Below are 288,358 nucleotides of genomic sequence, written 5' to 3'. Positions count from 1 at the left end.
GATTCTGCATGAGTTGTCAACAGCGTCAGCCATTGAACCTACACGTGGTATGACGTAACACATGCATCAGTTGATCATCAGCTGTCCTGTAGATTATATTACATGACAGTGATGGGAAAATTACTGTAAGGGAAAATTGTTGAGTAAAAAGAAAGTTTTTGCAAGCTAAAGGAAAATTCCTCCAGAGATTTATGGCACATTTGGAGAGTGGGACGCGTAGAAGAATCGTACTGCAATGGGAAAACTAGGAAAGGGCAAATGATGAGTTGGAAAGGAAATGTTGCCAATGAAAGTAAAATGTATCTAAAGATTGTATTACACATGTAGACAGAAATGAGATGCGTAGAAGCATCATCTTTGCAGAATGATGAAAACTAAGAGGAAGTGAGCAATGTTGAGTCAAAAGCAAAATGTTGCAAGCAAGCAAAATCAAAATTTAGATTATATTACACTTGTGGCCAGTGAGTGATAGGATAGGTAGAATCATCATGCTGCGAAGTAATGAAAAACTAAGAGGAAGTGGAACACATTTGTGTCAGAAAGCAATAATGTTTTCTTGACAAAATATTGTGTAAAAACTTTGCATTATTATTTCACTTAGAGGTTACATTACACTATTGTAGAAAGCAGCATGTATTTTTCAACAGATGAAATTTCCTTCAAAAGGGAACAGTCAAACCCTGGTCTTATCATTATCTGCAGTAAATTCAACTTTTTGTTTAATTTGCTTACATGGTGCTACGTACTGTGATGAATGCGAAAGTGAGAAACTTTGGGTTAAAAACAAATTATTGTTTAGTTGACAAAATATTTATTGCTTACTTCCTACTCTTTCCTAGGGTAGTAGACCAACTCTTTAATCTATGCTCCAAGGCATAACTCTTAATTTAATTGTTTTACATTTTGGATAAGGATTAATATTAATAATAATTTTACATCCACCCGTTTTCTCTACAATAATTACTTGAAACACAACACATTTAAACCCCTAACGAACCTGGATCATTAAAATTTGTTGAAAAACAACACCCATATCAATTGATAAGCAAGGGACCACCAACCTCTATAAGTCCTAAAAAAGAACATCCGCGTCCAATCGACCAAACATCATATATCAATGGGGGTGATTGGTGGATGCACATTAATTAGTACTATCTCTAGCTTCATTATGTCCTCAATGATAAGCTTCTCAGAGGTGGAGGGGTGAAGACTTATCAGGGGTTGACCTTGTGATAAGAATATCGGGGTCGGGCCGGGAAGTCACTGATACTGCTTGTTGTTGAAGTTGAGGCTATCACTCCCTGGCTTTGGTGGGCTTTGAATTCTATTGGTTTTGGTGGTGTTTGAATTCTCCTGACTTTTGTGGGGTTCTTATACTGCTGTAATTTTGATGGTGTTCAAACAAATTATTGCTTTGGTGGGGTTTTAATTTTTCATAATTGGTGACGTCGAACATCTGGTATTGACGATGTTTGCTTTCTCCTAGCTTTGGCGGGGTTTGAACTTTTTAGCTATAGTGTTGTCAGAGATCTTCTGATTTTGGTGGTGTTTGCCTAACTCTTTGGTTGTGTTGTGATTGAATTCTCTTCTTGTGGTATTTGACTTATTCTGTCATATTTGTAATGTTATATATTCTCTCAGCTTTTGTGTTGTTTGAATTCTCCTTGGTTGGATTTGAACGACCTTAGGTTTGGTGGTGTTTGAACTATCTTGGCTTTGGCGTTATTTGTGTTCTCTTGGATATGGTGGTGTTTGAACTATCTTGGCTTTGGCGTTATTTGTGTTCTCTTGGATATGGTGGTGTTTGAAATCTCTTTGTTTTAATGGCGTTTCAATTATTTTGGATTAGTAGTGTTTGAATTTGTTAGGTTTATTACCAAACCAACATATGCGTACATGAAACTCGTTTTACAAAAAGTTAATTAAAAAATTTCCAAGAGTATGCAATATGCATTTGTGCCAGCTCATTCACTGAATTGAAACAAATGCAAATGCAAGTGCCGTAGGCTTAATTAAACACAACTTATCGTAAACGAGAATTTACATTCATATGTTTGCTTAACGATTCACGATTATAAAACATTAACATTTCTACTATCAGGCCTCGTAATCTATATAAATAAAATTAGAGTTTTGTCTGTACATTGCTCAGAATTATATACTTTTAGGTTATTTTTACGTTTTATACATTAAAGAAGCAGAAACGAGTCTTATCTCAATTTCTGTCTGTCTGTCTGTCCCTTTGTCTGTAACACTCAAGATGGCATTTTACGCAATCTTCTCCGTGAAAACCAGAGTACATATCAAGATCCAAGTCATTTTAATGTATTCACTGGATTGGCGAGAGTGTCTTTAGTGATTTAAATATAGCCTCACTACTTTGTAAATAAAATTACGGACGTTCAAAAATGCAGTTTTGTGCGATTTTTTGTCAAATTTTCGTTCAATTTTTATCACATAATCGTCTATGAAATAACGAACAGCTGTTCGGATCAAGATTATTTTTTCTAGCTGTCAATGACATGTTTACAAAATGTTGTTTACAAATACCGCAACTATTTCGAATCACGTTTTGAAAGCAAATCCCAACCAAGTGAGATTAAAAACGTTTTTTCCTACAGTCACCCGACAAAGTTGGCTTCCCTGTACTGTTTATAGTACAGAAAGCTGCTAATTGCTGCATATTTATACTTTGCCGTACGGTTTATACTTTGCCGCACGGTTTATACTTTGCCGCACATCAGGATTCCAACCAAACAACACAAAACAGCGTGGTTTTGTTATGCACGTAATCCGTGTACGCTTGGAAATAGGTTGGCAACACTTAAAGATAATAATACTATGAACAGCTGATTGACTATTATAACTACGATTTAACCTGTCATTTCGTGTTTATAGTTTTGGTATTTCTGAACTTTCTGGACTTTTCTTTTAAACGTTTTTAAAACATTCCTACGGTCTTAATAAACAAGAAAATACCTTTAAAGCATTTTTTTTAGGCGCGGAAACCACTTCAAATTACAAAAACATACGGAACTATATTCTCAAAAGACGGAGCACATTTCTTGCCGAGGAAAAATAGCGGAGTGATACGGACCACGGGTACTACTTTCTCCAGGGCACCATTTGTGTAATTGTGTTGCTAGCTGAACCTAAAAACGTGTTGTATAGTGTTTGAAAGACTAATTATTTATGTTTTATAGTGACTGTAGGAAAAATATAATGTGTAACACGAGTGAAAAAGGCCTTTGCTGCACTCGAGATCATTCCGCACTCGCCTGCGGCTCGTGCGTAAACATTGCTCTCGTGTGCACTTTACTAGTTACACAAATAACTATTCTTACATAACGGATTTAATTAATCGCAAGTGCAATAATATAGTCTAATAGTGTAACCGTAAATGAAATTAAATAACTAGACATCGTCCAAATCGGAACCAGAAATTCCTTGAGTATAAAATGTTTCTTGAGTTTTGACAACCAGAAAGAAGAAGACCTTGAATCAGTGTTGTATAGGGCTGTGACACTGAAATGATCGTCGCCAATAGCTTACAAAAAAGGTTTCCACTCATTGACGGCGCTTCAATGGCGGTTGTGTAAAGTGTAAAGTAAAAAATCACAACTGCAGTGGATGATTGTAACAGAGGTTTAACAGAGGAAGTGCTAAACTCGCTTTTCCAATGTGTCACTTTCTGTTTCTACTCACCGTGTGATGCAATCGCTGGACCATACAGCCAATAGGCCCATAGCTCATATCTTGGGTACGTAAGCCTACATATTTATTCATAACAACCTTTTTGACGACGATCCTTGATACCGGTACTTTTCCATAAAATACATGGCCTACCTACTTAAAAAATAAAATTACAAATGACCAAAACCCCAACATTGTGTGATTTTCGTCACATTTTCTTCTAATGTTAGTAGATATACTAATCATTGTTTAGAGAATGCGTAATCTATTAAATAACAAAAAGTTGTTTGGGTAAGGTTGCTTTTTTTTCAAACTGACACCGATAAGTTTACGCTATAACTTTTTACGAGAAAATCCAAAAGCAAGAGATCAATAACCTCGGGACTAGATATTAATTTATTTAATTGGTCCGATTTACTATAGTTCTTAGGTAGGTTCTTTCGTAGGTACTGGTTCTTTTCCTTAGAACCGGTAGTGTACAAATTTGATATCGTTGGTGTTGCACCTTATTTATTAGAGCCGTCCGTATTCAATTTAAGTGATGTCTTAACTCTGTATAAGTTTTGACTTTTCTGTCTGGATTCCAAATCTTAGCTTACCCGGTATGCTAAGAAAATGATAACCTATTTGAGTAAAACATTTGTTGGGCAAACCATCATGAATTGTTTACGCCTTTATATTGTTTATGTATCAATAGCTCGTGGCCTTTGTTGGATTGTTGTATTGTGTTGTTTTGTTGTATGTTGGTAACGCATTAATGTCCTTATTTCTCAGTGTTTCACGGAATGGACAAGAGCACCTTTGATACTGAAAATGTCAACCGGAATAAAGTGTTAAATGGTGAGGTTGAGGTAGTACTTTAAATACGTTTAAGTTAACCGATGTGGAAAGTAACTTTCAAAATTATAGGCCTACTTTAGGGCTACGCTTCATGGATCTATAAAACATTTTTTAGTTTAATCATTGGACATATGGACCAACACGAGCCGGGTGACATTTAATTGCGAAGCATTTATTTTGGCTTAAACTGTCAGATACTGTATTTGCAAATGTTTATATATAATAGTTTTGCCAGCATATCTGCAAATATGCAAACTAATTGCTGTTCTTAATCTTAATATAAGAAGGTTTCAACTGACTACTATAAGATCCCCGTGCGTAGAACGGGCACACAGCTAGTTGCAAAATATAATTTTTACCAAGGGGCTTCCTTCAATTTTTCTAGTTAATTAAAGTTAATTAAGTTAATTAGATTATGATAAATGATCAAATGGAATAACATCCCATCATGGTTAAAGTTCAACGAGGAAAAAGCCTTTATAATAATTAAATCTAACTAACTTCATTGATAATGTTGTTAATTTTAACGTGCAGTTTATATTGATGCAATATTTTCCTAATACTTTATTAAGAATATTTCCAAGTGCAAGTTATTTAGGCCCAGGAAACATAGGTAATTTCATTTAACAAAAATTGTTTGGCGTCCAAAGCTGCAAATGTTTAAAAACTTGACACTCGTTTGCAATACAAACATGAGTTTGTTTAGTCACTCTTGACAGATAAGATGACCCAAGTTGCACAACTTGACTTGTAAACATGATAAAGACTCTTTCAAATACAGTTTGCGTCTATAACTAAATACTTATCAACAGACACGTGTGCAAAGTATCCAGAATTATAACTGTTATAAATAGAAATTACATGTAATACTTAGCTGTGTTTTTAGTGTATAGAATCCTTTAACTAAATAAATTTCAAGCTGTAGGCTACGCGGGGATAGAGCATGGAGCACCAGCACAGAAGTAAAAAAAACCCTTTCTTTTTCATTTTGAAATTGTCAGTTTTTCAGTCTTTGTAATTGAGATCAAACATAAATTTCGACCTAATAATACAGGTGTTTAAGTCAAAGGTAAAAAATTGCATCATTTTCTTCCGCTCCTGAATTTCTTTTTCCTTGTGGTGACTTTTGGATACTGTTCTTGTCGGTTTAGTTCTAAATCCTCTTCTTGAGAAAAATTATCTTTATGTCTCCAGTACTTTTCCCTAGAAACGCAAGTTCATTAACCTGCTCAGCTGTGTAGTTGACTGCTGATAACAAATAAGGTCACTTATCACGTCCTGCTGATATCAGCTGACTTTTGCTGAGGCGTCGTCTGCTAGGTAAATGGAGCAGAGCAATCGCAGCAGGAGATACGCGATAGGAAATCGTCTGGTAACAAAGAAAGTAGAGAATACAGCAAAGCGAAATAAAGTTGTGAGTACGCTTAAAATATTGGTGTTCATAGTCAAAGGTAGCCTATACTAAGAAATTGTTGATACAAAGCTTTTAAACAGTTGTATGTGCTACGTTAAACTTTTCTAGTTCTATGAAAAGGCTATTTAAATTGATAGAGTTAACAGATTTCATGTTTCATAAAATATTTACTTGTTTACTATCTTATTTTGCCGGAAATGACCCAAGGATACTACACAATAATGATTTACTAAGACTTTCCTTTCAAGTTTTTTGTAATATATATATATAATTTATCTATCTGTGTGGCAATAAAATTTACGGGGTTTTTCAGAAGAGGGCTGCCACTATTCAAACTGTAGAAAGGTTAGGTGATTTTTAGTTTTGTGATAATTTCTGTTCAGTAAATAAAAAAAAACGTGAGTAAATCCTATAAACTAGCCTAACATAACCTAAACTGTGGTTAGTCCACAGTATAAAAAGTGGCGACCCTCTTCTGAAAAAGACCCAATATACCCATAGTAGAAAATGAGTCATCAACCCAGGTTTTTCCAATACCTATAAATAAATACAGCCATTTCAATCTACACCTCAGAGACAAAGACACAATCAGATGAAGTATCCACTCAGAGACTTCTAATTAGCCTTATCTGCAAACTAACGACCCCGACAGCCGTAATCCTTGAAAAAAATCTCAGCCAGTGACAAAAAGCAAAGGACCAAAAGAAGGATCAGCGCCGGAGATGGAGATAAGTGGAGGACGTTCATCAATAATTTGGAAGAAGCGAGGAGAAAAGACAAGGGCTAGTAACGGCCTAGCTGTCGGCCTAATGGGCGACTTGACGAGGGTCGTCCTTTATTTCTGGGCTACAAATTAACTCGTGTCAGACCCAAAACCCAGCTGAGCTACGGGCTCCGTCCCAGATTTTGAGTCGAAATTTACGATTGCCAAAACACCAAAATATCAGCAATCTTTTGTTATTGTAAAGCCCTCCATCGATTGTCCTGGATTGATTAAGACGTCTGCATTATTAGCTACTGTGCGATTTCTCTAAAGATTTGGATCTTTTTTAAGCTGTCCAGTTCTAGCTTCTCTGTAAAAATCTACGATTTCCAAAACATCAAACAACAGTAAAATCCAAAAATCGTTTGTCATTGTTCTCTTCAACGACTGTCTCGGTTTGATTAAGACATTTTGTATTCCTAGCTCTTCTTTTCTTAGAGATTGGTCAAGATTTTGATGCATCTTTTTTTCAGTAGTGGTTCAGTATCAGCTTTTCAGTCAACATTGTGATTTCCAAAACATTAGGGTTGTTTTGTATTGTAAACAACCTCTGATCCCCAATTGCCTTGTTTTGATTAAGTAATTAGTCTGTATTCTTAGCTCTTCGGATAGTGATCGAGATTTGAACTTATCTTCGTAGAATTGTTCCGTCCTAGATTTTGAGTCAAAATTTACGATTTCTAAAACTTCAGGCATACTTAATGATTGTGAACAACCTGTGATCTTTGGTAGCGTTGTTGTGTTTCATTGTTCAGGTTTGTTTCTTCACTTTGTTATTCAGTTTTCGAGATGTGAATGGTTTTTTATTAAGTGTTGGATAATAGTTGTAGTTTTTATTTAGTTGATGCCAGAAAACCAAGCATTTTTCACAAACTCTCTCAAAGTCAGGGCAGGGATTGCTCAAGATTCTGCTCTATCGTCTTTATTCTGGGAGCTACTTTGTCAGGGACTTCTCTTATAGAGATTTGATTATACATGAAATTGATGATTTTATTTGTTCAAACCGTTGGCATCCACGTTTTTCCCAAATGAACGTCCCAAACACTAGTCTTGTAATATATAGTATTACTCAGATTTGTTTTAGAGAGCATCATTTGTCAAGAGACCAGTGATGATTGCCGAATGGCATCTTTTGTATTGACAAATCTTATAGTAAATATCATATAGATTATAGATGAAATCTCATCCATGCAACGCACTTAAATAAAAAGTAAAGTCATGCATTTCTTTGCTATCGTAAACATCCCCTGATCCCTTTGAGCGATGTTTTGGTAAAATCATTAGTCTTCTTTCCAGCCTCTCTTAAGTCCAGAGATTTTTATCACTCATTTTCGTCTAGTCCTTTCAAGGACAAGTCCTTTCAGGACTTTCCTCGACCAGAGAACAACATAAGTACTATTTTCGTTATCTGCGGACTTTACCTAAGAAGTTTAAAATGCAGCCGAAGCTAAGAATAATCTCTCATGTACGCTGAAGGGTTGATGGTTGATATCTATGTATGATGGTTTCAATAAAATCCTAGGGCCATATCCTAAAAGTGTTGATTGTTTTGTTTGATACTTTCAATAGTTTCCATGGCCCAAGAACGATTCGATCGACTAGAAGGTCTTTACAGTTCGGCGTATCCAATATTGGTTACTGAGAACCGGTATAAAAGTGATCGGATATGGTTGAAAAGGCAGACTGTTACGGACCATTTGGCAGCGACCGGTCAACTATGGTCACAGATGCTCTTAGCAATGTCTATGCTGTAGTTATTAAAAGAACTGTAACTATTCTGTGGTAGTTGGATTGTTACAGTTTTTCAGGCTTTCGGATTAATCCAGAGTGCTCTTTGATGGCATGCAGATAGAACCAGCAGTCTAAAGCCGATCATTAGGATTTTAATTCGATCCTAGCTAATTATATCTAGCCCGAGTCTTCACACAAATCTTGTTGGGTCTTGAAGTTATATCTAGGCTAGGATTAAACAAAACGATTATAAACAATGAGTAAACATAACAGCTGATTACTGTTGGAAAGATTGTCTGAACCTAATCTGTTCTGTTCCTTTTTGCATTGCAAAACGAGAACACCGTTGTTGATGGAACTGTTAATTAGTGTTCTATGATATTAGGAAAGATTTTGGAATGCATTACTTTTAAATACTTTTCATTGAAATGGCGACCATACAAAGTAGGTATTTTAAGCCAAGTAAGAATGGAGATGAGTGTAGGATGAGTGGCGTGATCTTGTAGTCTTGTTAGTGACTAAGGCCTTAAGGCCTAGGGTCCCATCAATTTTAATACCCAGAGGTGGGATAGTTCAAGAGTGAATAACGTCCTGTTGATGTAATTAGGATTCGTGCCATATTCCTTAGACACAACTATATTTAAGCTATTTAATATTAATATTAATATTTAAGCTTATTCATAAGGCTATACAAGTCTACTCTATCTATCATATTGTCATTCTTATTTATATCTTATTTATATTCTTATTTTTATTTTATATTCTTATATTTATATTTTCAGTGAAAGTGTTATATGACTGCCACCATAGAAGACGGACTTTTTTCCCCTTGCTGTATTTATTTATATAGGCTATTGTAATACTCTGTTAAAGTTATTTTTATATGATTAATGCTACAGAGTAATTGGCATATGTGCTGTTTTGTAGCATTGGAAAGTAAAATAAATAAATAAATCTCCATTCTACACCCATCCTTTATTGCCCATTTGCCACTTACTAATTATGAGCAGTAAATAAAAATTCTTTTCCAACAGATACAAAATCAATACCATGAGCTGAAAGCAATCTTGGGCCATTTTTGAACACAAACATCTTCTGAATGCCAACTACATAAAGGTATTACATAGATATTAATCTTTTTGTGTAGAAACTAAATAACTGTTGAGTAAAAACATGTTTTCGCCCGATTTGAAATCCATACTACGAGCTGATTACACAAATTGTCTACTTTACGAGATTATTACACAACATGTCTGCTTTACAAATGCCTGTGACACGGAGTAGCGTGAAATTAAAAACTGAAGTTTGTCAAACGTTTGAGGGTACGTCAATCAGGAGATGAACTCTGAGGGTTTGGAAGGACAAAAAACGCTCGAAGCGGCAACGCCGGGAGCAGGTGGTGTCTACAGGTGGCTTATGCAAAACACGAAACACCCTCTAGCGGCGTCTTTTAAATACAGTTTCCGGTTGGGGTCACGCGAAAACTAACACCTGACACCCCTGACCTCATTGGAGGCACCTGTGGATAAGGGTTGATGGGTCATCCCTAATGAAATGCTTTGTGGTAAAGAAATACAAAATATACAAAATTGTGTATACCTAATATTAAGCTAAAACCTATCTGTTTTTTAGGTGAATAACATAATATTGGACTGAAAATGTAATTGGACACAGAATATCTACGAAAATGTTACAAATGCTCTGGCGTCAAGAACTTTCTTTTACCGATTCCATGAAAATTATGTTGTAAATTCTCTGGTATCAGCTAAAACGTAAATAGTATATCCATTAGTGAATCTATCTATATATTAATAGGCAAGCATGTTTCTTTAAAACCTTTTTTCTCAGCTCGTGTGCATCGTAGGGAAAATCTACGCATACCGTTGGAAAGCTATTTTCCTGTAGGTGTGCAGAATCCCTTTATAAATTTAAATAGGCTCAAAGATAAGCACAAAAAATGAGTTTAAAAATTTGAAAAAATTAACATGGATCTTATGCGTTGCTATGCTGGTTACGAAATAACAACGAAATATAAACAGAAAATCAAAACAAATGGAGGAAACTCCAATCACATGTTTTATTTACAGTGTGGGGTGAAAATAGATAAGTGAGTACATTACATATTTTTGGTCGAGTTTCGACCACTGGACGACCTCTCGTTTAAATTAATTCACATATTCTAAACTTCACTTGGAAAAACACTGGATAATGGAATAGGTATCTATTGATAACACTATAAAATTTTCCAGCGTGAAGAAACAAAATTTTATTTGTGTACCTACTACTTACTATTGAATTCAAAGTTTAAATATATCCACATTCAAAAAATCTAAACTAAATAACATAAGCTTAACACAAATATGAAGCTGAAATCTTCAAATAACGTTGTAGTTAGCGTAAACAAAAACAAATCTGCCACGTTTTGGACCATCGACCGAATCGGTCGCTGTTTTTGACCGATTCCTAACAAATTACGTAGCAAAATTATCTAGCATCAATTAAATTAAAAATACAATTATGCGCTCACTACTGGACACAAATCTCTTCACGTTTTGTAGCTTGTGATCAAAATAACACCGAACCCTGAAATACCTACACGTAACGTTTAAAAATGTACCAGAAAAAAATTAAATCATAATTAACATTCAGACTCAAATGATTAATTTAATTAAGACTCATTGGTGGGTTCAAATACATCATAATTTTTAATTATAATGGGAAACCCCCCAAACTGGTTGCTGAAAAAAACTCCTAACGTTATAAAATTCTCTAACGTAAACAAATCATGATTGTACACTAATAAAATTAAATTCATCCAAATTTCGAAAACTAAATAGCATAGGGAACAGACGAACGATGAAATATCAAACATAACTCTGTTGTTTATGACCGTGAGTGAATCACTTTAGCAACTTTAGGCCTCGAGTTCAAGTTCGAAACAGTTATAAATATGCGAGTTGTGGGTGCGTCTACCGCGGAAGTTCCCAAGGACAGGAGAACTTTGCCAATAAACACTTGAAAGTGATAAACAGCTGTTTGACTGCTCAGGGCCGCATGGAAATCATGATCTTGAGATTAAATTCCAGCATTTGTCAAGCATTGAAATCGTGGGTAGGGGGAGGGGGGGGGCGTTAAACCAAAATTGGTCTATATTGGATATCTTCTCATATGTCAACTGATATAAGTCATTTTGTATGTCAATTTTTAATTCCAACGATGTTAACATTGTGAAGATACGCAAATATCATGGGTATCATTTGCTATATCAACTGATGTAAGTTTCTTAACTTTAGTAAACATAGTGGAGATTAGCAAATATCGTGAAAAACCTTTGATATGCTAACTTAAATTGTAACTTAAGTCGTCATTCGTACAAATCGTACAAAGAATTTGTTTAAATAGAAAAATATCTTGCAGAAAAGTTAATATTCCACTCATGCGCAGTAAATAACTGTCAAATACATTACCTAAAGTCGGTTAGGATAATTCGTTTACGGCCGGTTTTATTCGGTAATACCCTGTAGATGATAGTAACAGATAGCCTGCCCGTTGTAGAGACGTAGATTAAGATGAATGAGTCATATATCGTAGTCGGCGTTCATGCTGTTACGACCATAAAATTTGAACATTCCTTCCTTCAAACATGTATAGAAATATACCTGCATCAAGTCGTAAAAACGTGATTTAGTATTAGTTGTTTAAGATGATTTATTTTAAATCGAATACATTGGATGACACTGGGTTGGTGGTATTTATCAGGATAATATTTTATCTACATTTTGTTCAGAGCTAAAATCGTTAGAAAAATGTGTTGTTTTGCCCTTACGATTTAGTTTGTAGTAAATGTATATCTAGTCAGTAGTCGGTGGATTTTTGATTGTTCAAAACTGGACCCAGGTCCCCTCGATCATTGGTCTTTGACAAATGGTCCTGGTCAAGAAATAGAGGTCAAGAAACAGTGTTCAAAAAACAGTGGTCAAGAAACAGTGTTCAAAAACAGTGGTCAAGAAACAGTAGCCAAGAAACAGTGGTCAAGAAACAGTGGTCAAGAAACAGTGGTAAAGAAACAGTGGACAAGAAACATTGGTCAAGAAACAGAGACCAAGAAACAGTGGCCAAGAAACAGTGGTCAAGAAACAGTAGTCAAGAAATACTGGTTAACAAACAATGGTCAAGAAACAGCTGGTCAAAAAAACAGCTGGTCAAGAAACAGCTGGTATTAGTCAGCAACTACACAGATCATCTACTTACACCCAACCATAGCTTAAAATACGCAACCAAAGTGTTCTTTGGCAGTATTTAATTGAATGTAAGTAGGACTTCTTTTAATATGGTAAATCGGGATACACTTTTAATTGAGATTATGTGATTTAAAATAATTGCTTCCGCGACATAGACAAACATTCACACACAATAAAGGTCTGGTGAGGAAGCACTGGGCAGACACTGAAATGATGCGGGAAGACACATCTTGAACTTGTATGCCAAGCCAAAGCAAGGCCATGGTCCATGGTCAGCAGCGCATCCGGATCCGGGTGTGCTTTCAGCTCAAGTCATGGTCAAGAACTTGTCAAGATTTTTTCAGTAAAATACGTATACTGTTAGATCTAGTTATCACAGTGTAGTGTTCGTTGATCATAGTCATGGTGAAATGCAATTGTTTGAGATGTATAGACAATGGTGATACGCTTGCCCGCAAATAGCCAGGAAGAAGAAGTTGACTCTAAAATAAAGCTTGAAGACACATAGTTCGATTTGTTTGCCATATTTCCATACAGATATCAGCTTCTCAGGGCATGGGAGTTCCGTTAACTAATGAGGTATAGGTTTTTATATACTTTTTTAGTTTCTTTAGCCATTGATCTGGTTAGTGGCAATATCACAGGGGTAGTTTATCAGTCATTACTGGTACTTACGATAACTAATATTCATAAATTGCAATTATACCATTCACGAACTTTGGGATAAAGATGCAGACACTGAAATAGATCTGGAAAGACGCAGATTTCCATTTGAAAGCCACAGCAAGGCCATCTTCTTGTGCATCCGGGAATTCTGTTTTCAGCTCAAGTCAAATAGCTTCCTTCTATTTCAGACCAACAGTTACTTCAGGAAGTACTTCAGGCTAAGCCTAGAGGTTGTGGCATTATTATCACTATGATAAAATCCTTTGGTGAACAGAATTTGAACCTGGGACCTGATGAACCGAAGTCCCACATTCTACCGCTAGACCAAATCGCTCCCCAAACCAGATCAACAGTTCTTACTGAATACTTACGGCTATTTCCCTGGCCGTTGCCAATTCTCAATGTTCGTCCATTGGTCATTACATAAGATACTAGATGTCCAAAAATCGCACCTAAGGTATCAAGAAGCTGGCAATGAAAAAAGCGGGAATACACACTAGGTGTGGACTGGTATACCATAGCAAGATTGAGAACCACAGTCAGCATTTAGCAAATCCGGATGTGTTTTTCAACACAAATATTTTTTCCAAGTTCAAAATTTAACAAAATTCTTCTACCTAAAGGCCATTTCCTGATTTCTGGTCATTTCACACTGTCCGTAATTACATCAATTACTTCGATCATCCCAAATAGCAATGTGAGTGAGCTGGTATAGTGCAGAACAAAGGACTTCTTCCCCCAAAGTACCTGATTAAAATCCCTTCAATGGTATGGATTTTATCCGGGTGAAAAAAAAAACAGTAGTAAAAAACTGATGTAATGTGAAAAACAATCCCAAGCTAGTACCAAGTAAAATAAACATCCATAATGTTCAAGTCCACTTGGAGAAAGCGGTGGTCACATCCTCAATCCCCACATACCACGTCTCATACCATTTACATAGAATGGACCCGTTACGTTGATCCTAACTTATACATCACAGATTACCAGCTCAAGGGCTTTGCTTTGTTCTTTGACCTAAGAAGTCGCCGCGGCCCATACCACACTATTTATGGGCTGTTTTCCAAACCATTTCCCCTGATAATTTATGAATCAATAACAAACCTGTAATAGATTTCGTTCAAATATTCCTCATAATGTATTCCACAGATTCGGTAATGTGAAGTGTTCGGATTGCCAATGTTTTTTGACGTGTTTATATGAATTATTCTATGACAAATTCTTTGTATTTTTTTATATTTGAATTACTTTTTAGAATATTGTTAAATCAATGACAAACCTGTTACAGGGTTTCGTTCAAATGTGATACAGAAGAGTAATATCTCTTGGATGTTATTTGTATTAATATTTATATTTGTTTGTTTGAATTTCTAATGTTTAGAATGGGTGTGCTTGGTTTCAAGTACACTCTTGATTTTGATTTAAAATAAATCTGTTATAGATTTCATTCAAAATGTGGTGGAATAATGAATAATGAGACTACTTTTGATTCGATATGAAACTTTTGGTAACGAAGATTTTTTGTCGTGTGTTTAGTCAATGAATGCTTGTGTTAAATAAGTAAGCAATTTTTAACTTCACAATTAAACTTAATCATGATTAGGTACACTAAATCATAGTTCCATAGATTCCATAATTCCATAGAATATTCATTAAGCTGAATCTTGGTTGTTTTTCAATTAATTTGAATAATTTGATAACATTGTAATTAATTATTATTAGTGTTTGGAATAATCCAGTTTAGCTGTTCTCAAACTAATATATCTTCTTGAAGAGCAGAAATATTTGTAACGTGTTGGTGTCGAAGACTCTTACTTTAAACACAAATTTGTTCCCGATTAAAATTGACGAAAGAAGAAAATGAAACAATCGTGATGTATTTCCTAATTGTCTGAGTTTCGCCTCTAAACGTTAGAAATTTCGTAACATGTAAATATTGACGTCCCATTTGGTGTTAGTTAAGAGGAGAGAGAAAGAAGAAGAGCTCCGCGTTGGTCCAGGCACCATATGTGATGGGGGAGCTGACAGATATATAGATCAAAACAAAAACCACTCCAGTCCACTTCACTAGTGTGAAGCATATCTGCAAAGCGGCGTCCTCTCACTGTTGGCTTGTGGGTAATTTATCACCATTGTTGTAATGAAAAAAAACTCTGGCTTTTAAAATTTATTCCCCTTTAGGACTCCTGTTGTAGCCTCGGGGATAAATTTTGGAAGCTGGGTAACTGAGTGGATAGGATATAGTGCTTAGTAGAAAAAAGTTTGCGGGTTCAATCCTGACCAGTTTAGCTTTTTATGGTTTTGAACTGGATTTAAATGTCTGTGATCAGTAAGGCTGTTAATAAATGGTGCTAGACAAGAAAACAGCTGATCTTTGTAATCAAGCTACGTAGATCGTCTTAATTTTATTCGAATTTATCGCGCGTTTGTTTTCCACTTGCAAAACGTTCAAACTGCATCACTGTTTTGCGAAATAATTGAATCATTAGGTATATGTATAGTGTTTTTCTGGACCAACTTACCGATACGTTTACATATAAATGACCATAAAGCAAATTTCGTGGGAAATAACCTAAAAAGGAAGACACGTTTTGATATCTGTATCCAAGGTACCATAGACGAGATCGAGTAGGACAGCTTCGTTCTTGTTTTTCAGACGAAAGTGGGTAATTTACACATTGTTCGTATTTATATGACCTGTACAACACTGCAACAACTTCACAAACTACATACTAACTACAAATTGTGCATCAATAAACTTTTAATAGAGTAAAGCCATTTCAGTCTATCCTAACTACAAGACACATCAATCTTTGCTACCTAACGAGTGACGCCATGCCGGGCCGCTATTGGCCACCTTGATTGGGGGGGGGGGGAGCCCCGAGGATCAAATTTGGATTGGAGTCGGCGGCGCAGCAACCCTTCCAGTAATCGCGCGCGTTATTTACAATGTATTATCGCCGGGCCAACCGGTTCTCAAGGCCTCCAAAACGCTGCTTTGTTGTTTTGCCTCCCTCTCCTTGTATATTGGAGTCACGAAATCGAGGCAGCCAAGGGGAGGCAACGCTGTCTGCTTTGTTGTGGTTTAAGATATATACCCTCGATAATCCGGCATAGGACTAGAGCATTGTCGGATTTGTGAAAACGTCTAATCGTTCCTCCTCTCTTGCTCCCAATCTTCGTACATCCTTCAGTAATTGGTCTCTCCACCACTGTTTTTGTCTCCTAAAGGTCTTCCACCATTGGGTTTACCTTTAAAAGTACATTTTGTCAAGCTGAAGTTATCCCTTCGTAATGACGACAAGTCACCTCTGACGTTTACTTTTTATTATTGCATTTATGTCTGGCTCATGATAAATCTCTCCAGTTCTTTAATTTTTCTTATCCTCCACACTTCTGCTTCATAAATAGGTCTAAATATATTTCTTAGTTCCTTGTTCTCAAAAGTTATGAGATTTCTTTCTGGTGATATTTTTTCCTCTCGACGTTGAAGTTTCTAATTTAAGTAGGCCTATTCCCTGTGGTTTTCTCAGCTTTAAAGTCAATAAGATAATTTGTTTCATTTGTGGGTATCGCAGCCTCAAAGCTACTAGGTGAAGTATTATTTCTCATGTGGATTTCTCAACAAGTATTTCATTTGTGGTTTTCTCCACTGTTTCTCTACATACGTCACAGAGTTGGCAAGAGCACCAGCGATCGTCGTCAAAGGCCTTGGCGGATGAGGATGTTATCCAATAACTGACAATAATCTGAATACATTAAACAGGATTGCAAATGTGTAATTTAAGGGAAGCCCATCAAGATGTGAAAACAACGTCAGAAGCCGCGGAGCCGGTCTCCCATGTCGAAGGACGTGGAATCCTCCAGAGTATAAATATTGTTGGTGCTAAACAGTTTTGTATGCATTGGCATGTTTTTAAATCTTCCTTCTGCGTTGTTGGTCCTTTGAAAGAGATCACTTTAATAATCCACTTACTCCAGGACCTTAACCCTAACCATAATTTTTTTAAGGAAACAAATTGGACATTTTCATTCGTTATTGTTAAAACTGCACATAGTTTCGGTAGGTAAGGAAACACCTCCCGTTTTAATGTGAGCCTATGTCCTAACCTACTATCGCATGATCCTTTAATCCTACATTTAGCAACCTTATTCCTTCGTAACCTAACCTTTTCACATCAATAACACTACACAATATTCAATACAGTTCGATACGATACGAAAATGGTGAATTAAATAATAAACTAAATCTAAAAATTATGTTTCAACCATCAAAGGGTATCTCTTTATGTCCCAACCAACTACTTCTGAAGGCCCAGTTTTCAAAAGTGCGTCATATTTATAGTGTAATTCTTGATAAACTCATAAAATACCTAGGTACAACATTACATCTAGGTTTGGTGTTATACCAAACTGCACCTAAATTGGTTACCCTTAGGTTAGGTTAGGTTATCTTCCGGTTATTTTATCCTAACCTAACCTAACCCAATTTAGGTGTGGTCAGTATAATACCAAAGTACCAAAATCTATTTTTCTACTAGATAAAACTATCGACTTTTTGACTTCCAAGTCACAGTATATTTGTTGATTCCAGGGCGTTTTAAATTCCCTCTTTGTCAGCGCTCCCAGTCCCGGTCCCGGTTCCGTGGTTTCGTATGCGGGCCTGCATCGTCAGCTCCCCTCGTCCGGAGTGTTTTGGTCTGTTTTTTACCGAGTATGATGGAGAGAGGGGAGAAGGACACACTGACCTTGACAACCGGTCTGAAGTCGCTACTAACACTACTACACTACTACAACAATACACTTACACAACAATGAGGTATACTGACACTACTTACTCAACAATGTGTTACTCCATCAAGGTATGTGAAGATTGCCTAAAACAGCTTGTTGGTAGGCCAACTTGTATGTATTTTATACACTAAACAGTAATTGCAATACAAAAACTGTGACAGAAAAACTAAACAATACTTATTTGTCTGAAGTCTCCAAGTTACATTCCTACAATTAAAAAATTACATGTTACACATGAAAATAAGTATGGATATCAATAAATATGTCTTTAGATTGGAGCTTTTTACCCACACAACTACTTGTAGTTGCTAAACAGCAAAGACAACATCTAGAATCTCAGTTCTGTAATAGAGGCATTGTTTATGCTATAAATAGTAAATTGTTGTTTCCCATTTAATCAACGTGTTGCAATGATTAAATTAAACACTACAACAATACAATTGAGCCATCAAAAATTGCACAACTTCAATGTCAAGGCTATGTATTTGATGATGGACGGACATTCAAATCATAGTTTTTAATTGCGATTGTCTTGTGAGCATTCATTTCGTATGCAGGTAGAGTTAAAGTTCAATAGTAAATGAATGTACTCGCCGCCGCAAACCTGCAAACTAAGCGAATTTCCATTTGGATTGTTTGATTTCATAGTTCGTATATTTTTGTGTGGGTTGTCTTGTGAGTACTCATTTCGTATGTAAGTAGTGGAAAAAAGTAAATACCCCCGCTGCAACAAACTTACAAATTAGTGAATTATGATTTAAATGATTTTACTTCATTATACACTACATGTCTATTATTATCTTGTGCGCATTGATTTCAAATGTAGAAAGGTGGAAAATAGTAAATAGTCCCAGCGCTGCAAACCTGTTAACTAATTTAATTTCCCTTTGTATGTTTTTATTGTAGGATTCTCTATGTCTACTTTTATTCTGTAGAAAAACTCACTCATTCTCGGTTTTGCCTCACATGAAACTTGAACTTGCACCGGAAAATGCCACTTTCGGCACTATTAATGATACTGTTCTTCTTATCCCTTAACATAGAAACGTTATCCAGTTTCTAGGTGCATGCCTAACCCTTCTTTAGCTGTCGGTTGTTAAAACGTTTAAGTCTTCCAACTAACACGGTGGCAATTACACTACAGACGCTATAACTACACTACAAACACTGAAGGTCTAGGAACTGGTTACTTTACACAACTTTTGTTGGTCTGTTTATCGTGGTTATAGAACCGCTCCTAATTCTGAAACTGAATGAACAAAGAGTACTGTGATACTGTAGTGTGTAACAGTTTGAAAAACAGGAGATCGTCTGGTTGTGTAAGTTGTTGTTGTTGTTGTTCAGTTAACAACAAATATTGGACTACTGTATAAGATATTTAGATAAATGAATGGATAACACCATGCTATAGATTCTTTGGGGGTGCAAAATGTGCATTTCGTCATTTAATATGTACAAAGTTTCAGTTTAGGTTAATTTTACTCAAATAAAAAGAGTCTGCCGGCAACTCACCTCTGGCTTGGGCTTGGCGCAAAGGAACATTTTTGGGCTCAGTGGCCTTCTGGCATCTTCTGCATCAGGTTTAGGTTAGGTTAGGTTAGGGTAAGTTAGGTTAGGTTAGGTTAGGTTAGGTTAGGTTAGGTTAGGATAGGATAGGATAGGATATTATAGGTTAGGTTAGAATAGGTTAGGATGACACGTAAACAAGGACATTCCTTCTGCCGGCAATTCACCCCTACCTGGCTTGAGCTTGGTGCAACTAAGGAACATTTTTTGGGACCCTTTGAGGGGTTAGCGCAATTAAGGATCTCTTTGGCGCAATTAACGCACACATCTATTTAGGTCCGTGATCTTTTGTCATCGTCTGCATCAGCACCCCTACTGCAGAAATTACAATCTTATCTAGTTATCAGCTGTTACAAGCAATGATATGAACAACTCACAAGTAACACTACTGCATGTTCGTAACCATATCATTGTTATCGCCAATGCCTGCTGTATCGCCAGCGTCTCGCCAGCCTTCGTCTCGTCGTTAAGATTACAAAGGCAACTGTCTACAAGTTGTAAACATTTTTTATTAGCTCAAGTCATTATGAGTTGACTTTTACACCACCTTATCAACATGTTCGTTATGGGGAGTTCAAATCAGTTTTATCGCTCACATAATACGTTGTTTGATAATTTTTACCGATGGTTTATGGACAGGGTTATGGGATTTGATAATTTTTATATCTAGTTTCTAAGCGGTTTATCGATTGCTTGACCTTGAAAATTAGTCATCATTTTTATTGATAGGATAATAAAAAAACAATATGGTAAGTGATCATTTTTTCATCCAATAGTTAGATTTTTTTTATTTTTAGCAATTTTAGTCTCGCAGTTTTGTTGATGAATTATTATGCCGGTTAATGAAATTTGATCGCAAGAGTACGAAACAAACTTTCAGATACTAAAATTGAATCTTCACCCGTTGAGTAAATTTGCAAGACCAAATGTAAACATAACTGTATATTATTGAGCACCTGTTATAAAAAACAATTTGCAAACATATATATCACAGTCACATTAGCATAGCTTCATCTCAAGGCTGAGGCAAGACAAAAGTGGCAACGCCGCATTTCAGGCCAACCGTAACAGCTGTTGCACTCATAATGGAGCTTCTGCGCAATGTTTGTGTTTGTACACGTTTGTTATTACTGTAGCCATGGCAATAGGCCTGTGCGACGTTGCCATACCAGCGCTGAGGCGTTGATTAAAGGAGGTTATATTAATTTACCAAAGTTAACGTGAAGATATGTTTTTGATATTTTGTTTGATACTTTATTTTACAGAATTATACACTTCACTCTTGGGAATATAAAACATTATTAAGAAACAAAACTAAACCTCCCAAAACATTTCTAAATAATAATCAATTTCGTAATATCATTTCCCCAATATAATTCGCCTCCAGTTAATTAGGACCACATTGACTACAGCCCTGCACAAGAAGCTGACAAGTGTTTTTGGAGGGAAACAGATGCAGACTGCGTGGGAACACATCGTCTTGCCTCTAGCAGGTGGCGGTAACGTCCCCTCCGTCTATTTATACTTACACACATGCACCGGTTTTTGCGGGTCTTTTGAGGGGGAGAATCTTTGTGGGACACCTGACAGACTATCGCCGTTAGGGGAAAATTACGTCATGGTTGAAGCACTGGGTAGGAAATCTAGGCGAAGAGTTGGTATGTGTGTGTGTTTCTTCGGGAGTACGCAAATGTTTAATGTGTTTTATGGTATCGGACTTTGGTGAGAGATGGACTACTGTAGTTCAATGGTTCAATTCCGAGTAAATTACATAAGTTGAGAGGTTTTAGTTGCATTCTTTTGGTTTGTGATTGTTCCATAAAACTAGGGTCACTGTAATAGGAAGTTTGAACACAATTTTTTTGAATAAACGCTGCAAAAGCATCAAAGATAGATAGAGCTACGAACAAGTTCCTACATGGACACTGAACATTTACTTTTAGTACATTTTATGTCACCGAGGCACTCCTAGGATTACATACATTTGTGATTCATCAATAAATAATGTCACTGTCTACAGCCACAGTCTACAGCCACAGTCTACAGCCACAGTCTACACTAACAACAGAAAAGCTTGGTTTCTGTCCAACAATTAATTAAGAACGCCAATATCACGAAAAATTAGCTGAAATTGTTCAAAAGTAAGATCATCAACCTGGCTCAAATATATGCCTATTCGTGATCTCAAAATTCCCCCAGGTTAATGCTCACGAAAAGAAAGCATTATAGGGTCAGGCATTTTTATTTTTATAGTACAATTGCTGAGTTGAGTTTATTGTGTATTTTTATTACTTGTACCATATCAGATCGTAAAGTTTTTATGAGTCCATTCGACCTTTTTTGCATTCCTTATTTTATTTTAGACTAACAGTACTAATTTAACTTATCACACTGTTAAGCGTATTTTAGTGTTCTTTTTATTGACTTTCATCATAAAGGCTATATTGTAAATAAAGTTGTACTAATTTACCTTATTAACCTTATTAATGAGTACTTATCATTTTTTTATCGGTTTAAAAAGAAAATAATTGCGATGTAACCGAGTTTTACTACTTTTATATGACCCTGGGTGTTTACAGATTGTAGTAATTAGTAATAGACTATCTGTAATGACTTATAAGTAACGATAAAATTTATATATCATGAGGATTATAATTAAGAAGTACAGAAATTTATAAAATCCTTTAGCTATAGTAATCTCATTAGATGATTTCGTGTTAACATTTTTCTATAAGCTTAGTAGTTGCGTTATGTATTTACCAAATAAGTAACTACCTTGTGTTAAGTGAAGTAGACTGTGTAATTTTATTACAGTACTGTAGCGGTAAATGTAGTAGATCCTTATGCTGAACCTCGTTTTAATTCCCTCAAATTCTTTAACATTGTGTGCTAAAACTTGAATGTCTTAACTATTTGCTGGGAACCTTTATTTAAGAGGACAGACAATATATATTTAACTTTCTCCAAACCTGGTAATACTATAGTCTGTATGATGGAACCTGTCTCCTGAACCTTTGTCTACCTGATACCATTGGCCAGTACCCCAGGAGACAGGTTCCATCATACCTTCGTCAAACTCTTTAAACTACGAAAAGATACAGTAAACCCTTGATGTCATGAAGGCAGAAGTCAGAGTTATTAAACAAATTTACTTCTAGGTAGGTAGACGGAGGTTCAGGTGACAGGTTCCATCATACAGGGTATAGTAACCTTCACAAACTCTTTTAACATCTCAAGGTACAGTAAACCCTTGATGTTATGAAGCAGAAGTCAGAGTTATCAGACAAAGGTGGCTGTGTGGGCTGAGCTAGTTAAGTAGACGGAGGTTCAGGAGACAGGGTCCATCACACGGGGTATAGTAACCTTCACAAACTATTTTAACATACCGAGGTACAGTAAACCCTTGATGTTATGAAGGCAGAAGTCAGAGTTATCAAACAAAGATAGTTGTGTGGGCTGAGCTAGTTAAGTTGTTGTTCAGGAGACAGGTTCCATCACACAGGGTATAGTAACCTTCAAAAACTCTTTTAACATCCCGAGGTACAGTAAACCCTTGATGTTATGAAGGCAGAAGTCAGAGTTATCAAACAAAGATAGTTGTGTGGGCTGAGCTAGTTTAGTAGACGGAGGTTCAGGAGACAGGTTCCATCACACGGGGTATAGCAACCTTCACAAACTCTTTTAACATACCGAGGTACAGTAAACCCTTGATGTTATGAAGGCAGAAGTCAGAGTTATCAGACAAAGATAGTTGTGTGGGCTGAGCTAGTTAAGTAGACGTTCAGGAGACAGATTCCATCATACGGGGTATAGTAACCTTCACAAATTCTCACAAGGTATAGTAAACCCTTGATGTTATGAAGGCAGAAGTCAGAGTTATCAGACAAAGATAGTTGTGTGGGCTGAGCTAGTTAAGTAGACCTTCAGGAGACAGGTTCCATCATACGGGGTATAGTAACCTTCACAAATTCTCACGAGGTACAGTAAACCCTTGATGTTATGAAGGCAGAAGTCAGAGTCAAACAAAGATAGTTGTGTGGGCTGAGCTAGTTAAGTAAACGAAGTTTCAGGAGACAGGTTCCATCATACGGGGTATAGTAACCTTCACAAATTCTCACAAGGTACAGTAAACCCTTGATGTTATGAAGGCAGAAGTCAGAGTTATCAGACAAAGGATGCTGTGTGGGCAGAGGTAAGCTAAAGCTCATGGCAGGTAAACATGAGAGCCTGGCCCAGAGCCAGGATGTGCAGACCCAGCCATATGTCCTTGAGTCTCCTGCATACCACCATTGAATACCACTTCGTCGTACCCCTTGTAATACGGATTGCTATTTTCATTTCATTCAGATTCGTTGCACAAATCACGGAATATATCTTACAACGAATGTTTACAAGGTCCACGTTGAAGACAATTGTGTGATCTTGATGAAACCACCGAGAGCTTTGAAATCATGGTAGTTCAACTACAGTACAGAGAAGAGTAGGGTACACAGGAGACATTCAGTGGTATGCTTGTGGTGTCTAGAACTAGTCGCTGGTGTCTAGGGCAAAGTTTAAAACCACCTCTTTTGCCCTCTTGTACTACACTGCTCGCCATGGAAGAAGAAGACCCTGTACCCTGTGCAGTAGGAAATTCCACAATGTGATCACTACTCAGGCTCTTCCTTGCTCGTCAAAGTATATTTCCAGCAAATCATACAGCTTACGATTCTACTGTGCATGGGTTCTACGTACCTTTTGTCTGCGGCTACACTAAAAATTTCACTTGGCGTAACTCAAGGCTCTTTTTTATTCGAGAAGAATCGTGCAAACTCTTTGAAGCCGGTGAAATATATAGAAACGCTTTATGTGGGATCAGGTCTAACAAAATTATCGGAAGTATTTCAACTGTTGAAACCTTGAGTTTCTTCCAGACCCAAAGGTTAAACAAAATTAAATTTTTACCTAGCGTTTGTTGATTTTGCAAAAAGGTCAAACAATAATTCTATTTGTACTTATACACGAAGGAATTTATCCATATGTATGGACAACCTAACAAGGTGGCAAACACTGGAAACATTCAACAATGTCAAGTTTCAAGCCAGAATATAAATGTCATAGATAAAGCTTCACTTTAGTAACCCCCTACTGTATTCCTGAGGAAAAAACTTTACCGGAAACCTATCATTTGAAAACAGACAGCTCAAATTAGTGAGGAATTATGATTCGGTAAGGAGAGGGGGGAGAGGGGTGGGGGACAAAGATGATAATGAACACACTTGTGTGTCGATTCATAACGACCTGTACCGTCCCAGCCATAACTACATGGATGGGACTGTACCGACGACATTCACACTTAGAAGGTGATTGATAGCAGATGTATAATCATCTTCAACTGAAATGTATTCAAACATTTTGAAACTTGATTGATTGGATCGGGTACATTAAATGACGGAAGACGGATTTACATTATTGTGAGGATATCTTCCATTATTGATAGAGGTAGACATACGATTCCCCAGTTCAAATCCCGCCAAAGTGATTTGGCGGGATTTGAACTTTTGGTGACAATGGATTATGCCGCAAACTCTAGGTATATCATGAATCAATGTGAAAAACAATCCTGGGCTCGTGCATATCTTCTAAGGACAAAAAAACTCAGGGGGAGAAGGAAGTTTTAACATTTGTACGCTCTATGTTGTAGGTATATTCAACTAATTGCCTATTTGTAATAAGATATTGGCTACAAAAGGCTAAAATAAACATAGGATTTCTACCCATATGTTGAAAATTAACGCTGCAAGTTTGCAAGGAACCAATTTTTTTAATATCAACGAATCTCGAAGAAATCAAACGGATCCGCTTCACTTATCAATTTTCTCGTACTAGGAAATCGCAAGTACTTATCTTGGTGACACTTAGCGCGAACTGCGCATAACATAGTTCTGTAGTCGTGTGACTTTGTGAAAAGTTGATAAGATTGTCACTTCCGGTTTGATAAGGAGCAATCAAGTTTGGTTGTAAACGATGCGCAAACGGCGCGAATTGCGCGGTTTTTTTTTTGTCGCTTTGTTCTAGTTGTGGGCAAACACAGCTTTGGTTGAAGGGAGTGTTTCGAAAAGGACTTTACAGCTTAAATCAATGACATCAATGTTCTCCAGAAAAATATTTTACTTAATCTAATTAGGTCCAATATGGCTTCGAGGTTGCTGTACTGATCATTGGAGTTACCGCTGGATCGACTGGATGTCTTTGGTCTACTTCAAACCCTTAGATCTATGACCTCTAAATTTTCTTGCCCTTTTGGGGCTTTGTCAAAAAACTATTTTATGCATTTACAAGGATTCTTCATAGAATGATAGGACTTCCACCATATTCCTAGACATTACTTGAAAATATCAATGCTAGGATAATGGACAGCCTGAAAATTATTGTGGCTCGTATCGTCTACAGTATTTGTACTAGTTGTTGTTATCTTTCAAAATTTTGTCTAGGTTTGAATACTACCAACATTACTTAAAAAGCTAGGATTTCCGCCACGTTCCTTGGGGAAATCATCGCTAGGACAATGATGGACAAGATCAGGTCTGGTCAAGGTGGTGTTTCAAATGTACCTTCCCCTCTTTTACACTATGCTGTCTTGTTTCAGTATTTTGTTTTTCTCGTATCAAAAAGAACTATATAGTTCTCTGTGTGTATTTAATTTCGTTATTTCCTGGCAATAGAAGCTGTGTTGCACCAATGATGTTATAAGGTACTTTCGCACCTGATGAAGTGACCAGATTCCAGATCCTGAAACGTCGCGTGGACTCAATATCACGAATCATGAAAAAAAATTTCACAATAATCCCACAAATACCAGTATTCACCTCTAATTTCTTTAACCCCCCCCCCCCCCTACTTGGTCACACCGACTTGACCCTGGCCATGCACACTTTCTCCGTCAAGAGGTGTAAAATTAATACACTTTCTCCCGACCGGACACCGGAAGTGGATAGCGCCTCTGGATGTTCCGGTTCCTGTATTCTCTGTCGGAAGTGGACCGCTAACGAGCAGCTGATTGGTCCATTCTGTGGAAAACACGAGTTGCATAACAACATTGATCACGTGGTCACTCGGGGAGTGTGTCGTCATGGCAACATGACTTAACGGTGATATGGTTAGTTAAGTCGGACGATTATATAAAATTATGAGTCGGTCAGTAAAACCATGGGATATTGGTGTTAGGAAGAAGACCGTGTCAAATGGGGAAAATACATACTAGGACGAGTTGCAGCAACTCTTTTCAGGACAATCTTCAATTCATTGAGTTGAATTGTATTTTGCTCCGAAGGCGTTATCAGCACATCCGTAACGTTCAATCATCGTACATGTTTGGCTAGTTCAACGATGCGATGAGCTCTCAAACATTAGGATTTCCTACTAGTTAGATTCTCTAATGCAATGGAAGCCGTCCTGTTGGTAGACACAGAAAACAATACATTATTTCAATTCAAAATTGTAAAGAGTCAAGAATTAAATTATGCCAACCCAGCAAAAAATATTACGGGCGAGTTACCAGGAGTATGTAGCAAGTATGTAGCAGTATGTAGGAGTATGTAGGAGTATGTAGGAGGATGTAGCAAACATTTTTATCTTTACATCCACGACTAGTATAAGTCAATTCGTTTATTTACAAGCTTGAATACATGTAAAATAATGGGTCGCTCATTTTGTGATCGATGGCACTACAGAAAAAAATCCTGATCGGCCATAAAAATTAGATCGGCAGTACAAGGAGTTAACAGGCATCTTTGACCGATAAAGGTTACCTTCTTCAATATCTACTACAGCATAGAATAGAAGGTTTCTAACTAATAGCAGCATAGAAATATTTACCACAACAGAAACAGATAAAAATGGAATGCTAGTAGAGCTACACAAGGTTTCTCTTCGTCCTCACATTTGCAGATGAAGCCCACAGAATATTTAACCGTCTTACCTTTAAAACCACTGAATGTTTATTACCTCTTCACTTGCACTACTGCAACATAATTGTAATGAACGTGCATCAAGAATGACAGAATTCAAGCGACTGCAGACACTCAGTAATCGTGCGACACAATAACAAACGTTTTCACAAGAGAATTATAGTTATAACAAAAGGAGGGACCTGTTTCCTCATTTCCCTGTATTGTCCCTGCATCACGCTGTAATTTGGTTTTCACACGAAGTAGCAAAAAGCCTAGACGGGCCTGAGACCTGGCGCCTTTGTCACTCAAAGTGAAACAACTAAAGTTTGCTCCAAACTTTATTGGCGGAAGACGCTTTTGAGACTAAAAGTGTCATTAAACTTTAAAACTATATCATAAATGTCTTGCTATTCAAATTTAGGACCAACGTTAGTTTCACTAGATCGCCAAATTCATAGGAGAATTTTGTACCAATGCCTCTGGCAAAGTATCTACTAGTTCTTTTGGTAGATGATGGTCAAACCCTTAGCTGACCTAATTAAGGACAGACTTTTTCGTTATAGGACTGCCAAAAAACTTACTGTTGAAATGTTTTAATTATTTACCAATCCTGTTTAGGATAAGGTTATGGTTATGGTAAGGTTGAGGTGGCTTAGGTTAGACTTGAACCAATGCATAACTTCAAATTTGTATTGTTACATGCAACTTCTATAGTGGTTTTCATAACGGAAAATGTCCTTTTGTTGTACAACGATAGACCTACATTTCATATGATTTATTTCTAAAACGGAAACATAAATTATTTATCATACAAATTGAATGGCTACCCTGACCAATAATATTAATATTCTAATAATAAAAAATCTAAAAAAAAAACTGATAATAACCTATCATAATACCTATGATAATAAACTGAAATCTAATAATATTAGAGATTTCCCTACAAATGATTCAGTTCATAACCATTTTACCAGACAAAACACTTTTCTCCGTCCAAACCAATGTAATTTTATGACCACAATTAATAACTTTAGTGAATTTGGCAAAAGGTTGTATAATATGTTACCTGCTCACATTAAATGTCTTGAAATACGACAATTTAAATTTACTATTAGAAAGATTTTGTGTGATTTATGTGTGTATAAGGTCAAAGAATTTGTAGAACATATTAAGTAGGTTAATGCATATACTGTGATGTAATTGTATGACGTTGCTATACATGTATTTTAGTGTTGATGGCAATAAATGGATTTGATTTGATTTGATTTTGATTTGACCGATCTTGTTCTTGTATGACTGACTAAGATCAGCTGTTTCTGTAGCCAGGATCATTATTTAAAGTCCAATCATCAGGAATAGCTGGGTCCAGTTTCGAACCTTACGCCACTGACATTTTTCAGGATCAAGAGTCGGTCAAGCTTGTGATGATAACTTGTGATAGCCTGTAATAGGATGATGTTGGGCGAATGATTATCTACTAGATCAGCTGTTTCTTCTTCAGCCATGAGCATTTATCCAAAGCACAATGATCTGGGACGGCTGGGTCAAATATCGAACCTTTAAAAGCCTTTCATCGTCATCAGGATCAAGCGTCAATCTCTTGCGATGAAGCTACGAAGATGCTGGGCGAATTACAAAGTAATGGCGTGTTGTTCCTGGCTTGACCTTGGACTGACATTGGCTGAGGCTCCAGCTGAGAGCCATTTGTCTATTTATACCTCTCTTGGCTCACGTTGCGGTACAGACGACCTCCAAATCCTGCGCATGATCCTGCATGATTCTCCAACACAGTTTCCAACGTGATTAATTTGAAAATCCAGCCAAAATCATTCTATATTCAAATCGCACAGACAGGTGAAACAGTTTATTCTTTGGACTGAATTCACCATTCCACATTATAGTATCCTGCCCGGATTGTCTGTTCCTTGTGAATTAAGTTTTTGATCTTAGTATATGGGAATCCATCAAAAATACGATTCAATGGGGATAATTGGAAACAAGTGTACTTCGCGGCTGCATGGTTAAAGAACTTAAAGCCGGCCTTTTAGATAAAATAGATAAAGAAGAAAAACACTTAAATCATGTCTACCGATAGGTGAACAAATTGAATTTAATAATTCTCTTGGCCTCATATTATGTGCTTCTCTCTGCAAGAATCGCACATTTTCAAGGTAATTAATTGTGTGGTGCGTTATTAAAAAAATCCAGCACAAAAACATAATTCACGCTACAGTTTTACCACACAAACATGTAAAAATTTTTTCTTGATGTTCTTAAGACATCCAAAATACACGAATGCATTATCATGGGTGGATTGCCTTATCTAGTTTTGTGCATTCAGTTTTTGATCTTGTCGATTCCAGCAGAAAACGATGATTTGAACTGATGTTTTTGTAGGAATCTAGAACCAAATTATTTGAACTGTTCCTCTTTTGCATTATCATCATCATTATTAATGCGATGGGGAGGGGACGCCACCCTAGGTGCGTATTTGAACCATAATAACAGTTGAAAAAATTAATAAGTAAATGGTTAATGCCGACTTTCGAAATTTCACTATATTCAACATGTAATCACATGGTTGAGAAATCTGTTACCCAAGGTACATTCACTCTCTTTCAAAGGGCAAAAACGTCAAAAAAGCAATTTGGAAGCCAGACACACCAAGTCGGCTAAACATCTGCATTCGGATCGCATTTAACATTTTGCAGCGATTTAGCACGCCCGACGTTGGTCATAAATCAAGCTAACCTACTTGTTCAGCTTGTAAATCAATATCGACCAACGGCCAACATGGCGGAGACTGACCGCACAACGGCAACTGTGGTGGACCACAGAGGATCCTTGTAAAAAGGTTGTAAACATAAAGTTGTGAACTCTTTACAACAGAGTGAGGTTATGAGCTCAACCAACATGGCCGAACCTGGACTCAGTGTCTCCAGTTATAGAACTAAGAACTTTGAAGAGATCATCAAAGATCATCATAATCATAGACATTTTTACACTTCCATTTCCACATGAGGAAGATCCGGTATAGTGAATGGTGATGAGGATAATAACAGAAAATGTTGAATGAGGACATTAATGAGTCGTCTAATAGCTGTGTGTGTAGGTTATCTATGATACAATCAATTCTCTATCAAATTGAAGGAAGGTGGACTCAGCACTCGGGGCACTGAGAGTATAATATGGGATGCTATTAAGTGAATGTTTAGGAGTCCTTGGAGCCTAGATGTTATAGCTCATAAAACAATTTAAGTAGGAAGACAATGTTTAATCCCACAGTTCACTAGATATTTAAATTACGATCACTTTGGTATTTGGCAAAATATATTGTGATGGCAAATAACTCTTCAGCGGTTGATGAAATTAGCAAAATTGTCATTGCTCTTAGGGTGGGCATAACCAAGATGGTCGTTAGTCTCTTGTCAGTATAAACATACTGTATAATATATATATACTGTACCTGAGTAGTCTTATCTCCTTTAAATATATTTAACTTCGTGGACATTATAATAAAAAAATCTTAAAAAAAATACATTTATTACGTTATATATTGTCAAATTAAAAATAGAAAGTGAGAAAGAGAATAGTGAAGACTTGGTTGGCTTTGAGAAGTAATGTTCATTCCATTAACGTTGATTTTGCCTACAATTGGTTTCTTCAAACCCAAACTGTTGACGTTTGAGTTTTTACCGTTTCCCTTAGAAAATGTGAAACAGAAAAACGACGTTAACATACAAAAAGCAAAAATAAAGTAGAGTCACTGTAAAATAAAAAATTTTTAAACCAAAACGAAATTGAATAATTGCCAAGAGGACCCTTGTGATCTGAGCCACTAGCGCCACAGCGGCGCGGCGGAGACGACGAGAAGCTGATTATCATTATCATAATGCTCTGTATTAAAAGTAAATTAGCAGCCGTCCTTGAGGTGGCCAGCCGCGCGTGAGTGTGCGTGTGTGCGAGCCTTGGGCCTTGACTTGACAGATTGCAGAGATTGCATCTCTTCGCGAGCGAGCTCGAAACCGAAAGCAAGTGCAAGTCATCTTGTTGAAAGTAAAAGAGAAGTTTGCCAGTGACTGATGCGATCTCATCAAGATCGAGAGTGGAGAAAGATTCGACTCTCTACTGTGAACTGTTTTTACTTATTTGTAAATAAAAGAAACCAAGAAAAGAGTCGAGAATCGGTTGTTTGTTTTGGATACCATCGTACCGCCATCGTACTATGAAGCATGCTGATTCTGACTTACGCAGGGAGGAAAAGCAATAGTTCAGGAGTTAAATTGAAAATTTGTATTTCTTATGAAGTTATAAGGGACGTCCCGTTGTGATTTTTTACAGTTTCATATATTGTATAGGTATTCATCGACTGAGGTGGTTTATTTTTTACATTATTATTAAGACATTTCCGCCAAGAAGAGTTGATCAGTTTTGTCATACATACAGATCAGTGATCATGATGATAGCATTTCAGCTTTGTTCTATTATAAATCAATAATTACCATGACCAATGTACTAAGTATGGACCATCAAAACCTCCTCGATCTTACTAGAACTTCCTCGCATACCTAGCGATTTCTTTCTGTTTATGGCCAGCTTCTCAAAGAGCCCCTACATAAAGAAGGAAGAGCATCATAGCCTTGGTGTATGGCAACGTCGCACCAGCCGGCCTATTGCCATGGCAATAACAATTATAACAAAAAGTGTAAACATTGCACTTGAAGCTCCATTATGAATTATATAGAGCAACAGCTGTTTCGGTAGGCCGGATATGCGGCGTTGCCACTTTTCTCTTACCGCGGTCTTTAGAGTAGGCCATGAGAGCATCTCTCCTAAGAGCATGGGAAAATTCTGTTTAATGACCTCTGACCTCTTGTTTCAATCTATGACCCCACCCGATACAAACGGGAATTAGTAAACGGACTCCAAAGACGTGTGAGGCCACTATTCATCAGCTGTCTCTTGGAATCATTTGACTCACAGAAGACAGAAGATACATAGAGGAGAATCAATCGTGCCAACCGAACAAGATGAGCAAGACTCCCAGTTGACACCGCCTCAATTGGTGGCGCCGCTCTCAATTGCTTTGTTTACATTGTTTCCGTGGTCGTCCAATTGCAGATGACGAGCCATTCGTCAATCACGTGACCACGTTATACACGTATCGATGTATATTAACTATTGTTAGTCTCAGTATCTATACCTACCCTTTGTATCTTCCGTAAATTTCTGGAATGCCAAGATTATGTGAATGTCTTCGGAGTGCGGAAGCTTACTATTCGTAAAGTTATTGTTTTGGGAGTGTTTTGCCATCCTCAAGATTTTAGGTTTAGGGCTTCGGTGCAAGAGGTGGGTTCGATCCATGGTAATTCACAAAAATTTGAAAGAACTTTACCGTTTCCCCAACGTGGGTCGATCACAAAACTCTGCTGTTGAAACTGACTACAGAAATGATCAAGAAACATCTTTTCAACGTAACCGCCAACAACGTGGATTAGTTAATGAGTGTGGATTGTGGATTGTGGATGCGCCAACGAGCGGCCGGAAGTCATAATGGTAATGTAGTAGAATCGCTCCGCTCGGCAGATTGTGGCACAGTTAATTGGCCAGACATACCCTGTTATTGGGCCAGATGTATCAAAACAAACCACGCAGTTATCCAACTAGTGTGAGTAATAGAATCTGCTCCAGGAATCGGGAATTGCCTAGGTATATGGTTACTTAATTTAGTCTAGAATAGGCTGTCTTTTTGCCGATGTCTTCTTTCTTTTCACTGGCGTCTGTCTTGAAGATTTCTTCTTCGTCACCCTGTTGGTCTTTTTGAGTCTTCATGATCCTAGGGGCAGCATTTATAACGAATCGATTATTAGAATATTATTGAAACTGGTGATACATTTTCTACTACTGAATCCACTAACTAATGAAATAGAAATTTGACACTGAACGAAAATACGAGAGTTATTACTGATAGTCAAATGGTAAAGAACTATTTAGCCTATTCGTGGTACTGTAGTATAATTGATTGCCTGAATCCAAGTCCAACCCTTTTTATCCTGGCGAAAGCACAATTCTAAATAGTTTTTTCTCGTCACCACTTGAAAACCCCAATAAAATCATCAAATCAATTTATAAAACTGAATAAACCAATAAAGGATTTTTCTCAAAGCCAGCTAATTTTTTTCTCCCAGAATGACCATATATTTGACTACATCCTACTACAAAAACGTTCAAAAGTTTTGTTCAATCGCATTTATTTTTTTAAGAGACAAACGACAGATTATTCTGGAGTCTCTACTCGTTATAACCACTAAGTTTGATTCTAATCTTAATATTTAAAGAAACCGCTAAAGCCATTTAAAATCCTTGAAATAAATTCCAATATGCTGAAAACAGAAAACATTGTCAATTTGTTGAACAGACAATTAAAATCAATAATAATTTTATAGGACAGTTTTTTTAAAAGGATAAGCTATGCAACCGGACATGTTTCTAGACTACTGCCTCGGAATTAGCATTTTACATTATACTATAATCTAACTACACTGTGTTCTACAAACTATATCATAGAACCTACACAGCTATTGGATCTGTGTTTAGATAACAACAAACAACACTACTCATTAAAATCTATCCTCATTCAACATTTTCTGTTATTATCCTCATCATAATTCACTATGCCGGATCTTCCTCATGACATGGAAATGTATTATTAGTATAATAAAGCGAGGCATTGAGAAACATATAGTTTAATGTTTAAAATAATAATGGTATTCAATGATAAATTCTGGGGTAGACTTCCGTGTTCCGCATCTGTTGTCAAAAACAACCGAATGAAAATATCGATCAATATATCGATTATTTAATCCAATATATCGAATATTTTTTATTCGGTTGTTTTTAGCCAACAGATACGGAAGTACCCAAATTCGGATTTAGTCCTCATGGATTTAAAATTAAGTATCCACTGGAATAATTTTTAGGTTAGGTATATCCTTTAAAACATTAAACTTCCATTGGAAAATGTTAAATTGTTTTCAAAAATGTTTTTTAAATTAAAAAGATACCTGTACGTGTTAAAACTGTTAATAGACACAATTTCATCATAGTAAATTTTGGTCAGAGATCTATATAATAGCAAAATCGAAATAATTTGTGAAACAGCTGAGGTATCTATCTATCTATATATTAATAGGCAAGCATGTTTCTTTAAAACCTTTTTTCTCAGCTTGTGTGCATCGTGGGGTAAATCTACGCATACCGTTAGAAAGCTATTTTCCTGTAGGTGTGCAGAATCCCTTTATAAATTTAAATAGGCTCAAAGATAAGCACAAAAAATGAGTTTACAAATTTGAAAAAATTAACATGGATCTTATGCGTTGCCATGCTGGTGACGAAATAACAACGAAATATAAACAGAAAATCAAAACAAAATGGAAGAAACTCCAATCACATGTTTTATTTACAGTGTGGGGTGAAAATAGAGAAGTGAGTACATTACATATTTTTGGTCGAGTTTCGACCACTGGACGACCTCTCGTACTTATTTAATACGCAAGCAGGTTTTTTGTGACAATTACTCCTCCGAAACTACTGAACCGATTGACATGTTTTTGGTGTCATTGGAAAGAGCGTATCGTGAAGTTGTGCAGGAAACCTTCTTTTTAAGGAAATAATTAGAGAGTGAGGCCCTGGGGCCCTTTAAAGTTTCGTATTTCTCCATAAGGATAACAAGGGAGATATTTTTTATTTACAGAAACATATGTTTGTTACTTGAAAATAGTCAAAGTCTACTACATAATAATTGCTGTGTATTATGACTGTTAATGTATACTACATTTCCATCAAGGATTGTGTGCCTTAAACTTTACTCATATTGGATCTCACTACTTTATTTTCATGCTGGGAATAGTAAAATTTAGTTGAGAATAAGTTACCATGATTTAGAAAACTTTACTATAATAATTGATGTATTTAAAATCACAAATCTTTGACATTATTAATTCATTAGAAACGAAACAGCTGATCAAAAAATCAAACAAATCATCTACTTCATGTGATTAATGTTTTTACACAAACATAGTTTTTTTTTTACCAATAACTTGATTCTTTTTTACCTGTGGGTGATGTATTTTGAGTTTGCAGTTATGAAAGCACCAAGCCAAGTAACTTTTATCTAATTTTCTTTATAAACTAACAGTATTTATGAATTACTACATGAACTTGACAAGTTAGGTAATTAATTGTCAGTATGCCAAGGGGAAGAAGAGTGGGTCCTCGAAAACAGACGAAGGCGGAGACACCCATCTAGAAAATCCAACTGAGTTTTTAAATATAGAGGTCAGTGGATTGCCAAGACACAGATTATACTAATAAAAGGGGACAGTGGTTTTATTGATATTAATACATCAAAAAGGGCCTAATTAATGGCACAAGGATTCATGTGATCAGAACGGTTAACAACAATGTAAAGTAGAATGTAATGTCCTAACTGAAACAAGTGAGTAGGGACATATTTTGATTTCGAGGATAAAAATTTGCCCGTCTGAAACAAAATTACCTGTTAAAATGGAAAGAATGCTAATTTCTGTAGTTTTTTTTTTTATTTGCAGCACAAGCACTTTAATTAAAGAGCAGCACTGTTCTTAGCCAGACCAGTTTCAGTCATGAGCAAATATATATATATATATATATATATATATATATATATATATATATATTTGTTGTTTTAAGTAAGGCTACATATTTGAATAGGATACGCATATTCATTACGGAAAATTCTGACCAGGGTAATATTCCTGCAGGTAACTTTAAGACTAAAATCGTAGTAGCCTATTCATGGAAGTGCTTTTGTGATAAAAATATTGTTTTTTAGTGTTTATTTTTAAAAGTGTTTTCTTAAAGCAGCATTTTATGACCCTCAAAATATGCTACATAGGCCAATTGGTTTGATATGATAAAATGTTTTGTTAAATTTGAGTTAAAAAATCTTTAAAAAAATAACTACACTATAACATACTTAACCTTAAACACTAAACTTATTAATTTAATAAATATAATACGCATACAGCTAGAAAATGGCTGGACTACTTCCCTTCTAAGGCTTTATTATTACTAAATTTAATTTTTGACGTCGAGTCAATATATAACACGATGAATTCGTTTTATAAATTAATATGTTTTTTGCGGGGCATTGACCCGCACAGGTTCACTAGTTTTTCAGATATCGCATTGTTTCAATGGAATGAAACGATGGTTGTAGCGATGAAATATTTTTACATTACATTGTTAGCTTTAAAAGATAAGTTCATTCAAAAACTTTATCTAACAATGATAAACACGTAGATTTGAAATCCTACTGTACATGAATTGCAAATTTTTACCATTTTATTCCTATCAGAAGTATACCTGTGCTATCTTATCAAAGAATGTTCTGCGTGGTTTCATTCATTGTAGTTATTTAAAGAAGTAATCGGGAAGCGGTGTTGTGATAATGAAATGTCTGATGATTTTAATTTATTGTTTTAAAACGTAAAATGAGATGACAATTTTCAACGATACGATCATTTTATTCAATTTAACTTTTACAAAACGAGTATCATTGTACCCGTAACAATTTATTTTTTATTTTAGCTATATCATGGTTTACATCAGTTTACTGATCTGTTCACAATTTTTTGGTGTATACGCATGCAGTACTATAAGCAGTGTAATATTTATTTTAACACAAACCATCCGACAAAATGCATAGCTGTGCAGCCAAACTATTTCCGTTTAAAATATCTTTTGTAATTAATTTTATTTTGAAAATATGTTTAAATTCTACGCTTGGCAGCTCAGTATAGTGTGCAGTTACTGTACCTCAAACCCATAAATATTGGTACAGTTGATTTACAGGTATGGCAACTTCAAAATCCTATAGATCCGATGACGTTTAGTGCCACAGCACCGAAAAAGCTTATTCTAAAATACCACAGTACCGTATACCGTTTTCAAAAAATCATTTTCCCGACCAATTCATGTGCTCTTTAGATCCAATTTACAGAGTCTAATACACCAACAGACATTATCACGCGCTGTACCACAGAAAACGTACTAATATACGTTTTCTGTGACTGTACATAATTGTCCTGTAGTTCTCATGACGTTTTTTTTGTGCCACAGCACCAAACATTATATAAACTCCAAAGGAATATGTTTTGGATAATTGACATTGGCCAAAGACGACTCTCCGAGTATACTCCTGATTTTCTTCGAGCAAAGCTCGGTCCCCAGGTACTTGTAACTTAAAAACTCAATTGTTCCGATGACGTTTTGGTGCCGCAGCACCGTAAAAGCCTTTTCTCGAATATCACAGTACCGAGTATACCGTTAAAAAACCATCCCGGTCTAATTTAAAGTCCAATAAACCAACAGCTTTGCCTTCTCAAGTAGAAGGCGGCGACGAGAGAAAAGTGGCAACGCCGCAAACCCGGCCCAACAGGCGTTACACTACACATAATGGAGCGTCTGTGCAATGTTTATGTTTACACGTTTGTTATTACTATGACAATAGCCGGTGCGACGTTGTCACACTTCCGCGGTTTCTTCAGGTCTTGTATAGGAGGCTATGGCAATAGACAATGGATCACACCACTGTACTATTACTCCCCCGCCTGACCTTGATAAACCGAATCCTGAGGAATTGCAGGACCTTGGCGTAGCTGTCGCAGCAACCTCGCTCGTACTGGACCATGCGTATTGAGGCGTGGAGACCCACAAACATTCACTCTTACTCTCCGTCTTCGTCACGCTTCGCTTTGTTCTTTTTATTCTCTTTTCGAGTCTGGTCCCGCCTTGACCGTCTTCAATCTGTTCTTCCGTGACTGCCTGGTCACGTGATCGTGCCGTGAGGCAGACTAGAGGGGCGTGTGAGACGTCGTGATCGCAGTATACAGTATTTGAAGTTAGATTTTGGTGATGGATTTGTGGAGGGATTATTTTTTTCTACCACAATGGGTAAAACAATAAGTTTTAGGATGAAGTAGACCAGAGTAATGGGTGTGAAACGGTTTGTACACAGTATCTTTGTTTGAAGTTCACTTTCGACGATGGTAAGTTTTAAGGGACGATTCTGTAAATTTCCATCAAAATGAGTTAAAAAACTGTTTTCGACGAAGTAGACGAGTGTAGGTGGGAAAGTATGTAGCAAACAGCATCTTTGAGAAGTCCAAACTTGAGATAAATAAATACAAGCAAACACAGTATCAATTCTTTGTTTGAAGCTGATTTTTGGTAGTAAGTTGATGTCAAGGGATTATTTTGTATATTTCCACCACTATGAGTTAAAATTAAACTTTTAACGGCATCTTGTGAAGTGTTGTCCATTGTGTTCGCCTACCTTACTTGAACCATTGAGACACGTTTATACTTGAACTAATAATTTTTTGTTCTTGGGTATTTTTAAAAGGTTGTTTCTTCATTGAAATAACACACAGTAGTATATATGGGGTTTCTTTTGTGATTTTCCGTATTATGCAGGGCTTATGTGTAGGCCTAATCAACTCAATGTTTTAGGTTATTTCTCACCAGAAATATCTTTAGATTTCTGATCACGAAACGTAGTGAACTCTTTTTTGTGATAGAAAATATCCAGAATAGTCTTTTAAATAATACAGTATGGATGTTGTACCATTTTGAACGACCTCCTTCGATACTTTACTAAACGATCCATTTGAAACACATACGACCAACAACATAATGTTTTTTATCAATACATTTTCATTGTCCTGAATGAAAAACGAAAGGTCCTACATGTAAACCCCTTAATACTATAGCTACTTATATAACCTATCTGAACAGGTCAAAGTCATTATATTCAATTTTTGAAGAGTGATTAAACGCTTTTTACAACCATACGCACTACACAGCAAGTCAAAAAGTTCTAAAATATCACGGTGGAACTCTATCAATTAACAGGTAAGATTATGACAGTGCGGCTAACGACGAGGATAGAAAGTGACTGGAGCATCCTGTTAAGTAACGTATGATAAAATTCGGAACCTTCCTTCCTAACAGGATCCAGTTATTTGAGCGGAAACGGGAAAAAGGAAGCTGGAATGAGTTATTTGGCCGAGTTTCGCGGAGAATTGATTGGTTTTATGTAACATTGGCTAGCTGTCTTCGGGCAAGATTTTGGAAATTATGAAGGACCAAGAGAGACGGAACATTATGTTTGGTTATATTTCGTCTTCAGCCTAAACTTTGGAAGTTATGAAAACCCAAGAGAGATGGAACTGAATAATTTTGATTGGTACCAACTCAATGGCTACAATATATACTTGTGTTAAATAGGGCTTGACCAAAATTCTTAGTGCCTAATTTATGGTCTGAGATCATGTAGAATTTCCACTAACTAAGGCAATTTTATTCCAATAGATGTGTGGACATGTTAGAAAGTGGTTTGGTGAATTTTTCATTACATGTAAACACTTATGTAAGATTCATACTACGGTTTAAGATGTTTCAAAACCAATAGATAAGATCTCGAAGAAGCCACTATGTGATTTCAGAGAGTCTAGTGGTAGAGCGTGACTTCGGTCCCCAAGGTCCCGGGCTCAAATCCCGCCAATCACCAATGGATTTTATTTATCCTTCGAACCCCTCTCTAGCCTGAAGTAATCTATAATTCAATTCCGGGCTAGGACCCAGAGGATTGAAATAACAAAAAACTATGTTTAGTTGTTTTATTTTCTCAACGAGACCACCACAACTCCAAGCTTGTCCTCGATATCTGAAATATTTAGTCTCCAACGCATGCACTTGAGGAAGTGACATTAAGATTCTGTAATGTTCCTAACGCATCACTTGAGTCCTTGGTAGACAGAATGTGATCAAGTGACAGGATGGGATCGACGACCTGAGGAAGGAGAATGTGATGAAACTACGGAGGAAGTGATCAACAACTGGATTAAGATCTTTAGAATGGTTCGCCTCAAATATGTATGGTTGCCTTGACCGGTAATCGATGACAATGGTTTTGTTATTTTGATCGTCAACAGAAAACATCGAATGTAGAACTGTATGCCAATCGTTAGGAATCCACAAAATCGTCATGAAACTTTCGTGAAAAATATGCTCAGAAAGGCGTTTGTCTCTTTGAGGTTTTGAAGAAGAAAATTAATTGACAATACATTACTGGAGCTTTCATTATGCTCAGAATAGGTTCTTTCCTTTGGGCTTTGAAGAAGAAAATAAGACATTAGTGAAGTTTTCATGAAATATATGCTCAGATTGGGGGGGGGGTATCTTTGGGATTTTGAAGAAGAAAATAATTGGAAAGAAGTTAGTGAAGCTTTCAATAAAAATATGCTCAGATAGATTTCTGTCTCTTTGGGTTTTGAAGAAGAAAATTAATTGGCAAGATTAGTGAAGCTTTCAATAAAAATATGCTCAGATAGATTTCTGTCTCTTTGGGTTTTAAAGAAGAAAATTAATTGGCAAGATTAGTGAAGCTTTCATGAAATATATGCTCAGAAAGGTTTCTGTCTCTTTGGGTTTTGAAGAAGAAAATTAATTGGCAATACATTAGTGAAGCTTTCATGAAATATATGCTCAGATAGATTTCTGTCTCTTTGGGTTTTGAAGAAGAAAATTAATTGGCAATACATTAGTGAAGCTTTCATGAAATATATGCTCAGATAGATTTCTGTCTCTTTGGGTTTTGAAGAAGAAAATTAATTGGCAATACATTAGTGAAGCTTTCATGAAATATATGCTCAGAAAGGTTTCTGTCTCTTTGGGTTTTGAAGAAGAAAATTAATTGGCAAGATTAGTGAAGCTTTCAATAAAAATATGCTCAGATAGATTTCTGTCTCTTTGGGTTTTGAAGAAGAAAATTAATTGGCAAGATTAGTGAAGCTTTCAATAAAAATATGCTCAGATAGATTTCTGTCTCTTTGGGTTTTGAAGAAGAAAATTAATTGGCAAGATTAGTGAAGCTTTCAATAAAAATATGCTCAGATAGATTTCTGTCTCTTTGGGTTTTGAAGAAGAAAATTAATTGGCAAGATTAGTGAAGCTTTCATGAAATATATGCTCAGAAAGGTTTCTGTCTCTTTGGGTTTTGAAGAAGAAAATTAATTGGCAATACATTAGTGAAGCTTTCATGAAATATATGCTCAGATAGATTTCTGTCTCTTTGGGTTTTGAAGAAGAAAATTAATTGGCAATACATTAGTGAAGCTTTCATGAAATATATGCTCAGAATGGGTTCTGTCTCTTAGGGTTTTGAAGAAGAAAATTAATTGGCAATACATTAGTGAAGCTTTCATGAAATATATGCTCAGAATGGGTTCTGTCTCTTAGGGTTTTGAAGAAGAAAATTAATTGGCAATACATTAGTGAAGCTTTCATGAAATATATGCTCAGAATGGGTTCTGTCTCTTAGGGTTTTGAAGAAGAACATTAATTGGCAAGACATTAGTGAAGCTTTCGTGAAATATATGCTCAGAATGGGTCCTGTCTCTATTTGGGTTTTGAAGAAAAAAATTAATTGGCAATACATTAGTGAAGCTTTCGTTAAATATATGCTCAGAATGGGTTATGCCTCTTTGGAGTTTCAAGAAGACAGTTAATAGGCAAGACAATACTTTAGACAGTACAATACACAGCTATAAAGATAATGCAACTCTCTATTCTTATCAGGGACAGACTCCCTTATCAGAAAATAAACTTAATAACGACAACTGACATTCAAGTTCAAGCATAACGGTTGTAGTGTTCATGACATGTAACTATTGAATTGAATTAATCAAGTTTCAGAATTTTTTTAATTTAATATTTTAACTAGCTCTGCCTTGTGATCACTTTCATTGCTATTGACGAAAGTTTGGATAAATCAATGCATTTCTTGGGCACCCGCAGGAAAGACTAAGTTTCGGGACAAAGCTGTATCCATGGAAAAGCTCCCTCTCAGGATATTTTTTGGATAAATCGCTTTTAAATTTAGTTTTGGTTGTCTGAGCCCAACACGTTATTTAAGAATGTTTGTAATGCACCTATTTTTACCTACGACCCTTGGGTTTTAAATTTATCAAAACAACGTACTGTAACTACTACTTGTTGGCATTAGGCCTACTCCTACAGTACTCCTATAGTCTATCATCGTTCTTAGTTAGTGATTGAGGGATAAATTACCACTCTTATAATTGTTTACATAAACTTAATATCACCCAAAATTATAAATTTTAAATGTGAAAGGATTCCCTAAATTAAGTGTTATTCTTTTATCATAACTAATATGGGTCTGTAGTAAAGCTTCATTTTCCCCCATTTGTGGAAAAATGAAATATGAAATTCACAAATCCACGTGTAAAATCTTTTCGTAAAACATTCCTTTAACTTGAGCGTATTTAATCAACGATGTAAATAACTACTGAGTTGTTTATATCGTTTTATTTAATACAACTTCACCTAATTAAACATTGTTCCCCACTGGATTCCCTCGACACAGTATGTAAATTATCACTTAGAACCGGAAGTGCGACAAGGGGAAGTAACAAGTGATTGTGGGGAAACGTTCCCAGGATTCCTAGCCCTCGTACATAGAGTAACCCACAACTGCGGCTATAACCATAGAGTAAGCGACCCTCTTAATCACCTGATCAAGATTTAATATCTGCTATATAATTGGCGACTTTCCAATCGTTATGATCGAATCTACCTGAAACTGGATCTCCGTGGACGCGATACAGTATTTCAATGAATTGTAATTACATAGAAGCGTATCTGGTATCTGGGTAATTCGTTTTGATGTGTTGGTAACCTTGTTTGAGGGATTTCTAGTGTGTTTAATCGGTTGTAGGTTATATGGGTGTAATAAGGTAAAGGCATGACACGACTTTTAATGTTTTAGGCATTAAAATGATAATACATTTTTTTTATTGGACCGGTATTTGGTCGAGAGAGACATTTTTCAATCTATAGTCTGTATGATGGTATCTGTATCCTGGCCTTCTGTCTACCTGGGATTTGACCAATTGTTTAGGTCTCAAATAAAAGAGGGTCGGGAGACAGATTCCATCATAGAAAAATACATATTGTATTCAATTGGTCTTCCCTTAGGGAATTGATTCAGTATAAAATCAGCTCTTTACCTGGATTTGATCCGCCATTGGAATTACTGTATTCGTATGAATTGAACCGTCCTGTTGGTTATATATCGGTGGTGCTGGAAATTTTCGCACCGAAGTAGGTAAACAACTAGGATGAAAATTGGTTTATCAAATAGATTGGTTGACAAAGTTGTGGTGGGAGTTTCATACTGGATTCCATATTTAATGATTTCCCTTTTAAGCCCTTCCTAGTAGGGCTAGTAAGATTTCCCAGTATTCAAAGCATAAACGAAGCTGGACATCAAGGGGTTGGCGACTTGAATGCAGCTTCCAAAGGGGTTCTTGTTTGTGTTACTTATTTAATAAGTCTTAATTTTGAGACGAAGTAAAGTTTATTTTATAACTGAGTTATCTCAGGTTAGCTGAAGAGGCCGTTCGATACACATTTGGTGAATTGATATTTTGGCATTTTAACATAATTGATTTCTGATCAAGATATTTGATAGCTTATCAGCAAACGACGATTCATAACGACGAATATAACTGTTCATAGTACAATGTTATATCTCACCATTAATCAATACTGTTTATTTTAGTCATTTAAGCTGTTAGTTTCATACAGTTGTATTTAGAGTTTATATTTTTGTATGTTTTGGATAATATAATACTTTTACTTCGAGCATGTTCTACAATGAATTCTCTTGTTGATTGCAATATTTACATTTTAACCTAAATACACTTCTACCATAATCAAATCAAAAAAATTACAAAATTGTAATCTGCAATCACAAAGTTTTTGCAAGTCCATATCCAGAGTTGTTTATTCCCGCTGTCCAATTTATCTTTCAACAAAAACTCGGCCTCCCGATTGTCCCATGATAATGGAGCCGGTCCCCATTATTCCATCAATGGGTTTGGAGGGGACGGATTAAAATTTCGCGGCCGCCATTGCGTCATACAGGTGACATTTAGTTGGGCAACGGAGAAACTAACAGCGAAAGCCGCGGGAATACCCGCCAGAAGGCGCCACTTTCCCGCGTAATTGTTATTTAGTCAGCTGATCGATGAAAGTGAGGTTAGGTTGTGTAATGTGACCTTGGACTTAGAGGAGCTAATCTTGAGTATTCTCATACATATTCAATTGTTTAGTCTCAGTCGATTTACAACGAGTAACCGTAAAAATTTCGTTTTATAACGGTTATTGTAACGCTATGGAAATGTGTTGACAAACAGTTATATCAAAGTCTGTATTTATTTAGGATATTTTTGATTACGTCAAAAAGTTAGGTGACTGTATGTCTTTGGCATATAATGATATGTCACAAAAAGTTTCGTTATTCTGTTACAGCTAAAATATTGTTGCGGGCTTAGCAGGTTCTTCATAATAAAACTTGGCGATTTTATAATAACTATTTATTTACACTAACTATTCTATATTTACAGATATTACAATTACCTAACACCTAACTAACCCTATCTAAACCTAGCTAATGCCTATTCTAATTTACAACGTTTCTACTTACAGCTAGCCTCTACAGGATTTATCACTACTTCTGTTACAACACTGTCACTACACTGTCACTAGTGTCACTACACTGTCACTACACTGTCACTGCCACTAGCACTAGCACTGGTCACTAACACCGACGGGCGCTTGCCGCGACGATTCTCGGAAGGCTCAACTCAACTCAACTGCCGTGTGCCGGAAGACGGTCCCTTATATAGATTTACCGTGGAACATTCTGGAGACCCCTGGTAGCCTAGACAAAGGTGTTTACGCCGTAGAAGTGTAGAAGGTTCTAGGGCCCCTATTGAGGTAGTACGTTGACATGGGTCTATTGTCTATCAGTGGTGCGCTAGGAGAAACCCGTGTAAACAAACAACCCTTTTGAGACGGCGTCTGGCTATTGTTGCGCGGGGCTCCTGACTTGTAACAATATGTACATTTCATTCTCGTATAGCTACAATAATACACATTTCAATTTGAAATGTATCATCAGGTTTCCGTACAGGTAAAAACGTTGTGTACATTTTTATTTTGAGTGGTATTATTAACACATGTTATTACTACGCAAATGAGATTGATTGCCTAGTTGCTTCTAATTGAGTAAAAAAGTTTGCAAAAGTGGAGACTTGTGGTAAATACACTGTGCGTGTCGTATTTTCATAATAATAACTTTTTATTGAACGATTACTTAATTTTGTTTTAAAACTATTTATAAACGTGTTTTAAATACTTTCTAATACCTTGACTACCTATTTCCACTCCTTACAGGATTCGGACATGAAAATACCAGAAAAAACATATTTAGTATTTTTAAGCATACATATTTATATTCCTCAAATGAATTTATTTGATTTGCTTGTTCAACATTAAATTATAATGCATACATGATTCTAGTGGTTTTAATTCACTGCTTGTATAGCACGGCTTCTTTTTTACTGCCATAAGTGGTATTTTAAAACAAATTATTAACTAAAAAATTGGTACAGAATACAGAAACGTCAGATGAATAATGCACACGTGTCCCAATTTAAGGTTCTTGGAAAAATAAAACGTGGCCAGATAAAAAGCCAAAATAAATGCATTATCAAAACTAAAATATAAAATATTATCGTAGGGTCACTGATAAAGGGGGTAGTTCAGCGGACTCAGAAAAACAAGTCGTTATACAACATCCCGTTAATTAAAGCACTCAAATCTGCTCTAGTTAAAACAAACGTCATAAGTCAAAATACGATAAAGATATGGAGAAAAAAGTTCAACTGACGGAAAAAGAGTTGAAAGCTTAATATAGTTACCCGAATATGGTTACCATAAAATAAGCTAACCCGAATATGTTCAAAATTTAATTAACGAGTAGAACAGGATTTTGCCTCATTGTCGCATCTCTTTGAAGTATTTATTATCTAGTTTTTATGTAAGCAAATAAGTAGGGTGAATATGGTTTGGCAGCGCCACTAACAGGGTGTGGTAAAAGACGGGAAGTGCCTGCCTTGTAAACAGAGGTTGTAGGTTCGATCCTGGGAAAAGCCAGAGTCTTTAATTGGTGGAAACTGCCTGAGATCGTTTTTCACTATGCTTCAAGAGCTAAGGGCGGAGCCGTTATCATTTACATAAAATCCATTGGTGATTTGGTGGGATTTAAACCCGGGACCCTTAGTGACCGAAGTCCCAAGCTCTACCGCAAGACCAGCTTGCTCCTCATGATTATAACAGTATACCGATTTCAAAAGATCATTGCGAACGTTTTCAATAAAGATTAGTGACAAATTTATTTTACTCATCTTGATGTAAAATGTCCGAAACAATCTTATAACACGTTCCCTACTGACCGTCACACTCCTCTGTAACTGAAGGATGAGTATAGAGATGGTACCTAATGTGTTAAAACATGAACTCGCCATTACAAAAATTTAACCAAGTAATCTTAGTCAATAACAAAACCGCCAAGTCATCTATTCAACACTCGCCGCTAAAATTACACCGGTACTTTTCTACTTTGTCACATCGTAGTGCAGAAATTCTAAACTTTTTCACCTCATCACCTAAATCCTCTTCAGATAAATCACACTTTCCCTGTAGATTTCTGTGTCAAAATTACAATCAATCAAAGTATTTTACTATTTACAGCTGTGCTACCGTTACACCCGTGTCTCCAGGCTGATGTAAATATTCTTGACATGTTTGTAGACCTTGACTGACCTTTGTTATTGATCGTTTGTTATTGATCGTTTGTCATTGATCGTTTGTTGTTGGTCAGGATCTGTCGTATATTTACGATGTTCACTGGAGGCATACACCATGATTCTTGTGTAGTGGGATAGAATTGCATGTAAACACTAACGATATCAGCTGTTTAGCAATAAATATTCATTTTTTACGTAAATAAACTAAGATTTATCAATTTTGTGTTGTATTTATTTAGGCCAATTACAATGACAGGGCGTCCTACAAAATTGTTTAAAGGATATCCAAGGGGTGCTGTATTTTTTCAGTTTTCAAAATTCATCCGCTGATAAAAATAGTCCCCATGATCAAAATGCTGTCGTAGTATTTTTATTCGTTTACTATTCTACGGTATGTATTTTTAAACATTAAATACCGCTATGGACGGAAATTATTGTAACAAATATCAGTGGTTTCTATTTGAGTAAATTCTAGTTGATGCCATTCAATGTACATATGTGCCTCATGAAAAAACGTTATTCATATTAACTTTCAACTGTATTTATTTCTGTTTTGGTGGAGTGATACCTAACAAATAGAAATACTGTAATGGTAACAGCTGTTACTACTTTAACATTGTAGCACCTAACAAATGGAAATACTGTAATGGTAACAGCTGTTACTACTTTAACATTGTAGCACATAACAAATGGAAATACTGTAATGGTAACAGCTGTTACTACTGTAACATAGTAGTAAAACTAGGTGTACACCTTTTGAGAGGAAATGTATAAATAATGTTAAAAAACTTTTGGTGAAGCATTTAGCTGAAAGAATTGTGGATTATGACTAAAGATATAGCTCATTACACGGACCAAAATTTGTTTTTCATCCTCACTAATATCCTTGAGGTTAAACATAGCGAGAAAAAAACATAACTATATTCATTCTGATTACCGGTATTAAAAAAAACTTCATCATAATTATTATAACAATTTGAGATGGGGACGCCACCTAGGTGCATATTTTAACCCAAATATGAGTGTAGGATGAGTGTAGAATGGAGTGTAATGCCTTGTCTAGCTTTGTTACTGACTTCTGACAATAAGATCAGCTGTTTTATAAGTAATTAAAATTCTGATTAAAAGTAATTAAAATTAAAATTCATTGTTTTATAAGTCCGGACCATTTAAAAGCCCAATGATCAAGGACAGCTGGGTCCAGTTTCGAACTATCAAAAAGCTACACTTTTCTCAGGATAGAACCGTCAACATTTTATGATAATACTAGGCAAGCACTAAAACCACCACCCAGCTATAAAATAATATATACTAGTGATCGTCCTGTGGTCGAAACTCGGCCAAAAATAATTAATGTACAGGCTTCTCTATTTTCTCCCCACACTGTAAATAAAACATGTGATTGGAATTTCTTCCATTTGTTTTGATTTTCTGTTTACATTTTGTTGTTATTTCGTCACCATCATGGCAACCCATATGGTCCATGTTAATTTTTTGAAGTTTTCAAATTAACTTTTGTGCTTATTTGTTAGCCTATTTTAACTTTTAAAGGCATTCTGCACATCTACAGGAAAATATCTTTCCAACAGTATGCGTAGATTTTTCCTGCGATGCACACGAGCTGAGAAAAAAGGTTTTAAAGAAACATGCTTGCCTATTAATATATAGATAGATCCCCTAATTAACTCAAAACAAGGTGGTTCAAGAAATCAAGAGTCCTTTTAGCGAATTTCCCATATAGGAAATAAGCTATTACCGTAGGTCTCATGGTAAGACCTAGACCCGGGACCGATTTACTTTTACGTTTTGAGGTCCCCAGAGGCCAAATACACCATCCGTTCAAATTCACATATATGTTTCCGTTAGCGTGATAACTCGAGCAAAAATTATCAGATTTTGATGAAATTTGGTACAAACGTGTAAACCTACGTTTATTTGAACGAGTTCGCGAACCAGGATAATCGGACTATGGAAAGGGGGTTTATGGGGGGTTTTATGGGGTAAAAATAGATTTTTCCCGTTTTTGAACCTAAAAACACAAAATTTCATAATTTATCTCCAAACCATTTTGTAAAGCTTAAAAAAAGATATAATTTTGTGAATTGAAGCGTTGTTGTTTTCCCAACGGTCACGGAGATAATTTTTATAAATAATTTAAAATTCCCATGTTATTCTTATGGAGAATAAATAAACTGTTGTAGTTTGCTTGATTATGGATATATATTTAAATCAAATTTAGCAATTTTGTTTATTTCATACTAACCTATCAATATTTTAATAAAAAAAACACACCTAATATCTTCCCCGTAGCAGCAAACCCCACTAAAATTCATGTTTTTAAATAGGAAATACATCTGAAAAATTTTAGGGAATATTGTATTAGAAATCAAGCCGGGGAAATGGATATTAGCTTAGTCTGCAGGTTTGCTGCGGCGGGGGCATTGAACATTACCACAACATGTTCTATCAAGACCCCAGAATGATGGAGTGGGCTACGTGCCGTTACACCATTCTTGAGATGGTTGTTTACTTCCACAAACACAGTGGTTGTATCAGCTGATAAGCGCAGCCATAGCGCGGGCTCATTCCCGCCAACAGAGCGCGCCTTGTGCCAGCTGACGTCAGCAAACATCCAACCATCGCCCTCTTGAATGGCGATATTATTTGAGGTATATTTTGGATTAATTAAACCAGTTCTTATGGAAATCGTATCATCTTTGAGACTGGGTGACAAGACGAACTGATCCATATATAAATCCCAAAGTAACCATGAACATTTGAGATATCTACAAGTCACACCCCCATAAACCATATACTTAAATCTGCGCAAAACTATCCATTATTTCATAAATTGCCCTTTAAGGTCGTAATTGTTTTCTAAAGGGAACTTTCCATTAACCTAATGTTAAAAATACCTCAGCTGTACTTATTTGTATTATGTTATTCTTTCAATTTATTACCTTATTAAAATCGGGTGGGATTATTTGTTTGTATTACAGTACTGTATTATGATTTGTTTATTTCAGCTTAAAAACTTAATCAATCATTAGTATTATTAATACTTATGAAGTCAAACGGGGTAAAGCCCGTGGGTAACAGCTAGTTACTTTAAAACAAAAACGATAGCTCAACCAAATTTGGCTTTTGTGAAAATAATGATCGGATGCCACCTATAAGGGACGGCCCATGAGGAGTAAGTTGAAAATCTTACAGGTAAGCATGTGTTGTTATGTGATCGTTGATGTTGACATGCACATCAAATTAAGGGTATTGTTGAGCTAAAAACAATTCCGCAAACTGGACCTCAAAAGTTTGATTCTGTCGAAAGTTATTACTGTTAAAAGTTTAAAAATGTTTAATACGACATTGTACTCCAGTTTTATCCCAGTTTTTCATTTAGCTCAATTTCAAACCCATAATTTTGAACATGCATCATGAATTGATTCTTCTTTGCCTTCTTGTTCATGTTAACCCCTTTAATTTCATACTCTCTTATGGTCTTAAGACTGAAACTTCACTTTTCTTTGTTGCAGATTCAGACCAACAAAATCCAAAAGGCATTGATATTCTGTTGGGACGAGAGGTCAACTCTCAACTTCCGACTTTCATCTGTAACTAGGGTTAGACGAGGACAGTTATATAAAAAGAAAGTCTCTCTTGCCGCTGTATGTCATATTTATTCAGTGATTACCAAGTCTGTCTGTCTGTCTGTCTGTCTGGACGCCATCTTGGTTCACGCCGCCGTGTCAAGGTTACTTTTGTAACAGAACCGGTTTTTGGGCAACGATAATTTTAGAAATAATGGAGACATTCTTAAGTAATCTTCCCCCCTCGGATTCTGCTATCTCGCATCTCTGAATTGAAATTGAACGCGTAAATTAGAGCTTATCTAAAGTGTTGTATTGATCGATTCCGTAGTGTTAAGTTTTGGAACCATCTTGTGTGTTTTGGATTTCCAAATGTTTCCATTGGTTCCAAAATTAGTTTTTATTTTGCTTTTACACAACCTAACCCTAATACTACGATCGTAATAATACGAGTGCTAATACTGATCCCGGGCATAGCCTAATTCGATATGTATGTATTCAATACAAAAAATATAATGCATATGAAATTTCAGCTTGATAACTAAGTTATAAGACAAGAAATCATATATTTAGTTGATCAAATAGTTTTAATAACTGTCACAGTCAGTTGCGTAAAAAAACAAATAGTATTATCATAAAGAGGCGGTCAAAATTGATGTAATTTCGTTCAAAAGTGTTTGTTTACTACCACAATATGGAGATATGGTTGCACTAGAAAACGCATCGATGTGTGGGAATTTAAGCTAAAAAATTACATAGATTTTATTTTTTGTTTTTACCACGACTATTATAACAGAAACGGTATGGATAATTAACATAAACAAATGACGTAACTGAGCCGAATCATATACTAACAACATTAAATATAGTTTGGACAGTTCCAATTAAATAGTACCAACATGTTTAGTTTCGGGCCAGTAACATATGTATGTTTATGATCCATACAGATTCAGTTATAAAATTCGTGGTTTTTATCTATACATTTGACTCGAAAAGTAAACGATGGGTATTGTGAAAAAAGAAAAAATCCCAAATAGAATAATGATGAAATATTGGGTACGAAATCAAAATTTTGGCTTTTAATTCGAAGGTAAAACAGAAATAAGTCGAAATAGAAGCAACCTCAAGGGAAAAGAAGGCACAGGAAGGGTCGAATGCCTTCCTACAAGAGACTACCAAACATATTTGTCCAGATGCGAGATTAACAACTGGCGTTACGTGGAGAGAACGATAACCTCACATGCATACGCGCATGTACACGCACATGAGCACGTATATGTTGTGTATACAGTATGTATACTTGTATAATACAAACTAATACTCTATGTGTGCTGTTGTATGTTGAAATAAATATTTGACATTCACAGTCCACAAACGTGGAAAACCAAAGACCACAAAACATTGTGTTATCGTCAACCTTATAAAATTGTTATTTTGGAGGTGATTTACATATACTCTTAGTAATATTTTGACACCAAGCACTCTTTAATCAGATTATTAGTAGCCACATAATCCATTTTGATTAGTAAAAGCACAAATTTGTACATTTTTCTTAATAATTTTCTAAAATTGTCCTATAATCCTCGACAAAATGTCTTAACATAGACCACGCTGCTGTTGTATTGTAAAATAAATATTTTATCAATTTGAGTTTCTGTTTCCTACAATTTGGCGCACAAATATAATATTTGTACTGTATGGTGTACATGTTATCAAAAGTCCTTTTCCTCTTGTATTTTGTTACTGCCACAACATTTGCAAACTACAGTTAGTTATGTAATATACACTGTGGATAAGGATTATAATAATATGCATGGGTAACTCAACAAAATGTACGATCGATTGTCATAATATGACTTTTGAGTAGTTTATACAATCAGAAATCCCACTGACCATAGTATCCATCTTGATGCTGCTCAGGCCATGCGGGAATCGCGTGCGTCGGTGCCTCAGATCTCAAAACTGGGACAAAAAACTAGAACCCCAGATGCGGCAAACCTACACAGAGACAAGCCTATCACATGGTAAACAAGTGGTAACATCGATGGTGCCAAGTGCAAGAACTGTGAATATTCTGTTGTAGGCTTCGACCAGATAGATTTGTAGAAAATAGGAGTTGTAGTTGAAATTTGACATAAATATATACATTTCATCCCTATGATGAGGTGGCCAGATGTTAAATCAAAATGGACGTACATGTACTGAAAACTACAAAAAGCGCTGATTAAAATTACTGATTTATGTTAATTACGGTTACTTTTTAACCAACTCAAACTGATAAATAGGAACACTTTGTACAGCATCTTTCATGTAACGTCAACTCTTTCAAAACCAACGCATAATTTTAGAAAGCGCACACTGTAAGTAATTCGTTCAATTATTTATTGATGAAAACGCAGATCATTTCATTCCATTCTACGCTGATCCTTTACTCATATTTGAGTTAAAACACGTACCTAGGCGGCGTCCCTATCATCTCATAATGATAATAATAATGGAATATTTTCATCTTGTTCATTTAGATAGGATGTTGACTTCACTATCCTAAAGGTATCTCTTGGAACCCACCAATAGAGATACTTTATTGGATATAAATCGCAACCGGAGAAAATATAAAACCCAAAAATCAAAAGTGATACTGTAGCGTAGAAAACATCTAGAAAGAAACTGGGGGACTTATCAAGCGACTTAAGAACCCTTTTAAACTTTACACCTCAAGGATCAGAAGGAATACTGCATGGAAAATCATGGAGTTTAGGTTTAATGAAACATTTTCTTAGCATGTAACATTAATTTTGTCTAAGACTAAGGCTTCAGCAATGAAACTGGTTTTGGATATTTACTCATGATCAGTTATAACTATCTATGTAATTAATTGACGTAATTGAGATCTCATTGATTAATTGAAGTAATCATATGAACATTGAACATTGAATGTGTTTAACAAAATTAAACCTTATTCATAGACTATAACATACACATACTAATAATACACTAAACGCGTTGATAAGTGACGCACGAGTCTACTTCATGGATCACAAATCAAAGTCAACAGCTGAGACCTTTGTGCTGTTATCAACATTCAACATGTGACTGATCAGCTGATCTCAGTGGTGCCACTACACTTCTCACTCAAACAACAAATTTCCCCGAAAATTTCTTCTTGCAATAATTTTTCACCAGACATAAATGTTGTTTTCAGTTGTCTTTACAAGCATTATAGAGCGTTTCGATGGCTGTACAAGTAAAAAGTCTTTAAATTATTTTAGAGTCTTCCAACCAGTTTCTAGAATAAGCAAAACAGAAAAGAGTGAGAACATTAAAATAACGTTGTACAGTATAATGAAGTTATGACCTTTACGATTATTTATAAAAAGACTATGTTTGTGGAGGCTATAACAATGGACAAGGTTGAAGACTTACTTTAGGTAGGATAGTAATGCTTTACCCTGTGGTCAGATATAGTTCACTAACAAGTTAAATCGGAATTTAATTAAAAATGTTTAGTTATTTTAATACTTACTGAATCAATTTATTAGTATTATCATGAGGATGCTTGTTAGGCATATATTAACGTATATGTTTTGTTTAATGATAATAAGTGAGGTTACGTAGCCTACCTATGTAACTTACTACATAGCATCACTGATTCCGGACCTTGTATTAACCATTTATGTGACCATTCACAAACTGAATTCAACCTCCTGATGCTCTTCCAATTTCTAGGAGAGCCCTACAAACTTTTAGCACACAACATACTAAATAGTGACAACAAACATTATCTCACTATTCCATGATGATTGCTTCTCCCTGAATCAATCAGTTATATATCTATGATCAATGGTCACTTCCCCCTCCCCCTTCATGAGGAAGTCACTTTTCACTCAATAATGACGAAGAGTTGTCGTGTGATTCGCGCAGTCACACTTTTCTTGCGCCACTTTCACTGCGCAGGCGCACTGCTCTTCCGGTCACGTGATTCCGGTGATTCTGGCGCGAAATCGTCAACGCAGTCTAGCGGAAAAACACTGAAAAGACCTTTGACATATTTAAAATTTTAAAATGGTACAGGTAAGGTTTGACGGTAATTATGGCAGGAAATCGTTAATATCGCGGACATTTTCCATCACGATTTAATAAACACAAGTTTTCACCACGTTTCAAGAATCTGTAACCTGATCCCGTCCTCAGGTGAGAGTCTCTAAAACATATCAAAATCAGTAAAGATTAGCTGAAACTAGAAAATCACATATAATATCCACACAGAAAACGCATAGTGGTCAGAACAACATGCAAAAAACAAAATAAAACCTGATAAACTATAAAGTATTCCTAATACACCATTTTTTAACCCACCAACACCAAAACAAAGTTCGAACAAGAGAGTATATGCAGTGATTCAGAAAAATATTGAAAAGTCTTTTGGCATAGCAAAAAAGTTTGAAATCGTAAAGCCAGGTGGGTCAGGTGCTTTGACGGTGATTCTGGCGATTTTACTGACTAAGACCAGCTGTTTCATTAGCCGGGATTATTTATTTAAAATCCCAATGATCAGGAACAGCTGGGTCCAGTTTCGAACCATCAAAAAGTACTGACATTACTCAGGACAGGATCAACCCGACAACCTTTTTTATTGTTAGGCGAGCACTATATCCACTCAGCTATCCAGCCAGTACAGTATTTATAAATTTACAACCTCTTAAAAACGTTAACTTATACGTATTACAAATGTCGTAGATTTTCATTCCCCCACATTTTCTTGCCTGAAAATATGCACAAAGAAAATGGTACAGCTGCAACAAGAAGAATCGTAAATGTTCAAAGTCATTGAAGGGATTGATCGAATCTTTACGAAACAAAGAGTCAAAGAGTGAAAATAGAAGTCGTCCTTGAAGGAGAAAAGAACCGAGAATATCTGGTTACTTCATCACCGTCGCCACTGTCACTTTCCAAGGGAAAGTTATGTGGTGGAGCTGTGGAGTAAACAAACCTTGCAGCTCGGAAAATACCCTTTACATAGCAGAACGCCTTTTACACAACAGAAAACCCTTTACATAGCAGAATTCCTTTTACACACCAAAATACTCTTTACATAGCAGAATACCATTTACACACCAAATTACCCATTTACACACCAAAATACCCTTTACGCAGCAGAATACCCTTTACACGCCAAAATACCCTTTCCACACCAAAATACCCTTTTACACGGCGGAACACCATTTACATCCCAACATTCCCTTTACACGCCAATTTACATTACCCTATCACACCAAAATACCATTTACACTCCAGAACACCCTTTTCACACCAGAACTCCAGTTACATACAAAAATAGCCTTTATACACTAGTCGAGAACATGGTGTAAGTGTCATAATGCGCATCCGTATCTCGGCATAGACAAAATGATTGGTGGAATTAAATTCATAGTAAAGTAGACTTATACAGATTGTCCCCGAAGTAAGTTTAGACGTTTGATTTTACATTACTAGGTTCTTATGCACCCTAAGTCTTAAAACCTTTTAATGTAGGGTTTGAAAATGTTTAGTGAAAACAAAATGGTGGCATATTGGAAATATTACCATTTGATTCTCACGAATTACTTTCTTAAGCAATTCCCTGGTCTGTTTACTGCGTTGAAATTTTACACCTAATTTTGGACAGCTGTGTGTTTAAAAAATATTAGTTAAGCCATAAAATCACAACATAACCTCGTAAGTGCAGTTTTACTGAAAACAGTGCAGTGCCTAGGATAACAATGAACAATAGGGTAAAACTTGTGACTTCATGCACAACACACAGATCTCAGTTCTGCAGGGAATGGCAGAGAACGATGTAAGTAAAATATTTCTTTAATCACAGGGAATATTAAGCAACAAACAATTAGCTTAGATTTGCGATAAACAGCTATAGTATAAACAACAATCTCCTACTTTCTAGGAAAATAACGAGATACTTAAAATCCCTTGAGAATAAAACCTTGACAACTAACCCTTAGACTAGCAAAAGAAAACCTTCCTAAAAACTAACAGGAGACTAAATCCCTTGAGGGACTTGCCGTTCAACAACCAATCCTGAAACTAACTGTCAGCAAAACAAAACAATTCTTTAGTTCAAAGAACCCGGAAATGCACACTCATGCTCTGGCCATTGCTTTTCTCAAAGTGTCGAGCAAATCGCTTGCAAATGTTTTGAGTACCAAGTAAAACAATATTTTTAAACAAAGCACTGAATGCCTTTTTTGAACACTTTCTAACGGGATGAGGTTTGTACATGCACGTGTTTTGTATAAACGCATCGAATGATTGAATGATATTTCGAAGAAATGCCCAAGTGCGTCAAGTACGGATGTTAAGATAACAGCAATGGTATAGAGATTACAGCTGTGGTGTTAATGACAGTTACTGATAAGGGAATGATGTAACTAACGAGAATCATTGGGTTTTGCACTGGACCAATGATCATGATCATGCAACGATCACGTGATCATGCGCTGTTCATTCGATGAGAAAGCATGCAATATTGTATGATTTGCATAACCGAACCAACAATGTAATATTGTTATCTAAGTTGACCTTTGAATATTGATACATTGTATTTAAGATGCATTTGTTGTGAAAATGAAGAAGTTTAAAACCTACCTATATATATTTACTCTGTAGTTGGGTATTGATGAAAATTACACGTTGAATCAGCGAATTTATAAGTAGTCTTAAAGAAACACATACTTTAAGTTGTAGCATCTTTTATGCAACAAAAAATGATCAAAGTATCAAAAAATGAAAAATAGGATGGATAGAATTCCATCAGCTCTATGTTTTGCTTATTCTTTTCTGTTTTTGTTCTTCTATTTCCAGCGAATATCCCATATAGGGAATAAGCTATTACCGTAGGTCTAATGGTAAGACCTGGACCCGGGACCGATTCACTTTTTCGTTTTGAGGTCCCTAGAGGCCAAACACCATCTGTTCAAATTTATATATATATTTATATATGTGTCCGTTAGCACGATAACTCGAGCAAAAATTGCCCGATTTTGATTAAATTGAGTATAAACGCGTAAACCTACATTTATTCGAACGAGTTCGCGAACCAGCATAATCGGACTATAGGAACAGTGGTTTATGAGGGGTTTTATGGGCTAAAAATGGGGGTTTCTAATTTTTCACTCTGAAAATAAAAAAATTTTGGAATTTCTTTCCATATCATTTTGTATAGCTAAACACACCTAATAATTTAGTATACTGAAGCAGCGGTTACGGAAAAAATCCCCAAAGATTGTACATTTAAATGATTTGTTATTCTTATCTATCTATATAAATAAAATTAGAGTTTTGTCTGTACATTGCTTAGAATAATGAACTTTTTGGTTATTTTTACATTTCATAGGTCAGAGAAACCGAATCAAACCTTATCTCAATTTCTGTCTGTCTGTCTGTCTGTCTGTCTGTCTGTCTATCTGTCATTCTCTTGGTAACGCTAAAATACGCACTTTATTACAACTACTCCTCAATAACTATAGCACTGTCCCGCCTGAAACTTATTTTCCAAATACTATACATATATGAGATGGTTTTAGACGTATTTCATCGAATATGAGACAGTTAGATATTTAACAGTAAACCCTTGAAAATCAAGTTTTTGTCGATTTTTGACGTGGAATTTCTGGAAGCCCATGTTAACCTTATGAGAAATGAAATTATTGAATCTTAACAGCTGTTTCAATTAAACAAGTTGGTTCTGTTCTGTGATGTTCAATAGCATTAAAGTTACAAGGATTACCAACAGGGTGCAGCACTAGCACTATTATTTCTTTTACATTTATGACAACAGCTAATTTGCAACCTGGAGGCGAGTGAGCGTAGCGAACGAGCTAACCTGAAGGCAAGTGAGCGTAGCGAACGAGCTAACCTGAAGGAAAGTGAGCGCAGCGAACGAGCTCCAACATACAGGTGAGTGAGCGTAGCGAACGAACTTCAACCAGGACGTGATTGAGCCATGCAAACGAGATCAGATAGTAAAAATAAAAGTAAGCCTACCGTTATAGGATCGACCGGCAGACACAGAGGTAATTTAACCTTTTATTGATTGTCATACCGATCCGGAACAACAAAAAACAACATAAAATGAAGCTATGTATAATAGTTTGGCCAGCATATCTTAAAATATGCAAACCAACTGCTGTTCTTTATATAAGAAGGTTTCAACTGAATATTATAAGATCCCCGTGCGTAGAACGGGTACACAGCTAGTGGAGAATAAAATTAATAAACTGTTGTAGCTTGCTAGTCTATCGACATATTTTAATGAAATTTTGAAATGTTGTTTACTTCATACTAAGCTATCAATATGATATTTAAATAGGAAATAAATCTGACAGTTTTAAGGGAAGAACTTAGTGGAATTCCAGCCAGGTAGATGGAAATTCGCTAGTCTGCAGGTTTGCTGTGGCTAACTCGATTTCACGTTCTCGGCTTCGCCTCACACCTACAATACAACCTATAAAACTTGGCCAATTATATTACCTTAAAAACAATTAGTCTACGGATTTAATTACTAGTTAGAGATAAAGTTTATAGATTCTCTCATCACACCAGACACTTACATTTCCTGTTTAGAGTGGTAATTTAACACTTCGGAACAAGATAAGATTTTCATTAGTTTTCCAAGGTCTACAGATAAACACGCACCGTGTATTGCAATACATTTATGGCTCTGTATATTCACTTATCATAGCCTCGATGTTGAACTAATAGCAACGCGTTCTGCCAAGTGTCTGGAGAGATGAAAGGATTCGTAGCGGTTCGAGAATAGGTAGTCGAATTGTTCCAACGTGTTTAAATGTTTGATTAAAGATAATTAATTTTATTTCATGCAATTACTTAGCAGTTTAAATTCCTTTAGTTGACCCTAACTTTCTTGTTAAAATAATCATTTCGTTTCGTTTTTGTATTGAAAGAATAAAACTTTTCGGAATTGAAATTACTTTACTCTAAACCAACCTTATTCAGCATAAATTTAAAGTGTTTGGGGAGTTTAGCTGATTTTGACTAATTTATTCATGTCCATGCCTGCAAATAACCACAACTCAACAGATAAGTTCAGAAGTCGTTTCTCCAACTTAAGCTTAAACAGCACTGTTAATGTTGTTATGGTTCAAGCAATATTACTCAATAAATCAGCTGTTCAACAATAAAAGTAAACCCCGCAATGCAAGAAACAAATGTAGCAATAACTTTTGAAAATTATTTTTGTAGGAAGCAAATTGGCAAGAGTTCTAATATGTCGCTATTTTGTTCCTACAAATGTTTGGAAGCTGGAATCTTCACAAAATATTTTCAAAGCCTACTTTGAAAGTTGGGAAAAGATTCTTAGCTGTCAACATGTACTAGTAATGACAAACAATCCAACTTCTAAACATGTTCTTAGGACACCCTATCTATAAGTCTAACAACACAGTAGTCCTATATTTTCCCCTAGGACGCTATAGGCACGACCCCGGGATTGTTTTGTACATTACTTTTGGGGTTGCGGCACTATCACTTAGATCCAATGGTGATTTGGCGGGATTTGAACCCGGAACCTCAGGTACCGACATACCGCGTTCTAACCACTGGACCAGCTCGCTTCCATATAATCTCCGTTTATAATCTAAGATACAACACTACATGCTCTTCATCTGACTTCTCTAGGCAAGGTACCAGCAGGCAAGTGTCAACTATCCGACTATAGTCATTGTCCACAACACTACAAGCTCTTCATCTGACTTCTCAGGCAAGGTACCAACGGACAAGTGTCAAGTATCCGACTATAGTCATTGCCACGTAACCCTTGGCCTTGACGTGACACATTGTTGTCTCTCATTAATTATTGATCAGCTGATTGGTTTCAGCCACCATTGTTGCGAGTTACAAAAGCTTCCCGCTCTTCCATGCACTTGATTGTTCCGTTACCTGTGTTTTGTTTTTGCTCATGCGCATGCCTTTGTCTTCTACTTCCTAGATATGCCGTTATATAAGGTTGTCTAGAGTGTGTTTGAGTTCAGAGATGTGTTTTATGTGTTTGAATAATGAAAAATAAAGAAGTGGGCTATCTTGATTATCCGTTGAATCTTGATACACAGCCTGCGAGGGAGGGCTGGAACTGCACTCACGGTCAGTCCCTGGTTCTAATCCAACTACGGAACTGCACTCACGGTCACTTTGAGCCTTTCTGGGGGTACCGGAACTGCACTCACGGTCAGTTTTTAATTAGCCTATATCACATTGTGCAACACCATGATTGAATTGATTAAAACTTATTAAATTAGTTGAAATATATTGAAAAGTTTTGATTAAATTAATCTAAACGTCAAAAAATAAACTTACTACTGACATTGTAAAAAATACACATGTGTACAGAAAATTCTAGCATAGTATTTACGATAACATGATAGGCTATATTCTTATTATAACGAAGCTTCTTTTGTAAAGGTTAGGTTAGGTTATACCGGTTTGACCGTGAGTGCAGTTCGTTGTCAGCCGACTGCGAGATCTACCGAAAATACTCACCGAAATTTAGGAAACCTTGCAGCAATGACTTTTTAGGCAAGCTAATTTGAATTTATAGGGGAGCTTAGGTGTTGAAGTTGGCATAGCAAAACAAATTGAGCTGGTTAAAACTTCTTTGGAAAGTTTTACAGTCCGATAGCCATTGGTTCGATTTCAACCGAGATTATATATTTCTGAACCCATATCTCATTTTTCATTTTGCTATCTTAAGGCCTATGGCTTTAAAAGTTTATATTTGCATGAGCGCCTCAACATAATCGATCGCCATTTTCATGCGTTTGCCACTCGCGAGCGACAAATAAATTGAGCAATTTAATTAGTGGCGTCCAAAAGGAAAGAACCGTCTGCGTTGCCCCCCTGTCCCCCTACCACACCACCCCCCCTCACAGCAACAGTGGCGTAACGAACTGGTCTGACTGGGTACCAGACACGCACTTTCATCTTACATTTTCTCTTTAAATGTTACACACAAGTGTAGTATGGCGCCACCACTTGCCCTTTCTTTGCACTGGAGTTTTTATTTCATTTTTTCAGAGGAAAATCTCTTTGGTTTTTTAATTTTTTGTGCTTTTTATAAAAGGATGGTCTCTATGCTTTTGATATTTGATAGCCCAGTCATATGCCATTTTGGTCAGAACCACGTTTGGGATTGAACCACCAGCCTTGAGAATCAGAATCGATCTTTCCATCCAGAAAGGCACTTAAATAAAAATATGCATATAGACACGTAAAATGTAGATAATATAAAAAAAAATACAAACAATTACAGTGAAAAATGATCCAAACATAAAAATAAAACAAAACCCGGTGCGTAGGTTGTTTAGACACACAAATTACTTCAGTGTACAGACAAAATACTTGTTAAGAAAACAAACATTCTGATTTGAAAGTGAGATTTATAACCACTTGTCATCCGATGCAAATCATTTAGCATTTTTTTACACCAAGAGTCCAAGACAAGCAATTTAAATCTCAATACAAATACTATATAGACAGATAAGTAGATAACTGCACCTTCGAACAATACTTAAATTTTGTTTTGTGTATCTTTTGTGGCTTTTTACGTCTTCTTTATGAGGTAACGGTCCACACCCTGGTCTTACTAAGTTACTATATTGTGAACAGTATTGGTTCTGATAAGAAAATCTTCTTCCCTTGTTGTTCGGATGCAAGAAACAAATTCCAACAGTACCAGGAAGACAAATTTTTCAAGTTGGTTGATGAAACGTTGCAGTGAAACGTGCATTTGTCACGTTTGTGAACTGATAGTGACAGGAACTACACATCAGTACGTGCGTTATCAGCAGCCGCGCCGCCTACTGGAGCTGATAGTAATGTCTGCACAGCACTGATAGCAGCAACAGCGAACACAGCAACACAGCAGTGCATCGTGGTAATGGGGAACATACCATGTATGTGACATAACTCACGGTTACAGTTAACTAGGTGTGATTTGGAACAAACTCAGTATTAAGAGACAAGTTGGGGTTTGGCACAAGAATTCTACTGCAATACTTCGAAGTAGAGGTGATTTAGAAGAAACAAACGCCTTTCTCGAACAGCTTGTGTTTTTGGAACAAATATACGATTTCATGCTGCAACAGTTGTGTTTTGGAACAAACATACGATTGCCATGATGTGAAGGTTGTGTTTGGAACAAACCTTTGACATGCTGTGATTGTTAATGTTATGTATTGGAACGAAAATACCTTGCAATGCTGAGAAAGTTGTGTCTTGGAACCATTGGAACAAACATACCATTGCCATGCTGCAACAGTTACGTTTTGGAACAAACATAACATTTCCACTCTGTGAAGGTTGTGTTTGGAACAAACCTTTATTTGTGCATGGTACATTTGAACTAGGGGATTGTGGGATTATACATACATAAAGCCATGAGCTGATTCCCCTTGTTGGTACCAACTTAAAAAAATTACAAATTTACTCGATTTTCTAGTAGATATGCCTTGTCAGTTCAGTGCTACCTCCAGTTGTCGGTGGTCACCAAAATGTCTTGTTTTCATCAGACACAATCTGATAGCAGTTCTGAACAGAAGTCTCTAAAATGGTCTTCAAATCTTCACTCTACTTGTGGCACCGCCGAAATGCAGTAATACTGTACTTAAGTTTGTGTACCAACATGGTATACAAACGGTCCCAAAAGGTGGATTAAAATTAAGATGATAACCAACCACAGATTTTAAACTTTTCAAACTCAATATCTGTAAAAGGTTAATATATTTAAAACTGTGGTACATGTGCAATAACATAAACTCGAACAATATCAAAGTTCCTGGAGACTAAATTCCCTTCTATGAAACAACTGAGAATATATTTTGCATAACTTCGGGCCCAACGATAACTTGTGGGCTCATAAGGTTCTAATGCATAGTCGAATAAGCTATAATTCAGTTCTGGTGCTATTTTACCTACATTAGCTCGCCTACGTAGTGGCGCGATCACAATTTACGTGGGTCGAACAAAGAGTCGCGTTTGGAAAGCTTAAACACGCCATAATCTAAAATCACAATTGGAATGCTGAGTTCGCACTGTTTTGAATGTCTATTCAGCCCATATGTATGCGTAGGAAAACTTATGTTATTTATAAAGCTTGTCAAAAAACAACCTAGTAAATCCCTAATTTGTATTTGCAGCCATACTGTTGATTTGGTCAAACATGTCAGAAAATAGGGGATCGGACTGGTCAAAGTGCAAAACTTTGCTTCAAGAGGCCCTGGGTTCAAATCTCGCCAATCACCAATGGGTTTCATCCAACACTAACTGATAAAGCATCGTCCTATAGAACGAGAAGATGGAAAAATGTCAGAACATAGCAGGTACCAACACCAATTACAATCTTATGTTGATTAGAGCAAAAATACCTTCAAGTTCTATTGTATAGAAGATAACAAGAGTACACAGGCTGAGGGCAAGGATGAATCAATCAAAAAATCAGTTATTGATATTAAAGAAGACAGACAGGTGGGCAGAGCTAGACTGAAGTCGACATTGATATTACATCATATCAAGATTGAATACTATAGTTTGTATGATGGAACCTGTCTCCTGACAGGCCAATGGTTAAGGTGGAGAGCGAGCCGGTCTTGTGACAGAACTTGGTGCTTCGGTCCCGGGTTCAAAACTCACCAATCACCAATCGAATTTATCTAAGTGATAATGCCACGACCCTCTAGACTTAGCCTAAAATAATCTGGAAAACAATTCTGATAGGCTATATATGACGAATTAATAAACCTCTGACTAATGACAGGAACACATCGGCCGAATCAAAACCAACGCAGTTGAATTTTGAAAATGGAAGATTGAGGATGTAAATTACTTATGTCTGTTGAATACACGGATTTTTAACCAAAGTCAAACTGTAAGACGACTTATTGTAAGCCAGCGCAACTTTTATTTCACTTTGATCGATAAACAACAAAATAACAACAAAACAACAAGGGGAACAAAAAAGTAACGGGAGGAAATAAAATTTTAGACAAGGCTCACTCTATCCATCTACTTTTTTCTGGGTCATAATTATTGATGGTATGTCTACATCAGTATACTAAATCCACGGTCCCCTCAGCGACTCCGTGTAATTGTAATTTGGTTTTGCGTAAAAAATACTCTGTATAATCATAGATAAACTATACTCCCTTCCTTATGGATCAGCTGAAGACAATTTTATTGCAAGTTCCGTCCGGTGCCGCTAGACTTGTTTACAATTTGTTTCTTGTTATTCCAGTAATTTAAAACCTCGTTTAACCAAATAAAACGATTTAAGCATAAACAATAATTCGTTCCCTAATCCCTAGCTATATAAACAAACAATAAAGCACAAGAGGTTAACCCTAAAATAATATAAACAAAATTTTGTCGACACTAGCGATCAGTGTCACCAACATGAACTACACGAACAAGCTTCAAAATTTACAATGGGTTGAGAAGTCTACTTGTGTTGGTTAGTATAGATCAAACATAGAAGGGACTATGTTTTATCTCTTGTATATGGTATAATATTCACGATGAATAATTTAAGCAATAAGCTTGTTCAGTGGTGTTTAAGCTTCGTCACGTGTTGGATCTACCTAAAGGTCATCTGGTAGACTGAGACGTGGTTGACCGTGGACGACGACTTCTCTCTCTTCCTCGTCACAAGGATAGCCACTTGGCCACCGGCCAACCTGCGCCTACGTGTCCTCCAGGATCATTGATAGTCCTGGAGTCTCTTCTGGAGGTAGGTGCGGCCGTACAAGAACGAGTCGGAAACTCGAGCTTTTCATCCAAGTTGCTGGATGTGATGGGTCTCGAGAAATTTCAGGGAGTGAGGAAGGTCTTAAGGAGTACATCATTGGTGGCTATAATGCTAGCTTGGTAGGCATAGTCAGAAGGTTGCCGGTTCGAATATAAAAAATGGCTAAAACTAAAAAGGTTTAGGGCGCAAATGTCCTTGATCTTGTTGGATGTATAGGTCTAGGTCTCCAGAAATTTAAGGGAGTGAGGAAGGTTTATGGTTGGGTTTGGCTATACTAATAGCTTGGTAGGCATAGTCAGAAGGTTGCTGGTTCGAATCTAAATAATGTCTAAAACTAAAAGGTTTAAAAAGGGACGCAAATGTATTTGATCATTAGGATTTAATTCATCCTAATTTGATCTTTCTTTCAACACTGGTCGTTGACTAATCTTGGCATTAAAATACGAAAACATGTCGGTTGCTTAGTCAAGCTTGTTTTCTTAAAACCTTTTTTTCTCAGCTCGTGTACATTGCAGGGAAAATATGTGCATACTGATACAAAATATTCTCCTGTAGTTGTGCAGAATCCCTTTAGAAATTAAAATAGGCAAAAAATAAACACAATAAATTCACCTGGTACTTATGGGTTGCCATGCTGGTTACGAAATAACAACGATAATTAAAAAGAAAATATAATCAAATCGAAGAAATTCCAATCACATGTTTTATTTACAGTTTGGAGTGAAAATAGAGAAGTCTGTGTATTACATATTTTTGGCCTAGTTTTCGATCACTGGCCGACCTCTAGTCAAATATAATCTAAAATTTTAGAATCTTTATCTTTGACTGTATTTTTTTGTTATAAGTGTATAAGGTCAATGAGCCTCGAATACTTAAAAGATTTGTCAAGTGGAAAATGAGAAAGCAATACAAATTTATAATATGTACAACCATTAAAAGTCGTCCTCTACGAAAAATGGAAAAATTTGATAAAACTACATTTTTGTTATCAGTTCGCTAAGCTATGGACCTCGAACACTTCTTGGTACTTCACATGGAAAGTGGAAGTAGTAGTATAAAAATACCCAAACTTTAACTACCCAAAACCTAAATGAGAGATTAAATTGTATACAATATATATCACGGTAAATTAAAAGATTTTAATTAAAGCTGTGTCCTACACTAGTATAAATTTTTTTAATCCACCTAATTATTTCTTAATTGTTAAGCAAATAGCGTGCTATTGTTTGAGTTATGTAAAGCTACATGTTATATAACCGTTACTAGTTAAAGATAGGCGCATTCTCTACACAACTCTGTATGTACAGTGTTTAACTCATCTTCACCACGAACGAGTTATGTAAAGTATACTTGGAAAACCCGTTGTTACGAAATAAGGAAATGTTTATGTTTCTCGTCGAAGGTTCAACATTTCCTAAAGAATATTTTAAGAACAGATAGGGTTACTTACTTAAAATAAACACAATTTTAAATTTTTTCGACAAGCTTTTACCTATGTGGGTGGTAATTTGATTTTCTGCATGGTCGAGGCTTTGGGGAACACAGGAAATAAACTCAATTTTAATATATTTTTTAATGAGCCAACAAAAGAAGTTACATCCACCACAGATTCAAACATGAGTAAAACTGGACTTGTGCTGGTTAATTAGTTAGTACAAAGAAAAAGGTTATATTCGTCAATCGACAGTGAGACCAAGAAGCCAAATAAAGATCACAAAAGACGAAAAATTAATACTATGCATGCAAACTATATTTGTATGTAAAGAGGTGCTAAATTAAACTATAGTCCACTAAAATTTGTGGTTTTAGTTTAAATTAAACCTACCTAAATATTCACACCAATCAGTGGACTCTAAGACCCAAGTAGAGATTAAGAAACATTTGTCATAGTTTGAAATTTTCAATAGAATTTCATCAGAATTACTTTCCACTAGTTATAATATCTCCCTCTCGGATTGCAAAATATCCCTAATCGTGGAAAATTCCCTTTGGTACCCCGCTGGGTGTAAAAATATCCCTTTGATTGTATAAAATCCCACAAGTTCACTCCCGATTTTTGAACTGTGTATTGCTTGGCAAATCGAGGCTACTAATTTGTATTGTTTACCATAAAACATTCTGACTTATAACATTCACCTTTTAGTTAGTAATAAATACCCCATGATTATACATATTTGTATCCCACGGGGTGCAAAAATATCCCTCAGTCGGTATAAAATCCCACGAAACGTTGATGATGCAAACTGCTTCTGGTAGCAAACACTAGATAAGTGTTATCTAAATGCTGTTGTAGCTCATTATGAGCCATATATCAGCGAAAACGAGATTTACAGTTGAGAAACTATATTAGAAGAACAGTTCAATGTCATATACACCTTTTCGAATTTTATTTGAGAAACAGCTATGTTTATTTGAGAACATATCAATTGTATTTGAGATTAGTCAAACATATTTTAGAAAACATCAAATGAAGTTGAGAGCAGTCAGTTGTATTTGAGAAGGCATCAAATTAATTTAAGAGCAGTAAATTATAATTAAGAAATGGTTAAATGTATTTGAGAACTTGTGATTTGATAATGAGAAACTCAAAATTCAGCTGATAAATAATAAACTTCTTAAATTAAAAGCCCTAATTCTGAAATGAAATTAACGATTTCTCAATTCCATATAATATTTTTTCAAATACAATTGACGATTCTCAAATACATTTGTCGTTTTATCAAATTCAACTGACTAATCTTATTTACATTAGATATTTTCTCAAATACAAGTAATTATTCTCAAATTTAATTAATAACTTCTCAAATAAATGTGGAAGAGGTGTAGCGTGTGCTCCCGCTATCTCCGCGTTCCGCCATCTCCGAACCCAAATCTGTCCCGCCACCTCCGAATTCTTGAGGGACCCTTATAATCCCGTCACTGCCTGCGTTGTTAGCTGTCATTGCATCCACGGCTGCGAAGCCCCGTGGATGGAAGATTTAATGAAAATTTAACCCGTGGGTTAGGTTAGGTCAGGTCAGGTTAGGTTAGGTTAGGTTAGGTTAGGTTAAGTTAGGTTAGGTTAGGTTTGGACGGAAAGTCTTAACGCAGGAAGTAACCGAGGATTATAGGTGTCACTCTGAAATTCGGAGGTAGCGGTACACGGAGGTGGCGGGACGCGGAGATAGCGGGAGGTAACCGAGGTGTAGTACTGGTCGTATCCCAACATATACATACACAATGGACCACAGGTTTCATCCTGTTCAAGATGCAATAGAATGACATAATCATAGACAAAAATAATTAAATATATACTGTCAGCCGAGCTGCAGTTACCATGGTTACCATAGGTTCTGGAGCACACCGCTGGGAGTGTCGTGTATTTACGTAGCGCGTACGCCATAACAAATGACACTCCCAGCGATGAGCGCCAGAACCTATGGTAACTGCAGCACAGCTGACGGTCTATATTTAATTCTTTTTCTCTATGATTATAAGTACTTCAACACGAACCTATTCTGACTATTTTTCTCACTTATTTGACCTATTCTAGCTTTACGCTGCCAATCTCCTCAACATTTTCGAAATAACCAATCATACGTGCAATTCGATTTTGCGCCACTCTTTTCTATCACTGTATAACCTGTGAATTCGCTTCCCTTTCCATTCGCGCACAGTATCACAAACAGGCATACTATCCGCTTCAAAAGACTTTTACTTTCATCCACGGTTTTACTAGAACGGATTCTGTCTTTCGACGTATGGAAATAATAACAGTTTCTTTAAATGGGGAAAATGGTCTTTGAACGTTTCGCTACAGTGAAAAGTAATAAATTGTAATTGTTTTTTGTTATTTAATTTGTTTTAAAAATCCTACATAGTAAAGTCTGTAATTTTAGACTATAAGAAAATGCAGTATGATTGTTTATATTGTATTAGTACAAAGTCATTCAGTATTACATAAAATATGCCACCACAGCAAACCTGCAGACTTACCGTAGCGAATCGGATTTGTACTCAACTATTTCACATACATAATACAGTACATGTCAGATTTGCTCCTTATTTAAATAACATTAGGTTTTGGACGTTGCTCCAAGGAAATAGCACCATAGTGATAAGTGTGTAATGTAATGAGACGTACTTTAATAGGTTATTCCTTATATGGGGAATTTTCTAAAAATAATTTTAAGACATAGGCCCCTATCCGGTAAATAAAAAGCCAAAATCTGAGCTTAAATAATTATTTTATGATACTCTAGCGTAGCGATACACCAAAAGCGTGGGGATATCTCAAAATCTCAAGTTAATCTAAAGTTAACTTCTTAGGCATTCATTATTGCTTCACTTATTTCATTCTTAGATTTTGTAAAAGTAGTTTTCATTCGCATTTGACCATCCTCCTACAAATGGACTACTGTTGTATACATAGACTTATAAACTTCAATATCCCTTCTTGTACAGCTCATGCTATTTTACCCATATAAATAAACATTATTGTTTCTGCTAACTAACACTGAAGCATTTACCTTGAAAACGTCATTGAGATCCTTTGATGAGTTTTTGATGATAATATGAATCTCACAAGACATACCTAATGATTACCAGGTACTCAATGGGTGGTTTAGAAATTTACTTATCAATATTTATGTAGTCTTAGTCCTATACCATCGTCCAAAAATGAACTAGAGCTGCTTGTCGGAGTGCTTGTTGTTGCTGAACGACTCAGATATCGGAAAAGATCATTTCGTTTATTGTTAGAGTATTAAAACTCAAACTTGTTAATTTTTACGCATACAACAAATATTTACACATCAAATGGTAGTCAATGGTTCAATGGTACTAAGCATTTTTTATAATATTGGCAATCTTTAGATTTTCAAACATTAATGCTTCAAAATCATAGATAGAATTGAATATGTAGTGCTGATAATTTTGATTGCTCGTGTTGTTGTTATCCAATTCGAAATGTTAACCATCCAATTTTTTCTAGGTGCATAAAATGGTAAAGCAAGCAAAACACGTAAACATTTATTTAAATCTTTTGCAGATTCTCTAATGTAAGCTATCCATCTTGTTCTATTTCTTGGACGCCTTTGGTCCAAAGGTTTCCAACAAAGGATCATTTAAAATTCAAAGTCAGAGGTCTATTTCAGTCTGGTGCGATCTTTCTCAAACAGCTGATTTAATCAGTTGTTTCATAACTCCCGAGAGTAGAAGTAAGGAAACCTATATGGGGAATATAACAATAGTAAACAACCATGATTAAGGCAATCCTATTTTAATATAAACTCAACTAATTGTGTCTAAAAATAACTATCATCAGAGTTGTGTCCTCCAATCTCAGGATTGTTATACAGAACAACCAAGAGCTCAGCTTTTAGAGAACAATAATCTTGAACATAACTCCAACTCAAATTTGGCTTAAAATGATTTTTTTACGTGACTTAGACCCAGTTTGCATACAGAATAATCTTTTTTTAATTATCTCCAGCTGGAGAAAAAAACCTTATACAAAACCTCAACTCACTTTGGCTAGAGAAAATCACCTTTTACAAAACCTCAACAACTCTTTGGCTCGAAAAAATAATATTTTACGTCATCTCAACGTAGTGCCTCTAAAGACAATCATATGTGACATCATATGAACCAAGTGTTGTTGTCGCTAATATTGGTACTGAATTTGTTTGTCCCGGAAAAGACTCATTTCGGAAGTATCAACTGAATTAATTTACAGCCAGCGATCTTTTTAACACATCAACATATGAAGTAAGACAAACGACAAGAGGGTCCACAGTTGTTTAATTGGGCTGACTAAGTCTTAAACAGCCCTTCCACCATAATTGGCGCCAATTGGACCACCGCTCCAGACAAATCATATCGCCGACAATTGGGGCTAATTGTCTACTTCGGCCCTCTTGTGGGACTGGGCTACAGTGAGCTTCAACTCCTTAGCCTGTGGAAGCTTAGAGGGTAAACCACCAAGAAAAGTTTCTTTTTTGAGTAAATAGTAAGACGTGATGAAAATTCGATTTTAAAATTCTACACACTGGTACTTTGCGAATCAATATTGTAAATCAAACTTACGACCTTGGATTGAAGCTTGATTTATAATCTTTGAAAAAACTGCATTAAATAAAAATTAACTGATGGAAGAAAATGTATTAATTCAATTTCAAAATGCTCAACCTCTTGCAAACTAATGTCGCTATGTAGGTATGTACATACCAAATGATGGTACATGATGCCAGATTCATGCCTTTTCTGAACTGTTTCACTATCTAAAATAATATGGAACGTTTTATTTATAAACTGCAGCTTATCGTATGGGTGTTTTTCAGTTGAAGAGTTGGAGCATTGACTATATAACACTACTGTAGTGTTATATAGTCAATGGTTGGAGACAATGTTAAATCAAATAAAATAAAATCATTTTATTGGGCCAAAGTAACAATGATACAGTTTTATCCTAAAAATAAGAGACTAACATTTGGTTAACTTAAGCACACTTTACACGCAACCATCATTAAATACATCAACACAGATTTAGATAAAAAAAAGAATAATCTCCTAGAATTTAATTTTCTCCTTAATGTTATTTCAAATGTTAAAGTTATTTGAAAGAGTTCAGTGACGTGTGCCGGCCAACTATGTTAAATGTCTACCGTGTTATGCATGTGTGTTAAATGTCTATGTCTTTAAGAAAATTCAACGACATTCAATAAATGGAATATTTTATCGTTCTGTTTTGATAATGTTAGTAATCGAAACTAGTCAACGGAAGATCGACTGAGGAATTGTGGACGTCAAGGTACTTGGTTATAATCAATAGGTTTACTACGCCCTACAGACCTTTTTTACTCATACTGTATAAACCGAATGGTTTGACTTCGCTCGTAGAAGTTAGACGAGTTCGTTGTTCGCTGTGACACATGATTCATAAACAAGTGTTGAACCAACTGTGTAAAGATAAGTCAGCTGTTAGCATTGTTGCCACAGTCAGCTGTTGAGCTGTTAGTCTCGTGAGTGAACTGATGAACTGACTGGCTCAATTGGCTCAAATTGTACTTTACAATCGCCCTTTGACTACTGGCCTGGCCGTCTTGAGCCCTCAAACTAAACTGGTCCTTTATATAGTCCGTCGTCTGCAATGCAATTGTTGTCAAATGTGTCCATGGTACATTATTTTGTTGTAAATAAACATTGAAAGTTTTTATGTTTTGTTTAGATTTATGTAGTTTGTCTACTACTCTGTTTTTTGGCAGGTAAACTCGGTTGAACAGCGTTGCATCAAACTGTAGGTTATCTGCTATTTTGGCGGGTAAACCCGAATGTACAGCGTTGCATCAACCAGTAGGCTACCAGTAGGTCTGCTACTCTGCTATTTTGGCGGGTAAACTCGGATGAACATTGTTGCATCAACCTGTAGGCTGACTGCTACTCTGCTATTTTGGCGGGTAAACTCGGTTGAACAGCATTGCATCTACCTGTAGGGTGTCTGCTACTCTGCTATTTTGGCGGGTAAACTCGGTTGTTCCGTGCGCGATTTACATCTTACGCGGTTTGACAGTGTCAGAAAAAACTGGCGCGTTTCACAAGAACCGCGTTTCGCCACAGCCTGTGAATGTCGCTGTTGCGAGTTCAGTGGCAATGTTTCGAAAAACATATATTTAACCTGACTAGTTTAACCGGTTCCTTACTCTAATGAAATTCAAAATTGGGTATAATGATAAACTTTATTCTACGGCGTATTCCTGTGATTACTTCGGTTTGAGATTACTTGAGGGAAATGTCAAGACATTGTAAATGTTGATTATATATCTACAGTAACCTCTAAACACATATTTACAGATTGCTGAAGAGCGACATCTTCATAACGTTTTTGGCTTTCATTGTATCCCTATAGTGAATTAGTGGAGTTTCAGTAGATGTGGTGCCTGTTAGTTATACCTATACATCATACCTCAAGACTTTATCGATGTCATCCTAATCTTTTAATTACGACATATACAAACATTTTGTAGCATCTCCTCTGTTCCATTGTGTAATGAAATCAAGTTTCAATCACATTTATCTCAATATTTTCCCACGATACTTCGGGATGACGATGAGATACTGAGCAAAAAAATACCTCCATCACACCTCAAATTGTTGATATTTTCTTATTCCTACGTTATCTACGTGAAATATATTTTATGGCATTGCGTTTTTAACTTTTGTTCTTTATTGTAAATGAGTAGTATAAAGGAATTTAAGTGAAATGTCTTCAAAAAAACTTCCTGCAAAACTTGATAAATATTGAGATGCTGTCGATGTTTCTGATTCCTAAATTACTACATTTATACAATCAGGAATACTGCCACTGAGCAATTGAATTGGGACTCAACTTTAAAGGCATTTCTCTCAACATCTTCCCCAAACTCGAGATGTTTTGATGTTGAGTCGCGAGAGCAGCGAAGACTCACGTGATAAACCCGATGATAAGAGGGAGAAGTGGCAACGCCGCGCCGACAAAAACTGGTCGTTTTGATCTTTTGGTAAAACGGGTTTGGGACCGGACCGCGGACTGGTCCTGCGTCCACAAAAAATAAATAGATTTTCGAACTTTTCCACTTTGTTAGTGGACATGCGGGCTGTCGAGATTAACTAATCGAAAGTGGTCCTGGTTGGGAAGCTGGTGTATTTATTTGGTGTTTGAAGATGCGTGATTTGGGCTTGGTAATGCAAAATGTGCTGATGAAATGCAATCAGTGGAGAATTACAAAGTAGAAATGGAAAGTGGTTTTTGTTTTATTTTATATTTTGAGAAATGAACGTTTTGTTACAGCAAAAATACAAAACTCAAGAAAAATTTTAGAAGTAGGATTTATAAATTTTACTGGGTGATACATATTTATTTAAATGCATTTTAAGGTATCCCAGGTCCAAGAACTTGATCAAATTAAAGTAGTACCTTTATGTTGCGGTTGTCCTTGAGTATTTGTATATTATACTATACGTATTGCGCTAACTTGTGTAGCATTCAGGGTGTCTTCTTATGTAACACTTACTAACACTATAGAGTATACATTTACAAAATGTAAACACGTCATCATACACGTTCATCGCGGTCGAGTCGATCGTGTAAACAGCTTTCGAACACGAGGCGAGAGGTCTTACCATAGAGCAAATAAACTGCAGTTTTATTTATTTATTCTATGGCGTTTATTTATTATATGGTCTTGCTTTCTCCGTTTCTTTTCTTGTGTTATTTCTTGAAGATCTTGTAAATATATAGATAATAGTGTTAGTGCTAGTGTTAAAACATAAGGAGACGCTCTGAAGATGCCACACAAACTGGTGAAATGCGCATAGGATAATACAAATTCTCAAGAAAAAAGTCAACAAAAAGGTAACAACTACTTCAATAAAATGCGTTTGTTTTTTGTAAACTGAACGTAAGATGGACAATCTTTGTTTACATGTATCCTTTGGCCCTTTCTTAAAACAGACTTATCAGAAGAAATAACGATAGTGGAAGTGGATACGCTGGTCCAGACGCGATACCAAAAGTGGTTTGAATAAGTTGGTCAATTCATTTTTGTTATTGTGCAATGGATGACATTTAGAATGATTTTGTGGTGCAGTTTTGTACTTTGGTAATTTTTGTAAACGGAAAAAAATGTTCACTTACCTATCTATAATTTTTTTACGATCACAAACCTCAATTTCAGACTTGGTTCAAGTCTTATAACAAGACAGAGAAAATAAGAACAATTTGTTAAAGCGAGAAGCATATTTTCTCCCAGCTGAACGCTGAACAGGCTGTTTCGCAACAATTCCGCCGGTTCCAGAAACTGTGAAACAGCTGTTTCATGCACCATAATTGTACCATATGACACGGCCGTGAAGCTGTTTCATATTCGTGCAAGAAATGTGCAGCTTTCCTATAACCAACATACTATTATTTATGTGTTCGATATCACAGCTGATTTGATTATATTGATGTAATTGTGAATGTAACCAATACTCAATTGTTTTGAATTTGTGTACAGTATGCATTAATGTGCATTTTAGCCAGTATCCAATTTACTCGCTATTATGCCAAATATCATTTATAACAAACCAAGTAATAGGTATGAGTACTGTATGTGTATATCAACTTCTGTTCCCAAACTTCCGATTATATCAAAGTAAACTAATTGACATTTGGCTCAAAACGAAGCTTGAAGAACAAAACCAAGATGTCATAATCGTACTGTCAACATGCAAGAAACAAACATTGTAAGTTCGACACATTCTTAAATAATTCCTAGCATCCCCATAAGCACTTGGATCAAAAACATAGCTTAAGGAACAACACCAATATCCCATAACAAACATTCTTATTCAAACTATCATACACTTTCTATAAATTCCCTAACACATTCCAATACCCTTGGACCAAAACATAGTTTGAGCAACACCAAGATTCCATACATTTTCCCTCAACCAGGCACATTCCGTTATGAAATTCCCGAAAAAAGTAACTCGCCCAATGTTTTATATGATGACACATATACTGGTAGGTTCCAACGTCAAATACCAGAGCACAATTATCGCAACACAATGAACACGTGTTTCTATAGTTTAACTTCACAAGTGTCTTCGCCGAACTCATTGCCAGGTCCTTGGTGGCATTCGCAATTCTCCCAGAATGCTCTTCGCCTCTTCACCTACTCACACGTAGCAATAATGCTTTCCGCGAATCAATCAGTTCAGAGCAGTGTTTGACTTTCAAGCTCTTCGGCATTGTGAACGAAAAACTTAGTGATGTCACTCTACATGAAGTAACATAGGAACAAAGGCACTACACCAACACTACAAACTTGATCTTCGGGGTTCGAGATCATTCGGGTTTGAGGGAAGATTTCAAACAAAGACACAGAAAAGTAGCAATGTTAATAAACAAAGGAGGGGTAGTATTGACAATCACAATTAGGAAAGTCGTAAACAGCAGATGGAAGATGCAAACAAATCCACTCAAATTGTGTAAGAATATTTTGTAATGAAACAGAAAAGATTCGCATATCAAAGAGTAGGTGAACAAAAGGGGAAATAATTGCATAAAAATACTCAAAAAGGAAAAGAGCATTGCTTAACAACATATGTAACACTATCAGGTTCTCAAGACAACTCTCAGGAGGGATTGTAAACCATTTGTGATTCTTCTAAAATATCGTAAAAGTGTAATTTGTTTATTAGATTTTTGTGTATAGGTTATTGGTTTGTTTAAAGAAAAGTCATGAGGTGGCGGTGGCAGTTCCTAAATGCCATATACATGTATACCCTCTTAAGAGTCTTCCGTAGTGGAAGCCATGTTGGATTTCTTCCCCATAAGAACAATGTTAACTTTGGGTCCAAATATCTCATCAGCAAATTGTCATATAATTATGGATAAGGAGTTAAATTTAAGGAATTGCGGTCCTCTAGAGATTGACGTTTTTTATTTCACAATTTTAAATTTTTATAATGAATAATTGATTATTAATTAGCTTAAAATTAAGCTAATTATTGAAAGGAAATGAAAATGGATTTTCGAAATTCAAAAACGTCAGTCACGAGTCTATTATGTTAAAAATACAAATTATAAATTTCAAAGCTATATCTTTACAAATAACGCCGTTACGTGTCCACAAATGATGTAATGTTTAACATTGTTCTTATGGGGAAGAAATCCAACATGGCTTCCACTAAGGAAGACTCTTAAATCCATTTTCCATAGTGGCTCTCTGCGTCAACTACTTCGTCATTATTGCTTCCGCCGTTTCGCCCTTCGAGACATCCTCGGGGCTGCAAAAGCCTACGAAAGAATACGATTATACACAAAACAAGGATAACACTTCAAAAATTTCTCACACAACAAAATCGTACCATAAAATCTAAGTACCTCTTGGTATCATGTTGCGCCGCTATTACTGATTAATACATACAAAGTGCCTCCGTAGCCTTGCTTTGATTTAGGACCAGTCGTGGCGGCCCGCAGCATCATAAATACCCAAACTCGTCCTTTTAAACCCAAGGGGCAGGAGAGGGGGAGTGTCCATTTTTTCGGTTTAATTGGAGCTGAACCCCAACTCTTCGGTTCCTGGTCCTTTGTCTGTTCCTTGACTCAGCAAACCTGCAGGACCTTGGCGAAGTCACGTCTTGAGGAAACCGCAAGCTTTTGTGTTTTATTTACGTTCAATTTCACCGGTCTTCCATTTAATGTGGTGTTTCTGTTAACCTTGAAGTTGACTTTGTTTACTTCTGTTTGGCATAAATAGCTCGGTAAATTTATTCAATGACTCGTGGATGGATTGTCATGGCGCCGGAGTGACCTTCTAGCCTGTGTATGTTTCTTGATAAGGAAATAATTAATTATTTACAACTTTTATAAAGGGTCCTTCATAATTTAAATAAAATCTTGCCTAACTATTCTTTTGATGTAAAAGTTCTAATTGGTCTGATAATTAATAGTAGTTGAAACTCATACCACTTTCCCTTGTTTATTTACAAATGTTGTTGCCAAGTTCAACTGACGTGTGATCTTTATTCATTTAAACCCTTTATTTCATTTAGCACAAGTTTTGACAGTATCAATATCGTTCTACGTTGCAACGTTTTGCTATATAAAAGTTTGCTGAAGGCAAAGTTTAACAAAATTAAATGGTTTTGAATTGATTTAAGGCATTAAATAATTGGTTATTGATTATTGATCATATACATCGAATGGAAACATACTATTGAGAGTAGTCTTAACTAATCCTTAATTTTCCATACGATGAAGTCGTAAAATCTCTATGCTTATGTATAAAATAATCATAAACGCTTTGAAAAGAAACATTATCCACATTCCCACACATGTATCTATTTGCCGGGAATTGAACCAGTCGCTGTAACACCGAAGTCAGAGAACATACATTAGTTTAGCAACACACACCACACATTTTCACATTCCTCTGTAGCATGTATCAGTTGATACTTTTTTCATATAATTTCGATCTAAACCCCTTGTTAAGGAAAGTCGAGGACATCAAGGGCTTCAACTCAGGTTGTTGCTCCGGTAACTCAACACTGGATGTATCCGTGTTCTCAATCTGCGCGATCGCTTGGAAATCGGAAAAAATACTTCCGTCGCTTTTTGCCGTGTACAATATCGCAAGACTAAATCACCATTTTTAATTGATTCATATAATAATTACTGTCTGATTAATGATTGTTTGAAACTAGGCCTAGCTGCCTTTGACTATCGGGATAAAAAAATCTGTCTAAAGAAAGGGTGGCCGGAATTCAACCACAAGGAATGTCACCCCCAAACGCTGACGTTACTATGACGTAGTAACCTGAGGGCTCTCAAGATTTTTCTCGTGCGGAATTTTACCCCTCTTGCCATGGAGCCTAATGAAAATAGAGAGTAATTGTTAATACATTAAGTCTGCAATAAAGGCAGGATTTTTACCCCCTACCCATATAAATAGACTAAGGTTAGATAACTGTAGATGTAATGCCCGGAATTTTACCCATGGAATTTATTTTACCTCCTTGTCCATGGTTTCAGAAAATTGTAGATATACACCCCGGAATTCTACCCATGGAATTTATTTTACCCCTGCCCATAATTTCAGAAAACTGTAGATATACAGCCCGGAATTCTACCCTGGAATTTATTTTACCTCCTGCTCATGGTTTCAGAAAACTGTAGATGTAGGCCTACGGCCCGGAATTTCATCCCCAGACCTTTTACTGCCGAATAACTAAGTCGAAATTTTATCCTCTAACCAGATATAGAATTTGGTCCCCTTTATCATTCTAATATCACTGAGTATAAAACTAATAAGGTACCAAGTACATTATACAAAGTGATTTAAACTGTTGTATGATACAGAGAGGTAAATATATAATTAATTCAGTATTTTTCCTTTACCGATAATTTTTCAATTAATTTGTTTTCATAATTTGCATTACACATTGAAAGGATGGCTTATTTATTTCAGATTGATTGAGTCAATAGGGGAATATAAAGCCGTACATTACCTTGTAGAATTAGCACTCAAGCTAGTTTTACTTCAGTTCTATACACAATTACTTTTTTTTACCAAACGTTGAACCATCTCAATTCGTTTATAAAGTTCAAAGTTTGGTTACAAACATTATTCTCTTGAAAGTTTTTTCACACCAAAAACATGTTGGTGGTATTCTCGGGCGAGCAGACAGTAGTTTTCATGAGACTTTTTGTATGTTTTATATATGCTTTCATCATGCTGCTTGCAATAAAAGGGTGACATTATGTGAAAACAGCTGTTCCAACCAAACACAATAATTGCTAAAATGACTGACGTCATCAACAGATGGTTCATGAAGAACAATAACAGACATCTTGTTTATCAACGTTTCTGTAGTGTTAAGTGTCTGTTTCTACATATGGTTAGTAGTTATAGAAAGCACGACAGTAAATTTATCGATCAAAAATACTGTTAACAGGATAATAATCTCAATAATCAATAATCGTTAAAGAAGTAAAATAATTTACATATTTTGCGATCCTTCAATATTTAATTAAATCACTGAACAACGCTTTATCCCATGCTTCTATAAACGAGTTGGGGATGGTATTTCTCCTTAACTAAATTTTATTTGGACCGATATCACAGATTTATTTCTTTGATATTCTCGTAATATAACTAGACTCCATAAAATACTCTTATATTGGGTATCTATATATTGTAGGCAAGCATGTTTCTTTCAAACCTTTTTTTTTCTCAGCTCATGTGCATTGCAGGTAAAATCTACGCATTCCGTTAGAAAGGCATTTCGCTGTAGATGTGCAGAATCCCTTTATGAATAAAAGTAGGCAAAAAATAAACACAATTAATTAATATAAAATTTAACATTGGCCTTATGGGTTGCCATGCTGGTGACGAAATAACAACGAAATATAAACACAAAATCGATAAATTGTAGACATTCCAATCACATGTTTTATTTATAGCGTGCGGTGAAAATAGAGAAGTCTTTTGTACATTACATATATTGGACGACCTCTAGTCAAATTAAATGGACTGTACCATTACAGTATATAGAAATCAAACATATTTTCAGGATTATTTCCGACAGTTGTCTTTATAACCAGCGCTATCCTTTTGCTATATCTTACTTTACCATGCAGATTCTTATTGAGTTTAGTAAATAGGGTACAAATATATAAAATGTCGCTCACATTATGCTAACAATAATCTTAAATTAATTTTTTATTTTTTTAGCTCTGATTTTATGAATAGAATGAAGATAAGTCGTGCACAACTTTTAGTTCAGTACGGTAGTGTTTTTTTTATGCGTCGAAATATATAGATCAAAATAATACAGAATGTAAAACTAATTGTATTTATTTTTTACCAAGTACACGAACTAAGCTATATAGCTTTTAAATAGTGCAATTAGACTCCTCGTCCTATTGGAAAAAAACTGATTCCTGCTTTTAGTTTTCATGTTTGTTAATTTTAACGCTTTAAAATAATTTGTTGTTAAAAAGGCAATTCATTACAGTAAACAACAAAACATACTTTACATAAATCAGGCAAAGCTAAACTTAAAGTTATTTTCAGCTGAGACGAAGTTCACTAGTTCAAATCTCACAATTGTCAAACAAACATGACATATAAGCTCTTAAATACAAACCTGTTGGTGGAATCATAATATCACCATATCAAATTATCTTCATGAGTCCTTCGGATGATAAACAAATTACAGAGTAATTAATCATTATACGTGTTTCCTATACGATTTAATAATTATTAAAACAGAAGTTTACACATAATTAACGTATATTTCGATCTGGTGCATTATTTAACAGTACCTAAATTTACCATATCCGCTGACGTTCTGTTGTCGTTTGTTTCTCTTGAACTTAGACCTGGCTATCAGTTTCCCCGGGTCACTGGGCACTGATAACGATGATAAACACTAATTACTTCATGAACTTTTGGTTTATTCCATCCAAAAACGGACGTTACTGCTGAATAAGCACATAGCTTTATGCTACCAGTCGAATGGAACGGACGTTAGCCTATGATCACGTACTCTCAAAAGTAGCAAGTCGTTCTAGATAACTCGTTGTAAAAACTAACACAATTAACAACAACTTTAACAACATTAACTAACAATTAAAAAATACAAAGTAAATTTATAATCTCACAGTATACTAGATATTTAAATTGGATTAAACACTTTAGATGAAACAACTATTTTGAGATGGTAAATAACTATCCAGCGGCTGTTTAAACAATATTAACATTGCTCTTATGGCGGGAAAATCCATGGACTCTCTTGAAAATACATTCAAAACAACAAACAACATAATCTAACGGTATACTAGATATTTTTTATTATGATCACTTTGGTGTTTGAAAAACTATTTTTGGATGATAATTAACTCTTTAGCAGCTTATTGAAATTATCCAAGATGGCCGCTGGCCTCCAAGGAGTCTTAAGTTTGATTAATCTATTTTTTTTTAGTCATCAGAGATAAAATATTCGTTCATATATCCTTCGTGATATTTTATTGCAAGTATTCCTGCTATATAATAATTGTGGATGAAATACGTACAAGTAGTGCCTAATAGATGCTAATAGCTACTTGTACCTATTACTCGCGAACAAAACAATATGCAGTTGTTACCACAGCGTCTGTTTAAAATATAATAAACCAGTAGTTAAGTTTTGAAATGATTTTAAATGCCAAAGAAGTGTCTATTGTTTAGCCGCGTCGTTGCACTCAAAAACTATTATCCTATCACTAAAGGTTAATCCTAAACTTACTGACAACAATGGTTTAACCTTTTTGGAACGATGTTGAGTACAATGCACTTCAAATAATATGCATTTTAATGTTGATGTTCCAAAGTGCAAATTAACAAGATTTCGTTTCTTGGGAAAATTGTTATAACAAAGCTACAAAGTATCTACCCAGCATTTATGCTCAGGATGAAATACTTAAACGAAATGCAGTAATTAGTTTCAGGAACCTTTGTTTATTTAGAGATCATGCATTCGGTGTTGAGTGGTTTAGTGCAAAATAATTCTAAGGTACCTGTTCTGTATACTGAATTTTAACGTATGTTTCTGGCCTTTAGGCACCATCTTTAACTATTTATAGAACAAAAGTATCCAAAAGTCGACACACAACTAAAGATTGGTTTTGTTTTCAAGTATGGAGTTAAACCTTTTGACTGTTGGTACAACTAGATATTCCATCCCATGGTTAACAACATTTTCATTTTTGAGTACTGTAATGTTTAGGGATGTTAAACTTGATTTGTTTACAGCTGGGTGCCTGACTGGGTTTTGGTGCTCTTCTGGTAGTCAAAAGGTTGACGTTTCGTCCCTACGAAAGTTTTGCAGCTTTTTGATGGATCGAAACTGAGCCCTTCTGTCCTTGGTCATCGGGCTTTTAATTATACTGGCTTAAAAACAGCTGGTAGTCAGTTACAAACCTCCACAGGTTGTCTTTCCATTCTACACTTTCAAAAAATCAGCTTGGAATACGCACTAGCATAGCCTTCAATACAAGGCCACGGGGAGGCGAAGTGGCAACGTCGGAAACCCGTCCGATACAGCTTCTGCGCAATGTTTCTGTTTACACGTTTGTTATTGCAATATCAATAGCCCGGCCGGTGCGACGTTGCCACACCGGTCTTGTATTAGAGAATATCTTACCAAAGTGTTTGATGCTGTATTCAAGAGTTGATTTAATTAAAAAGGACCTCCATTCGGGTATCTCGTTATTTTATCAATTATCAATTATTTAAGATGGGGACGCCACTATATGCGTATTTTAACCCAAATATGAGTGAAGGATGAGTGTATGATGAGTGGCGCGATCTTGTAGTCTTGTTAGTGACTAAGGCCGACATGGTCCTTAGACACAGCTGTTAGTAATGAATAGCCCATACAGCTAATGGCAACTAAGGGACCTACAGTTTATAGTGGAATCCGAACCACATTTTTCCTTGTAATTTACGAATTGGTCTAATTCAGGATTTTACTGTGGATAGTCGTAGTACTCACTAGTGTGGACGTTAATCCACACCAGGGAGCATCGTATTCACAGTGCATCCCCATAAATATCCACAATTCGTGACCTCCTAGTAGCTGGATTACAGGACGACGCCATCCGTCCCAGTTCCAGTTATATTAACATATGAGTAGTATGTTGATACAGAATGTTATTTGTGTTCTGCTTGATAAGTATTGCAAACACATCTACAATATACGTGATAATGGACCAGACATAAACATGGCTGTAGCTATTTTGATAATATTAATAAACAATTGCGATCTGTTGTTGTCTATACGTGATGGTATGCTTCTTACAGTATATCTCTTCTGTCTAATGTTAGCATAAACTGTTATATTTACAATTTTATTTGGTGTGCAATTTACAAATGAATAACACTCGTAAAAGCTATGTTTAATCCTGAGGTAAAGTGGAATTAGGAATGCAAATGTTATGCCATCAGTAAAACTATTTTGGGGGAATGGATACCTGGAAGCGCAATCTGGATTCTACATATTTGAACCTTTACTTATCCAGTTCCATCCATATATCTATATCAGAAATAATGTGAAGAATCTTAACTTATCTTTTGCTGATTTTCACGTTTGCATGCTTTAGTCTCGGAAAGGTGGAGCAAGTATATTATTTCATCTGAAGCCATACCCGTCATACCACACAGTGTGTCATTATTGTTTAATTGCTTGGTTTGAAAAATATTGGGTTAAGTCAGGCTAGACTATAAGGGGTACCGTATTTATTTACGGCTATGCATATCACGTCAATGGTTGGTTTTCTGCGGGAATACGTAAAGTAACTTTTCAACACCACTGAATCAAAACGTCTAATGAACTAGAAGAAATTAACCTTCATCATGTTACAGTGCGACTTAGTAGGTTTATTAAGTTGTCAAAAGTAAGGATATTTTACTCAATTTGAGCAAAGCACTGCGCCTATATGCCAAAAATAAACACTAATAGCAGACAATTAGCTTTTAATCGACTTAACTTTCATCGGTTGTTACAAAATTGTTGGATTTTTGTATGGGTTTTAGTTTTTTTTTTCAGTCACACAACTAAAAATCAAAAAATTATTTTGATTTTTTTGTTTTGGATTATTGTGAGTCCACAAAACTTATCCATCGGAATCATGTTGAACTAGAAGCAAACCTATTCTCTCATTTCATAACGTATTTTTATATTGCATAGACTGAGTTGATAATTTTACATGAGTACTATTACAATAGGAATTTTCATGGAGCGTGAAAGACAAAATATTTTTAACCCAAGTTTTAATACATTCTGAAACCCATATAATTCTTAGTATGAGCTTAAGACTTTTTGTAATGAAGAAGTCATTAAAGAATATTTCCTCACTCATTAAAACTCATTGTCATTACTAAAGTATTGCGTTGCGATATCCAGAAGCACTTTATATAGCCTATTGTTATGAAACTCTTTTCACTGTCAGTGTCAAATGTCAACCCACAATGAGAAGCTGAAAGACAACCTGTTACATAAACCAGAGAAATGTCAACATTTTGAATGACATGAGTAGCAAGCAGAATTGAGAAAACCTTTGGAAATCTTTACTCTGAATATACTGGTGTGTGGTGAACACATAGGTACTTCCAAATAAATTTAATGTCGGTTGAAGTCAATTTTACTCCATAACTAAAAATGGTTCCTGTGAAATTTTTAGTTTATTCACTTTAACAGTTATCTGAACGTTTTCAAGTACACTGAACTAAGATGTTTAGTTTTGGTTGCTATCAGTCAGTTACATTCTTTATCTTCTGTAAACACTCATCTTCAAGATATTTTAAGTCCTCAGCTTATTTAGTGATAATATTAGTATCTGTGAAAATTAAGTGTTCAAGATTAGAAACAAAGAGATGTTGATTGTTTCCTCATGTAATATGAAGGTGATTTATACGAAACACTACTCCTCCGTTAATAATGGACGGATTTTTAAAAACGATGTGTCAAAATTAAGTATTTTTTGTGAAGACAGGCCTCGGGCTTAGGCCCCACAGGCCATCCAAATGCCAATGTATTTCTTATGAAGAAGAGATTTTACTTACTTAAACAGACGAATAATTTGTATAAATTGCATACTAAAACAGCTGTTTATAGTAAACACATGATACACACAAGAGGGTTCATTTTCAGTTTCGATAACTGGAGTGGAGTGATTGATTACATTATCTTTTGAGTTGACTCTTTTAAGTCATTGGAATTTATGACTGTTATTCGTTTTGAAATACGATATACCAACTGTAATACTTTGCAATTGCTCGAATTCGAGCAACAGGTGCACCAGTTTAAATAAGTGTTAGTCCTTTGTGAAAAAGAACATAATCAATTGATATATTGTTTGAAAAAAGTAAATAAAAAATTTGATATTTATTTATGTAATTTTTGTCCAATTTATCATGTCTATATTATCTATATTGCTTTATTTTCACCTCTTAATCTTGTTCTGTATCTTGGACATCCAACTTTAAGTATTACAGAGAATGAATAATTATTATTATTATTTTTAATAATTATTCTTAGTAAAAATTCAGTAACAAGAAGACACGAAACTCATTAAAAAAGTAACCTTGTCATTAAAACACAAGACTTAACTTTATAAACCTTAAAGGTTGTTAAAGTATAACCTTGTTTTAATGAAATCTGGCTGTAAGATAAGAAATATGTGTGCAATAATTATATTTTCACGTACTTTAGCACTTGTATTAAATTATAAATACAATACGTTGAAAAATATTGGAATATTTGCACATAATTAAGTTTTTACTATAGAGGAACTTAATCTAATGTTTGAGAAAGGGTGTGAAGAATATACAGTGTTTTTGTAAACGCTATAATAATGATAACTCACTTTAATACATGTAACATATAAACACAATAGTATGGCCAAGGCACCAAATGTGCTTATCCATAGAAAGTAATAAATTATATAAATACAAATAAAAAAAGTTTAAAGAACTACTAACACAAAATATATAATGATAAGCAAATAAATATAGAAACATCTGAATAATACATTGAGAGCGACTAATCAATTGACAATAAATGATCAGTCGAACTAAAATGGTTGAACTTACAAGTGGAATGAAATAGAATACGGATAAGTTTTTCATTGTCAAATTAGTACAGGTATTGAAAATTATAAAAAAACTCAATCGAATCTTATAAAACACATGAGAAATACAAAATTAACTCATGAAAGAAATAATCAAATCTTTATACAAATCTCAAATGAGAAGTGAATTTACCAACTTTTAAAAATATAAAGCTCCCTCCAAAAATTACAAGAGTCTCATAAAATAAATATTCTTGTTCCTAATATATTAAAAATTGTCAATTTCTAAATACATCTATACAATTTCAATTTGTCTCCGTATTCCAGTGAAAAAAATTTACAGTTAGACAACGTTAGTTTATTCAAAGCACACTTTTAAACCCTAAATAAATAATGGAGTATCAAAATAACAACAACTTATAAAAATACACAAATAAATAAAACTGCAGGACTGGGTATTGTCTTACTCCTAAAGATATACATGGTATCGCACTTATATTGCTTGTCTTTACTTTACGTGGAATGGTCAATCCCAATAGATCCTGCCTATACAAGGAACCCAGACTAAAATTATCAAATGTATAAAAAGTCGATCACATCAAAGTGTATCGGACAAAATAGTTGTAGAATAAAATGAATGAGACGTTCCGACGCGGAATTGAGCACATCACATTGGTAAAAGACCGGCGATTATAACTAATCCTTAAAATCACAAATCGCTCTATAAATTAAACAAAATCTTTATTCCTAACGGAAAACATCAACTCTGGAATAAATTAAGCAGTCTGCGTAATACCGTAAGAAGTAGATACGAATACAGGAGAAATCTTAATGGAATCGACCGGTTTATACACGAAGTTCACTGCCGAACTGGAACGCTAGAATGCCAGGGTTGTGGGTACTGATCCTGTTGAAGACTGGGAGTCTGGCGTCAGGTGAGCCTGGGGGTGGAGGGGGGGACTGACAGGGGGACAGACTTCCAGGGGATTCCAAGGAGTGGACTAGAGAAGCGAACGAGAAGGCCGTATTGGATGTGGTAGACGGAGGTGGAGATGCACTACCCAGACTAGACGGAGGCGACGGAGTCTCGGCGCTGGAACCTGGACCAGGGATGAGGCACAGAGGTCTAGGACGATTCTTCATCGCGTTGGCTCGAGCCTCCTCGGCGTTGTGGATGAAGTGGCATCTAGGACCGTAGGGACAGAAGCCTGAAGTGTGGAAGGTGCGGCAGAGTTCCGTCTTGTACTTGGGGTGTCTGACAAGGTTGCGCAATTCGTGTCCTCCGTGTGCGAACTGACACTTGTCGCCGTACTTGCATTCGCCATTCTCCTCGAACGGTCTGCACAACTCTGTCTTGTACCTGTAACACGACACAATTGTTGTAGAAATACTGTTGGAGCTACCTAGTCACAACGATAAATTTGTTTTATTTTAAGGTAATAGTCTGACTCATCCTATCACTAATGTTTTAATTACACTACGTTCAAGAGGGAAGGAAACTCAACCTGTTTTTGAGTGTACCTATGTTCCATTCCCAACCCTACACTTAACCACATAATTAATTTAACCAATTGACATGCCCTAGGTAATTTATGCAACTAAACACATGGTTAGGATTAGGATCCCTTGAAAATGGGAGGAGTTTTTACCTCCCAAAATGTTGCGTAATTAAAAATACTAGTGATAGGAAAATTCTATCTTGCAAACTGTTTTAACAATGTTACTTCCCTACATCGTAAACTATACAGTTACCGTGATTAGTTTATGGTGGAATTTTAAATTGTTAAGTAAAATGTTAAAACTAGAATTGTAGCCAATCAATGGTAAATTAAAGTCTTTTTAAAATACATTGACAAATAAATAGACATTAGTACCGTCGGTGAATGTAGGGGTGTGTTTTTGTTCGCGATTTTGTTTCTTGTTATATCTTGTACTCTAAGACTAGATGAAACAATTATGAACAATATCTTTTCCTCGGGTTTTATAACCAACCAATAAAGCAAAAATCATAAAATGTATTATTGTTCAGGCACAATGTGGCAACGCCGCAGTCTTGGCCGACCAAACAGCTGTAGCACTAATTCATGAACCGTCCATACAATGCAGTTTACACTTTCGTCATTACTGTTATTACCATAACAATCAGCCGGCCGGTGCGACGTTGCCATGTTGTTCGCCGCGGCCTCGTGTTAAAGAAGGTTATGGCAATATACTCATTGATAATAAATGAAATTTTCTTCAAGAAGATATTTACCTGGAGGTGTTAACGTTGACGATGGTCTTTGCGGGATCAGACTGTGAGCGGTCCAGGCGGCGGTGTGAGTTGATGTTTTCCAGTAGCAGGGAGGTGATGAGTGATCCCATGGATGGTCCTACAGGGTGCGACGCTCGCCGGGACAGAGGTTCGTGTCCGTCCAAAGGCAAACCGACGGCTCGTTCCCATCTGAGGCCCTTAGCTCCGGTAGGACTTCCGGCTCCGGATGGCACTGTTTGGCCGCCCATCGCGTTTTGCTGCTGCTGCTGTAACAAAAATGAGACTCATGAGTAAAAGGAAGACATTAAAGTCTTTTATGCCTAATCGTTACATCTAGGACTACAGGCTGTAGCTGAGAATTGGTGCACATTACTTCAGGCTAGACCATGGGGGGAGAGGGTTACGATATAGATAAAATCCATTGGCGATTGGCAGGACTTCAACCCAGAACCTCGGGGTCCGAAGTCCCACGCTCCTACCACCATACCAGCTTGCTCTAACAGATCTACGTGGTTATCATTATCTAGCCCTAAGAGATTATTGTGAACATTATTCATCAAGATTAATAAACAAATTTCCTTGTTTCGAGATGTGGAATGTGATTGATGCGGTGAAAAACATCAAAACATTATAAAAGTACACAAACCCAGACGAAGCTGGGAAAACAACAACTCACAAATCAGCACAGTACGTAGCCAAACATAAATAAAAATATCATAAGAGAGCAACATTGACTCTCTGGAGGTATGGTGGCTTTGGGTGTCTATTGTGTAGTTAATCTTTGAAAACTAATTTTGTTAACTATAGCCAAGCTATGAGAAGAAATTAATCATTTTAATTAATCCAATAACAACTAATTCGGCAGTCACCAAATCTAACTCGAACCATGTATTTTTTGGGTCCCTGAGGAAGTCACACGTTTTTTTGGTCTCACTTGACGTTAGAGTAGGAAAATGTACTAAGTGTAATTTACTAATGTATGTTTGTCCTCTACTTAGCAAGGTATGCATACATAACAGCCAAAGAGTTATGCGAAGCTTACAAAATCTTGACAAAGCCAAATTGTGGCCTTACACTATTTTGGAATTCAGCATAAGCCAACACTAGGTCACATTACTTAATATGTGCAAAAAGATTTTTTTGTTCGCCAATACCACAAAAAACTCTTTTGTAAAAAATTTACATATTTTTAAATTAAAGAATTCTTTACGATTTACGAGCAGTCTCGTCGTCTAACCGATCGTGGTGAGTAGGAGAAATAAACTCGATTTTGTAAATAAAAGGATAAATTAACGTCAAAATGCAGTTTACCAATTTTGAAAAATCATCAGTTTTTTAAAACTGATTATTATCTTTACGGTACAAAACGTATCTGGAAAACATTCTTCAAATTAACGACGAAAAACCAAATTATCGAGTAACTTCAAAGTCCAAAAGAAAAATGCGAAAAGCACAGTATCCAAGGAAACCCTAATTTTAAAGTAGGCCAAGTCGGATAACATCAACAATTGTACGAACGAGGTACTGAAAAATACTAACATCCCTAAACAAATCCTACATAACCTACCTTAAAATCCAGAGATTGACTAAACTTTCTTTTCATTACGATTTTGTTTTAAATAGAACAGGAAAACTTGGAATTTTGCATGAATGAACGATAAATAAGGTTAAATTAATGCGCTAACACAACTCACTTGTACTGTAACTAAGGTTACGAAACCCGAAATTAACTTCCTAAATAGATACAGTTTAAATAGACACGCTTTAAATATTTAACTTATCAACCCCCAAGGCCGAAACCACCTAACCTAACTCAAATGATAAAATTTACTACCGTGTGTTGAGGACTGTAAGCAAACTCGAGATATTTACGTAGGCATAAAATGTGTTCCAACGTGTTTGACTGTGACTGCAAGTGATAAGACTGTTATCATCATAAGCCTGGTCTAGCGTAGACAAGATGGCGGTTATGTCAACAGATAAGGCAAACAGGAAATACATTCTGGCTGGATGTAACTGTTCTTGTATATGTAACAGAAAGAGGCTAATTGTATCACAGAGTAAGAAAAAGTGCAAAGAACCATCGACGTTATACAGTATAGAAAGCTTTTTCCTGCCTTTTTAGGTTATAGCACAGAACAGTATTACACATTACTCCATTAATAACTTAGATAAAATGCATTGGTGTTTGGCAAGACTTTAACCCTGGCCTCGGGGACCGAAGTCCCGCGCTCTACATATAGACCAGAAATTTTCAGTGACTTAATTCAATTATGATTAATTTTAATATTAACCTAGCCACGACTTTAACATATACATGTAATGACTACTTCTAAATATTCAAACTGTGGATTTTATACTTGCCCGAGTGTATACGTCATCGAACAACAATATGAACAAATGCCGAATTTCTACAATATAATTATAAAAATTACAACCTTGAATTGAGGTTATATTTTTGAGGAATGAACATGGCCAGCCAAGCATAGCATTGCATGCCGGGTAATTAACTACTGTAACCATTACGTAACTATAGAACCACCACAGGCTGGCTAATTAAAACAAAAATTATACAAATTACACATTGCTTCTGAAACAAAAACATCTTTTTGTGATTTTGTTGACTCTGACATTTGTAAATTATTACTAGAGTCGTTTTCTTTTGGCTTTTTCGTGTTTTTGAACATAAGCAATTTTAAAATTAATTAACTAAAATCGACATTAAATTTAATTGGACTACAAGTTATAAAAGGTTTAGCCTATATATTTCTTTTTGTCAATTTGTAAGCTTATACGGTTTCCACTAAGATTATGCAGAGCTGAGTTGTTAGTAATTTAAAGCAACCCTCTTTTAAATTACTCCTATTCACCATACATTTTGTAAAACAAAAAGTTCTGTTGAGTTTTAAAGGACTCCCAAAAGCTCATTTCAAGTTAGAGTACTCAAAAAACATTCAAAATCTGCCATGAATTCTAAATCTCACTTTAAAGAGTATTTCTTATCAATATTTATGTCAATTTCCAAACTGAATGTTAATTTTTGAATTTTTTAGACCACAAAATGTTTTACTGTAGTCATAAACCACTTAATCGGAAACGAATACTATCATACATAATGACAACTTCTATATCAAACTAATAAAATACAGACAGTAAAAATACTAAATAGGTTACCAAATGTTTCTTGAATTTCCAAATTCCAGTGATATTCCACATTTTGACGATATTTAACTTCTAAACCCGATGAAAATCTTGACAAAATTGCAGTTTAATGTAGACAAGTTTAGCACACGTCTGCACCGTAGAGAAGGTGGTTATGTATGAACCGGTGGGGTCATGTTTAAAGGAGTGCGGAGGGTAGGGAAAAGGAAAATTCCTCCACGAAAAATCTTTAGGGTTAAGTTATTCTACAAAACATACTAGAAAACCAGTTTTAGTACGCTTTTCATGAAACTAGTGTACCGGTATGACTAATAAGACATTTTGAAATATCTCTTTCAACTGTTTAACGTGAATATGTATAAAAATTATTATTATCGACCTATTTTTATTTTTTTGGAGTCTAGCATGTTGACGAAAGAATACGTGGTACAAAGAAAAATTTAGTACAAAGAAAAACATGTTATAAATACACGAAACTGTTTGGTAGGATTCTTAAAGATTTTTCAGAGGGATGATTTTCAACGGAATTTGAGGCAAGATGTTTCTGGAAATTATAGTAGGGTGGGAATAACTTTCCAAATATGCCCCCCCCCCCATTTCTTTGAAAATACTCTCCCTAGAAAGTCATTTTTCAAAACTGTCAAATCTCTTATGTATTTATTACAACACGTGTTTCTTACTAAAAAGTTATTTTCCCCAACTATTAACATTTTCCATTCCCCCAAATGAAAATGTGAATAGTTACGTAAAATAAGTGTTTAATTAGTCTATATTAATTATCATATCAAAAACAGGATAAAAAACGATGACTCTACTTTGATAACAATAACAAATCTTCTGCGATTTCGAACATAACCTCTTTGGAATAATCAGATATACCCAGCGATGTCTTATGATCGTTGGAACTACTGGTATAAAACATTCTGAACTATATACACCTTCTTCTTTGCATTAATTTTAACCCAGTCACAAACCCTTTACGCAATTACATTTGGGTTTTAACTTTAGGAAATAAAAAACCAAACAGGACATAGACCAGGATGTTATGTAAGGCTTTCGCCAGACACTCATTAGATAACCAATTAGTTGATGAAATCCAAACAAGAAAGATGCATTAGAACTTTGTAAGGGATTTGCATTGACTGTACTGTCCTGAGTTACTTCATAAGAACATCTAGAGAACTAACATCAACAAATTGTTTATAGAAATACATTGAACATTCATTAATTGGAATTTTGTTCCTACTGATTCAGCTTAGGCCTGATTCAGATAATAGATTAAAACTAGTGTTTAATAATATTATTAATCTGGGACATATTTATACTGTTTACACTTTACAAAAAAGAAGTCGTTAAAACTAACAATAAACATAAAATTGATTAACAGAACTATTTCAATAAAACAACTCCCATATTGTTAATAGTATCGTATATTAAAACCAACATGTAAGGTAAATGGTAAGTATTTTCACTATCCTTATCATCTTCACAAGCGATATATATGCTAACAAAAAAAAATGTTAAAGGGAGCGAGCTGGTCTATTGGTAGGGACTTTTGTCCTCGAGGTCCTGGGTTCAAATCCCTCCTTCTCACCAACGGATTTTATATGATAATACAGAAACTCCTAGCGTCCTTTTACAAAGAAATATAACAAATCCTTCAAAGATTGGATTATTTAGGAACGCGGCAGCGTTCCGCCCCGCCAAGTCCCCCAGCGGTACACAGCTGCTGCAGTGTATATATACATGACGTGACAAAGTGGCTTTTTACTCGTCTATAGCTCTGAAGAAACAAAAGCTATTAAAATAATTGTTCATCCACTGGATAGGGGCAATCATTCTTGGTAAAATAAAAAAAAGAATGTAAAAAAAGGTTGTGTTTGAGCCAAGAAAAACTAGTTTGAAAATTCACAAATTTTCCGTGTTCTCCTTCTTCTCCTTAAATGTTGACGGACCTACAGCCCAAACCACTGGCTCAATTTTAATGTTTTTTATGTTGTTTGAAAGCCCTTAGCGTGTAGATGTGCCTTTTGAGGGTCACAAGTCGGTGCGTTGACCCATAAACCCTTGGCAAGCCCTCAAAGTACGATTTTGGCCCATTTAAATAACATGGGATTAAAATCAAAACAAAAGAAGGATCAGCTGCGATTAAATCTCAATTAATTTAAAATAGAGAAATTCATAGGAACAGCTGAAAAATTATTTTAAAACTTTTATAAAGTATTTTTTTCAGGTATACCGAATGATTTGAGCTACTTACTATATAAAATTACTTAGAGCAGTGATATTCCCCGATACTTTCCATTGAAAAATGCAGTGTACCGATGGTACACTGGTACAGCAGCTCGTCATTTTTAACAGTTTAATACTACTTATCAAAACATATGAAACCTAGGAACTTGAAACTTAGTACTAGTACTAAGGTTAGTTTTATGTTTTGATACACTAAAACAAATAAAACAATCGGGAAAATCCGTCTACGTATGTTAAACAAGCAAAAAAGTGAATGTAAAAAGTGATATGTAAATTTAGGATAAAAATGAGTTTTTCAATATTTGTTTTGCCTTATGCTATTTCTAACAAACCTAATCTGTTTGATGACATTTTTACTTCTCTAATAAGGGCTCACTTTACACTAGTCTTTAGATATACGGGTTTAATTATCGGAACACTAATGTAACACCAATGCATTTTATATGTAGTTGTGCCCTGGTCTATATATAAGAGAAAAGAGGATTTTTATTTTAACTGTTAATTTTCTACAAAAATAAATACAATCTAACAAAAAACCACTAAGTGGTAACACTTCCCCCGCCAAGTCAGCAACCCAAAAAAGACAATAAATCACCACTTTTCCGCCAAGTAAAACAATGTAATGTATGTAAGTTTGGCCACTTGGCGGCAGACTTTTGCTTGATCACTTTAAAAAATACCATAAAATTAGTTTCATTGAGCAAGTATCTCTCCCATTAGTACATTGCTAGGTGACAGCTTATTTTACAAAACTTGACCTTATTTGTGCCACATTTCATAAAATCATAATAGTGATGGTTTTATATTTACTGATTACCTCGAAATTATTATACTTAGTTGGACTAATTAATTAGAGAAGTTGATTTGTGAAATTATCCACGAACGTAACTTAAATGAAAAAAAAACCAAGCAAAAGTCTGCCGCCAAGTTGCCAAACTTACATACATGACATTGTTTTTCTTGGCGGAAAAGTGGTGATTTATTGTCTTTTTTGGGTTGCTGACTTGGCGGGGGAAGTGTTACCACTTAGTGGTTTTTTGTTAGATTAACTATTTACTACAATATAGTACAAACATTTTGAATATAGGCCTATGTTAAAGCAACCAACGCAACAATACTTGTGTAAGCTCATGAATTTACACTACTATCAGATTAGCGGATGGAAATTAAACAGTAGAAGCATAGAGTACGATGAACCTATGCAAGGACTGAATTAAATTAACGATGAAGTACAATCATGGCAATGCTTTTGCTGAATATGGCTGCACTTTTGTTTACGTCCTACACTCATTCGGATGAATATATCGATCGATATATCGATATTTTTATTCGAATGAGTGTAGGACGTAAACAAAAGTGCAGCCACATACAGCAAAAGCATGTTTTAATCATTTAAAATCTGCAGCACTTGTCTAAAGCTCATATAGGCCGCATTCCTCAATACTAAAGACTCTAATTTTGTTTTTACTTTTATAGATATGTCAAGGAAACCATTATGCCCTTTTGAGGATTATCCATAAATTTAAACCTGTCCCTGGGGCTTAAGTACCTTTGTCAATAACTTTATTCTGATAAAAATCAGGAATCGACTTTAGTTAAAATATGTAAATGTTTCGGTCCGAAATGTTTTATACAAAACCAAGAGTGAACTGATTGGAAAAAACCTTCAAAGGTGTTTTAGTACCTAGTATGTTTTCTGTGGTCGTAGTCAAAATTTGAACAAAAATCGGCTACCTGACAACCAACCAGAACCCATGGCTACGAATTAAACGGCTATAATAATAATAATAATAATATCACTTTATTGTCATAAAACATTTCACATTTCCAGCAAAGCTGGTGAAACAGATGACATTGTCATTTCTTAGCTAACAAAAATAAAAATTAAATCTAAGGATTAAAATTAAACTAGTCACTTTTTAAAAAACAGTAATTTAAATACTCTTCTATTGTATAATATTTCTTTTTTAAAAGGAATGTTTTAAATTCTTTCTTAAACTTTACAATGCTATTGATATTTTTAAAATGAGCAGGTAGACCGTTGTAAAGCCTCAGACTCATATAGTACGGCGATCTTTCATACAGGCATAGCCGATGTCTTGGATACTGCAAATTATTTTTTAAACGTGTTTGGTATTGATGAATAAATTGATTGTTTATAAATAATTGTGCATTACTCTTGAAGTATACCGGAGTTTTATAAATATAAAGTGAAGGTATTGTTAACATTCCATATGTTTCAAAAAGCGGTTTACATGACTTTTTTTGCGTGTAAATGATAAGATTCTTAAAAACATCTTTTGTATCTTAAAAATAGTTGAGGCATATGATGTTGAGCCCCATAACTCAATACCATATTGCATAATGAAAAAAAATATGGCATAATAAACTATGACCTTTGTTTTAGAATCTATTATGTTTCTTAAAACATACATCTGGAAACAAGCTGTATAACGTTCAAGCTGTTGTTTAAGAAAATGTTTGAAACACTCTCTATGCAGAAACACTCAACGACAATTTTGTGTTAGCTGCGATTCGATAAAAACTAACTGTGTTTAAAAAAATTAAACATACAAGCTATAATGCTTTTACAATACTCTACAGAGAAACTAACTGAAATAGTCTGCCAGCTGATCGGTGGCCAGAGGACAGCGGAAGCGATGCGAAAGCAAAAGTGGTTTGGACGATTACCGGAGTTGTGTAACCGAAGAAAGCGATGAAAGTAGAAAGTGAGAGCCTACTCTGTAACTCTACTGGATTGACGATGTTGTCATGCCATTCGCTGGCACTGCTGGATGTACCTGAACTTTGTACAATGTAACTGTAAAATGATCTTAAAATATTTTTAATCCTTTGTTCACATCCTAGGACGCTATGCTCCAGCTTGGAACCTATTTACACATTACTAGGGTCACGGTATTACTACAAAATTAAAATTCATTGGTGGTTGGCAGGATTTGAACAATGGATCTCGGGGATCGAAGGGCCACGCTTTAGTAGATCAGCTCCCTCCCTCAAAATATGTTTGGTTACACACGGTTGGGTGTTCCGAAAAGTATTTTAGAGTTTGGGGCGAATATCAAGAAAATTGGTTTACGTCTGACATTACCACTGATTTGAGGGCTAGTAGGCCCGATGGTTTATATAATTGCAGAAAGATGTATTATGAATACATCATTCTAAATAGTCAGACCCAAACGTAAACCTAACCTAATTTGACCTACCAGAAAACCGCGCATTAAAGTCTTTTCAGTACATTTTACAAATAATGTCCTTGACATAGAATATCGATAGAACAAACTTGATGCCGTACTTGGTGAACACTTCTGTGGATTTGCGGAAACTTTTGTCGTTGGCCGTGTCTAAAATATACACACAAACAAATTTATGTAGAACACGCACGCGTATAGTGTTCGCTTAGAAATCAAAAGTAAGTATTTTTTTAATTGTCCGAAACTCCAGCTGTTTTGATAATACATGTTTCTGGCTAAACATCAGCTGATCTTACTTGTAGTCATTTCAGTAACAAATTTACATGCATTCCACTCATCTTAAACTCAGATATAGGCTTAGATAGAAATTCGCCTCAGTCACATTTCAATCTCACAATAACAACAGAGATGTGAAAAATTAAAATTCTCAAATCAAAATGCATACCATGCACTTCCCTCTCACACACAACATTGTACGACTTCCACACAAACCTGATTAAAAAGCCATAAACCCTAAGGAATGCAGAAGGGAAAGTGAGCAGCAGGCGAGGCAAGAATGCCGGTGACATAAACTATACAGAATGGAGTAATGGAATAATGACAGTGGTTAAGCCAAATGGGGCGATGGAGTAACAGTGGAGTTGTACAAGCAAGGTCGTTCTGGAAATTGGAGTTTACAAAGTTCATCCAGGTGAGTTCTCGGGTTATCCTGATCTTCCCGGGTTTCGAGTGGGACAGCGCTCAAAACATAGAAGCCATCAGGGCACTTTTCCACTGTATTGTGTGAATTGCTGTAAAACAATCTCAACATGTACGATAGACGAAATAAAACTAGAGTTATTAGATACCGTTGTTAGATCATGGACAACACCAAAACCCCTTCAAGGACTTTAAAGTGTATTTTTCATTTAGTGCATAATTGACCATTTAAAAAAACAATGATGTAAGAGGCTAAATGAAAATATCAATGGCGAAACTTAGAAACGTTACATCCTCTCTTATTGAAACTTTTATAAGGTTGGCACGTCTGTATTCGAACGTTACACATCTAAAGTTTTGTAGACTTTTCATCCCATTGTAAATCTTGAAGTTCGTGTTTCGTGTCCAGTTCATGCAAGATGTATTCATGTACACACAATTTTGTTTCTATTAATTTAGGGATATTTTTATGATTTGTGCTTTACTGTTTGGTTATATACCTAGGAGACCAGTTATTTTGTATTATTAGATCGTTGTAATTGGTTAAGTGAGGTCTTAAATTACTTAAGACAAGAATTGTAAAGAAAATACGACCTTTACAGTGTAACAAAAGTAACAATAAAATTGGCTTCAGCTGTTCCAAGGATGACAAGTCTACTGGGAGTATGTTTTGTCTATGGTTTTACCGTACTCAATTTCAATACAACACCTTTCCCATTTCGCCCTTAGTATAGGTACGGTCCAAAAGCTGATTTTTTTTTAATGGGGGAGAAGAAAAATTAGACTACCGGATACTGTAATACAATTCTTTCACCTTTCAAAAATGAGCGAACCAACGTGAAAATAACGTGTAAGATAGTTACAGTAATGTAACTACATTAATACTAAAATAAACCAGTAAATTAAATTAATTCACCTTTAAATTAATTCACGTAAAAACCGTTGATATTTTTCTCATCACTTTTGATTTTGACCGTCTACAGTAAAAAGTGAACTCAAAGATTATCGCACCATTGCTTTGATTTACCACAATAATGACAGCGCAATGGGCCAGTAGGGCCCGTGCTCTGAAGGCCGTTCCGGTATTTTCCGTTTCCGGTCCGGCGGCGGATGTGCGTGCGTGCGTGAAACTACCCCATTACAGAAAGCGGACATCATAGTGATTTGACAATGGCTGATGAGTGATTTAATTTTGACCGTTCTTGAGAAGATTTCAACTTCCTTAATTAGGTGCCACCTGTTGAAATGTCATTATTATTAATTGAGATGAGGACGCCACCTAGGCCTGCGTATTTCAAAAGTAATATTACACGCTAATAGTGAAAGATGACTGTAGAATGGAGTGTGGTTACCTGTAGTAGCTTTACTGACTAAGATCAGCTGTTAAATTATCCTGTGTATTTAAGGATTTTATGATAGCTCTGTTACTGCCCAAAATCAGCTGATTTTGTATAGGTTTAACTAACTATGGAATATGCAAAACGATCGGATTCTAACTGACATTTAATCATCCCATTCTGATGATAGCTCAAATTACATTTGAATTAAGATAGTAGTAATCTATCTATCTATGACATAAACTGAGACCATAAATTGATAATGTAATTTAATTAAATGTTGAAGCAATGTCACTAATTTCCGGTTTTATAACTGGACATTAAAACTAATCCAAAATTGAATTGTTATCGCTGTGATAAATCTGTATTTTATCACATCATATTTAAAAGCTCAACGCCTGAATTAGGTACATTTCTGTCACCGGGGGATTCAAATTAAGGCATATGTAAAGTTATCTATAAACTAAATACATATATAAATGCATTATATAGCTAAATACATTTTTTAAACTCATACTTGTCGATTATATATATGGTGTTATAATCAATTCCTGCCTTGTGCATGATTACATGGAGGTATATAAAACTGTATTCAATTATATAAATTTGTAAAAGACAAATTAGGCCTACTTTATTTCCGAATTATGTAATTTAAATTATCCTGAGCAACTGTCAGCTGGTATTAAGGAATGAAAATGAACTTTAAACATGACATTCAACTTGTTTGTTGTTGTCTTTGTCTATCTTAGACAGAAATAGTTGGTCCAGTTTTGATCAGTTGGAGGTCAATAAGCGTTTGACCAGCTTGTTTAGTAAATAATAATAGTAAATAATATCCAGTATGATCAATGGAGAACTTTCGAGAGAAAGAATAGGGACGACATTGAAAAAACTGGGGGAAACTCAGTGACATACTCCTTTAATCTATGGTGAAACTGTTAAACGATTTGTCGCCTGTCCTGTATTATATATTCAACTATCGTCATAAACAGCCAGACAATCACAGAGTACAGTAAACTACAATTTTTCAGGAAAACGAGAGCTATATGTATACAATTCTAGAGAATTGACCAAAAGTTAACAAATTGATTCAAACCATGAAAATTAATACAATTGACACTAGCAAAATCACTAATTTATTTACACATAATTCCACATCCAGAAACTATTGAATTGGAACTTTAAAAAACTGACACAACCTGTTGATCGTAGAAGGGAAAGTAATGTTTTTTTATCTCTACGTCAACCGATTTTAGATTAGACGAAGGTTAGAAGACCAATGTGCTTCGTAGTTGTACTGTTTAAAAGAAAGCAACGGGTTGTACAGTAGTTTTATACTTATACGTTTATATAAAGAAACAACCATAACGAAGGGCAGATCCAATGGACAGCACATTTTGTAATATGCTGGAAGGCAATAAGGGCGATAGCACACACATTTTTATATAAAACTGCTTAAGTAGTGTACAGACAAACAGACAATCCGAAGGAAAACCACACTAGTAAAAACAAACTAATCAAAACACGAAATTCAAAAAGCCTGAGCAGTGTCTAGACTAGACTAAGAAAAAATGACGAAAACCGCATTACAATAACATTCAAATTATAAAATCGCACGTTTGGTGTCTAGACACTAGACAACACTGCCTAGACAAAATGGCGACTCACGTGACCGTCTTGACCTTCAACTACGCAAGTCAAGGTCAAGACGGACAGTTGAAGGTGAACGCTGCATCTAGAGTTTGAGGATATTTAAAATGTATGTCCTTTGGGCGTGATTTATATAGTTATGTATAATTTAAAAGATCCTACATCATTGTGTGTATATGTATATATCCATAAATGGTATAATAGCGATTATTTATAGTAAGGGGGGTGTTTACCTTCATGGTTAAACATTACAGTCACGTGTGTCAGTGCAGCCTGTTGTAACATAATAAGGCACCTAAACATTATAAGATTGTCTCTTTGTTTGTGGTCATGTGTAACAAATTGAACTAGTACCAGACCCAATTCTAAATACCCACGCCACAGCAAACCTGCAGACTAAGCAAATTTCCATTTGCCTGATTGGATTTACACTAAAATGTCTCTTGTAAAAAGGACTATCTCTAAAAATGTTTTTTGTTGTTGTAAAATGTCAATAGTTTAGTAAGAAATTAGGCTAATGTATTTTCCAAATTCGAACAAAATATGGTCATAAACAAACTACAACATTTGACTTATTCTCCATAAGAACAACATCTCCGCAACCGTTGGGCATACAACACTTCGATATAGGCCTATACAATTATTTTTTTATTTTTGGAGCTCTACAAAACGTTTCGGAGTGAAATTATGAAATTTTTGTTTTTTTGGTGAAAATGGAAAAAATCAGTTTTTAACCCCTAAAATCCCCGTTCCCACAGCCCGATTATACTAGTTCGTGAACTTGTTCGAATAAACGTAGGATTACACGTTTGTACCAAATTTCATCAAAATCGGACCATTCTTGCGCGATTCATCGCGCTAACGGACACACATTATATGAATTTGAACGGGTGGTATTTTTGGCCTCTAGGGACCTCAAAACGAAAAAGTAAATCGCCCCGGATCCAGGTCTTACCATGAATACTACGGTAATAGCTTATTCCCAATATGGGAAATTCGCTAAAACGCCTACCCACAGAAAGTCTGTGCCGAGTACCCCTATGATCAAACTAGATCAAATAGATATTGGTTGAAATTGGAAATAAACAGGCCACTGGTTGAATTAAGCTCACACAATGTAACGTTAAAACAGTTATCTTGAGTAATCTAGAATTCCTTATTATTGATTGTGTAATCGTTGTAATGTGTGTTGAATTATTAACATGGCCGATTACGTCTGGAATTTATAGATAGCGAGGTCAAATACTGAGCAACTTTCTCTACGGAAATTAAATAAGCGCTCAAATAACAGTTGGCGTTGGCATATTCAGTTAGAAAATAAACTTAAACCATCCAAAGTGTTAAATTGTAAATCAAATTATAACGTAGACATACGTGAGAAGCTAATAAGTAATAGTAAACAAATATCTAAATAGCCCTACTAATAAACATTATTTTACCATGTTTGATAGATCAACAACTAGCTTTTAAATGTCCTAAAAGTGAACTGGTTCAAAAACGACTGATACGATTAAATTAAGTTATAACAGCATTTAACTTAGATTGAGCCTAAGTCGTACCCATAATAAAACTGTTGTCCGAAAATAATTACAAGCAATTATACGTAATTACAACACTAACATCCGGACCAAATTAGCGACAAAAACAAAAAAACGACGCCATCTGTAAAAATCTTCTTTGACCCACGACAGAACGAAACGCTTTGTGCCACAAGACATTGTAAATGGTGGCACCAACCCCCGAACCCCTCACCATACAAGTGCGAGGGTCAGGTTTGGGGAGGTTTTTGCCCCTAAACAACAGGTTGCCCTCCCCCGGGTCTATACACTAGCAACCCCTCGTAAAGAGAAAGTGGGACCTTGCTTTCCGAAATCTCACAAAGAATCGCTACCCTACAGCTATGGCTGTTGTGTGCAGTTCTGACCATGGCTTAGCTGTAAACACTATTCGGAAAAGTACGAGGTGCTAAAATGCGTCCTTGATATGTAACAGGTCTAACAAAAGTTGAACTGTGTAGCCTGCATAAAATAATATCACAAGACAAACAAAATAGTAGGTTCAATATCCAAATTTAAGTTTATTATCGGAATTTAACATTTATGCAATTATTGCAAACATTAACCAATTAATCAGGTAGTATAACAGAAATACCTACAGCATTTAAGTGGTTCCACCTTAATAAACACTAAAAATATCCCTAACACATATGAAAACTTAAGTTTTACAGAAAATAAAAATAACAATAACTCCAAATTATGGTCCAAAATTTCTATTAGCAGTCACACTTAGTTGTTTGTAACTAAAGTTGTATTACTTTATTGTTTCAACTAAATAATTGAGTGCAAGATTAATAGGTAGAACACAAAATACCATCAGTTCAGTATTGGCTCCAAATGAAATAGTAATCAAACAAAACTCCACTGCCTTTTTACTAACAAAACGATCAAAGTATGAAGTAAACGTGTAGATTCAAAATACTAACTACTAAATTTTAAATGACACTCTCTTTTAAATGCAAAACCTGCACAGGACATTTTAAAATACTTTCCCGTCTAAGACTCCGAAACATCATTGTGCTATCAATTAGGCGCCAATTTTGTCACTCCCGCCAAATCAATAACCAAATCACAAAACAGCTGTTTATAAACAGAATCTTCAGACATCTCTCCTAACGGCTGGTTGACCTTGCGGATTTTCTCCACGTATTGACAATAATAGCCCTAGGATGCGGGGATACAAACAAAGCAGTGAGAAGACGTTCCTAGAAGGACTCCTAGGAATAGACAAAATCGGACAATAACCGTTCCAAGAAGTTTACGGACTTGGCGATTTGGAAATTAAATACGCACGAATAAGCGAACATGAGGAAACATTTGAATACCTAGAGCATTTGTAAATATTTCGAACCATATGGGGAAGTAACTGTACATCCGTACAATACCCTGTTTGTTTACGAAATCGGTTTAAAAGTGTTGATGGTGCGTATTTTCGTAATGTTTTTGCGTGTAGTAATAGGCTAATATAGGAATAACTATACAATCAAGTACTATAAATTGTAATTACTTGATAAGTTATGTGATTACTCCTTGCTTTCTTTATTGTTGTTGATGTATTTGTTGTTAATCATTATTATTGCAATCGAATTTCTAGTAGTTTGTGGTGGAATGTCCGAAATAATTTGGTAAAATAATTGGTACAAAATTAAATTGTAAACTAGAGTTTATCGTTGCAGAAAGAAACCCATTAGTAGTGTTTGAGAATTGTTTTAACTACCCCATATATACGTGATTGACACCTTGTTTGATACTGAGTAGCCCTATTCTACCATTACGTAAATAATATTACTTGTCCGTTATGGTGAAAAATAAAAAATATATAACTAGACGTGTTTTAAAGGTACAGTACCTATCAAGTGCACCTAATATGTTGTTGTGATGGGTGATGGCAAATGAATTCGAAATAAATGATAGTTTACTGTGAACAAAATTGCTCGATGCCGGTGGAATTAGGAATTCGCAATTACTAAAATGGCGCAGACGTTTATGTAAACACGTTTAGGATACATTCCAACTTTCCCGAAATTATACATTTTTGTACTCAATGCATAAAGTAATTCATGGTCTCAACCTTGATTTATTTACATTGTTGTTTAATTCCCAGCGCTATTTTTTACCACTGTTATTTAGTTGTTTACCAAAGTTATACTTAATTGTTATCTTCATGCAATTAGTGTGATTGTTTATTATCGTAACCCTTTATGGTTGAGTCAGTTTTTATCACTGTTGTTGTGATGTCCACACCACTCAACTAGAAACAGTTTAGCCTACTACAGTATAAATACTACGACTTATTGGTGTTTTCCAATTGTTTACACGTGTTTGCTGGGGAGAAATAACAGCGTAAGGTGCAAATCAGTGAAAATTTTAGTTGGCAGCATTCTAAACTTAAGCCGCGTTTACACCGAAGTTGACAACCAAAAGTTGTCAACCAAAAGTTTACAACCAAAAGTTGACAACTAAAAGTTTACAACTAAATGTTGCTCCTCACTAATTTAGAGCAACTAGTGGAAAACTTGTTGCCAAAGAATAGGCGCGTAATAATAAGTACAGTGTGTCAAGGATGTCGGCCATTTCAAGATCAAATTTTCCGTATTTTGGAAAAATCACCATTAAAAATCAAAATTTCAAAAAAATTCAAAATTACCTGGAGATATTATGGAAAAGTACCTACATACAAATTTTAATCCAAATCAGACCACGGGCGTGGTGTGTAGCTCTGTACACATCCAGAGTTATTAGGCATAATTAAGATATTTAAATCGAAAGATAGCTAATATTTACCCTATTATAATAATTAAAATAATTCAATAATACACATTTACAATATGTGTACAATATGGGAGAGGAATAGTTCTCCACTAGTTTTCAACAAGTTGCTTGCGCAAAGCGCGTAGCAACTAGTCTTCAACTTTTTGTTGTCAACTTTCTTTGATCTTACCGACTCTCCGCGGGAAACCAAAATTTAGTGGAAAACTTGTTGCTCCACTAGTTGACGACAGAAAAAGTTGCTGCATTTTGTAGAAAAAGCAACAAGTTTCCGAAACTAGTCGAAAACCTGGTTGTCAACTTTGGTGTAAACGCGGCTTTAGGCTATAGATTATGGAAATTGTTAGACTTTGGAATTCAATAACAACCTTGTAACTTTTAAAGGCAACCGAATATAAATTAGTGACATTGTCTGGGTAACCAAGTGGTAAGAGTATGATTAGCTTCAAATCTGAAGGTCGCTGGTACAATGCCAATCCGGGTTGATTCTGATTATGGTCTCAGTACAAAGCAATAGGCCACTAATGTATGGACATGTCCTTACAACATAAACAATCCTAACGCTGTTTAAGCAAACAAAATAATAGTGTATGCTTAGACCTATTGCCAGAAGCAAACCAACTTTTAGCCGTGACACGTGCGCTAAACAACTTTGAGACTTTTCGCGAAACTAGGCCTACCGGTTCAAGACATAAATCAACCTACCTTCAAAAGGAGTTCACTAAATTCGTAGATTGATCCGTTTGTCATGACTGCTGTAGACATGACTCGATGCACTGAAACTATCACTTGACACTCGGTGAAAAGATTCTCCCAACGGTATTCCACTGGTTAAAATCACTTCACTTTTCACGCAGCGCACTTCTGGTCGTGTACTAGTTACTTGAAACACATTTGAAAACCAAACCGTGTCCAGACAACTGCGACCCAAGCTCGCGCTACGCAGACGAACGTCAACAATCGACTGAGCAGCGAGCCGCTGCGGGCGCGTCGCAGCGAGGTTCCATGGTAGAGGGGAGGCGCCTGCCGTCTCAGCCAATGGCAGCGCAGCACACATCCTCCTGTTTCAAGGTTAGGTTCACTCTTGGTTTCGTTCGGACAACTCGTTCTGCGATTACACAAGACTAGAGCACTTCCTTGCTGTCCAGTAAACAAACCCATAATCTCAATGAAAGCGAAACGCGATTTACTTCGCTTGTTTTTCGACGCGCAAGGTTGGCGCGTTTTGTTTGTAGACTGGGGCGAATAAGAAACACGATTCTAAAGTAAAAAAATATCAAGAAGATTTTCTGCTGAGACAAATGGTTTAAATAGAATTCTCGTACGCAGAAGCGAGCTGGCCTAGTCGTAAAAGCGCTATTTTAATATAACTTCCCGAGGTCCTGGACTCTACTAATCGCGAACGGATTTTATATACTGTAATCATAATATATATTATATAGAACGCGATAACTTGAGTGATTTTTGTCCGATTTTGATGAAATTTGTCTTGAAGTTGTATGGCGGGATAAAATTTGACGAGTTCGCAAACCATCATGATCGGACCATGGGAACGGGGTTTTATGGGGTAAAAATTGGGTTCCCCATTTTTGACCCTCAAAATATAAAATTTTTCAATTTCTTTCCAAAGCATTTTGTGGGGCAAAAACAAATAATTTAGTACTGTATATTGAAGTGTTTTTTATGCGCTTAAAATGGTTATGGAGAAAATTCCAAAAGACTAAATTAGATTCCCATGCTATTCTTATGGAGAATATGTAATCTGTTCTAGTTTGCTTGTTTATGAATATATTTTGATCAAACTTGGCAAATGTATTTATTTTATACTAAGCTGTTAGTATTTTACAATAAACACACTTTATTACCTTCCCTGTAGTAGTAAACATAGGTAGGCCTACTTGTTAAAATGTTACTTAAATAGATTTAATTTAAAATCATCGATGTATAATAACTCAAGTTAGGCCTATTATACATCGATGCTTAAAATTCAAAACTTGTAAATGGAAATTCGCTTAGTCTAAGGTTTGCTGTGGCGGAGGTATAATTATAAACGACCAATACAGTAATACCAAAATACGAGTGAAGGATGAGTGAAGATTGTAGAATGGAATGAGATTATCTGTGTATATTTGTTACCGACTTAAACATACCATTTGGATTCAATGTATTTTGTTATATTTGTGCCAAGCAACACTCCTTGACGACGAGTCACAAACAAACTGTCGCCGACACCGACATTTTGTTCAAGACCGACGCGTTGCTTCAGCGACCCGAATTTAACAACTAGTTTGAATTCGGGATAAATGCTCCCCTCAGTCCTCACAAATAGAACTACAAACGCGACTCCATGCATAAAACTGGCTGGTTATGCTTGGATTTTTTTGTTTAAATTTGGGTTAACGGAAATATAATATACTGTATACCGAAATATATGGTGTTAAGCAAAATAAATAGTAAAGAAAACACCCTATACATAAACGGAACGAAAAGTTGTTTTAAGGTGTTCAATATGGATCATAAATCTGCAAGGGAATATATTTATCACCATAGAATTTTGAACACATTTGCATTCTGCTTTTAATACCCACAGGAATCAAAAATTGAATCGCACAAGAAAATATTATACTTTACGACAATTATACTTCACAACAACATCGTAGCATTGGATTTTCACTTCCAACATAGTCTTATGACTTAGAGTATATACAACCATCGATATATAAACACAATATCATAATTGTGTTTATATCGATGTATACAACTTTCAACTTTCAGATATCAATCGACGATAATCAACAAATCAATTGATTTACACTCAATTGATCAAACTCTTTTCATATTGATTAAGTTGAATTCAACCTGCTCATATAAGTTGTAAATTTTCAACTATAGATTCTGGAAATACTGAAATGTCTGTGGAACCATCGATAACTGACTCTGGCTTAACATATGATAACAATTTTGTCATACCAACTTCAGATTCCTGAACTTTCGAGTGATGACATCGTTGATTATGGACGGCCTGGCTACATGTAACAAATATTTAAAATATAGATCAATAGATGTGTTGTATACACGATGTTTTATTACATCACAAATTAAATATATATATTCCTAAATAAGGATAAATCATAAAACTAAGTGCTTCATATTAGAATTTAAACAGGACTATTACTAATTAATTAATTTAATTAGTTTTGATTATAAATAAATAAATAAATAAAATTTGATTATAAATATAACCGGGTTAATTTGTTTTAAGACTATTAGTTGGTACCATTGGGAAGAAAAACTCATGCAGATTTATTCACGTTGGTTTTGGTGCATATCAGCTGTTCGTGAAGTCAATTATTGCTGTCAATTGTAGTGTAATGGCTGAATTAGAAGACATGAAAGCTGTTTGTGTGTTGGATCTGAACTGGCCTCCAAAATTTTGAGACATCACCGATCACCCCTTGTGACTTTATCTTGTAGGGATACATTAAAGATAAGGTGTACACACCGTTATTACCAGTTATCATACCTGAGATCCAGCAACGGATCACCAGAATGCTATCGAAACAATAGATCAAGACACTTTTGTCAAAGTATGGCAAGAGCTTGGTTACACGATTGACATCTGTCGTATCACAAGGGGATCCCATCATTTCTGGTTCTGTTCACATGTGACGAAACTTTTTGAGTTTTTTGTAACCATTTTATTTCTTTGTACAAAAAAATAAACTACATTTTATGTACGCTTAAAATCGTGAACACCATTTTATAACCCTGTACTTTGTTGGAACTAAAATAAATATAACTATTGAATATTACACCTACATCTTCAGAATGTTTCTCTATAGTGTTGTAGCTGGTTCATAGCCTGCACGAGTATTTACATTGGTATTTAAAAACGAAAACAGTAAATAAAAATGTGGAAACAAAGTTGGGCTCCGAGGTGAAGGGTGGGGCCAAGTAGCGCTCGCTGCCGATGCCCACGACGCCTAGCGGCGACGACGTGAACAGGCAGCGAGCGCTAATAGACAGAACATTGTCTGTCCTGCGCGGAACACCTGGAGCCATCGGTCTCCACTTGGAAGTAAATGGAAGGTTTCTGGTTATATACTGCGAACAAGCGCGCACTTTCAAGCGAGAACCAACTTTGAAATACTTTATTATTGGGTTTATTCTTTTGATTTTGAACACCAGGTTTGTTGAAATTATTATAAAACTAGTTTCTACGTTCAACTCAAAATATAATAAGCCACTAAGCTACGTTATTTTGTTTAGCTTATGTATTTTATGTATTGAAGTTTGTAGGAAATTTTATTTTCTTTCAGAATATTACAAGATATTACCTTCAACTTTGGTCGATTTGCTCACCATTTAAAAGTTATTTGCAAAAACGTCAATCAAACTCCAAATTTCTAGTGGTAAAAAAGTTGGAGATTACTTTTTAACTTTGTACAATTAAATCTACAGTTCTGCTGGATCGATTTTGTTAAATAATGTGCCTTTGGAAGGCATAAACTCTTTGAGTTGCTTTTTCGTTTGATGTGTATATTTTATAGCGGTAAGTTTAATAGTATAAAAGTTATAATGCGATAAAACCGGGTCATTAATTTTGAAACACCCTGTACCTATTTAACTATACATATTAAAATAACAAGTATTATTGAAATGCAGCTCGTAAAATAAAAGCAATATCAATTTGTATTAAATACTTACTTGTTTTGGCTATGTTTACAGTAGTAAAACATGTCTCACACTGCTTACTCTTATCAAAACTTCTCATAATTTGTAATTAAAAAAATATATCAAACAATTTAAGTAATATTTACATGTAAAGAATTAATGAAATAAGAACGCCTTCGCAAAGGAAACGCAACTACAACGCGCTCCGGTATTGCGGGTATTGCACTGACTTTCAACAGGCGTTTTAATTTTCTGTAATGTCTGTCAAAATAAAATCTCGTCTTGCAGGACGAGATTTAAAATTTCTTATATTACTAAGATATGACATCAATAAATATAATTCACAGCCTTGAAAACCACAATGAGCTAATTTGTTTAGAAGATTGAGATGATTAACACAGTCAAATGCTTTGCTCAGATCACGTGATCTGAGCAAAGCACCTCTTCTAAAGCATTAAAAAGATGATTTACAATATGATCCACAACTAAAGTTGATGAATGACCTGACCTATAAGTAAATTAACAGGTACTAAACAGATTATATATTCGTGAACACAGACTCTCTCACCACACTCACCTGAGCAAAAATCTACTGCAAACAAAATGATCTGGCCCTCAACCATACAAAACTGTTCGAATTAATTTCAGCCGTAAAACAGAGCAAATAGCTGACCTAACAGATGTGAAAACTGTACAAAATTTCAAATTACTAGGAATTACACTAGATACTGGCCTTACCTGGAACAATCACATCGATGATCTTTGTAAGAAACTTCTCACTGGTGTATACGTGGTGAGAAGAATTAGATGGATTGGTGACGTATTATCAGCAAAAACAGCGTACCATGCTTTAATGGAGTCATTGGAGTCGCATATACAATATGGTCTTGTTGTCTGGGGCGGGACTACTGAAAGCAACCTTAACAGAGTATTGAAGCTGCAGAAAAAAGCCATACGTATACTTGCCAACCTTCAACCCTCAGGCAGCTGCAGGGAAGCTTTCAGATCGCTTGGCATTCTAACTGTTGTAAATCTTTACATCAAAGCAGTAGTCCTTCTGGTGAGTGAGTCTGATCTGCCAAAAAGTGCAAATTTTCACGCTTACAACACCAGGCGAGGAAACGACTTCATTCTGCCAGTACATCATACTACGCAGTACGCCAGAAAACCATCCTACACTGGCCGCAAAGTCCACAATAGCCTACCACCATCACTGAAGTCACTGAAGGGAAAACCGCTGAAAACACAACTTCACAAGTGGCTGATAGACAGACCTGCCTACTCCTTGAAGGAATTCCTTGAATCCGACCTGAATCATTAACTTGAAATAAATTTTTCATGATATTGTTAAGCAAAAAAACTCTTGTAGCCACTAGTTTTAAGTTATATTATTGTATTTTTATTGACGCCATTGTATTATTCTTAATGAAAATACAAAATAAAGAATGATTTGATTTGATTAAAATGTTAAAAAAATTACATACTTATGGTTTTTGACTATATTTTCCCATAATCTTAGCCAATGTAGCATAATCTTAGGAATACATGTAACTGCTAGGCAAATCTTGGTCCCCTTTGTTGTACACCGAGACAACCCTTGACAGTTTCATAACAGATGAAAAATGAATTAGCTATACATTCTAAAATAATTGTCAAATTGTATGTTAAGTCTTTTAGATTAAGTTGTATAACCAATTTTGTATGCGTTGACACTTATGTATGTACACAATTATGTATGTAAAATGTATAAAGTGAATAAATATAATTTGATTTGATTTGGAGTCAATTATTGTCATAGTCCAGTAGCCAATCTTTCGTAAATACACAAATACCATTAGCTGCTTCCAAACAAAACAGCTGTTACAACACCACTTGCGACGTTGCCACTTCGAAGGCCGCGGCCGTGCAAGGGTACCGAGAGCTATAGACTAAAATAATTCCTAGAATAACATTTATATATGGGGAACAAAATGTCTACTAAGCATTTGTAAGTTTCATGTAAACTAGATTTTGACTGCCAGTGATCTGACTACAAAAAGTGCAAAGAAGAAAAAATAACACTGGAATTCCGAATTGGATTGGATTGGAATCGACACTGGGACTGACTGGAAACAAAACAGAAAACAAGTGAAAACGAAAACAAAACAAAACAAGACGTTCTGTTTAGATTAGAGGTTAGGTTAAAACTGTTTCACCGATCAAAACGCAATATTATAGAAAATGTACTAATTACCTTATACATTTTAATAAACTATAAATTAAAGCAAAAGTTTAATTTCACGAGCTATATTACAAATCCATAAATTATTATGGGCGTGGGAGCTTAAGTTAGGTTGCTTTGGAGTTTGTGTTTTCTCATCAGCTGGATTCAAGAGATTCAAGAGAGATTCAAGAGATTTATTGGAGGTAATTGGTAGGCCTAATTTATTTGTTTGTGTTTAATTTCTTTACCAACTTGGATTCTTTCATTTTCGTTATTGTTAGTAATTAATTATGTTAGGTTAATTCTGAAGTTTGTCCTAGTGTAGCCCATCGATCACTATTTACTATTTAGTAATTAAATGTAGAGTTCGATGGTGTAGCCTACTTAAGCCTAGTTGCCATTGGTGTGAACCTGGCAATAACTCCAGCCATAAGTAGTGCGCGCGCCCGGAAAAATCTATTGCGGACCGATTTGCGGCAAAATGCGGCCGCGTAACATGAAACCGATAATGTCACCATATAGAGGACACTTTAACGGACACGATAGTATCAATAACATGTACCTGAGGGATAAGAAGGGGGGGTAAAGTCAGCAATAAGTAGAGCGCGCGCCCGGAAAAATCTATTGCTGGCCGATTTGCGGCAAAATACGACCGCGTAACATTAAAACGATGATGTCACCAGATAGAGGACACTTTAACGGACACGACAGTATCAATATCATGTACCTGGGGGATAAGAAAGGGGGGGTAAAGTCAGCCAAAAGTAGTGCGCGCGCCCGAAAAAATCTATTGCTGGCCGATTTGCAGCAAAATACGGCCGCGTAACATATTACCGATGATGTCACCAGATAGAGGAGACTTTAACGGACACGACAGTATCAATAACATGTACCTGAGGGATAAGAAAGGGGGGGGTAAAGTCAGCCATAAGTAGTGGGTGCGCCCGAAAAAATCTATTGCCGGCCGTTTTGCGGCAAAATACGACCGCGTAACATGAAACCGATAATGTCATCAGATAGAGGAGACTTTAACGGACACGACAGTATCAATATCATGTACATGGGGTATAAGAAAGGGGGGGTAAAGTCAGCAATAAATAGTGCGCGCGCCCGAAAAAATCTATTGCCGGCCGTTATTCGGCAAAATACGACCGCGTAACATGAAACCGATAATGTCATCAGATAGAGGAGACTTTAACGGACACGACAGTATCAATATCATGTACCTGGGGGATAAGAAAGGGGGGTAAAACCAGCACTAAGTAGAGCGCGCGCCCGAAAAAATCTATTGCTGGCCGTTTTGCGGCAAAATACGACCGCGTAACATGAAACCGATAATGTCACCAGATAGAGGACACTTTAACGGACACGGCAGTATCAATAACATGTACCTGAGGGATAAGAAAGGGGGGGTAAAGTCAGCAATAAGTAGAGCGCGCGCCCGGAAAAATCTATTGCTGGCCGATTTGCGGCGAAATACGGCCGCGTAACATAATACCGATGATGTCACAAGATAGAGGACACTTTAACGGACACGACAGTACCAATATCATGTACCTGGGGGATAAGAAAGGGAGGGTAAAGTCAGCAATAAGTAGAGCGCGCGCCCGAAAAAATCTATTGCGGACCGATTTGCGGCAAAATGCGGCCGCGTAACATGAAACCGATGATGTCACCAGATAAAGGAGACTTTAACGGACACGACAGTATCAATATCATGTACCTGGGGGATAAGAAAGGGGGGGTAAAACCAGCAATAAGTAGAGCGCGCGCCCGAAAAAATGTATTGCCGGCCGTTTTGCGGCAAAATACGACCGCGTAACATGAAACCGATGATGTCACCAGGTAGAGGAGACTTTAACGGACACGACAGTATCAATAACATGTACCTGGGGGATAAGAAAGGGGGGGTAAAGTCAGCCATAAGTAGTGCGCGCGCCCGAAAAGATCTATTGCTGGCCGATTTGCGGCAAAATACGGCCGCGTAACATATTACCGATGATGTCACCAGGTAGAGGAGACTTTAACGGACACGACAGTATCAATAACATGTACCTGGGGGATAAGAAAGGGGGGGTAAAGTCAGCCGTAAGTAGTGCGCGCACCCGAAAATGGCCGGCAATAGATTTTTTCGGGCGCACCCACTACTTATGGCTGACTTTACCCCCCCCCCTTTCTTATCCCCTAGGTACATAATATTGATACTGTCGTGTCCGTTAAAGTGTCCTCTATCTGGTGACATCATCGGTTTCATGTTACGCGGCCGTATTTTGCCGCAAATCGGCCAGCAATAGATTTTTTCGGGCGCGCGCTCTACTTTTTGCTGACATTTCCCCCCTTTTCTTATCCCCTAGGTACATGATATTGATACTGTCGTGTCCGTTAAAGTGTCCTCTATCTGGTGACATCATCGGTTTCATGTTACGCGGCCGTATTTTGCCGCAAATCGGCCAGCAATAGATTTTTTCGGGCGCGCGCTCTACTTTTTGCTGACTTTTCCCCCCTTTTCTTATCCCCTAGGTACATGATATTGATACTGTCGTGTCCGTTAAAGTGTCCTCTATCTGGTGACATCATCGGTTTAATGTTACGCGGCCGTATTTTGCCGCAAATCGGCCCGCAATAGATTTTTCCGGGCGCGCGCTCTACTTATTGCTGACTTTAACCCCCCTTTCTTATCCCCCAGGTACATGATATTGATACTGTCGTGTCCGTTAAAGTCTTCTCTATCTGATGACATTATCGGTTTCATGTTACGCGGTCGTATTTTGCCGAATAACGGCCGTCAATAGATTTTTTCGGGCGCGCGCACTACTTATTGCTGACTTTACCCCCCCTTTCTTATCCCCCAGGTACATGATATTGATACTGTCGTGTCCGTTAAAGTGTCCTCTATCTGGTGACATCATCGGTTTAATGTTACGCGGCCGTATTTTGCCGCAAATCGGCCAGCAATAGATTTTTTCGGGCGCGCGCTCTACTTTTTGCTGACTTTTCCCCCCTTTTCTTATCCCCTAGGTACATGATATTGATACTGTCGTGTCCGTTAAAGTGTCCTCTATCTGGTGACATCAACGGTTTAATGTTACGCGGCCGTATTTTGCCGCAAATCGGCCCCCAATAGATTTTTCCGGGCGCGCGCTCTACTTATTGCTGACTTTAACCCCCCTTTCTTATCCCCCAGGTACATGATATTGATACTGTCGTGTCCGTTAAAGTGTCCTCTATCTGGTGACATCATCGGTTTAATGTTACGCGGCCGTATTTTGCCGCAAATCGGTCCGCAATAAATTTTTCCGGGCGCGCGCTCTACTTATTGCTGACTTTACCCCCCCTTTCTTATCCCCCAGGTACATGTTATTGATACTGTTGTGTCCGTTAAAGTGTCCTCTATCTGGTGACATCATCGGTAATATGTTACGGGGCCGTATTTTGCTGCAAAACGGCCAGCAATAGATTTTTTCGGGCGCGCGCACTACTTATGGATGGAGTTATTGCCAGGTTCACACAAGTCTAGTAGCCTACTTTTGTTGTTATAGTAGAATATGGTAAGTTGCCGATAGGTAAATCCTACTGGTAGTTGGATTTAGGCAGTTAAGATCCTGGTTAGGCAAGTAAGGCTTGGCTTAGCTAAAGTACGGTACATTATTTTATTTTATTTCCCAACGGCATAAGTTAGCCACTTTACAATGAAAAACATTCACAACTTGAAATGACAGAAATGGGTTCACTTCCATATCTGTTGGCACAAACAACCAAATGAAAATATCGATGATATATCGATTAAGGTAAGGTTAACCTAACCTAACTAACCAAACGATATATCAAATTAAATAATTGAATAATCAATATCACTCATTTGGTTGTTTGTGCCAACAGATATGGAAGTAAATAGTAAATAGTTGTAACAAATAAGTAACTTAACTTAGTGAAAGTTAAACGGTAGGCTACAAGTCTTCAGTCAACTATTAGGGTACTCAGACTTTCATATCTGTTGTCAAAATCAACCGAATGAAAATATTGATAAGTTAAATATTATTTTATTGATTATTCTATGTAAGTTATCCATTATTTTATTTGATAGCCTAAGTTATATTATTTGGTTAGGTACGTTAGCCTAACTAACCAAACAATAAGTTATCGAATGAAATATACAATATTTTAATTCGGTTGTTTTTGACAACATATGAAAGTCTACCCAACTAATATGCATTACAAAGTTATCTGATATGAAGTGTAAAAGAGTGAGCCTAGTCCTTAAGTGTTTATGTCGGAGCTGCGATTAACGATCATAGCAACGATGAGAGTAGCGATGCTGGGGTAGAGAATAGCGCTCTGCTTTTATCGGCTGTTCAAGTCTGAGCAGCGACACTTGCACTAAAAGGTTGTTTTATTTTTAGCATCTCACTCCCCACCCCCTCCACCAACGCTACCCTCCTTCCAGCAGTGCTCTCAGCACTCATTTGCTATGTGACGGCTACCTTTTTTGGGTCATAGTGTGTTTCTTTGTGTCCTTGCTAGTTGGTTTCTTGGAACGTGTATGTCAAACTTACATATCAATTACCCTTTGTGTATAGTAAAATGGCCAGCAGTACGTCAAATTTACGTATTGATACCCTTAGCCTCACACTGTATGACAATACCTTACTGTATGATAATTTCTATAAAACTATCAGTACGTCAAAGTTATGTATGGATACCCTTAGCGTCATAATGCATAAGATCGATACCGTTCTAGTGTTAACATGGAAAAATCTATTAACTTAGGGAACATAAAAATTGATTTTACTAAGCTTACCTAGGCTACTAAAAGTTAGTCCTCCTACGCTAGGAAACACTTGGTACTACCTTGTGGTATTTCAATTCATTTTAATTAAATGCTGCTGTAGACCTATTGTAGAAGTAACTTAAGAATTATTCTTTTATGTTTCTAGTTAATTTACATGAATTCTGCATTGTTCTAGCAATGGATTCCGAAAATCCTACCGTCGAAAGTGAACTAGTAACACCAAGTGAAGAAGCTAAACCTACTAGTACAGCTGAAGATGTGTGTGAAAGCAAAAATGAAGATAAGAGCTCCACCAATGTCTCCCCTGAAGTAAAAGACGTGCCAAAAAATGAAATGGATGAAGCGAATTTACATTATGATAATGGTGTTTGTATATATACAGACCCAGAATCAAAATTGCAGTACACATGGGATGATGCCAAACAGGAGTGGGTTGATAGAAATGCCCCTGATGCATTGTCAGATAAAGATTATCAATACGATGGCAAGACATACACATACACTGACAAAGAAACAAGTAAGTCTATTCACTTTTAAGTTCATTAAGTTAACATCTCTTGCTACATTATAATAGCTTTTGATTTTGACACTAATAATTATGGTACAATACCTCGTTAAGTAATCAAAATTTATATGTCAGGCTTTTGATGGCCGAAACGTGGCCCAGCTGTCCTTGATCATTGGGATTTTTAATCAAATGATCCTAATTAATGAAACAACTGACCCTAGTCAGTAAGAAAGCTACACACATCTTCTCACTCATGTTGTCAGTTTATAATACACGTTACTGTCTCAAAGAATTTATGACTGCTGTGTAGGATGTAGTAGGACACAAAATTAAAGTCCCATGTCTGCAGGTAGAGAGGACCCGTCCTAATCCTGCTTGTCACAACAACGCTATTGTTGGGAGCTTGGCAATGCAGGCGGGCCGGGAATACCGCCCTCCCCTCGCTGTTCGTAGAAATTCTGCGTCCTACTACAATTTGCATAAATTGAATTTTGAATTGCATTTTGTTCGTCTGAGAAAGAGGAATAAAAACAATTTTTAGTGAACGCTCTACGATTTCCCGTTACAATTGTGCCCTACTATACATTGGGAACTGTACCTCAGGAAAAAGTTGTATGAGAAACGCTATGAAATAAACATTACATGTTACCTATAGCATGGATATTGAAGGCTATTATTTTAAGATCATTTTGATAAAACCTGTCAAATTAACTGTTTAATATGTATTTAACTTCAGCAACATATAATTCTTTGATACTTTATAGGCCTATTTGAATTCTTTATTACCGTAAACATTTCGGACAGCAAAACTTTTATATCTGAAAACTCCATTGTAATATATCAAACCTAAACTATTGAATATATAATAGGTTACGTACCTTGGTCCGTCTTTAACCAATAGAGTCATATATCGATGTTCACCCAACATTAATTTTCATTCACTGTAAGCTAAGTTACTTAAAAATCTTTTAGATGTAAAATACACGTGGAATGAAGATAAAAAAGAGTGGGATGTCAGTGTTGATGACAGAGAGGAGTCTAGTGAAAAACGAGAAGAAGAAGAAGAAGACGACACTAAAAGAAAAAACCCAGATGACATAACCTCAAAAGACATGTCTCAAGGAAGTTACAGTTTTGAAAATGACACTCATGTTTACACAGATCCATCCGATGGCTCCAAATATTTTTGGGACAAAGAAAAGAATGCTTGGTTTCCACAAGTAAGTAGTCTATCGATCGATTAGTAGCTTGAACATTTTGTGTTGTTTCTTATTTGTTTTTGTATCAAAGAATCTGAATAGTCAGGGTTTGTAAGTCTCAAATGAATTATTCAAAATATATAACTAATAATTAGAATGAAACGTGAAAACTTGATTATAATGAAATATGTGGAAATGTAAATAAATACATCCGAGACGAACGAAGCCTGACTGTTCTGCGCCACTCCCATCCCCAAAACCCAGGGGGGTGTCACATTTGTCGTTTTGGTGTCAAGAAATGTATTGTATTGATGTATGATAATGTGTTGATTCTTACTATTATACTATATTTCATTCTTACTATATACAAAATCAGCTTATGTTCTTGACTCTAGTTGATTCTCATTTACTGCCATGGCCACTTGTACCCAAGCTAGTACTTAGCCTCGCCAACGTTCTCGTCAATTCTCTTTGTACTCCGAATCTTTCTCTACAAGGGTCATTGTTTCCATTTCCTTCTAGATTCTTATTTAATATAACTTAGGGATTAAGAATAACTTCATTAGCTCTGCAATTCACCTACTGAAAACAGCCATTTTTGCTGCAGCATGACAACAAATCTGTTTAATAATTCGATTAATTAATTTCCATACTAACAACTATGCCAATGTCCCTTAGCAGTATTTCACTAACTGATTGCAGAATTATATAGCTTGCCTCGTTTCTATGCTTATAATTTCAATTCAATGCTCTTCTTGCCAGCTCACAACTTGAAGTCCTTTTGATGCCTCTATTATGGATAGGCACTAACTGTGTTTTGGTCGTGGCCTTTTCTCCCTCCTAGGAGAACCGTTTCTAAAACCTGACATAGCCAGAAGTGTTTCTTTATCGTAAGGGGGCTATCTGTCAATTATGGTCCCCATAGAGCTACCATTGTAGCCAAGTAAGTATTTTCTGAAAGCATTGCCTTCACCCTTGTTTTGTATTTCATCCCCCCCCCCCCCCCGTATCTATCACTATACAACAATTAATATCATCACAAAAGCCAAAAACCATTTGTAGGAAAATCCATGCTAAGCCAAGTATGTATTGCATTAAGCCTCGTTCACACGGGGCGAGTTTACAAGCTACTCACCAGTGTGTAAGAAGCCGGTGAGTTGGCGAGTGCGCTTGTATTTGTTCACACGGAGCTTGTCCACTCGCCAACGTATAGAAAGACGCCAGCGAGTTGGCGAGTGCGCTTGTAGTCTTTCACACGATGCTTTTTCCACTTGCTCAGTAGCTGGCTTGAACCAAATCCTCCGACATCTTTGAATAACATGCGCACAAGCACAAGCAACTGTGTTCACACTGGGCTACTTTACACGCATACTCGCTCAACAGCTGGCGAGTTGGCGTGTTAAGTAGCCGCAGAGTCAACTTTTTCCAGGGATTTTTCACAAGCAGCTTTTGAGCGAATACGTCGTTCACACTGAGCTACTTTACGAGCTGCGTGTAAAAAATCCGTGTAGCTTGTAAACTCGCCCCGTGTGAACGGGGCTTTAGTTAGATCTCTCAAGTCACCACTTGCTTTTGAAGTCCATGGTCAGTTAACAGATACGAGTAATATTAGAAATTTATGACGTTTGACGTGAGTGATACAAGAATTTTTGGACGTGGAAATCTATTGTAAAAAGTGTAATTAGTTTGGATGTGGTCGTCTACATTTGCACATTGTTTAGGATGTTTTGAACTTTGTAGATCAGCTGCTGTTATCTTGTTCGAGGCAGTAACTAAGGAAAATACATGCGGATTGCAAGACTGAAAGTATTGCCGAACTGATAAGGGTAATTTTCTTAGTGAAAAATAACACCTGCTTCTGGCATCGTTTTCTAATTGTCTATGTCTATGGCTTTCTACAAATTCTAAATAAAAGCACATTTTCTATGATCAAACACTTTTTTTTTGTACAAACATGACTGTGACCTGGAAAGGGATATAAATAGGGGTTGTCCTTGTCTCATCTCACAGAAACCTAATGACAGAATGCGATATATACTTGGCAGAAGTGTAGATGTCTCCTCACATAATCTTAAGCTATTATGACAAGACTAATTGTCGCACAAGAGTGGGTTGCTAATAGAAAAGTAGTGAATAAAGTAAGGAACTTGGTGTTGGGTATCAGATTTGAACCAGTGTTATAGGCTTTGACAACAGTTCAATGGAGACTTAATTTACAGCGGTTAGTCTCAGCTCATATTTCACAGTAATTTTTTACAAATTCATTTATATTTTCAGGTGGATGATGATTTCTTAGCTAAGTACCAAATGAGTTATGGATTTGTTGATCCTAATGCTAATGATCCAAAACCGGAACCAGTGAAAGAGCAACCGCAGAAGAAAGATGCTGAAAAAAGAAAAGCTCCTCAAACACCAGGTAGGCTTAGTTTTTATTATACCTCTTTGAGAAACCAAAAGAGTCCATTTTACCTCTGTCTGTAGTCCAAAATTTCCATCAGCTGACTAGGCCTAGTTTTTTTGCAAGCGCAAAATTGTCAAAGCGCATTGTGGGCAGCACAGTCGAAAATATACAGTATGAAGAATACTTTGACCAGTACCAAAAAAGTTGAACAAAAGTCTGCTTTTACCTATCACCTTATTGACAACAGTTACTCAAATTGTGAAATCCAATTGTGGCCAAGGGTGACAGTGTGACATTGTCGCAGAAAGATGGCAACGGCTTCAGAGAGCCCAGCCTGTCAAAAAAAATAATTGGCAGAAGAAGCTCTAGTGTCTAATATTTATTTTCTACCTTATTTCTTGTTGCTGATATAGTTGATGGGTCATAACAGTTGCTATAGCTCATAATAAACCGTTCCATCAGTTTGATGGAAGAAATACTCAACCTGACTCAACAAAACTCGAGTCTGGCCCAGAAACTAACAAACATACAAACCATCGACATCATGAACTACCACGCTCAAATTGAACAACTAGAAGATGAGAAAAATACTATTCTAATTAGAAACAACGACCTAATCGAAACAATAACTGAACTAGAACACCAATTGGAAAAGGAAGTAAGCCTGAGAAACACTCTCACAAAAACATTTGAAGATTATGACAAAGACAGGGAAGAAACTTTTAATAGCTTCAACACAAAAATAAAGGACATGGAGAATGAAATTAAATGCCTTAGGCAAAAAAATACATGCAGCAGAATAAACACCGGAGAAGAATCTACAAAATCATTCAGAGAGACAAGCACACAGACAACCACTACAGAGGCGAAGGACCTCACAAACAAAACCACAGTTTCAGACAACAAAAATCCAGAAGCATCAAACACAGAAACACTAATTCTACTTGAACTAAAGGCCCTAAAAGAAAAACAGAATAATATGGAGTCAAAAATGAAGAAATTAGAAGATAAAATAACAGTAGAAGATTCCCAGCAACTAATAACTGAGAAAAAGGAGACTCCTTGCAAGCCAATTAACACACCAAGACGAGTTTCATATAATAACAACAAATTGGCAACTACTAAGAAAACCCATTTCAGTGTTTCCTTGCAAATAGCAAAAAGCAAGTTGAGGAAAGAAGCACCAGAACACCAAAGTCAACCACAACAAACAAAAAAACAAAATATTAAAAAACCCAAGGCCATCAAAATTCCAAAAGGAGTTTGCTCTACTTTCAAGGGCACTATATCTCCCCCAAACAAATCAACTAAACCAAAGAACACAGGGAAACCCCCGATCACCGCCAAGCTTCTTAAGCCGGGAGAGACCATTGAAGACTTCTTTTGGAAAAATATAGACCTATATAAAAAGAATATTCTGTCACACACCAAGCGACTAAACATGACCGAGATGGACTGCCTCTCTTCTCAAGGAGAACAGAAACATGAGCAGCTGCAAGAACCCAATTCAAGTCAACAATCTAATCACTCTACAGTGCCCCATACTATAACCCCTTTTTTAGAAACAAACAGCCTGAAAAAAGCAAAAGAAAAATCTGCAAATCTCCAAATAATTCTTGTGTAGCAATAATGCACCAAAATATTAGAGGACTTGCTACAAAGACGAACAGACTACACCATATTCTCAATGACACGAAACCAAGCATTCTAGTCTTGACTGAACACGGACTGAAAAAAACAGAGCTAGAAGCTACAAAAATTCCCGGCTACTCTTTAATTACCCACTTTAGTAGAGAAGAACATAAACTTGGAGGTGTTGCAATATATTCCAAGGAATCCCTTGCTGATACAGTATCAGCTATTAACATATCAAACACATGCCAGGAGTTAATATTCGAAGCAGCAATGATTCGCATGCAGACAACAAAGAAAAAGGATATCTACATTCTGGGAATCTATAGACCACCAATCGAAAATGCAAGAATTGCCCTTGACCTCCTATCAGACACGCTAGAACTACAAGAAGTACACAAGAAAAACATAATACTTATCGGTGTCATAAATATCGACAGGCTCACCCAAGATTCCAAAAACACCATGCTGGAAGAAGAGTTAACCACACAAAACATCTGGAGATTTCCTCTAGAGGCCACCAGAATAACCCATGACACAGCCACTTCAATAGACTGTATATGCTCAAACATACCATGTGCGTACATTACTGGACAAGTTGTGCATACTGGTCTATCTGACCACACTGCGCAGCTGTGCCTGCTGAAAACACACCAAGAAGACACTTCCCAAAGATTTGTAATGCAAAGAAGCCTAAACAACACAAACCTAAACAATCTGAAGGCCCACCTCCATCTACAAAATTGGGAACATGTTTACTCTTCACCCAATCTTGAAACCTCCTACAACAAATTTCATAATATTCTTCAAACAGCACTGGATTATACATGCCCATTAAAGAAAACTAAAATTATTAAAAACAAAAAACATATGAAGTACTACGATCCTGAAGCAAAATACCTTAAAGAGAACTTTTTGAAAGCTCTGCAAAAGTTTGAGTTAACGAACAGAAATGAAGACAAATTAGAAATGATTAATAGAAAAAGGATATACGACATGAAACTAAGAAACCTAAAAATGTCCTCAACAGCTAGCTTCATAGAACAAGCTGACAACAAACCAAAAGCACTATGGCAAGTTATAAACAAGGAAAGGAAAGGAAAATGTGAAGAGAAAACCCTTGCAGAATTAGAAATAAATGGCAAACTCACAAACAACACAAAAGAAATGGCCGAACACTTCAACACATTCTTCTCAAATATAGCAGAAAATACCCTTGACCAAAACAGAGCAATCGTTATAGACCCTGAAACAGTGCTGAGTGGAGAGGAACCAGTCTGCCCAATACACCTTACCCTAACTTCAACATCCTATAAAGAAGTTAAAACGATAATAAACTCCCTAAAAGCCAAAACATCAAGTGGAATAGATGAGTTTTCCTCTAAGATGATAAAGCACTGCTCTCAAGAACTCATCTCTCCTCTGGTTTATCTTATAAATAAATCATTTAAAGAAGGCAAATTCCCATCCGCCATAAAAGTCAGTAAAATATACCCCAAACATAAAAAAGGACCAACTGAAAATGCTCAAAACTACAGGCCCATTTCTCTCATCTCCAGTTTCTCTAAAATCATAGAAAAAATTGCTCTGGCTAGATTAATGGCACATCTTAATCATAACAAACTCTTAACTGACAACCAACATGGCTTTCGGAAGAATAAATCTACATCCTCAGCTATAACAGCACTAATTGAGTACGTCCTAGACCAGATAGAAAACGAACAATACATTTCCGCCATCTTCCTTGATTACAGTAAGGCTTTTGACTGCCTGGGCCACGACCTGATAGGCAAGAAACTTGAAAGACTCGGTATAAGAAACTCTGCGCTAGAATGGTTCAAAAGCTACCTAACGGGACGTTCACAAGTCGTGGAACTGAAAAACTCATCAAATGAAGTCACAGAAAGTTTCAAATCTTCAAAAAGCAAGCTGACAAGAGGAGTTCCACAAGGCTCTGTATTAGGCCCGATTCTATTCATCTTATTGACTAATGACTTCCCCAAACAAATTGAGAGTGAAAATGCTGTTGCAATCATGTATGCAGATGACACAACCATTTTGATCAAGGACAACACAGCCCAAAGCCTTTACCTTAACTCAAAATCGATCTTAAATAAAGCTATCCTCTACTCAAAGAACAATGACTTAGCAATAAATCCCACAAAAACTACAACTCTGAATTTCAGTAAGAAAAAAGACATAGTCCCTCAATTAGAGGATGTAACAATAGAAAACTACACAAAATTTCTCGGTGTTATCCTTGATAACAAACTGACATGGAAAGAGCACATCTACCACCTAAGCAAAAAAATCAGTACTGGAATATATGTCGTCAGAAGGATAAACTACATAGGCGGACTCTCTGTGGCCAAAACAGCTTACTTCGCACTGGTAGAGTCGCATCTTAGATATGGCTTGACAGTGTGGGGAGGAACTTCAACAAAAAATATGAATCGAATTCTTGTCCTTCAAAAGAAAGCCATAAGAGCCCTCGCCAACCTTGTACCACCACAGACTTGCAGACTAGCATTCGTAAACCTAGGAATCCTCACAGTGGTGTCTCTCTACATACTTGAAACCATTAAGTATGTGAATGAAATAAACCCCCCAAGAAACCAAGACCTGCACCACTACAACACCCGTCATGGCTCCAAATTTGCACTACCAGTTCACCGAACAACTCTTTGGGAGAAAAAACCTTCCTACACCGGCTGCAAGCTGAGGAACCATCTACCTGACTACCTGAGAGACCTGACTGGCAACAAGCTACACCAGGAGCTGAAGAAGTGGCTAATCGCAAGACCCTTCTACTCAATAAAGGAATTTTATGAAAATTAACATGTACAATTCACTATTGTATTGACACTATTGTAATTCTTGACGAATTAACAATAAAGAATATTGTATTGTATTGTATTGTATTGATTTGGAAAAACGTATGTGTATTAGTAGGCTAATTAAGATCAGCGCAATCTGTCAGAGGCTCACATCAACTACTATGATTTTGATTTTAAAACTGGCGACAACTTTAACATGGGGATGGTCTTACCATGAGACCTACGGTAATTGCTTCTTACTAATATGGGAAATTTTCTGGTATATGTGACTGGCTCATTCAGCTACGTTCTATTAGAATAACAAATTTGGGACAGCTGGTCCATATCGGTGGGATGAATACAGTATCCAAAATTCAATTCTAAATCCTGATGAAATACTTGCTTTTATGTTATAATTTCCTAGTTGATACTGTAATTTACAGTAAGTGCTTTAGTAAGAAATAAAACTTAATGCTCATTCTAGCATTTGATGATCATGATTTAGTTTCCAAAATAAATACGTAAATGGTCCCAGGGATAGAAGTATCTTAGTCAGTAAGAAAGCTGTTGTCACCCCATTCTACATTCATTTTGTATTCAAATTATGGTTCACATATGTACCTAGGTTGTTGCTGTCTTAAAATCAATAGTGATACTAATTTATCTGATTTGCAGCTTGGTTTGAGGAAGAAGAAGAAGAGACGACCAAAGTTTACGTCAGCGGACTGCCACTGGACATCACAGAGCAGGAGTTTATCGACGTGATGCAGAAGTGCGGTTTGGTGATGAGAGACGAGACAACGAAGAAGATGAAAGTTAAGCTTTACCTGGATCCTGAGACTTCCTTGCCTAAGGGTGACGCTCTGTGTACATATATCAAGGTAGGATTAACATGTTTACTATACTGTACATTTTTAAGGGTTGACGGTCGAATGGTTTTTAGTTTTATAATCTGTTAGAGATGGCTACATGAAGTTTCTCTCCAGGCGATTGTAGTTTAAGGCTGTTTTGGTGTCAGTGAACTCTGGCAATAGTTTTCCGTGTGTGCCGCCACCATGGCTTTTAGTTCGGTGATTAGTAGAGCATGGTGCAAGCCGGCCTAATTGGTCGTGGAAGGCGATTTAAAAAAAATAAAGGTACAAACCTACCTTTCAAAGAAAGAAAACAACATATTGTTAATTTAAAAATAAATAATAATTCCATTTTGTTTGATTTTTTATGATAATGTTAGGGGTCTGCGGCTTAAACTGTTTTACTTTGGATTGGGTAAAAAATTATGACTCGCCTAATTCAGGTCGGGTCCAATATTTGTGGTTTTGCAAAGTATTGATTTTTAAAATAATAACTGTCATGCTATAGCCAGGTTAAGTGACTTTGTGGCAAACTAGTGAACACAAAACAAAGTTGAAAATAAACGATATTGTTCTCGGTCTCGATAAAATTGTGAACATTCTGTGTTTTCCAAGACATCATCTTTGTCTCTTGCGATCGGGGCAAAATCATGAATTTGTTCGTGGAAATTTTTTTCGCGAACTTTTTTGCTGTTGCGGAGATTTAAACATCTGATTAACCCTTTGGTAGATGGCTAACTCTTTTAGTTATTTTTAGGTTAAGTTTTTTAGGATCCAGCTTAGTATTTACTGGATCTCCTGAGTGTGTTCTATTAAGTTCTGAACTCTGTTAAAATAAATTTAAAATAATGTCCTCCCTTAAATTTTTGTTTGTACCTGTGCTACAACTTCCAACTTTTCTACATGAGGTCAGACCTTTGAACTTGGGTAATAGTGGACACTATGCAGCATAGATATGGAAAATCTAAACAAATTACATCATTGGTATAAATTGATCTTTATACTACGGTAGACATCCCATCTATATGGATCAGCTGCAATCAATTTTTCATTCAAATAGAACATACTGTAGTTGATTAACACGTTCAGACTTTGTTTTGTTCGCCGCTTATTGTGCCAGTCCAGTGTACTTCAATCTGTTATAATTCGTTTTCAGATCAGATGGTTACAAATTTGCTGTAGTGTGGGGCGTAGGATTGGATCTAATGACATGCATTATAAAAATAATGAATTTACTGTAGCATTGTGGAAGGAACCTAACCTCGAAAAGTGTGCTTGATCGCTTTTTGCTGTACTGAGGACTGGCTAGTAGTATTGTTTAGTGCTGCTATCTGTTGGGTTCTTGTAAAACTACATCCTCAACAATTGGGACGCAGTATATGTCTCTCATTTGCAGGAAACTAAATTTAACGTTTTCGTGCATTCATCCATGCAGCGCATTAGCTATTCGTGCCACCGGCCGCAACCGGCCATCTCGCAATCACATTGAACGTGTTAAGCCATCTACCCACATCTTAATTCTAAAACTGCCTACATTAAAATGGGTATGGGATGTCAAATACTTGTTTTAAAATGATTTATAAGGGAAGAGGGTTTTTTTTAGTTATACACTTTGGCATGATTTAACCAGAAAATTACACCGAGTGCTGAGCCAGCTGACAACTAAATAAGGGTTTTAACTGCCCGTTTGGTGAAGCCAAGTTTGGGAAAAGTCAAGCCTAATATGTTAGACAGCTTTTCATTTTAATCTTTGTATTTTTCTCAAAAAAGCTTAAGCTAAACACATTTACAAAATATAAATACATAAACACACTTACTTGACACATATTATACATTCATCAAGATAAAATATATTATACATAGTTTAACTGGCAGTAAAGTATTTGGAACCTTATGTGCGTTTACTTCTAAAATATAAATAATTTAGTATATGATCCCCTGTAATAAACAGCTTTTACTAGTTTTCCATTATAGTTTCTACTTAGGCCTACCGTTGAGAAAAAATAATAATATTTAAATTAAAGAGTTAGGTCATTGTAACTTCTTAAGAAAGCTTTCTGTCACTCTATTGAGCCTTCTTACTATGGTAAGGTGATATTCTGATATACAGAAATTGAAGTATTTGTTTTTAGTTTGAAATCCATAGAAAAAATATTAATAATAGCTTCTAACTAATTTACAACAAGTAAAATCACAGAGAACACAATGTTTAATATTATTATTATTATGTCATAATAACTTACATATCAGATAATACTATAGTGTATATATGGTAACGAAATTTTATGTTACCCAACCAATATCCGTATTCACTATAAACAGTTTTAGTTAGGCCTACGTTTTTAAATTCCTATGTTTAAGTTCATAGGTTATGGAAGATGTTCTCTTATTATGTCATTCTATCAGCCCTCATTTTTAAAATTAATTTTGAATAGTGATCTGTTTAAATTTTCAAAAAATAAAATAAGCATTCCGTTAACATAACAAAGGTCTCTTAGCTTAGCTTATTCTTTGACAATTACAGGTATTAGTATAAAGCAATAGTTTTCTTATCACACTAATAAAATCACAAAAATCTATTCAATACCTATTCTATCCAACTTCCTAAGTTATACCTAACTAAACATAAAGGTGGGTGGTTAAAAATGTTATAGTTAATTTCATTAAATTACATTAAAGTACAAGGTCTACAAATTACAGGTCCATATCTTGAGGTCTTATTAATAAGAATCACCATAGTCCTGCTAATCTTAATAGTGACCGGACACTGTACTCATTAAATAACTTCTTGATCAGCATTGTACGTGTTACTAAATTTACGGAAAGTAAATAAAAGATACGTCTAATAACACTTAAAATACATATTTAAGCTTTTACTGTTAACTCACAATACGGTAAATATACATAAAAAATGGTAAGTGGTGATCGATTTTGATTGGACACTCCAATCATCGTCAGACCCAACAGGCGAATAAAAAAATAAGTGTAAGTATTTTTTTGAAGACCTATCTTTTATTTACTTTACTGTTGCTCTCATTACAAAATTATTAAAATTATTAAAAAAGCAGTAAAATTGCATAACAAAACCAAATTTTATATTTAAGACTTGAAATAGCCATAATATTGCTCTCAAGATCATGGAGAAACCGTACTCATCTCCCGCGATCATCCTGCACAGTAATATATGCTTCTTACTTCATGGCAACGTCAAAAGAGAACCAATCGTATGTCGTTAATTCATTGACGATTGGTTATAAGCTATTTGAAATTCTACTAAATTTCCTTGATTCCATACACAATTTATGTAGATTACTATTCTCAGAATTTTCCCTGGTCTTTAAAATTCACGGCGGTTGGACACCCTGGTTTGTATTTCAGAATACAGTATAAATTTTAATGTACTGTAAGGTCTTAGAACCTTTTACCAGGTTCAAATCAGGCTTTTTTAACAGGCGGTTCGGACTAGCAGGACTCTAGTGTATTTTTATCTTTCAAGTTAAGGTTATCCGTTAAGCTCTTCATTCTAGTCTATTTACAAAATGCTGTTTGGTTCCTTGTTCATCTTCTTGCGCTGTTTCCTCCGATGTTTCCCGCCCTTGCGTTTCCGAGGGTAGATGTCGGTGGGTTTTGCCCCAATGTTGCGCAGGGGAAGCTCGCAGATGAAGTGTTTACGATTGAGGCAGCTCTCTGATTTCCAGCGGTAAAGGTAGACTGGATCCATAGCCATGCAGTGCCACTCGTCCCCCGTTTTTGAGTGGCGAGAAAATCCCTGGAGTAAAAATTTAATTAGTTTGAGTCTGATTTAAAAAAAAGGTTGTGTGTGTGTGTGTTTTTTTATCCATCCCGAGATGAGTGCAAAAATAATGAACCTACTGGTTTGAAATTTTACACAAAAGTAGATTATGAATCCAAAAACATAGACTATATGTCAGGCTACATCCCACAGACATCAACAAGTTTTGAGTTGGAGTTTTTGGAAGTAAAAATTAGTTGGTAATGACAACAAAAGTCAAACTAGCTATTGAAGCTAGTTTACGTAAGGAAGTTAGTTTCGTAAGGATTTTACTTTTACGAAATTCCGTTATACCCAGTGACTGAGATTTTACCCATAATTTGTAACGATTATTATCTACAAGTGTTACCTTTGACAAAGGGTCCATGTAAATAAAATTACCTGTAGAGTTATGGTGTTATGAAATTCAGAAGGGAGGAAGTGGATTTTAGTGTTGATTTCTATAAATCTGTCTCATTGGAAATACTACACTTCGTTGTTTATATCAAAACATTTTCACTGTCTAAATGAAATAAAATATTAATTTATTATCACAAAAACATTTCATAAATCCAGCGTTAGCTGGTGAAAGAGTTAAAAATGTCAGATCTTAAAAACTATAAAATAAAACTAAAATGTACATAGGCCTAGCTTAAACTAAAATACATTTACTTATCATTTAAATATTCGGAAATTAAATAATTTTTCTGTAAAAGGGATTGTTTGAAATAATTTTTTTTTGCATATTGTGTGATTTAACGATAATGATGATTTGTCTTCAAATGACATTATTTACCATCAAGGGGTTAGCAAAGGCTATGTAATGGTAGAGTGAGGGACTTCAGTCCCCGAGATCCCGGGTTCAAATTCTGCCAATCACCAATGGATTCTAAGTGATAATGTTGCAAAACTCTGAGCTAAGCATGCAGTAATGTGACAACAGTTCTGGGATAGCCCTAGGATGTGACGGCAGTACATAAAAGGTTATAATGAGAGTTACGTATAGTGTACCTGGTATTTGATTGGTCGACCTGTGATTCCCCACACCCATTTGTGTCTGCCCCAGTCGAAAATGCCTCCGATCCACCTCTCTAGGCGTGCTGTAACATTGACAAAAAAGCAAGCTTAGACACATTTACTAAACATTTTATTTGTACCAGTAGTTGTAAATGAAACTTTGTATAGTAGATATTTGTATTTTTAAAAAGCCATTTACCTACATACACCGTTTAAGTTTTAATTTAATAAGGACTGAGATTAAAAGAATATCGTTGAATTAACTTTTGACAGTACTTGATTTCAAATTGACATAAGTACAGTCCTTGATTAATATTAGGTTAGAGTTTAAAACCAATAGTAATATTCCAATTGAATTGGGATAACTATACTAAAGAGTATAAAAAATACAAAATGTAAGCACTAAATTGTTGACAAAATTTTAATTGTAAAAAATAAAACCTCAACCTCAGCCATCGTTTCCTACTAATCTTTATACTGTATCGATATGAAACATAAAATAACATAATGTTGTTGCAAAACAGGCTGAACAGGTTGAAATTTTAACAACCTTTCATTGAAAATTTCTAAAATTTATCCCTAAAAAAATACAAATGGAGAAAACCCATGCTAGGTTATTTTAAACAAAACCAAAAGATTTTTTATAAAGACTGCCAAAGAGAAATATATTTTATTTGGTAAAGTTAATCATTTCCTCTAGAATGTAAAGTGAAGAAACAGAATGATGTAGAAATTTTAATATTTAAAATAATAATTACTGTTCAAATGTGAAAGCCTACTTTTGTGTGTATATAAATACTGAATTTGATAAAAAATCAGAATACAAGAATACAGAATACTAGGAAGTATCGGTGTTTGGTAGCTCAGTTAAGCTTGATGAATTTTTAATCCAATATAGCTATTTTGTGTTAGAATCCTGGTGTTGCCACTATTTATCAGAAGAGTTCATTACTGACCTATATTCCTGGCCCTTGCTTTGCTTGAAATATTCCTCGTACTGACTGAAGACCCACGTCACAGACGTGCCCACGTGGACAAGTAAATATAAGAGTAAAAGAAGCTACCAACCTCATAAAAAATATTTTGTCAGGATTTAAATAATTTTACTCTCTTCTCTAAATCTTAAATTTAATTATTTTCTTTTGTTTACCAAACATTTATGTGGTAAATCCCAAGTCGAACACCAGCGACACAAGTTGATTAATTTGAAATACTCTGAATTTTTCAAGTGGCCAATGAATGACGACATAGTTAACTAGGCGAATCAAAGCCGTAAGTCTGGTAAATGTTGCACACCGTGGTCGTTAGTCTTTCGAGACTCCTTACATCAATCTCGTACTCCAGTGTTAGTTACGAGTCAGACTCCAGTGGCTATTTATAACACAGACCAATGGTGGACATCCTATTGTCTCCGTGTCAAAGCGCAAAATGTACACAATATGCGGAGTGCACCAGGAATTGGATTTTATAAAAGAATTCGGGCAGATTTACGAGTAAAAGATTTTGTCAGTTACATTTTTTTTTGGAAGTTTCCCTATAGGGAAAATGCTATACAATATGTCTCATAGTGGGACCGAGACCTGAGACCGCTTTGCTTTTTGTTTTGATGTCCCTAGATATTACGTTAGCACAATGAAATTTGGTATAAAAGTTATTCAAACGAGTTAGGGAACCAATATTATTGGAATATGGAAACAGAATTTTTTGGGGTAAAAATTGGTTTCTCCCATTTTTTACCTGTAAAACATAATCACGCTTTAATTCTGAACCAATTTCGTAGAGCTCAGAAAAACTAATAATTTAGTGCATTGTAGCTTTTTGCACGCAGAATGGCTACAAAGAAAAAAAAAAAAAAAAACTATAAATTTACAATTCTTATGTTATCTTTATGGATAATAGGTAAACTGTCGTAGTTTGTACTGTATTTTTATGGATATATTTTTTTCCATCAAATGTACGTTTTAAAGTTATTCAATTTATACAAAGCTATAACATTACTAAAATAAATTTAAGTTTATTACATTCCTTAATACTACAGCAAACCTAAGTACTCACTAAACTTGATGTTATTTGATTTTAATAGGGAATAAATCTAACTTGTTTAAGAGAGTGTTTCAGTGTATATATATCCAATCGGGCAAATGGAAATTCGCTTCTGCAGGATTGTTGCGGTGGTGATATTTTTGTCATATTTTATTATTTACCCATATTAATATTAGCCTACTCATTAATATTGGTTTTCAAAAATTGTATTCAAAAATTTCATACCTACTATTAATTGAGGAAGAACAAAATTGTATATTCCATTATACACTTGACAGAAATAGTCAGATAATGTTTTTATGATATTTCTGAAAAGTTTGCACTTTAAATAACTCTAATAAACCACTGGGTAAAAATAAAGTTGACTGCTCAACAAAAAGTTCATGACAAAATTAACACTGCAAAATACTAACCACCTATTTAAGAAATATTAAATTTATCAGATATTTTCCCCCTTCAAGCAGCACCATCATGATTAGATATTAATAAAAAAAAAAAACCATGCACCAATTTAATACAGCTACAGGGGTATTTTAACAACCTCTTGTAAGTTACAATTGGAGATATATTCGACCATAACCCAAAAAAAATCATAATACTCTGATTAAACAATAAATATCCTACTGCGTTTCTACAGTAAACATAGTTGAATAGATTTGTAAGCTGACAATGTAGTTGTCTTCAGTAGCTTATCAATATTTGGCTGTGTTGTTTGCCGAGAGCCAATTTCTGGTGAGCACAATTACTAACAGATAAACTCTCTTTGTGAAGGTGTTAGTTAAGTGGCAAATATAACCCAGAGTTCATTGCACTTTGTACACCTTCATTGGCCCACATTAATAGTTCGCTTACTTAACACGTTTAAATTACCGTGCTGTATTACTAAAATGGACGGTAAAAGAAAAATGAACAATACTTTGGTACTAAATAGTGAACCTAAATAGTATATTTAAATTGTTTAAGATTCAGCAATTGGTTGTTCTATAAAAGAAGTAACATTTTGTCTGTACCTGTTACCAAATCAGGTAGTTAAAAAAGTTTAAACATTTTTAATTAGTTATTTTAGCGAATTTCCCATATATGGGAAAAGCTATTACTATAGGTTGCCAAGATCTAGACCCGGGACCGATTGTTTCGACATCTGTGTACATCAAAACAAAAAAGTAAATAGGTCCCAGGTCGAGGTCTTACCCGAGAGACATTTTTTTTTGCCATAGGACGCTAGGCACGAGCCCAGAATTGTTTTTCACATTACTTCAGGCTAGACCTAAGGGTTACGGCATTATCACTTCGATAAAATCCATTGGTGATTTGGCGGGATTTGAACCCGGGACCCTAGGAACCGGAGTCCCGCGCTCTAACCAATAGACCAGCTCGCTCCCCTCCCCTGAGAGACCTTAGGTAATAGTTATGTGGGAAATTCACTCAAAAAACTATAAATTATTTTTTTTAATTTTTGTCAACAAAATCCTCATACAACCTTTGAATAAACAGTTTACTTTATATGCTGTATCCCTATCAACTTAACATTAACATTCTTGCAACATCTGCAATTACCATTTGTGATTTTATCCATGTTTCTCATGTCATATTTGCAATCATCCAATCATTGTTTGGTTATTATAGTAATTCTTTTCCCTCCGTAAACAATTCAGATGTATTGATAGCACCATAATCGTGAATTGCTCAATTCCCTCACGAAGGCTCACCCAAGGTTAGCATTAATGGGATTTATTTGACCTATGTTTGTACCTAGACATACTTCCTGATAGATTTACCAGCTTCGTGGATCAGCTAAAGACAATTATGTAGTATTAACCGCTTGGGTTTCAATGGGTCAATGAATAAATTGGCATTATGATTCTAGTGTCCATTGCAGTATCCTTTGTGGGAAATTCTTGCCTTCAAATTGACAATTTTTTTTCTCGAGAATGAATTTTGCTAAAGGCAAAAAGTCATTTTCAATCCATCCTAACCTCAAACTCACAACATTTCCTTTCACAAATCTTGCATAACCTTAGTTATTTCTTTCTTATCCAGAATTCCTATAAATTTTTTTTACTCTGCTTCAACAATGAACCTTTCAAAACCATGGCTGAATCGATAAAAAATTATGCCTTATCATTCACCAATAGGTTTTTTGTTCATACTAGGTTCTAGCTCAGGATTGGTTTTCATATTACTTCAAGCTGGACCTAGGGATTGCAGCATCAACTCTTAGATAACAAGATTTTTAACCCGGGATCTCAGGGACCAAAGTTCTGTGCTCTACTACTAAAACCCTTTCCCCCAACAATAATACATTGGGAGGAGCAAGCTGGTCTAGTAGAGCACAGGACTTCGGTCCTCTAAGTCCCGGGCTCAAATCTTGCCAAACACCAACAGATTTTATCAAATGCCACAACCTGCAGACCAATCCTGAAGTAATGTGAAAAATAATCTCGGGCTACAGCTTAGCATCCTGGGATTTGAAGGTGGGACAAAAAAGATGAAAAAAATTACTTACCAGCCATGTCCATGCTAAGGAGTTTCTTGAGCCGCCTGTCCTTCCATTTTCTGTCTGGTGTAGCAAGATGGCTGCCGTTCATAGTTTGGCAAGTAAATGTCGCTCCGTGCCACGTATCCATGTACACACTGAGGTAATAGCAGCTGCTGGCCACACGGACAAAGTTATCTGGACATTGGTACTTCCTTCGGTCCATCCCGTCTACGCTGATGGCTGCAACAGAGCGAACCATAAACATTCTGATTAAAATAACACGACTTATGTAGCTAAAACACAACTTAAGTCTGCCGAAGCAATCCTGCTACAGAAATATCCATTTGATTAGATCTCTACTGAAGTATTTCCGAGTCAGATTCATTCCTGTTTGAATACGGATATATTTAAATGAGTAGCTAGGTTTAATCAGGGAAGTTAGTAAAGTGTGTTACTAGTGAGTGTAATGTTAATAGCTATGTATGAAATGAATAATATTGTCAAATTTAATTAATATATGTCCAGAAATAAGTACACTATGATAGTTTTAGAATTCTACATGGGATTTTTAAATGTTGTTTTAAACAACACTGCCTAAATCATCTATTGGCTTTTTCATTCTCATCATAGCAAGGATAATCTGCACTGTCAACCTCATAAGATTTTGTTTTATAGATATAAATAGAATATCTTACAATGTCAAACGCTAAGAATTCCCTTGTCTGTGGTACGCCTAAGGACAATTACAATTTTGAAATTTTGTTTTTATCCTTTGTGGACATTGAAAAAAATTGGTTGTGGGTCTAGGTCTTACCATTTTAGGCCTACCTAAAATAATAGCTTATTCACTATATCATGGGAAATTTGCTAAAAGAAAAGAAGCAAACTACTAACTGCTCACTGTTACGTGTATACAAGCGTAAACACAAGTTTCAACCGTACACCTGTGGAATTCACGGTCAGACTTCAAGTGTGTCTTGCGTCTTATCTTGTGGAGTGAAGCACGGAGTAGAAGTAGGGTAGTGTGTTTACGGACTGGTGATGATTTACGTGACATTTACACACTCGGAAAGTCGTAAGCTATTGATACCACTTGTTGGCTAGGGTCATGGCTGGAACTGCTCAAAGTCGTCTTTCATCGCTAAATACTAGCAGATGTTTTGCTGAACGTCACCAAATCTACTTCATACTGAATCTGGTTTCCACTGTTTTTGTTTTTCTAGGATACAATACACCAGTCGTAGTAAACCTACAGACTTTCCATTTGTCTGATTGGATTTTAAGTAAAATTTGTTCTTGATCATGATAGAGATTGATTCCCTATTTAAAGAACATTAGGTTTAACAAGCACTAAGGGGGCCTGCTACAGGGAAGTAAAAAAGTATTTTTTATGGAAAATATTAATAGTATTGTATGGAATGAGTAAGTTTGCCAGATTTGATCAAAATATATTTATAAACCAGCGACAGTTTACTTTTTCTCTATAAGAATAATTTTATGATATTTATAAATGTACAGTTATTTTAAAATTTTCTCTGCAACATGTAATTGTACAACAACGCTTCAACATACAAAACTATTAGTTTTTTAAGCTCTACACTTTGGATGCAATGATAATTAGGCATTTTCATGTTTAAGGATGAACATTTGATAAACAAAATTTTGAACAATATAAAACCCCCATGATTTGATATTGCTGGTTTGCAAACTCATTCAAGTGTATCTAGGCCCCACACAATCATGTCAAATTTCATCAAAATTGTACAAAATTGCTCTGTATTTATGTACAAAAAATACATATAGTGTTTTTGGCCTCTGGGGACATTAAATTGAAAAAGTAAATCAATCTTGGGTCACGGTCTTACTGTGCCACCTTGTAATAAGTTCTTCCCTATAGGGAAATTCGCTAAAAACAACATTTTTCTTTACTGAATATTTAAATGATCATTCTGTATACAATTGAATTCATCACTTATTCAACACCATTCTCCAATACCTTTCAATCAAAGTGTGGACATCAGACGCAATAAACAGGTTATTGTTATTCATCAGAATCACACTAGCATTAAGTGTTAGTTATAAGCAATGAAAATTCAAAAGTCTTGCAAGGCGAAACCTTATTTGCATGATTTGCGTGAAGACAATTGTATGAGCAAGATTCGTATCTTCACTTATTGTCGGCAAGTTTCTTTTTCTTGTGTGTTTTATTAGTGACAGTATCAATACATGCATCAATAGTCTATGTGTCTATGGGTATCTATTTGTCGATTGTTGATATTTCTCAGCTGATAACTAAACAGGTGATTATGGCAATTTATGTTGTTTTATTTAAGTTTCAAGGAATGGAAATTCTAATCTTTGCCACTTATTCTTGATTAAATTTCAATTAAATTTTATGAGATGAGAAGATTTTAAAAATACATTCAGAAACTCAGCCGGAATATACAATAGTATAAGCTAGTTAGTAGGAACAGAGTTATTGCAAATTGTATTGGAACAAAAGCAATACATCTTTGAAGCTATTTTAGGAGATGAGTTTGTTGGTTGGTTGTGTTTATGCAAGGGACTAATGGAACAGATTTTAAGAGTGTAGCTGGGTTTATTGGCATTTTCAGTCAGTGTTTCTGAAAATTTTTATTTTCTTGTAATCGTTGATTAATCAGTGAATCTAAGGTTAAAACTTAGAAGTTTTTAATTTTAGGCATCTGGTATCAATGTTAATAATATTTATTTTGGTTGCGTTTGATGAATACAATTTGTTTTTGAGACTATGTAATTTTATGAAATTCTTGAGGAAATACACAATCAATTCTGGATTGTCTAAAATGTTATAAGTTGATTCTTGAGTGTGGTTATCGTCAGATGTAATTATTTGCATTAAAACTGACTGAAAATTAGGATATCGACATAAATTTAAGCAATCATTAAAATATAAACCCACAAGATTAATGGTATATTGAAGCTCACATTACTTTCTTAAGGGTCCATCTTTTTTTCCCAAACTTAACTATTTCGGTCTCGAAGCTAGAAAAGTTTCATTTACCAAGCTAAGAATCACCATAACTAATCAAAGTTTTTTAAAGCAATTTATTATCTGTAAAAACTGTTTACAGACCATAAAACTAATAATCTCAGAATCTCCTTGATGCAGAATTATTTTCAAAACACCTTCACAGTCCTTCCTAAGGGAGACACTAAACATATTTAAAATTCATTCACCGCTAATGTATGTAATTGAATATTTGAATTTGTATTTGGAAAAGTTATTGATAAGCAACACGACATTGCACTCAATGAATTGCAAATGTTGAATCAAGCTGGAAGATTACATGGGAGAGGCTGTATGTCAAGGTTTATTAGCGGCTCTATCAAGATTGTAAATTTTGTTTCCCCACATAACACCAATGCTCTGTTTTTGTTTGTTAACCTTCAGTACTGGCCTGGAATGAGTCATTGCATCATTGTTGGATTATTTCTCTTGATTTAATTTATTGTGTTGGAGCAGAAGTGCCTGTCTTTATTGTCTATTATGGTTGTAGCTGAAATATATTATGTCTATTATAATTTGAGCTGGTATTATGGTTGGATTTGATAACATAGTTGGAGCTAATATTGTGGTGACAGCTGATAAATCCTATCTGTGCCAATTATGACTCATATGTTTGGAAATGATATTTTGGTTGTAACTGAAATTGTGGTTGGAGCTGATATTATGATAGGAGCTGATTTATGATTGGAGCTGTTATTATGGTAGGAACTAATTTATGATTGGAGCTCATATTATGGTTGGAGCTGATATTATGGTTGGGGCTGATATTATGGCTGGGGCTGATATTGTGGCTGTAACTGATACTGTGTTTGGACCGATATTATGGTTGGAGCTGATATTGTGTTTGGAGCTGATATTATGGTTGTAACTGATATTGTGGTTGGTTCTGATATTGTGTTTGGAGCTGATACTGTGGTTAGATCTAATATTATGGTTAGTACTGATATTCTGTCTGGATTTGAGACACTGATATAACTGATATTACAGTTAGAGTTGATTTTGTAATTATAACTGATCCATATTTGGAGCTGATCAGTCTCTGACTATTATGGTTGTAGCTGATAGTATGGTTGGAGCTAATATTATAGTTTGAACTGATACATTCTATCTCGTCCAATCATGTTTGGAGCTGATCCTTCATGTCTCTTTGCTTATTAAGGTCCTTAGCACATCAATTGTGACACGGTTGCCAATTATGGAGCAGATACAAGTCATTGACTGGTTGTGATGATTTGGTAAGTTTGGACCACCTTGTAACGAGCACTTGACATCCTTCAAACCTTCCTTCCATCAGTTATAAAGTCCCATTTGTTGGAATTAATTCTAGATTTTTGTATGGCAGGACTACTATTGAAAAATTCAAGGTTATGCATTGTAGTGCATGTGATTTAAGGATGATTAGGCCTTTGAATGGAATTTCCTGTCAAATATAAATCCAAAAACTATCAGTAAACTGTTAAACAATGATATAGAGATTTTTTTGTACTTAGCTTACATTTTTGCTTTAAACTTTCTTTCATCTTTATAGGTCGAGTTGTAATGCAATCATTGTTTATGTGTTTTTATGATAATTATCACCTTGTAGCGTCTTTCAGATAGTTCAAAGCAAGCCAAATAAATGAGTTGAGATATGATAAGACGCACTATGATGGATGCTACACTTTACTAAGTGCAACTGTTAACAGATGTATTGAGTTGTGCTATTTATAATGTGACCTTAACATTTCCGTGGCAAATTAAGATTTTCTTATCTTCCTATTATTGTACTGTGAATATCTTATATGAATTGAAACTGTTTCTAATACCCCAGATATCTAAGCTAACCTTAATAAACAATATCAAATCAAATCAAATCAATTTATTGACACAAATAACGTTACATTGGGTGCTTATAGCAGTAACTGGTGTCTTGTCAATTACATAAATCTTAATAATAAAATACAATGGAAAAAACATTTTACATAAAACATAGAAGATTTCAATAACAATAAAAATGTACAATGACTAACCCAAGGAGGTGTCTGCTAAAAAGTCTGAGATGGAATAATAAACCTTATCCAGTAGAATTTCTTTAATTTTAACTTTAAAAACATTTACTGCCAATTGTTTAAATTTATTCGGCAAATGGTTGTACAGCTTCAGGCCTGTATAAAAAGGACATTTTTCAAATTTTGTTGTCCGATGGATTGGGTAACTGTAAAGGTTCTTGTTTCTAGTGTTGTATTTATTTTTTATTAAGAACTTTTCAAAATCTTTTTTATTTTCATGGACATAATTAAGGCTTTCATAAATGAACAGGCTGGGGAAAGTTAATATGGACTGATTTTTGAAATGTTTTTTACAGGAAGCCCTAAATTTAGCGTTCGCCATATTTCTAATGAATCTTTTTTGCATTGAAAATATCTTTTTACTATTTTTTGAATTTCCCCATAAGGTAATGCCATACCTCAAAATCGATTCTACATGAGAAAAATAAACTATTCTGATAACATTTTTTGATGCACACTGAGAAAGAACTGAAAAAGCAAAAAAGAATGATCTTAATTTTTTTAACAAATAATCAATATGTTCCTTCCAATTTAGTTTTTGGTCAATGATCACTCCGAGAAATTTTTGTTGTGAACTATCTGTAATGTTTGACTTTTGAAAAAATAAGACCTTTGTTTTATCACTGTTTAGTGCCAGGCCATTAGCTGTAAACCATTCACGGAGATCTTCCAAAGTTTTGTTAACTGAAATTTGCACTTCCGACATTGAGTTGCCTTTCACAAAAATTAAGTTATACAATACAATACAATATTAAGTTATGCAATTATAAATATAACATACATACAAGTACTCTAAATCTTTTAAATTAGTGTTATAAACCACATTAATGTATTTAATTTGATATAGTAATATTAACTTATTTTTTAAATTTATCCTTCTTACTTTTTATAAGTAATCTGTACAAGTATTTGAAAGAAAGTTGTATTGGTTTATTCCTTTAATAAGCAACCCTAACTACAATAATTTGTAGAAATAGCACTCTTGTATAAAAATGCAAAATTATGGTCCTAATAGTAGTAGTGTACACTCTTTGAAATTGTGGGGCCATTATGGCACGTGCCATTTGTAGGCTAACATTCACTCAGTTTATTGTATAGTTTGAAGATTGATAATCTTTTCATAGGTCCAACATTATAATAATTGGCCTATTATATGCATATTCTGGTTTCGGCTTACTAAAGTTGTTCAGTTGTAGACTTAAAACACTATAAATCACCTCTATGTGTAACATAATTCATCTCAATCACTGCACTTGGTTCATTGCAGCCTCATGCACTTTGACTTGAGTTCAATTACTATGGTAATATTTCATGGCTTGTAATGTGCTATCAATTATTGTCAAGAGCTGCTGAAGTGTAGAACCACCTCTAAAGATTATATGCTGAGTTCAGTCCGTTTTATAATTATGATACCCCCGCCGCATCAAACCTGCAGACTAAGCAAATTTCCATTTAAGTACCTGGCTGTATTTCTACTAAAATATTCCCTAAAAATTGTCAGATTTATTTCCCATTTAAATATTATTAATTTTGATGAATACTTAGGTTTGCTGCAGGGAAGAAAATATGGGAGTTCTTTATTGAAATATTGATAGCTTAGTATTAGGTAAACAAAACTTCAACATTTTGTTAAAATATGTCTATAGACTAGACATGTAAGCTACAACAGTTTATTTATTCTCCATAAGAATAACGTGGTAATTTTAAATTTACACTTTTTGGGATTTGTCAGTAACCGCTCGACATACAACAATGCTTCAATTTACAAAATTATTTGGGTTTTTTTTTAGCTCCACAAAATGGTTTGGAAAGAAAGTGCAACATTTTATGTTTACAGGGTAAACAATTTGAAAACCCATTTCCACCCTATAAACCCCCCCATAAACCAATCAATTCGCAAATCTGTACTATTAAAATTGTACGGGCATATTTTTAGGTTAAAAAGCTAAATTGTTTAGCAACAGTTGAGGAAATGTCATCATAAAAACTTACGTTGACATGTAGCTCTTGTGGAGATTTTGAACAAAACTTCAAAAGTTTAGTTATTGTTTCAACTATTCTTGTGTTCGTTTTTGTAAAATAAGTTATTGATAATAGTAAAACTCTAGTCATATTTTCAAGGATTTTAATTCTAAAACGAATTACCATCATGATAGTTATCTTAGTGTACAGTATTTTATTTCAATTGGCTTGGTCAACATAATGTACTATTTAAAAATCAAAACATTTGCTCATTATTATACAATGTTCATCTTTCGTTATATTTATTCTGTAATACGTATCTTGCTTGCTTTTTAAAATAATCCGGTATTATAATCCTTCAGTTTTGACGAAAAACAATGGCGTCGTCCTTTAATCCAGCTACTAGCAGGTCGCGAATTGTGAATGGATATTTATAGGCATGCACTGTGGATGCGATACTCCCTGGTGTGGATTAACGTCCACACTAGTGAGTACTATCCTGATTTAGACCAATTCGTTAATAAAGGCAAAAATGAGGTTCGGATTCCACTATAAACTTTAGGTCCCTTAGTTGTCATTGGCTGTATGGGCTATTAATTAACAGCTGTGTCTAAGGAATATGTCGGCCTTAGTCACTAACAAGACTACAAGATCGCGCCACTCATCCCCATTCATACTTGGCTTAAAATACCTACTTTGTGTGCTCGCCATTTCAATGAAAAAGTAATCATATGTTTGATGGATCGTTCATCGTTTGTAAGGCGAAGCGTAAACCAGTTTCATGGTCGACGATGCAGCGCATCACTCATGGCTTGTCAAGTCAACGTCTGCAGGTTTGTAACTGGATGTTTACCAGAGAATTTGCATAAGTTATGTTACATCAATCCAGTTTTGACGTGGCAGGGCGGGGAGGAGAACACCCATCTTACTTCGGTGTGTGATTATCGTTCGTCATATATATCAAGGTCGTGATTGCATAGCTTAAAGAACAAAGCCAATATCTAGACATTCCACCCCCATGTTAAATTTGTAGCCAGATCAAAATCGCCGTTGTTGATGTGAGCCACCTACAGATTGTGCTGATCCTAATTACTAAATTCTGTCAAATACACACAATTTTTTACCAAGTCAAAAGTAATTTTTATAGGGAATGACTTATGATGAGTTAGCAACTGCTATGACCCTCAACCTGGTCAGCAGCAAAAAATAAGGTATAACATAGAGTTTTAGACACTAGCCAATTCTGTGGCTGGCTCACACAACTACGTTATTTAAAAAAAAATTAAAATCTTTTAAAAAAAATTTGCAACAGCTGGTCCATATAGATGGGAAGTCTACTTCAGTATCCAATAGACAATGCCAATATTTAATTTTGTTTCCTGTATGTTTAATTTCTCCAGCTATACATAGCATGTGGAGAAATTATTGTTTTTGTCAAAATTTTTGAGTTTGATTTTATTAGATAGAAATATCCGTTTTGGGACACCCTGAACCCAAAAATGTGGGTTTTGAAGTTATGTCTTTGTGTATGTATGACACATTGTGTAAGTAGATGTGTAGAGAGCTACAGTTCATCTGTGTTCCGATTTTGTTGAAATTTTGGTATGTGGGAACACTATTCCATGGTATCTCGAGTTTTTTCATTTTCGGAAACTTTGATTTTTATGGGGATTTTTCACTTCACATAAATTAACATAGTTACCCCACTGCATGATAAGGGTTGTTGACAAGCTAGAGAAAGTATGTCTGATTGATGGTACACTGTTCTACACGACATTTAGGAATGAAGGTCTCGGGTTCAAATCCTATCAATCGATGAATTTTATCCTAACGATAATTCCGCGCATCTCTAACCTTCAAAGCTGAAATAATGTGTAAAACCCTGGTTAGAACCTAGTGTCCTAGCGTCCTAGGATGTACAGTGTGGTGAAGGTGACGACTATCACCGCAATGTTTATGTGAGGTCCCAGGTGTGTTGCTGATCTAGGCCGGTGTAGATGTCGTCACTCAATGAATTATTCAGCGATCTACGCATCCATTGATGAGGATGAGGCCCAAGATAAGCTGAGGCTTGGAACACCCGCGGGCTAAACTAATTGACAGGTTACTCTAAATTCTACTCTAAAATTGGTTTGATTTTTATCGCCTTCTAAGATGTAGTTTTAACATAATGTAGGAGTATTAGTTTTTTCAAATCAACCTGTTGTAACTCTTTATTTTCCTTTAATCGGTTTTAAAATTTAGATTTTTGCCAAATAAGATTTATCATATGATTCAAGGTCAACCTTTGTCTACACATCATTAAATTGGGAACCTTTAAAGACTAGGAAGTTATTCCTTGCAGTTGGGCTTATTTCTGACTCAGAAAAAGGTACATTTGAGTAAAAAGAGATTTCGTTTAGTAAAAAATATGTACGACTAATTACAGTTAAAAAGGCCATGAAGACATCCTCAAAAGTTAATCATAAAAATAATGAGGATAGATAATCGTGATGTAAAATTTATTTGAATTTAATTTACGGAATGCAAATCGATCTACGAATATTAACATAAAAAATATATTTAGTGCTCATCCAAATAAATCACGTGACCACTCGCTTTTTAAATTAATTAATTTGAACACTCACACTTATGACATTAAATTTGATGTATAGCAATATCCTGTGATGAATAACAAGACATCGATGTGATGTCTCGATAAACACACACGATGTGATGTCTCGTATATTGTGTGTGTGTGTCGATGTGTGTTTTCCTGTGATGTGGGATAATAAGTAAAACATTGATTAAGAATAAACCCCCTTCTCAACAAATTTAAGTGACAAAATTATGATCCCTTTGACAAATGGCCTAAACGTAGCTGACATTCGCAAAACTATATTAGATTAATTTAACTAAACCACAACCAAAATATAATGGATTTTCATGTTCGTAGTACCTTTACTCATTAAAACTATGGGTTGTGACAGAACTCATTATCTTCCTCAAAGAGTGTGTCAAATTTATTTAAACCTATTACATAAAACGATGTAATGTCAGTGGCAACCGTAATGTAAATGGATAGCGAGACGAATCTAACCGAATCTATACTGCCGTCGGATTAGCAGGCGGGGTCTGTTAATCACTTCAGGTATTGATTACCGATTACCATTGATTACCGATTACCGCCAATACAGACGATCACTTAATCAATTTACCCGCCTTTTATACCGCCTCTCTGTCTAGTGGAACGTGCTTGGATTTTTAATTATTCGAAGGGAGAAAGTCTTTCTTGTACCATTGAGTATTGGATACTTAAAGCTTGTACATACCCTGATAGTTATTTACTGTGCAGTACATCAATTTTCGAAAGTCAAACCGATATACATTACATTCCAAGAAATTATTTCATTAGTCAACAACAACGCATTCAGGTTCAAATTTCTATGTGTAAGCTGTGAGTAATCATGTACTCCTGCGTTGTTTATTCTGAGTAATACAATTTGTTCAACATTCATCGTACCACAGAAAACGTACTACTGATCGTACTCCCTTAGATTTATCATACTTGTGGAGTTGCTTATTTTAAGGTGTGTTTAGTGTTTGTATTTAATTTGATTTTTACGATTGGCTACTAGGCTTTTTTCTACTAAACCCCAACAAAGTTGTAAAATTTATATGTCCTAAAATTATTTTTATTTTTATTTTCTAACTTAACCCAGAAGCTGGATCGTGTGTGACCATCAACACCGGAACTAAATGGTCGATCGTGCGTGACTTTTCGTCTGTGTGTGTGAGTTTGAAACAGTCCAGAAAATACCTTCAGCTATTGCTTTTGATCACCGAAATATTCTTAACGTTCTTTGATTTCGGAGTCAACATGGGCTTAAATATTAACCCCAGCTTTGGATTATAAATATTTCAGGTTATTTTTGAAATTTTGTGGTGAATGTATACTTAAAATATGTAGAAAAGTCCGATGAAACGTTTGATAACCATCCTGCCTTTGTTAATGCACTGCGATGCCCCTTAAAATAAATAACACTGCACTGCAAAATATATTTATGTATACTGTACAAGTGTGCATGCATCCATATACTCCACATAGGTCAAGAGGGCCTTTCGATTCACTCCAGACAACAATTTCAATGTTTGGACGTAGTCTTTAATTTGTGGACTATAACCCAGATTTACAAAACCATTTATGTACAGCTTTATAATTTTCCTCTGAAATTCTATCTAGTATTTATTCCATTGATTAAATTAAACCTACGCTTTTTCCGTAGACGTTGCGACACAATGAAACGAAAATACAAAGTTAAGTTACATTCACAGTAGTTTTACAAAACAATGTTCACAAGTTAGAGATAACGTAAAATGACTCACATCTGTAAATAGCATCATGATCGGCGAGACGTGATAGTACTTGAGTTCCCGCAATGATAACGCAGGTAATTTAACAGATAACGCACAAGGTTACTTACAAAGTGTCTTTTCGCCAAAATTTAGTATATATCATTGAATCGCGCCACTCATCCTACACTCATCTCAATTCATACTGGGCTTAAAATACCTAGTATGGTCGCCATTTCATTGAAAAGTATTAAAGTATTAATATTTAACTAGATATTCAGCCATATATAATAGGGGAGAATACTTGGAAAACCTGGTGCGGCAATTAAGACCACGTATAGTCTGTATGGCGGAACCTGTCTCATAACCCTGGCTAATGGTTGAAGGCACGAGGTTAAATTCTAGGCCAGGCGAGCCAATCCTATGTAGACGAATAGTCAAGAGACAGGTTCCATAATTCAGACTATAATTAAAACTCACCTGCTGAACTACAGACCAGATGAAAAGCCATGAGTGTCGTGCCTAAACATAATTATTTAGTGTAAACAATCAATGTTCACTGTTTCCATTAGTCAATAAAAAAAGACCACAATTAATCATCATAATTTATTACCAAGTCGAATTTTGTCTAAGTCCCGTTCGGCTATCTTCGGCTCCTCCTAAGGGCCTCTTCGGGCTTGCTCTTCGGGTCTCTTACTTCTCAAGTATGACCCCGCATCACTTTCGCTCTCTTTTACCATGAGAGTAATAATTAAGTTATCAAAGTGTTGTAAGCGGTGAAGGGTGTCCGGCGAACTCATGAATTATTCTAGGTTGTAAAATGGCAAATCCGGCTCAAAGGACCACCAGTTGAGATTTGGCAACAGACGACAATTAGATAGAGATAATAATGGAGTCAACGTCTTGTAGTCGAACACCTGGTTTCTGACGAACTCTTTTTGATTGTTTATTTATTTATTTTATATTTCAATGAACAGCTCCATTTTAAATTTGGTACAAACTTTTGATAAAGACTTACTTACGACTAGTGCTATACAGTGGTTGATAGTAGTGAATAAATAAGTTAATAAACAAAACAAAAATAATAAGGTTTAAATAGTTTTGCGCTGATTTTTTTTCTAGGGGGAAATGGCTACTTTTTTCCCTTGCATGTATTGAAAACATCTGTTTTTGCTGCAATGTTGAAACAGTATATTTCATCAATAGTGCCTAAAGTGACTGTTAACACGAGCTCAAGTTTTACCATTGAGGGCTGAAAATACACTTTTTGCCCGTGTGATGAACTATTTTTGTCATATTGCAATATAGCTTAACATACTAAGTAAGACAAAAATACTTTTCATGTAAAGATAACCACTCAAAACTTCAAGCTTGTTTTTAATTTTGCTAATTCAAACAAGCAGCAGTTTGTTAGTGATTCCATTATTTCGTCTATTACGATTGTGTTAGTATACTACCGATTTGTCGAACTTTTGACAAGAATGCAACAATAATCTACAACCGATTAAAGCAATCGATACATATTTGGATACACGCGATTGCCTATGCCTACAATTGATATCTACAATTGTATAAATGAATCGATAAATAATCTACATGCGATTTCCTAGGCTTACAATTGAAATCAACAACCGTTTACAACAGCTGACTTTTACATGGTAGGTATATAGTCAATACTTTTACTCTATAGGGACAAATAATGCTTTTTACTCCCTAGGGAGTCGAAGAGCTACTTAGTAGACCTGCAACGTATGGATTGAACTCCGCTGTTTTCCCTAGTATGTCGAAAAATATATCTAATTATATATTTTATCTGTGCATATATGATTACCAATTTTCTCGCTTCTTTAAAAATGAAGATTGATACCATCCGGAGTATATTAATGTTATTGAACTCCTCAAATTGAACAATTAATTTGAATTTCAGGCAAGTCACAATGCATCGTTAGACGCAAATCACAAACACGCCGAAGGGAACGTTGTGGATGTGTTAATTCACGAGAAATATCAAAGTTGACACAGTGATTGTATGTTGTCGGACCCCAGGTGTTCAAAGTATCCGCCCTCCGCCCCATTGTGAGCGTCGAATTCGAGCACTCCCCGCTGGGGTTATTGGTTTGTCTAAACGATGTGTACATTAAAGATTGGGGAAGACAGCTGCCGCTTGGAGCTTTTGATTCTGTTTTGTTCGTCGAGGTCTACGAAATGGAAAATTTACTAATTGGAAGACTTTTATGAAGAATTTGATTTATTTTCCTCCCTATTATCGTGGTACGTAATAAACTATGTATCTAAGGATTTTCGATCTATTTACAAGTTTATAAACTGTTACAGGACGATATACGTATTATACATGTAGCTGTCTATTTCGGCCAAGTACACCAGTCGTCATCAGGGTAGTCCCAATGTAATTTTTTGGGTCAGGCTCGTGAGTTTTAGATAAGTCTGCTTCGTCAAACATGTTTTTAACATTTTTAAGAGACGCCAACGTACTCTAGAACTTTCTCTATTATTGACCAACGGTTTTCCCATACTGTTTTGGTCATTTGACTCTAATATTATTATGCATGTATTTTAATTGAGAGTCGTCGTACTATTGTTGCATACGGGGAGCGAGCTGGTCTAGTGGTTACAGCGCGGGACTTCGGTTCCAGAGGTCCCGGGTTCAAATCCCGCCTTATCACCAATGGATTTTATCCCTGTGATAATGCCGCAACCCTATGTCTGATAGGCTTGGTCTAGCCTGAAGTAATGTGAAAAACAATTCCACTTGTGACGAAGTCTACTACTGTATTTTTAGCCGGACTAGTGATAAAGTGCGGGACTTAAGCCCACGAGAAAAGGGTCCAATTCTCTCCAATTAACAATGGATTTCATCTATCATATAATGCTGCGACCCTCTAGGCTTAGCCTCAAGTTGTGTGTAAAACATTGCACATACAATAGCGTTATTACTACTCTAGTGTCTGTGGTTCTGTACTTAAACTTTGCAGCTTTGTCCCAATATATAACACTTTAAAACATGTTCAATAACTCCTTGATAGATCCTCTAACCAAAATCCAAACGTTTAACGTTCAATTCCCCACAATCCCAATAGAGTACTGTACCCCGGAAGCCATTATGGGCGGTTTACACCAACATTGAATTAAACGGTCGACCAGGGACCAGCTTTGTAGTTTGTAGTACACATTGACAACTATCATTGGGTTAGGCGAGGCATCTGGTAATCTGTCTTATAGCTTATTGTGTTCACGCTGGATGAACACTGGTAGTGGATAACTCGATGCTAGTTAGCATGATTGATCTTGGATCATCCAAGGTAAAACTCGCTGCTGATAGGCTCTATAGTCTGTATGATGGAACCTGTCTCCTGAGCAAGGTCTACCTAGCTCATTGGGTTTAGGTCTGAGTCTGTCCCAAGTAGACGAAGGGTACAGGTTCCATCATACAGACTGTAGTATGGAACAGTTGTGCTCATTTCCTCAGAATAGGTGAAGCTATTCACGATACATTTTGTTAAAAGTTAATGGTGATTGGTGGGATTTGAACCCGTGACCTCGGGTACCGAAGCCCAGTGCTCTGAATTGCTGAAATATTTCACAGCTGTCAATGTTTAAGAAGTTGAGTGGTTAGTGCTCGCCTAAAAATCGCAAGTTTTTTATTTCGCTCCTCTAAAAAGCCAATAGCTTTTTGTTGGGTTTAAACTCAGCCCCAGGTGTCCTTGATCATTACTCAATTACTCATTACACAATTAAAACTATTTTGACTGTTCACTCCCATCATCATCAGACCCAATATCTTTATATTGTATCGAGTGTACAATAGAAATCGACCAAACTTGTCATCTTTATGTATCATTTTTGCGAATCAACAGTAAAATAATACTGTACTGTATTAATACATTTCTCGAATTCCAATACCATATTCAAACACACATCAACACAGTTATAAACTAGATTACCCACGTAGGTTGGAATTTATCCAACGATTATTCTTGGGCCCCCAACATAAATCGTGATTAAAAATCAATCAATTTTAAAATGAACGTGTTAATTGATTGGTTGTAATCGTGCTGATTAGTCGAAGTTGCCAATCGTTGATTACTTTGTCCAATTTGTGTTTGGCAACACCCAAACTCCAGCTGAGGCCATAAATCAAAACTAGACCGTGGGCGCCGAAAAGACTATGACGTCACCGCGGCGCCGAAAAGTAGTTCCTCTCAAGGTTCAAGGTTTGTTTTACTACTTCCGAGATTATTCTGGTGACTCTGTTTCATAATTTTTTTATCGATTGTTATTGCCCTGAACAAACTTAATTAAAAGCTCGGAAAAAAGACCCAAGCCGCTTTTACAATAGAAATTAGAAAAGATTTTACAATTTCTTTAGGCATTATTTGTTAAAAATGTTTAAACCAGTCTTAAACTTTGGTGGAAACAAATGTTTGCAACTCCTTGTGGAAAAATGTTTTTTACATAAATACACTAAAAACCGTTAATGTTTGAAAAAAAAGCCCTCTTCGGGTACCTAACTTTGGTTTGAAATAAGTGTTACAAATTTGGTCCCTTTTAAAGAAGTTTATATGCTTGAATGGTATTAGTTGTATTTAACCTAATGCTAGGTTTTTGTAACTAGCTTGAGTTGCAGCAGGCAACATAGCATGTTTATAAGACAATATTTCTGATTATGAGGCATTTAAACAGTAAGCCAACAGACTGGCGTGCATAAGGCCTGAACAGTATGGGGTGTCGAGAATCAGCTTCCCTCAATAAAATAATAACATTTTTTGCAACATTTTAAATATAAAAACAATATGCAGACCTGATAATAAAAAATAACTTCAAATAGCAGACCTTGCCATAAATTCAGGCTGGTCCTATAGGGTGGCAGCATTATCACATAAAATCCACTGGTGATTGGCGGGATTTGAACCTTGCACCTCAGGGGCCGAAACCTCGCACTCTACCTCTAGACCCTAAACCAACTCGCTCCTTAAACTTGGTAAACTGTGGATAAATATTTTAAACGATGAAACCACAGACAAGTAGGCCGCATGGTACAAGTGGGTCCTGTGGGTAGAAGTGGTAAGTACTACAATATGATGGAGGAGGTAGGTTTATCACATGGTTTACTGCAGTTCTAAAAACAAGTGAAGGATGGTCCGGTCGCGCGCGCTGGGGTGTGTGTGTGTGTGTTGTTTGAGTAACCACTAGACAGTAGCCAGACTAAACCACCTTTAAACTCACCTTCAATGTAAATCGCGTTTGCCAACTCATCAGCTACAAACAAAACGTCGCGAATGTTTCGACTTTTCAACACTTTGATTCGTCAAAACAATTAAACACATGTGGTTTTCGCTAAACACTCCACGAGTAGGTAAATGTTATTTGTGAGTGAAGTGGCATTTTGCAACATTTTGTTTTGGTGACTGAATGATTGATTTAAACAATCAGGTTTGTTCCACGTTTAATCCAGTAGTGTTTGGTTGGCGAAACTACTGCACACCTATAGTCTGTATGATGGAACCTGTCTCTTGACCATCCGCCTACCTAGGAACCGGCCAATAGTTTGAAGCCAAAATCGTAAGGGTAATAAGTTTCGTTTTAGCATAGACAAATATAATTAAATATAGACCGACAGCAGTGCTGCTGTTATCAAAGGTTCTGGCGTCCACCGCTGTGATCGCCGTGTAGTTACGTAGCGCGTGTGCCTTAAACACGACGCTCCCAGCGGTGGACGCCAGTACTGCTAACCGCAGCACTTTGTTGGTCTATAAATATATTTGTCTATGGTTTTAGGTTTGTGGGTTACATAAAAATACAATAGGCTTTGTCACATACATATATAAATCTCAGGTAGATGTAGGGCCAGGAGACAGGTTGCATCATACAGACTATAGCAGTCCTCGATCAATGGTACTGTTCAAAAAAACAGTTGGTATTAGTAACAAATTTACTTAAATCATCCCCTACACTTAAGTCCTCCCATTATAATATTCAAATACGCATAAAAATGTCCATTGTGACCGATTCATTTAACTTGAAATGTTCGAGCGGAGTTTCTCAAATACAGAAACTATGTATTTTACCAGTAGTTTCATGACACTTATGTTTATTTAAATTTCCACTACAGTGATTTAGATAGGTGTCAAATTTGATTTACCTACTCCCTATTTTCAGGACCGATTCCTATTAAAGTTTATTATAGTTTAACGGGACCTTCCGACAAAATTGGTTTGGGATTCGTCGATTTGGCCGCTCCCCGCTCCTTCCTCTCAAACCCGTTCTATCGCAACCCACAACAGGAATAGAGTGTATTGCGAGGAACAATATGTGATAAACAAATGTTGATTTTATACTTCTCAACTATCTTGAACTGGCCTTGGCAAAGTCGGATAACACCTATAGAAATCAATGAAACATTATTGAACAAAATGATCAAGCGGATCTTTTTAGTACGACTTTAATATTTGTACGTAACAATACACAATGGAAGTTTTTGTTAGTACTTAGGTCGAAACAAACCTATTTGTAGATAACTGTAATATTTCAACCTGAAAAAACATGAGTTAGTCGTGTGAAAGAGCCTAAACAACAACAGAAAATCCATAATACCCTAACTGACTACACCACCAACACAAAACCTATAGTTTGTATGATGGAACATGTCTCGTGACCCGGAGTCTACCAGGGACCATAACCATTGACCAGTAGACGGATCACGAGATATGTTCCAACATACAGACTATACCATACTCACACCAGCTGCAAAAGGTCTCTCAGTAGTTATGAAATAATTATTCATATACCCATCACATACCCAAATATTTATTATATTCGAAGTGGTACCATAACAATTTCAAACATCACTAGACTTGATGTATGTTGACATCAATCCAACATTTCAAGACTTTATCTACAAAAGACATCTGGAGAGGTCAAAGTCAAATAGGCGAGGTCAATATCACCACATTTAAAATTTAAAAATCCAAGGGATAGTCCAGGCCCCCTGGCTTGGACCTTGTTTTTAAAATCAACTATGATGTCATTTCCAGCCACTCCAAGAAACAGTTAACAGCTGTTTCATATTTACAAGATTCACTTACAGATGTTTAACAAGTTTACACTCTGTACCTGAATCAGCTGTAAAATGTGGAATGCTGGGGGTTTTAACCCGACCAGCTGTTTACACATACGCACTTCTGTACATGATAACGCTTCCGTGAATCGCAAATGCGCAGCGAATAACTGGCATACCTGCGAAGATATGAGCCAGAACCACGGAGGTAAAGGTTACTAATTGGTCTTTAGCAGCGATTGGCATTTAAGTGTTAAGATGTGTTCCTTGACCTTTGGAATGTAAATGTATGTGTATACTTTCTCAGTATGTGTTGGATACAATAATAGTCAATGGTATTACTGATAAAATTATGAGTGGATGTACCATGTGAAACATTATCAATGAAATTGAGTTTGCCAAAAAGATCGATTTGACCATTAAATTGGAAAATTTTGTCAATGGAAAGAGGTGTGATTTTTGTACCTATAACACTTTTTGATCTATTTACAGACATTTTCTAACAGTTTTTTGTACTTTTGTTTACATAGTAGAATTTATCATTAGTATTGGACATATTAAAGTAGTTGAATCAGGTTATCATTGGACCAATGTTATATTAATGTGTTTCTTTTCTTCGCCAGCCTTGTAGTTGCTACTGAGATACCATGTTAAGCCAATCTATCTAAATGAAAAATTTACTTTTATTGTTTAACCTTATTAAGTTCTAACGCTGCAAGGCTAAGACAATTAGAACTAAGTTTGCTAGTGGGAATATTTTATCCATTTTGTCATTCATTTACTGTTGAAAATTCAGGAGAATAATCCATGTTACTAGACTAATAATAGTAAAAGTCAAATGTTCACATTAGAATTAAATAGTTCACTACTGACAGATGGGTGTATAGCTGCGTGTAGTAATTGTGGGGTTAGAACTGGGAACACGTGATTTGGACCACCTACCAAGAGGTGTTGGAGGTTTAACCGTTTAGCCACTATAGTGAGTTAAGATATCCACCAAAATGGTACTTTTCCTGGTTCAATTAAAAAATTAGGTTAAAACCCGTGATATTCACCATATGGGATAACCAATTTTATGCTATCTTTGTTTAGGAATAACCTTGGCATATAGGTGTCTTTCGTGGCTAAAATTCAATTTCAAAAATTGACTTTGGAATACTTTATTTTGAATTTGGGGAAGTATTTTAAAATCATACGATACATGTTAACATTTATGTTATTCAATGTATGGGGTTTATCGGTGTTGAGTGGTTTTAGATGTCTCCACAGAAAATATTCCATTGATGTGAAAAGCATGTCCGTGTAAGATAGTAAATCGCTTTTAAAAATTTTACGCTGATCGAATTCCTATTATTTCAAAAATGCATTGCCTAACGACTGGGCTAAAATACCGTACAGTACCTACAAAAAGGTAGATCACAAATTTGGCACTAAAAAAATACCATTATTATTGTGGTCATATTGATATTTATTTATTTTTGGGCTAAATCATGCCCGTCAATGCTGTTACTCAAGTTGTACTTCATGTTTTATAAAAAATTAGGTTAGAAAAATATTAGAAAACTTCAACAAAATATTTTCGAAAAAAGAAAATAATTAATTAAGAACTGAATTTGAAAACAGGTAAACAATATTATTTTAATGTAATTTTAAAACATGTTTCAAAATGTAGCTTTGAAGATAGCTTGTTAGTTCATCCATATACATAATTAAAATTTTCAATATTTTCATTTATTTAAATTAATAACGTTTTTGTTTTCAGGTCAGTGCCATCAACTTGAGAGTTTTATGGTAAGCACAACCCTTTCAGTTGATTTTAGGTAATATTTAAACCTACATTTTCACAAACTTTTTAACAATGATTATATCACTTTAATTTATTTACATAATAATTTATGAGTTGAAATTCACGCTTACCTATGTTAAAACTTATTTTTAGTGCGAACGCCCTTGGTATTTAACAGAAACAATATTTGCAGCTAATGTTATTTTTTTTTTATCGTTTCATTCTTTATACTTCTTCGGAAGTCAACCTGTAGCAAACGTTAAGTTCATTTTGTCATAACGTTAATAATGTCAGGGAAAACGTGCAAGTTAAATTGTTGTACTAAATATATTTTTCAATATAGAATTAAGGTTTGGAATAAATAAAGAACTAATATTTACTGAAATGTACTAGTTCTTGGTGAATTTGTATTGCTCTAAAAATATGCATTTCCACTTCAAAAGCAAAGTCAACGTAGATCTTCTATTCGCAATCGCGATAGCATTTCGCTTTAACAACGTGTCATCTGGAACCTCAAGATTTAGAAGGCACCGAAATATCTTGCAGCGTTATCAGTGGCCTGAATAATGCGGCTTGCCTCACGGTTGTAAAAGATGGAAGATAACAAAACACACGACGCGGTGAAGTTGTGAATGGAAGAATCCTGATCAAACACACGCCGACGGGTTCAATCCATGATATTGGTGTAAAAAATTAATTTTGATACAAAATTCTAAAAATCTTCAAGTACTTAATTTTTTTAGTCTGTTTGCTGTAGCCAACTATAAATGATCTTTTAATAAATTAAATGACAAAATGATATTTTGGTGAGGGAACTCAATCATGTAAACACCGTACTTCATCACTTTGGGTCAAAGTGACTCCATTAAACAGAAGTGCAATTGTAACGATCGTAGTGAAGAAATGGAAAATAAGAAAAGATTTAAAATACATTTGATGAGATGAACTATATTTTTCGTAATGTGCCCATTTTGTGAGGCTAGCCTATTCCCAAAATATAGTCGTTTTAAGTTGTTTTACTTTATAAGTCAGTTCCCAATAGCATTTCTTGCTTTAAATTTTAACAAACCGCTGTTAAGATGTCAAGAAAGTACGATGAAACAAGTTTTACTACCTCGATGGGAATTTAAATTGCTTAAAATTTGTAAACGTTTAATTTTGTCTGACTTTTCTATAAGTTTTTGTTCTTATACAATATTCAATGTAACGAGATGAATAAAGGTGATGAAAAAAAATCAATTCGATACTTTTGTGTATTTAGTTAAAGGAAGTTCGGAAAAATAAAGTCTACAAGTTAGAATATGTATAGCTATTGTCCAGATAGACTCCAGGTGATGCTTTTTTGGGTCATATAGTCCAATAATTCACCAGTAACAACCGCTATTATATTGGTGACTCGGTGGTTCGGAATCTACGACGGGACATTGCCCTTCTCCGGTATTTGAACGGAGTCTAGCGGCGATGTAGGTTGATGTTATCTCCCAAATTGTCGGTTGAGGGCCAACACGACCGCAAAATTGTTTTCGTCTGAAGAGTTGTCCACACTCCCAACGATAGGTGTTGGGACGGGTTGAAAATGTCTACGGATCGTGGAAAATTGTAAAAAGGATTTCTGTTGGAGAAAATCCTTTCACGGGAATTTTTGATAGGTGATCATGATTTAGGTGTGATACGTTTTTGATGACCATTTACGATTAGCCTACGTATTTTCCAGGCGTGTCGGTATTAGAGTATTTCATTTAGGTTTGCTGTACAGTACATTTTTCGAGCTGTAAAGGCTCATACAGTATTCACTAAAAAATGAGTAAATTTCAAAATAAACCCCACCGAACGAGATATTAAAGAGTAGACACGTCCACTCCTTTTGTCCATGATTCTATGTAATGAATTAGTTATTTTTATTTTCTTGTCTTTTCTACCGTATACAGTTAAATTCATTATTTTGAATAATTTATTGCTTGGAGACTTAACAAAATTGCATCATCAAAATGGACTATGGTTCATCATTATTCTGTAAAAACTTAATAAACCACTTTCCAAATACCATAATCTGGATACTAAATAAAAAATGCATAAACCAAATATAACAGTTCTTTAAAAACTTAACTAAAATAATTCTCTAAAAATCCGATAAACCATTTCTCTATCACCACGCGAGAAAACACTATATAACTTTTAATTGAGGAATTTAACCCTACCTCACTTGACAAAGGAATCCTACACCGCTTTTAATAACCCACTCGTGTGTAGTGTGTAGTGTTTATAAAGGAAGTCGTATTTCGGCACCTGTCTAGCAACAAGAGGTCTGACACTTACACTCTCGTCGTGAAACATTGGTCTGCAGAGGTGTAAATCTGCGAAACTGGTCCCGTGGAGGATGTATCAATCATGTGCGATTTAGTGTGAGGAAGCTGGAATGGTCACCTGGAGAGTTAAAACTTTCAGACGTCCGGGGTGGAAAATATAAGGTGCGATGTGGTAAAAAGATAGTGTTGGAAGTTTGTTTAATTTGTATCTCTAGAATTTTGGGGAAATTGTGTGGATTTGTACCACAAAGTTTAATGAAATATCTTTATGTACAAGTTCCCAGAAAAATATTAGTTTTTCCAATAAACCCTCTCCTAGGGACAAATACTATAACTAAAGGGTTGTATTAAATTACAGTTCAAACATTGAATAAGCGTCAGTGTGTAGTTTGATTTATAATTGTTTCTTCTATATTGGGTTAAACCTTTTGATTTGATATAATACATGTCCTATGTTTTCATTTCGATAAATTTAATATTTTTGATATTGTTAATTCGTAGATTTCAAATACATAAACCAAAGATATAGGCCTATGTATTAAAATAAAATACGCTGTACAATTGAGTTTTGTCTGTATAATCAATGGTGAGTGTGTAATTGTTTTACAAGATATTTAAAGAACCACATTTAATTTGTTGGTTACTTGGCAAAGTACTAAATTATTTTAACTAGCCTAAAAAACCTTTCTTTCGCCAAATTTACCTATGCACTCTAATATAACAAAATTAAAAAAAGTAGATGTTTTTACTTAAATTTATGAAAAATTAACATATTTATGAAACATTAATAATTATGTATCAAATTTAGTTTCTATGTACCTGTATATCAAATACAGTAGGTGTTTTACACTAACACATCAAGTAAAATCCAAATAATTAGTTATACTATCAATATATTTACTCTGAGAAACCCCGGTCAATATTTGTTATCAGTATAATGTTCATGTAATTTTTATGCAATTCCGTTTGATAATAGATTGCTCAGTTCGTGTTAGATTTTAGACATTTTGTAACATATTATTGAGGTGTTATCTTTACTACGAGAAGTGAGTGTAAAAACAAACAAGTTTTTGCGGGATGTAGCTTCTCAAATCTTACAACAATTTTTATTTTTTCTCTTCCTCGTCAGAAAATCGTTTTCAAAATGTATTCAACGATTTTAAAGGTTCTGCCTTCATATTTAATAAATACCCTACGATTTTATTTTACTGTAAATGTTTGCTACTAAATTATTTAAATTTTATCCTTAGGCACTTTATAATCTTTTTACGAACATAAGGCACTCTTTAACAGTCAAGTTCAAGAAATGTGTTTTAACTCGAGTTTGGTCAAAATGTTACATTCATTGAATACTCGTTGCAATCCGTACTCAATTAATCGTATTGATTTAATATCACTGTATTAACTGTAACTTCATAAGGCTGAACAATTTTTATAGGTGTTGAACTATTATTTTTTCTTTTATTTATTATAAAAGTTATTTATTTAAATGTAGTTAGTCATTTAATATTCGAAAACTGTATTTACATAATTTTTATCGATTAATAAGGAATTTTAATTCAAAACTTATTATTTGCAACGTTCTAAAAGTTGATGCTATGATTTTATAACATTTTTGTTGGTTTTTAGACTCTTAATAATATTTTCAATGCTTTTCTTGCTTAAATGTACACGTTTTAAAATCCATTTAATTCATGAAGTCCTTTATTTTTGTGCTTTGAAACTTTTTGTTTACTACACGAAAATTTGTATATTTTTCAACTTCTTCTACAAATTCCTATTTTCAATTGACGATAAACATAGAAACTAGATAATATTTTTAACACTGTTTTTTTATATATTTTGGGATTATGTACCAAAAAGTATTTGTTCCACAATTGAAATTTTTGAAAAAATAGGGATTGACTAGTAAGGAATTAAATTGCTTTACCAGCTGATGCTACAGATATCCAAGACAGAAGTAGTGTTAACGTCCTCATGTTGATTCACGTGTTAATCCACTCATATAATCTTCAGCACTAGGTACTGCACTGCACCGCGACCCATTGTACACTGCTGACAGACGCACACACCGGGTCTACGCTACTCTACCCCCTCCCCGGCCAACGGGAGCAAGTCAGTCGAGTTTACGGATTTTAATTTAGGATTAAATCCAGGACAAATTGAAATTCGCTTAGTCTGCAGGTTTGCTGTAGTTGGGGTATTTCAAGTTCTGCAGCATGGTTAGGAAATTAATTTGAAAAATTTTATTGTTTGAGAGCCAAAAATGAGAACCCTGTGGTTTTCATGGTACGATCATGCTGGTTCGCTAACTCGTTTGAATAAACGTAGTTATACATACACTAAACATTTGTGATTGTTAATTAAAATCGAATAATGTTTACTCGATTTATATCGGGCTATCAGACACACACATATGAATTTAAACGGATGGTGTTGTAGGCCTCTGGGACATGGAAACGTAGAAATAAATCAACCCCGGGCCTAGGAATTACCATGAGACCTATGGTAATAGAAATAGCGTATTCCCTATTATGGGAAATTCACTGAAAACTACAAATACAGTACTCACACTGACAGAAATCAACATGATTGTTATTCATGAATTTCCTAACCTCTTGCCTGACGGTGTTCTTAACTTAGTCTGGGAGGTAGGAAAAGACAAGAGTATTAAAAAAACCCTAGGCACAAGCTCGGGATTGTTTTCACATTACTTCTGGCTAGACCTAGGGGTTTCTGCATTATCACTTAGATAAAATCCATAGGTGATTTGGCGAGATTTGAACCCGGGACCTCAGTGACCGATGTCCCGCGCTCTAACTACTAGACCATCTCTCTCCCCACCTTCATTGACCTTTAGAAGTACGTGTACTTTTAAACGTCTCAAAATGAAACTCAATTCCTTTTGAAATGTATCATGTGCAGTCGAATCTTTATGAGATGTCCACGTCGTTGAACTTGCGAAATGATGTTCAATGTTTCGGAAGAGTCCGTCTAGTCTCAGGTAGACGAAGGGTCAAGAGACATGTTCCATCATACAGACTTTAGATACCTACCTTCCAGCCTTTCAGATAGGTAGGCCAGGTTTATACAGTTATCAGTGAACAACTTCGAACGTAAACATTATGCTTGCGGATATATAATTTTAAGCCTGCGTATTTTTACAGATTAAAGTTTGTCCGCCGTGAACCTTGTTAATAGTATATAGTTGACACGGAGGAGAGTTGGTGTAAAGGTCAGCATCGCTAGCTGCAAGCTGACATTTGGCTGCATTTGATGACTGGCCGACACGACGTTTACCGTACACTGTACTGAAACTAACGACCTTTATACATATTGTAATATATCACAGGGTGATGTATACTGAACAAGGTTCAATTTAAAAATATTTTCACATAAGTTAAAGTAAATAGTAAGTTCACGTAAGTTAAGTAAAAAGTGCTAAGTTTATTATTTTTGTGTAGTGCAATAGTTAAGTTGTACTTAAAAATCAAAATTTTTCCCGATCTCCAAAATACAAGTATTTACATTTGGTTTGTGTCTGTTACTTACCTTTACATTGTATTCGAAAGCATCTTTATCAGCTGTTTCCTCATTATTTTAAGCAAAATTACCATTAAATATATTTTTATATATATAAACACTCCAATCACATAATGCAACAAATATCAACAGATCATGTTCATACTAATTGCACTTCAGACATTATTATTGCAATCGTAGTAATAGAACAGCACGAAGCACATTCCTCGCTACAGAACCTGTGCTTCCAGATCACATCCGGTCCAATGTAGCTGAGAGACGTGCAATACAAGTGAAACTGACACCGCGATCATACAAACTCTACTTCTTGTTGTGTTCTTCGACCTCACGTAGAGATCTCACAGTTTGACTGAGCGAATGACGTTAACCAAATCGCCACAACTCACCAAAGAGTGGGCTATTCTTGAGTAATTGATGAATTGATTGTTGGAAATTTGTAATTGTATTTGAAAAACATATTACAGATTATTGGTGAACTTATCATCACGAAAAACGAAGTATTCACGACGTTTCGGAATCTGGAATCTGTTACCGTCATCAGGTGAGAATGTTATGAAAATATTACAAGAATTGTACACAAACCTAGCCGACGATGATAATTCATAAAAACCACTCATAGAACGGTACACTAGTCAAAAATAAATACAACAATCTTTAAATAAAACTATAAGATGGAAACAATATAGTAGAAGTACACATACACAATTAGTAGGGATAGTAAGTACACAAGTAAAAAGACGCAAAAAATCAAAAGGAGTCTACAATAATCTGTTAGCTAATGTAAATACACCATCAACAATATAGAATTTGACAAATAATGTGTTGAAGAGTAGTTTAAGATCGCTAAAGAAACTACATTGGTTGGCAAATCAGTAGTTAATGTACATGGTTTCTAATCATTCCAAACATTGTTCAAGCTTATAAAACCATTTAAATTCTGTTTTCACTATTTAAAATGAAGAATTTATAGAAAACGACACGTCGAGAGACAGCAAGTGCTCAGTAAATCTGAAGAGTCGCGTTGCTGATTAGTTTTTCTGGGCAAAACTCCAAACTCACGGGTGGCAAGTCGTGCCAAATCGAATTAGCAAATTGCGATCCAGTCTTGGTCACTTATTGATAAGCGGGTTGAACCTGTTGAATGTTCTAATCCCTATAAATTGTTGAGTCATTTTTCATTCTCTCAGGTCTTAAACTCTTCAGATGATCGGAGATTTCCCCTAGCTTGTAGGTTATAACTCAATAAAGTCTAGGGTTATGTCTGTCTTCTAGGTCTTGGTCTTAGTTGATGAGAGATTTTACCTAGTTTGAATTACCCAACCCATGCAAATTCGAGGGTTAGTTTTTTATAACTCTCAGTTCTTGGTTGCTTTCGCTGATAAGAGATGTCTTCCGGCTTAATTTCCAAATCCTTGTAAACTTTGAGATGTATTATTGCAAATGGTCATTAGCTTGAAAAATCAAGGTGTTCCCTGTCTTCCAAATCTTGGTTGTTTTAGCTGATGGCAATATTCCACCAGCTCTAATGACATAATCCCTCCAAATTTGAATTATGAGTTGTGTCTCTCAGGTCTTAATAGTTTTGTTTGATATGCGAATTTCTGGCTTAAATGACTTAATCACTATAAATTTGAGTCAGTCCGTCATACACTCATGGACATGGTTTGAGTTGCAGAATAACTGGGTTAGTAGCCGTACACGTAACATAAGATTTATTTAATTGATCCAGGCAGAGCTACTCAACCATTAGTTGTGCTGGGCTCGTCTAGTAGTACACCGGATGACAGCAGAACGTGCCATTTCATTTCTGTCCCGACGGCGCGAGTTCAAATCTTACCGATCACCATATTGTCTTTCACCTGTGTGATAATGGCTTGACTCGTGGTCTAAACCCCAGGTGTAGATCCAACCGTCTCGGAAAACAGAAAAAGAATAGTTCTTGGGGAAAAACTGAAATCTGTACGTGCTGGAAAAAATCTATACGAAATCAAATGTTGCTTTACATCAATGATCGGCGATATTGGTCTCGACAGGCCGCCGAGTAGAGCGCAGTCTCTTATCTGGCGCTACGGTAGGTTGGCGACGAGCGCATGCGTGGATAACGCGCAGCCGCAGTGAAGCGGCACGGACCTGGTTCATCTACCTCTTCGGAAATTCAAAGAAGCGTTTAAAGATTTTGAACAGCATCAGCAGACTGTTAGAACTATCGTGTTTGTAAATGGTCAATTTGTGTGATGAATGATGATGTACTGTACCTTATAATTTAAGAAGTGTCTGTGGTCTCTTTAGTTGGTGCTGTAGTGAGATAATGGTCTAAATAAAGTGATTATTTTCGACACGAGCTCAGGGCGTCAATACATGAGCGAGGGTCGATACGACACGTTTGACCTTTGTTGAAAACTGTGATTTTCGTCGTGCCACGCTATGTGACTGATTCTCAAAACGAAAATTTTATTCATGTATCTTTATAAGTTAGCTTTATTTACGTTGTTTTTATTTATAAAAATACGACTGTTACCAATGTATTCTAACTACATGATTTTTCTGAATGTTTGAACCATTTTGGAGGGAAGACGTATTTTCAGCACACCCTGACCGCCAACTCCACAACTCAATCTCCAAAAAATCCTCCCAACCTCCAAAAAACCCTTACTTCTTCAACTCCACTTCCAAAAACTGCACCACAACCTGCAACAACACCTCCTCCAAGAACTTCATTGCTGACAACCCTACTTCCAAGAACTCCATCCCAATTTCCAAAAACTCCACCTCCACATCCATCAACTCCCTCAGAACTCACTCAAACAATTCCATACCAACCTCCAACAACTCAACTTTCATCAACTCCACACTAACTTTCAACAACACCACCCGACTTTCAACGAATTTCAACAATCCCACTTCCAACAACTCCAGTCTAACTTCCAACAACACCATCCGACCTCCAATAACTCTACCTCCAACAATTCCGCCCCACCCTCCAATAAACCCCAATTCCAACAACCCTATTTTAAACAATTCCACCCTCACTTCCAACCATTCCACGCCACTTCTACCTCCTCTTCACCTCTGTCTCTTCAATACGACAACACCACAACAACGTGCTCTATCTGTCATCATGGTGATCTTCGCCTCATTCATATACATACAGAGACAACCCGTTAACTGCTTAAGGATGCATACGTCGTACCCCACTTATGTCCTTTTGGGTCACCGATTTGGAGTTGGCGCGCCTCTATAGGTATAGCGTATCATGCGGTTTACGAAATTATCATTGATTACCATATCATTTCATCGAGTATTTCCTATTGTAGATTAGGCTATTCAAATATTTCTTCAGCTTTTGTTGAGTTTGTTTTATGAGTGTTTGAAGCACAATTGTCTCAGAAATATTATGAGTTTATAATTTTGATTGATGAACGAATTTTGCGTCAAATCCTGCAAAGCCTTTGAATTTGTTAAACAAATCGGAGTAGTTGAGTTTGGAGCCATGAAAATAATAATTTAATCCACCTTTATCAAAAGTCAAAATGTCTAAACGAAAAACACTATATTATAAGGTTTGTCAGAGTTAACCTTCACAGATAACATTGTAATATTTTATGACGTGGTAAAAAAATTATGAATTAAATTCTTAAACGTCATCACACTTTCAATCAATCATCTGTGTTTATAATTAGTGAGAAAATCTGTTATCAATGTTTGCAATTGATTTCTAGGCCATCGGTTCGTCGCGGTTCGCTTGGCTCTCACGAATATCTCGTCTTGGCCAATTAATCAATTTAATTGTGCAATTCTTAATACATTTCGAGGACATCGTAGACATCATGTTGGGCCTAATTAATTATTAGTCAAAATCTGTGTTTTTGTTTGTTTGGTTTTTTCCACACTTGTAAAATGCATTGACGATTTTCTCAGTCCACAAACTTAGACCTTCGATACAGGTAAAGATACTTTATGTAAATCACACATGATTGTAGTTTTTTCACACTGATGTTTAGAATTGCATTAACTACATGTTAAGACGAGTCTTACAAAATAAACTATCCACCATATTTTTATACACACAGCAAAACCTCGGTAACACGTTCTTCATGGGGATTATCAAATAAGACCCGTGATCAAGAATGACTTGTTATCGAGAGTCTTGTTATCAAGGTTTCACTGTACAAGTTAAGACTGTTATTGCTGCAATAGGGCTGTTAAAACTAAATCATTATGCCAAAAATTGTGTTAATAATGTAAGAGAAATATTGACCAGAATTACTATGACAATAAGTATATTCACAATAAAGTCTAACAACGGCAATAGTTATTTGTGTAACTAGAAAGGCCTTTTTCACTCGTGTTACACATTATATTTTTCCTACAGTCACTATAAAGCATATAAATAATTAGTCTTTCAAACACTATACAACACGTTTTTAGGTTCAGCTGGCAACACAAACAGGTGCCCTAGAGAAAGTAGTACCCGCGGTCTGTATCACTCAGCTATTTTTCCTCGGCAAGAAACGTACTCCGCGTTTTGAGAATATAGTTCGGTATGTTTTTGTAATTTGAAGTGGTTTCCGCGCCTAAAAAAACGCTTTAAAGGTATTTTCTTGTTTATTAAGATCGCAGGAATGTTTTTAAAACGTTTAAATGAAAAGTCCAGAAAGTTCAGAAATACCTAAACTATAAACACGAAATGACAGGTTAAATCGTAGTTATAATAGTCAATCAGCTGCTCATAGTATTATTATCTTTAAGTGTTGCCAACCTATTTCCAAGCGTACACGGATTACGTGCATAATAGAACCACGCTGTTTTGTGTTGTTTCGTTGGAATCCTGATGTGCGGCAAAGTATAAACCGTGCGGCAAAGTATAAACCGTACGGCAAAGTATAAATATGCAGCAATTAGCAGCTTTCTGTACTATAAACAGTACAAGGAAGCCAACTTTGTCGGGTGACTGTAGGAAAATTAATATGACATCAACCACTTCAAGTAATAATAATCTGATACAATGAATAGTGGAATCATTTTAGTGTTGAACCCCAACAAAATTGCAACACGAGCAATTTTTTTTTTAAATGATAGCTAAGAGTGCCCTTAATAAGCCCTCAAAAATCGCCATGAATCGTACCTTGGCAACATGCCCTAAAATTCAAAATGGCCGCCAAGATGGCTGCCAAATTATATATTTTGGCATATATCTCGAGAACGGTTAGTTTGATCAAAAACGTTAGTTTAGCAAATATGTAGCTCTTTTAATGCCAATCAGTTTTTATATATGCATTTTGTCTGTCAGACGTATGGTATGGCCGCAATTTGAAGAGCCGTACTTCATTATAATCTGCCTTTTTCACAAAAATTCAGAATTTTCTTTTTTTGATGACTTAATGTTAGAAAATACAAATTGTACCTCAAAATAATTTTAAAGTTGTTTGCCATGTGGTTTCCTACTTATTTTTAGTTTTTACACAGTCGCTTTCTTTCCTTTAGTGCTACAGAGTCGCTGACAGCTTCTTATTTTACTTATCTATTGGTGTAATATTACAACAAATTACAACTTGCTATTCAGAAGTGACAAACGACTTTCAGATCATGTTTATAACATTAAAAAAATTAGATCCTCAATTAGAGAAGATTTAGCTAAATCTCTATTAGCTCTGCACGCCTATACAGGGTGCGACACTACTTCGAGGATTTTTCACATCGGAAAACTATCTGTATTCAACAGAACATTAGAAGACGAGTATTTTCAGGGTCTGCTGTCATCTTTCAGCTCACAAAATCTGAGTCCAGATCAAGTTGAAGAAATCGGTCTGAAACTAATGGTTAGTCTGTTCATTGGGAATAATAACGAATCAATGAACACATGTAGATACAAAAGTATTTTGTCAAAATTAAAAAAAGCTAAAAGCTTTGTAAAGCCTCAGCAACTTCCTTCAACAGAGTCAGCAGTAAAGTTTCACAGTCTGCGTGCCTATTTACAAATTCAAATATGGAAAAGGGCAGAAGATAGTATGATAACTACTGGGGATGGACTTTGCAGGACAACATGTATGTGCCCCAAACGATGGATTTGCCAGCAGCACCAGAGACATTGTTAAAAATGATTAGATGCAATTGCAAGACTCCTTGTAATTTAATGAGATGTGTGTGTAAAAAAATGGATTCAACTGCACTATTTCCTGTGGTCATTGTTTAGAAAACAATAGTGAAAACAGTCTCCAGTTTTCATTGGACAAAGAAAAAGACGATGAGATTAGTATTTTTGAAAAATGTTGACTAAACTTTTAAATCATTTGGCCAAATTATGTTAACACTATGGTAAAACTACGTTTATATGTTCATGTTGTACATATTGTATATAGGGATCTTTTTATTTTGTAGTATTGAATAAAATTGTATGATTTAAATAACATATATTTTTTTATTACATATCCATATCCTGGCTTCTTACTTATCCCTTAAAATGGGAGATTATTTAAATCATGCAAAAAAAAATTGTTCATAATCATAAAATCCCAAGTAAAACTGAAAATAAGTAGGAAACCACATGGCAAACAACTTTTAAATTATTTTGACGTACAATTTGTATTTTCTAACATTAAATCATAAAGAAATGAAAATTTTGAATTTTTTTGAAAAAGGCAGATTTTAATGAAGTACGGCTCTTCAAATTGCGGCCATACCATACGTCTGACAGACAAAATGCATATATAAAAACTGATTGGCATTAAAAGAGCTACATATTTGCTAAAATAAAGTTTTTGATAAAACTAACCGTTCTCGAGATATATGCCAAAATATATATTTTGGCATCCCTCTTGGCGGCCATTTTGAATTTTTGGGCTTGTTGCCAAGGTACGATTGATGGCGATTTTTGAGGGGTTATTAAAGACACTCATAGCTATCATTACCAAAAAAATTGCTTGTGTTGCAATTTTGTTGGGGTTAGGTCAAATTTTCTCATAAAATGATTCCACTAGAACAATGGACCGTTAACATCGCTGTAGCTCTGGACATAAATAATGAGAAAGCATCTTTGCGTGGAGGTGTTATAGTCTGTATGATGGAACCTGTCTAATGACCCTTCGTCTACCTGGCTCTGGCTCGGGCTTTGAACCATTATGGTCCCATTAGACCTGTCAGGAGACAGGTTTCATCATACAGATTATAGTGTCTTGAGTTGGAAACAAACTTGTGCATTGGATATCTAGATTAGTAGGTGTATAATATTATTATCGAAGAGTGTGGAGCGAGCTGTTCTAGTGGTAGAGCGCAGGACATCGGTCCCTGAAGTCCCGGGCTCAAATCCCACCAATCACCATCGGTTTTGCTCCAGCCAATGGCAGAGAGTGTGGAATGCTTAGTTCACATATCATTATTCAACCATTCATCGGGATTTTTAGCATTATTCAAAACACTTTTCGACACAAAGGCTACAATGTCGGTCTACCTTTCTACGACCACTTTCGATAATGTTCCTTGCATAACCCCGAAATGTTACACTAAACTAAAAGACATGTCTAGATTTTATAGCTGATGTATAAAGCATTTCAATGGAGATGTTCCAATCAGTCACGCTGTTAGACAATTCCACCCGGCGGCGTTATCATACGCTTCTTCGTAAAATGGAAAATATTGCTTCATCGACACTTTCACTAGCATTTTGTATGTGTTACAAGTAGACAAAACAACAATTAGGTAGCTGAGCCCCACTTCCAATGAGTACGAAGATGACGATGGATAGATGGTTGTATGGTTGAATGGATGTTCAACCAGTCTGGTTGTTGTTGACGGTTTGTGCGTTTGAGTGCTGTAGCAGAGGTGTAGAATCTTCGTTGATTCTGTGTGTATTTGGGAGTATTTATGTGTATTTGGGTATATAGTATGTTTTTGTGGTGATTGCTAATGCTGATCGTCCCTCATACATTTTGACAGAATCAAATTTTCAATATGTTTCGGTTCCCAAGTCAGTCTATTTGCCAACAAGTCAAGAGGTCCCGAAAGTCATTTCTTAGGGCTAACCAGTATTTTGTTCCATGACTGGGGAAAAAAAACCTCTGCAAATATAAAATTGGTCTGTTTAAAATTCGGAATTATTTTTCCAGATACTTTAACAACGTTCGTAAAGACGTCTGTACGTTATATTTTTGTCTACGTAGAACGTTTAAAGTTTAAATGAATAGTGTTTTTTGGCATCTGGGAACATCGAAATGGAAAAGTAAATCGGTCTCGAGTCTAGGTTTTTTTGTACCACCTATAGTAGGCAAAATAGCTTCCTCCCTATGGGGAAATTCGCCCAAACAGATAAAATATTTAAAATCACAACTGCATTCAAATTGGGAACATTCTAATACAGCCCGACAAATGCTACAATTTACGTTCTGAATTATTAATGAACCATTATTTGCTAGCGTTTTTCCAATCTGATTCTAGCGTATCGGTTACGTCAGATTTCAAGTTTTATTTACAAACAGGTTGGAGTGGCCATCGATTGAGATGTGTCCACTCCGGTCCACTTTGGTCCATCCTCATCATTTACCATCGTAATCGTCCCTTGTTCTGTCTTTCGGCTTTTATAGGAGAGAGTGGAAGGATTTTAACAGCTCAATTGGCCATAAATATATCAAGGTTCTAATTTACACTGATACGTATTTACTGTCACTCTTGGCTCTCTTCGAAGGACATTCCGTCCTGTGCAATACTGAGTTTGAAAGATACCCTTGACTTTTGATGGTACTTATTATTTGTATATATTATAGATTTTTTCGTCTTGCACGCCACTTTTGTCGAAATACATTTCACCCTTCTATGTTATCCATTTATTTACTTTCGCCCCCTTAATAGGGTGATCATTGATCAAGTCAATATTAACTCGAAAACTTAATTAAGTAATGTGTTTTAAAAAACGTGGACGCTGTTAGCACGTTTCTACTTTTTAACCTTGTTGATTGATGTGATTAAATTATAAACGCTTTGTAGAGGAGTCTAGTTTAAACAGTTGGGCCAGTTGGGTAGATTCAGTAATCTAGCTATCAGCGTTGATTGACCTTTCGAATATAATATTACGAACGGTGTATCCATCAAGTGTATTAGTTAATCATGGCACAGATAGATCTAGATGTAATTGTCTTGTTTTCCCCAATGTCATCGTCAACAATTCGAATGTAATAAAAATTTTTTAACAATAATCAAGCCCGTATCAGTGTTCTTTTTGTGTAGAGAGATACTAAAACAACTTGGGGTAGACAGCTTGAAGCTCTTAAAATTTATTTCACACCTTGTCGTTCTTTTATTACAGTCATCAAAACTCTTTTAGAACGAGAGCTCCCTCCGTAGTCGAAAACTAGACCAAGAGTATGTATTGTGCAAACTTCTCTATTTTCACCCCACGCTGTAAATAAAACATGTGATAGGAATTTCTTCGATTTGTTTTGATTTTCTGTTTACATTTTGTTATATCGTCACCAACATGGCAACCCATAAGGCACATGTTATTTTTTTATTTCAAATTAGTTTTTCGTGTTTATTTTTTAACCTACTGTAATTCGATCCAGTAGTATGGCCAGGCTAGCTGTCATACGTTTTGCAAAAGTTTGTTTAGTATATAAGATAAATATGGTTAAATGCCCATGATACATGATTGTATCTCAGTAGTCTAAAGGAAACAACCATGATTATTTTCATCCTGTTGCAGTTGTGTAAATCAAATCGATTATAAATTGAACAATAGCTATTTGAGAGCGCAAAGTACATCATTGCCGCTCGAGAACTGTTGAAGGCGCTCTACACTTCGAGAACGGCGATGACTGTTTGTGTGGTAATACACGCACGATTTTTGCTACCACCACCATAATCAATTATCATAACACACAGTCACGCCGATTAACTTGTAGTTGTATCTAAAATATCATTAAGTCATGTTATTTGCTTACCGGTTGTTAACGTACCAGATCCGCGACTGTGGTCAGTGTAGAAACGCTATCTGTGAAATCAGCTGATTTATCGAGTGAGAATGGTCTATTCCCGCTCTAGAGCGTAAATGAGCTATTTTGCGCACTGTTTGGCAATGGGATCATTTTCATGCAGTGTTAGGAGATAATATTTTAATTCAAAACATAACTAAACTCCATTAGATTTCATACAGATTTATTCAAGAGTATGTAGTCCCCCAAAATACTCTTGCTAACTCTTCAGATTGTGAAAGAATTTAAAAATATCCTCCAGCATCCATTCTCGTAGTTTCCAACGTTGGTGATGATCAGAACAGAACTGTCCAATGTAGAATGTAGGGCAGCACTTGACTATGTCTACAACAGCTTCTGCTTTGCTGTGTTTATAGTTGGCGAAGTGCAGATCCCATCTAGCCTGCTGTTTATAGCCAAGCTTCCAGCCTCTGAACAGGCTTGCGGTGTTCATAGCGTTTATAGCCTGCGCTGCCGGACAGTTTACGACGCAATGTTCAGCTTAGCGCAATGGTAATTCTTCGATTGTCAAGAGATTTGCAGTGGCATCAATCTTCATGGCATTGAGGAGGCATTGCAGTCAAAAACGATCCAGAGGTCTTTGGATGTCGTAAACTAATTTAATACCAGAGTCATAAATGCACATTCAGCGTAAATGAATTAAATAACTACAGTCATAAATGCACATATACTTTTCCGTAGGTTAAAAATTATTCAATACTAGCTGTAACCCGCGGGCTTTGCCCCGTTTAACTTCTTAATTTTCAAGATGATCTCGTTTGCATTGCTCAATTACGTCCTAGCTCGTTCGCTACGCTCACTCGCCTCCAGGTTGAAGTTCGTTCGCTACGCTCACTCACCTTTTGGTTGCAAATTAGCTGTTGTCATAAATGTAAAAGAAATAATAGTGCTGCACCCTGTTGGTAATCCTTGTAACTTTAATGCTATTGAACATCATAGAACAGAACCAACTTGTTAAATTGAAACAGCTGTTAAGATTCATTAATTCCATTTCTCATAAGGTTAACATGGGAAACTCCAGAGCCACTGGGGCGGAGCCCGGAAGGATTTTTGGGATACAAATATGCCTATATGTTAATCGGGAATATGAGCTATCATCATGCCGAATTTCAGCCCGATCCGACCAGTATTTTTTGCGTTCACTTGTCACAAACATACATCCATCCATACATCCATACATCTAAACTTTCACATTTATAATATTACTAGCTGTAACCCGCGGGCTTTGCCCCGTTTAATTTCTTAATTTTCAAGATTATCTCGTTCGCATGGCTCAATCACGTCCTGGTTGAAGTTTGTTCGCTACGCTCACTCACCTTTAGGTTGGAGCTCGTTCGCTGCGCTCACTTGCCTTCAGGTTAGCTCGTTCGCTACGCTAACTCGCCTCCAGGTTGAAGTTCGTTCGCTACGCTCACTCACCTTTTGGTTGCAAATTAGCTGTTGTCATAAATGTAAAAGAAATAATAGTGCTGCACCCTGTTGGTAATCCTTGTAACTTTAATGCTATTAAACATCATAGAACAGAACCAACTTGTTTAATTGAAACAGCTGTTAAGATTCAATAATTCCATTTCTCATAAGGTTATAATGGGAAACTCCAGAGCCACTGGGGCGGAGCCCGAAAGGATTTTTGAAATAAGAATATGCCTATATGTTAATCGGGAATGTGAGCTATCATCATGCCAAATTTCAGCCCAATCCGACCAGTATTTTTCGCGTTCACTTGTCACAAACACACATCCATACATCCATACATCCATACATCCAAACTTTCTCATTTATAATATTAGTAGGATAGTAAGATTTTTAACATGGAAGAGTCGGATGTGTCTACCGGTTGGACAGTGATTTTACTAGGACCCAAAATTCCTAAAGGGGAGAGGGGTTTTATGAAGAGTGATTTGACCTTTTCACTATCAAAAAAACTACTGCCTTGGAGAGTATCAACTACCATAAATACTGGAATACACAAACTCAGTAGTCATCAACAACAGTAGTGACTTTTACACAAAGAAGTGAAGTTGTTTCCCTTCTGTAGCTGCTGCATGATTGATGAGTGTGTAGTCGTTGGTTATGGTTATAGACGATGATGAATAACTATAGGTCTGCCCAGACGAGACCTCGGGCAAGTCTGACGATTACAATATTAAAAGTCTGCATGGTGATCCTATGATGAACTGTTGATTGAACTAGTCCTGATAGTTCAGTTGTTGTCAGGTAGAAAATGGGGCAATTGAGATATTTGAGTTTTTCAGCTAGTCAGTGAGGTAATTCGGGATACTTTAGATGTTTTTTCATTTAGTAGTTGAATTAATTGAGCCATAAAAACTAAGGAATATCTTGGGTCATATTTGAATTGTTTATAGTAAAAACATTATTCAAATGTATAAAAAATCAATTTTGGGGAAAAGTAAAACTCTAGGACGCAAGGAAAGTAAATTAAGGGCAAGGGAAATTGGCTAATCATTTACGCTTGCTCTAGATTAAAAACAGTGTTAACACCGGAGTTGACATTTTGTTGTCAACTCGATGTAAAAGTAGGTTAAAAAAGAGATGTAGACATGTGTTTACAGATTCTTTTGGAAAACAAAATGTCTACTGAAAAAACTGAACAACAGTTAAAAATATTCTGATAAAACAAGCGTTCTTTGGACTGTCACACGAATAATACTTTCGTGGATTGTTTTAACTCCGGTGTAACGCGGTCTTCTAAAAACTGTTTAACTTAACCCTCTAGGTTTGCTGCAACTGGTGCACAATATCTTTATATGTAAACAAAACACGAACGGGTAGTAGAACGTAGTAGATCAGGTATAGTAGAACGGGGAACGGCCCAACTGGATCATGTTCGCGAAGAAACTTGCCCGCTCCCAGCGCCTTCGATAGCTCAGTTGGTAGAGCGGTGGACTGTAGAGGCAAGATAGCTGATATCCATAGGTCGCTGGTTCAAATCCGGCTCGAAGGATTATCTTTTTGCTCGAGTTTGATAGATGTTGACATTTTCTTTCTGTTTCGTTAACAATTTAAATTCGGCTGTCGATCAAAAAATGTTTGTTTTATCTCTTTTGAGATTATAGTGGTTAATCAGAAACGTATTTTAATTATTTTTGAATAGCGCAGACGATTTATTTGATTTATAAAATTTGAATATTCACATATTTTTTCTTGTAAGTTTAAAAGACTTAAATTAATGAAAATACTTGTATTTAGAAGAAAACTATCAAGTTTTGTGTTCATTACTACAATTGCGCGGATTTCGGTCGTGGAGGCGCCGGATCAATCCCCGCCGATCGCCTATTTATATATTTGCTATGTGGGAGTGTTGTGACTCAAGGCATAGACAAAAAAATCAAATATTTAATTATTTTTGTATATGCCTAGGGGTTCCGAGCTTATAGGCTGGATAATTGACTATAAAGTAAAAATTCTTATATTCGAGAATGTGAAATGTGTGATCTTCCCTCCGTAAAGATTTTAAAATAACAATAAAGTACATCCTTTATGATGAAGGCCTACTGGTTAAAATCTGTCAAATTAGTTAAGCTGACCAAGAAAGTAAAAACAAATTAAATTAAAATTTAGGTTTACAAATACCTTGATATTTTGTCCTTACAAAACTAAAAAAAATTAAATAAAATTCAGTACTTGCTAGACTTTCTTATATTCTAGCGGTAGCACTTAAAATGACGTTTAAAAACAATTTTCAAGTAAAAATTGTAAAATTGTTTACTTGCTTATTTCAACGATCAGTCTTTGTAAATTTCAGTAACACAGGTCCCTAATGACAAATTATGCATTATATTGTATTTTCTCAATAGGACAAGTTTTATGAACTTTGCACCTTGCAGTCTACTCACACATTTCAAGATTGAAATAAGTAAAACAAGATAAAATAAAAATATTTGGTGTGGTATCTTCAGTCGCTAATGTTGATGGCAAATCTTATATGCAGATCTTGTGTGGGTTTGGCCAAGTATCTAATGCGATGCAAACAGTTTCTAATTAACATTCCTGCTTCACGCTCAGACTAACGAACTAACAGTTTGCTGTTGTTGTGTTCGTTGTCGATGTTGTTGCGATAAACTGTGTCCGAAGACGGGTAGTTGTGTCCTAGGCAACATGCTTCAACGGTTCTTTCAATGTGGAAGTGGTTAGGTAATTCTGCAATGTGTAACTAGCGTGCGAAGTGGCACTTTGCTGCACATGAGAGAAATGTTTTAACTCGACCCGCTGGCGAGTGTGGAAAGTTTCTTGAGTGCAGCAAAGACACTTTGCACCCTCTTATATATTTTCCTACTGTTACTAAGTGTTGTCGTTGCCATCTTATTTTCAAGCGTACACATATTTCGTACCTAATAAAAGCACACTGTTTTGTGTTGTTTGGTTGGAATACTGGAGTGCGGAAAAAAATGAGTGCGGAAAAAGTAAGTAAATGAAGCAATTAGGTACTTGGCGTACCTTTTCAGTGCATGGAAGCCCACTTTGTCAGGCAACTGTAGGAAAATGCATTCTAAATCAACAACCATGATAGAGGGCCTTTTATGGTAGAGTTTAACTGCAGAAATCATGATCACATGTAAGTAGTATCGCAATAGGTAGTAAGCAGAATGTGCTTATATGGAGCCGCCACTTTTCTTATACCAATTGTTAACCTACTTGTAGGCACGCCTCTGTAATGGATTCTCGACTGTTATCATTGATATAGGACAAGGCGGTGGTGACATGTGTTAGGTCAGTGCTAAGTATGCATTTGCTAAGTGTAATGTGGATTGGCCGGTTCTAGATTTTAAGCTAAAACCATACTCTATTGTCTGTGCTAAAACATACATACAAACTACGCTTGTTTATGGTAAACGATAAACAAAAGAGTGTTTTTGCACATTGTTTTTATTCACGTCATGTTTGAAACAACGTTCAAAGGGGAAGATATCAGTATCTAATTTCGTTTTTATCTGTTTTTTGGTAGTACTGGATAAGTTGACTGGATTTTGAGAATGCCCTGGATATCCTCGTGATGTTGGTCTCCATACTGAAATTTCGTTATTAGTGAATTTTGAAATGTGTCCTTGAATGTTAGATTTTTTGAATTTCACTGTTTTGTTAACTAAATATCAAATATATTTTCCACCTTAGGGAAATGTATTTTATCTTGCTTACTTATAATGTACGTCCATAATCTGGTTTACTGATGGGGTCGTGATACAAAACAAAAGAAAATTTTATAACGAATTTGTCAGATGTGGAAAATATGCTGTGTGTAGTAAACTAGATGTTAAGCTTCCGCAGTATAAGTAGATCGCCGAATTTTGATCTGTTGAACTGGTAAAAATACTGACTGGCGTGTTGGATTCATTGCAGCAATCTACCTTCGAAACGAACCATATATCGGCCAGCATTTTGGCCAGTCAACGCAGTCATTGTGGAAGACTTAGATTTAGAATTCTGGATTTAATTTTGGTTTAGGTAATTAGGTTGTGTTGAGGAATTTTAGGTCGGTGTTTTCACATGTCGGTATAATTCAACACCGCTCATTTTTCCCAATCCTCATCCCTTTTAGGCCACAAGTCTCCTGGAAATAATTTGAATAATCCTAGAAATACTTTTTAACCTGTGGAAACTCTTTACGGAGATCAATCCATCGTCGTATATTACCTCTTTGGTGATTGTTTATAGATAATTGTGCACCTGAACGCAAGAGTTGTTAGAAAGTCGCAGGTGCAAGAGAAAGGAGCGACTATCAAGGCGACATGCGTAGTCACTGAGCCGCCGCGCCGTCTGCGCCTGCGCCGTGTTTGTGTCACGGCCACGCCTCTAACACAGTTTTTGTTTACATTGTTTAATTTCGAAGATGATTATCAACAGTGGAATGTTCCCCGGCTTCTTTGTACGGCGCGCTCTTCAATTTAATTTCCACCTCGATAATTGTGTATTTATTTTGTAATTTTCGTGTGTTTCGTTCTTCGGCGATGTTAGGACATTGTGTAAGCAATCAATCGAGACAGCACATTCGGGTGTTTGTTTACGCTGAATATTAATTTAAACGAGAGGTCGTCCAGTGGTCGAAACTCGACCAAAAATATGTAATGTACTCACTTCTCTATTTTCACCCCACACTGTAAATAAAACATGTGATTGGAGTTTCTTCCATTTGTTTTGATTTCCTGTTTATATTTCGTTGTTATTTCGTCACCAGCATGGCAACGCATAAGATCCATGTTAATTTTTTCAAATCTTTAAACTCATTTTTGTGCTTATCTTTGAGCCTATTTAAATTTATAAAGGGATTCTGCACACCTACAGGAAAATAGCTTTCCAACGGTATGCGTAGATTTTCCCTACGATGCACACGAGCTGAGAAAAAAGGTTTTAAAGAAACATGCTTGCCTATTAATATATAGATAGATAGATGCCAGCTGACTCTTAGCAAGGAACGTTTAGTAATCTAATGATTTTTTGAACAACAATGTCAAAGTTATTGATTTATTTTCACACTAGCTGTAACCCACGGGCTTTGCCCCGTTTAACTTCTTAATTTTCAAGATTATCTCGTTCGCATGGCTCAATCACGTCCTTGTTGAAGTTTGTTCGCTACGCTCACTCACCTTTAGGTTGGAGCTCGTTCGCTACGCTCACTCACCTTTAGGTTGGAGCTCATTCGCTGCGCTCACTTGCCTTCAGTTTAGCTCGTTCGCTTCGCTAACTCGCCTCCAGGTTGAAGTTCGTTCGCTACGCTCACTCACCTTTTGGTTGCAAATTAGCTGTTGTCATAAATGTAAAAGAAATAATAGTGCTGCACCCTGTTGGTAATCCTTGTAACTTTAATGCTATTGAACATCATAGAACAGGACCAACTTGTTTAATTGAAACAGCTGTTAAGATTCAATAATTCCATTTCTCATTAGGTTAACATGGGAAACTCCAGAGCCACTGGGGCGGAGCCCGAAAGGATTTTTGAAATAAGAATATGCCTATATGTTAATCGGGAATGTCAGCTATCATCATGCCAAATTTCAGCCCAATCCGATCAGTATTTTTCGCGTTCACTTGTCACAAACATACATCCATACATCCATATATCCATACATCCAAACTTTCTCATTTATAATATTAGTAGGATAAAATAAGTCTTGAATAAATAAATAAATAAAAATGCCTTTATTTAATTGAGCGGAGCGAGCGAAGCGAGCGAAGCTCTTATACGTCGACTCTTATGCATTTCGTAATACGCAAACTCCTCCTAGACGGATGAATCAATCGTTTTCAAATTTTGCATGGTGATAGAGACCATATCGGTGAGTGCCAACATCTATATGGCGTTAAAAAAGTCTCTCAGGAATCCGCCCCACTGGGTCTCAAAGTTTCAATGTAAGGCTTATGGAAGCAGTATTTGACACATAAACAAAAACATATGATCAGCTGTTGACTTTTGAATGCAGTAGATAAAGAAATAGCTGATAGTATTAATCCACAGATATTAGAACAGAAACGGTATAGATCAAAAATATAATCAAATGACGACACTAGCTTGAGGTCCGTGACGTAGGAAGTGGTGAAGGAAGTAGTAAAGGAGAGCAGTCTGGAGTGTGGAAACTGTTTATGACAATTAGATTTAGGTATCTGCATTCCTAAAATGTGATAGGAAGGGAGGAAAACTGGTCCGCGACGTAGGAAGTGGTAAAGGAAGTAGTCAAGGCGAGCTGTCCAGAGTGTGGGGACTGTTTATAACGATTAGATAAAGGTAATATTAAAGGCATTCCTAAAATTCTATGGGAAGGGAGGAAAAGGGGTCCGCGACGTAGGAATTGGTGAAGGAAATAGTCATGGCGAGCTGTAGGGAGTGTGGAACTGTTTATGACGATTATATTAAGGTATCTGCAATCATAAAATGCTATTGGAAGGGAAGGAAACAGGTCCGCGACGTAGGAAGTGGTAAAGGAAGTAGTAAAGGCGAGCCGTTCGGGATATGGAATCTGTTTATGACCTTTAGATAAAGGTATTTGCAATCCTAAAATGCTATGGGAAGGGTGGAAACAGGTCCGCGACGTAGGAAGTGATGAATGAAGTAGTCAAGGCGAGCTGTCCGGAGTGTGGAAACTGTTTATGACGATTAGATTAGGGTATCTACAAACTTAAAATGCTATGAGAAGGGAGAAAACAGGTCCGTGACGTAGGAAGTGGTGAAGGAAGTAGTAAAGGCGAGTTGTCTGGAGTGTTGGATCTGTTTATGACCAATAGCTTAAGGTATCTACACACCTAAAATGCTATGGGAAGGGAGGAAAACAGGTCCGCGACGTATGAAGTGGTGAAGGAAGTAGTAAGGTGAGCAGTGTGGAGTGTGGGAACTGGGAACCCTTTGTAGCAGTTAGATTAATGTATCTGCAATGCTGAAATGCTATGAGAAGGGATGGAAGCATGCCCGCGACATAGAAAATGGTGAAAGAAGTAGTAAAGGCGAGTTGTCTGGAGTGTTGGATCTGTTTATGACCAATAGCTTAAGGTATCTACACACCTAAAATGCTATGGGAAGGGAGGAAAACAGGTCCGCGACGTATGAAGTGGTGAAGGAAGTAGTCAAGGCGAGCTGTCTGGAGTGTGAAAACTGTTTATGACGATTAGATAAAGGTAATATTAAAGGCATTCATAAAATTCTATGGAAATGGAGGAAAAGGGGTCCGAGACGTAGGAATTGGTGAAGGAAGTAGTAAAGGCGAGCTGTTCGGGGTATGGAATCTGTTTATGACCATTAGATTAAGGTATTTGCAATCCTAAAATGCTATGGGAAGGGAGGAAAAGGGGTCCGCGACGTAGGAAGTGGTGAAGGAAGTTGTCAAGGCAAGCTGTCCGGAGTGTGGAAACTGTTTATGACGATTAGATTAAGGTATCTACAAACCTAAAATGCTATGGGAAGGGAGAAAAACAGGTCCGTGACGAAGGAAGTGGTGAAGGAAGTAGTAAAGGCGAGTTGTCTGGAGTGTTGGATCTGTTTATGACCAATAGATTAAGGTATCTACAAACCTAAAATGCTATGGGAAAGGAGGAAAACAGGTCCGCGACGTATGAAGTGGTGAAGGAAGTAGTCAAGGCGAGCTGTCCGGAGTGTGGAAACTGTTTATGACGATTAGATAAAGGTAATATTAAAGGCATTCCTAACATTCTATGGGAATGGAGGAAAAGGGGTCCGCGACGTAGGAATTGGTGAAGGAAGTAGTCAAGGCGAGCTGTCCGGAGTGTGGAAACTGTTTATGACGATTAGATAAAGGTAATATTAAAGGCATTCCTAACATTCTATGGGAATGGAGGAAAAGGGGTCCGCGACGTAGGAATTGGTGAAGGAAGTAGTAAAGGCGAGTTGTCCGGAGTGATGGATCTGTTTATGACCAATAGATTAAGGTATCTAAAAACCTAAAATGCTATGGGAAGGGAGGAAAACAGGTCCGCGAAGTATGAAGTGGCGAAGGAAGTAGTCAAGGCGAGCTGTCCGGAGTGTGGAAACAGTTTATGACAATTAGATTAAGGTATCTACAAACCTAAAATGCTATGGGAAGGGAGGTAAACAGGTCTGTGACGTAGGAAGTGACGAAGGAAGTAGTAAAGGCGAGTTTTTCGGAGTGTGGCAACTGTTTATAACGATTAGTTTAAGGTATCTGTAATCCTAAAATGTTATGGAAAGGGAGGGAAACGGGTCCGTGACGTAGGAAGTGGTGAAGCAGTAGTGAAGGCGAGTTGTCCGGAGTTTGGGAACTGTTTATGACGATTAGATTAAGGTATCTGCAATCCTAAAATGCTATGGAAAGGGAGGGAATCAGGTCCGTGACGTAGGAGGTGGTGAAGGAAGCAGTAAATGCGAGCTGTCCGGAGTGAGGGAACTGTTTATGACGATTAGATTAAGGTATATGCAATCCTAAAATGCTATGGAAAGGGAGGGAATCAGGTCGGTGACGTAGGAAGTTGCGAAGGAAGTAGTAAAGGAAATGTTGTTTAGAGTGTGGGATATGTTTATAACCAATAGATTAAGGTATTTGCAATCCAATAATGCTAAGGGTAGGGAGGGAAACAGGTCCGAGACGTAGGAAGTGGTGAAGGAAGTAGTCAAGGCGAGCTTTTTGGAGTGTGGGAACTGTTTATGACGATTAGATTAAGGTATCTACAATCTTAAAATTCTATGGGAATAGAGAGAAACAGGCCCGCGACGTAAGAAGAGGTGAAGGAAGTAGTAAGGTGAGCAGTGTGGAGTGTGGGAACTGGGAACCCTTTGTAGCAGTTAGATTAATGTATCTGCAATGCTGAAATGCTATGAGAAGGGATGGAAGCATGCCCGCGACATAGAAAATGGTGAAAGAAGTAGTAAAGGCTAGCGGTGTGAAGTGTGGGCAATGTTTGTGGCAATTATATTAACGTATCTAAAATACTAAAATGCTATGGAAAGTGATAAAAACAGGTCCACGATGTAGGAAGTAGCTTAGGAAGTAGTAAAGTATGAGCATAATGTGAGAACCGTCTGTGGCAGTTAGATTAATGTATCTTCAATCCTAAAATGCTAAGAGAAGAGAAGGAAACAGGCCCCACGACGTAGGAAGTGGTGAAGGAAGTTTTAAAGGCTGGCAGTGGAGAGTGGGGGAACCGTTTGGGCAGTTAGATAAATGTATCTAATACCATTATAAAGTCAATATACCAATATATAGTCAATTATAATACTTAAATGCTACGAGAAGGGAACGAAACAGGTCTATGGCGTAGGAAATGGTGAAGGAAGTAGTAAGGCTTGCAGTGCAGAGTGTGGGAACTGCCTTTGGCAATTACATAAATGTATCTGGAATCCTAAAATGCTATGGGAAGAGAGGGAAAAAGGTCCACGACGTAGGGGGTGATGAAGGAAGTAGTAAAGGTGAGCAGTGTTGAGTGTGGGAATGGATTAATGTATCTGCAATGCTAAAATGCTATGGGAAGAGACTGTAGACTGTAGGTTAAAATTATTACAAAGCACAAATCGATACATATTTCGATACATGCAATCGTTTACAATAGAAATTTACAACTAACCTATAAAACTATCTTTACTCCCTAAAGAGTAAAAATGCTACTTTAGACCCGCAACGCATGCATTAAAAACGACTGTTTTGACTGCAGCATGACAAAAACAATATAGTATGAACCCCTGATGACTCCGCTCAATTTTGTGGATGCCTCTGCAAACGCCACCTAGTAAATAAATGCTTACGAACAACGCTTGATTTAGTACCAGAGGAAAAGTATCCAAGATGTACATACCAGATTTATTTAAGTATCGTCTACGTTATTTTGTGTTTATGTGTGTTTGTTATGTCGTCTTGTCCAATCCTTAATGATGACCTAAATTTCGAAGGACTACGCAGTCTATTTTTTGGACCTTAGGGCGTATTATAACCGAAACACAATTACGTCTATGTAGTTGGTTCACAACTACAAATGATCAATTGACTGTGCACGTGCAAAGTAAACCTAAATTCTATGTAACTTTACCCAAAATTTGACACAACCTAGTTTCTTCGAGCTCTACTTATATCTACATGTAGTTACAAGCTACAACAATCGGGCTATCTCGAATACAGACGAGGGCGGTAATTGTAGGGCTGAAATGAACACTCCCTTCCATCTCAGGATCTTCTCATATTTCATTACAATAACTACAGTAATTCACTCTTCCTCAGTTGTATAATAGGCTTCATAGCACTTGTAACCACAATGCATCGCATCTTGAAACAAAAACTAGATTCTAATTCTGAAACAATTGTTGGGAACTGTGTTTCATTGAATCGATCGATTGTTTCAAATCACACGTTCAGAAATATTGGATCTTGTAGAGACTCGAGATTATTTTATCTGAACACATACATTTTTTCTGAAAGTTGTTAATTAATATTTTCTTGCCTTACTGCAACAAGGACAGCCGTTTTTAATACTTGCGTTGCGGGTCTAAAGTACTCTTCAAGTCCCTATGAAATAATAATCAGCTGTTGTAAAGAGTTGTGTACACTTCGATTGTCAACGGCTTGTATCGAAATTATTTATTGAATGATTTGATCGGTTGTAGCTTTTTGTTGCAATATTGTCAATAGTTCGTTCGACATATCGATTAGTAATGTACGGTAATAGACAAAATGGTCGGATCACTATTTAATTTCGTCATACGAAATTGTCGAACAGTTGCTTATTTTGCATTAGCAAATATTGAAAAGAAGCTAGTGAAACTTGAGCTCGGGTCGAAAAAAAAAACCACTTTCCGCCCTAGTGATGAAATATACTATATTGTACTATGGCATTCATGTGTTCAGAACATATTTTAATTTGTAAAACTTTTTACGTGTTTGTAGTGTAGAAAGGAGTGAGATGCCTTGTGTAGCTTTGTTACTACGATCAGCTGTTTCATTGTTGGATTATTTTTAAAATCCAGTCTCAAGTTAAGCAGCTCGGTAAAAAAAGCTACATTGTTCATGTCGAAGAACGATCTATTAAATCATAAAGTTTCGTGCAGGAATTCGGACCCGTTCGTTGTTTGGTGGATTTCTAGAAGAGATTTAGATTGAGAGCTAAGCTGAACACACACAACGGCGACAATGGTAATAATGGCAATACGCCTCGGGCCGCGGCGCTCCCAAAGATTTCAAAGAGAGATATTGTTCTTCGACAGAATACAAATTTTGTTTGCACTCCATGTAATCTAGTTTTATCAAACACAATTTCACATGCTAACTCTGAATTCATCATCGGAAGTATACAAGGTTTCCAACTGGAATCTTGTGAGTTTTGGAAATGGTTGAAAAGTCCTTGTCCAAACCAGTCATTGTAGTTTTATCCTAAAATCTTCATTTCTTATTTACGAGTCCAGCTGCCTTGACTTTTGTTTATTTGTGGGTTTTGACCTATATTGGAATTTTATGTGTGTTTCTTTTTAGTTTTTATTTTTTATTTAGGGAATGGTGGAAACGCTGGTTTTGTTACTAACGTCTACTTGTTTGTTACAAAGAAAATGGTATCTGAGTCTATAATCAGCTTAGCTTCGAATCGAACCAGCCCACGCGTCATGAAGACCTGGAATCGAGAGTGCCAAGGATACCATCTTGAATTTAACTTTGCCCTCAAACTATTCTTTTGTCTTGGGAATTCATAATTTGTCCTGGAGTTTTTGTTTAGGTAATTTCTCTTCTTTCATTATGTCTCTGCTGCGTAATTCATACATGAAGGTTTCTTTGTTAAATACAATGTACTGAAGTACACACAGCTTTCGCATTGGCAAAGTGATGTAAAATTTAACAAACATCCTAATCAAACACATTCGTTGGATAGATTTTGTGCTCTATCCAAAAAAGGTTTCCATTTTTATGTGAAAATTAATTTTTTAGTACAGTAATGGTCTTTAGTTTGAAAATCATCTGTGTTGAAATCCTACAATAATTTACTGATTAGTATACCCCTGATGTTGTGGAACACAATGCTTTCGTCCACGAAACGTCCTAGATTTGTTTAACCATTTGAAACCTTGATTGAGAACATAGAGCGTTTCCTTGAACAATAGTGTCAGTGATGTAGGGTGAGATCATCATTGCCACTCCCTCTGCGGCGTAGTGTTGTTGGCCTTGATGTAGGTAATCATAACCATCATCATCCTCATCGGTCAATTGATGCGCGGGACTCCTGCCCTTGGGACTCTGGTTCGAATCCCGCCAAACACAATTAGGTTAAGAAACGTAAGGATGACTTCACCTGGTGATTCATAACCCACCTTGTGTTGTTGGATATGTTGTCTTAAAGTTCTGGGTTCTAATCTGGCCAGTCACCGATGGATTTTAGCTAAGTGCTGCGTGTTAATGACGTGATCCAATGATTCGGAACCCACCTGAGAATTAAAATCAGAAACACTTTATCCTAGATTTAAAAAAAACAGTATATAAAATGCTTAAAGCTTAGTATGAAATAAAGAATATTGCAAAATTTTATAAAAATATATGTATTTTAACAACAGTGTATCTATTCTCCATAAGAATAATATGGAATTTTAAATTTAATAGTGTTTTTGTAATTTTATACGTAACTATTAAGAGTCCTTGGACTCTAGAGGCCATCTTGGATGATTCCAAACAGCTGCTGAAGAGTTAATTACCATCCAAAAAAATAGTTTTTTTAAACACCAAAAGGATTATAATTTAAATATCTTGTATACTATGAGATTAAAAATTGTCTTTGTTGTTTTGAATTGATTTCCAAGGGAGTTCATGGAAGCCAACGGCCATCTTGGATTTGCCCGCCATAAGAGCAATGTTAATTTTGTTATTATTAAACAGCCGCTGAAGAGTTATTTACTATCTCAAAATATTTTTTTCAAATACCAAAGTGATTGTAATTTAAATATCTAGTATACTGTGGGATTAAACATTTTCTTTGTATTTTTTAAAATTGTTTTATGAGTTAGAACGTCTAGGCTCTAAGGACTAATTATTGTATAACTCCCTTTTTCGTGGTCAAAAATCTTGAATAAACAAGTCTAGGCGTTGATGACACGACCCGCACAACATGAACGTAGCAGGACTGCATCTACTAGATCGAAGGCGTTCGTATCTTTCATTTGCGCTGACGACGTGATTTTGTAATATATCGATTGCATTTTTTATAGCAATGTTTGAAGTTCACATTTCAAAAATGGGGTAAAACTGTAGCTACTATTGTTAGAAACAATTACTGAATCTATAGGTTATTGAAAAAAATATTTTTGGGGGTTTGGATAGAATAATTTAACTATAAAATAACATTCCCGCAGCAAACCTGCAGAGTGCAGGCTAAGCGAATTTCAATTTATATGATGGGAATTTGACTCATTTTCATAAACAAGTCATATTTATTCACTATAACATTTTTTATTGAGTATGCTGCTTAGGCGAATTGAAAATGATTCAATCATGCGAATAAAAATTTGCTTAGTCTACAGGTTTGCTGAGGTAGTAACATTTTGTCAGTTCTATGTTCTATTGTACAACTCATGTAGAAAGATAACCTTTATGATTAGAAGATACACTAATAATGGTAGAAGGTAATAATGGTATATAATGTACCTATAGTGGCAGGGGTGGTTCTAAGAGGGGGGGAGTTGTTGCTACAGGAGCAGGGGCTAAAGCCCTCCCATTGAAAAATAAATCCAAACATATATTTCAATTTCGGGTAACAGAGGTTTTTGGATACTGTTCTAGACGTTAGAAATCATCAAAATGCTATTTAAAAAAACCAAATTTTCTGGGGACGATGAAACTGCCCTGATATTTTAGATACGTTTTAAATTATGAAACTGCCCTGCTCATTACAGAGCATCAAGAAGGATTGCCTCGCCATACCAGAAATGCTGAAATTGCCCCGAGCGCCTGGCTAGGTAGTTGCTATGGTTCTGGCGAAAAAGGGAATTATTGTTGTCCTTGCGTTCTGTCATTGATTGCATTCTTCTAATAACTACCACCAATATCAGGAATACTAGCTTATTTTAGGTTAGGTTAGGTATTGGTACAGAAACAATTAATTGTGACTTGACAGGAAAAGCGGTCGACAGTAGTTTTGGAAAACTGCAGTCACTGAGAGGATACAGGTACAAAAATAATTCCCTTTTTCCCCAGTCCCTGGTCAGGCGCTCGGAGCAATTTCAGCATTTCTAGTTTTGCGAGGTGACCTTCCTAATCCTCTTTAATGAGCAGGGCAGTTTCATGTTTGAAAAGTACCCAAAATGTCGGGGCAGTTTCACTACGCCCAATTTTCCAAGGAAGGACTCCCTGACAACCCCCCTCCTTTTGTTCCAAACCCTACAGAACCCCCCTGGAAGCCTCCCCTTGACAAGGTCCTAGAACCGCCACTGTATAGTGGTGATGCAAAAATATGACCTTTAATATATAAATCAGTTACTAAAAAGACCATGGTCCTTTATTCATGATTAGTTACTAAGATCAAGAATCTCATTTTACACATTTTGTTGCAGAAAGAGTCAGTGGAGTTGGCCCTGAAGCTGTTGGATGGCTCTGATGTCAGAGGTCACTGCATCTCAGTGGAGAGGGCAAAGTTCACCATGAAGGGACAGTACGACCCGACACTCAAGCCTAAAAAGAAGCGCAAGAAGGATAAAGAGAAACTGAAGAAGATACAGGAGAAGTAAGTAACTGATTCTGCCTAGGTTTAGAATTGTCTTGAAATTGTATACTTTTGGCAGGGTTTTTTTCTTACAATTCACTCTTAGACACTGAAGTTGACTTCCAATCAATGTGAAACAACCATGGATTTGTTTCAACTAGTTGAATGAGGTTATTACAAAGCAAGCTAATGCTACTATTCCTTAGTTTTTGTTACTAGAATAGTTTATTTAAAATAGGTTGTCCACTGAGTAATGTTAATTTCCATTCTCAAATTGGGATAATTTTAACATGTTCTACTCCTCTCCATATAGTCTAACGTTTAGGAATAGAGTAGCCTAGTTTTATATTTTGTTTTCACATCACTGAATAATTACTATTATATTACCGTTGACTTTTGGACACTGAAGAAGTCTTACTTTCCATATCAACCAGATGTCATCATTTTTTTTCTTTCTTAAAAATAACGTAGTTCCATGAGCCAGACATAGGTTGTGCTAGTGTCTAACATTCTATTTTCTATCTAATATTTCTGTCAATGGGATAGTTGATGTGACATTAAAGATGCTATATTGTCTTACAAAAAGTCGTCCTAACAGTTTGACTTGGTTAAAAAGTCCAAATATTCAACAGAAATGGGTAATTTACATCAGTGCAATCTGTCAGTGGGGCAACTAATTCCATTTTTACATAAAAACTGGCGAAATGTGGATGGAATATCTAGTTTTTCAATAGTCAAAGCTATTACGGTTAAGTTGCTGATGGCTCGTTGATAATTGAACCGACACCATTGAACCATAAGCTTTGAGGAGTTCTAGGATGAGCGAATATTTACGTTCCTAGAGACAGAGAGGAAGAGTATTTTCAAGAAACATAATTTTGGTTGTAGAACTTAACACATTAATTTTAGGGAATAAAATTGATTTTGTATATCTCCTATTACCTATTGTAACATAGTTTATGTTATGTCTAGACTGTTTGCTTGGATGCCAGACAAGTTGAGAGGTGAACGAGCCAAACACGAGAAGATTGTGATAGTCAAGAACCTGTTTGAACCTGAAATGTTTGATAGAGATGTCAAGTTGATACTTGAATACCAACAAGATCTGAGGGAGGAGTGTTTAAAGTGTGGCGCTGTCAAGAAAGTTGTCGTTTTTGACGTGAGTACTTCAACACAATGTATTAATTTTTCATCAATTTTTTGTCCTACCTTTTACATCCTAGGACGCTAGATTCTTGCACAGAACCATTTTACACATAAATTGAGGCTGGGCCTACTTATTTTCACTGAACAGAAAATCACACTTCATTAAAGAAGTCACAAAACATACCTACCTCTTTCCGCAAAACTTTTCTGATCGTAATAAGACATCTGATACTATTGCATTTGTCTTCACATACACTCTCCTTTTACCTCACTGTTCTTTTCCGAATCCTAAATATTCTTTTGAAATTCACAGCTGTTCAATTGTTGGTACACACCTTTTGGTTCTGTTAAAACACATCAATTTCAGTCCAATGAGAGGATTACTCGTTCTCATTAAGGTAAGTCTAATCCCTCCTATTTCCTTACACTCTGCAATGGGTAGATAGCAATGGGTAAGTGTTTATACTTCTTCAATAAAATTTATAATTTTTTCAGAGACATCCTGAAGGCGTAGCCCAAATAAGCTTTAAAGAGTTTGAGGCAGCTGATGCTTGTATTCAGTTACTAAACGGAAGGTGGTTTGGCCAAAGAAAAATAACTGCTGAATTATGGGACGGCCACACAAAATACAAGTAAGTTTTAATTTTTATATCTTTCTAAGTATCCAATTATTAGAACTTAATTTGGATACTTGTTATTCGGCGCAAAATTGGTATTTTGTTTTTAAACAGCTTTCTTTGGCTTTTTCTCACGATGGTTTAGTTTTTTTACAAATAAGTGAGTTCCTTACATGTAACTCAACACCAATGTTTTTTGTTATGTTGACAGAATCACCGAAACAGACGAAGAAATACAGGCGAGGCGAGCAAAGTGGGAAAAATTCTTACTGGCAGAAGAAGAAGAGAAAGAAGCAAAAGAGAAAGAAAATAAAGAAATGACCAAAGATATTGAGGTTAAAGATGCAGACAATGAGATTGAAACTGAAAAGAAAGACTCAAATGTTGTACAAGAAGATTCAGATGCAGATACAAAGAGTAGTGTAGGAAGTGAATATGACACAGATGAAGAAGTAAATAATTAATACTTGTAATATAATAATACAATTTTAATTTTTTTATAAATTCGATACTTTGTACCTTTCCCATAGTTATGAAATTGAGACTAACCAAGAATCAGCTTTGTGAATTGTGTAAACATTTTAATTTGAAGGTAAAATATGGACTTTCCTATTGAGAGTATTTCTAACTACACAACAAATTTGTAGGTAAGAAAACTCCTCCTGGTTTCAAGTGACTGTTATATCTCAACCCCAGCATTTAGCTACTGAACGTACTTACCTAAACCTAACATAACAATTTTGTAGTTTTTTTCACGCTAACTACACAAAACAATATACAAATATGAAGACAGAAAAGCAATGAACTGAAACTAAACAACACTATACTCATCAGCATGAAGCCCCAAAGCTAGCAAAACTAACACCATAGATTCTCAGTGTGTACAGGCCGTTTGAAAAAGACTCATCCGATATAGAAAAATTAAAGCTATTTATCAAACAATATACAGTTGGAAAGAGGAAGCTCTGAAGTTTCACTTTGTTTCATGGTGGACCGAGCAGCAACACCAAATTGTACAGCATGAGTATTCCCCAAAGGTTAATATTTTTTGTGCAGTCTCACAGAATTACATGTGTGGTTCCTTTTTCTGAGAACACTGTTACGGGAATAACATATTTAAAAATGTCAGGAAACTATCTCTTCCCTCAGTTGGTAACAGATTCTAATAAATTCATACCAGGACGATGATCCACCGAACTGAAATCTTCACGAGAGACAGTTTTTAAATGGTACGCTTCCTCAAAAATGAATCGGGTGTACTGGACATAACGATTCCACGTTACATCACTGACCTCCAAGGAACTTACTGTTTGTGACTTTTCGTGGGGGTTTCTAAAAGACACTGTTTATATCCCTGCTTTTCAAACAACATTGGTCGAATTGAAGAACCGCATTAGAATCCGTCATGGAATCAGTTACTCAAGACATGCTAGCTGAGGTGTGGGACGAATTTGAGCATCACCGAGACATATGCTGTGCATGTAAAGGGGGCCATATTGAGCACCTGTAAATGGTATGTAATAAACGGTATCAGCATTCTGACACATACTTTCTCCCATAAGCTTGTCAACAACCTTTATCATGTGTAAGCGGTGAGAGTAAATATACGGAAATTGGATTTGTACAATTTTCTTCAGAATTTCTTCAGAAAGGACTATAACATACTAAATTTTTATCAAAATTGTTCAGGCCATTTTTGGGAAAATCCTATTTTTCCGTTATTTTATGGGGTTTTATGGGACAATCCCCATTAAAAATAAAAATTTCTAAGAAATGAAAAAAACTATCACAATTGTAAGAACCATAACAATACCATACAATGTTAAATCAAAACTGGGTTTTTGTCTAAAATCCTATTTTTCGTTATTTTATGGGGTTTTTATGGGAAAAATAACATAATTTACCATAACTTTTGAACCGTAATTTTTACAGAAATGAGATTTGTACCATTTTGTTCAGAATTTAAAGGGCTACAACATACTAAATTTGTATCAAAATCGTTCGGGCCGTTTTTGGGAAAATTATATTTTTCCGTTATTTTATGGGGATTTATGGGAAAATCCCATTAAAAATCCAAATTTCTAAAAAATTTAAAAAAACTATCAAAATTGTAAGGACCATAACATACTATGTTGAATAAAAACAGGATTTTTTTATAAAACCCTATTCTTCGTTATTTTATGGGGTTTTTATGGGAAAATAACATAATTTACCATAACTTTTGTACCGTAATTTTTAGAGAAATGGAATTTTTACCAGTTTGTTCAGAATTTAAAGGGCTACAACATACTAAATTTTTATCAAAATCGTTCGGGCCATTTTTGAAAAAATTCGATTTTTCCGGTTTTTTATGGGTTTTTATGGGAAAATCCCCATTAAAAATCAAAATTTCAAAAAAATGAAAAAAACGCCTGGAGATACCATGGATTAGAACCTACATACCAAATTTCATCGAAATCGGACCACAGGTGTAGTCTCTAGCTCTGTACACATCCAGACACACAGACACACACACACACACACACACACACACACACACACACAGACATCACTTCGAAAACCACTTTTTTGGGTCCAGGGGGACCCAAAACGAATATATCCACTCAAAACTCAAACTCGAAAATTTTGACGAAAACAATACTTTCTCCATATACTATGGTATAGGGGGAGAAAGTAAAAAACTATTAGCTATCCCCTTAATATAAAATTAACCTCATGTCCATATGATCATTAGTATTGAAATTATAAACCTAAAATCGGATGATAATTGTTAAAGTACCTTGTATGTTCAATGTGCTAAAAAAATGTGTTTTTTTTCTGCTACTGCGTGAAAATGATCATGTTGCCACAATTATTGTAAACAGTACACATAACAGAGTACTCTGCTTTAATTATTCCCGCTAAATCAGCTGATTTCACTGTTGGCGTTTCTACAAAACTCTATCCGTTGTGAAAATATTGTTTTGCAAACTCTGTATTTTACAGCTTTTGGATCACTTTCCCAAATAATTTGTTTCTCTACTCCATATTTCTGTCACTGACAAAGAGACAACTCCATACAGTTGAGGGTGTTAATAATAACAAAACAACAATCAACATACAAACACCAAATACAATTTATTATTAATTTTGTATACAATTTACAAAATTGCTATTCAATGTAGGCACTAAACACAGCATTGTACATTCTGTTATTCACATCAGACTAGTAAAACCTTATTCTTATGTTTAGGTTACTATTGAAAAATGCTTTACATACACCTTAAAGAACCATTCATATTGAGAGTTTGAGAGACTAATGTCAAATTAATAATTATAACAGTAGGTAATTTTATGTCAAATTACTATCCAGGACAAACTACCACCCATAGAAATGAAAATATACCCACGGATTTTTGTGGGAAGACATATTATCATGAAAATGAACCAGAATGAATTCAGTTAGTTCTTTATCCAGAAACGATTTCACAAAGAATGAAAACGTTATAAAGTACGGGTACTGCTAAAAGCTAATATACACTTTAAAAAATTAAGCACACTGATCAAATAATCATAGGAAATTATTAAAAATGTAACTAAGCTTTTGTCTAGTCGAAGTAAACAGATCAACATTTTCTTTGAGAAATAGTCTTTAGTTTGAAGTTAGAAAGCATTTTAATTTCAGGTAAGAATCACAAAATACCGTACAGTCCCTGACAGGAATTCCTCATCTACGAACTCTGGTAAAATCCCCTATAAAAAGCCGTTTAAAAGCCAGTCTGATATAAAACTAATTACCATTTCCACACATATAACTTGTGCATTTACAAAACTACAAATTGACCGAATGCATATCTTTTAAAACGTAGATAAGTTACAATTGTTAAAATCATTACTTGTTAACCGTAGAAAACCACTAAATTAAAATAATTGACTAGACACCGGTACGAACATCAGTTAAGCGCCTTTTTCATCTCTTGGACACTTACAGCTAAGCATAGAATATAATATTTTGATTTAAAACAGTCATGACTAGATTACGTTTGTGCAAGGCACGCATATAGTGTACTTTATACTACTCATCACAGGGCTATTGCTGATCCACTTGCTGCTCATAAAATTGTGCACATTTTTGACTGAAACAAAATACAATAGACTATGAAACAATTGAAATTGAAAATAACTAAAACATTAATATAAAATGGGGTTACTAACCTGACGTCAATCAATCCATTTGTGTTGTGATGACTAAAGTTTTGGGGTTAAAACCCCATGTTCAAATCTTCACTTCATTATACACAATCTGGTTTTGTCCTTGGTTGGCCTAGAGCGATTGTACATAATTTTGTAAATTTAAATGTTTCCGTGTGTGTTTATGTGTAATGTATTATTGACAACGGCAAGTGCAAGAAGATATGTTTGTCGATTTGACTACTGAAGATTTGAAAATGGGATTTTAACCGTTTGAGTGCCAACGTCCGGCCGACCGGACGTTTTTAGAACGAGCCAAAAGTGCCAACGTTCGGCTGACCGGACGTTTCGTAATGATCGAACAGTTGTCATAACAACCGAATGGATACTCGGATTCTTTTAACCCATATATTAACATTGAGTCGAAAGTTACTAGATGCGATACATCAATTTTTGTTGGTCGAAATATCGAAAATTCGATTTTTACGAAATTTTAACCTAAAAATCGCCAGATCGCGCTCGGCATTTTTAGCGCGACCTTCGGGAAAAATCATTGGCATTTTTTGAGCGTTACTTTTATTTCTTGCCTGGCACTCTAAGGGTTAACACCGAAACTATAGTCATCACAACACAAATATAGGATTGATTGACAACAGGTTAGTAACCTCATTTTATGTCAGTTAATCAATTGAGGCAAATATGTATAAAATATGAATGTAACGGATTTAACCTTGCTGTTTTTTTTTAATCACCTTTAAAGTTAGCGTGCGATCTAGGATAAACCTCCTAAAGCGTCTGATTTAATCCAAAACCTCTAAAATCATTACTCATCATATCATCATATTCATTTCTGATGAGCCAAATATGTCTTTGGGTACTTAATGCGGATAAGGGTTAAGCTGCCATTGCTTCATGAATTATTTAAGGAATCGTGTCTAATTCTACCACGTTTTTCTCATCTTATTATCACAAAAATCTAAATCGTAGCAAAAATTTTTGCGAATACTAATAAGGGCATGCAAAAAGTAGCAAAATGTATGATTAGAGGTTGGTCTGATAGGTCGGTCAAGAAAATTGAATAAGTCAATTAGAATTAATTAAGTATGAAAATTATAACTCTTGTTGCCATATTGCATAGCTAAAACTAAGAACAAGAACATAGGTAAGCTAAAAATATCAAACATCTTACGTTTTATGATAGCATAACACACTGAAGTACAAAAAAACAAATTCTACCTTTTTGTGGGCACTTGCTAGTTTTTTTGCTAATCCATTTTCTCCTGTAATATTTTTTTCAACGGCAGATTTTGCTTCTGTAAATTAAGAAACAAAAGCATGTTAGTCTAGGTTTATAATCGGTCATAAAATACAAAATCATTATTATATAATATATATAGAGTTGAAGTTGGAGGAAATGCCGCTTGAGAAATTCTGTAAATCTATATCTATCAACTAATATTTGAAACTAAGGTAACCATGCCTATGGTTTATATGAGGTACGCCACAGGCCTGAGAGATATTTTCACCCCTCCCCCTTTTCCTTGCCAGGATGTTTTCTCTTCTTTGTACCCCCAAACAAACCTAAAACCACTTGCGCTCCTAGGCCCTTTTACCAAAGTAGCCCTGAAGGTAACCGCTGTTATTACTTATTAAACTATGATATCTTTCACACAATTTTGTGCTATCTTTATCATCTTGAACGAAAAAAATATTTATATTTCTTGATATTGATTGTTAACTTTGGCACAAGAGATAGGCATTTTACTTAACCAAGCAATTGGATAAGTCTGTACAAGTTACGAGTGACAAATACTTACTAGTAACTGCAATTTCACAATGTTCAGTCACTGCTTGAACTGTTTTTGTCTTCATCTCGTCATAAGCCTGCTGTTCCTTCAATGTCACTATTGAATTGTTATCTTCTTCAATCACTTCCGACGTTTTCTAAAAAAGATTTACAACTTAGTAAAAATCAATGCAATTACTAATTTATAAATTTAAAATGCATAGCCGAGAAATTAAAAAAACGTTCGAATGTCTACCTGTAGTGATAATGCTGTTTCAAGGCTTAGAAATAGTCTAGTCTTGGTTTGACCAAAGGCCACAAATTTAAAAGAAGTTTTGAACTGAGCTCAGGAATAAAACTCGAGATACTCTAATAAAATAAACTTAATTCTCAATCAAAAAATGATATGAAGAATACAATAATTAACATAAACAAAACATTTAGTAGCCTGGAAAAATTTCAATGATTGGATAAAAATTCCAATTAAAAAAGAGGCTAAATTCAAATTTTTAAAGAGGTGAAAGATTATCTTTGGACCTAAGGCTTTAGACTTATGCTTAAACGGGACTCCACTACTACAACTCACAAACTACCCCTAGAATAAGTACAAAAAAATTATTGTTCCAAACTTTCAGCCAACTTGAACACCATTGCCAAATGTTTCCTCTATACACATGTACTCAGAACAGATAATGATTTATACTTCGTGGGAGTATGAACGAGCTTGCTTGACTGAGACATTAATTTACGGACAACCCTACAGTTTTTTACCTCGTTGATAGAGACTGTCTCTGGAGTGGACTTTGGTATCGAAAGTTTCTCATTGTCCCCATTTTCTCCGTCCACAACCTCCCCATTCTCAGATGCATTTTCCACAGACAACTCTGGTACCGAACCAGCCGACCCTTGTCTAGACACCTTGTCCTCTGAGATGTAGTTGAGGTGTGGTGTTCTCTGTAGTGGTGGTAGAGCTCTCATCGGAGGAGATGTTATGTCTACCTAATAATGTGCAGAACCATTTTAAATATAATCTGTTATCTTAGACATTTTTCAAAAAACTCTTGAGGAAATAAGGAATTTGGTAGTGATGTATCATTAACTAGATCTCAAATTCACCACAACGTTAGAAAACTGTCTCAATCGAATCAGGACGGGTGGAAACCCTGGTCCCCAAGTTCCCATGTACAAATCTTGCCAATCACCATCTGCATGATGCCACAACCCTCTAGATCTAGCCAGAAGCATTTTTAACAGTTCCTCTATAGGCTAGCGTCCTAGGATGTAAAATTAAGTAAAGGAGTCCAGGGGATGTAAATTGGATTGAGAAAACATGACTCACCTCAGGGGGTTGCAACATAGTGTTGCTGACGTGTCCGTTGCTAAGATGGTCATCAATGTCGTCAGTTCTAGGAGATGCAAGAACCATGGTATGACACCCACCACAACGCACCTGAAAACATCAAGATTGTGACTGAAATTTTAATGAAAATGTGAAAACAAGTTTACATCAACATTTTCTACAAACACGATAAAGAAATATAGGAAAATTGTTTTCTTCCGAATAGAATATAAAGTCTCTGGGAAACAGAACGATACTATAATTTTATTTCTCGAAGAGATTCATCACACTCAACATAACCAAGAATAACCACCTTGGCAAACCAATTTATTGTTCGTAATTACAAGTCATTCCTTAAACTTCAGTTTTATTAAAATATCACCTGAGAAGGTTAGGTTACGTTTTTATGTCCCAAATTTAAACATTCAACAATAGGGGCCTATTCACACTGGGCCACCATGGTGGCGACACCGGTGGTTGATTTGGTGGTCGGTCAAAATGTGCATGAACCACCAACTCAGCCACCAATGCAGCTGCAGCTGAAAATCTCACAGTTTAATCATGGACGTCGAAGAAGCAGGTGCTTTAGCATATATATTTTTGAAATTGAGAAACCTAAGGAAAAACTTAGTTTCTGGGTTCATCTTTTTTTAAGAGATAGAAGTGCCAGAGGGACCTTTTTCACTCACTACCAATACCTTAGAAATAACCCTGACAAGTTTTACACTTACCCAAGAATGTATTTTTGTATTTCCAACTAGCTGTTTGCCCGTTCTACGTACGGGAATCTTGTGGTAAGTTAAAACCTTATATTCAGAACAGGAGTTGGTTTGCATATTTAGTGTGCATTTTTCCAGATATGATGGCAAAACTATAATTGTTTGGAATACATATAGGTAAACCTTCTCAAATACAATATCTGACAGTTTCAAAGCCAAAACGAATGCTTCGCAATTAAATGTCACCCGATCGTGTTAGTCCATATTTGATATCTAATGATGAAAGGAATTGCTTTACAGTATAGATTTATGAGGCATAGCCCTAAGGTAGGCCTGTAATTGAAAGTTACTTTTCACACTGGTTAAAAGTAGTTAAAACACTACCTCAACCTCACTATTGCACACTTTATTCGGGTTGAAATTTCTATTAACAATGGTGCTCTCGTCTTTTCCACGAAAAATCTATATAATTAATACGCTACATAAAACTTTGTCGGTTGAACTCCTTCACCATTTCTCAACCAATTTTATCCATTGACGTCTCATTGGAAAGAGCGTGTCGCGTAGATTTGCAAACTGGCCTTACATTTTTGAAAAAGTACCTTGGGCTCTGCCCCAATAGCTTTGATAGTTCCCATGTTATCCTTATGGAGAACATAATTGTTTACATTTTGATCAGCTGTATAATTTAATTGATGTTATTTATTTTTCAATTCAATGAAACACATTGAGTACATTTATTTACTATTTGAGTTTGTGTAAACATAACCCCCAAGACGGATCATATTAGTATGGTTGTTATCTTAAATTTGTGTATTTATCGTTGTTTTATGTCGCTATTACGGATCGTGTTAGCATGATTGTAACTTAAATTTGTGCATTTATCGTTGTTTTATGTAGTTATAATTTGTTTATTTGTTGTTTTTTTTCTCTTTTAAATGCCTGCGACGCGACGACAACGAAAGACAGGAGGCGGTGCAGGCGTTATCGTGCAGCTACAGAACAGACAAATATAAACGAATAATAATGAATATAAACATGGTCTGAGTTACACACCGGTAAGGTAATCTTTGAATTGACTCTTTTAAATTAATTTTAAATATGACTGTTATTCGTTTTGAAATAACTCCTGTACTTCTTTGCAATTTCTCGATTTCGAGCAACATGTACACTAGTTATGACATTAATGCGTTACCAATAATAGACATACACACACAAATACAGAATTGAGTCCACACAACATTTTGGAGTCCAGGCAGAAAACGCTAAAAATTATACAGTAAGACATCAATTAAATTTAATAAGCAATAAGGTGCAGTGTTTATAAATAAATAGTGAAAATAGTGATGTGTTTGTATGTAAAAATTATTCTTACTGCTACCAACGTTTACATTTGAGAAAATAACTGTAGTACTTACAACTAATTCAAACTGTCCTTCTAATCAAACTGTATTATAGGTGTTAATCTGTTTGCAAATATATAAATAAATAAATACACAGAACACAAAACATGTAACATGTAACGTTAACAACATAAAGCTTTGAAAAATCACTATGGTTTGCTAAAAAAAAACTTTCACTTGATGTGGCGCAGTACCGAAGTTATTAATCTCCTTTGGTTTAATTTTTTTTTGTTTTCGAAAATCAAAGTTATTTCCCATTAATAGCATTATTTGTAAGCAGCTTTTAATGTTAACATATTAATGACAGTTTGAAGAAACCGCCTTTATCCAAACAAAGGTTTCTTATTTAAAAGATTACGTAATCTCTAAACAATAATCGGTACATATATCTAGCAAATATTTGGAGGAAATGTGAAGAATAACGCACAAATCTGGGGTTTTGTACGTTTGTAGTTTTATTTCCTAAGTAGGAAAAGTACCGATATCATTGTCGAAATTTAGGCCTAAGTAAGTAGAAACCAAAAGTGACACATTGGAAAAGCGAGTTTAGCTACATCTGTTAAGTTAAACCTCTGTTACGGTACGATCACAGCGAAATCAGAAAGATCTTCCAAGATCGCAGCAACATCCACGATCACCCACTGACTGCAGTTGTGATTTTTTACTTTGCACTTAACACAACTGTCCTTGAAGCGCCGTCAATGAGTGGAAACCTTTGTAAGGTATTGGTAAGGTACGGTATTGGTGACGATGATTAAAAAAATGTAAGTTTCCTTGCACTAATACAACACTGATTCATGGTATTTTCCCCGGTTATCAAAACTCAAGAACAATCGTTGCACTTGCGATTAATTAAAGCTGATAAGTAAGGCACAACGTTTTTAATCTCACTTAAAGACACTCTCACCAATCCAGTAAATACAGAAAAATTATTAGAACCTTGATCGGTACTCTAGTTTTCTAGGAGTAGGCCGCGTAAAATGACATTTTGGCGTTACAGACGCAGTCACAGAATGGACAAACAGACAGACATACAGACAGAAATTGAGATAAGACTCGTTTCGGCTTTCTTAGGCTATGAAACGTAAAAATAACCAAAAAATGCATGATTCTAAGCAATGTACAGACAAAACTGTAATTTTATTTATATAGATATGAAACGCTCCGTATCTACTTTATCCGTACCGATATTCATGATCTGCACGTTTAGCACTCCACTAGTAGACTGAGTAATGCCCGCTGCTAGTGACGGGTGGCGCTCCAATGTGAATAGTCCTATAAGAAACCATGGTGCGACGTGGTGGCACCACCAGACTGGTGTCTTTGAAAATCGCAACCCCGAGCCACCGCATTTCTGGTCGCGCGGCCGCGCCACAAACGCTCAGTGTGAAGATGTCCCATTTAAATCAATGCTAATGTAACGTAGCCACCATGGTGGCCCAGTGTGAAGGGGGCCTAGGTGTCAAAACTGCAATCAATGCACTAAACAAATCAGGCAATAACTTGAAGAAGTAATCTTTACAGAAATAAAATTTGTAAAATTTTCAACATGATACTCTTTTGTACAAGTGTCAGGAAACTGAAATTTTCAAAAATGTTTATTAAAAGTTAAAATTTCAGAACATAAATGGACAAATATTGTAAAAACAAATGTTGGACATACTGTAAAATGTGTAGATATAACACACTTCCTCACTGACCTTTGTTACTGTGAAGGGTTTGAACCGTGAGACTCTGGTCGGCTCACTCACACAGTTGGGGTCAGTCCCTGGATTCTCACAACCCAATTTGCCATGTCTCGTCTCCCCACAAGTGAACAACTCACCAAGCTCTGTCACAGGAATAACATTACAGTTTAGCTGGTGTTCAACCAAAATTCTGATTTCAATGACGTTAGGCCTACAGTAGACTCCCTCTTATCTGGACATCGGTTTAGCCAGATTACTCTCGGCAGAAGTGACACCTCTCTAAACTAAACGAATAATTTTCATCCCCACATCAGTTTATCCGGACTGGATGAACAGGAAGTGGGCGGTACTGAAACAACTTTTCTCGTGGGAAATTTGAAACCAGTGATCACGTGACTAAATACATTGCTCACCCAAATTTAAGTTAATTCTTTGGAACCAATTGCTAAGAATTAATTGATTACTAAAACTTTTATGATTTAACCAGTTTTAGGGTACTTAGATTGCACCGGAAAAACCGCTTCCTTTGGTACTGCCATTGGTCCTGTAGAGCATAGACTCCTGCAACCTTAAATGAAAAACATAATTTCATGATGAAAAAGCCTCCGAGTGACTGAAGTTAGGCTAAATGGTTTAATATGTAACCTTGCTCCTTTAAATGATCTTTGTAGTAACACTACTATACTTTGAGACTACTAGAAACCTTCAAGTGAAATCCTTCCATAAAATAACGAAAGAATCAAATTTTCACAAAAACGGCTTAAACTATATTTTCTAAACTTTATGACTTAATGGACTTAATTGGGGCTCTGCAGCAAGAACACACTTAAGTAAATTAAACACAATCCAGAACTCAGCCCTAAGAACTTGCTTAGGATGCCTTAAGACAACCTCAGTGCGAGCAATGGAAATGGAAATAAACATCGAACCTTTGGAAACATTCATCCAGAAAATGATCTGGCACAAGTTCCTTCATATATCTGCTGACCCTACATCAAATCCAGCTCTCAGACCAAACCTACAAGAGGACCATCACAAATCTTCCTTCAATCACCAAACAACTTTAATAACTGTTAATACACCAAACGTAACACCAGTGCCCTACCCAACTGTCAACTCCATCCCGCCATGGAATTTTTGCCCACCAAGGATTGAATTGGACCTCCCTGAAATGACATCCAAGAAAGACTCAATAGAAATACAAAAAGCTGCTGCCCTCGAGATCATCCAGTCAAACTACGAAGATTATTATAAGATCTACACTGATGGATCATTAGACCCTGCAGAATCCAAATCTGGAGCCGGTTACTTTGCGGAACGTTCCAACGAGTCCTTCTTTGTTCCGGCGAATTCATGTTCCAGCACTGACACAGAGCTCCTTGCCATCAACGCAGCGGTTGCCCACTGCATGGTTATTGAAAGCCAAAAGATTTGCATACTCAGCGACTCTAAAAGTGCATTGCAACTACTCAAGCAATATAAACCCTCAAGCTACTACCACAGAATTCAAGAAATCTTTCATCTCCTGAATTTGTCCACAGACAAGGAGATTTGTTTCCAATGGATACCAGGTCATTGCGGACTGCAAGGAAATGAGAAAGCTGATAGGATTGCGAAGGCAGCCACCAACATGCACCCTATACCATCTAAGGAACTAACACTTACCAGCTGCATAGCCGCATCTCAAAGACTCTTAACGCAAAAATGGGTAGAGAAGTGGAAAGATGAACCAACTGGTCGCCATCTGTATGACCTGCTCAAGGAACCCAACAATACAGACATTTACAAAAACTTGCCAAGATCTGTGTCAACATTTGCCTCAAGAGCTAGAACGGGGCATATTGTAACCCAATCATATCTCTTTCGCTTCCAACTCGCTGAGTCACCCCTGTGTCTGGTATGTCAAACGGAAGAAGAAACGTTGCAACACATCCTCCTTCATTGCACTCGCAAGTTGGATATCAGAGATGAGCTGAGGAAGAGACTCCAACCTGACTGTACTCTTGGACGAATCCTAACTGATCCCACCTACTGGAGACTGGCCAACCTTGTATATGAGAGACACCGTGCGGTCGGCATTACCTGAAGCTGGATGCACGTACCAAGAAGTAAGAAGTAAGTAAGTAAGTATGACTTAATGGTTCTTTTAACTCAAAAAAATGGTACAACCTCCAATGTTGTTAAAATTGTGGTTCAAAAACACATAAAGGAATTCCATCCATAAAAGATAAAATATCATAGTTACTCCCACCGCTCAACCTATAAGGGTTTATGACAAGCTGGAGGGAGGAAATATGTGACAGTTTGCTGACACTGTTTATTCACTAATCGTTATCAAATATGTCTGCAATCATGATTAGATATTTTAAACATTTATTTTCCCTTGACCTCTAAACTCACTGTAACTTATAGTACCAGTAGGTTACCAGTGACAAAAGCAGTGTGGCTCTCCCCGCAGGCTACTTCCTTGATCACTTTGTCAGCCAGAGAGTCTATGAGTGTCGGAACGTACACTTCACTCTGATTGGTCGACAGCCCCAGTTGACCACTTAGGTTGCTACCCCATCCGTACACTTTGCCATCAACTGGATGATACGACAGTCAAATTAGAGAAAAACTTAAACGAAAATTTATATCAAACTTGGGGGCAAATTTGGGTGGTGGTTTCTAATTAGCAGTAGGCTTTATGGGAAAAAAACTAGTTAAATTATTATTCTTTTATTGGGAAAAACACCAAAAAGGGGCAGCTTTTATACAAAAGTATATTCAATACCAGATTGACATATCATAGCTAATATATTCCTCAATGGAATAGAAGGCATTGTATTTGAGACATTCTGACACAAGAGTTTTGAAAATCTTTAAAGGTTACGTTCTTATTCATACCACATCAAGAAAGTAGAGCAGTTAATAAATTTTTCTTTTATAAAACTTAAGACGTACTACTATGTTTGGAGATTTTGAAAATGTTTATAACCAAATATTATGGACGAACAATACCTTCTTTTTAAACAAACTCAGCAACTGTATGTTTTTATTTGGCTTAAAGGACATAAATGGCCATATTTTTTGTTATAAAAAACCAATGTTTGAGTTTAGATGAGAAGTTTATTCTCAAGTGCTATAGAAGATAAGAAAAAAGAGCAGTTACCTGCAACCACAAATGTATGGTTTCCCCCAGCGGTGATGGATATAGGCCAAGCATCGAGAGAAACCACCGTAGGTACACGGACACTCTCTGTAACTCCTAAGCCTAACTTGCCTCCCTCACCTTCACCGCACACGTACACTTGACCTTCCTCTGAAAAAAATCCCATCTGTTTATGTCCCTTCATATTCTACACCAGAGTCCGCTTGAACAGTTTTACTCATTAGGCTAGGTCTAGAGGGCCACAGCATAATTAGACAAAATCCATTGGCGATTGGTGAGATTTGAACCCAGATCCTCAGGGATTGAAGGCTTGCGGTCTGCTAGACCAGCTCGCTCCCCTTGGTAAAACCAGTGTTGTTTAGATACCCCACTGAGCAAACTACTATATCTAAACTCATACTATAATCTAAAGGTACTAGGAATGAAATTCACTCCAACCAACAAGATCTTTATCAAGTACACCTGCTTTCTGATTCCAGTTAATCTTATAGGACCTTCTCCAGCCCCAGTTACTCGTTTTTTCAAAAGAGTCACTTTTTCAGGTTGTGTATATTCTCTTACCTACCATTCTCCAATCATGATTTTATTCAGTAAATATATCAGGGACTTTGCCTTTGTAATACTTCAATTAACAGCCTTTAGGAAAAAAAAATTACCTGTCAACAGAACCGTGTGGTAATATCCGCAGGATATTTTGGCGACACTGTCCTTGAGATGAAGCCTCGTCGGTGTCAGGACGGACTTTACGTCTTCTCCTAGTCCAAGTTGACCGTCAGAGTTACTTCCCCAGACAAACACTTCACCTTTGCCTGTCGGGAGAAGACAAAAGTTAATACGCAAGTGATACTAAGCGACCTTTGACACATTTTTTTTTAATAGGATACATTTTGGTTTGAAAAACCCCCATCACTTATGAATATGTTTAGTGTTGAAATTAGTTTACTTCAATAACCAGCAGGACAAAATATTTGGGAAATGTCATGTCAACATTTTTACTGAAAACAGTGAAAACTAATCGGTGAAGGTTTTGTTAACTTGCACCTCCATTTTCTACCTTATTTTTTGTTACTGAAATAGTTAATGGAACATAAGATGCTATAGCTTAGAATAGTCCATCCTATCAATTTGATTTGGTTAAAACGGGGATAATGGTGCATAAGAATAGTAATCAGAAATTTACATCAGCGCAATCTGTTGATAGCTCAGTTCTACTACGTCCAATTTTATTTAAAAACTGGCGACAAATTTGTGTAGAACTTAAAATAGACAAAGGTTACCTGTTCCCATTAACAGTAAGTTAAGGATTGGTTATTTTACTTGTATCCAATAACTTATATCGGCCTTTGAATCCTAAAATTTAATAGACAACAAAATGTACCTTCAACAATCCCTTAACACCTGAAAATACTACAGAAGACCCCTATTAACCGACCCTAATGGGACCAGACCTAGATCGGATAACTCAAAAGGTTGGTTAAAACGTGCATTCCCTAAAAACAAAAACATAACAAAATGAAGTGCTATTCATTTGGAATTATACAATCATTATTTTGAAGTCGTACTTTCATAATATATAAAATAAACTATGCTAATCTCCTTTTTTCGTATTGATAGAAAAATCACAAATAAACACAAAACACGGTCAAATAGTTTCAGTGGAATAAATTATAGTTGTAGGCAAGAGTCAATAAAAATTCTTGTTTCGATAACTTTATTACTGTAATATTAATTGATGCTTCCCAAATCTATCGTAGTACAGTAGGCCTACAGAACTTTTTGTTGAAATTAAAGATACTAGCAACCATTTTGTTACGAGACATAGCTTTTTACTGGAAGCTCGAGTCCCAAAAACTATCTTGACCTTGGAATCAATAACCCTCCTCCCCTGCCCACCCTAAAAGTTGCGTTGTTAGTTTACTGTAGCATAAGATAATTCTAGATTATATTACAAAATTGCAGCTGTTTTCAGAGACATATTTTTTTGTATGAATAGGCATAAATAACTTATTCTTAGTCACATCCTGTGGAGATAAGCGTATGGTTCCCATCGCCGAGTGCGAGAGCGGAAATGCCAAGATTCCTAGAAAGCGGCGGTTAAACTGAACTGTTCTCAAAACAAGGTCGGTTAAAACAAACTGTAATATTTTACGATGGAGAACGGACAATCCGATTATCGGTTTATGCAAGGTCGGTTAAGAGGGGGTCTACTGTACTTCATAAATTTACATAAAAATTTTTAAATACTTCATAAAAAATCAAATCTTTTTGATGAAATTGAATAAAATTACCTATATTATGGCCAAATAAATTGGAAAGTCATATATTTGGTTTATTGTAAACCCGTAACTCAATATTGATGAGTACCAGTAACCACAAGTCATCAACCCAAGGTAAAGAAGAATCCGTCAGCAAACTTATAAAGTTTTCATATGACATAGTGACCCTAATGTTAGAGGAAAGTTGACCGTTTTAAACAAATATTGGTCTATACTCTTTAATATTGCATTGCATGACTAGACTAAGATAGTCCAGACATTCATATTCTTTTATTTATTAGTTAAGATAAATGGATAATTAACTAAGTTGGTTTTCCATCAAATGTATATTAAGTTAATGTATGTATGAGGTCTGGTAACACAATTCAAAACATTTAGGAAGAAAAGCCAATATGGTACAACAGTTTCAGAATTTTAAATAATCATATTATTCCCTTTTTGATTGATTAACCCATTCACTTATGATTTTTTTTTTACCCGCCTAGGCCAAAACAAACGAATTTGTTGTGGCTAGTTTCATTCATTTCTGATTTAATTTTTTTTCAGGCAACATTTACTATTTATATGCAAGATATTATTATTTTCTTATTCAAAATTAAATGTAGATTCAAAATATATAAATATTTCCCAAAAAAATATAACTATAATTTTTTATTATACCATATAAAAATAAAATAAAAAAATAAAAAAATTAAAAAAAACTTTTTTATTGGTAATTTTTAGCTACATAGGGCTCATATATGTTTTGGAACTAGTCTATAATACTGTATGACACTTATAAAAACTCACCAAATGTCAAGCAAAGTTCATTTTGGTGTGGTATGCCTTGAAACACTCTGGCATGTGAAGTGCGACAAGGCAGAGCTCACACTCCCATCGGCTGTCACTGCGCTTTCCCTGGGCACTACACACCTTACATCTTCTTGAAGGTGTTTGTTTGACTTCATTTGGAGGAATAGGCCTAGGAAAATGTCCCCAAGTTGCTGCCTGGAGCCTCAGAGGTGTTTCTGAGTTGGATGATCGTCCTCTTCGATTGTACGGTGGCAGTTGTCGCGACTCAAACATTTGCTTGACAAACCTCTCCTTGAACTCACTGAACCCCAATTTTTTTCTGGTTAATTTTTTGAACACTACATAAGAGTTAAAAAGGCCAATGTCCATTATGTAAAAGAAGATCTTCTTGTATCCCTTAGCATACCTCCTCATACTAGGAAACGACGCTAATTGCTGATCCTCGCGGTCAATTCCACCCATTGAACGATTATAGTAGATCACTGGTTCTGGCTTTGTTATAATTTCTTGGGTAACTCTGTCTTTCTTGCCAGTTGATCTTTTGTCAGCTTTTTGATGAAAGGTAGACAAAATGCAAACTTGCTTCTTGTCCTGCCACCTTACTGCTAACATATCGTGGCTATAGGCTGTCTCGTAGTCGCCCAACTTAAGTTTACCCTCTTTGAAGCTCTCTGGCATGTTTGATCTCCACCAGTTAGCTGTTCCAATTACATTGAAACCTATTTGCTTAAGTCTATAGAAGAGAAGAGGTGAGGAGTACCAATTATCAATTGTCAGAGTATGTCCTTTTCCTGCCAAATCTTTTGTCATTTCAACGACTATCGCCTCACTCGTTAACAGCTTTTCCTCCTGTGTAGAATCCCCACTTCCTTCTTCAACCGGTACATTTTCTTTGACTTCAGCTCCAGTATAGATCTTAAATTTAGAACAATAACCACTTCCAGATTCACAACACTTGTAAAACTTTATGCCAAATCTGGCTCTCTTCTTGGGATTAAATTGGACATAGCCCAACCTCCCTCGGAACTTCATAAGACTCTCATCGACAGCTATGTTTTCATCAGGTATGTACAGATGGGAAAACTTCCTGTTCATGTACTCAATAACGTACCTTAACTTCCACAGTTTATCATTCACAGGTTTCCTATTATTGTCTGTAAGGTGGAAAAATGTGGACAGTAGCAAAAAACGGCGGAATGGCATCACTTTACGAAAAAAAGGGGTCTCAGTTACAGCATTAGGCGACCAGTATGATTGTATGGTTCTTTTTTTTACAAGCGACATAAGGACACACAGTGTATAAAAACAAGCCATCTCATCTGCAGTTGTGTCAAACCATTCTGAGTATATAGTTTTTCCTACCCCGCCTGCTTCGTTCTTTTTCTTAATTGTTTCTTTGGCATAATTATTAGTCTCTGTTGCAACATGTTGCCAAAAGTCATTATCAAGAAACGCATTGAAAACATCTAATTCAGAGGGAGCTGAGCCTAAACTTCTAGCCAAACTTGCTCTAACACCAGGACAACCAGTAAAAGGGATTTTATTTATTATATTACTTTCTATGGTACTGGTCCACTGCCAACCCTCCTTTTTCTTCTTTTTTGGTGGAGCTGTATCGTTACTAGTTTGAGTTTTGGACCTTTTAGTAGGCTTAGATGGTTGTGAAATAGCTTTTTTTCCTATAGGCCTACCTCTTCCTCTAGACCTGCCCCTAACAGGTTTACTTTTAGGCCTAGGGTCAGGAAAGCTAGGGTCGTCAGCTTCCTCACTCGGTGTAGGTGAGAGGGCAGGCACGATTGAAGATGCAAGCTGGTCAAATAATTCAGGCCTAATAGGCAAATCTAAATCAGATTGGACATTTGGAGGGGTCATAGGCCTATGCCTGCCACTATCTATATCATTTATAGGCCTAGAGTCAGGGAAACCAGGGTCGTCAGCTTCCTCACTCGGTGTAGGCGAGAGAGAAGGCGCGCTCATACTACCGCGGTATAACCGATCAAGAAACTGGACTGATTTAGGCAATTCTTCATCACGTGATGGAGAAGATACATGCTGATCAAATATTTCAGGCCTACTAGACAAATCTGAATTATATTGGACAGTAAGGGCATCTGGAGGGGTCATAGGCCTAGCATAGCTGCAAGAAGGCTGTTCAAGCAACAACTGGTCACTTTCTAATGGCCTAGGCCTAACACAATTAGTATTATGTTCTGGGGAAACTGTGGTCTCATAATCAATAGGCGTATTAGACTTATTACTCACTTGAATTCTGCTCCCTTCCAAATCATCATCATCACTCCAACCACTCTCCTCAAACAAGTCACAATCACTGTCACTGTCACAATCCCCTATAAGTTTTATGATGTCACTTTCATCTAACTCTTTTCCACATTCATCCACGAATACCAAGTTATTTTGAAGACTCATCGTATTATACAAAAGCTTTTCAATTGAATAATATAGTAAAACAAGATACTGTAGCTCAATCTTTATCACGACGAAGTGAAACACGACATTATAGGCCTAATAACTCAGTCATTATAACGACGAAAAAGTAAAATACTGATAAAAACTTACACTAAGTAAATTCTATAACTTATTTTATAAGATAACTACACTTTTCAATAAAATAATAAAGTAAAACAAGGCTCTAACACAATGTTTACATCGTCGAAGTAAACACAACAACGTATCAGCTGTGAAACCAGAGTAGACGTCGTCAGCTGCTAAGTTGCACCATTTCAACTTCAGTTTTTTTGCCGATTGGACTGGACTGAGATGACGAAAATATAACCAAAAGAAAGCCTGGAAATCATAGAACAAGAAGCATATGCGATCTATTGGATTTCTGGGGAACTAACTCGGCACAAACAGGTTTTAATAGCGGACGGCGATTCGCCGTCGCTTCACACAATGGCTAACGGGAGCGCGACGGCGGATCGCCGTCGTTGTAAGCGAAGGGGTTAATATGTGAAAGTGACATGTTGAAATGATTATTTCTTCTTCTTTTGTGGCCAAATATGCTTGAGAAAGAAGGAACACTATAACAATGAGTCCAGTTATCGAGAGATGCTTAACAATTTTAAGTAACTCTGAAGAGCAAAGACCACTAACATTTAACTTCTTCAGTAGGAACATCGTATTAGTCTCACAGTAAAATGTGTAAAACTTGTTTGTACAACTGTTTACTCTTTTAACCCATGTTTGATTTCCTAATCATCTTAATGGGGCTTATATCACTTATCCAAGAGATGTAGAAGGTAGTTTTTCCATATGCAATATTTGTTACCCCATAAACGGGACTTTTGACTATATGCGGGATCAAAACGGGATTTTGGGATATTTGCAGCAAAAAAACTAAGTTTTGATAATAGCTCAATCTCTGAGCGGCTTACTCAATGACGTACTATTTTTGACCCAAGCATGTTCTACAACTGGTCCATGCACATTGATCTACACTATCTAAAATTCAATTGTGCCAGTAAATTCCAATAAAATTCTTCTATCATTAAGACTGGTTAAGTCAGTGGCTCAGTTGGTGGTGCAACTGATTGTAAAACCAAGGCACGATGTCATAGCTTTGCGATTCGGTTTACTCCTCAAAATTTGTAATTTTTGTACTAAACTGTCACCCATTGATTTGCTTAGTACAACCGACATACAGGCTTCTCAAGCCCACGAGGACTAGCAAACCAGGCTGCTAACCTCGCAAAAATTCAACTACAGCACATAATATTTATGACTAATTTTCATACTAACATGTCAAAAAGATGTTTGGCGACTATATAACTATTTTAGTAAGAATTTAAATTTCAACTGAAGTTTTGATAACTCACTGTTTAGCACAGCAGAATGCAGGCAACCAGCTGAAAGTTGTTCTATTGTGCCTTCAACTCCGTCTACCAGAGTGGGAACATCTCTGTCTGTTGTATCTCCCACTCCCAGCTGTCCGTCACTGTTACTGCCGCAGACAAACAACTTGCCTGACGCTGCCAACATAACAATCCAAAATAAAATACACAAACTTCATAAAAAATTGTTTAGGGACATCGTGTTCCCCTGAGTGGGAAAGAGTTCATGCACAGAAGACACAGAAATGTTACTGTATACAAAAAATAGGATATTTCACAGTCATTGACAAAAAATGTTCAATCAATCGAGGGTTTGAGTTAGGAAGGAAGATGTCTTTGATCCAAACACAAAGAACTAAGGAGGAAATGTGCTTATGGGACAATCGTACGTTTTCAGCTCTAGTATGTTGAGCACTTGTGACGAGCAAGGAAGAGCCTGTTCTCAAAAACTTAGTGTGATATGAAATAGTCTAAAATAGTAGCAATATTAGACTAACAGAACCCACAGATCTCCACACTGTTAAGAAGTCAATCTCTATTTGAAACCAAGAACGGTCTGCCAGTGTAAAAAATAAATCCTTCAGCTTCCCCGACTTGTATAGAAAATACTCATACAAATAAAAAGTTAATTATCAAAAACATTTAATAAACATACAATGTAAATAAATTACACAACTAATTACTAGATTCCGTGAGCACTTGCATGATATTTACTATGCATTATGTTGGATTTTCAATAATATTCAAGACATTAGAATCAATAGTCATACAAATTAAATTTTACCTGTGCTAATAAGTGTATGGGCTCTCCCGCAAGCCACGTGAGTCGCCTGCTCAGGTTTCAAACCTGCAACATCATACAAGTTTATACATTTTTTAAGTGATCAGCACATTTAGTGTTTAATTTTCTTCCCCAACACAATACACATAGTCCAGTAATATTTGCAAACATTTTTCAAATTTAACGGGGTAATATTCATTTTGGGTCCCCCAGAACCCTAAAGAAAATGGTTTTCATGGTTTCTGTGTGTGTGATTGAATCAATGTGTACAGAGCTACAAACTATACCTATGATCCAATTTCCAATTTGGTATGTGCGGATACTAATCTATGGTCCACGTGTTTTTAATTTTGATTTTTTATGGGATTTGTCTTCAAGTCCTTAAAATAACGGAAAAATCAAATTTTCACAAAAATGGCTCTATTAATACTATAACTAGATATGTATATTTGCCTGAGGCAGTGGTGCAGTCGTAAATTTTCCAGTGCAGAAAAACCCACCATTGTTGAGGAAAAATACAGGTTGCTTACCAATATACACAAGTTCATTGGGAAAAGTTCCCACACGTTCCCACCCCAATACACCACTGGCTGAGACATAATAAAACTTACTCTTAATACAGCTGGGTTTTGCGACGACAGACTTGTGTCCGAGACCAAGTTGTCCCCACTCATTACTCCCAAACACAAACACTCTGCCGTTCTCTGCAACCAATCAGACACCAACCGCTTATGAATAATACATAACAACAGACACAACATGCAACCGCTGAATTGTGCTGAGTACTGCAATAAATTTTGCGGTAACACTGTTAAGTCAACAATTTGATTTGTGACTATTTTTCATGCAGCCACTATAATTAACGAAAACAACCCAGACAGGATTTTATGGTTAAAACAACAAAAAATAATGTAACTAGATGTTAATTCAAGAAATAGTGACCCACTTAATAATAAAACCAAAAGTTATACAACCATTAACACTTTTACAAATATTTATGTTATAGACAAAAATATAAAAAAACTTTACATTTTACCATTGACTTTAAACAGGGTGACACCCTAGTCAATGATTTTACATAGATTTTTTAAAAACATATTGATTTCAACTCACCAAAAATCAATGTTTAACAAAAATCATAAATGTTCTCTATAGTCAGGCTTTGTTTATGGTAAATATGGGTTTTAATTACTCTATCAGGTTTTCCACTTTTTGCAAAAATAAACAGATAAAATACTAAAAAATGCAGGAAACAAAATAAAGGTCCATTCCATTTACATGTGCAACTTCTTTTACAGATCCAACCAATATTCAAATTCAATTTCAAAATATTATTTTGATATTTACAATACATTTTTTTAGAAATGAGCAAGTTTGGCAACTAGTATATCTGTGATTATTGTTGCAATTAAAAACAGTATTTTTCTGTTTTAAATTAATACCATACAGCAATGCCAATGCCTAATGAACAAAAATACCGCTGGAAAATATGTCAACTGTATTTTGAACACAGTTTACAGCTAATTTACTTAACATTTTAAAAATTAATACATGTACTAGTAAAAAAACAATATAGAAGGTGTTAATGCAATTTGTTTATCTCAATCTGACTCAATGTTTAGTTTCCATAAATGTATTCATAGAGAATGTATTTCTTGGGGAAGCACAATTATGCAATACAGTTATCAGCCCGATCTAAATCAATAGCCAGAGCTAGACATGCAATGCTGACACTTTACTGCATACAATAATTTCCCTCATTTCAAAAACTATTTCTGTAAAATAAGTTGGCAGTGATCTTTTATTCCTGTAATTTCATACAACCAAACTCCGTTCACAAATATTTAGTGGCTTTAGGTGGAAAAACTATTTCTGTAAAATAAGTTGGCAGTGATCTTTTATTCCTGTAATTTCATACAACCAAACTCCGTTCACAAATATTTAGGTGGCTTTAGGTGGAAAAACTATTTCTGTAAAATAAGTTGGCAGTGATCTTTTATTCCTGTAATTTCATACAACCAAACTCCGTTCACAAATATTTCTAGGTGGTTTTAGGTCTACCCTCTCCATGTCTTGTTCCTGCCATCAAAACAGTTCAATAGCTGGAGATTTGTCAAAAAATCAATAAGCTGCAACATAAAGCAGAAAAAATTTGTGGGAGAACTTTCCCTCAAACCGCCTAAATACTGTGAGCGAAGTATAGTATATAGCTTTGCAATAACCATCCACAGACTTCCTTCATTTGAAAATCTACCTCAATATTGGGGAAAAACGGAAAGGAAGTTTTTGATAGGGAAGTCTGTACTTCTCCAATTGATAAAAATGATTGTATAGATGATTTTAATGATGTGTCTGAGTTATGTAGTTTTATAAATAATGAGTATTGTAATTATAGTTTTAGAAGTTTATTGTAAACCTTGAATAGGCATGTTTATTCTGACAGCTATTCTGGCTTCATTTTAATATTTGTGAAAAAAATATTCACCATTAATTTACTAGTATAACACATGGTAACCAAGAAATTGTGGCCTGGTCGCTGGTCAGCAAGAGTTGTAGAGTCTATTGATTGACGAAGGAAGGCGTGGACAGCAAATATTGACAACAACCATCAAAGATTAATGTTTTCATAACCCACAAACACTAAGCTACATGGTCTTTCCATCTACCTACTTCGTCTTGTTCGTTATTTTTCTGATACACGATCTCACTATTATATTTATAGTCTCGTTTGAAAAATAGTTTTGGTTAAAAGTCTACTTACAAAATTTGAAGTACCTTTCCTTTGAAACATCCCTCTTATAAAATAACAAATTTTTACAATGTAAATAATATATAAACACTTTAAACACCCATAATTTGTCCTAATCTAATATATGATATTTATAATATTAAGTGTATTCAATAACATGGTAAATTTTGAAGCCAGAGGAAGGACCTCTAGGAGAGATGCAAAATTAAAATAAGCCTATGTCAATCTGCAATGTATTGGCTATATTTCTGCAAAATTTCATCCCAAGCAGTCCAGTAGTTTTCTGTCTATCCAAATTTTCACATTTAATATTAGTAAAATAATTAACTCTTTTTGCATTACTTACGACATACAACTGCTGTATGCTCATCCCCACAGTCTACGTCAACAATCGGGTCGTTCTTGATGAAAAAATGACTTGGTATATTGTCGGCGAATCGACTTCTGCCGAAAGTGAACACAGCTCCACTTGCTGAAAATATTACATAGTCTTGGTAACTGACATAGAGATAAGAGATACTGCGACAATAAAAATATTTAAAAAACTGGCAACTTAAAGTCCTTGGAATTGATTGTGAAGTGTAATTTTAAATCACAACAATGACTACTGACTGTTACAATGTTAAAAGGCTGATCTTATTTTTTATTTCAATGTGAGAAACACATTCCGGAATCTTTAGTTTGTAAACGTTCTCACAAATGCAATAACTTAGTTAAACCAAAACTAGTTATAAAACTGACAGGTTTAATGACACAAAACAGTTATTACAGTTATATCATCAGTTATTACCTCACAGCATCAAACCTGCAGACTAAGCGAATTTCCATTTACCTGGCTGGACTTCCACTAAAAAATTCCCTTTAAATTGTGAGAATTATTTAATATTTAATCATTAATTTTCATGAGTAGGTACCTACTTAGGTTAAATAGGTTAGCTGCTACAGAGAAGGTAGGCCTAAAGAGGTGTTTTTTTTTTATTAGAATGATGATATCTTTTGGTGTAAAACAAACAAAATTGTCAAATTTGATTAAATAATATATCTATAAACAATCAAACTACAACAGTTTATTTATTATGCATATGAATAACAAAGGAAATTTTAATGTTTACATTACCTCCATAATTGTTAGGCATACATCAACGGTTCAATATTGGACAACATTATTTCTGTTAAAGCTCTACAAAATTGTGAAAAACCAATTTTTACTCTATAAAACCCGATTCCCATAGTCCGAGCGTGCTGATTTGTGAACTCGTTCTAATAAACGTAGGCTTACACGTTTGTACAAAATTTCATCGAAATCGGATGATTTTTGCTCTGGTTATCCCGCTACCGGACACACACATATATATGCGATTTTTTGGACTCTGGAAACCTCGAAACAAAATGAAAATCGGTCCCGGGTCCAGGGCTTACTACGAGACCTAACTTACCTAGGGTAATAGGGGTATAGCTTATTGCCTATATGGGCAATTCACTTTAAAATAGTTGAAATCCCCACTGAAATAACTTATTGAGAACAAAGAAAAAAATACATGGAATGAATTAAATTAGGCCTACTTACCCTAATAATTATACAGAATCAACACTAATTCGGCCTACTTATTTAACTTCAATATCAATAAGCCTCCTTCTCTATAGCTCCAGACTGGGATGGTGGCTTTGTCCAGCTACTAGGAGGTCACAAACTGTGGATGCAATACTCCCTGGTGTGGATTAACATCCGCACTAGTGAGTACTACAACTATCCGCAGTACCTACTATCCTGGTAATTACTTAGACCAATTCTAGATTAAGGTAACTCTATTTAAGGATTTAGACCAATTTGTTAATTACAAGGCAAAAATGTGGTTCGGTTTCTACTAAGTTACGATATTTAATCTTAAACAATAACTTGTCCCCTAGTTAACCGAATAGTAAAGCACAAATCAAGAAATAAACCCTAAAATATCAACCAACCCTAAAAATTTGTTAACACTAGCGCCCAGTGTCACTGTACCTACATGAACTAGACACAAAAAACGAGCTGGCCTTAGTCACTAACAAGACTACAAGATCGCGCCACTCGTCCTACACTCATCTCCATTCATACTTACCTAGCATAAAATACCTACATTCGTATGGTCGCCATTTCAAAGTTACAAAGTATTAACTTAACTTATGTCTGGCCATATCAATAATTTTAATTCCATAGGACGTACGAGGCAGGTCCCGCCTCCACGTATTACACCATGTAGTATAGTTTGAAATAGTACTTACTGTAATCGTATTTAGGCTAACTATAGATCTAGTTAATTTGTTATCGAAATTATAAGTTACGGTCCATTTAACTTATCAGGGCCTAAACAGTTTTCATTGTGAATTCATCAATTGTGTTCATGTTACCTAGTTATTTTTGTAACCTTTCATAACATTTTTGGTGCATCACACCCACACGCAACAGTAAAGTTAAATATATTAACCTCTCAGTGCTTAAAACTTAAAGACAATCCTGCTCCTCATATTTGAATCGATGCTAAACAAACGTTGACCAGGCCAAAAATGTTAATCTAAACTTAATCCAACAAACATTTACTTACTCGGCAAAACTTTGATATCCAACTCTATCACATTGTGAATTACCATCAATAAGTTAAACTTATTATAGAATGTTTTCATTCAATTGGTTTAATCTGGGAAGTTTGGTGTTAGCCTATCGATTGAATGGATAGGCCTACCGTCAAATGGGGCTACTTTGATACGAAAAACACATATTTTGTTAAACATTTGTTATACTAAAGAACTTTTTGAGATGAATTATTTTTTTTAACCATGGCACAGGTTTGTACTATCAAAATATCTTACACAAAAAAAATTTGCAATTTGATTTACCTTGAAAAAAAATTCAAATATGGCCGTTCAAAGTAGCCCCATAGATGGGGCTACTTTGATACACCATACTAAAAGCATAGAGGCAGCTATGTTATTAGGCTGGGGGCTATAACTGATACATAACTTAAAAGAGGGGGTTATTCTGAACAATTTAATATATAATACAAAATAGTTTGGAACAAAACAAAATTTTTTTTTTTCAAGAAAATACAGCAACGTACCTGAAATGTCCTGAAGGTTTCAACTAAATAACATGAGGGTTTCTTGTCACTTTAATCTTGATAAGTAATCAGCAAAATAATGTTAAAAGACTTTATTTATAAGAAAAAAATATATAACTAACACATTGTTCATAGTTTTTTTTTAACGCATCACTAAATTTCACTATTTACAGGATATTTACAAGAAACACAGGTTTGCCTTATTGTAAGTTCAACCCAGCAAATGAAATTCTGCTGAATTTCATGATACCCCTGTTGTTGGTAGTGGGTTCTGGCAAAACCTGGAGAACATCTTGTTCAGGAATGTTGTCATAATCCTCCTGCTCTGGCCATATAAAACCGCCAAGAGCTTGCCGTGTGAATTTTACTCTGAATCCATCTTCGGTAATGTTTGTGACTTGTCCCACGAAGTGTTTCTTGCTTTTTTTCATTGCATATTCAACAATAACCCAACTTGATACCTTCACAGATTTTGCCCAAGGGACGACTACTGTGAAAAACCAATCCCTAAATGTCACTTCGTCAAACCACCCACTTTTTGTACGATTATATCTTGCTCCGGGGGGACCTCCCTCGGTCCACGTGTTCCAAATTGCCTCCGATTTATATACAACATAAGGTGGTAGTGTTACGCCTGAGTCTGTAACAGCAAACATTACAGAAAAAGCCGACTTTGTGTAGTTAATGACTCTTTCAGGCCTTTTAACCTTAGTCTTAAAAATCATTTTCCTGTTTTTGGGATCATTTACCAAATTAGTTTCATCATAGTTTAGGATATTCCCATTTGGAACTCCAGCTAAAGTTTCTGTCAGATTAGCGAAATATTCCTCAATATCTTCCCGTGAAGTTTTGGCCCTCTTCGCTTTGATGTTCTGACACATCCTTTGGGTTAAGATATGTTTGTGTCTTTTTAAAAAAGACAGTGCCCAGTCTCTTCCTGGTAGATTGTCCTTGAATACCCGTATTGTGAGACCACGGGCATCTAGATAAGATTTAGTAAGGCATCTCAATTGAAATATGTCAAGCGGGTATCCCCATTCACTTAATACAATGAGATTGTCGACTATTAACGCTTCATCTTCACTACTTAAAATTACTGGGTGGCCAGATTTCTTTCTCTTCACAATAAACTCAATCTGTTCCCCTTCCTGTTCGGAATTTTCATCTTGAGATTCAACTTGGGATTCTGCCTGACGATCCCTTACAGCTTGCTTAAATGCTCTAACATATTTTACAAGTGTACCTGTACTCACTTTATACTGCTTGACTGCATCCCTAAACTTAACCTCACCACTTGCAACCTTTTTGACTGCTTCTTGCAACTGTTCATCACTGTAATTTCTGTAAGATCTTGCACCCACTTTCTTTTTATATGTTCTAACCATTATTGTTACTTGTTTACAAAACTGTCCTAATTTAATAACAACTTAACTGAGACAAACAAACTTAACCTGAATCAGATATAAAAACACAATGTGAATGTTGCACATGGTATTTGTAGGTTATGTTTGAATGAAAAACAAACAGAAGAACACATGATTTAGCTACAAAAAAGGACAGTAGAGACAGACTGTAATGAGGTTCAATGTAGCCCCCAAAAATAATAGCGTTCAAAGTAGCCCCATTTTACATAAAAAAGGCAGAGGTAATTTTTAAAAAATTTACTATTTTTTATTTTATAAATAGCTTCTTGAAATTTAAGGACTAGGTTAAAAATCAATAAAATATTCCTAAAAAAAATGCTGTGTTAAAAAATATTCATTTTGTGACCGGAGACAGACACAATTTTAAACACATAAAAAAACGCAAAAAATAGGGTTCGTTTTATATATATATAAAAATTTGAAAAAATTAATTCCTTTTTTAAAAATTGTATTTAATACATTACTAAAAGGTACAAACTACAATAGGGAATTTTTTCAATTTTTTTTTCAGTTCTAACATAGTAAAAATCATGATTTTATAATTTTAGTGTTTTTTGTTCAAAGTAGCCCCCATGTTCAAAGTAGCCCCATTTGACGGTACTGTAATTGTAGCTCGATAATCAAGTAGAGGCAGATATCAAAGTTTCGCCACTTACCTACACTATATTTTATTAATAATTAAATATATACCGGTACCTAACATACCAATAATTGAATACAAATTATACACGAAAAATAAAAAGGAAGGCAATTAATACTAACCTGGGATTTCTTTTTCCTCTTCAGTCATTTTTAGTGGTTCGAAAGCTAGTTTTTAAAAAGAAGAAAAGAGTTTTTATAAAGTAGTGTAGGCATTCTTCTGACTTCAAAATAGCATCGAGTTGAGTAAAGATATGACTAAACTCAGTCAGCAGGATCCTAACTAAAATATCTATAGCAGAGTTTGCAGGCTACAAATAAACCACAATCACAAATAATGTGGTACCTATTATGTATCTCACGATTTCACTATAACAATAACACGGAGAGTCACTTATCGAAAATAAACTTGAATTTGAATAAAAAACAACACCAACACCAACTGACTGAACTTAGAACGAACTGACTGCTCAAACTCGGGTTATGATGGGAGGAAGGGGTGTAATGTATGTAAACAAACAAACAAATCCATTAGCAACGGGGAAGCAGGGTATCCAACGGAACCAAACTGGTCTTTTTATTCGCACAAGTTAAAGATATTACTGTATTTGCAGCATAACATTAACTTGAGGTATCACATGCCGATAGTAATTAATTTGTGTTATAAAACTACTTCCCCTATAGATTCATTAAAAAAGAACACGATTTTGAGCCCATGTACTTTTTTAATACTTTTAATTGAAATGGCGACCATAGGTATTTGAAGCAAAGTATGAATGGAGATGAGTGTAGGATGAGTGGCGTGATCTTGTAATCAACAAATCAAGTTTTTTATTGGCGTTGAATAATCACTGATTACATTTACTTTACAGTATTGGAGATAAGTGAATGCAGATACACTATTCAATCACGGCCACCTTTAGCTCCGGAGTTAAAGGTGGCCGTGATTCAATACAGTACTGCACGTTTAACACGGGTTTTATATGGACAATTAGAGTTTTTGGTTAATTAATAGAAAACTACCAAAGATAGACGGTGGGTTTAAATTTAAAAGTTTTTAGTTTTTGCAAGACCTTCAAAATGATACGCCATTTGACATATGTTGCCATTTAAAAGCCCCCAAAAAGAAATATTTGGATAAGTGTGTCTTGAAGTTGAAGGAGCTAAAAAGATATACAATCCTGCCTTAGTGTCAGAAATATTTAATAAATTTTTTTTCAGACGTAACAAAACAGACAAATTACAGAGCCACAAATACTAAAGCTTTTAGTCAAAACATTAACCAGAAATCATTGTTCTTATTCCCAACAGTAGATTCCGAAGTAAAACAAATAATTCATCAGTTAAAAAACTAGATAAGCTCAGGAGCTGATGAAATACCGTCAACGATTTTAAGAGAGTGTTCAGACTTCATCGTTAATCCTCTAACCCATCTCAAACCACTCTTTTCTGCATGGACAATTTCCCAATGCACTCAAACTTGCAGTTGTAAGGCCAATTCTCAAAAGGGGTGACCATACGAAGTGTGATAATTATAGGCTCAGCTCTATGCTTTCAAGTTTGTCCAAGATATATGAAAAGGCTGTTTTAGAGAGGCTCTGGGCCCTGTGCATTTTCCGAAAAGAATAATATAATATTCAAAGATCAACATGGATTTGTCAAAAGCAAAAATACTACAAGTGCAATATTTTCCTTATTGAACCAAGTGTTGCAAGATTTGGATGCAAAGCAACGCTCAATGGGTATTTTCTTTGATTTGAGTAAGGCGTTTGACATGGTTGACCGTGACCTCCTACTAGCTAAATTAAACAACATAGGAGTCCGAGGAGTTGCACCAGAGTGGTTTTCGTCATTTTTAAAAGGCAATGTTTCGAAATACAATCCATAGATCACACCGGGCTACAAAGTAGATTTAAGTCTTCAGAAATTCCTGTAACGAGAGGTGTGCCTCAGGGATCCGTTCTTGGCCCTGTGCTATTCCTCCTCTTCATAAATGACCTCCCCTCATGCATAACACAAGGTAAACTGTGCCTTTTTGCAGATGATACTTCCCTAGCCTTATCCAGCCCCTCCCTAGAGTCACTCGAGCAAATGGCATTCATAGAGGCAAATACCTTGCTTCAGTGGTTTGATGACAACCTTCTGAAAACTAACACTGCAAAGACCGAGCTGATTAACTTTTCGAGTCTCAAACAGATCCCACAAAGATCCGAATCTGTCACTTCTTCTTGATCAAACCTTCATTCATCCTGTACAGTCTGTTAAATTCTTAGGCATCCATTTAGACGAATGTTTAAACTTCAAATCTAATGTTGATTACGTGATAAAACGTGTAAGTATAGGCATTTTTGTACTACGAACATTGGCCACAACAGTCTCGTCAGAAAGTTTTCTTCTTTCTGTTTATTACGGCTTAATATTTCCATATCTAGTTTATGCTCTGCCTGTTTGGGGATATGAAAATAATCATACCTCCTTTCTTTTTAAAATGCAAAAAAAAGGCTATTCGTGTTATATTTTCTCTTTTCAGAAGACGATCTTGTAAGGAATCATTCAGGTCAGCTGCAATTTTGACTCTTCCCTCACTATACATCCTTGAGACCCTTTCATTTGTAAAAAAACATCAGTCATTATTTACCACCAACATTAACTCCAGTACATATAACCTTGGGGGAGTATGTTTTATCTATGATATAGCTTACGCACATCATACAACTTAAACATTCCCGTCCATTCAACTTCATTTTTCCAACATCATCTTCTGTTCCAATAGAATTAAACTTTTTAACCAACTTCCTCAACATCTAAAGCTGGAGACTGATTTGCTCAGGTTTAGGAGAAAACTTAAAAAAAATTTTGGTTGAAAATGCTTGCTACAGAGTCCACGATTTTTCCACTGTCATGTAGTCAGTGATTTCTGTCCTGTTAGATTTACTAGAAGGTCAAATTGTTTAGTTAGTAAAGTTTTTTTATATTTTATATTTTTTACATTTAATTATAAACTTGACTATTCCAATGCAATGTAATTTTGTAATTCTGGAATAAAGAACTTATGACTTATTTAACATTTTTCACTTACAAATTGTACCAGCATAAAAAAAATCATTGAACAATATTTTGTTTTTAAATGTCGAAATGTCACAGATAAAATTAAAGCTGAACTCACGAGGATTACGAATTTTAAATCAGAACGAAAATGAGTTTAGTGGTTTCCATGATACAGGGTATTCTGAAAATATCAATATTTTCCATACAAATGGTCGCCATTTTGAAATTTATGAAGATAGAGGAGTTCTATTTTTACTAGTTTTGTATAGTCTAGATGAGCTTTGATGCATAACATGACATATGTTTACATTTTAAAACTCTGAGTTTCGAACCCATGACTCCTGTTTCTCAAATACCCTGTAGGCCTATTTTAAAAATGGTACAAATATTTTTACGTTGTTCCTTGGATATGAATTAGTGGGGATGAATATTTTCTATTTTCTACCTTATTTATTGTTGCTGACTAAGTTGATAGGCCATAACAGGGGTCTGACTTAGGGGAGGTACAAATGAGGCATTTAGTTCAAAATTCCTCCGTGAACAGCAATGTAGTAAAGAGCACTTTGGCAATGAAGGTTTACTAATCGCAAAAATAGTTCTGTTCATAAAATAAAATTATAAATGCCTAAAATTCTATTTTATTAATTTTTAATTATAAAATTAAACTATCATAACCTAACCGAACTAACCAAACTTGCTGATAAAGAAATAATATAACAAAAGTTTATAGTAATCGGAAAAATAATTCTGTTTATAAAATAAAACTAGAAATTGCTCAATTAAAATTTTATAATGACTTAATAATAAAATTAAACTGTAATAACCAAACCAAACCAACCAAAATTGCTGAAAATGAAAAAATCTTGGACAAAAAGTTAATGCCACCGGTGGGATTCGAACCCGGGATCTACAGTATATCAGCCCGGCACGCTAACCATTAGACCACCGAAGCCGATGGCTATCAACCGTTTTGTTACGGTAATGGCATTCCCTCAGCTAATAAGAAGCCCACAGCTGTCATCGTAGCCTCTTCTATACCTCCCCTGAGTAAATACCGCCATAACAGTTGCTATACAGCTAACAATAAGTCATTCCATTAGTTTTACTATGGTTTTACTTTGCAAAAACGTTTGTATATTCAAAAAAATTAAATTTAGATTTGTGCAATCTGTCGTTTTAACATCAACTAAGACTGTTGATTTAAAAACTGGTGACAACTTTAACATAGGGATGGAATGTCTCAATGTCTAGTTGTATCAATAATCAAAGCAATTGTTTGTTAAACCATAGATAAAACATACTCCTGTTAAACCAAGTCCAATGATCAACAAAGCTGAGCTTTCTAAAAGGATTTTCTAAGGGTTGGACAGGTGACCATCTTGCCGTATAAGTAGACTTTAGATCAATGTGATAATATTAAATAATCCTTCAGCTATCTCAGCTCTTGAATGGCCACTTATAAAAATAAATAGCATTACACTTTAATTTTGGTATGATTCAAGCAAAATTTGGTCTAAACGTTTATTTTTCTTTGTCATGTTGGTAGTTGGTATTGCCTTGCCTTATCAGCTGACATACTGAGGCTGACTGCATTGACTGCAATAAATTATTTCAGAATCAAATCTTTTATACAATTTTGGTCGTCGCCCGGTCCTTTTGTGTCTTGTCTTCCTCAGGCAGAGGCGTTTCCCTGTATTATGTGAGTACTTTAAAACATAGATCAATACCTCTTTATCGCACTACAAAATTATAATTCATACTATTTCAAAAATATTTAATTTGCAAGCTTTAGGCGTTGTTGATTCAAATTCTAACCTAGACAATTTACTGCTATTTTCTTATCAACTTTCATTTCATAATTTTTTGCCGGTTTCAATATCTAAAACAAGCTTTCAGAACCTCAATCTGACTTTGAAATATTTTAAAGTATTATTGATTTGTTGAAGAAATATTCATTTTTCGCTCTATCCCCTAAGCCTAAGGTGGCTGGACTAACTTAGGCCTATATGATTCAGCCTTTCTGTCTAGAGTTAAGATTTGGACAATTTTTCAACAACCTTAAGTTAAGTCATTCCAAGTTGTGATAGTTGTATTCTCACGTTTATCGTTTATCGGTAAAACTTTTGTAGCGGTAAAACATTTCTAGACCAGGGTATTCATTACCCGTGTGTTGGAAAATGCTGTAGGTTGTAAGAGTCATGTTTCATCAGCTCTTAGGGATGTTGTGATAACTTAAGCCTACCATCAATCTTCCGATACTTGGCATCGATACCGTATCGGGGCTGCAGTATCGACACCACATGAATATCACAACAAAAGTATTGATACAAAGTACAAGCTAAGAGGTACGGTAACTTAAAGTATCAACAAATTGATTTTTTTTCTAAATAACTTAAAATGTCATTACTTATTCTTATTCAATAACGTTTCATAATGAATGGTCATAGATCTTTGACCCTTTGGATAGTTCAAATTCAAATTCAAATTCAAATAGTTTATTGCCATTAAGTATACATGTCATACAATAGGCCAGGTCAATGGAGATAATATACAATTCAAAGTACAATGTACAGAGTCAAGTGTAAATAGATGAACATGCTATACTAATAAACTAATAATACTGGGTTTTTGTACAAAAGTATTTGAGATGTATTGATAATGATGATAATAATACTGTTTATAGTTAAGCAAACAAGTTGGGTAAGTGCCTATAACAAAATAATTACAAGGCTAAAATTGGCAGAGAGATACAGCTTAAAACTAAATAACAATAAATTTTTAAATAAAGTTCACAGAAATAACATTATTATGAAAGACTATTATATCACAGTTCATGAAACCATTATTACATACTTTAGAAACAATACTCTACTTAACAATTAAGTTAGAATTTTACAGAAAATCATCATGTTTGAAAGATAAAAATTCCTCGATAGAGTAGATAACCTTTCTGTTCAAAAAATCGGTCAATACATTTTTCAGTGACTTAATAGGCAAGTTGCGTACATTTTCAGGGAGGGCATTGAAAAGTTTAAGTTGTAAATATTTATAGCTGCGCTGTGTTGAGGCCAGTCTTAATGATGGTAACTCTAAATTATTCCTTAGTCTGGTGTAATGATTGTGAGTTAATGAGCGAGATGAGAATTGTTCAATATTTGTTTTTACAAAAATGATATTCTGCAAAATGTACACACTTGGTAAAGTGAGAATTTTGTATTCAGGAAAAAAGGTCTTACAACTAACTCTACTTTTTATGCCAGCTAGGATACGGATTGCTTTTTTCTGTTTTTTAAAAACGTTAACTGCCCCGCTACTACTGCCCCACAAAATTACCCCATAAACTAAGTGACAATGAAAGAATGCATAATAAACATTAATTAACATACTTAAACTAACATGATTTTTCAACCTCCTGAGCAGAAACAAAGAGTTACTTAACCTTGCAACAACCATTTCAGTATGACTACGCCAAGATAACTTACAGTCTAATATGATTCCTAGCAGTTTAGCATTTGATACTTCAGATACAAGATTTGTCTGTGAAAAAATAATTGAAACAGTTTTGTCATTGTTTACTGAAAATTTATTTGCCTTAAACCAACTATCGGCTGCTATTTTCATCTCCTCAGTTTTAATTTTTACCTCTCGCAAAGATTTGCTTGAGACTATTAAGGAGGTGTCATCTGCATACAGTACTGATTTTGAAGGAAGATTAGATGGAAGATCATTTATTGCAATTAAAAACAAAAAAGGGCCAAGTACAGAACCCTGGGGTACTCCTGCTGTGACTTCTTTCCACTGAGAGGTTTTATTGTTGGCTGATACCATCTGATATCTATTTCCTAAATATGATTTAAATAGATCTAAAGTTTTATCTTTTACACCATAGTAACTTAACTTATCAATCAACAGGCTATGAGAAACACAATCAAATGCTTTACTTAAATCTACTAAAGTTAACTATAAAAAGGTGTGTGATTCAAAAGCATTCAGAATGTCATCAACAACTGACTTACAAGCATCGATAGTTGATAAACCGGCTCTGAAGCCAAACTGGGAGTTGCTTAGAAAATTATGATTACTAAAAAAGGCACTTATTTGGTTATAAATACAACACTCAATAACCTTAGCAAATACCGGGACAAGCGCAATCGGTCTGTAATTTGATGGACATAAAGTGTCGCCTTTCTTGTGAATAGGCACAACTTTTGTAAGCTTAAGATTATTTGGAAAAACACCATTTTGTAAAACTAAATTGATAATGAATGTCAGAGGAGGAACAAGAGCATACTTGAGTTTTTTTACAATGTTTGTTGTTAAACCATAACAATCCTTGCTGGTGGAGTTTTTCAGATTATTGATGATTAAGTCTATATCTTGTGGAAATACATGCTCCCACATGAAGTTAAGATTTTCAGTATAACATTGCTTTGGATGATTATTAAGTAAATCAAAAGAACTAGGCCTATTTGAGTTGCAGAGTGCATTGTTGTTTGAACCATCAAAATTTGCTACATTGACAAAAAAGTCATTGAAGTTGTCAACATCTATAATAGGGTTGGATTTATTTTTATTAAAACTACCAGATTCAGACTTTATAATATTCCAGGCCTCCTTACTTTTGTTATCACAAGTATTGAGTTTATGGTCATTAAACTTCAGCTTTGCCTCTTTGATTTTGCTTTTGTACATTTTTTTGCACCTAACATAAAACTCTCTATTTCTATTTATATCACCTTCTACCATTAATCTGTTGTGAAAAATTGTCAAAAACTCCCTTATCTTTGCAAGTTCAGGTGTAAACCATTTATTTTTATTTTTCTTAGGTCTAGAGTGGATTTTACTGGATTTAATTTTTTTTACAGGACAAAACTCATTGAATTGACAAAGAACTACATTTAAAAAATAATCAAAGGCCTCGTTAACATCATTAATACAAAACAAGTCACTCCAGTCAGTGTTCAATAAACATACATTTAACCTACATAAACTATCATTAGTTACTTTACGAATTTCTATGAGATCATTATTTTGACTAGATCTAGCATTAACAAAGCCATCTAAAATATTCATATTAAGTGAAAAGTGGTCAGAAATTTTATAAGGAACCAAGTCTTGAACAAATTTGGTGAAATCAATATTTGTTATAAAGTTGTCCAGGCAGGCCTTATTATGAGTGGGCTTAAAATTTGTCAATCTTAAATTAAAAGAATTTAATAAATTAGAGAATTCCCTGGATTGAGGACTATCAACGAGTATGTCTATATTAAAGTCCCCACCAATAACAAGGAATTTATTTTTAAACCTGGAGTCAACCCAAACTAAAAATTCTTCAAGTCTCTCTAAAAAATCATAAACACAGTAGTCTGGCGTTCTGTACAGAGAAATAAAAAGATAAACGTCACTCACAAGAACTGCAGCTGCTTCGAAACCGCTAACCTCTGTCCATCGATGAATGTCGATGATCCTGAAGTCCAGGCCCTGGACTATGTATATTGCAGTTCCTCCATATTGGCCACCAGGTCGGCAGTAGGCTGCGGCGAGGTCGTATCCAGCAGGAATGTAGATTTTTGCTTCATCTTCATTTAGCCCAATGTTCATTAACCAGGAGAATGTGACAACCATATTCCTCTAATAGAATATCCAACTGCAAAGTTTTGTTTCTGATTGATTGTAGGTTTGTACATACTATAGACATGGTCCTATTTTCAGAAAAATCAGTAGGCCTACAACTATCTAAGCCTTTTGATCTAGTAGAGATGTTTGTAAGTTTTTTGCCATGGTGTTCTTTAATTGTTGTGACCTAGTAATTTCAGGTGTAGGGAAACCAGCAAAATTTACAATAATACTATCTGAATCAGAACTCTGCGGGTCGCCATTATTTGAGTCGTTTTCGCTAGGAACAAGTCCATTATAGGAAAGCTCAAGAGTTAGGCTACTATCACACTGCACTTGCTCGGGTTCAGGTTGATTCACCAACTTATCTACAATTGGTAGGCCTAATGTTTCGCTTTTGTCTAGCTGGTTTAAGTGGTAAGAGATCGAATCCTTTAGCATTTTACAAAGTTTATGCTTACCAGCGTAGTTCAGATGTAGTCCATGTTTGGTGTGATCACTTCTGCTGAAGGCAGTTTTCTTCAAAGTCACGATATTAGGAAACCTGGAGGTTTTAAGATCGGTTAACCTATCCAATGAATATGAATTAGTCTTTTTGATTTCACTATTCAGGTTAACTCCTAATTTATCATACCTGAGAGGTATTCCACTGACCAGGATGTTGGTGTTTTTAGTATTTTCCAAGAGTCTGTCAATGTTGAACTGGTGGGAAATATCTGGTTTGATAGATTTCACTGAATGATAAACTGGGTTGTTGTAAAAGTCATTAGTTCCTGCAAGAATTACTACAAAGTCCTTGTTAGTCAGATCCTTGCTCAATTTAACGTCACTGGTCACATCACAGAACCTGGCGTTAGGTTTGAAAAAAGTTGTTACATCAAACTTGTTACCAAGCTCTTCCTGAAGTAGTCTGCTGCAACCTCTTGCGTGGCTGTCTGCCAACAGGAGTACTTTTCTTTTCCTTTGCTTTGAATGGGAAGGTAGGCTAGGCTGTGAAACTGACTGACGTTGTGCTTCCTGAGTTTCGTCTAAATTAGCGAGGACACTGAACCTGTTCTCAAGTGTTAAACTCCAATCTTCAATTTGAATGTTGTTAGGCCTACTTTTCTTGAAGTTATTTTTGTGAGAGCTTTTCACTGAGTTAAGCAAGGGGAAACAGTTAGTGCATGTAAGACTGGTTTCACTGTTTAGAGAGTTGAGCGACTTTTGAAGCTCAATTTTGTCTTCCTCTAGAGCCTTGATAACCATTGTTAAGCTACTAATTTCATCTTTAGCAGATTTAAGTTCGCTTACTAAAATTTGAGTTTGAAAATCAGGGGAATTGTGTTGGTTTTTCAAAAGACTTTCCTGCACAGATAGTTGTTTGATGAGACTATTGTTAAGCAAGGTGATATCGTCAAGTTGTTTTTTTAAACTTACAGTTTCGTTTGTAACACCATCTTCAGGACTAGTAGCTTGAGGGAGGCCTGATAAGCTTAGATCAGTCTGACAGCTAGAGTTCACACGCTTGACACCACAACGCAAGTTGGTATTGGAACCTTTACTGTCACTTTTTGGGGTGATTTGTTCCCTAAGCCTATTCCTCAGCAAATATTTATTTTTTTGACAAGACTGGGCTTTGGATTTTTGTTGTTTTTCATTAACACTCATGATCAGTAGATGTAAGCAGGAGCAAGAAAAAATGCAACAAATATGTCTGTTTATCAGTACTCTTGCTTTAACTGATAGTCTGTCATCACTGGAGGGATCAAAACTGATGAGACCTAGGCTAGGCCTAGTTTAGAAACTCTATTGTAAAAATCTTTTTCTTATTGAGTTAATATGATTGATTACTTTATTACTCTTACAAGAGACCCAAAACTGCATGAAATGTATCAAATAGACTATAGTTCATTCCTTTTATTAGTAATTGTAGTAAGTCTAGACTGTTTGAATTTGAGGTTATATTTTCTTCTGTTCTAAAATAGTTAAATTTTTTATAAAATCAAAGTTAAAATTTCAATTTGAAGTAAAATACGGTTAGAGTTCAATACAATTTTGAAATATCTTACACTTTAAAACACTGTTTGAACTATTTTACTGTTAAATCACTTGTAAAATATCACTGTACTTAAAAGCTTGTGTTGTCTACCACTTAACCTCACTCTCTTTTAGTTTTAAGACTTTAAATTTTACTGAACATACCCGTAAGTTTAACCTTTATTCACGATAAGTTATACCTTTGAATATCTTGAATAACCTTTGTCACGCACAAATAAGTTCTTTTCCAGGCTAAGCTTTAACACTTTTAAATATATAAATGATGTGAAATAATAACACAGATAAAAAAAAAACTTAATGTTGTAGGCCTACGATTTAGATTGTTTTTTTTTTTTGTGCTAAGGAAGAGCGAAGTAATTACCGTACAATTGGCCTATGCGGTGAATTGCAAGGATTTGCTGTTGAAAATGATGGTGACTGATCTAAACTCCACTCCAAATAAGTTAGTAGGCTACTTCAGGCCTAAAAGAAAGCGTGTTTGAATTCATTAGCCTTATTGTTTAATAAACAACGTTTGAATATGTTATCCATTTCCCATTGGGTTTTAGGCCTACAGTAGCCTAAATAATGTCATAAGTTCACCCAATCGCAAAAATAAATAACTCTATGGAGTGATAACAACCATGCTAGAAGTTGAAGATAGTAAAGGCATCCTTATCACGTCCCAGCTTTGGAGGTTAGGATTGAAAAGATCATGGCCATGCATCTAAGTTCCCCACTACAGTAGACTACCTTTATCCGGACTCCTCGGGACCAAGGCCAGTTCGGATAACGGGTTTTCCGGTTAAACCGACGTCCCCAAAAACTCGTTAAAAAGGACCGTTTAAATGCATACTGTATACAGTACTTGACTTAAATTTAGGAGAGCATTGTATTTAGCCTAATCGCGTGATCACTGGTCTCAAATATTTCTCACGAGAACAGTCGTTACAGTTCCGCCCACTTCCTGCTGATCTAGTCCGGTTAAACCGATGTGCTGATAAAAATTGTCTGGTTAAAGAGATGCCATTTCTGCCGAGTCTAGTCCTACTGTATGTCTTTCTAAATATTTATGTATATTCAGTGTTTGTATTTGTATTAATTCTATCAAACCGACAAGTAAATTAATTGGATCGTAAGGTAAGCTTTAGATTATAACAATAAGTTACTGTATTTATTACAATTTTTCATACCATTGTTACATTTTAAGGCAACTTACATCATGAGTAGGTAACGTAATTTATCAAGTAAAAAGTAACAAAATCACTTTGTACAATTTATACAAACGTTTATTGACTAGGTGATCCTAACCTAATCTGATTTAGCCATCTAGAAATTAACAAAATAGATTTTCATCCCAGGTCCATGTTGCCATGTTAGTTACAAAGTTGCCTAATAACAAAAATACTGTAAAACAAGTGAAACAACAACAAATAAAAAACTCAGTCCAGTTTAGTAAAAAGAAGCAAAACCTCTTTTCATCCACAGGAGTTGTAGGTTTTATCAATGATTAATCATACGACCATTTCTTTCAAGGGCCATATAGGCTAATTAATTTTATCTCAAAAACATAACTTTATCAATGAATAGGGTATTAAATTTCAAAGTTTCTGATTAGATAATTTATGTCTTTACTTATCGACTCAGGAAATGAAAATAGTTGTAGGCCAAATTTATATGTTCTTCCTCTGTTATAAAATTTTACAAGTTCAATAAAGAAGTTTTTTGATACCAAATTTACAGTCACACTTGTTTAGTCTTTGACTGACCACAAAATAGTAATGTGCCAATACAGTAGACCCCCTCTTAACCGACCTCGTATTAACCGATAATCGGGTTATCCGCCTTCGATCGTGAAATAATTCAGTTTGTTTTAACCGACCTTGCTTTGAGAGCAGTTCGGTTTAACCGCCGCTTTCTAGGAATCTCGGCATTTCCGCTCCCACGCTGGGCGATGAGAACTGAACCATACGCTTATCTTTACAGGATATGACTAAGAATAGGTTACAGTATTTTGTATTGATCACAAAAAATATAGCATAGCCTATTGTCAGTTTCTCATCATCGTTCGTTATCGTAGCTCGAGCACATCTGATCTGATATGTTATCTGTGCGGCAAATTTATAACATCATAAAGTGCGTTACGATTTTGAGAACTGATTATCTTATAAATAAACATCCTGTCCCTTGTAACAAAATGGTTGCTTGTATCTTTAATTTCGACAAAAGGTTCTTTAGGCTACTGTATTACGATGGATTTGGAGAGCATCAATTAATACATTACAGTAATTTACTAAGCTTATTAAAATAGGAATTTTATTGACTGTTGCCTAGTACTATAATATATTCTACTGAAAGTAGGCCTATTAGACTCAACCATGTTTTGTGTTTATTTGTGACTTTTCCATTAATACGAAAAAGGAGATAAGAGTAGTTTATTTTATAAATAATGCAAGTATGACTTAAAAATATTGATTATATAATTCCAAATGAATAGCATTTCATTATGTTATGATTTTAGGGATTGCCCGTTTTAACCGACCTTTTGAGTTATCCGACGTAGGTCCGGTCCCATTAGGGTCGGTTAAGAGGGGGTCTACTGTAGTCTAAAGGAGGATGAATATTTTTTAGACCAAAGTGTACCAGTGGCGTACTGTCATAGTTGTGGCCCTGGGGCGGCTTAGATGAGAGGGCCTTTTTTTACATCCTTACATATATATAAGTGAAAAACAAATACCATAGTACCCTGTTTAAAATCATTTTATGTTTAAAATCATTTTAAACAGGGTAGGTACCATGGTGTTTATTAAAAAGTAACCCTAAACAGTGATTAGAACTAAAAAGAAAAATGCGCTTTTAATGTATTTTGTATCACCGATTAGCCTAAATGAGCTTAAACTTCCACTATTTCAAAAGTAGGCCTAACCTATTTTTTTTTATTTCAGAAAAATTTAATGCTAAATTAAATTTTTCATTAAGCTTTAAACATTTTGTTTTTATGAGTGAGAGATTCGTAATGAGCACGAGCACATTCCTGTATTTATGTATTGTACTTAAATAAATAAAGTTAAATGAAATTAAATGAGGACAACAAGAAGTAACACAAATCGGGGTTTTTGCTGTCACTTCTTTCACTTTTTTTTATTTAGGAGATAGGCCTACTATTTTTGTATAAAATGTATAATTATATTATCTTAATATTATACATTATATTTTGTAGTATAATAGGTCTAAACGACTTCTGCGATCGCGGCAAAAAAATGAACGATATTGTCCTCGGTGAAGACGAAATCGTGTTTGCAGGGTCGTGATCTCCGTCTCCCGCGGTCGTGTGGGTTATCTCCGAGACAGAGGATAAATCGTGCCTATGTTTAAGGTGAAATAGTGAACATCTTTCGCGGACGCAGGGATGTACTCTACATGCCCAAGTCGTTAACATCTCCCGCGAACGCGCAGACAACATTATCGTCCCCCACGATCGCGGCAAAATCGTGAACACGGAACATCTTTTGCGGTTGCGAGACCTTATTATCGTCATCCGAGGATCGCAATCCCTGGGAGTCGTGATTTTCGATCGCGCGACCTTTGCAGACGCTTGCGGCAATTGTGAGAACAGATTGTTATTTTCTAACAACAAAATTTATTTTCGAAGAGAAAATAAGTTTTTTGAGACCCAAGTGAGGCCCCTTCCTAGGCCGATGAGAGGCCCTCGGCAATCGCCGCACCGTGTCCGCCGTTGGGGGAATACGGCCCTGATTTGGGGGCCTATGTTGGTGTGGGGCCTGGGGCGGACCGCCCCCTCCGCCCCCCCGTCGGTACGCCACTGAAGTGTACATGGATGAATGACATAAAATTCCTATTAATCATTTTATTCATAGGGATTTTTATAAATTTATACATAGGTACCTGTTTTCTCATTAGTTGGGCTACTCTGTTACTAATATTTTTTCATGTTTGCCCTATTGTTATGGTCAGTTAATAAGAAAAACATGTTTGGTAGAATGTTTCGGTAAGAATAGCAAAATATTATATAGGACTATAATATTTTAGCCTGCTATGAAGTGCAACTGACAAAGAATGCACCTGAGCAAAAAAAATGTTGCAAATGTTTAAGACCATACTCCAAACTCTCTTCAGCTTTGCACACTTTTCTACGTCCAAACACTTTACTATGTTCACATCCATCAACTGGTAATGGTCTTCAATAGCGGTTGACTTGAGACCCCAGAAATCTATGGTAGAACAGGATTTATTCTCGGTGGTAGCGTCTTCCAAACGTCTCCACAATATCTTCAAATACTAGATACAAAATAGGTTAGAATAGATGAAGTAGGCCTAAGTATGGATAAAACCACCAATGGAAGCACCATAGAGACGTACAAACATTCCTCATCAATAAATATATTTTATTATCTAAATTTGTGTTTTTCTTTTCAGAGTAAAGATGGCTGTCAACACAATCCTCTTGGATTTGACAGTTGACCCTCAAAAAATCGTGGAGAAAAATGGCCTCAAGTCCGCAGTCCAGGATGTTTTATCAAAGTTCATCCCGGAGCTGAAGGAGGTTTACACCAGTGACTTTCAAGGCGGAGGAACCTTGTATACTTTCACAGCTGTGAGAGACTCTTTCATAACTGTCAGAGCTTTTACCAAGGGTGTCATATCTATCAACATTGAGTATTACCGGGAAGACGGTGATGAACCCCTTTTGTCGTTTGAGGTAAAATTACATACTTAATTCTATATTTATTTAACAACCGGTAGCCTAATTTGGGTAGGGATTTTATCTAAGTTTGGTAATGCCGTAATTCTATAGGCTTTGCTCGAAACAATGTCTAAAATGGTTCCAGGCTATAACCTAGCGTCCTAGTTCGTGAAAGTGGACAGCAAAAAAAATCTTTTAAAACCTAAAAACCATGAAGTTTACATTACCAGTACATAAGTTAATTTTTACTCGGCATTCAAACCATTGAATACAATATAACAATTGTCTTCTCTTAAACTTTACTCCTGTTGTTTTAGGCCGAAAATATTGCAATAATTAACTTTCTCCACTAACAACCCCTTGGCCAAATTAAAACAACACATTTAACATCATACTCCAGGAATAATTTTTGACGTCAATTTTCCAAAATCAATCAAAAAAGGTTGACGTTAGAGGGTAACACAACCAGGGTTTGGCCTGTTTCTGACTAAATAAATGTTAAATAATAGCTATAGGGAAATCCGCTAAAATGTGCCATAGGCTATAAAATAAAATAAATATACCCAAATTTCAACCAAATAGAAAACAAAATTTAATGTTTATTGTATCAACAATAAACATTAAATTTTGTTTTCTATTTGGTGCCAGCAGAGTACCCGTCCTTCGTACGGGGTTGGCGTATAAGTATAAAATTATTATTGCAGTTATACTTGTGCTTTGCGTTTGCAATGGGAGAGGACACGCTTTAAGAAAATTTGGTTGTTTTAATTTACGGTATACTATAGTATAGCACATCTGCCATAGCTATAATGTTCTACCACTGCACCTAAACAATAGAAAAAAGTAAATTTCTCAAAGTGTACCACAGTTTTTTGATGCTGCTTGCTTCAAATTAGCTGTTGTCATAAATTCAACAAAATTAATAGTGCTGCACCCTGTTGGTAAACTTTATAACTTCATAATGCTATTAAATATCATAGAACCAACTTGTGTAGTTGAAAAAGCTGACTAAGTTATTTAATTCCTTTTAAATATGAATACAGTACTCATAAGGTTAACATGGGAAACTTCAGAGCCACTGGGGCGTGATTGAACTTCAAACAAACAAACAAATAAACAATCAAACAAACACACCAACTTTCACATTTATAATATTAGTATGATTTTGATAATTAATAATTTGTTATAGGCTAACTGAATATATTAGTTAGTTTATGAACACTCATACAGTAATATATAATTTGAAATATAACCTAAAATTGATGCCAAAGAACCAACACCAGCTATGTTGTATGGTACAGAAGTCGCGAAGTTTGGACGTACAGCTGAGATTTGCCCTCTCAGCGACTCGCAGCAAATTGTTCCCTCCGATACGAAGGGGTGCAAGGTTCGATGTATACCTCAATTCTTCAGGTACCCTGCTTAAACATTCGTCCAGCATGGTTCATTATCACCACTTGCATGGTTATTTCGGTCATTCATTATTTGGACTGTAATGTAGTGAAATTCATTTCCCACTTTTTATCATTTCATAGGCCTAATTTAATAAAAATCTTTTAGATTTTACACCTGATTTTTTAATATTGACTTGAAATCAGAAACATTTTTGGGTCATCGAAACACCCAATTGGAAAATTACTTGGGCCTGTCGAGATTGGACAACGTGACATCTTTGTATATTCACCATCTTGCAAATGTTTACAGTTAAATTTATATATACAAAATTTGTAGGAAGATATATTTTGTTAATTGTTATTTGGTAATAGTATTAGATAATACTAATACAGACCAAACAATCATATTTTTAATGAGAATCTTAGTTCTTGGTCACATCATTAACTTTCGATGTACTATAGAAGACTTCCCGTCTCTATATGGGATTAGTCGTAGACCTAGCAATGTTTTTAAATTAAAAAGAAGATAGTTGGTTGAGTCTCTAATAAAGTGTGCTATTGCCTAAAATTGTGTTTTCTCTCTTAGTCTTTGTTGACTGTAATAGAGGATGTGATATTAAAGATACTATAGCTTGCAATAAGTCGTCCTTTCAGTTTAGTTAGGTGAAAAAGTTTGCTTATTCTACAGAAATCAGTTATTTACAACAGCAATTAGGCACTCTGTGGGTATGTCATTTTCATTTTTTAATTGGCTAAAAAATTAATATGGAATGCGATTTCCAGTTTGTTACATAGTCAAAGGTCACAGGGTGGCTAGTGACCTGGAAAACCTGGAAATGTCAGGGAAAAGTCTGGAAAAGTCATGGAAAAGTCAGGGAATTTTGTCATAAGTCAGGGAAAATTGTAAAATGTTAAACATAATTTTAATAATTGTTAGGAAAGGTTGAGAGTATGTGTGCGGTGTGGGTGAAAACTAAGAAGTATGTCTCTACAAATAAATGTTGTGTTTTTGTACAAATTAAATTTTATTATAAACTGTGTATCATCTTAACTCAGTTTAATTTTATTAAGGTAAGTTGCAAAGTTTAAATATAAGGTAGCCTGTATCTATAGATTTTATGCATGTTTTTCATGTAAACAAACATAAGATATTCTTCAGATAAAGATTAGTCCTTTTGAAGAATTAGTTAGGTAGTATTAAAATTGTAACTTTGAATTTGTTGATCAGGGAAAGTTTAAAAAATCATGGAATTGTCAGGGAAAAGTCAGGGAATTTTTCAATGTGATTTTACTAGCCACCCTGGGTCACAACTATACCTAAAATGTGTTAAACGATCAAATTTTGTCAATAATTTACATTAAACTGTTTTTTTTTATAGACTAGAGGACCCATGCTGCTCCGCAGCGTTAAACTAAAAATATAATATCCAAGAACTAATCAAATTTATGAGTTTTGATGAGTAATACAGTATCTTGATACTGATTCAAACGATCAATAGCTCAATATAAAGCCTATAAATACAGTACTGATTATTTTGAGTCTAAAACATACATGAACAATATAGAAGCCATTGATTTTTAGTCATAGAAAACCCTTACGAAAAAATGTTTATGTTAGTTTTTCTCCTTGCGTTTGCTTGAAACTCGTCCGATTTGAATAACTAATACAGTAGATTAATGAATGCAGGTATTTCACTGATGTTCCTTAAACCAAAATAACTGGTTAAACACATCCTAAATTGAAGTAAGAATTTGAAAATGAATCAAATGATTTTTTCGGTCAAATAATACAGTAGGTAAATATATGCCGATGCATTTACTTGGATGGCCGATGCTTGATGTGAAATCATTGCGTGTATGCCTTCAATTTAAGACCTGAATCATGAAAATCGGTTGGATAGAAGAGCCAAACGCACTCGGAAAAGAGAAACCAAATTTAACTCCCATAAGAAATACATCGGGAGAAAATTTTGTTGACGTATAAGCCAAGTGGGGTTAAAGATAAATATATGCCCATGGTTGATGGCAAATCTTTGTGTGCATACCTTCAATTTGAGACCTCAATCATGAAAATCGGTCGGGTAGAAGAGCCAAACGAACTCGGCAAAGAGAAACCAAATTTAAGTTCCATAAGAAATACATGGGGAGCAAATTTTGTTTACATATACACCGAGTGGGATTATAGATACATTTATGCCGATGCTTGATGGCAAATCTGTACTTGCATACCTTCAATTCGAGACCTCAATCATGAAAATCGGATATAAACAAACTAAAATAAAAATGGGGTTAAAAATGGAAGTATTCCGCAACGCAATTGGAAAAGTATCTTATGCGTACATCCCTTGTGGCACATCCGGTCCAACAACTGGATATTCTCCATCTACATCTTCATCATGAAGAGATAGCTTACCACACACTAACAAGTTGGACTGAGGTGAGTGAACGTTACATTATAAGTTTAGTGAAGGGCTTCAAAAACTCTGACAGCCAAGATGTAAATGGTATCTCCTGTTCTATACTTAAAGGTATTATACATCTGATATGTACACCGCTAACTAAGCTAGTTAACTTGTGCTTACTAAAGGGGTCCTTTCCAGATGTCCTAAAAGTTGCTAGGACCATTCTTTAAAGACCATAATCTTTAAAAAGGGAGATCCCTCAGAACCGTCTAACTACCGCCCCATATCTATCTTGCCGGTGTTCTCTAAGGTACTTGAGACTGATGAAGAGGCAGCTAATTAAATATTTTGAAGGTAACAACTTGCTTTCGGATGCCCAGCACGGATTCCGAAGTGGGCGCTCAACTACTACAGCCCTAATGAATCTGACTGACCTCATCTCAGATGCCTTTGAGTGCAATGACTCAGTCATGCTGAGGTTATGCGATCTGAGTAAGGCGTTCGATGTTGTTTCCCACAACATCCTTTTAGGGAAACTGAAAAAATATGGTATTGGTGGTACAGTGTTGTGCTCTTTGCAGAATTATTTAGAAAATCGTAGGCAATTGGTATCAGTGAACGGAGTGTCCTCAAAAGTCCAGGTTGTTCCCCATGGCGTTCCTCAAGGTTCGGTGTTAGGCCCTCTACTGTTTAGCATCATGATAAACGACCTTTGGCTAAACGGCTGCACCCTCCTCTTTGCAGACGACACCACTCTGGTGACTAGAGGGAAAGACATTAACCTGTTGAGGGATACAGCGGACGAGTTGTTTGTTGAGGCTAAGTCCTGGTTTGTTGCAAATCGCTTCAAAATAAATGAAGAAAAGACGCAATCTTTGATGTGCACCCTCAAGTCGAGGACTGATCATGAGGAAGCTGTGAAGTTGCTTGGGTTTTGGCTGGACTCTAGGCTAAACTGGTCTAACCACATTGATAAGATATGCGTAAGGTTATCCAGAGTTCTCTATCTGCTAAGGAAACTCCGAGATGAAATCACTAAGACCTATCTGGTAACCATATACCATGCCTTATTTCATAGCCATTTGATGTACGGAATAGTGCTCTGGGGACACTCCCCTGCATGCCATGAAATACTTCTGCTACAAAAAAAAGCTGTGAGGGTGATAACATCTAAAGGCCCAAGAGAACATTGCCGACCCATCTTCAAAGAATTGGGAATCCTCACAGTGGTGAGCCAGTATGTACTTAATAGTCTGGTCTTGCTAAAGGAAAACCAAAGTGATTTTGTGACCCGAGGTGATAGGCATGAGTATGGAATAAGAAGGGCCCATGACCTGGATATGCCTCGCTGCCGCTTGAGCCATACCTTAAGGAGATACCCCCGATCGGCTATCAAAATCTTCAACTCCCTTCCAAACCACCTAAGGAATCTTGACGGTACAGCGTTTAAGTCCGAGCTGAAGAACTTGCTCACAAATAGGCCCCTGTATAGTCTAGACGAGTTGTCAAATGATCCTTTGATGCCAGGTTGAGAAATAGACACGCTTACCACAGCCTAAGTTTCAAGTTTTAAGTTTTTAGTTTTATGATACTTTGTAAAACAAGTTTTGTATATAGTAATTTTGTAAATATTAGTATAACGACGCAATCTATCCGATATACTTCGGTCAAAGATTAAGACAACAAGTATTCAAGTAAGTAAGTATTCAAGTAAGTATTCAAGTAAGTATTCATCTAACGTGCATCAGTCAAGTGTTCCTGGTTGTGTGACACCGGCAAGTGCACACATCTCCGATCAGTCAGTTGACAATCATGATTGTCCCAGCTTCTCTGACCCAGACTCTCAACATTTCTGAATTCATAATATTATAGTAATGTAGTGGTAAGCCGGTCCTCATGATTGTATTTATTTGATTTTGTTTACTCGCTAAGTTTAACTTGATTTTGTTTATTTGATTAAGTTTTTATTTGTCTATAATGTTTTGTAAAAGAATAATAGATAAATAACTTGCAGTGTAGGAATTGCAAGGAACATTTCATATATTATGTTTTTGAAATAACTATGTAGTTTTAAACAATTAGCTAAAATTTAATATTTCAGAAGCTATGTTTATTTCGGAATAGTTATGTATCTTTAAACAATGAGCTGAAACTTATTTTTTTGTAATAACAGTAAATGTGAGTTGAATAAATATTGTATTATTAGTAAATTGTCTATATTTATTAGGACGCCATTTTTGTTATGTAGGCTACACGCCACATTACAAATGAATTGTAGTTTTAAAATCTTTAATTTTGCAAAAGACTAAACTTGAAGGAAATCCACTTTTAGTATTGACACTTAAATTTTATTTATAATATAATTTTGAACTTGAACATGTTCATGAATATAACACTACTCCCAGAGGATAAGGCGTGTGAAAAGGTGTGTGTGAGTGGTATATGTCCAACTGGAGGTATCCTGACGTCGTGGCGTCGGTGTCCATCCATTAGTGTGAGTGGTATGTGTCCAACTGGAGGTGTCCTGACGTCGTGGCATCGGTGTCCATCCATTGGTGTAAGTGGTATGTGTCCAACTGGAGGTATCCTGACGTCGTGGCGTCGGTGTCCATCCATTGGTGTGAGTGGTATGTGGTCAACTGGAGGTGTCCTGACGTCGTGGCGTCGGTGTCCATCCATTGGTGTAAGTGGTATGTGTCCAACTGGAGGTATCCTGACGCCGTGGCGTCGGTGTCCATCCATTGGTGTGAGTGGTATGTGTCCAACTGGAGGTGTCCTGACGTCGTGGCGTCGGTGTCCATCCATTGGTGTAAGTGGTATGTGTCCAACTGGAGGTATCCTGACGTCGTGGCGTCGGTGTCCATCCATTGGTGTGAGTGGTATGTGTCCAACTGGAGGTATCCTGACGTCGTGGCATCGGTGTCCTCCCATTGGTGTGCGTGGCATGTCTTCAATGTATCTTCAATGTGTATGTGTGTCTATGCCTTATCCTCCGGGATCTACAATTTATCTGGAAGGCATGGGAATATTAATAGTTCCAGATATAAAAACGATGTGTACTGGCCCAACGGCCAGTCCCGCGAGGAATCCAATAAACAAATATAGGATCATGATAATCAATTTAAAAATTTAGGATCAATTTAAAATATTGGATTATGATTTTTAATTACCACGGTAACGGTAGTCCAGTCATTAAAGCGAAATATATAGTAGAGGTTCAACAAAATTGTTTCAAAAGGTTTTTCAACGGATTTCATTACTTTTATACCTCCACACAACACAAAAAAAGCCTACCAAAATCTGACTTGGGGAAGTACCTCATATTAGGGTATTTAAAGTGAAATAATAATTGCTCTAAGAAAAAAAATGTTAAAAACATTATTGCTAGATATAGGGTGTAGTATATCGTTTTAGCGAATTATGGAGTATGGGTAATTTCAAGTAACTATAGAATAATACAAAGCCATGCTTAAAAAGGCTTAGGGAGTACTGGAAACAGGTCCGCGACGTAGAGGAAGTGGAGAGAAGTTGCAAAGGCAAAAGGTCTGGATTGTGGGAAATGTCAAGAGACTATAGAAATATACAACGCCATGCTTAAATAGGCTTAAGGAATTATGGAAACTGGTCCACGACGTAGAGGAAGTGGAGGGAAGTTGCAAAGGCAAACAGTCTGGAGCGTGGGAAATGTCAAGTAACTATAGAATAATACAACGCAATGCCTAAAAAGGCTAGGGGAGTGATTGAAACAGGTCCACGACGTAGAGGAAGTGGTGGGAAGTTGCAAAGGCAAACGGGCTGGAGCGTGTTAAATGTCAAGAAACTATTGAATAATACAACGCAAAGCTTAAAAAGCCAGGAGAGTCATGGAAACAAGTCCGCGAAGTAGAGGAAGTGAAGGGAAGTTGCAAAGGTAAACGGTCTGGAGCGTGGGAAATGTCAAGTAACTATAGAATAATACATGACCATGCTTAAAAAGGCTAAGGGAGTGATGGTAACAGGTCCGCGACGTAGAGGAAGTGGAGGGAAGTTGCAAAAGCAAACGGTCTGGAGCGTGGGAAATGTCGTGTAACTAATGAATATTACAAGGCCATGCCTAAAAAGGCTAAGTTAGTGACGGAAACAGGTCCGCGTCGTAGAGGAAGTGAAGGGAAGATGCAAAGGCAAACGGTCTGGAGCGTGGGAATTGTCTTGTAACTATAGAATAATACAACGCAATGCTTAAAAAGGCTTAGGGAGTGCTGGAAACAGGTCCGCGACGTAGAGGAAGTGGAGGGAAGTTGCAAAGGCAAACGGGCTGGAGCGTGGGAAATGTCAAGAAACTATTGAATAATACAACGCAATGCTTAAAAAGGCTAGGGGAGTGATGGAAACAGGTCCGCAACGTAGAGGAAGTAAAGGGAAGTTGCAAAGGCAAACGGTCTGGAGCGTGGGAAATGTCAAGTAACTTTAGAATAATACATGGCCATGCTTGAAACGGCTAAGGGAGTGATGGAAACAAGTCCGCGAAGTAGAGGAAGTGGAGGAAAGTTGCAAAGGCTAACGGTCTGGAGCGTGGGAAATGTCTTGTAACTATAGAATATTACAAGGCCATGCCTAAAAAGGCTAAGGGAGTGATAGAAACAGGTCCGCGACGTAGAGGAAGTGGAGGGAATTTCCAAAGGCAAACGTTCTGGAGCGTGGGAAATGTCTTGTGACTTACTTAATCCCGATGACTCCTCCTGGAGCATAGGGCCTCAACTGTTCCCCTCCACCTCACTCTGTTGGCTGCTTCTCTCTTAATCCCCTCCCAGGTCTTTCCTCTGGGAAATGTCTTGTAACTATTGAATATTACAAGGCCATGCCTAAAAAGGCTAAGAGAGTGACGGAACAAGTCCGGGACGTAGAGGAAGTGGAGGGAAGTTGCAAAGTTAAACGGTCTTGAGCGTGGGATATGTCAAGTAATTATAGAATAATACAATGCAATGCTTTAAAAATCTAAGGGAGTGATGGAAACAGGTCCGCGACGTAGAGGAAGGGGAGGGAAGTTGCAATGGCAAACGATCAGGAGCGTGAGAAATGTCTTGTAACTAATGAATATTACAAGGCCATGCCTAAAAAAGCTAAGGGAGTGATGGAAACAGGTCCACGTCGTACAGGAAGTGGAGGGAAGTTGCAAAGGCAAACGGTCTGGAGCGTGGGAAATGTCAAGTAACTATAGAATAAAAGAACGAAATGCTTAAAAAGGCAAGGGGAGTGATGGTAACAGGTCCGCGACGTAGAGAGTGTAGAGGGAGGTTGTAAAGGCAAACGATCTATAATTTTTTTTATTATATAATTTTGAACTTGAAAACTTGTATAATATAACATTACTCCCAGAGGGTAAGGCGTGTCCATTGTTATGTGTCCTTGAATAATTGTCGCTATCCAACTGAAGGTGTCCATTTGCCGTCGGGCGTCGGTGTCCATCTATTGGTGTGCATGGTATGTGACCTTGAATAAGCAACGCTATCCAACTGAAGGTGTCCATTTGCTGTTGGGCGTCGGAAAAGAAAAACCGATATTTTTTAATATATAGATTTTCAAAAGTGGCTCAAAGATTTTATTTAATCATTTTTCACGCTTAAAGTTTTTCTCATCACATTTAATTCAGTTTTAGAAATTATTGCAACTGTAGAAATATTATTTTAGCTTATCACTTAGCCTATACTGAACCTGGCAGTTTCATTGTAGTATTTTTACATTCAGTTTTAATACAATTTTAGTTCACCATTTTGTGTATCACCTTTCAGATTACTTCACAATTAATTATCTACAAGAGGGTAAGTTATCTTACTGTGCAAGTAATCCTGGAGCCTATACTGGCAACTTTAGACTTCTACCGAGTCATTTCCAGGCAAAAAAAAACAACAAAAAAAACGTGGAATAACTGTTTGTAAGAGGTCGTTATAAAACTAAAAAACCTGAGACACACGGTGATACTAGACCTCCACCTTGTACCCGCCACCGTGGGAAAATAATAAGTTGTATTGCCATGCATTTGACCTTTTTTTGTTTGGACTTATGGTGACATCCCTACAATTGAGCAATTTTACGTTTTTCCGTTCAAAAATGACGCCATGGGTGACCCCAGGATTACTTGATTAGTTAGTAATTTAGCTTCTTGTAGATGGTCGACAATGTTTGCATTTTGTTACTGCCCAGTTTATTTTGCATGTTCACAACCATGTGTTTTGTGTGATTGGGTTTTGGCAGACTTTGAGAAAGATGGAGGAAAGTTTTACTGAACAAACAGGCTGCATGAAATGCCACAAGTATCCAGCTTTTAAACGAGGAAGCAAGACAGACAGATATTTTCTGACTTCAGGTAATCAGCTGTTTTTTCCCCTTAAGCTAGGTATACTTTCATTTAAATAAAGTAATTCATAATTTGATCTTACGTATTTTTATTGTTAGGAAAACAATGACGAAATAGACTGTATTACCTCTGTCTGTAATCCAAATTTTCATCAACAAGGTGCTGATTGGTTTCATTGTAAAAACGTACAATATGTCCAAATATAAAAATAAATAAATCCATAACAAACGACACATATAGGACATAACACAAAATAAATATCAATAGTGCTGTGATGACTGTAGAATCAAAACTGCTGATGACAATTTTGTACTGCAGACAGAGATAAGATGGCCTATTTTGTCATAAAAAGAGTCCAAATGCTATGGATTGCTATAATAAGAATGACAAAAAAATTTAAGAAGTTAATTTTCTATATGTTTAAATATTGTCTAACTGAAAAATTGTTTTTGGACCAACAAATTCTCAACATTTTTTAGGTCATCTTTCTTTATTCTGGGGTTGTGATACAAATTTGTTCACGTAAAAGTTTGGATTTAATTTGTTGAATCTACATTATTCGGCAGTTTATCTCGTAAGCGTACAATAGTGGTTACAACAAGTTAAAATTGCATAGTATCTTTTTCTATTGTATGTGTCACCCTGTTCATTTGTGCTGCACAATAAATGTAGTATAAAAAACTAAAACACAATCATAAAAAATTCAGATGTATGAATAAAGTTGAAATGTAGCGAGCTACTAAATGTTGAATGTTAAACCATTAATTTTGATTTTTAAAATGTACTGTACAGACGAGAGAATTTTAGAGTACGACATCGATGCTGTGGTCTTTGAGGAGCAGTCTCCTTACCAGAAGGTGCAGATTGTGCATTCTAAGAGCTTAGGAAACCTCTTGGTTTTGGATGAACTACAAAGTAAGTATAAGGAGTTGTTTTTGTCTGAGAAACTTTTAAAGTTTTTTAACCAATTCATTTTAGTGTCATTGGAGTTTTTGAAAACAATAAAATATTTTGCCAAAATTATATCAAGATTAGATTTCATGCTTTTGAGTCTTAAAAATTTTATCGGTTCAATTTTAAGCAATATAATCATGCCGTTGTCATTTAAAAATGTATAATCATGTCATAGTCATGCATACATATAGCAAAATTCCCACTTTGTAAATCCTCATGTACTGTCAACTTTCACTAAATTTATTTTGGGCCTCTCCCACCAAATCTACCACAGATAGGTAAAATTATATAAAACTTGTACAGCTGAGTAGTTAGCTCTCACCTAGTAATCAAAGATCCCCAATTTGATCCTGAGAAAAATTGATATAGTTCGGCCGCTTAGAAAGCGACCTCCTCCACCATTGGTTTAGCATTAGCGCGCAGGTCGTTTTCTAAGCGGCCGAACTATAGCTTTTTAATGGTTCATAAGTTGACCCAGCTGTTCTTGTTAATGGTCCAGCTAATGCAATGGTTGGTCTTAGTCAGTAACAACGCTGCATAAGGTATTTCCTTTAATTCTACACTCACCCTTAACTTATTTTTGGGTTAAAATACACAAATAGGTGGTTTTCCCAACTTGATTGGTAATATATAATGTTTAATGTTACTACAATAAGTTAGGCCTACACATCGGACCTGAATAAAGCATTTAAAAGAAAACTTGTTAACTATCTAAAGAGCCATATGTTTTATTCAGTAGAGGATTTCATTTTATATAGTAATAGTGGTTTGTAAAATGGTTCATGTGGAGAGTTTGTTTTCTCATTACGTTTAAGTTACATTTTAATTTAGTTTTTAACATTTTTGTATCATATTTTTGACATGTCATCTACCATTGAGGAAACTCCTCTGTATATGGTGTAATTTGTGACAATTTACATGAATAAACTGAATAAGACTGGATTCAATCAAGCCGTCTTTTGGCTGATGGGCAACACCTTACACACGCTTATTGATCAGACTTGAGGGTCTACTTTGATGCAACACTGTTAAACCCAAAGCCCTAATAAAACAATTTTACCTACGACCGTTTTTTAAAGTAGCCGTTTCAGTTCAGTTCTTAGAATTGAAAAGTTACCCATAACAGCATTGTTTATTTTCATAAAAGCATAGTTTTACTCATAAAAACACGGGTAATGCACTAATGAGGTTCAAGTATTGAGAGGGAAGAAGAAAAATTGTAACTATTCGAATTTAAACTAATCAGCTGTTCAGGCCTATTTAATTGTTGAGTGGTGCAATGAGAGGTTATAAATGAAAACATAACCTCTCTTAGAAGTTTTGAGTAGTGATTCTTAGTAATTAAATCACTGTCGTAGGTAAAGTAGTGTATGCAACTCACGTAAATAGTGTTAACGACACTCGTAAAAGTTTTAAGGCACTCGCCAAGGCTCGTACCGTACCTTAAATTTGCTACTCATATCGTTAACACTATCTTTACGCAATCGTTGAGTAAACTACTATTACATTTCAAAACAAAGGTAAATAAGTTTACTGCAATTTATGTAATTTAGCTGATGTTTGTTAGAATGAGTCAGTATTCAGTGTAACAATGGATTTGTTGCCAGATTTGTCAGAGCGAGACCTGATCTACACCGAGACATTGATGCAGAGAGGCAAGGAAGATTACGCAGGGAAAGAAATAGTGATACTTGGAGGTGGAGATGGAGCACTGCTGTATGAACTGCTCAAAGAAAAGCCCAAGTTTGTCACCATGCTGGAGGTGAGTGAACAGAAGTAAAATAGTCATATTCTTCGAATTCTCAATCTTTAAGCTGTCTAAGAGAACAATAATTTAAGGCAGCGATGATGCTATTATTCTGTACGCCACCTAATCACTTAGCCACATTTTCTTAGTATCTAATTCAACACAGCTTTTCCGTGTAACATCCCTTTTTCACCAGTTCTACTTAACCGATTCTTACGAATGAGGTGTCCTTGTAAAGCTTATGACCTAGCAGAGGGACTAATGGTAACTAAAAAGGTAATTTCTTTTAGGTCTTCGGCCCCCTAGTGTTTGATTACTTCTAGAGTTGGCTTTCAACGATCCTGTGATGCTCACCAACTTTCTTTATAAAGTGCTTTGAATGTGAATTGTAACAGCTGATCCTTCAGTTTGATGTTTAACCACAGTCAGATTGCAAACAAGAGACTAAGCTGTTTATGAAAATGCATTTTAAACAGGCTACACTATAAATAACTCTTTATAGTGTAAATCTACATCGATAATTTAATTTATTGTTAACTAGCTGTAACCCGGGCTTTGCCCCGTTTAACTTCTTAATTTTCAAGATTATCTCGTTCGCATGGTTCAATCACGTCCTGGTTGAAGTTTGTTCGCTACGCTCACTCACCTTTAGGTTGGAGCTCGTTCGCTGCGCTCACTTGCCTTCAGGTTAGCTTGTTCGCTACGCTAACTCGCCTCCAGGTTGAAGTTCGTTCGCTACGCTCACTCACCTTTTGGTTGCAAATTAGCTGTTGTCATAAATGTTAAAGAAATAATAGTGCTGCACCCTGTTGGTAATCCTGGTAACTTTAATGCTATTGAACATCATAGAACTGAACCAACTTGTTTAATTGAAACAGCTGTTAAGATTCAATAATTCCATTTCTCATAAGGTTAACATGGGAAACTCCAGAGCCACTGGGGCGGAGCCCAAAAGGATTTTTGAAATAAGAATATGCCTATGTGTTAATCGGGAATGTGAGCTATTATCATGCCAAATTTCAGCCCAATCCAACCAGTATTTTTCGCGTTCACTTGTCACAAACATACATCCATACATCCATACATATCCAAACTTTCTCATTTATAATATTAGTAGGATTAGTAGTCTCATTCACCCAATAACTGTCTAAAACTAACATACTCTTTAAAAGGTAAAAGGTTATTTTGTGTTTTGCCTTGAAAACATGTTTTAAACCTATTGAAATGCACAATTTTCGCAAAGATCCCCTCGTTAAGTGTTATACTGTATCGTTGAATGTTTCAGTTAGACGAGGTAGTGATCAGAGCATGCAGGGAACATTTGAGAGGCTGCTGTGGAGATATTCTGGACCAGTTGGAGGGGCCCAACTATAAGGTAGGCCATATGAACAGCTCTATAACATAATACTGCTCATATCATATCCTTATCATTCGTATTTTGAGTGTTTTCTAAAATTAAATGCCCGATGAGGCATTGATAATAAGAGTAGCTAAACAAACTCGAGTTGATTCTTGTTTTTTAAATTATCATTCTCATTCTCATCCTCATAATAAGAAGCTCCAATATCTTGGTCGTTGGATAAGATAGTCTGATTGCACCTCAGCACCTCATTTTACAACTAAAATCATGATATTTCAGCTATTTTTATATTTTTTTGAACTTGAAATCGTTTGATAAGTAATTTTAAATGAAGGATAAGTCGGAAAAATCTTAAAATAAAACCGTTTGTGTTGAAAATTAAAAAAATCACAGATACCTGGTTAACAAAACGATTTTGGAAAAACTTTCTGTTTATTTTAACCCATAGAACGATTTCTGGAGTTTGGCTGTTTATTTCAGAACATCCTGTATATACTTAATACAATAAGGGTTTTCTCTGTAACTTCCCTTTTTCACCCGTCCTCAACCGATTTTTACGATTGTGGTGTTATTTTAAGGCATGTTTTTTTAGGCCATCAAAAATATTCAGTTTTGATTATATTTCCAGATAGTGATTGACGATTGCGTCAAATCGTTGGACCAGATGATCGCTGAAGGCAAGAAGGTAGATTACGTGTTTGGAGACCTAACTGACATTCCTGTATCAGTGACTCCACAAGGTGAAGTTTGGGACTTTATTCGTCTGATTCTCAACAAGGCTATGCAAGTTATTAAGCCATCGGGAAAATATTTGACCCATGTAAGTTTATAGTAAAGCCAGCTTTTTAAAAATTCTAAACTAATCAATGCATAAACTGTTTCCACATATTTTCGAACCCACATATGTGCTGGAATGCCCAATGCTGATAGCTATTAAAGCTTTTAGTTAAGTTGAGTGTTTGGTCAAATAATAGAAGATAAAAAATCTTACTGTAAGATAAGTAAGAGACAGAGGATACAATGGTACGGTCAATGGCGTCAAGAACAAATTCTATTTCTCGTCCCTTCTGCTCTTCTTTCTCCCCTCACCATCACATACTACAGCGCTCACACTGTAGGAATACCCTGTGTGCTACAACTGCTGTACAAATGTGCTATGGGGCCATCACCTTTGGGCTCTTCCTTGCTCGGTACAAGTACATTTTCCACCCCAACATACCACTGCTAAATGCGCACGGTTGTCCCATAAGCTTGTATCCTCTGCATCTTACTTCTCTGAGCCATAAGTGAAAAAATATAATGGAGGCTTGGAGTTGTCTCAATTTGGGAGAAGATGGCAGTAAGTTTGAATTACTAAACAATAGACTACCAGAAAACATTAAATCAGAAATTAATATAAACTAATTTAAGTAACTTTTAAAGGCTATATGCTCGATGATAGATGTTATTCTTTAGATGATTTTTATTAACGTACAAAATATTACTTTTATGTTTTTAGTGACTGAAAATTATGTGTAATACATAATTAATGTATGTAGTATGTATCCTATAGTTTATTTGATTTGTAATAATTCCTGTGGGTTTTACAGGGTAACGGTGTTTCCAGCCCGAAATCTCTAGCGATGTTTGAAGACCAGCTGCGTAACTTACAAATTCCAGTCGAATTCACCCGAGACACAGCTTTTGTTCCGTCTTTCCTCGAAGATTGGGTTTTCTACCAAGTTTGGCCCAAGTTGGTTAACTAGTAACGCTTTCTATGACACCGGTATCCCTTTAATCCATGATATGCCACCGTGCATTTATTACAGTACAGAAGTAAGCACCATACTATGACATGAGGAGATGTGTATATCACTGTAGAATAGGACATTCGAACAAATACGAAGAACATTGTTTGTTGTAAGTTTATTGTATTAATTTAAAGACATGAAATAGGTTTTTGTTGGTTTGGAATGAATGTACACGCACAAAGGAGATGTAATCCATGTGCGTTGAAGGATATTTAAATACAAATTCTAGCCTGTGATTTAACAGTGTGTGTTTCTAGTCGGAATTTGTAAATAGAAACGTTTTCATGGATTTTGTGTATTGACCAGATGATTTGTTTATTTACCTCAGGGCACCAAGTAGGTCTAGTTTATATTGTGTTATGTATCTGTAAGATTTCTAGAAGAAGTCTAAAATACCCCCGCCGCAGCAAACCTGCCGACTAAGCAAATTTCCATTTGTCTGAATTGATTTTCAGTTAAATATATTTTAATAACATTAGGTTTAACGAGTACCTAGGTTTGCTGCTACAAGGAAACTAATAAAGTGTGTTTTTGAGTAAAATATTGATAGCTTAGTACAAAATAAATAAATTTGCCAAGTTTGATCAAAATATATCCATAAACAAGCAAACTACAACATTTGACAATATTCTCCATAAGATTAACATGGGAATTTTAAATTTACAATTTTTTTTATTTTCTCCGTTACTAATAATCGAACAAAAATACTTTTACATACTAAATTATTTGTTTTTTTAAGCTCTTTAAAAATGTCTAAAGAGAAATCGGTAAATTTTGTGTTTTGAGGGTCAAAAGTGAGAAAAACCAATTTTTACCCCATAAAACCCCCCATAAAGCCCAGTTCCCATGGTCCGATCGTGCTGGTTCGCGAACTCATTCAAGTTTATCCCGCTTTACACCTTTAAACCAAATTTCATCAAAATCGGACAAAAATTACTCAAGTTATCGCGTTCACGGACGTATATATATAAGTCTATATATATATATATATACATATATAAAAATTTGAACGAATAGTGTTTTTGGCCTCTGGGGACATCAAAATGAAAAAGTAAATCGGTCCCGGGTCTAGGTCTTACCGTGCCACCTACGGTAATAGCTACTTCCCTACCGGTATAGGGAAATTCGCTAAAACAAAAAAAGTACCTTTTTTATATTTTTGAATTTATTTATGTTTTAGTCCGGAACTGTTTTTACATTACTTCAGGCTAGGTCTAGAGAAGGTAGGAAGCATTATTACTTAGATAAAATTCCTTGGTGATTAGCTGGATTTAAACCCGGGACCTCAGGGACAAAAGTCCTGCGCTCTACCACTAGACCAGCTCGCTCCCCCGACAAAAGTATCTTGTACATCACAGCAGTTTTTAAAATCTTGGATGCTCCCAAAATATATTCTAGTTTAAGTTTAAATTCTTTACTTTGCCTTGTTTTCCTATGTTAATACTAACAGATTGCACGTTTTGACTGTTAGGATATACAGTAGAACCTTGATAGCAAGTGTTATTTTTAAATACGCTTGAATACATTATCCTTCATTACGTTATTGCAAACCTAAATAAGAAGTCGACCTTGATAGAAGTCTTATTATTCCATGAGACACTTTTGATATCAAGGTCCTATACTGTATAAGGATCACAAGAAGAAGTAAATCCTGTCAAATTCCAAAACTTATGAATGTTGTAGCATCTTTCAGTTGATGATATTAAATATATTTTACTAAATTTAAAATTGTTCTGTTGAAAATTCAACAAAGGTATAGCAAAGTCACAAAAATTCCTTTACGAGTTTAAATCCACAAAATTCACTGACAATGATTCTAGGTATTGTCTAGTACATAAGTTCCACACTGAGTTTTACTTTATTCTACACAATTAATGTTACGGTATATTATTTTTTTATTATGACCTTTCTTTTATAATTTTGTAATTAATGTATACCGTACTGACTCTGTATACTGATTCTTTACTCGAATGGCATGATTTACTTTTTTAACTCACTTTTGTGTTGAACAAATTTAAGTTGTAACTTTCCCCTTTTACTGTGGGTGACATTATTTTTGTAATGCTTTTGTTAGGCTATTTGGTATACAATATTACATACATTGTTATTAAGTTTAGATAATTGTTTTCTAGTCAATTTAGTTGATTGTTCTTTAACCAATGTAGACTCAGGGGGTGTAGACTGAACATAACTTATGATTAAATTGATTAAATATAGTATAGTAAAATTTCTGTTTTTTTTTAAGAGGATTACAAAAAAGGTTTAAATTAAGGTAGATTCTTTGATTGTATTTGCTTATTTTAAACTGATGTATCCAAATATGTATGCACTTCTTTATTTAATGTTTATGTTATTAAATCATACTCACATTAATCATCAATGTCTTTTTTTTAGTACTAAACAGTTGAAGCAACTTAATTTTTAATAGTAAACACACTGTAACTGTCTTTAATAGCTCTGTACAATAATTGGAAATCAAAAAAGCGTGAGATGTTTTGGTCAGAACGGGTTGTTTATAAATCTTTTTTTGGTGCTTTTTTGTGTGTGTTAGTTTTAGAATTTGACCAATTTAGTTGTAATTTTGTTTTGTCGTAGTGGTCTTAGTTCCTTGACTAAGTTATCCTTTGAAACTACTCCCTAGTCAGAGAGTGATAGTTTGAAAACGATCAAGTAGTCATATAACTTCACTGCAAACAAATTATTGCTATCGAAGTCATAATATACCTTATCGGTCTTATTTTATTTGTAAATATAGGTTGTCATTTATTTTTATTTTTTACACAAGTGACATCACATACTGTATACGTTGATCAAGTGAACAAAACAATATTTTGTTTTATAATTTGTAACACATTTTTCACTGTATGAATACTGCGTTAGTTCTGTAGAACCTTGATAGGAAGCCTCTCTAAAAGATAAAAGTTTACTTTGATTTCTTATCAAGGTTTGAGCTGAAAATACCATATATTGGAATATTCTAAACATTTTATAATGTGTTATGTTTTCAAGAGGCTTGTTATGAAGGTTCTACACACCACTTTTGTGTAATCGGTTTTATTGTATGAATAAAGATGTATTTTCCCTCATTTATTACCGTTTGCTTTCCTGTGAACCATATAAACTTATTATTTTTAGCAAATTCACGTCCGCAGTAAGCCTACTTTTTTAAACTTACTGCACAGAGCGGGTGGTTTCTGGTCTCTTTGTAGACAAGAAAGTCGTTGTTTACTAAAAAGGCTAGGTAAAATTATAACTGGAGATTAGTAAATTTACTGAATATTCCCACAGTTCACTTTAAAAACAAGCTACATGAGTTTTTTCATTAGGTTCTCAATGAAGCTACAACAAAGATTTAGACTTAGAAAATAGGTGTTCCATTTTCACAATAAATATTTGGTAATTTTTTACTTTTGTTGGAAATTTGGTGAAAAGTATCATAAACGACTCACCAGGGGTATTCATACAAAACTAGGAAGCATAGCAATGAACGACCTTTGAAATTCCCATGTCGCATGATTCTGCCGCCTGAAAGCTCAGCCACCCGGTTAAGCGCAATTGGAGCTCCTCAACACTAAATTAATCAAGTTTTTTTTGCTCAAAACAAATGAAAGTCACCCAGAGGCCGTGGACTGAGTGGTGGGTGGTTGAAGAAAATCTCACTTTTCCATGATTGAAGGAGAGGTCGTTTCTGCGATTTAACTTTTGAGGCAGGCATTGTCATGAAAACACAAAATTTAGGACGTCAACTTTTAGTTCAGCTGTTTTGAAACTGTAGGTATGCACCATTTCTTTTATTTAAAACTTAATTACTTTAAAACTTTGATTTATTACGTTGTTTATGTACCTTTTACACCCTCGATAACAAATTTCTATAGGTATTAAGGCCTAGAAAAACAGTTTTTTAAACCGAACCTCATAACTAATGGGATTTATAGTTGCAGCACACTTTAAACTCAAATATTGCGACAACAGGCTGCATAATGACAGGCACTGACATGGTTAGACAGCTTTAAGAAAACAAAAATGTATGTACAAGGAAGTACACAATCAGCGATCATGGAGGGGGCCTTGGACCCCCCCCCCTGGAGCAAAAAGGGGATAAAAATTGCTGTTATGTAGGCTTATTTTCAAGAAAAATATGAGTGACTACATTCATTTCTTGTGTTCTAAATTCCCCTCGAAAATGAAGAAAAGTAAGGGTTCCAAATGAGGTATTTGGAACCCTTACTTTTCTTCATTTTTTAAAAAACGAGGTTGTCTGTCTTTAAGACCTTCAAAAGCTTAGGTAGTTTTATTTAATGGGCCAATGTAAGCCTTTTAGTCCTTTTGAAAACATCTTAGTTTGCTTCTTGTAGTTCAACCGATAAAACTATTATTGCCTGATCATAACCAAAGATAAGAATATAATTAGTTACTGTACGGTATAAAATTTCACATAACTTAAATAAATACCAACGAACGAGATAAAATTATTTATACCTGTATCTGCAGTACTGCAGTAAGCTCAAAAGTAATCAACATGAAAACACGCATTTTATTATAATTGATTCAAAAATATTATAAAACTCTTAATTATTTTAGCTTATATAAAATAAAAAAACACATTTCCTTCAAAACCCGTTATACAAGTAATGGACAATACAGTACGCGTTTTCAAAATACTTCTATGTTGATACAAAAGGCTAAAATAAATTTTATATTTAACAAAATGTCTGTATTAACCATAGACGGCCTTTAAACCGGAAAGATAATCATCTGATCATATAAGATAGTTTAGTCAGAACTTTACGTGTTCGCATTACTTCTAATCTCAAGCTCAAGGCTGATTCTATTATAATAACCACAGCTAGCTCATTGAGATGGATCTTGGCAGTAAATATATGTTACCTTAGTCCTGTAACCTTGGACCCTAAAACGACCACATCTTCCTCTATGGAATACAGCTGTTACCACTGCTGTTCTGTTACTCTTCTGTCATTCGCTAGTGAGCGAGATTTCAAACCGTCTTCTTTTCTTTCTTTGTGCTACACATGGGTTTGTTTACTCTATTGTTTGTGTTGTTTACATTGTAATGTTTAGCTAGACGCTTCGAAACTTGAGGACGAAGACTAGACAAAACTTTTGTCAGTGAATGGTAACTGTACATGTTTTATAAGTTGACTAAAAACTATTGTTGTATACCTCATTGATAGGTATAAGACTGCAAATTCTATGATTTGGTTTCAGCAGAAATTTTAAGGTTAGTTAATGCCGAAATTTATACAAGTATTTGCACTTTTAGCCACCTGTTGATTGCCATGCAAAACCTGTTATTGCTTTGTTTTTTTGTATGTAGTTTTAGGTTAAATATTCGTCTTAATGGGGATCAGTTACCTATAAATAGTTTTATTATTGTTTTCAAGTAATTAGATTTTGTTCTTTCCAAAATCGGCGTGAAACTGGCAATAGATTAGCAATAACTCACTCCACTTCTCCTACTTCCCCTCCGACGAATATACGTCACAGTAAAACGTCATAACAATGATGGCGTCATAGCAGCATTCGTCATAGAGCCGACGACATAACCTCCAAAATATCAAGTGGCGGGAACTTTTTTTTGGCGGCACACGGCCAAGATGGCGTTCGGTTGTTCCCGCCAACCGTTGAGTATAGCAAGTGTCTTTAATATATGTAAACAACTGCATAAATGAATTAATGTTAAGGAGTTGTAAACAAAGTAAACGCCTAAAGCCTATCCTAGCACCATAGACTAACAATGACAAGAAGACTTCTCATCCCATTGTAAATTTTGAAGCTCGTTTTTCGTATCTAGTTCATGTACGTGACACATGGGCGCTAGTGTCCACGAAACTTTGTTTCTTTTATTTTAGGGTTAATTTCTTGATTTGTGCTATACTGTTTGGTTATATAACTTGGGTACAGGTTATTGTTTATGATTAGATCGTATTATTTAGTTAAACGAGGCTTTAAATGGCTGTAATAACGGGAAACAAATTGTAAACAAAACAGGACCTCAAGAAAATAAGAAATTGCCATAAATTTCTATTGCTGGCCTATTCGGTTGGTACGATTTTCTGTTTTTCATTTGAAATATGTTTATTACATTGTTATGAACTGGAAAACACTTCGTTTATGTTCTAATAATTATTTATAGTTGAGATAGGTGACTTTGAATTAAACTGGTGTGACCTCGGTTCCATAAGAACCCAACTTACTAAAAATCTTGTTTTTTCGTTTGTACATGTTTTTTACTTCTTAATAAACAATATCTAACGCCTTTTCGAAAAAAAATATCAGTTATTATCAATTAAATGCATTATTTAAATTTTGCTCAAGAAAAAATTAAATTACGATAAATTTCTATTGCTGGCCTATTCCGTTGGTACGATTTTCTGTTTTTCTTTTGAAATATGTTTATTACATTGTTATGAACTGGAAAACACATCGTTTATGTTCTAATAACTATTTATAGTTGAGATATGTCACCTTGAATGGCATTGGTGTGACCTCGGTTTCATAAACAACCCAACTAACAAAAAATCGATTTTTTTCGTTTGTACATGTTGGTTGCTTCTTAATAAACAATATCTAACACCTTTTTGATAAAATTATCAGTAATTATTAATTAAATGCATTATTTAAAATTTGCCACAAGAAAATATTAAATTACCATAAATTTCTATTGCTGGCCTATCTCGTTGGTACGATTTTCTGTTTTTCTTTTGAAATATGTTTATTACATTGTTATGAACTGGAAAACACATCGTTTATGTTCTAATAACTATTTATAGTAGAGATATATAACTTTGATTTTAACTGGTGTTACCTCGGTTCCATAAGAACCCAACCAACAAAAAACCTATTTTTCCGTTTTTACATACTAGTTACTTCTTAATAAACAATATCTAACACCTTTTTCATAAAACTATCAGTAATTATCAATTTAATGCATTATTTAAAATTTGCCCCAAGAAAATATTAAATTACCATAAATTTCTATTGCTGGCCTATCCCGTTGGTACGATTTTCTATTTTTCTTTTGAAATATGTTTATTACATTGTTATGAACTGGAAAACACATAGTTTATGTTCTAATAACTATTTATAGTTGAGATAGGTAACTTTGAATTAAACTGGTGTGACCTCGGTTCCATAACCACCCAACTAACAAAAAATATTTTTTTTTCGTTTGTACATGTTTTTTACATCTTAATAAACATAATCTAACACCTTTTTGATAAAACTATCAGTAATTATCAATTTAATGCATTATTTAAAATTTGCCCCAAGAAAATAAGAAATTGTCATAAATTTCTATTGCTGGCCTATTCCGTTGGTACGATTTTCTATTTTTCTTTTGAAATATGTTTATTACATTGTTATGAACTGGAAAACACTTCGTTTATGTTCTATTAATTATTTATAGTTGAGATAGGTGACTTTGAATTAAACTGGTGTGACCTCGGTTCCATAAGAACCCAACTTACTAAAAATCTTGTTTTTTCGTTTGTACATGTTTGTTACTTCTTAATAAACAATATCTAACGCCTTTTCGAAAAAAATTATCAGTTATTATCAATTAAATGCATTATTTAAATTTTGCTCAAGAAAATATTAAATTACGATAAATTTCTATTGCTGGCCTATTCCGTTGGTACGATTTTCTGTTTTTCTTTTGAAATATGTTTATTACATTGTTATGAACTGGAAAACACATCGTTTATGTTCTAATAACTATTTATAGTTGAGATATGTCACCTTGAATGGCATTGGTGTGACCTCGGTTCCATAACAACCCAACTAACAAAAAATCGATTTTTTCGTTTGTACATGTTTGTTGCTTCTTAATAAACATAATCTAACACCTTTTTGATAAAACTATCATTAATTATCAATTTAATGCATTATTTAAAATTTCCCTCAAGAAAATAAGAAATTAGTACTATTGATTTAGGTGCTCGTCTGACTTTGGTTGCATTACGACGCTACATTAAACCAATTAATGTTGCATGACTTTGGCTAAACATGTATTTTTGTGGGTAATAAACTAAACCTATAACAATTTAGGGGATTTAAGTAATCATTTCTTTGATTTTAAAGTGTTTTTTTAATTAATTGGAAACAAAAAAATATATACAAAATTTAAAAAAAATACAATACAACAAACATAAAATATATCTAGGCCTACACTCCTGGTGGGGCAGGCTCATTATGTTGAGCGGGTTGAGGGGGATGTCCCTGGCGAGGCATCATGTCAGGGGCTCGAGGGGTTAAGATGAGATGTTGGGGAACGATGTGGCGTAGTGGGAGTTGTTGAGGGATGTGTAATTGTTGAGGGATTTGTTGAGGGATATGTTGTGGGATTTGTTGTGGATGGTACAATGGGGAAATGGAATTATGAGGCGGAATGAGGTATTGGAATGAGGTTGGGTGGTTGAAATAATTGGGAGGGGGGAATATGCCAGGGTAGGAGTGTTGTACCGGGAGTCGTAGTTGTTGTTGTTGAGGTGGGGGTGGTGGTGGTTGTTGTTGAGGTGGGGGTGGTGGTAGTTGTTGTTGAGGTGGGGGTGGTGGTAGTTGTTGTTGATGGTGAGGGGGTGGTGGTTGCTGTTGAGGTGGGGGTGTTGGTGGTGGTTGTTGAGGTGGTGGTGTTGGTGGGGGTGGTTGTTGAGGTGGGGGTGGTTGTTGAGGTGGGGGTGTTGGTGGGAGTGAAGGTAGTTGTGGTGAGGGTGTTGGTGAGAGTGATGGTGAGAGTGATCTTGATTGTCTGCGTCTTCGCGGCGGGGGTGTTGATGAAAGTGATCGGGATTGTCTGCGTCTTTGCGGGTAGGGTGTTGGAGATCGTCTGCGCCTTCTCTGTTCTCTGTTCTGTGGGCTTTATAGTTTGTTATAATAAAACTACTGTTAACATTTATTTGTCAGACATTTTATCCTTTACTTAATGTTCACTTAATCTATAAATTTAATAGGCTAACGTTATGCGATAATTGTTTTGCAGCTGCTATACGTATCCAATCACCAAGTTTAAGGTGTCCTTGGATAGGTTGGGGCACTTACATTTTCCATCCTACAAAACATTAATGCAAATTAGTTAGGGTATACAGACGTTTTAAAAGTTAGGTCCTTATGGAAACAAGGTCACGCCAAGACCATTCAAGATGACATATCTCAACTATAAATAATTATTAGAACATAAACTATGTGTTTACCAGTTCATAGCAATTTAATAAACATATTTCAAAAGAAAAACAGAAAATCGTACCAACGGAATAGGCCAGCAATAGAAATTTATGGTAATTTAATATTTTCTTGAGGCAACTTTTAAATAATGCATTTAATTAATAATTACTGATAATTTTATCAAAAAGGTGTTAGATATTGTTTATTAAGAAGCAACTAACATGTACAAACGAAAAAAATAGATTTTTTGTAAGTTGGGTTGTTATGGAACCGAGGTCACACCAGTTTAATTCAAAGTTACCTATCTCAACTATAAATAGTTATTAGAACATAAACTATGTGTTTACCAGTTCATAACAATGTAATAAACATATTTCAAAAGAAAAACAGAAAATCGTACCAACGGGATAGGCCAGAAATAGAAATTTATGACAATTTCTTATTTTCTTGGGGCAAATTTTAATAATGCATTTAATTGATCATTACTGATAATTTTTTTCGAAAAGGCGTTAGATATTGTTTATTAAGAAGTAACTAACATGTAAAAACGGAAAAAAATCGATTTTTTGTTAGTTGGGTTGTTATGGAACCGAGGTCACACCAATGCCATTCAAGGTGACATATCTCAACTATAAATAGTTATTAGAACATAAACTATGTGTTTTCCAGTTCATAACAATGTAATAAACATATTTCAAAAGAAAAACAGATAATCGTACCAACGGAATAGGCCAGCAATAGAAAATTATAGCAATTTCTTATTTTCTTGGGGCAAATTTTAAATAATGCATTAAATTGATAATTACTGATAGTTTTATCAAAAAGGTTTTAGATTATGTTTATTAAGATGTAAAAAACATGTACAAACGAAAAAAACGATTTTTTGTTTGTTGGGTGGTTATGGAACCGAGGTCACACCAGTTTAATTCAAAGTTACCTATCTCAACTATAAAAAGTTATTAGAACATAAACTATGTGTTTTCCAGTTCATAACAATGTAATAAACATATTTCAAAAGAAAAACAGAAAATCGTACCAACGGAATTGGCCAGCAATAGAAATTAATGACAATTTCTTATTTTCATGGGGCAAATTTTCAATAATGCATTAAATTGATAATTACTGATAGTTTTATGAAAAAGGTGTTAGATATTGTTTATTAAGAAGTAACTAACATGTAAAAACGGAAAAATAGATTTTTTGTTAGTTGGGTTGTTATGGAACCAAGGTAACACCAACGCCATTCAATATGACATAGCTCAACTATAAATAGTTATTAGAACATAAACTATGTGTTTTCCAGTTCATAACAATGTAATAAACATATTTCAAAAGAAAAACAGAAAATCGTACCAACGGGATAGGCCAGCAATAGAAATTTATAGTACTTTAATATTTTCTTGAGGCAAATTTAAATAATGCATTTAATTGATCATTACTGATAATTTTTTTCGAAAAGGCGTTAGTTATTGTTTATTAAGAAGTAACTAACAGTAGTGTTATATAGTCAATGCTAACATGTAAAAACGAAAAAAATCGATTTTTTGTTAGTTGGGTTGTTATGGAACCGAGGTAACACCAACGACATTCAATATGATATAGCTCAACTATAAATAGTTATTAGAACATAAACTATGTGTTTTCCAGTTCATAACAATGTAATAAACATATTTCAAAAGAAAAATAGAAAATCGTACCAACGGAATAGGCCAGCAATAGAAATTTATGACAATTTCTTATTTTCTTGGGGCGAATTTTAAATAATGCATTAAATTGATAATTACTGATAGTTTTATCAAAAAGGTGTTAGATTATGTTTATTAAGAAGTAACAAACATGTACAAACGAAAAAAATAGGTTTTTAGTAAGTTGGGTTGTTATGGAACCGAGGTCACACCAGTTTAATTCAAAGTTACCTATCTCAACTATAAATAGTTATTAGAACATAAACTACGTGTTTTCCAGTTCATAACAATGTAATAAACATATTTCAAAAGAAAAACAGAAAATCGTACCAACGGGATAGGCCAGCAATAGAAATTTATGGTAATTTAATATTTTCTTGAGGCAAATTTTAATAAATGCATTTAATTAATAATTACTGATAATTTTATCAAAAAGGTGTTAGATATTGTTTATTAAGAAGAAACTAACATGTACAAACGAAAAAAATCGATTTTTTGTTAGTTGGGTTGTTATGAAACCGAGGTCACACCAATGCCATTCAAGGTGACATATCTCAACTATAAATAGTTATTAGAACATAAACGATGTGTTTTCCAGTTCATAACAATGTAATAAACATATTTCAAAAGAAAAACAGAAAATCGTACCAACGGAATAGGCCAGCAATAGAAATTTATCGTAATTTAATATTTTCTTGAGCAAAATTTAAATAATGCATTTAATTGATAATAACTGATAATTTTTTTCGAAAAGGCGTTAGATATTGTTTATTAAGAAGTAACAAACATGTACAAACGAAAAAACAAGATTTTTAGTAAGTTGGGTTCTTATGGAACCGAGGTCACACCAGTTTAATTCAAAGTCACCTATCTCAACTATAAATAATTAATAGAACATAAACGAAGTGTTTTCCAGTTCATAACAATGTAATAAACATATTTCAAAAGAAAAATAGAAAATCGTACCAACGGAATAGGCCAGCAATAGAAATTTATGACAATTTCTTATTTTCTTGGGGCAAATTTTAAATAATGCATTAAATTGATAATTACTGATAGTTTTATCAAAAAGGTGTTAGATTATGTTTATTAAGAAGTAACAAACATGTACAAACGAAAAAAATAGATTTTTAGTAAGTTGGGTTGTTATGGAACCGAGGTCACACCAGTTTAATTCAAAGTTACCTATCTCAACTATAAATAGTTATTAGAACATAAACTACGTGTTTTCCAGTTCATAACAATGTAATAAACATATTTCAAAAGAAAAACAGAAAATCGTACCAACGGGATAGGCCAGCAATAGAAATTTTTGGTAATTTAATATTTTCTTGAGGCAAATTTTAAATAATGCATTTAATTAATAATTACTGATAATTTTATCAAAAAGGTGTTAGATATTGTTTATTAAGAAGCAACTAACATGTACAAACGAAAAAAATCGATTTTTTGTTAGTTGGGTTGTTATGAAACCGAGGTCACACCAATGCCATTCAAGGTGACATATCTCAACTATAAATAGTTATTAGAACATAAACGATGTGTTTTCCAGTTCATAACAATGTAATAAACATATTTCAAAAGAAAAACAGAAAATCGTACCAACGGAATAGGCCAGCAATAGAAATTTATCGTAATTTAATATTTTCTTGAGCAAAATTTAAATAATGCATTTAATTGATAATAACTGATAATTTTTTTCGAAAAGGCGTTAGATATTGTTTATTAAGAAGTAACAAACATGTACAAACGAAAAAACAAGATTTTTAGTAAGTTGGGTTCTTATGGAACCGAGGTCACACCAGTTTAATTCAAAGTCACCTATCTCAACTATAAATAATTATTAGAACATAAACGAAGTGTTTTCCAGTTCATAACAATGTAATAAACATATTTCAAATGAAAAACAGAAAATCGTACCAACCGAATAGGCCAGCAATAGAAATTTATGGCAATTTCTTATTTTCTTGAGGTCCTGTTTTGTTTACAATTTGTTTCCCGTTATTACAGCCATTTAAAGCCTCGTTTAACTAAATAATACGATCTAATCATAAACAATAACCTGTACCCAAGTTATATAACCAAACAGTATAGCACAAATCAAGAAATTAACCCTAAAATAATAGAAACAAAGTTTCGTGGACACTAGCGCCCACGTGTCACGTACATGAACTAGATACGAAAAACGAGCTTCAAAATTTACAATGGGATGAGAAGTCTTCTTGTCATTGTTAGTCTATGGTGCTAGGATAGGCTTTAGGCGTTTACTTTGTTTACAACTCCTTAACATTAATTCATTTATGCAGTTGTTTACATATATTAAAGACACTTGCTATACTCAACGGTTGGCGGGAACAACCGAACGCCATCTTGGCCGTGTGCCGCCAAAAAAAAGTTCCCGCCACTTGATATTTTGGAGGTTATGTCGTCGGCTCTATGACGAATGCTGCTATGACGCCATCATTGTTATGACGTTTTACTGTGACGTATATTCGTCGGAGGGGAAGTAGGAGAAGTGGAGTGAGTTATTGCTAATCTATTGCCAGTTTCACGCCGATCTTTCCAAATGCACTAAGTTAGGTAAAAACTTAGTGTAATAAAAATTATCCAAATTAATTTCAATAAAAGTTGACTAAAGCCTAAAACAACTATTAATGGTTTGGTTTGGATTTTAATTGGCTGACAGTATAATATTACATAGTTGTAAACAAAGGAATTGTTTTTTTGTGTATTAAATGTAGCCTAAGTTATGTTTTAAAGTTGAAAATAAGGCCTATGGATCAACTTTATAAAAATGTTACAAGTCAGGTTTTAAAGTACCCACCTCAGTGTTTCCATACACGGGATTTTATCCCTAAATCGGGATTTCCAAACCTTGTATGAGATCTAAATGGGATGTGGGATAAATTTGGACTTTCGGCACTAGCACCTAATTTTCTTTTTTATGCTGCTTTCCAGATAAAAGCTAAGTTAACCCTATTTATAGAGAAGTAAGGTACAGAGGATACAAGCTTATGGGACAACCATGTGCTTTTGAGCTCTAGTATGTTGGGGCGGAAATACACTTGTGATAAGTTAAACAATGGAAGAGCCTGACGGTGAGCAGTGTGCAGAATTTCGTATCGCACAGAGTCTTCCTCCACTGTGAGCGTTGTAGTTGGCTACATGAAGGGGGTCATTACCCTATATACCAGTAGGCCTACTAACTTAGCGCTAGACACCACTTAAGTGTATCATAGAATGTTTCCTCTGTATCTTACTTTTCTTTGCCCTATTTGATTAAATTATTTTGGTACTGCATGAAGTATAATTAAGTAGCAAAGTTTGAATTATTGAAACATGATAAGGCAAACACAGAATGTTCCAACTATGTAAAAATATTAATGTTACCTAAGAAATATTCCTAAAGCAACTTGTAAGCAGCCAGTTTTGTAATTACATACATAGTCAAAGTGTATACTCCCAGGGCTGGCTGTAGGGTGGGACAGGGGGGGCCCAGTCAAATGTAAAATCTTTTCTGTATACATGTAATCTGCTTAAGTCAAAAATTTTAGTATCTTATGGTTTACCAGTTCACTAAGTAATTTTTGAGTTTGAATTGTTTTATTTAAGTCTTGACTGTGAATAAATTGCAACTGTGGGCACGAGAATTAATCAAACTATCAAACATCTTAGATATACTGTACGTATTGTTATTTTATTTGTAACAAACAGCACACAAGCGGCTGGGCACTAAATCAGGAAAATAGGAGCCCCAGGATCGCTCAGCCCAGGGGCCCGTGACGGCTCTTGCCAGCCCTGTATACTCCCATACTACCTAAACAAACTACAATACCAACCAATCTTTGTGTCATTTATTTTGTGACTATATCACTCAAATTACCACAAAAAAGCGATGTATGAGTTAATAATTGGTATGTTGTATTCATTAGTATTTTGTATTTATTGTATTTATTTTTGTATTTGTTGAACTTTTTGTATTTATTAGAATTTTTCAAAATACATAAAATCATCTTAGGCTACTTATATAGGTTAGATGAGGTTTCTTTAAAATATATGGTAGACAAATATCAGAAATAATGTATTATGCCACGTATCACTGCTAGTTTTGTTCATTTCAATGTTTTACTCATCACGACAAACGCACACCTGGCAATTATATTCTGAATCACACAATAGAGGCAGCCATGGGGAAATGTTTAGTTTCGGGGGGGGGGGGGGGGGGAGTTAGTTTCAAGAGAGGGGAAAACCTCATCTCGACCTTTTGGAATATTTGGATGTTAATTGTTAATAACTTGGTAGAAATTCAAGGTTACAGTGGCAATCAAATAGTAGTTAAGTTATTATCTCAATTGTGAGTGAGGCGGTAACACGGGATTTTTATTACTCCAGTAAAACTTTAAATTCATTTGGAGGTAGTACATTATAATTCTTATAATTTAAGATTAAAATAGGCTAGGCCTTAAAACTTCATTCTTAAAATTAGTTTTTATTTAATTTTAAGAGTCAAAGCATCTAGAGCTAAGTTGTATTTTGTTCCTCAAAAGTTTCCAAAAGGGTGTTCAAAATTTAACTTGTATGAGTGGGTCAAATTTTAATTTTTACACGTAAGTGCTTAACAAGGTGTAAGATGGTCTAAATAAATCAAGAAATCAATTATTTAAAATACCACTTTTTAATAAAAATTTTTTATGAGCAAAGATTTAAAATATTAAAAATAGTGGCTCCTTGCCTAAAGTTTTATTTTGTCAAATATTTGTTGGACCATGATGTAATTTAGTATTAACACTTTGAGGTCCAATAAATTATTAAATAATATGAATGGTCAAAATATATTACCAATTAATTCGGGAAGCTCTGGGGATACAGCAAAGAGTGAGTTTAAAATTGAGTGAAATTCTTTGTGTGGCTTTCTTACTGACTAAGATAATCGGCTTCTTTAGTCTTGACCATTACTAAAGAGCCAATGATTAAAGCTTGGTCCAGTTTCGAACCATCAAAAACCTACTGACTTTTCCGAGGATCCAATTGACGACTGATCAGAAAAATACAATACTAATTCATTTTTAATTATCATAATGCTTCTTATTTTTTCAGAATAAGTATGGCTGTCAACACAATCCTCTTGGATTTGACAGTTGACCCTCAAAAAATTTTGGAGAAAAATGGCCTCAAGTCCGCAGTCCAGGATGTGTTATCAAAGTTCATCCCGGAGCTGAAGGAGGTTTACACCAGTGACTTTCAAGGCGGAGGAACCTTGTATACTTTCACAGCTGTGAGAGACTCTTTCATAACTGTCAGAGCTTTTACCAAGGGTGTCATATCTATCAACATTGAGTATTACCGGGAAGACGGTGATGAACCCCTTTTGTCGTTTGAGGTAGGCCTAAGTCAAGTAGAGTTTCAACAATAATTTATACAAATTTTTAATTTATATTTCACAATGTCTACAAGTAAAAGATGGTTTAAAAGTATGATTTTGGCTTCTAGATTGACTTGGTCTTAAAAAAGGTTTCTACTTGAATATTCTGATTAACATGGAATAATTGGATTACAAGTCATCTAGATAAATGAAAGTTCAGAAATCAAACAATACTCAAACAACTTCGATACCCCTTCAAACAAATTTGCCAAAAAGTAGCCTTGCAAATTATTTTTTTTATTTTGCAACATTGTTTTAGAGTTTGGTAGATGTTCTAGTGTTGTACTAACATTGAGCCTTTTTTGCTTTTGTCTGACAGACTATTCGACAACTGGAAGAGAATTTGACCAAACAAACAAAAAGTACGAGAAGCCACAAGTATCCTGCTCTGACTCGAGGAGGCAACATCGACAAATACTTCCTCACTGCTGGTAACTAAAACAATACTGTGGAACTTTGATGATAAGACGATGCTGTCCCATCACAATGAAACAGCTGTTCAGAGTCATTATCCTACTCCGGTACTGGGTATTAGACAATTTAAACAGCTGTTGTACTAATTTATAATGGAGAGTATAGGTAATGTTTATTTTAAACTTTTGTTATTTCCATTATTACCATGACAATCAATAGGCATGCCATTGCAACATTGCCACACGCCAACACCGCGACCTTGTATTAGAGCAGGCTATGAATCAGATGTTATTGATTCTTAATAAGAAGTCTACCTTGATAACAAGTCTTTTTGATAATCCCCATCAGAAACTTGTTATCGAAGTTCTACTGTGATTATGTCAACCTCTTGTATCTTCTTAGGGATCAGTCTAGACTTTAATTATCATGGTCCAATATCATGGCAACAAAGTGATAGCCTAATATTGCTGACCCTCTATTCTTGGAAATCCTTGAAAATCCAGGAATTTTTTACTGGTTAAATGAATTTACTGACTCAAAAGTTAAAATAGTTGGTTAAACACAGTGATATGTATTTTTAATGTTTAACCAAAATGTTATATGACAAAATTTGCATGAAAAATTGTCCTTGTTCGTAATATTTTTTAATATATTGTAAAATACCTCATTAAGCACATATACTAAATATGTTTCTGTACAATTCATAGAATAGAATCTTCTTAAAATAAAATTTTTCACAGATGAGAGGCTCATAGAGTATGATATTGATGCTGTTGTTTTTGAGGAACAATCACCGTACCAGAAGGTTCAAATTTTTCACACTAAGAGTTTTGGAAATATGTTGGTTTTGGACGAAAACCAAAGTAAGTATGCTAGTGACTACATTAGGGCCTAGTCTATTTAAGGACAAAACATATTTTTGTTACCTTTGTAATATTATCAAATGCTATACATAGTTTTTGAGTGCCACACCTTTTGGAGTTTGAGTGGCCAGGGCCACGTAGCTATGCCATGGTAAGGTACACTTAGTTTAGCAGGTATATTACTGTGGTCTTTAATATGAAATTGAGTTTAAAACACACTTCATTAACTTTATATTCATTTGAGAATAATTAGTATAGTGTTACCCACCTTTTTTTGTGTTACCCACACCGTGTCACCAACCAAAGATATTTTGCACACCACTTATTTACAAAGAGATAATTAGTTATTTATTTTGATAACCAAAAGAAAGGAGAAAAGGCTTTTGGCAATGAGAAGGCTTGAAGACAGAAGCCACTAGCCAGCCTGTAATGGTTGGGCAAATGGAATAAAATGATTTCAATCCCCCGCACAAATCATTCTGAATTAAGCTTTCCTAGAAGTTTTTTCAATCGATGAATACCTGAGTGAAGTACTTAGCACCGAGGACAGTCTTAAATTTGTCTAATAACCTTTGAGTGAGTGCTATAATTTAAATCCGTCTCATAGTTTTGCTGCATTAGACTAACAAAATAATGTCTCCCCTGGTTTTGACATTGTGTTGACTACACAGTTACCAATCGGCCGTGCTAACGCATCAACCCAAACAATTCTGACATTAAATAATGATACTTATATAACTTCTCCAATTACCAACAGAGTGGCCTCATCGTACCACAGGCTAGGAAACACTGTTGTAAACAACTCGTTCTATATTTGGTTGATGTAGGTTATGTTGTAGTTATTTTTAGTTATTAATCATCATACAACTGTCAACACTTGAAATACAATGTTAAATTTTTAATCATAAAATATGGTTTGACTGTAAAATCAGATATGTCGGAGCAAGACCTGATCTACACCGAGACATTGATGCAGAGAGGCAAGGAAGATTACGCAGGGAAAGAAATAGTGATACTTGGAGGTGGAGATGGAGCACTGCTGTATGAACTGCTCAAAGAGAAGCCCAAGTTTGTCACCATGCTGGAGGTGAGTGTAGTAGCTTTTTGGAGGTGGAAAAATTGTAGGTAGATGCCTTAGGGGGTATAGTTCAGCCGATGATTCTGTGCGTGCGGACGGGTTTCCTACTAGCCGAACTACAACATACAGGTGCCAGTTATTGGCAGTGCTGGGATTAGGGGTGAGTGAGTCATACTGAGTAGGTAGCAAGACAAATGTATTCACGAAAGTACCCCCGCCAACCCACTCACCTAGACCCGACCAGTTCTGGCTGCTCACACAGAACTTTGGCCAATCTGTATTTGGGGATGAATTCCCACCTCCCTTCTGCTTTCCTTTCATTCCTGCATAATCTCTTTCGTTAGCTAGTTACTTTAAAGATCTGTGTAGTGTGGCCAAAAATTCCACTCACTTATTTCTTTACCTTGACCTGGCCTCGATCTTTATACTTGTATCCTAAACAATCACCTTAGGTCATAATGAAAAAAAAAATTGGCTTAATGTCTATTTATCAGGTCATTAAAAACATAAATGTGACTTTCATTACGTATATTATTGTTGAATGTTTCAGTTAGATGAGGTAGTGATCAGAGCATGCAGGGAACATATGAGAGGCTGCTGTGGAGATATTCTGGACCAGCTGGAGGGGCTCAACTATAAGGTAAACACTAATCAGCAAAATCTGTACAGCTAAACCTTCAGAAACATTTGATTTTTCAGACCTACTTGTTGTGAGTCCTAATTAGTAGGACTTTAATTAAAGCAAATTTCCTTATAGCAGTTTTCCACAACCACGCCAAAATCTTGTACATCTTCATCTTCATCGTCCCTCGGTTACATAAACAACGTAATCTTTTTCTGCGACTGTGGCAAAATCTTGAATATTTTCCTAATCTTTAGACATCATCTTTGTCTCCCGCGGTGAAAGAAAATCATAATTGTACTTTGTAATCGTGGAAAAAGCTTGAATCTTTCTATCGCAGAAGATTTGCAGACACATTTTGCGATCATAATAGTAAAAGCTCAGCTCAACTCAGCCTATTTCCTGTAAAAGCTGACTAGGCTACCTCGAATTTCAGTAAAAATACCATCATCCGAATGAATTGCTGTTCCAATTGATTTGGATAATCAGAGTTGTACTGTATGATAAAATTTAGACATTTTTTCATATAAATAAAATAAATAAATAAATAAATAACGTCTTTATTTATCCAGCGTACATCAGATACAAAGTTCTGTTTTACATGCAAACTTTTGTCATATACAAGTAAATTAAAAAGAAACATTCTTAAAAAATAAAACTAAAGGTGCATATCTTTAACATTCTTCTTAAATACCATTAATCCTTTTTCTTTTACCCCTGATGGTAGAGCATTGTAAACCAGGGGTCCAAAGTAGGAAAAGGCCTTTTTCCCCGACTCAGTTCTGACCCGCGGTAACTGCAACAAGCCTTCCTGACGAGTACTGTGCCCACAGACCTCAGATCTTCGTACCAACTTGGTATTCAGATACTGAGGTTGGTTTGTCAGCAGCGTCTTGTGAACCAAAATTGATGTTTGGAGATCAGAGATTTGCTGTATGGATAGTGTATGAGATTTCAATCTAAATTCACTAATATGGTCAAATTTCTTCAAATTATAAACAAACCTCAGTGCATTATTCTGGAGCCTTGTCAGTATTTTGATTTTTTCTTTCGTTAAGCAACCAGAAAAGGTAGAGAGGCAGTAGCTAATAGATGGATAAACCACTGCTTGCACTATTTGAAGTTTTGCTGAAGTAGGCAATATGAACCTCAACCTGTGCAACCGTCTCAACTTGCCAACAGCAACACGACAGATACGGCTCACCTGCTCAGAAAATTTAAGAGTATCATCCAGATGGACACCAAGGACTCTTAACGAAGAACAAAGTGATAAAGGCATATTATCCAATGAAATCATCATACTACCCCTATTAGAATTCAGTCTGCCTTGCAGAGAAGAATTACTGACATGCAAAACTGAGCACTTATCAGGATTTAGTTGCAGCCCATGATCATCAGACCATTGCTTAACCACACTCAGATCACAGTTCACATCCCTGATCGCGTCAAGGAGATTCGAAGATGGAAAAGAAGCGATAAGATGTGTATCATCTGCATATGAATGAATAGCACAATACCTCAGTTGACTCCCAAGGTCGGAAGTGTAAATCAAGAAAAGGATCGGCCCTAGACAACTACCTTGCGGAACACCTCTAATCTTTGGCAAAAAGTCTGACGCTTTCAGATCAACCTTAGTCTGTTGGGACCTATTGTTTAGGTAAGAGGAAACCCAGGCCACAGAGGTTACATCAAATCGGTAAAACCGCAGTTTAGAGAGCAGAAGATCAAAATCCACCGAATCAAAGGCTTGTGAATAATCCAAACCTGTGACAAAACTCTGCCAACCCCTATCCTTAGCAGATAACAGCTCATCCATGATATTCAAGAGTGCAGAGCTCGTACTGAAACCTTTACGAAAGCCTGACTGAGTCTCAGGAAGAATATTCTCAGATTCCAAGAAAAATGTCAACTGCTCAACAACAACCTTTTCTAATATCTTAGACATCACTGGGAGGATAGAAATGGGCCTGAAATGAGAAACAGAAGTAGGATTTGATTGTTTTGCCAGAGGAATTAGTATACTTTTTTCCAAACATTAGGAAAACATCCTGTAACCAAGGACAGATTTACTAAATGACAAATAGCTGAGGCACAGTACGGACTCAAAGACTTGATCATGTCGACAGAAATTCCATCCGTTCCCACGGCACGGGTGGTGATGTTGTTCATGACTGCCTTGATAATATCCTCAGTCACAGGTTTAAAAGAGAACCCCTTCTTCACATCATTACTACTGTTCTGGTTATAAAAGTTCAATTTGTCCGCACTAATACAACAATTATTGTCATTATTAGTTCCCATTGTAGAGAAATATCGATTAAGTTCCTGAGGTGTAAAAGAACAATCTTTATCATCGGCAGACTCCAACACCCCAGTGGCTTTCAGAGATGCCCAGAACTTTTTAGGATCTTTACCCTGTACTTGACTTTCAAGAAAACGTTTTTTTGCCCTTCTTATAGCTAAATTGAGCCTATTTCTTGCTTTGCAATATTCCGCTCTTGATTCACCGTTCCTGTGATTCATAAAAATCTTTCTTGATTTGTTCTTTATTTTTGTTAGAACGGCAATACTCTTGTCTCTCCATGGAGCCTTTTTCTTCGTAACTCGCTTCCTCACGACCGGAGCGCATAAATCAGAAATTAGAAGTATCCTCTCATTTAAGGCCAGTACAACGTCATCTACACTATTGAGAGATGAAATGTAGTCCCAGTCAACTACTGATGCAAGTTCAACAAACTGATTTATGTTGATATTTTTCAAATCTCTGTAAGACACAAATTTAATCTTTTTCTTTTTGGCCATTTTATGAGGAAGGTCACAAAATACCAAACGGTGATCAGTTATTTTCTTCCCTCTATAGTCAAGAATAGTTGACGTATCAACCATTCCCACCTCCAGCTTCAGGTCTCTGTCAACAATGATCAAGTCTATGAGGGAGGATGTCAGATGAGTGACACGAGTAGGCTCCTTTATAAGCTGACTCAGATTCATGGACTGAAGAAGAGAAGACAAGTACTTGGAATCAGGTTTTAGATTTTCCATGAGATTCACGTTTAAGTCACCCTGCAGAATCACAGCATTTACCTCCATCATCTGGTCAATGAACAGGCCATGCAACAATGAACTCAGAACAGTATATGGGACAGAAGGTGACCTATATACAAAACAAACACAAAGCTTTGATTCTTTCAAAGAAACAACACCACATAAGTACTCAAGACGATCATCAACATTGCAGAGCTGTATTGAGCGGAAATTTACAGATTTTTTTATATACAAGGCAACACCACCTCCACTCATACCAAGGTGAGAAGATCTGTCACTTCTAACCATATCATAACCAGGAATAGTATATACATCAGAAGACGTTACATGAGACAACCACGTCTCTGTGACTCCCAACAAATCAAAATCAAAATCCTCTACAACTGCACAGAGCTCTTCAAATCCAGTATTCAGAGAACGGATGTTAACATGTGCTATCCTGAAGTTCGAGAGGTCTGAAACACATAGTTTTCCGAAATTGGTTGGGCAATCGAAGAACATGACGGCTCAACTGACAATACACTGGGCTTCTCTTCCAAAGAAGGCCAAGAAGTTACCTTACAATACGGGCTAAATATGTTCTGAAACATGAAGTCACCGAGAAGACGGTTCCCACATTGATTAAGGTGCCTTCCATCCTTAGCCAGATGACGCTTAGAAATAACATGTGATGCATTAACAAATTCTACCCCAAAATTGTTACACATGAGAAATAATTGATCATTAAGGAGGGAAAGGGCTCTGTGGCCTATGTCATTTCGAATTAAGACACTATTCAACAAGATTCTAGCTTTGGGAAAATTGCTTTTGGCCGTACACAAAAGGTCGGCCATCGAGTGCAGTACCACTTTCTTCCCCCACCCCCCATTATATCCTGGCCCTCCATTATACCCTAGCACAAGATCATTAGTACCCACAAATAAATAAATTAGATCAGGTTGGTCAGAACTGTGATTAATCAGCTTTTGTTTGATGTCAGTGACTTTTGCCCCCGGATTTACATCAACTACAACTCCATTTTGTTTACACTTCCCCCCTGAGAACCTCAAGAGTGAGTCCCCAATCAACAAATTCCCCTTGAATAACCCCTCACCATTGTTGACCACTGTAGGTCCCTGGGCACAATGCTCACCCGCAGAGTTATTAGTAGGCTTTACAGCCGGTCTAGTTCGTTTTACAAGATGTTTAGGTGACTTAAGTAGCCACCTCCCTGATGAATTACATATTGTTGCATCATTTACATTTTTATTTTCCCTCCCAAGAACTTTAAACCGATTAGTACAGTTGACAACGGGTTGCTTGTGACAAGACATTTTAACATTTGATTTACTCAGTTTCCTGTTTTTCCTTTTTACTTTTTCCCATTTTTCAGAGACATTCATTGATGTCTCAATACGATTGACCCTGTCAGATATAGTCTCATTAACACCGTTAACACTATTGGTAATATTTACAATGGTTGGTTCTACAGTTTTGACAAGAGGGAGTGCTTTAGATACAATTGCTTGGGACTCAGATGACGAGAGATTGTCATTAGCTAAAAGATTACAAGATACCTCGTTAAAACCCTTATACCAGTCAACAAATGAAAACTCTTTCCCTAAAGTCAGGTTTGTGCAAAAACCCTCGTAAATGAATTTGGTATTCACCAGAACTCTTAGACCACATTCGTAGAGATTTTTTTGCTGAGTACAACTCAACTCATGGAAACAGCTATCTTTAAATCCCAGTTTAGAAGCTACGTGTTTTGCAGCAAGTGAATTTGTAGCTTGGAGAGAATCTATATGGTATACTGACTGGTAGGAAATGTCGACATACATTAGACTCCAGTGCGTACCAGTGTCATCCTGAAGAGTAGCTAAGTTATTACTAATACATAAAAAAACATAGTTTACTTGGTGGAACTTTAAATCAGCTAGAAGATTTTTTACATCATTAGTAGTACCATGTTTTACTACTTGTGTCACAGAGGGACCCATAAACAACACTCTGGAAGATGCATCATTCTCACTAAAGGACTGAAAATAGTCATCAAGAATAGCATCATCAACCCATCTACTTTTTAGCCAAGAATTTTCCTCCGCTTTTTTAACTGAGGATTTTAGTTTTGTGGCAAGATCAGTCAATTCTAAATTTTGAAGCCTGCTAGTTTCCAAGTCTAAGTTAAGCTTAGCAATAATTTTATCATTTTGTTCAATAACAGACTTCAAGTGCAAATATTCATCAGTAATGTTATTTAGCTTAGACTTAACACTAATTAGACTAGAGGACATGATACATTTTTCCTTTAAAACATTCTCTTTTTCTTCGCGGATGACATCCAGTTCATTAAAGGAAGCATTTAGATCACATTGTCGTTGTTGTTTTTCACGATCAAGCCGGGATTCAAGAGTTAATACATCGCATTGGAGGTCTTTGATCACTGCTCTAGAGCTATTATCTGAAGTTAGCGCATCGTCCAAACGCTGTAGCAATTTACATATACCTAATTGGATATCAGTCAAAATAATATCTTGGTGATTAGCTTCTAACTTTTTTAAGTCCAGGCAGAGATTAGAGACCAGCATCTCTGTTTCCAAGTCAATGTTACCAGAAGTGGCGAATGTTTCTTCAATTATATTTGCAGTAGTGCTCGACATACCACGTGTCACCACCATTTTACAGGGCAAATACTGCTTAAAATGATGTATAAGGGTCACTGTGCATATTCGGCAGGTGACGAAGTGTCCAACCCCTTCATAAGCGTAAATGCAAGTCTGCAGCACAGTCAGGTGATGAAGTTGCAGCACAGAAGTTGAAGGCGCAACATAAATCCTTCGCAGCGGCTAGGTAGGCAGCGCCAGTCGGTCGTCAAACAGCGGTTAGTGACAAGCGGACATTTACTGCGGTGGTCGCCCGACAGTTGGCAGCGGCGCACGACGTCTGCGCAGAACGTCAAGATGTAGCGAAGATGGAGATGACTTTCTTCAACTGGTTGAGCTGATGTTAGTTACCGAGTGTGACAATCAGTTACTTACAGACGTCTGACATCGTTCGTAGACGACACTGGTCCTCCAAATATTAATAAAGCGTTGAGACACACTAATAAATATAGTCACTGCCAAATAACGGCGATAAAACACAAAATAAATGCAGAGTCACAATCCGTGTCAATCTATTGCAGACCAGGTCTGCCACACCCCCCACTTACTTTTAACATGCACTCATATAATATGCTTTTTCTATCAAAAAGTGGTGTTTACATATAAATTATTGTTGATTTTCCCAGGTGGTGATTGATGACTGTATAAAATCTCTTGACAAAATGATCACAGAAGGAAAGCAAGTTGACTATGTTTTCGGAGACTTGACAGAAATACCTGTGTCAACGTGTGCCCAAGGAGAGCTATGGGACTTTCTGCGACTTATCCTCAACAAAGCCTTCCAAGTGTTAAGGCCGAGCGGCAAGTTTATGTCCCACGTAAGTTGAATTTGAGTTTTTTTATTTGTAGGCTATAATTTTTCCTTTTTAAGCATGTCACTTAAAGCAAAAGGGTATGGGTTTTAAGAATTTTTGTGTCGATAGAAGGCTTAACTCAATGGGAGAGTGTCCAAACTGGCTCAAGAAACTGAAAACTTAAACTACACAAAACATTAACTCATTACCTTCCTAAGTTGAAAATTATGTTAACGACAGTGAAATACTCTAATGATATGGGTTTGGTGTAAAGTTTTGCGTTTCTTGTGACGGGATGGTGCTTCACCAATGGGCTTCAATGGGCTATTTCAGATTCAGGTAAGCCTACTGTCCCAAGAAATCGTCTTTTGCTTTTAGCGGAATGGAAAAACAATACTCTTATAGAATTATTTTTATTATAAAAGCAGGTTTGTCGGAATGAGAAAGATTTCACTCTGGCATAACGATCACTAAAACTTCACATTTTTCTCAATAATTTCACAGTTACACACAGCACTTTCATACCAATACTTCACACTTATACTTTACTTTACACTTTCAATTTGAACTAGGAAGAGAAAGATTTCTTGTTAACTTTTAATCTGTTCATGGTTGAAAATACTTGACAGTGAAATACTCTCATTTTAGTGTGTAACATAAGGTTTTGGGGTTCTTGTGGCTGGATGGACTATTTCTTATTCAGGTAATTTCGTTGTGCCAAAACTCTATAAAACTAAGGGTGTTGTGTTATTTTTCATCATTAACCTGATTTAAAAATGAGTTTTTTTAGCTTCTGAATGATGACAATGATTTTGGTTTCCGGTAGCCTAATTATTTTATCAGAACTTTTAACTCTCATTCCTTACTAGTACTTTGCTGATACAGACACACCAAGTTTTAGAACCTACTTTCAAAGATTAGGCCTACATTAGATTATAAGATCTTTCCCTCCTCCATCACAACTAACTTGGGGATGGAAACTTTCGTATCAGTGGCTTGTCAAACCACGGAGCCCCCGAACCTTAATCTCAGATAACAGTTCCATTTCCCTTTCCATATGTAAAACAAGTTTAGACTCTCGTGTAAATAATAATTAGTAATTATATACAGTAGGCTATACATAGAAACCAAAACCCCTTATTTTTTAAGTATTAATTTGCAAATCCATTGTGTTGACAACAATGCTTCCATTACCATTTAAGGACTTTTAGAAACTCTTAATGTTAAGATAGGGTCAGTGGCTTCGAATTAGATTTTTCATTGTGTTTTCTTTTGTGCTGCTTTTGTGAAGTGGGATGCCTACAATTTTTAAGGTAAGCCTGCTTATCCTGTCCTTCGTCTCCTTAATTCTTAGTAAATGGCTCAGTTGGTAGTGCGATAGACTACAAATCTATAGTAGTAATGCCAAGCAGCGTCTCCCAGAGCTGTCATAAAAAATATATTAACACAGTTAATTCATGATTGTACCATACTGTCTCACTTTTGCTCATTAATTATGCTCCACGCACTGACCCATGTGGATGGGCAAATGCAAGATCAAAAAAGACAACCAACACCTTGTTGAAAAAAAAATATATTTTAAAAGATGGGATTTGATTTTTATAACCCTACAACTCTCGAAGATACCAAAAAGAATATTTTGTAATTAATTTTTGGAGTGATTGATTTTACAGGGCGATGCTGCTTGTAGACCTGCATCTCTCGCTCTTTATGAAAACGAACTGAGAAATTTACCGTGCTCCGTGGAGTTTGCTAAGGACAAAGCATTCATCCCGTCATTTCTAGAAGATTGGGTGTTTTATCAAGTGTGGTTGAGAAAAAGAGAATAATCGTGTTTGAGCTTACGTAATGTACACCTACGACTCAAAAGTTTTGTGGGTCGCACTTCACAAAGTGAAGAAATGCTTTACTGTTATTGTTTTATAGGGTGTTCTCGAAATCTCTACTGACCTTTTAAGGTATTGTTCCAAAACTCGAAAGTTGCCTGTTCAGCCGCCATTTTGTTTTTCATAAAACTTTTGTTTATTTTTAAACAGCATTATGTCATGAATGGCCGCCATTTTAAGACTAAAAAATATTATTTTCTCAAAATAGGTCTGTAAGTAACTAGTGTACCAAATTTTGTACTAATTGAAAGGTGGCTTGAAGAGTTACTTGTGAGTTTTTGAAGTTTTAACAAGATATTTTAGTTTGTCTTTGGTCCAGTAAGGATACCTCAAAAGGTGTGTAGAGAGTTCATAAACGGACTGTATTTTAAGGATTGTACAAAACTGTATTTCCTAAGTAAATATTTATTTAATATTTTTATCGTACAAATTACTTGACCTGCCTATCCACTCTTCTATAGTCGAAAACCTCTATAGTAAAACACTTCAACATAAAACTTTATATTTATATGTTGTTGGTTGTTTTAAGTCTTTTAATTAAAACTGGAATGCTTTGCAACAAAATAATTTAGTTGGCTCGTAAAACATGTAAAATTTCCAAATATAACAGTGTGTTCATTAATGTTCAATGTACCATGCAGTCCTAACGACTTCTTAACTTTGTGACGTGTAAAGATACCGTTTAATGTTGCGTATTGTCTTGGTAGACAATCGTTTTTCATAATAAGTAACCACTAACCAGTAAATGATAAAGCGTTTCGCTCAGTTCATTTTTAGAATGACTTGTTAATACTGAAAAAATATATTGACGTAAACTGCTTAAAATATGCACAAATGTGATGTCGTATAGCATTTTGTAATATCTATTGTATATCGCAACATATTTGTTTATTTGTGCTTTAATTAATACTAGTGTTTGTTGTTACTTTAATCTCACCGGACTATTTTTATGTAGCCCAGTCAGTAAAATAATATCTAAATTCAGTGTATGCAAGGAAAAATATGCAACATGATGAATGGAATCTTGTTTAGTTGAAGATAAGCTGAACCAAAGTATTAAAAATTCCATGATACAACGAAATAAACTTATTTTAAAATCTCAAATACATCTTACTAGGTCAAGTTTGCTAGTATATTCAAGTCTGAAATGCCATAAGGCTGTTAGTTTAGTTTAAGGTTTAAGCACTATAAGAAAACTTAGGTCCCGGTGGGTCTCTGCCCCGTTATAAAGTTATTTGTTGCTAAAAGAGTGTAAAAAGTAAAATGCAACAAAAAATAAACCTTAGACCCTGCTTGGATTGAACGTTCATATACAATACAGTAAGATGCAAGTAACAGTTTCTAAGAGCAATAGTTTCAAACTCAAATTTAAATTGCTCTTAACTGAAAATTAAATGTTGTTCTTAGTTGTAAATGATTTTAAAACAATAGGCTAAATAATAACTAACTGGAGAGGAATACAGTAGTCCAATGGCTCAAACACAAACTTAGGAACAGAAAAGACAACCATTAGTTAAACCAGAATTTACAAAGTGGAAGTCTTCGGTTTGCTCAACACTTTGTCACTGGTTTGCATGCTGTAGCAAACTAAATATTTGCAATGCGTTCGTAAACTGTGTTTGGCAGTGATTGTTCACGAAGCACGTGTTGTTGGTTTTAATCTCATACTAGCACGTCAGCGTCGATTTATACTTCAATGTTGTAGCTGTTGGTCTATTGGTGACGTTATTGATGTATTCAATAACAATAGCATGGTTTGTTGTTAGATGATGCTTACATTATGATGCTTACAACTGTTTTAAAAAACTATTAATAGACCAGGTAAAATACTAACAATGTTTTAGCACTCATTCTTCTCGGTTTTAGAAAATTGGAGTGAGTACTATGTATGGGGCTGACTGAAAACGTTGTAGATATATTTAATTAAAAAGGTAAAAAAATGTATTTTTGGAGACTAAATTGTATCCAACACAACTTGTAAGTTTTATTCTCTTTATGAGATATTTGATTTAATAAAATAATTAGGCACAGTATGATGACATAGCCCCAAGAATAAGTTTAAGATCATTTATTTACTACCACAGTACAACTAAGCAGTTGAGGATTTCTTTGAAAGGCGATTTCCAAGTTTACATAGCAATCCCCAGTCTGAATCCAATCTTATCCATATTAGCAAGTCAATTTGAGATTTAAACATTAGCTGCGTTTGAAAGTATTGGTCTATGGGTGGAACGATTTAATGGAATCCGAAGGAAAAATATTAGTATTTAAGAAAATATCAGAAGAACTAAATGAAGAGTTTACACATTTTATTAGATTTTTAATTTTCGGTTAGAGAAAAAGAGTGTACAGCTACAGGTATTTTAATGAAATGTTTGACTAAAAATATATGTATTTTAACAATGTTAGGACAAACAATAAACAGATACTACTTATGGCAAACTTAGTGATACAATTGAACGTAGCATATGCAAGTAGGACCTCCGATCTAAGACACACAATACATCATCAGCGACATTCTAGCTGATCGCAGTCGAACCGGAAATATCTAATGAACCGGAAACCGGAAATCTCTTCTCCATACTTTCCCTTGCCATAAGTCATACTATATCAAGACTCTGTAAACATTTTGTGATCAAATTACAATTACAAGCATTAGAATGATTCACTTTCTTTGATACAAATTATCTATCACGTTAATCTTGAAATTAGATACATTTTCCATAATTTAATTCCAGCAACGGTGGTGTGTTTTTTTTTTTTTTTTTACAGAATTGGTAATATTTATAGAAAACAATCACAAGTAGCTGATAAATGAAGTCAATAGCCAATTTGAAAATTAAACCCTTAGAAATTACCAACACTGTTGAAAAAATAGAAATAAGCTTTTAAATATTATCTCTCCACCTGGCTTGAGATGTCAAATTCATCTAAAACCTCAATGTGATTTCAAAAGCTTTTTGATGCAACCGCGTTAAAAAAATTAATAGAAAACTATCTCTTCCTTAGTTGAAAATGCTGTCAGTGACAGTGAAATATTCTAATGTTTTGTGTATAAGTGTAAAGTTTTGTTTTGTGTTTCCTGTGCCAGTTTGGACTCTTTCCCATTCAGGTAAGCCTGCTATCCTCTCAAAAAATCCTAAAAAATCTAGGCCCTTGTGCTCTATGCTACACCCTTAATAGATAATTTTGTGAGTTATGTTTTAATATAACTGCTCTTGCAAACATAGTAACTGTATTTGGAAATAATGTTGCGATTGTATCATTTGGTGGTACAGTATTCATAAAGAGAGACATTTCTGTTTAAGGTCTGATCAATATTTATAATCGTGATATATTAATTTAAATTGGGGTTCAAATTAAACATTTCTGATTTATAATTTAATTAATTGCGTTTCATATATTTTTTTGTTCTCTTAGGCCGCTAGGCACGAGCCTGGGATTATTTTTCACATTACTTCAGGCTAGACCTAGGGGTTGCGGCATTATCACTTAGATAAAAACCATTGGTGATTTGGCGGGATTTGAACCCGGGACCTCTTGGACCGAAGTCCCGCGCTCTAACCACTAGACCAGCTCGCTCCCCCACTTACGATTCATATTAACACTCAATGTTTTCATACTATCTGTATCAAAATCTAAGGTGACCTTTTTATGTTTATGTGACGAAAAAGAATATTATCAGTCGATAAGAAGGACATTAAATACAGTTTAGTGAGACATTCTCCATATCGTTCCATCTTTACTGGAGATATCATGTGTTTGTGCATACACATGTATTCAGTTTACCTACTGAACAAGTGCAATCTACCATATAGTTATGGTAAAAGGAAATTTTATATTAATACATACTATAATCTTTTGGCTAGTAGTTCAACTGTTTTCCCACAACTACACTTCATTTACTATATCAATGAAAGTACGGCCATAGATTTAAGGTACAACTAAGCATCGATTTAACATTTCACATTTGAATAGGTGTCTAATGAATTAATTAACCTTTTAAAACAGAATTGCATTACTTTAGTGCAAATTGTCCCGTTATGGAGGCTACTACATCTTGTACAAATTTATATTTTTTTCTGCCAACACACTAAGTTTTTAGGTTGTATTACAATAATTTCATTTGTTTATGTGTGAGTGCCTGAAAGAGGAATGTGCTTCCACATAAGGAGTCTGTAAAAAAAAGGTATCTATCAAAAAATGACTTTAAACTTGTTTTCCATTTAATTTGCTAATGGGAACAAGCATTTGTTTAGTAAGTGATTCAATTGTTTCGTATATTACGATTTTGTTAGTGTACATTATACTATCAATATGTCTAACTATTTACAATAAGGCAACAATAAGCTACAATCGATTAAACAATCAATAATCAATACATACTTTCGATATATATGCGATTGTTTACAATCAAAATAATTTTAATTATGCTATGTCATATCACGTTGTAAACTATAGGACTATAGGTTATTTCCAAATTGCCATTCGTATTGCTTCGATCAGAATTCAAAAGGTGTGTAAGAGGCTTACACAGGTTAAAATAAAACCAGTCGGTGACTGATACAAGTTGAATCTTGTTTGAGGTTGATTTAGGCTTATGATTGGTGTATGTCGATAATGCAGGCATTCTATTCATTGTGTGAAGCATTTAGGCAAAATATGAAATGGAGTAATATAATTGGTTTTTATACACTTTTGACTATGTAAAATGCCTAGGCTTTCTATAGAATTCCCAAAGGTATTTAGGCAAAGTATTAAATAAAGATATAAAAAAAAAAACTATATACTCTACAATATTAAAATAATTTGTGTATGGTTATGGATTATGTTACTTGGAGTATTCCCACTGGTATCGCATCAGCGACGTGGTCGTAAGGCTATTTACTTTTCTTGCTTTTCATCTATATACGGTTTCATTTCCTACTCAGGAATGCATATGGCCTAGATATATATTTCATCAACATTGTAGTAGGCCGCTTGACTTAAATGAGAGACGGAAATGTGAGAATGTTCAGTTCTTGGAACAAAGGTTTACAGTGTGTCCGTCTGTGGACTCCACATATTCTCCTAATGGTTTCGATGAAGGATGAAGATTCGTTTTGCCTCACTAACCACCGCAAAATACCAAACCATATGAAATTATGCTATGAAAGCAGCCATAGTAAACCTTAAGGAGAATCTCGGTGTCAACCAGCTTTTGTAGTCTAAACAGCAGGTAGGTGACGGATGACAGTCTAGGTGCTATTGCATTGACATGTGTTCCCCAATTAAGTTTCTTTGGTTAATTTCTATCAATCATAATGGAAAATGACCAATGAAAAATAAAGAAAAGTCAATGACACATTATACAAAAGGATAAAAAATGAGATGCAGCAGATTTGCACTTTTGGCGGGAGAAGATGTTGAATGTACGTGAGGTGACATCTCGTCGAAGTTTTCTGTCATTAAAAGAAGGAACTCTAATTATACTAAAGCGTAACTTAAATTCATCCAAGCTGTGCAACGGAACCAGACTGACGATTTAAAAAAAATAACACCAAACTTGATCATATCAACAATCATCAGTGGTAAGTTTAAAGGAGAAAAATTCTTATTTCCAAGAATGGTGATGATTTAATCTGAATTGCTCTTTCAATTCAAGTGACAACAATTTACTTTGTGTCTTGCTATCGCAATCAACATTAATTAGGCACAAGGGCAATCCCAGACTATCACCGGTTAACTTAGAAAATGCATACTTTTTACACGGATACGATGCATACTTTTCTATGTTGGGTGCTCACGTGTTGGTAGGCCAGCAAACTTATATATTTATACACCTAATGAAGAAAACAAAAACATTGTTTATTCACTGGCATTAAAGTAAAATAAATATTGTATTTTTGTTTTTGGCATATCTATATATTAATTTGAAACTGTTTTTCTTTGTGACAGCTATTTTGAGAGAACGGCTGGGCGTAGAAACCCGGTAGAGGTGTCTAAAGAAAGTTCCTGGTCTGTAGATGAGCCATCAAAAGAGAAACATTGAGAATTCCCTCGGGGCTCTGCCCCAGTGGCCTTTAAATTCCCATCCCATGTTATTCTTATGGAGGAAAACGAGGTTTTTGTCACAGCTAATTTGGGAGAACGCCTGGGCGTAGAAACTTGGTAGGGGTGTCTAAAGAAAGGTATTGGTCTGTAGGTGAGCCCTCAAAAGAGAAACGAGGTGAATTTCCTTGGGGCTCTGTCCCAGAGGCCTTTAAAGTTTACTCTGCAATTTTGTTTACATTGCGACCATCTATATATTAATAGGCAAGCATGTTTCTTTAAAACCTTTTTTCTCAGCTTGTGTGCATCGTGGGGTAAATCTACGCATACCGTTAGAAAGCTATTTTCCTGTAGGTGTGCAGAATCCCTTTATAAATTTAAATAGGCTCAAAGATAAGCACAAAAAATGAGTTTAAAAATTTGCAAAAATTAACATGGATCTTATGCGTTGCCATGCTGGTGACGAAATAACAACGAAATATAAACAGAAATTCAAAACAAATGGAAGAAACTCCAATCACATGTTTTATTTACAGTGTGGGGTGAAAATAGAGAAGTGAGTAAGTTTACATTACATATTTTTGGTCGAGTTTCGACCATTGGACGACCTCTCGTATAGATTAAACAACGTTCTTTTAATATTCAGCGTAATAACTCACATACCTAGCATTATAGATACCACAATAGGTCTAACTAAGTTAAGAAGGTAAATAAATTTCAAATCACTATTACAGCACATTATCTAAAATAATGCACCAGATCTGTCAACATAAACCAAAAATACTTAGGAGGGTAAAGGTAAATCGGAAATAAACAACTTAAATAAGAAAATTGACAAACCTCTAAGGCATGATTGTTAACACTATGTAATGTCAAAACATACAAGACTTGAATAACTTTTTCAAAACAGCATTGGCCATGCTGCAAATTTTATTTTAGACTCAAATTTATTTAATAAACAGGAGAACGTTTTGTGAAATATCTCTTTGATCACCACTTTAACCCTATTGTTATTGACAAAACAAATTTAGTTTCGTTGCTGAATGTGAATTTGTCGACGAATCTTGAATCAAACAATGACACCTCGTCGTACCACAACTGCACCATCCTGTAGAAGAGATCAGTTCTGTTTGCTCCATCTCTTAGAACAAGAGTGTCGTTCACGCTATTCTGACCTACTTCAGTTCCGTCCTTTAAGTTTCTACACTTATCGTGGGCCAAACTATCTCGTTCACAAGCGTTAGCGAATGCCTGAGCAATTTCTGCCAACTCGGAGTCCCATTTGAGTTTCATCATATTAGCAGCGCCTGGTTGCCCTGGCTGTTTACCCTGGGCGACCTTTTGTCGCATAAACACTATAACTTTATCACAGTATGATTTCATTTTTAAGAATAGTAATGTTATAATTAATTATGAAACACGTTATTGATTGATTTTAATACAACTGTTCATTTAGGAAGTGTTGTTTGTTTACAAATATTACAAACATCACAGCTGGAATTAGTTATTAGCTGTAGTATTCATTTATTAAAACAAATCTGATGATTTGAATTAATCTAGAGGTTAAAATACCTTTAATCCGTCAAAGTGATCAGACATCACCGATGAGCGGCGACCGGTTTCAGCCCAGCTGTGGGGCCATCTTCAGGCGATGAAGGAACATAAATATCACTCCGAAGAGGTCGTCATACAGTCCATAAATACGTCACGAGAAACAACACATAGATACATTATTTACAAACACACGTGTGGCCACAAATTAACTGCGCGGCGGACGGTACGCGTACATTAAGTTGCTAGTCCAGACTGTCGTCACTGCCGTCTTGTCCATCTGCCATCCCCCTCCCCCTCCTCAAGTTCTTATCAGGTCCTTTGCGTGTTGTTAATATTCTTTGAATGCCGACTGCTGTCTCATATAAAAAATTACTTTCAAAAGAGGCTTTTTCGTTTAAAATGTGTTGGGGATTTTCCTTGCCAGCTTTGTAGATTTCGTACTCTTCTATTAGGTACATTTAAATGTCTGCCTTTGGTTTTGTGGATTTGTAGAATTTTTAAATTATTGTCTATTGAAGTGTATGAATGATTGTTTGTAATTAGATGCTCAGCAAATGCGGAGTTTTGTTTCTGTGTGGACTTCTTTGGCAGGTGTTCTTTGAAACGTGCTTTGAAAGATCGCGCAGTTTGACCTATATAAAAACTGGGGCAAGTGTCACAACTAATTTTGTAAACACCTGTTAGTTCATTTTTATCAGATGAGGATTTTCTTTTTTCTTTTAGGAGGGATGACAATTTGTTTGAGGTTCTAAAAGATAATTTGACATTGTTTTTCGACAGCTCATTTTTTAGAGTGTTGTTTAGACTAATGCCATATTCTGTTGAAGTAAAAACTATTTTTTCAGAATTCATGGTTGAAGTTTTATTTTTGTTTTTATGTTTATGTATTAGTTTATCGACCATATCACTTCTATAGCCGTTAGAGACTGCGATGAACTTGATGGTATTTATTTCTTCATTGTAGTCGTTATCGTTCATAGGGATAGATAGCAATCGGCTGACGAAACTGTGGTATGCTGCCATTTTATGACTTTGAGGATGATGTGAGTTGATGTGAATTGTCTGGGATGATGTGGTCGGTTTCCTGTATATTTTAAATTGAAATTTATTTGTTGATCTGGATATTGTGAGGTCCAAAAAGTTTAATGACTTGTTGTTTTCTTCTTCCAACGTGAATTTTAGTTTGTTATGTAAGCTGTTAAGGAATGAGCCAAGCATTTTTAGTTGTCTTTTTGTCCCATTAAACAGGACAATCGTGTCATCAACATAGCGGTAATAAAACACAATTTTGTTCTTGAGTCTGTTATTATCTGGCCATAGATATTTATTCTCAACATGGTTTAGGAAAATCTCAGCAAGGATACTAGATAAGGGCGAACCCATGGCTAGTCCGTCATTTTGTGAAAATATGTCGTCTTCAAATTTAAAATAGTTCTGTTTGAGTACAGTTCTGGTGAGGTTAATTAGTTCGTCAATCATAGCAATGTTGAGAGAAGAGTTATTACATAGGTTTTCTTTCAATATTTTCAAAGTTTCATCAATCGGGATGTTTGTGTATAAATTGACCACATCAAAGGAAGCCAGCAAGTAGTTATCTTTCAACTGTATATTGGCAATTTTATTAACTAAGTCGGAGCTATTTTTTAGACTATTGTTATTGTGGAATTTATATTCTCTTCTTATAATCGTATCAAGTTTTTTGGCAATTTTGTAACCTGGG

At 35.6% G+C, this 288,358-nt stretch overlaps 8 protein-coding genes and 1 non-coding gene across 13 annotated transcripts; 4 read left to right on the top strand and 5 right to left on the bottom strand.

Moving 5' to 3' along the window:
• Positions 1 to 86,698: 86,698 nt before the first annotated feature.
• On the bottom strand, positions 86,699 to 106,803 carry LOC128987672 (protein TIS11-like). 2 transcript variants are annotated; one of them, XM_054408648.1, is made up of 3 exons: positions 106,532 to 106,803; positions 89,189 to 89,454; positions 86,699 to 88,294 (listed from the first exon to the last, which is right to left on the bottom strand). In XM_054408648.1, exons 1-3 carry the CDS (start codon positions 106,589 to 106,591, stop codon positions 87,781 to 87,783), a joined length of 840 nt encoding a protein of 279 aa, XP_054264623.1. In that variant the 5' UTR covers positions 106,592 to 106,803; the 3' UTR covers positions 86,699 to 87,780. The 2 variants fall into 2 exon arrangements, with proteins under 2 accessions (XP_054264623.1, XP_054264624.1); XM_054408649.1 differs by lacking the exon at positions 106,532 to 106,803 and adding an exon at positions 90,756 to 90,860 and having other exon boundaries at positions 89,189 to 89,451.
• Positions 106,804 to 112,671: 5,868 nt separating this feature from the next.
• On the top strand, positions 112,672 to 190,954 carry LOC128986148 (HIV Tat-specific factor 1 homolog). The gene is made up of 9 exons (XM_054406318.1): positions 112,672 to 112,906; positions 117,668 to 118,009; positions 118,973 to 119,220; positions 121,477 to 121,615; positions 126,724 to 126,929; positions 188,280 to 188,449; positions 189,401 to 189,587; positions 190,070 to 190,206; positions 190,403 to 190,954. Exons 2-9 carry the CDS (start codon positions 117,670 to 117,672, stop codon positions 190,653 to 190,655), a joined length of 1,680 nt encoding a protein of 559 aa, XP_054262293.1. The 5' UTR covers positions 112,672 to 112,906; positions 117,668 to 117,669; the 3' UTR covers positions 190,656 to 190,954.
• On the bottom strand, positions 128,697 to 160,813 carry LOC128986149 (lithostathine-1-beta-like). Its single transcript, XM_054406319.1, has 4 exons — positions 160,699 to 160,813; positions 136,238 to 136,450; positions 131,683 to 131,771; positions 128,697 to 130,668 (listed from the first exon to the last, which is right to left on the bottom strand). Exons 1-4 carry the CDS (start codon positions 160,745 to 160,747, stop codon positions 130,432 to 130,434), a joined length of 588 nt encoding a protein of 195 aa, XP_054262294.1. The 5' UTR covers positions 160,748 to 160,813; the 3' UTR covers positions 128,697 to 130,431.
• Trnay-gua (transfer RNA tyrosine (anticodon GUA)) lies at positions 175,168 to 175,256 on the top strand. The gene is given in 2 exon segments: positions 175,168 to 175,204; positions 175,221 to 175,256. It is a non-coding gene; the product is annotated as a tRNA-Tyr (tRNA).
• Positions 190,955 to 193,285: 2,331 nt separating the features above from the next.
• On the bottom strand, positions 193,286 to 220,602 carry LOC128986202 (X-linked retinitis pigmentosa GTPase regulator-like). Its single transcript, XM_054406414.1, has 14 exons — positions 220,178 to 220,602; positions 215,243 to 215,368; positions 212,759 to 212,851; positions 212,151 to 212,213; positions 211,352 to 211,504; positions 205,104 to 205,256; positions 204,448 to 204,597; positions 203,723 to 203,881; positions 201,309 to 201,439; positions 197,487 to 197,597; positions 196,919 to 197,146; positions 196,179 to 196,305; positions 195,598 to 195,674; positions 193,286 to 194,306 (listed from the first exon to the last, which is right to left on the bottom strand). The coding sequence occupies exons 1-14, from the start codon at positions 220,203 to 220,205 to the stop codon at positions 194,283 to 194,285; spliced, it is 1,623 nt and encodes a 540-aa protein (XP_054262389.1). The 5' UTR covers positions 220,206 to 220,602; the 3' UTR covers positions 193,286 to 194,282.
• Positions 220,603 to 224,677: 4,075 nt separating this feature from the next.
• LOC128986359 (spermine synthase-like) lies at positions 224,678 to 251,832 on the top strand. 3 transcript variants are annotated; one of them, XM_054406701.1, is made up of 8 exons: positions 224,678 to 224,801; positions 235,175 to 235,457; positions 236,744 to 236,855; positions 246,365 to 246,487; positions 248,134 to 248,288; positions 249,559 to 249,648; positions 250,262 to 250,453; positions 251,223 to 251,832. In XM_054406701.1, the coding sequence occupies exons 2-8, from the start codon at positions 235,182 to 235,184 to the stop codon at positions 251,376 to 251,378; spliced, it is 1,104 nt and encodes a 367-aa protein (XP_054262676.1). In that variant the 5' UTR covers positions 224,678 to 224,801; positions 235,175 to 235,181; the 3' UTR covers positions 251,379 to 251,832. The 3 variants fall into 3 exon arrangements, with proteins under 3 accessions (XP_054262676.1, XP_054262674.1, XP_054262677.1); XM_054406699.1 differs by lacking the exon at positions 236,744 to 236,855 and adding an exon at positions 245,470 to 245,581 and having other exon boundaries at positions 251,223 to 251,830; XM_054406702.1 differs by lacking the exons at positions 224,678 to 224,801; positions 235,175 to 235,457 and adding an exon at positions 245,470 to 245,581 and having other exon boundaries at positions 236,763 to 236,855; positions 251,223 to 251,830.
• A 4,637-nt stretch (positions 251,833 to 256,469) lies between these two features.
• Positions 256,470 to 279,401, top strand: LOC128986955 (spermine synthase-like). Of its 2 annotated transcripts, none has more exons than XM_054407585.1 (8): positions 256,470 to 256,662; positions 267,386 to 267,668; positions 268,030 to 268,141; positions 268,865 to 268,987; positions 269,920 to 270,074; positions 270,616 to 270,705; positions 277,001 to 277,192; positions 278,842 to 279,401. In XM_054407585.1, the coding sequence occupies exons 2-8, from the start codon at positions 267,393 to 267,395 to the stop codon at positions 278,995 to 278,997; spliced, it is 1,104 nt and encodes a 367-aa protein (XP_054263560.1). In that variant the 5' UTR covers positions 256,470 to 256,662; positions 267,386 to 267,392; the 3' UTR covers positions 278,998 to 279,401. The 2 variants fall into 2 exon arrangements, with proteins under 2 accessions (XP_054263560.1, XP_054263561.1); XM_054407586.1 differs by lacking the exon at positions 256,470 to 256,662 and adding an exon at positions 266,664 to 266,703.
• LOC128984881 (uncharacterized) lies at positions 259,608 to 260,489 on the bottom strand. Its single transcript, XM_054404251.1, has 2 exons — positions 260,481 to 260,489; positions 259,608 to 260,291 (listed from the first exon to the last, which is right to left on the bottom strand). The coding sequence occupies exons 1-2, from the start codon at positions 260,487 to 260,489 to the stop codon at positions 259,608 to 259,610; spliced, it is 693 nt and encodes a 230-aa protein (XP_054260226.1).
• A 6,673-nt stretch (positions 279,402 to 286,074) lies between the features above and the next one.
• Positions 286,075 to 286,467, bottom strand: LOC128984880 (venom allergen 3-like). Its single transcript, XM_054404250.1, has one exon. The coding sequence runs from the start codon at positions 286,465 to 286,467 to the stop codon at positions 286,075 to 286,077; it is 393 nt and encodes a 130-aa protein (XP_054260225.1).
• Between the last annotated feature and the right edge of the window lie 1,891 nt (positions 286,468 to 288,358).

The sequence above is a fragment of the Macrosteles quadrilineatus genome, unplaced genomic scaffold (genome assembly GCF_028750875.1).
Source record: "Macrosteles quadrilineatus isolate MER2022 unplaced genomic scaffold, UCM_ALF_1.0 Scaffold_2__2_contigs__length_208266976, whole genome shotgun sequence".
Taxonomy (NCBI): Eukaryota; Metazoa; Arthropoda; class Insecta; order Hemiptera; family Cicadellidae; genus Macrosteles; species Macrosteles quadrilineatus.
This window is presented reverse-complemented; position numbering and strand designations above follow the sequence as displayed.

What these genes read in the sequence shown, in the direction of transcription:
- LOC128986149 (XM_054406319.1), bottom strand. Translation starts at nt 160,747, where the DNA reads ATGAGGACGTTAACACTACTTCTGTCTTGGATATCTGTAGCATCAGCT. An exon ending in GATATCTGTAGCATCAGCTG is followed by an intron (nt 136,451 to 160,698) that starts GTAAAGCAATTT and finishes GCTCTGTTGCAG; the next exon opens with CCATCAGCGTAGACGGGATG. An exon ending in CCTTAGCATGGACATGGCTG is followed by an intron (nt 131,772 to 136,237) that starts GTAAGTAATTTT and finishes TCAATGTTACAG; the next exon opens with CACGCCTAGAGAGGTGGATC.
- LOC128987672 (XM_054408648.1), bottom strand. Translation starts at nt 106,591, where the DNA reads ATGTCTACAGCAGTCATGACAAACGGATCAATCTACGAATTTAGTGAA. An exon ending in TTAGTGAACTCCTTTTGAAG is followed by an intron (nt 89,455 to 106,531) that starts GTAGGTTGATTT and finishes TTTTTGTTACAG; the next exon opens with CAGCAGCAGCAAAACGCGAT. An exon ending in GTCAACGTTAACACCTCCAG is followed by an intron (nt 88,295 to 89,188) that starts GTAAATATCTTC and finishes GTCGTGTTACAG; the next exon opens with GTACAAGACAGAGTTGTGCA.
- LOC128984880 (XM_054404250.1), bottom strand. Translation starts at nt 286,467, where the DNA reads ATGAAATCATACTGTGATAAAGTTATAGTGTTTATGCGACAAAAGGTC.
- LOC128986955 (XM_054407585.1), top strand. Translation starts at nt 267,393, where the DNA reads ATGGCTGTCAACACAATCCTCTTGGATTTGACAGTTGACCCTCAAAAA. An exon ending in GGTTTTGGACGAAAACCAAA is followed by an intron (nt 268,988 to 269,919) that starts GTAAGTATGCTA and finishes CTGTAAAATCAG; the next exon opens with ATATGTCGGAGCAAGACCTG. An exon ending in TGGAGGGGCTCAACTATAAG is followed by an intron (nt 270,706 to 277,000) that starts GTAAACACTAAT and finishes TGATTTTCCCAG; the next exon opens with GTGGTGATTGATGACTGTAT.
- LOC128986359 (XM_054406701.1), top strand. Translation starts at nt 235,182, where the DNA reads ATGGCTGTCAACACAATCCTCTTGGATTTGACAGTTGACCCTCAAAAA. An exon ending in TGGAGGGGCCCAACTATAAG is followed by an intron (nt 249,649 to 250,261) that starts GTAGGCCATATG and finishes TTATATTTCCAG; the next exon opens with ATAGTGATTGACGATTGCGT. An exon ending in CGGGAAAATATTTGACCCAT is followed by an intron (nt 250,454 to 251,222) that starts GTAAGTTTATAG and finishes TGGGTTTTACAG; the next exon opens with GGTAACGGTGTTTCCAGCCC.
- LOC128986202 (XM_054406414.1), bottom strand. Translation starts at nt 220,205, where the DNA reads ATGACTGAAGAGGAAAAAGAAATCCCAG. An exon ending in GCATTCTGCTGTGCTAAACA is followed by an intron (nt 205,257 to 211,351) that starts GTGAGTTATCAA and finishes TTCTCCCGACAG; the next exon opens with GCAAAGGTGAAGTGTTTGTC. An exon ending in AGACAGTCTCTATCAACGAG is followed by an intron (nt 196,306 to 196,918) that starts GTAAAAAACTGT and finishes AATCTTTTTTAG; the next exon opens with AAAACGTCGGAAGTGATTGA.
- LOC128986148 (XM_054406318.1), top strand. Translation starts at nt 117,670, where the DNA reads ATGGATTCCGAAAATCCTACCGTCGAAAGTGAACTAGTAACACCAAGT. An exon ending in AGAATGCTTGGTTTCCACAA is followed by an intron (nt 119,221 to 121,476) that starts GTAAGTAGTCTA and finishes TTATATTTTCAG; the next exon opens with GTGGATGATGATTTCTTAGC. An exon ending in CTCTGTGTACATATATCAAG is followed by an intron (nt 126,930 to 188,279) that starts GTAGGATTAACA and finishes ATTTTGTTGCAG; the next exon opens with AAAGAGTCAGTGGAGTTGGC.